Below are 258,355 nucleotides of genomic sequence, written 5' to 3'. Positions count from 1 at the left end.
GGGGGGGGGGGGGGGGGTGGGGGGGGGGGGGGGGGGGGGAAAGGGGAGGCGGCAGTGGGGAAGAGACAGAAATGTTTAATAAATAAATTAATTAATTAAAAAAAAAAAGAAAAGGAAAAAAAAAAAAAACAAAGAGCCTTGGAATGGCCGTATGGGACACCGCTGACCCAAATGTGCCCATTCCTCCACTTCACCCACATGTGCTATGTTGGAGGTCTCCAAGAGGCTACGTCTGTGTCTACCATCTGGGAAAAGAAATGGCAGGGAAGATGACACCTCAGACAAGAACGGCTACATCATGGACCTAACAGCAGCTGCTGGATCCAAGTGGAGACATATGCAAAGAAAGGAGGTGGCCTCTGGAGGCCAGCTGGGGTCCTGTAAGAGGCTCTAATGTGACCAGATCAGTCACATTAGAGAATGATATTCTAAAGGGTGTGGCTATTTGGAGGAATATAAAAACTTACATAGAGCCAGCTACCGTCCCTTAATTACTATTGGGAAAGTCCCCTAGAGGGGTGAACACCAAACAGATTCTTCCAGGGGACAGGAGAGGCTTTTGGGAAATGAATGAAATGAAGCTCTGTGGGACTTGGTGAGTTCTAATCCCGTGTGAGGACTTTAGTGGGACCGATCCCTATTTGCAATCAGCCTTTCTATACGCAAAGCTGATTAGCTACTGTTACCTAGAAGCAAAGAAATATTACTTGCAGTTATACTTTATGGAAAAAATGGTGAAGTTAGGAAGTATTGCCTTACTCCTACGCTGCCCATCAACAGCTATAAGAAGTAAATAAAACCTCAACGGTTTAGAGGGATGCAGTACATCAGCACTTGGCCCAAGTCTCAGTAGGGGGTGGGCGAGAAGAAGCTACCTTTAGAAGACGTCAATTAAAGTAACTACCACTGTCACAGAAAATATTAAGACTGAAGTCCTTATTGGAATTCACTTAGGAAAGGTGGGGAGGCCACAGGACCACACGACCATTAGGGAGACCAAAAGGTAAGCACTGCAGAATCCCACCTGCTTACATACTTCAGGGTTTGGGCCGCCACCATTCCTGAAGGGATGGTGCACTTCCTGTCAGCTATGAACCCCGGTTGGGAGGGACATATGAGTACAGCCACACACAGTGGAGACACATGGCTGCCACTGTCCTACTTCATATACAAGTTCCTAATGCTCGGATGCTCAGCATGGATCAAAGAGAGAAAGAGGAATGTGGATCCCTTCACAAAGGACATGGGTCTAAGAATCTGCACGCACAGGGTCTAGGGTATAGTTATGTGGTAAAGCGCTTACCCAACATGCCCAGAATCTTGGGTTTAATCTCCAGCAACACACACACTGGGTGGAGGGCATATGAACCACGTGCGAGACTGGTGCCAGCAGAAGCCAGAAAGAGCATCAGATGGAACTGGAATTCCAGAAGGCTGGGAGCCACTGTGTAGGTAATGGGGACGTAACCTGAGTCTTCTACAAGAGCAGCAAGTACTGTAACTTCTGAGCCATCTCTAGCCCCAGTGAAGACTGTAAGCTTGTGAATGAAAGGACCAACTTTTAAAATTTTTCAGAATCCTATACACAGAATAAAAAAACAAACAAAAACTCTCAAAGTCAATTTCTAGGACAATGAAATCAGTGAAACAAGCAGAAACCTTATTACTTATTACTAGGTTCAAAAGATACAGAAATACTGTTCAGTTGCCACAAAAGTGGGCTCTCAGCAACTTCCCAGATCTGGGAGGGTTTGATGTGGCTGGGACAGTCAGGCATGCTAGGATGGTTAGATGCAGCTGGGATGGCTGGGCACACTCCCTTCATTGCCTGTGGACTTGAAGGGGGCAGAGAGCCTACCACCAGTGCCATGTGCTAAGAGGGGCCATGCCTTTTGAGATTTGGCTCACAGCGTCAGAAAAAGCTATACACAGAAAGTCAGGTCAAGACCAAAAAACCCATGAACAAGTACAATATGTTTGAAAATGTACATAGATGCTAAAAAGGAAAAACTGAATAGAAACAGTCATAAAATAGTTTAAAAGCAATAAAGTCTTTAAAAAGAGTAAAGTAATATAAAAAGAATAGGCGACATGGGTTGGGAAATACACAGGGCATCTGGATCACATATGGGGCTTTTTTAACTTTGAATTTTTTAAATGCTGATGAGTGAAGAGTAAATGCTGCTGAGAGACATTGTGTTGTAGGAAAAACAGCTAAATTAAACCAGCCTATATATCTTACGGATGTCTTAACTTCAGAGTGAAAGTCAGGAAATGTGTCATATTGGGGGAGAGGTTACGCCTTTGTCTCCACAAGAAACAAAAAGCTATGGATTCTTCAAAATAGGTGAAGATCAGATTTGATCAAGGGAGACCTCCTGAAAATCTTGGCTGCAGACATGAAGGAAGAAACCAAAAACAAAGTGAAACAAACCCACAAAAGAAACCAACAGAAAACCTCCATGATAGGTGATGTATAAGCTGATCCTTCGACATGGGAATAGCTCTGAGACTGGATGAGACATAATAAATCCTTATGACTTATTATTACATGACATCATTTCATTTGATATGGATGACGACTTATATTACAGTTTTGTTATACAGTCCAAATGGTCTTTTAAAATTGACAGGTGTCTTTCACCTGCTCAAACATAGAATAGAGAATTATCTCTAGCTGATTTGTTCATACCACAATTCCATACTTGTGTTACGCAGATATGATGCCACCCTTAAAAGGTATGTTTTCAGAACAAACGGACCAGACATCAATGAAGACAAGCACCCCAGCCTCTCAGAAAGCCTGTTAACATTTCCTCAAAATTATACATCCAGAATAATTTCAAAGTGGCTAACTGAGATGGTCCAGCCTCACAGACTACTCCACCCAGGATGTCAGATAAGCCCTACACACAGAAACTGGGCAACAAATAATATATACTCTCCCAGGACTTGATCATTATCCTAATTTTCTCAGGGTCCCCTTGTACCACACTTTTTCTTTTAGGCCGCCAACTAGCTCCCAAATCATGACATAGAGACTTTTATTAATTTTGAATGGTCGGCCTAACTTAGGCTTGTTTCTAGCTAGCTCTTTTTCTTTAACTTAACCTGTTTCTCTTTAGCTACCTTTTGCCTCATTGCTTTTTACCTTTCTTCTTTCCTTCTGTATATCTTACTTTCACTGCTTCTCATGTCTGGCTTCTGGCCCCAGGTGTATCCCTCTCCTTCTTCTCTTCTCCTCTAGATTCCTCCTCCTATTTATTCTATGCCTGCCTCTTCTTCCTAGTTATTGACCATTCATCTTTTTATTAGACCAATCAGGTGCCTTAGGCAGACACGGAGAAACAAATGCAACACATCCTTACATAATTAAACATACATCCTTACATTGTTAAACAAATGTAATAAATCTTTACACAGTTAATTTCCACAGCATCCCTTAAAGATGCCACTGACCCCAGAAAACAGGATTTTTGTTTGTTTGTTTGTTTGTTTATGGTTTTCAAAGACAGGGTTTCTCTGTAGTTTTGGAGCCTGTCCTGAAACTACCTCTTGTAGACCAGGCTGGCCTCGAACTCACAGAGATCTGCCTCCCCGAGTGCTGGGATTAAAGGCGTGCATCACCACCGCCTGGCTAACAGGAAGTAATTTAAAAAACACAGCACCTGTATTCCCAAGTGGTGGGGTGGATGGATTTGGTTGGTTGGTGGGTTATGGATATTTATCATCATTTAGGGGGTTGGCTGCAAGTTATTATTGGCCATTGTCAGGGAGGAACTAAGCAAAGAAGATTAGATTAACAGATCTCATTCTGAAAAGAAAAAGGGGAGCTATAGAAATGATAGGGAAAAAAGGATAGATTATTGAGTCTTTTTTTTTTTTTTTTTTTGGTTTTTCGAGACAGGGTTTCTCTGTGGCTTTGGAGCCTGTCCTGGAACTAGCTCTGTAGACCAGGCTGGTCGTGAACTCACAGAGATCCACCTGCCTCTGCCTCCGAGTGCTGGGATTAAAGGCGTGTGCCACCACCACCCGGCTTGAGTCTAGTTTTAAACTAAAATAAATAAGCAACAAATATTTTACATTGGTATGGATTTTCATATATTGACACAAATTTAAGTTTATTTTTGTTATACTGTTTATATATGATTCTACTCTTGTTTAAGGTTTTTTGTATATTTTTTTGGATTTTTTTTTTTTATTGAGAATAGGAAAAAAAAAGTTTCCGCCTCCTCCCAGCCTCCCATTTCCCTCCCCCTCCCCCCTCTCTTCTCCGGGTTTTTTTGTATATTAATACAAATTTAAGATTATTTTGTTTCAACATACTGTATATATGTTTCTCTTTAAGGTACTGTACCTATGCAGCTCATTTAAAAATATAAAATTCTAGTCCTTTTTTAATCTTATTTATTTATTTAAGATTTCTGCTTCCTCCCCGCCACCGCCACCGCCTCCCATTTCCCTCCTCCTCCCCCAGTCAATTCCCCCTCCCTCGTCAGCCCAAAGAGCAATCAGGGTTCCCTGCCCTGTGGGAAGTCCAAGGACCACCCACCTCCATCCAGGTCTAGTAAGGTGAGCATCCAAACTGCCTAGGCTCCCACAAAGCCAGTACGTGCAGTGGGATCAAAACTAAAATTCTAGTCCTTAAAAACTATTATTATAAACTATTTAAGATAATTAAGAAATGCAGGTAAGTAGTTAGTAATCTATAACAATCAAATTTGTGGCCATGTTAGGTATGTTTTCAAGGTCAAACATATATTTTAGATAGTTTTCAAATACTTTGGAGACCTACAGAATATGGAATTTAAGATGTTTTAATAACATAAGGCTTTTCACAACAGCGAGACACACCTGCTCCTGACAGCACAAATTGACTTTAAAAAAAAAAAAGGATGATCAGCATTCAAGAATCTCCATATAAACATATGACGTTTGCTTTAATTGTGGCAAAGCTAGCCACTGGGGAAAAAACTGCCCTTGCTTTAACTGCTGACAGTATCTGTCCAAACTGAACAAGCAGAACACAAAAGAAAAGCGACTGTTAAATTTTGTTAAGACAAGGTAGGACAGTCCTCCAAAATTCCTGTTTCGCAGAAAAGTCTATCAAACATTCTAGGCCTGTAGGCTGAATATGGATGTCCCAGTGTTGCAGAGAAACCTTGCGTGACTGTCCAGGCAGCCAGATATCTGTTATTTCTTTAGTTTTGGAATTTGTTTGCTCTACACTTCCTGTTTACCCAGGTAATATTATATTCTTCCTGGGTCTTGTTATGCCCATATCACAGGACCCCCAAATAAGACCACCACAGAACCATATCCAGTGCAAATGCACTGGGGTTTATTGATTTCAAGTTAGCTAACTGAGACCATAATCCAACACACAGCTGCAGCAGGTGGGGAAAACAACCCTGAAGCTTCAGGGCAAGGGGATTTTAAAGGGAAAACTGCAAGTAGGGTGGCACAAGCCTTGGCATTTCAGGATTGGGTAAAAGTAGACAACTTTTGAATCTGTTGGTTGGGGTATAGAGGAACTTCAAAACAGTGACTGTCAGCAGACAAGAATTTCAAAACAGTGGTTCATCAGATATCTACAAGAATGTATGAAACAAACAGATGTTTGGACACCCTGGTGAGTCACTTTGGCCAGGGTTAGCACACTTTCTTGGGAATGTTTATGGTTTTTGCTGAGTACATTTGCCCTCCCCACATACACTTAGTTAGGTCCCGTCTAAAATGGAATTCTTTCTCAAAATGGAGTTTATTCTGCTCCTTCAATCTCTAATGGGGTTGAAGACTAGAGAGTTATAGTTACAGTTTTCCTTGTTACCAAATTCAGAAAAGAAACAAAAGAGATGAAAGTGTATAAGGTTGAGAGACATAAAAGTTTAAGTTGTTTATCTAAGAAAATGTTTTAAGGTCTAAAAAGATATTTCTGGGTTGGAAATAAATGCAAGTTGTGATAGAAAGTAAATTAGGTACAAAATTTTGGACTCACCAAGATGATAGGATAGAAGATATAGAGTACTTTCTCCAAATTTGCCAAATACAAATGGCCTGGGAATTGTGTATGTAATCCTTAACTGATAATTGTTCTTTTTGCATATTATTGTATATAGTTTTACTATGTTAGAGTTAAAAACCTTTCTTTTTTGTTTAGAAAAAAAGGGGGAAATGTTGCAGGTTATTTGAGCAAACTGTGTAAAGATGTATTGTTGTTTCACCTTGCCTGCCTAAGGCATTTGACTGGTTTAATAAAAAGCCCAATGGCCAATAGCTAGACAGGAGAGAATATGCTGAAACTTCCGGGAAGAGAGGTGAGATGCCAGTGAGATACAGAGGGAAGCAGACATAAATTATGGGGGAAAGGTAATGAGCCATGCGGCAGAACATAGATTAACAGGAGCAAGCTAATTTAAGTTGTAAGAACTAGCTGGGAACAATCCTGAGCTAAAGGCCAAGCTTTCATAAGTCTCTGTGTCATTGTTTGGGGGCTGCCAGGTCAAGAAAGTCCAACTACAAAGGTATTCCTGCATTAAGGCACTAAGGCAGCGTGGTTGGTGAGATGGTCCTAATCTAAGACCCTGCACTTTGAAGTGGTCTGTCACTCAGAAGCAAGTAACTAATACACAGAGTGCTCATGAGCTCCTCCCACTTCTTTCTCTCAGCCCACTGTGGTCTCTAATACTTTCCATGTCATCAAGGTTAGCATAGGATAGGACAGAGCCAACCTAGTCTCAAGATTTAACCTGGGACAGCCCATCACTGCCTCCTACCTGGCATTATACTGTTTATATCCTAGTTAGCAGTCTACTCTTCCTATTTTAGAAGCTTCTAGTTCCAGAGACCGGGGGACACTTGGATACTAAGTTTATTCACCCACTCTCCAGACCTTCCTCAGCCTCAGGCACTAACTGCTAGGCTCCAACCCTCACAGGTAAACAGCTCTGTCAGTCCAGGTCCTGGGAGTAGCCACAGACTTCCACATCAGTTCACCAACTTCCCAAGTGCTCTTAGAGTGGAAGCAAGTCCACAGTCTCCCACTGCTCTGGAAGAGAAAAGCGACCCTCACGTCTGCTAACAGTATAAGGGCCTGATACCTACCTGGACACGGCATAGCCACGGCAGACAAATAGAGCAGGCAGGATCTACGCTGGCTGCTGCACACGGTCTGCTAAGATTACAAATGAGCAGAGCTGCCAGTGTGCTTATCTCTGAAATGGAGAAGACGCTAGTGCTGCCTCGCAGCTTTGTATGTCCCACAGTGCCAGCATAGGAACATCTTCCTACATGGGTTTTTCTTGTTCTCTGATAAAACATGCCCAGTACTGTCATGCCCTTTGTACTTCCTGTCTGCTCCATTCCAGGTAAAGGTACGTTAGCCTAGAAATTGTCCAGTCAATCCCCCCCCCCACACACACACACACAACCTAGATTTACACTCTACATCCAACCATGGCAATGTGGTTTTGGTTCTGTATTCAGAACTGTATTCACTGAATTGACTTCCTCCCCGAACTACCGGCAGCTTGTACAACAGTTGAGATTTGTTCCTACGTCTATCCTGTCACCTGCTCTAGTGGCATTTCCTTAACTAGCAGCCAGGGGACTTGTGATAGAAAGCACACCACGTTTTGTTAAAAGTTCCTCCATTTTACCCAGGCAGTGGTGCCTTTAATTCCAGCATCGGGGAAGCAGGGGCAGGCAGATTTCTGAGTTCAAGGCCAGCCTTGAACCTACGAAAAGACTGAGGCTCATCATGTATGGATCCTTCATATTTTAACTGAAATGCAGTCACACTGATCTTCCCTGAGTGTGGAAGGAGGGGTGGTGGCTTCATCTATTATGTAGTAGTAAACCTCAGAGTCCCCACCAGCTTGCAGTCCACACTTCCTATGACCCCAGACATTTCCCTCATAGGGAAATTAAATCAGTTCCCCTCTTGAGATTAAAAAATGCCTGCCCACAGTGGAGAGTAGAAAAGAGGTGGGGTTGAAGTTTTCTTTCTGGGATGTCATCTTTTTTTGCTTCTGCCAGTGAACAAGGCTTCTAAACTCATGAGCACCACTCATGGTGGAGTAAACAGGAGAATCCTGTGTCCTGGATGTACCAAGAGTTGGATGCAGCACAGCTGTAGGTCACAGAGTAGGGGCTTCATTCCAGGTTCCAGAGGCATCCATAGCTATGAGCTCTGCAACCGAGGCTAGCTCTGATCGCACAAAAAGAGTGTCCCTTCTCCCTCTTGGAGGGAGCATGGCATATGTTAGCAGGTTTCCTGTAAGTTTAAATGAGTCCTATAAAACTAAAGCATCCAGTTACACCCATGCTTAATACATACTAGCTTTTTTTGGTTTTCATTCATGTATTCATTCATTTAACAAATGCTACTGAACACTCACGTAGGTTTCAAAAGTCAATGTGCAATGCCTTCCCCCATCTTTGCTTCATTTCTTTCTCCTTAAGCTCTTGGCCTAATGCTGCCCTACCAAACTGAAACTCGGAACACATAGGGCAAAAAAGGTGCCTGGCTGCTGAACAGCCAACACAAATGCTCCCTTTGGGGAAGCTGGGAGTCCTAAGTCTGCTGGTTGTTTTGAAAATTCTGTAACCTCACATGCATTATGAATGAACTGGGCGACCTATCTGAACTATCTCTTAAAAGAAAGCCACGAGGAAGGAAGACTGAAGACTGACTGGAGCCCCAGGTTCTGTGGGGACAAGCTTGTCAGTGCTGGCACTTCTACATGGCACGAGGCCCAGGCATAGCAGGTGGCACAGACACAGGCTTAATTGATAGCTTAATTAAGGAATTAGATAGGTTATAACTTCCACCCCACAGCTTGGTTAAGCTAAATTTCATTATCTCCTTTTCCTGTGGAAATACACAGAGAAGTAAACAGAGTGGGTGCTGTCCCTGCAAGAACTGCCGCATAAGTAACTTGTCCTATCTGCATGCAAGCTAGGAAGGAAATGGTGTGCTGAGAAACCAAGGAAACACCAACATACACTACCTGCACTTCCTGGAAGCCTCGCCAATAATCCCCCAAAGGCAGCCGCTTACCCCGTTCCCTCAAGAACTTCCCTAACTGCCTTCTAGAGAGAAGCTTTGTGCTCAAGAGGCCCTGAACATGGGGAATGGCTTGATCACAAGTCAATCTACAGCCATGCCATTGAGCCCTAAGTTTAGTTGAGTATATTCCAGTCTTAAGAACTAGATCAAAATACCACTTCTAGAATATTCCTGATTTGTTGGTTAATTTTATAATATCTGGCTTTTGGTCTCTCCGTGTTAGGTTTGGGGGCAGGGGCATGTTGTATAGTCAGTTTTAAATCCGCATAGAGACCAAGCAGGAGTTGGTGCTGTGGTTTGAATGTGAAATGTCCCCCACAGGCTCATGTGTTTGAACATCTGGTTCTCAGCTGGCAGTGCCGTCACAGGAGGTTATGGAACCTTAAGGAGACGTGGTCTAACTAGAGGAAATGGTCACCGGGAAGGCAGAGATCTGTTTCCTTCCCAACGAGGTGTCAGGAGTCCCAGCCACATGCTTCCCACTGCCATTCCTTCCCCACATGAGGGTCATAGCCTCTTAAACTATAAGCCCCAATAAACTCTTCCTTCCTAAGATGCTTCTGTCTGGTCGCTGACAAGAAAGGTAACAGACATTTGAGAATGGTGAGACAATATTGGACAATCCTGGAGCTGGGCTGCAGAAACAGCCTAGGGGGTGAAATGCACTTGCTGTACCAGCCTGATAACCTGCGTTCCTATCCCCAGAACCCACATAAAAGCTAAATGCAATAGTTGAAGTATTTGAAACCCCAGTAGGCCACTATAGAGATGGTGGCTGAGGCAGGACAATCTCCAGAGTATATGGGTCAATTAACCAGGCTTACCCAGTGAAGGGAAAGTTGTCCTGACTTCCACAGCATGCCTGAACCCAACCCCATAAAAGTGAGGGTGCACAATGTGCACACAAGCATCAGTTATGATCACATTTTAAGGACTATTTAGTCTGAGACCAGAAATGAGTCTCATGGCATTATTCGGTCTGACCTGAGGTGTCTTGAGGAATCTCTGGCAGTTTTTGAGCTGTGGGACATTTTCTGAGTTGGGCCAGGTTCTTTAAATGGCCTCTTTGTTCTCACATGAAATATCTAGGTGACTAAATTTTAGGCAAGTATCTTACCCTGCTGCCCATCACCAAACTTATCCTAAAAGAACTTCCAGATTTCTTCGCAGTGGCCACAATCTCTCCCATCAGCTTCAATCATGTTCTCACTGTCTGAACTTCTTAGCTCATTTCAGACAGAACGATCACAGTAGATCGTTACACTTCCCTTTTCAGGGCTCTGATTAAAACTCACACTTCATCTGGCATTTCCAAAGCAGCTTCAAGCCTGGATTCCTTCTCTGAAGTTACTTCCAAAAACTTATCCATAAATTAGTAGCTATGGTATGTTTATTAGTCTCCAGGGCTTCAGACAGCATATTGATTCTGGGCAGAAGCTCAGCATCTGGTTTGTCTACAGAATTTAATTTCCTGTAACCACATGTTCCCATCATATTGTCCAGCACAAGAGACATAATCATTCAGGAGCTCCCATGCACTGGTAGACTGACACCCACACAGCTCTTTACTGATTTGTAAAGTGGGTTAATGAATCAATATAGAGGATTTTTTTTTTTTTAAAGAGACAGGGTCTCATGTAGCCCCAGCTGGCCTTGAACTCACTCAGGTAGCCTAGGATGACTTTCAATTTCTGATCTTTTTGCCTCCTCCACCTCCAAAGTTTGGGGACTGATTAGTTATGTTACCACACTGAGTTTATGGGGTGCTGAAGATCAACCCCAGAGCCTCATGCATGCTTGGCAAACACTCTACTTGTTTAGTTTAAGGACTGTTTGTTTCTGGGCTGGAGTAGCAGAAGGACCTCCCGCAACATGAGTTTGTGCTTTTCTTGGTACATACTTGGTAAAATGCCAAATTGGTGATGTTCAGAGATCTCTTCCATTTTCTCTCTGGGTCCAAAACCTTTCTGTTGTTTCTGAACGGAACTGGCAAGGACTAGGACTGGCTTCCCAGACATGCTTCCAAAAAGAAACGGTCAAGGCCAATGTTGGTGTATTTGGTATGAAGAGAAGCATATGATCTGAGACTTTCCATGTTTTAACGTCTTCATATTTCTGAGATATCTGTCTTTAAATCACTATTGTTTTTCAAAGTCTTAGTCATGGGTCTTAAAGTTTAAAGATTTACACCCTCCCATATGTATATACTGTGTGTGTGCATGCACATATGCTCACACCCTCAGAGGCTGAACTTGAGTTATGACCCAATCAATGTGGGTGCTAGGAACTGAACTCAGGTCTTCTGGAAGAGCAGCAAGTGCTCCTAACCACTGAGTCATCTCACCAGACACCACTCGGGACTTCAGCGTCAGCTTTTGCTCATTGCCTCTGTGCTGTGTTTCAGTGTGGCTCAAGTCCTGTCCAACTGCTCTAACAGTTTTTCACTGTTTGCTCGCGAAGGTGCAAACAGAGTTTTTCATAATCTTCCTGGTGGCTCAGTCTCCAAGCAACTTTCACTCCAACCCATTTTCACCTCTGATACCATGTTTCTGAGGCAAAACTGTCCTAGCAGACCAACAAGGGGCCAAGGAATACTTTTGTGGCATTAGTAATCAACAACTAAGGTATCTTTTTCTATCAGTACATATAAAACTATCTACATTTTAAAAACAGGAGTGTTCCTATATAGGAGAGTAATATAACTTAACCTATCACCTATCTGCATTCAGATTGTTTTATTATTTTGTTTTATTGCAAAGAACAGTACAAAACATCCTTTAAGACATACATATTGTTTGACCTAATAATGCACTACATAAATTCTGGTGCTAGAAATATGATGTGAGGTTCCCCTCTGCATGCTATGAATATGTTTTATTGCTATTGGTTAATAAAGAAGCTGCTTTCAGCCAATGGCTTAACAAGTGTAAAGCCAGGCAGGAAATCCAAACAGAAATGTACAGAGTAGGCAGAGGAGACAGAGGCCCCAGAGCCTTACCGGTAAATCATGAGCCTATATAAAATAAAGAAATGGGTTAATTTAAATGTAAAAGCTAGCTATAAATATGCATGAGCTAACTGGCCAAGCAGGTTGTAACTAATACAGTTTCTGTGTGATTATTTTGGGTCTGGTGGTTGGGAAACGAATAAGCAGCCACTGACTATATTAAAGTTCATATTTTTGGAATGCCACTGTTGCCAATCATTGAGGTTTGGAGCAGGTTCTGTAACATGATTCTTTGTATGTCCATCTTCCTTTACTACTACTGGCCCATTTTCCAGGGACTACTCTGCTAGTCTAAACGGGAAAAACATCCCTTAACTGTTAGCGACATGCACCTTCCCTAGTGGAGCATCCATCCTTTCTCATTCTTCTACTTGTGACAGGACACAGGTCTCACTTCCCTTTTCTACTCCTCAGCCCAAGTCCAGCAAGGCTGCCGGAAAGTACAATCTCTCATTCTCAGCATCACCACTCCAAACCGCCACATAAAAATCCTCTAATAGGATTATAAGATCACTCCCTGATACCAACAGATGCAAAATATTGGAGCTAGAAGAATTTGGAAAGAAAACTAAGGGAGGGACATCTTTCTTTCTCTAAGGGCCAAACTGCTTTCTTGTTAACTGTGGCAGGCCATTTGTGGCTTCTCATCAAGGGTTTAAATAAAGCCCAAGGGTCTCTCCAATTTCCTGAAGAATATTCTCATACAATTGTATTACAAGAACAATTTAGGTTTTATGGATTAATTATTAAATCATTAAATGTTGTGTTGTACCAATGATTAACTTAAGAAACAAACAAAAATCAATTCCTGGGCCCTCCTCCGAGAGGCTGTGACGTCAGTGGGCTGGACTTGAACAGTGGAAGTCCTCAAAGACTGTTTCCAGGTAAGGCTGAGATCCATGGTCTTCCCTGATTTGCCCTATCATACTCTGGCAGCAGAGGAAAGTGAGGCCATGAAGGGAAATGTGATTTGTCCAAATTCAAGCTATTGCACACATTTAATGGCCATGAGGCCACTGTACCAAGCTGACAAATGCAGAGCTCCACTGAGACTCCTCCTCAAAGAGACTGTGCCAGTGATGCTATTCACGGGCACCACTGTTCATGTTGCTAAGGCAAATCTGTCTTTATATTCTCAGCATCAGCTGTTTGCACCCACATCAGCACTCGACAGCTGCCTGGCCTCTCATGGCTACAAGCATCTCCTCTGTCTGTTCTCATGGCTACTTCCAACACACAGCCACTTCAAGTCCCATCTTTTCTCGTGAGAGTCACCTTTGGGCCAAGATGATTATGGCACTCATGGATCTGGGTACCACTCCTTCTTGGTCCTTGCCACAGAAGTAGATAAATGCATTCCTTCCCCACTACTGTCTGCTTCCTAATCAGGGTCTTCCCACTCACCACCTGACACGCAAGGCCCTGCAGAGGTGAGCAGCCTAGAGTGGGGGCTCCCTCCCCCTCAGACTACGGAGCAGAGAGAACTATGTTCAGACTCCAATTTTGTTCGCCACTGTGGACACATCTGAAAACTGAGTCCCAGATGGGCTTAGTCACCTGCCAATAATGCAGCCAGATTAGTGGCAGGGCTCATTAACTCCCTCAAGAAGGACCCAGCTTTCTGCAAGCCATTGCTTGCTGTTGCCTTCTATTTAGCATGTGGAAGTTCCCCACTCCCAATCATCATGTGCCCGTCCCTTGTCCTCAGGACCACTCGTGGTGGCAGCATTTAAACAGCTGTTCTACCATGTTGATGCGCACATGTAATCTGCTCCGTGCTGCCTGCTTTGTATTGATTGTGCTTCCCTTCAAATAAAGCCAAGTCTGCGTTAGAGAGAGTTAATAATCAGTGTTTAATACTTCTGAGAACAAGAAGAAACGACCAGAAGCAAGGGGCTGCAACAGGCAATCTCCCCATCGTCTTCCACCACAGTACATTCCTCCTCCGCTCCTGGCTGACCTCATCCTTCATTTCAGCAACTGAATCCTTCATCTCATCTCATCCAAACCTTCCGAGAACCTTGTTGCCTCCTGGTTGTGCTTGCAAACACTGATCTGCCGGTGGTTCTAAGAAGACAGCAGGCCAGCAAGAGCTCCTCCTCCTGGTCAAATCCAAACAGACTTTCCAGCCCCACATTCAAAGGTGGGTCTGCTGTATTTTATACCACCACCACTGGTGAGAAGCTGACACCATCTCAAGTCTCAATCATGTTTTTCCTCTTAGATCACATGCAAGTTGACTGCCTTTACCCCTGGACTTCTCACTAGATTCTCAACTCCATGGAAGCAAGGTCAAATCCCTCCTGACCACTAAAGTCTAGTGCTACGGTGGCATGTAATCACAGATAACACAGTATTAGTCCATGACACTGTGACAAGCACTTTAGACCAATCAACTCAATCCTAGGAAATAGAAAAACAAAAATACTTTTCAGTTTATGAGTGAGGAAGTGAGTCAAAATGAAGGGATTGCAACATCAATTTCTACAAGGACTTAGCATAGCAGCTGGCACAGACACAAAACTCAAATCACCATCACTATTAACTCCATTCACTCAAATAATCAAATCATGGCTGTCTTCTCTTCCACCCATACCTCTCAGATGCCCATATGTTATAGCTGATAATGGTGAAGACAGGAAAGGGAATGGGAATTGCCCAATGTCACACAACTGCTGAACAGCAAACCCAGCCTACCATGCAGATCTAACAGTCTCCAGCCCACATGGTCCAACTGACAGGGGAACAGAACACTACTGCCATTTCTCACAGATAACTCTACTTTGTGGGTGACAGCTTTGCTTGATCACCTTCTCTGGGGCAGGTACTCTGATAACTTTTGTTCCCCTATACTGGCAAAGTCCCACTTTTCTCTGGAATAACCACATGTCTATCAAATGATGACAACTATCAACCCCCAAATCCCACATGTCACAACAGAAGTTGCTCTGTCACTGAACTGAAACTGACTCAATTCTTTTGAAGGGCTGCTGGCCCCAACTTCCCAACTCCCCCAACACTGGACTATAAGGCAGCCCTGACCCTCCTCTCCTTCCGTGGTAGAGCAGGTTTCAGGGAACAGGGTCTGAAGAGAACAGCTTCGATGGCACAGAATAAAACAGCAACAGCTTTAGAAATGAAATTCTAGTAAAAAAAAAAAAACCCACACCAATCCCACAGAACACTGCGATTACTACTCAGAACAGACAGACATTCCATGCTCACACATTATAAGATTTAGTAAGACCATTAAGATGGTAACTGTTCATAATTATCTGTGCACTCAAAACAATCCTTTCATGTTCTCAAGCGTGGAAACAGCCCCTGTGAGTATTAGCTGCTCAAAATGTTGACTGGTCAAATGAAGCTAGACCAGGGTTTTCTCCTCGCTTAGATCTTTAAATAGCTGGGGCTAAGAAAAGTAGACCACTGAAGGAAAATGGCAACCTCAAGGCTCTGTTTTGAAGGAGTGGGGTAAGGAGTCAGTCAGGAAGTGAACCTCCTTCCTTGAAGCTAATCAGCTGTGACTAGAAGTTCATAAAATTCACAGACAGCTGATAATGCTGTGGCCAGTGGACTTTTCCTAATTTTCCTGACACCACTCCTTAAACTGTGAAACTTCTGACCTCAGAGAATTTTAAAAGCTAATTCACCTGTAGTGTTTGCATTTGAGACCAAGGGTTCAACCCTCACCATTCAAAACAAAACCCACACTACAAAAGTCCTGTGCTGAGTAAGATGGAGGGCCATGTCTGTGACCTCAGCACTTGGGAGGCTAATGCAGGAAGACCATCTCAACTTCAAGGTGAGCCAGGTATACAGTTTCAGAACAAGCAGGGATGCATAGCAAGACTGTCTCAAAATACAAAAACAACAACAAACCACAATATCCCATAACAGAAACACAAGACAACTTCGTAGGCATTTTTCTTTAAAGAGAGTTTCAAGCTAAAAGCATTAAGACAAGAAAGAAATACAGTTAGCTGATACCTACCCAAGATATGATTTAAGTGGTCTGGGGTGAGATTTGATCAGGGAAAAAAAAAAACCCCGGCAAAAACGAAAACTTAAGTTCACTAGCTAGGTCTAAAGATCAGCAGGGCTCATTCTCAGGAAACCTACAACCGTGCCCAAAGGCTCACTCATTTTGCTGCACAAAGATCATGAAGAAGACTCACCCTTGACAAATACACTACGGGCATGCAGTTACAAAACAAAACTGGCTACTAGGCCTGGAATGTCCTCAACAAATGTATTCTATACATACATTTTGAATCACTTTGTCAATATTTTCCTCTTATCATTTCTTTTATTTAAAAATAAATTTAAAATAATAAAATTGTATAGTGGCAAAATAATTTTAAATTAAAATTTTCTACTTAAAAACCAACAGAGATACATTTTATAGTAGGGAAGACCTTATTGCCTTTAATAATACTTCAACCAAGGGAAGATGATGTGGTTCTAAACATGGTGTCACTGGAGATGAAAGCTGAACTGCAGCGTATGTAAAACACCGTGGGGAAGCACAGAAGACATCTGGCTGGCCCTGCAAGCACCAGAACAAAGCACTTGCCACGTGAAAACGGCACATAGAAGACACAGAACAAAATATGCATATTACTTTTAGCATGTTAAAAACAATCACATCAAAAAGTATACAGATAAAAATGCCATAAATGACATAAGAAAATAGTGTGTGTGTATATATATATTGCATTTATATATATATAGTCTACATTATTTACCACTATGATATATACTTTCTGGAGAGGCATAGATGCTGCCATCATAAACTAAATTGTACAGCTTGGTTCCTTGTAAGCCACAAAGTCACACTTTAAGAACTGTAATTAATATCCTCAGCTACATTTCTATACATTTATTTCTCACCTTCCACATGATCTAAATCAAGAGCCTGGTTATTTTGTCAGGGGTTGGAGTTTCAGTGTGATGCTCACCTTTAATATACTGCATTTGTTTCCAAACTTAATAACATCATTACCACATTGATTAGATTACATTGAGATCATTATATACATTAAAAATATTGTCACGTTCACTAGCTAAACAAATGTTGCTTTCATCTTAAGACATATTCTTGTACCTCAAATGCTTATATCCCCAACATGGAGGAAGGGGACAATCTCTGTTGGACTCTCTCCTTTCTGATATTCAGATACAAGAAGGGAACAACGAGACAAGCCTCCACACAGAGCACCCTCTCTTAAGGAACCCACCATGTTGTCTATGTCGTGGTGACAGTAGTGTACAATAGCATATTTTAATTGTTTTAAACCATGAACCTCAATTATTTTTCACTGAAAAGTTTTTCAAAAACTATGAAACATACTATTTTTTTTACAAAGATCAAAATTCTAGATGCTTATTAGGGTATTTTTCACAATTTTGACCAGGATAATGTAATGGCCCAGTAAGTGTAGCAATACCCATCCATTACACTCAGTAAAGAATGAGTGTCTGAAGAAGCCCATGTGAGCGGTTCTCTTGGGACCCTGTGAAACTGAAGCAGAGCGAGGAATAAACAGTCTGGCTAAAGCTGCTTTCAAATGAACCTGAAAACCAACCTTCCACTGCCCAGAGTGCTGCAAGGACTATGACTTCCAACTCCTTCTGCAGTCAGTGCCCTGCACCCGTCAAGACCAGAGCCAAGGGCACAGGGCACCGAGACAGCTGGAGGTGAGAGGACACAGTGAGCCTGTGCCACAGCCACACCCGCAAGCTACCTGACCCACATTTTAAGCACCATAAGTGGTTGGCCTTTCTCCCCAGTGTCTTTAATTTTCAGGTAGAGATAAAATGGCAGGAACAGAAGGAGAATGACATTCTGTGAGATGTAGGATTCATAAAGTCAGGACAATTTCTTTAGTCAGTTTCAGTTTAGAACCTATGCTAAAATCTGACCAGGGCAGGATGGGTAGAAAGATAGGGGGAAACACGGTTATGCCGTGGATCTAGGTTAAAGGTAGCTTTAAAAAACATTTCTAAGTTCTGTGATCAAAATCTGTATGCACAGGTGTATGTTACACCTATTAAAAAATGAGTGATAGCCTTCAGAACATCTCCTCTGGTGTCTCAGTGCTTTCTGACAGTGGTCAAAACAGAATGTATCAACAGAGTGAAACATTCAGGTCTGAAGGAAAGATATGAAGGAAACAAAATAAAGAGCCTCACTGTGTGGACATCCCTAAAAACTATTGCTATGTTTCCAGGTTAATCTCCTACTAAGTTTCCGTGACGATGCAATGAAACACTCATCTCAGCAGAATCTACATGGAGATAAAGCACTTCCACACACTCTCTTCCTGACATACACCGGAACTGCACGAGTTGTTTACAATAGTATAAAATACTGCTTTGGCAACTATTAACATAGAAATGTGGCTATCACATGGTTTCTGTTCTTTTGTCTTCAGTGAATACAGCCAACTCTCACAGCAACACTGACTCTTGAATAGAAAGTCCCTCTCTATTTCTGTAGTGATGTGCTGGAGGTGAGGGACCTGCATATTGATACCCAGGAGGACTGGCATCTTCTACAGCTGGGTTAATTATATACCTCACTGGACTATCTACAGATACTTCTGGAAGGCCATGGTCCTGAAAAGGTATGTGTTGAAAGGCTGTGTATTTTGGTAAATTGCTTAAGTGGCTACGGCTAGCATCTCGAGTCCATGATTGTCCATGCATCTCAGGTCTGTATGTATAACTAACTTCTGACCATTTTCTGTTCTCTGGCGAATAATCCACTGGAGGAAGGATGAACTTTCCATTCTTTGGTAACCCTGAACTACCTGTATATCCCCCAGCACCAATGTCAATGGGAAGAACTTCAATTCGACTGGATGGTAGAACAACAGGAGTTGGGCGGCTGTAGGACTTCTCCGGAGAAACATCAACTGAAAGAGAAGAACCATACAGTCTCCTGGAAGGATTAATTTGGGTCCCAGGGTTGATCTGTGGGGACACAAAGCTGCTCTGGGCAACAGGTATGTGTTTTGGAGAGTTTCCATGGTAACCAGGGGGGTTGCTGTAGGAGGGTGGATATGCAGCCCTGTGCTCCTCCCCTTCTAACTGGGATGGGTATCGCACATGGCTGGGAGGCTGCACTTTCAAAGTAAATTTGTTGGATACTTTTGACGGGCTGGAATTTGGCTCAGTGTGCTTTCTTGGATTGTGAGGGTGGGTCCTTTCTGGGGCCTCTTCCACAGAGGCTCCGTTTTCATTCTCACTCCCAGGCACATTGTCATACTGGGAAGCATTAGAACCCCGTTTTCCATCACTGCCATCAAAATACTTCATCTTCTGCCTCGAGTTTGACATTCGGGTCTCAGCAGAACTTGGAATGGCAACTGTAGGAGTGGGATACACTGAATGACTTTTGCCTTCGATGGCATATTTAGCAGTTCTTTCAATCACTGAGGCATCTGATGGTTTTTTCCATTTGGGCATAAATTCCTTTCTGATGTTTGAAATTGCATTGCTATTTTGGTTAGCAGCTGCATGGTTGTAGTGCCTGGAACTGTCCTGGGGACCTGACGAAGGCTTCAGGTGTTTACTATCATCATCCACTGACTTCCGTCTTGGTGGCCGGACTCTTTCTGGGGTACTGGTTCTGCTGTGGTGGGCAGGGGAATGCTCATGCTTCTTGTGAGGTGATCCACTTTCTCCTCGGCTGCTTAGCTGGGGGCTGGGCCTGCCAACACTTCTTTGTCCATTGCTCAACTGACTAATACAAGCAGAATTAGAGTCGGGTGGAAGCTGTCCCAAGGGTTTCTTTGGATATTCTTCCTCCTTACCTAAAGGAAAGATAAATTCATAAGTAAAACAAACACAGGAACGATGGGCATCTAGTCTAAGAGACACAGTATTAACAACTGCAGACTGTCTTGTGTACAGAAAATGCCAGTAACTGACAGGTGGCAAGTTTACATAAATGGCACTAAACACAGCTAACTTCGCCTAACACCTGATTCTTCTATTTTCTTAAGACACACTGTCACACACTTTATTCCTAACACAATGTTGAGTCTTAACATTATGTTATTTTCATTCTAACCCATGCCTTTGAAATCAATAAAGTTTTCGCTTTCAGTTTCAAACAGATCTGTCAGAGTTGCAAGTCACTTGATAACTTACTGTGGTCCCAAAGTTCTCCCCATATTCTTATTATTTTGGGTATTTCCCACAGTGTAACTTATTCTTTAAAGAAACATACTCTTCAACTGGAGACAAGCATCCTAAAAACATTCTACTTAAAAATGTGAAGACAGGAAAAGAAATTAGGAAAGAATGAAAACTACATTAGGTAATTTCTTTAATTAAAAAAAATTTCTGAGTGTTGTCTGAATATATGTATGGACACCATTTGGGTGCCAAGTACCTGGAACCCTGAGAAGTGGAGTTTCAAATGGTTGTAAGCACTGGGAATTAAAGTTCTTAAGCAACCAGTGTACTTAACCACAGAACCATCTCTCCAGTCCATTTTAGTTTTATATTATAAATAATTAACATAGAATTGTAAGGAATTGAAGGAAGGTGCAATAAAATGGCTAGTTAGCAAGAAATATTTTTAAATTCTCTATTATAACATTACCAGATTACCATGAAACTAATGTAGATTACCATGAAAGGACTTCGTTTGCAAAAACTGCAAAATGTTTTACCCATTATTATGAAAGTTTTTTTGTCATTTAAAATAAGGCTTTGCTCTCTTCAAATATTCACTTAATGGTCCAACTTAACTGATACTTACTATGATCTGCGTGCGTTGCTGTGAATATAGAGATGTGATATTTTTGTGTGACTCTAGTCACCACAATCTTATTTCTGTTGTATTTAGGGGGGGGGGTGGGGAAAGGGATACCATGTTTATTACTCTTAGAATTCTCACACTGCAAGTTTCTTAAAGGAAGTTTTAATTGGTACATTAACAGGTATAGACCCAACTTGTTTAGGATACTTTAAGAGAAATACAATGCTCTGTTTAGAGGGGGAGAATGAGCAACATCATCCTTTAAATACATCGCCAGCATCAGTACTGTGCAGGGCCAGAGAATGGCTCAGAGGGTAAAGGCTGCCAAGCCAGAGAACTCAAGTTCGATCCTTGGAACCTACGTGACATAGACAATAAGTAGATGTGGCAGAGCATTTGCTTAGCATGTATAAGGCCCCGGATCCTGTCACCAGCATTCCAACTCAATCCAATCCTATCTGATCCAAAGAAAGCAAAACAAAACAACAGGAAAATTAAGGTGGTAAAAGCAATTTAAAACTTGGAAGTGGGATGGTGCAGAGCAAGGAAGAGTGCCAGAAAGAGCACAACCCTCTCTCTGAACAAAGGCCCAAGAAGGTGAGAAGTCCCAGAAGGAGGTCAGAAAACTAAGTCATAACACACAGGGCACTATGAAGAGGACTTGGAGTTTTGTCCTGAGTTAACTGGAAAATTCTAGAGACTTTTCAGCAGATCAGTTCTATAATCTGAGGTACATCACAGAAGTTATTTTAAATGGTGGTTTAGACTTAGATTGGGTGATAATAAATGACGACAATGATAGTCATAATGGCTTACGATCATTAAGTAATCACCAGATGTCAGCCATCATTCAAAACACTATGCATAGAACATTTGCGATTTCATTATCTCATTCTGTGACAAAACTGAGGCACAGGTGAACTTGCTCAAGTGTTCACAGCTAGCAGGTAGCAGATCCAGAGTTCAAACCCAAAGCTGACTCCAGCATCTTCCCTCTCACTCTCCCCTCATACTCTGCTGCAGTGAAGCAGTGAGGCAGGTGGCTTTGGACATGTTAACGTGAAGCCCACGTGGTAAGATGTGAGCCAGGAGGCATCAGCAGAGTGAAGGATATACGCTGCTTCAAAGACAGCAGAGCACGCCACTCAGCAACTGTGACATAGACAGCATTCCCATGTGTCTCTTTGATGACCAAAATTATTTCAAGTGGTAACACAAACTTGAAAAAGCTAGCATTTGAGAGTTTTTGCTTATGAATATGGAAAGTGGGTTAAATGCTGGCTGAGAGCAGAGTATTCAGCTCCTCAGGGTAAAGACCAACAAGTTATGAAACAAGACCTATCTAGCACCCCAACAAAATGTCCTTATTTTTAAATCAGTTCTACAACAGTTAATCAGTTAGTCCCAGAAAAATATGTGACTGTCATCTTCTCTGCCAGGGACAATGAGTAGAACACGCACTGATTATCAAGATGATACAAAGACCTGCAACACAAAACCCCAGCTTACAACTTTCCTCTAGTCCCAACTCTGGCAATTCAAGAAGAGCAGGACAGTTAAAGGCTAGTTACTATCCTATCAGATGATGCACCAGCCAAGCATCAAAACCCAGCTCACAGGTGCAGACTGAATGGGACCCTGATATGCACATAGCCGCTTAAAAGCAAGGAAACTGTGGGACCAATTGTTATATGAATGCTCACAACTGCAATGTGTTAGAAAAAAAAATACCTACATGCTTAACTGGAGGATTTCTAAAATTATGAAATAAATAACAATGAAACAAGGTACATAATGTAAGTTTTTATGTCTACTGTTATGTTAATATTTTTAGCATGAACCAGAAGTGAAGTGAGTTACCAACAGCATACAGAAGATAACCCATTTATTACAAATTCTATACAGTTCTAAGCCTGCATCTGAGGAGCTAGTTAGTGCTGGTTAACAAAATAGAAGTGCTCTCCAACAGAGGCTTGTTATGTTGTCTTAGTTGCCATAAACCTCTGCTATGAACATGTGGTGCTTCCACAGTGGTTTTCAATAGTCCAGATGATAATGACACACAGTTTGGGGTAAGACTTGCAGGCCGCATTTTCAGCGTAATCCTAAATGTCTTAAAGACCCTGCCAAATGCTTTACTCTATACATTACGTTAACAGTGATTTTCTGACTCACTAAATGAACAAACTTCAGTAAAAACAAGACTAGCCTAATAGACAAGGCGTTCTCAATGGAGCTAGCAATCATGTACTATGCTTTCTTCATGCTCAAACATCTATTCCAGATGGTCCATTCAGCGCTTCTTCCCTCACATATATACTATGTTTGCGGGTCTGGGATTTAAGACATCTGGCTTTATTACTTTCAAAAAATTGAAAAATTGATGTTTCCTCATCTCCATACTTTATAATTTTACAGTCATGGTTGACCTTGTCAAACGCAAAGTTCAAGAACCTTCACTCCATCCATTTCATCTAGTTTTTTTCCTCCAAAACCATGGAAGCAAAACCAAAATGGGACAATGCCCACACACCAGACAAATGTAACTGTCCTGTGCTTCTCGGCTCTTCTCACTCAACACAGAATCACTGGCTGAGGTTCTACTGTAGGAAACATAAGAAAGGTAGACAGGTAGAGTGTGTAAGGAAGACCCAAAGAAGAACTTGAAAAAAACCCGAAGTGAAGGAAGCTGGTGGGGAAGAAACTCGATGAAGATGAGAACATGCATGAGAAAACACACATCCTCCACATTTAGGCACGGACATCCACCTTTATTCAGCAACAGCCATTGGTGTTTATTCTGAAAGCCTTTGAATAAATAAAGATAGGATGTACAAGCAAAGTATGGAGTCGTAGGCAAAAGGTCTGTATTCCTCAGGAGAAGGAATTTTAAACTAGCAAGTAAGAGACAGGCAGAGGTAGGAACTCGTGCAGGTACAGGAAAGTTTATTTTCAGTGTAAAGAACAAGACACATTTTTCACCTCTCATTTTCAGTACAGAAATATGTCTAAGGAAAACCAACTAACACTGTATGCATCTGACATTTGGTGTGAGTATAGCCTTCAACAGCTGAGCCATCTCTCAGCCTAACACACACATCTACAGACTGTGTAAGAATTGACAGCAAGCTGGAGAGATGGCTCGACAGGGTTCTTCTTCTGGAAGACCCAGGCTCAATTCCCAGAAACCACATGACAGCTTATAAACTTTGCTACTGCAGTTCTAAGGAATCCAGTGCCCTCTTCTGGTCTCTGTGGGCACTGCATGTATGTGGTGCACAGAGACATACATGCAAGCAAAACCATACACATAAAACCTAAAGATAATAATTTTAAGAATTAAAGGAAATTCACTGAATGGCTAAGTGATCAAAATGAACACTGGGGCACAATGTTTGTGTTCTAAAATATTCAAGAAAAGCTTCTCACACCCACTCATAGCACATTTTCACCACCCAGCAGCTTCTCCTGTCACCTTCAGAGTACCTAGCTCATTAGAAGACTGTGAATCAGAGCAATGGCACACGCCCATGTGACAAGCCAGAAACTCTGATTACAACAAACACAGCTCAGAGTTAAGAAAGTAGAGTTTGGGGAGGAAAGCCACACACAAGATTATACAGTATCTAGTTAACCCTCAGGTGACAAGCCCTCATTAGGTACCTGTGTGTAAAAGCCAATGGTCAATATAGTAAATGCACAAACACATTTATAGAAAATGGCCTCTTTGTTCCCATAAAACTTTTCAATGAACAGGCAGTAGACAGGAATATAAAAGTGCCTCCTAAGATGTAAGTGCTTAAAAATCAATTCCTCTAAATGTTAAAAGCAGTGAAGCAAGCTAGGCCCAGAGTGCTTCTTAAGAGAGGGAGGGGCCTCACAGGTGTCAGGGCCAGAAAGGCACTGCTTCGGGTGCTTAGTTCTAAACAGTGTCCGCTCACTTGTACTTTCTGCTGTGCATGGGGAACAGGCTAATGGATACTTACAGCACAGCTGTGTCTTAGTACTGTTCTATTGCTGTAAAGAGACACATGGCCAAGGCAACTCTTAAGGAGAGCATTAGCTGGGGGCTTGATTACAGTTTTAGAGGGTTAGTCCATGACCATCATGAGTAAAGCAGACAGGCATGGCACTGGAGCAGTAGCTGAGAGCTTTACCTTCTGATCCACAGGCAGCAGGCAGACAGAGAGACGGTGACTGGGTCTGGCATGGCCTTTTGAAACCTCAAAGTCAACTCCAAATCATAGATTTCCTCCAACAAAGCCACAGCTCCTAATCCTTACCAAACAGTTCCATTAACTGGGGACCAGACATTCAAATATAAGAGCCTATGGGGGCCATTCTGGTTCAGACAACTACAGTCTGTGACAGTGGTGTCATAATACATTTCCCACAAACACTTGCTGACTGACTGGTTACATTACAATCACACTACTCCATGAGTCTCAGCAGTGCCACTATAACCAATGTGTGCATGTTCTTTACTACTCAGGGATGGTCTGGGCAAACGTACCTGTGAGGATGGGAAATAAAGTGTGGAAAGAAGATCAGAGAGAGGGACCAGAACAGGGTCCAGGAAAGAACAGAACAAGGCAAGGGAAAGGAATGAATGTGATACAGTGGAATGGACCGGAGAGGGGGAAACCAGAGCTGCATGGAGAGATGGAGGTGGCCCCAGGGAACCTATGAGAGGGGCTCCCCTCACAGAAGCAGGTTCTAAACCATGTCTCAAAGACCTCTCAGTTCCAACAGTCGAACCAAACCAGTCTCTTTGTAAAGCAATCTGACCTCTGTAACTAATGAAATTAAGAGAAACAACATACATGATTTCTACACAAAAATGATTTTTTTTGGTGCAGATTAAGTATTCAACTTTTACTGGGTCAAGGAAATACTGCGTGGGACCTATAAAAGCAACAAGGGTCACTATCAGTTATGTTTTTATGTGCTAAAAGTATTCTCTATCACAAAAAGTAGACTGAAGCAAATCTGCAAGTAGCTACCTTAACACACACACACACACACACACAGTCTTTGGTTATCTGGTGTTTTACATCCTCATTACTCCCAAGCAACAGTGATGAGAAGACTCAAGCACAACTATGTAGAAACAGATGCATTGAGTAGGGCATTTTTACAGTCAGTATTTGTTGCCCATGCTTTTAATCTGGGACTCTTCTCAGCAGGGCAATGGTTTTGCTCCCTCTACTGGTGTTCCTGCTCGGCTTCATGGCAGGAATTTACTTTCTCCTCTTTCCTGACAACACAAAGGTGAGCTCTGGCCATGTGCTGTCAGAACTCTGGGGGAGGCCATATTAATGGCACTTCACCACGTTCAGTAGCATAAGTGCTAACAATCTTCTCTCCCCACTCACAAGAAAATGTAACTTAATACGATTTAGGACAAAACCAAATGTATATTTCCTTTTTGGTTTTTCTTTGTTTGTTTAGCATTTTTTTTTGTCTTTACAAGCTCCAAAATGACAACAGTGGTCTACTCTAACTTCCCTAAAAAGATAAAAGGGTCCCTTTTCTGTCTCCTCGGGCCTGTCCATTTTTGGTCTTACTCAGGTCTCTGTCACCACCCAGTGGACACCACATTTTACTACAGAGTGGAGGTGAACTGCCTCAGAGGACCCCGTAAAAGATTAATTAGAGTGCTCCTGAGTGCTTCCTGGTGCTCCCTTCTACTTCTAAACTGCAACAACACAGTTCCAGCATACAGTGAAACTGACATGTACATGGCATGTACAAACACCATACAGAACCCCCATCCCCAACCTGTTTTGTGCTAATCTTTGGTGTACAGATTACTATGTTAAAAAGGACTGGAACGTCAAAAGGCTGTCTGCTTCATGCCAGGCATGCTATCAGCACTAACGATGCTGAGATTGGCCACTGTATCCAAGGGACACACACTAACATGAGTGTTCAAGCACCAAAAGAAAGAAGACAGGTGCAGGTATAAGCATTTGGTAAACACAGGTGATCAAATTTCAGGGTTTTGGGATCCTGCAGGCAGGCTGAGAAGGCTTTAGGTGGGAAATAATAATGCCTACGTCATGTGTGAAAACTGACAGCTTAGGTCAGATGTATTCAGAGACAATGCGCAGGTGAATTCCAAGAACTAAATGTTGAAGATGAATATATACAAAGGCAAACCGATGTTAAAGTGCACTTCCGGCTATACTCTGCAAGCTCTGCCCACAGCAGGAGAAGCTACTTTTGAATAGTAAACAGCACTGCTCTGGACTCACTCTGAACAATCAATGCCTATCATTTAGCAGTTGGATGATATCGGATAGTTATTTAACCTTGAACCCACGTTTCCCCATCTATAAGCTACAGATTAGTAATAACGATGCATAATGACAATGAAAATTGTTCACAGTTCTGCCAAATAGGAAATAAATAAAATAACAAAAATTCCTAACAGGTTGAAAGACCTCAAGAAGGAGAGGCGAGAAGTAGACAACAAAGAAAGGCAAACCTGGTGAGAAGTAGTGGGCTTCCCTGAGAAGAGGGTGGTATGCAGCCAGACTGCCTGCAAAACTATCAAAAGAGCACTAACCCAGACATAGCAAACAAGCAGGAGCAGGCTCAGTTAGGGTCACTGCTAAGAGGTCAAGAATACTGTGTGGCAATTATGTCCCCCAATCCCCCCGATTTATCAACATCTTTCATCTCCTCAACATTCAGACTTAAGCACAGAGAAGTTGAAAAGAATCAAGCACCTGAGCAATTCTGCATTTTTATTAAAGAATCTATCATTATTTTTATTTTAAAAATATATAAGAGGATTTAACTGTAGTTGACCTTTTTGTATTAATTTAACATATGTAAATGAGCTACTGATTTGAACTTTTGACTTTAAATGCAGACATTGAACACTGGTACATTCAGGAAATTTAAGATCCAGCACAGTCTTGAAGAGGAATAGGGTTCCAAGTTATTTTATTAGTTTGTTCTGTTTTGTAGTGTTAGGGGGTAAACAAAGAGCCTTGGGGTGCTGGGCAGGTTTTCTACCACTGAGCTCCTGCCCAGCAATTATAAATTATTTTACAATTATGCAAGATTTGTTCCTAAAGAGATATGCTGATATGCTGAGTGGAAACTGGATACAACGCACACACACACACATACAAATACACACACACATACATACACACAAAATCTAAAATATTTGTAGTCAATTGTAAATAGAACCAAACATTAACTAAAATTCCTTTTAAAAAAATGTTAAAATTACTACAGATTTAACTGGCTGGTGGTGGCACATGCCTTATCCCAGCACTCAGGAGGCAGAGGCAAGCAGACCTCTATGAGTTCAAGGCCAGCTTTCTGTACTGTGTGAGCTCCAGGAGAGCCAGGGCCACACAGAGAAACCTAATCTTGAAAAAGAAACAAACAAACAAATTACAAGATAACATAAAAATGTTATTCTAACTTCTTTAAATGAAACAACAGCCAAAAAAAAAAAAACCCCATAAATTTTATAATCCGGATTTTAATAAATAAAATGCTAATTTTAAAAAGCCTAAATAAACCATATCCAGAAAAATTGTCTTTGAAGACCAAAAAGCCCACAAAAGCAAATAAATACCACACTCCAAAGGCTGTTAGGAAAAGCTGAGTTGGTCATGCAAATGTGAACACTGGGCAAAGACATTCATAGGAGACTCCCACTTCACTGTGATGATACCCAAAGTACTGGAAGGGAAGGAAAGATGAACTGGAAAACAAGCAGCTAGAAAGACTTCTATGCCAACTAAAGGCTCTGGGTTTTCTCCGGAAGTACTGGCCTTCCCTACAAGAGGCTAGACACTCCTCATCATTTCCCCAGGAGGGAAGGAAGCCATACAGACTCAGCGGCCCGGCCCGCTTTAACAGACACTAACAGACACTGCTCTGAGGGAAATCTTTACAAGACATTACAAAGCCTTAGAAACACATTAACTGATAAACTGTACTGTAGCTGATTGGGTTCCAGGAAGCTGGGGGTTGCATGGAATAGGAGATTTCTTTTTGTTGTTGTTTTTTGTTTTTCGAGACAGGGTTTCTCTGTGGTTTTGGAGCCTGTCCTGGAACTAGCTCTTGTAGACCAGGCTGGTCTCTAACTCACAGAGATCCTCCTGCCTCTGCCTCCCAAGTGCTGGATTAAAGGCATGCACCACCACTGCCCGGCAGAATAAGAGATTTTAGGAACTTCTTTTTTTTTTTTAATATTTATTTATTATGTATACAATATTCTGTCTGTGTGTATGCCTGAAGGCCAGAAGAGGGCACCAGATCTCTTTACAGATGGTTGTGAGCCACCATGCGGTTGCTGGGAATTGACCTCAGGACCTTTGGAAGAGCAGGCAATGCTCTTAACCACTGAGCCATCTCTCCAGCCCCCGGAATAGGAGATTTTAAATGACTAAAGATTAATGAGTGTTGCCCATTTTACCGTATCATGAAATACAGAAAAATAGGAAGTTCAGAGGTTGAGTGGAGATAACTGACCCAGTTTGCAGTGTGAGGGACAGGCAGGAAAGATGCCCACTCAAGGTACTGACAAAACAAATTGGAGCCATGGGTTCCCAGGACTAAGGTCTGGGATAGAAGTAGAGATTAGAAAGTCCTTCAAAGAACCTGCCATGGTTATGGACTGCTCAAGTAAATCGATCAGAATAAACAACATTAGACAGTGCATCCAAGATAAGCTCAGGAGAAGCCGGGTGCACACTCAAGCAATGGAATGGTGACAAGAGTTTGGAACAAGACTGCAAGAACACCTGGAACCCAGCATGAAATGACTGCAAACTGCTCTAGACACATACAAGTGCATGCTTTCTTCCCCGATCCAGTCACCAGCTGTCACCACCAGTACAAAGACCACGTAAAGGAGAAAGTGCAAACTAGATGTTCATTTTTTACAAGCTAAACAAAAGTCCAGCATTTTTCTGGGGGGCTTGGAGGAACACATGTATCACAGTCAATGGCAACAAAATGCTTGCTTTTTAGAAGCACTTCCTATTTTCTGAAAATTAAGTTATTTAAGAAAAATTTCGGGGCTGGAAAGATGACTCAATGATTAAGGGCACTGGCTGCTCTTCCAGAGGACCCAGGTTTAATTCCCAGCACCTACATGGCAGCTCACAACTGTCTGTAACTCCAGTTTCCTGGGATCTGACACCTTCACACCAATGCACATAAAATAAAGTTAAAATAAATTATTTTAAAAAAAGAAAATTTCTTGATTTTTGTATATAGGTAATAAGCTATAACTTCTGCCCAAAATGTCATTCACAACAGATCAACACACAGTTCCAAAGAGCATGCTTATGAATGGCTTCCTCAGAATAGAAGCCATTTTCAAGGAGAAAACTGGTGAAGGAGAAAAAAATTCAACATTTATTCCATCTTTTCAGTAAGAATTAGATTTAAAGACACTCTAAGCATCCCTGCTGATAAGACAGCAAAAGCTCTTTGTTACAAGAAAGTCTATCAAAAAATATAAAAGCAATGAATTTGAAAACCACTCTTTTGTGGTCTCTATCTGACTTGTTCAAGAATACAGTAAATTCTTGCCCTACTTGAGCCAAAGGATAAGCCCTTATACTAAAAAATAATAAATAAATAACCCCCAAATCTGTAAACCTTAATCAACCAACCAATCAAACAACATAGAAGGCAATCCAAATACAACTGGAAATATTCAGCATGAATAGCCATGAGGATAGACTGGGGAATCACACTGTTACTCTTGTGGATGTGGCTATGGTGCCATGGTTAAGCCAGAAGAATACCCTGGTTTCACAGACACAGTGACTGCAGCTTTTAGGTGATGTATCTTGGTATCTTTACTTTCATTTTTAAATTCTTCAATACATTCAATAAACTGTGTAATGGGCATGTTGTGGTAGGATGGTCACTACAAATTTCCCTACCTGAGTAAATGTTGGAAAAGATGTGTTGCGGGGACGACTGCCAGCGGGACCAGGACTTATCCTAGGTCCATGAACTCACTTTCTGGAGCCCATTCCCTATGATGCAATGCCTTGTTCAGCCTTGATATGGGGGAGGGACTTGGTACTGTCTCCACTTGATATGCCAGACTTTGTTGACCCTTCCCCCAGGGAGGCCTTACTCCCACTCCCTCTGAGGACTGGATAGGGGTGTCTGTAAAGAGGGGAGGGAGGGGAAACTGTGGTTGGTACGTAAAATGAATAAAAAAAATTAAATCAAAGTTTCAAAATATGAAAAAAAGAAAAAAGTCACAAAGTTTCCAAAACTGCTCAAAAGTAAATGAAACATATAGATAATGTACAAAAACATTAACAATAGTCAGTTTAGAAACAGCTGAATATTTTCTTAACTTGGAAAAGTTAGTTTGAATAACAAAAAAGAGAGGAACAAGGAAGGATTATTTGTTGAACATATGTCGAAAGTCTTAGAAAACTTCTAAGAGCCAAACACAGTGACTACAGAAACAGAACTAAAAATAAAACAAGCTGGGCATGGTAGTTCTTTTCCACTATTAGAGGGGCTGAAGCAGGAGGATTGCTGCTAACTACAGAATAGACCCAACCTATAGTAGCAATGGAAATGAGCTGGCTCAGTGGGTAAAACTGCATGGCTGAGGTTGAGCCCAGGTCCTAAATGGTAGAAATTGAGAACAACTTTCAAAAATTATTTTATGAATTGTACCCCATTCCACCATATCACATAAAATACATAAATATACATTTTTTAAAAAACAGCAATTGAAAAGCTAGCATTGCTCCCAAGGGAATGGGGAACATAGCCTGACCTCTGTCTGTTTTCCTCTCATGTCTTAATGACAACCACAGCTTTAGTGAGCTGTCAAGTCTGCAACATATCTTGGCACTGGTGGCCAGATGTCTTTTGGAGAAAGAGTCTCAAGATGGGGTGGGGGCTAGAGTATGTACACTATAAGTGTGCAACAGTCTTAGAAAGGAAACAAACTCTACCAGGGTTCCTTAAAAGGTACAACTAACGAAGTTCAGTAGAGTAGTACAACTAAAGGTAAAAAGTTTTTCCTTAGCAGAATCTAATTTTTAAAACAGGATTTTTCTCTTCCAAAACCCATCAATCTTTAAGTGCAAATCTAATAACATTAGGTGATTCTCTTTTGATAATTCAATAAGATAACAATGATATAAAATTGATCCTACGTGATATTACAAATACTTGCAACTGTAAAAGTAGAGACCAATAGACAGAAACAAAACACCAAGATATTAAGTGATGTTGATCCCTGTGGCTGTTTGAAAAATAAGAGAATTGGGGTATTTTCCAATAAACCAAAGTAATTCTTAGACTTAATCAGACAAATTGATACTCACTAAAAAGATTTAAGCAATTTTTAAAAAAATTGCAAAAAATTTGAGAAATATTGGAACAAGGGAAGACCTTCATATAAATTATCTTTATTAATACAAATAAACCATAAGAAAAAAATACATGTAAAGAATTTGTAACACACAGTCTGCCAGTGACTTCCTAAGTGCCAGGGGCTGTGTACAATGCACAGAGGGCAAACAGGGATGCTGTATGAGTGTACCTATAGACAACGCACACAGGGTAGAGAAGCTCACAGATGATGAAATAAATCTGTAAGGAGGATACTAGACTTACAACTCAAGGAATGTAAACCAAAACAAGAATGGGATCCTCTACCCCAACACTAAAATATATTAAAAATTTCACAACAGCATGCTCTTGTGAGGATCTTGCTTTATATACTCTTGGCAAGCATACAATTTTGTGTACTACGTAAGGAGCCAAAGGGAGTGTCAGTCATTATGCTTTTAAAAGGGTGGCTATGGGAATGGAAAGATGGCTCAACAGCTGAAAATACTGGCTGCTCTGGCAGGACCAATGTCTGATTACTAGCACTCACTTGACAGTTTGTAACAGTCCAGTTCCAGAGGAGCCAATGCCCTCCTGGCCCCTCTGAACACAAGGCACACAAATGACCCACAGATATATATTCAGGAAACATCCCACACACATAAAAAGTTTGAAGGATGGGTATGACTTGGAAGGATCTTGATACAATTTCATGTCTTGTCCCATCAGTTCCAAACGTAATCCACAACTTAGAGAGGAAAACAATGTCAAGTCATGGGGGCAGAAACACTCTGAAAATAAACATTGTTACAGTGTCTCTGGTTCTAGTTACCCACCCCTTTCCTTTTATCTCCCAGCCAGACTCCCCTCATTTTCCTACTGAAAATATTCTACAAATTGCTACTCCTATAAAATTAGGAGCACAATTCTACAGTTATTTTTATAGGGGTAAATGAGAAATGCCACATATGTGACATAGTAACATTCTGAATAAACATTAGTTATTAAATAGGTACTAAACAGTTAGTTGGCATCATGATCTGTTTCAAACTTTACCTCACCATGTATTTCTAAGGATATTAAATAAATAATTCTCCAGTGTATATGCTTTTTTTTCTTTACATGTATCTTTAATTTAAAGTGCCTTAAACTCTTTTTTAATATAGGCAAGACAATTTAAAACAAGTGTTAGATAGGGACAGTATAGTAATTGCTGTTCTAAGTGCATTTTCTGCTACAGGGAAAAATTAGTGGAAAATAGGCATCATTATACTGAACAGGGAGGGTTGACCTCACTTAGCAAAGGCCACAGTTTCCCATGGCCTATGCTCAACTCAATTACCACTGTGAGGAGGTGTTGTCTTGTCAATTCTAATGACTCCAGGACTCGAGTGCTGGTTAAAGCCCTCCAACAGTCAATGCATAGCAGCTGGTCTTCTGAGGGAAACAACTCTTCCTGGATGTGAGTCTGTTTCTTTTCTTACAGGAGCATCACACAGGGCACATGATGAGGAAATGCCAAACCCAGTTAACATGAATAACTGAATCTACTTTTCTTCTGTCATCCATAATTTCTACTTTCCTAGCCCCTTACCACACTACCTACTATAACAGTGGAAAATGAAAATGGCAAACAATAACTTCAAACAGCATACCTAAAATAAGAAAAGCCATAAGACATGGTTATCAGTGACAAGTACGAAATCCCTCTCTATGAGTTACTGGGTGGTCACTAGAACCACCCACAGCAACACAGGCTATTAACATTCCTCTTGGTTGATCACCATAACTAGAAGGTAAAACCATATTGTTGCGTCACAGAACACAGAGAAATCAACCTTGATTAATAGGAAAATGATCTCACTTTTAGATAGCTTATAAGTACCAGAAGGTAATAGACCCTGCACGCTACAATACTAGCCCGCCTGGCAAAATGTGCTCACTGCTGAAATAATATCCTGACAGTTACAGGAGTAACCAATCACTTTCTGATTGGATATGAGGCATGCTCCACAGGAGGGATTTCATGTCTGGGTCTATAAATTTGGTCAAAGGCCCATGACTACCAAGGTTATAGGTCTTAAGGGCAAACCTTATTATTATTATTATTGTTGTTGTTGTTGTTGTTACTATTGGGTAAATGACCATGTTGTCTAATCGCCTTTTAAATATTTATGTTTATACTACAGACCTGTGCAGTTCTTAACTTTGGTCAGAGAAGATAACTTTTGTAATCAAAATTCCAATGTAGATGCACTTGTCAGAGGAGATACTGGGGGCTGATGGCTACTGAGAAGAATAGTCACTCTCCTTTGGGGATATGGCTGCTGATAGGTTGCACCCCACCCCCAAAGGATGACCCTACACACCTGCAAGGAGATAATTAATGACATTTTAAAAAGACATGAAGTTGGAAAGGAAGTAAGAATGGGGGCACTTGAGGGAACTAGAAGGAGGCAAAGGAGGATGAATATGACCAAAATACGTTGTATAAATGTATGAAATGTTCAATTTTTTTGTAAAGAAAGAAAAGCCACTAGCAGCTGGTAAGACACTAATTGATATTATGTTATCACCAAGTGTAATGCTTACATCTTAACAATAAAAGTTTGTGTTAACTGTGTCATGGCCTCTTATGCTAGAATTTAATGTAGGATGCCAGGGCATTTCTTACCAGGTTCTGGGAGATCTAATTTTGCCCGCTTTAGTTCAGACATAGAAACCTGAAGTTGCTCGATTACAAAATCATCCTCGAAGAAAAAGTCCTTGGCGAGCGTCTCCTGAAGAAATTCTACAAGTTCTTCCATAGACAATCTCATTAGATGTTCTAGGAAAGGATGAAAGAAATGCAAATGCCAATCAACAGTTCTATTAGGTTGAGAAGAAGATATACTCTATTTGAGTGTAGTGAGTTTTAAAATAGGGTATTAAAAAGATATATACACAACTTATAGTTGGCACTGTGAACATCACTAAAACTCAGCAGGATAGTGTTTGACATTAGAGAAAGCAGGCTGATCTTATTAGGAGAAAAGACAGAAAGATGTACAAGACCAAATATTTTCTCACTGGTTTATGAGTGACCATGTCTGGGAATTAACACTAAACTACAACAAGAGCTCCTATGAGTAAATAGGCATTTATTTATCTCATTTATTGGCTGGAACATAACTCAGACTGGCAAATTCCCTCAAAAAAAAAAGATTACTAACCTTATTTGTATTATTTCGACTGAGGAAATTAGCTTTATTAGCAAAAATAAAAAATAAAAAAAAATCACACTACAGCTGGAAATCAGAAACAGACACCCAGTAAGACATCACTACCCATACCTTACAGACAGGTGTGCTATGTTCATTTACATGTATGGGCTCAACTCACAACACAAGTTAGACTGTCTAAGTTCACCTGCCTCGCCTTACTCAAAAGCATGCAAATGCTCTCTCTCAACTATTAGTAGCAGTGATGTTAACTGAGCAGCATGTAGTATTGCTCATTTAGTCCAATCATGTGCATTTACATTGTTTTTGTTTTTTGTTTTTCCATTTAAAATCGCTGTGTAATCAATCTCCAGTAATACTAGTTTTAAAGCAATCATGAAGAAATCAAGAAAGGAATAGGTCTCTGACTAGGGTCAGCTGTTAAGATACCCAGAGAGATTTCTTTTTGTTTTGCTTTTATTTATTTTTTTTTAACTAGCAAGTGACATATTGTAAGTGACATTCTGGCACACACAGTGTTTTAATACAGGCTCACCACCGTGGAATGACTACACCTCTATGACTCTTAGATCCACCACCAAGTACACTTACTCTTGTGAGGCAATCGTTTAAAGTCTACTCTCTTGGTAACTTTCAGTCTGTTACACATAACTACTAAGGGTGCATACTAATCCAAATAGTACATTCCCAAACTGTATCCTTCCATCTAGTAAAACTTTGTAGCCCAAAAGCAACATCTCCCGGTGTGCCCTATTCCTCAACATTTATTTCTTCATATGGTGGCACAGGAAACTCACTGAAGATGGAAGAGCTTTGCTTCCTAAACAAGAAAAGAAAGAGCAGCAGGCAGGATTTTTCACAGCTGTGCAGTCTAATGATATACTGGCATGGGAAGTAATTGCTATGCTCAGTTTATTTACAAAGGCTAAAGTCATACTAAGTGAAATAACTTAGAGGGAGATGAGAGCTATAAAGACAGATAGCATTACACTTCTAATTTTCACTGTTTAGAGACAATTAGACTACTGTTAAAGATATACTTTTTGAGTATATTTTGATCTATTTATAACCTATAACAAGAGCAGTGACATAAAGGAAGAAGGAGAAGGAGTGGAGGTGAAGGGAAAGGGCTTTCGCCCAGCAATGATACAACCCGACTCTGGGAAGGAAGTGTGTCGTCAAAGCTTTGTTTTGGTGTTAGCCTGTGTGCTGGACCATCACCACAGCATTCCTGACAGCTTTGCCCTGGAAAAGCACAGATACCGAGGTCCCACCGCAGGTGAAGTGTGGTTAATGCGGCACTGATGTGTTCTGTGTGTTCAAGTCAGCGGCCAAGAAAACTCAATGAAAGCACTGAAGATGGCCGGGAACAGCAGGGACCCAACCCATACACTTGTCCCCATGCTCTCAGCTGGTTTATAACTTAGTCAGAATGCCAAACAAATCATTCAAGAATGATGTACCAGAGTGGGGCACACACAAATGTGCATGTAGATAACATGATTCTAGGCTGCCCATGACCCACATTTCTACAGAGCTACAAGAGGAGTCATATGGCTCAAAGTTGAAATGTAAAACATCTCATTTCCTGACCTTTAAGGTCCAACACATCATATCTACAGAGCCCCTTTCATTTTTCCGAAAACATCGCTGGTCCCCTGAATACAGATGACAATGGTGTGGCTTGGGCAGTATAAGGGGCCACTGCCAGTGGGATCAGGATCTAACTCTAATGCATGAACTGATTTTGTGGAGCCCATTCTCTATGTAGAGATAGATACCTTGCTCAGCCTAGGCACGGGGGGTACGGGATGTTGGGGGCACAAGCCATGGGCCAGTCTTAGGAGACTTCCCAGGGGAGGCCTTAACCTCTCTGAAGATCAGATGGAAGATGGAGTTGGGAAAGTGGGGGAGCGGAAGGAGAGAAGGGAGGGGAAACTGGGAAAATTAACTAATAAGAAAGAAAGGAAGGAAGGGAGGGAGGGAGGGAGGGAGGGAGGGAGGGAGGAAGGAAGGAAGGAAGGAAGGAAGGAAGGAAGGAAGGAAGGCAGGCAGGCAGGCAGGCTGCCCTAGAGGCCATGACAGTCAAGTCTCATCCAGGGCTCGAAACTGGATGTACTTTCTCTTAGAGAAAGTAACAGTCTCTTAGAGAAAGTAACAGATATATTTTTTCTGGGCCCACTCACCTAGGAGGCCTTGTTTCTTTGCTCTCTCTGCCTTATTACAAACCTGAGACTTAGACCAACTAGAAGAGCAAGGGTCCCAGTGGAAACCAATACAAGAAGAATATTATTAGTGACACCGAAAACGGCATCCTACTATTCAAGTGTGAAAATGAAACTGAGACAGAGAAAGAATCCAAGACCTTCTGATGTAATGTGTATCTAGTCCCGAGAATCAGGAATTCCCTGATGATCGTCAAGAAAAATTAAAAAAAAAAAAAAAATGAGGTAGAGGGAGCCCAAGCTAGCAGGAGTTAAAATAAGCCTTGACTTTTGTAAAGTCTTTGCAGCCAAACGTTTCCTTACTTCTGTGTAACTTCAAGATTGTGTAAGACATAGCAGTAAGAATTCGCTCTCCTTCAAAGATGTAGATGTCCCATATCCTGAGGTTCAGCGTAAAAGGAGTCTGCAGCAAAGAACAAAGCAGAGCAAGGTACTGTTAGTGCTTCCCTTACCTTGGTTGTGCACTTTCATAAAGAGGTTTATAAAAAGTACTTACTCGATCAAGAAAACACTGAAAAAACCATTTCATTGTATAAAAACTTGTGTAGATTTCTTGAGAATCCTAAAAAACAAAGATCTCATAATTTCTGAGTTGTAACAAACAAAATAGCAATAGTAAGAGGCTGTCAAAGGTGAGCACATAACCATCTCATAGTTTCATACTTTGTTTTTCTATTCCTGTTTTTAATCCCCAAATTTAACTAATAAGAATTATCACAGGAATATGTCACCATGATGGGACTATAACACAATCATTAATACATTTAGCAGTGAACTGCTTCATTGCACCATTATATTTTATAGTAAAGCATGCATGTGTTCACAAGGAAGCAGTTTTTATGCTTCTTATAATGCTTTTTGTACAATTTAAAACCTAAAACATAATGGAGAAATCACACATTTTAAAGCTTTTGTTAGTAGTATTTATCAGCTTCATAGAAGTAATCTGAACCTATGAATTAGGACTGTGGTAGTCTATTAATACTAAATTTTACAAATCCGATGTTCTTTAAACAACCGAGGATTATGATTCCACAGTGAGGTAACCAGAAACAGGGAACCCCTGCTGAATTTAATTAATTACTGCAGCTTCACTCTCAGTGTAGGAGGCTATAAGTCAGTGACACATCTACCTACCAAATGTTGCTTAAGTTTGGACAGAAATTTATTCAGAATTTTTTCATGATGTTCTTGAAATCTCAATAGTTTAGGAAAACCTTGGACAAAAAAGCCTAGAACACAAACATAAAATCAGAACTTCAGAGACAATACCAACAAAACCCCAACTTAAAAATATAACATATTGTATTTGAACTTGTAAAACAAAACCAACATCCTTCGTTACCAGGGTGTTTTCTTCCTCATCATGGAAATAATTTCATGTGAGCTTTGGAGAGTAAAACTTTTAGCTAGTACTTGCTTGCTAACTACCGCCTTTACTTTGTAGAACTGATAAAAAGGAAAACATATTTCTAAATTAGGAGGAAAAGTTTAACACCAAAAGATAATGGAAACGGAATTTATTTATCAAACAGCCTCCTTTCTGCTGGCTGTGACTTTAAGCTCTTCAGTCCTGACAACCACTCTGCTCTACTGCTACCCTTTCACATCTTACTATTTGCCAAAAATACACTAACAATTTCACTACTGTATTTCTACATTTCTTACATTAAAATCACTTTTAAATTCTTTTCATAAGCTATATTTAACATCAGCTAAAACATGCAGACACTTAAGGTTATACCAAAACCTATACATAATTACCTACATTGTAATCTGTAGGATTTCTAATAAGTAATTGACTGTAAATGGTAAATTAATACTAACTTGCATATTTAGTTCACTGAATTTATAACTATTTTTATTCAGAAGTTCCTTTTCAGGTATTTATTCAATCATTTTAAGAACATATACTCAATAGACTTTATTTCTGCAATTAGTATTTTCAAACCTAGTTTCTAAGCACATCTGGGAGATTTAAACGACATCTTTTGGTTTCCTAAGAACCCAGGAAAAGGTATGATGGACAGATTCTCCTTAGATATTCATTATTGACAATAGTTTCTAAATATTAAGCTTTCTTTCAGATTTAATGAAACCTATTTTAGTTTAGCATATAGTCTCACATATTTGTTTATCTGAGAGTGCATTAGACTCTCCACATAACAAGTAATTTAAAAAGCAATGGTTTTCTAAACTTAATAGCAAGTATAATGAGAGATCCTAATACACTGAATTAGTACATTTTCTAACACAACCCCTTAAGAAAATGCACATACAGTTTTGTAAATGTCACCGGATACTGGTTAATAAAACTACACAAAATTCACATTTGTGATTTCCATTGGAAGTAAAGCCAGAGTAATAGGGACCCAGTGTGCTTCAAGAACCAAAAAAAGAGCAACGAAACACTGCACTTACAACTTAGGTTCAGTTTTGAAGATGTGTCTAAAAATTTACAAAGATTTTGTCCCTCAGAAATAGTTTTTTTTAAACAGTAAAATGATTTTATTTAAAAATCTTTATCTTTCCATTGGAACCACTTTCATGGTCAATTAGAGAGGAATGGGAGATAGGAAAATTTCAAGAAAATCTGACTTGTTTTTTTTTAAAAAAGCCAATGCACTTCAGTAAGAACCAGCTTACACATGCTATGATTGTCTAACATTTAGTCACTTTTCAGTGACATCCTGGCCTCAGTATTTTAAATTGGTCTCTGCCCAGTTCTGGGTTGATCCCATATACTTACAATTTTCACATAAAAAATATAAAGATCAAAGGTAACCATCATTCACAAAACTGCCCAGATCTAGAGACAAATAATCCCTCAAGTATAAAGTTACCCATAAAAATGGCCTAAACTAAACTGTAAGAACAAATAATAGGGCTGTAAAATTAAGACTGTTTAAAGATTAGATGGTGACAGCTGAAGCTAAGTCAGCAGAAGAGGTTTAAAAGAAAATACCATTTTCTAAAAGTAGAGGAAAACACCATCACACAATTAACCCATCACCAAAGTAGGAAAAGCTCCATGATATTCCAGGATGGCTTGGCAACACCATCACACAAGGAGCCCAGAGAAAGATCAATGATGACGAGTTCTTTCTGTCAAGGTGTCTTTTTAAATCAAACAGGTTATTAGATGGTAGCTTGATACAACAGTATGTCTCGCTTCTGGAGTCCATTTAAGGTGCTCAAAGTACCCAGAATCAGTTATCACGCAGATATCTGTTAAATAACCAGTGAGGAACATAGGGAGCAAGACAAAAGCACATGCACAAGCCCACCCTTCTCTAAAAAGAGCCTGTCAGATTTACTATGTAATAAGACTATGGAGAATCCTAATCTTGAAATATTCAAATGAGCATTCTCTGTGCTAGGGTCACCCATTTTATAAGCATAAATACTCACAAGTGAACCTAAGTGGTTCACCTAACACTGTCTTGTATAACTAGTACATTGGCTTCAGGGCCTTGCACATGCAAGACAGGTGCTCTAAGACTGAGTGATGACCTCAGCTATTCGACTGTCTTAAAGCTGCTATCAGATGGCATAGATGGCACCAGGGACAAAACAACACATAATCCTGCTTTCTGGGAACAAATACTACTTTCACTCCTAAGACAAGTTGCAAAATGCGAACAATGAAATAAAGTTTAGTGTATTTTCTTGGCAAATGTAAGAAAAAAGCCATTAAACTCAATCTGTTAATTTGAAAACAAACCAAAGTGTTATGCATTTTGTGAAAATTTGTCAAATTTTGTTATTAGCCTTTTCCTTAAGATGGAATGAACATAAGGCTGGAAGAAGGCCTGGGATTGACACTTGCTGTCCTAAATTCACTAGGTACCATTTGTTTTCCTTCCGTTTTCTTTCCCCCTGCTTGTTTACCCTTATACATGAGGTTTCCTTACCATGCATAGCATGTCTGGGGCCCGAGAAGAGTTTGACCAGGGCCCAGAAGGCGTCTTCCTCGTTCATGTACATGAGGAGTAGGGCTGTTATCTGGCTCATCCCTTGACAGTACCCGACTTCCTAAGGAGCAATGAAAACACAGACTGGGGGCTTTAAAATCAAATTCCATGAACACATACATGAGAAAGGTTAATCTGTAAAATACCAGGAAATGCCTGGGCAATTCTAGAGATAACTGTTGTAATATCTACAGCATCGGGACACATGCTATACAAGATTTCAACTGTGCTCAAGAGTAAACAGGTGTGGGGAACAAGATACATTTAAAAAAAACTTTTACATGTAATATGGCAATACAGTCTCTAACAATGTGAATATTAATTTTATTTAATATATGGTTCTCAGAAGCTGGCAAACTGTTCCCAAAAATCTCAGTTTTCTGTCTTGTCCCCTCTGTGTTTCTGCAGACACAAGATTTAGTTTTAGTCTACTCCTCACAGACCTCCCACAGGTGAGAAGTTAGGGTATCACAACAGTACCTGCCAGGAGTGAGGAAGAGGCAGCAGGCCACTGCTCCCTCTCCTACCCTGCCATGCCTAATCTTAAATGCTTAAAAAAGAAAACCAAAGACCACAAAAATATAACAAAACAAAAACAATCTAGAGGGAGGGAAAGTGAAGCTCACAGGCATCCTGTAGTCATATCTAGGTTTTCCTACTTCCAAATCAGATCTTGGGTTAACATGGGAGCTATAAAAACACCAGAGCTCATGGGACTATGGAGACCATCTGACATGAAGAAATGGCCTACAAGAGCCATGTTATGTAGAGTACCAACAAGAATCTTTGGTTCTTCAGAATACAATTCAAAGAACTAGGCAAGCAGGCCCCAACTTACCGTATTATAGATAGAATATGCAGCAAGAACATGGAATAAGGATTGTTGCCTAGAGAATTGAAAATTTATATTAAACATAATTTAGTTTTTAAAGAATTTAATTTTTAAAATTACAAACTTAAAAAAAAACAGGCTGACTAAAACCAAAAAGAATTCAAATAAAATTACTATTGTAGCTTTAAAAAAAAAAGCATACCAAGCTCAAATTGAACCAGAATTCTCAATATAATATAATAGTTTAAATTTGAGACATTATCATACATTCAGATAGAAAAAGTTCATATGGGAAGTACCAAGGCTTCGCTGATCTTACTCTGAAGCCTCTAGTGAAATAACATATGGACGGCCTTTTGAAGACTCTTAGAGCAGTAGCTAAGTACAGGAAATGGCAGTCCGGGAAGACATCCCCCAGGAAGTAGAACAGTCCCATCCTAAAACGAGATTACCCATCACAGTGAAGGTAGTTTGTGCCACCTCAATCTTTGCTGACTTAATCTTACTTCTAACAGAACTGGCCTGGTGGTGAACATCTGTAATACCAGCACCCAGGGGCTAAGGCAGGAGGATCACAAGTTCTAAGCCATCATCCTGGGCTATCTAGTGAGACCCTACCTCAAACTCCCAAAGCAGAACAAGACAGAAAAGAGGAATGAGACTAGAGGGAGACACAACAGTGACTCCATCAACTTGGAAGTGAAACGACCACACAACTCTTTGGGTTTCTTATGTCATTTTTGGGTTCAACAGGCAAAAGAGGTGACTACATTAGTCAGGATGGCTTGATCCCTATGTGAGAGGTTGATGGTACTACCTAAAGGACACAAAGAAATCACACCTGGAATAAAGGAGACTATTTGGGGAATTTCTTAGCATGTATGTACTAAGTACATACAAAGAGTATATGTGTAAAGAAAACTATGGAAAACTATAGCAACATTATTTAGAGACTGATAATGGTTCAGTTTTTCAGGATTGAAGCCCTAAGTCCTATAACACACCTGAGGTACTTGATGAGGGATGGACAATGGAAAAATGTATTTATAAACACCATGACACATGGCCAGTCACAGGAATAACTGTACTTTTCCCGTATATTTGGTGTGAATGCCTATATATTAGTATTTTCTTTCTCTCACTATCTTATATTAGAAGTACTAATAGGTAACTCTATACTACAGTTACACTATTATACTATATACTATTTAAGCATGACTACCAGCACCGGACTTGAAATGCACTTGTGGACAGCTGTGAACAAAATAGCTGCATCAGACTAGACAGATGTATGATTTTGTTATAGCCTCACATGGAATCAGAATGGTTTAAAGGGATATGTGTGAGCACCAAGTTCACAAGGACAAGCTGCAATGGTCAACTATACCAGTTAGGCTGCAATTCCCTTATTATTTAAGTACTGACCTAGGTGCTGCGCTCAAGAGTTTTACAGATGTGATTAAATCTGTTGTTTATTAAATTTGAGTCAGGAAAATTATCCAAGGCACACACAGACTGAACTTTCCAGCCTGCCCTTCCTGGTCAAGCAGATCTTAACACTGTAGTCTACAGTTTTTGCGTTGCTGATTGGATTCTAAATGACTCATAGGTCGGCAAAATCGTGTCTTTTCATTACTACACGGACACAGTGATGGCCACTGCGGTAAGGACAAATGCTCTGTTGTACTCCATACATTAACTCCTCATTTAATTCATTTTCTTCTTTCAGGTTCCATTTATTCATGAGGTCACAGTTTGAGAGATAAACTTATTACCAACAGTTTTCAAATAAATACATGCTCTCACATCTATAAATGACCTCAAACTTGCAGTCCTCCTGCCTCAGCCTCCCTAGTACCTACAAAATATTTTTAAGAATTTTACAATCATAAAATAATTCCGTACCAATTTTACAACATGTACTATGCCAATGTTTTAAAATGGTAAATTAAGTCAGACCCCAGTTTCACTCAACATGGAATTAAATGATCTACAAAAACCTTTAGGATCAAAATAAAAATTATAGTATAAACAAGACATCCTAAAAGTACAGTTCATCTTAAAGACTCCAATAAAGACCATTTGTACATGCATTATTCACATTTTATAATATTAAACTTTACTTACTTAACGCCGTATCTGTCTCTAAACATAATATGGTTCCTAAATGTGCGGTTCACGTCAAGGTCTATTTGTCTGATGTCAGGTGAACAACCTCGTGCTCTGTGTTTTAATTTCTGAAGAAGAAAAAGAGGAGAAGAAAATATATTTTCATGAAAAATACTTGCTGAAACACTATGATAAATAGCAAAATGATCCTAATTAAAAACTGTATGTATGTATGTATGCATGCATGCATGAATGTATTGGCAGAGGGGAGGGCTAGGGAAAGATCTAGGCAATATAAAAAGACACACAAAGAAAACGTTTCCTTCCTTCCATGCCCCCATCTACTCTGCTCACAGCCTTTCCCTTCCATGGTATCAGATTTAGATCAGGGAATGTCTGAGGTTTGTAGGACTAATATGGCTGAGTGGTGCACTCTTCAAAAAATTCTTTTTCTGGGGCTGGAGAGATGGCTCAGCGGTTAAGAGCACTGGCTGTTCTTCCAAAGGTCCGGAGTTCAATTCCCAGCAACCATATGGTGGCTCACAACCATCTGTAATGAGATTTGGCGCCCTCTTCTGGCACACGGGCATACATGGAGGCAGAATGTTGTATACATAAGAAATAAATCTTTAAAAAAAATTTTTTTCCTCTGGCTCAGGATTTTCTTTGCTTAGAATGAATTACTGCTTCTTCATTTGCTTCACTTTCTATATTCTTGCAGGAAATTCAACACCAATCTGAAGCACTCTGTAGAATTCACAGAATATCCAGTTTCTTTTCTTTGTATCGTTTGTTTGTTTGTTTGCTTGTTTGTTTGAGACAGGGTCTCACTGAGCAGCCTTAGCTAGCCTGGAACTCACTACATAGACAAGGTTGGCCTTGAACTCACGGAGATCTAGTTACCTGTAGCCACTGCCTCCCAAGTGCTGGGATTAAAGATGTGCATTACCGAGGTCGGCTTAGTGGCCAACTTCTTAAACTTTCTCCCAAAGCAGCCAGTCTTCGCTTAGGTGGCCTGCTTAGAGGCTACTGCCTCTGGTCTTAGGACTTCCTTAGCTTTGCTCTGACCTTGGGTCCCCGATTCCTGGGTCTTGGTTTATGGACTGCATTCTCCAATAGCTACTGTGAATGGGCACCACAGAAGTACAAAGGTTTGGAAATCTTAAATATCTGGTGACTTCTCTTTCAAATGACTGTGGAACCTGCTTGAGAATTCTAAATTAGAAGCATTCTTGCTCAAAAGGCAGTGCTTTACCATTTCCTGGCCTCCTGTGCTACCACTGGAATTCTTCATTTCTAGGTGAGATCTTTCCTTCTCTGGAGCTGGTGGGAGCACTCTGTTTGGAAGCTGTCCATTTCTTTACTTGTTTTGGACCTATTTTCATCCACAGATTTGGGCACTTCAATCTTACAAATTCATACATCTCTCATCTCTGCAAAGCTGTCTTTAATAATTCTGGATTCCTATGTCAATTTCCTCTTCCTCCCCTGCCATGATTCCATTTTCTTCAGGAGCTTGGTTATTATAGTGTGGGATCTTCTAATCAAGCTCATTTTCTTTTTTCTCTATTAGTATCTGTGCCTTTAAATTTTATTTTCTGAAAATTTTCAATTATTTTCGATTAAGTTTTTCATTACTTTTTTTTTATATTCTTAAGGTCTTTGCTATTACAGAATTCTCCTTTTTATAGCTTACTATACTGTTTTGTGGGTGCAATGTCGATTTCACTTCTCTGAAGATACTAACAACAATCTTTTAGGTTTTCTTTTTATTCCACGATCTGTTTCTTGCAAGTGCATTTTTCCACTTGTTTTCATTTGTCTCCAATTTAAGTCCTTTTCCTCAAATGACTACTAATTGTGTTATGTGTTTCCACTTGAAAGTAAGGCATTAAACAAAGCCATGTGCCTAGATGGAGCTTCACGACAGTGGGCAGTGATGTCCCTGTAGAGTGGGGATGTAACAGGGCCGTTGCAGTGCAGCCCCTAGAACCCTAGGTCTTTGTGTCTATTTTCTTGCACTGGTCACATATCCCAGGGAATCTCTCTCCAGCTCCTGACTAGCATCTAACTGTTGGTATTCCTGAGAAAAAGCTAACTGTACCAAAATTGGGGTATTATACTCCCCTGCACAGCTAGGACAGCAGCTGCTTCACCTTCTCCCAGTAAGAGACCTACAGTTCTGGGCCTGTGCTGGAGGAGACTTGGGGACTTGCTCCCAACTGCTTCACCCACAGACTTTCAGTCACTTCAGTGTTCAGCTTCACCTTTATGTCCTGAGGTACCTGCAGGTGGTAATTACCAAGTCCTCTAGAGATTAAAGACATACACCATGTGGCTTCTCCAGATTCCTACTGCCAGAACAGAACTTAGATTCCTCAGATTGTTTTGTTTACTCTGCCTGCCTGTCTGCACTGTCTGCACTCTGCGGTCCAAACTGTGGCAGACATGATTTCTTCATTTTCTTATTCCTTATAGGTTTGCCTTTTTTAAAAGTCTGATGTCAATTTGGTGGCATTTCTGGGGAAAGGGAGCTAAATTATGACTGTTTTCATTACCAGTGTTTAACCAGAAAGATGATTGAAATTTGTAACTATTTGTATTTACCTATGTTTAAGTATAAATCATTATCCATAGACACACATTCATATGGGGTCATTTATCATATACTGGTAATACAACTGAGTCTAAATCAATTCCAATATATATATAAAACATATATTATATATATTAAATATATATTATATAAATTTATATGTATATATAAATTATATATATATATATAAAACATAACTTTAACCCCTAAGTTAAAAGGAAAAGTGATTATGTCTAGAATATACATGGGCTTGACATTTATGTGTGTATATATGTTAAGTATTTTAACTGTGTTTTGAGATGTGACCTTCTGCAGTTTTTTTAAAATAGGAGAGTGGCCTGGGGAGTATGACCCAGTGAGATAACATTTTTCTAGTCTATGAGAGGCCTGTTTCATCCTCAGCAATACAATATACCCAAAAGAAAACATGAAGAATAACCACAGTATGTTCCAGAGTTTTGAAGCAATACAAATAGTAACCTGTATATATTTGGTTTTTAAATATCTTTTATTGTTAAGGAAACAGTCAAATATAGAGGCTTCACTTGTTCTAAAGACCTCCTGGTAAGCACTGAGATGTCAAAACATAGGAAGAAAGACATGACCAAAAAATGTCTTAAAATAAAATTTAGTTGAAGGAAAAAAAGACCCAAACATATCCATAATACTGGCTTTTCTCAAAGACATGAAAATCACAGCAAAGACATTAAGACAGAAGCAAAGGCAAAGAAGCAGGTAAAAGTGCACTGGGCAGAAATGTTATTTATGTTCCAAGGAATTTACAGGCAGCAGATGCAGTGAAACAAACACAGCACCCCTTACCCACACCCCACTAACAAGTAGGTGAGCAGACTCTACAGCTCCCCAACAGGGAGATCCATATTCACAAGTACCACAGTGATAACATGGAGGAATGCTTTCACTAAAAGGAAGAGACCTACTGAGCCTATACTGTAGAGAGAGGCTGACAGGGTGGCGGTGAGATGAAAGGCCAGCAGTGTCTGTGGGGTTCCTTCCAGAAGCCTCAACTAGGCTCATGCTGTGGAGTTTTAGAACCATGGTGCATGGGCCTTCTGCCACTTTAACATATGTTTCTAAATTCAAGACAGACACAAATGTGATATAATTAAATGAAAAGGGGAAACACTGGTTTGGAGCCAGAACAGACTGGGTTCTTTGCTCACCCTGGGTGAGAAGTTACAAAACCTTGCTAAGCTCAGGTTCCTGGTCTGTTAAATGAAACGATAATGATACAGAAAATAGTAGTAAAACCTGCCTCATGCTGTAATGGCAAGACTTAAGTAAGACAATCCCTGTACAGCACGCAAATAATGTCCATAAAGTATCCTAACAAGCTCAATGCTCCACAAGGTGAAGTAGGAAAGATGTTTCCCAAATACAACAATACAAAGCTTCAAACTAAAACCAACCAGATCCCAGCTGGAGAAAGGGAATCAGAAAGGGCATTCTAAAGCACCTTGAAAACTCAACCCATTTTTTCTCCCCACTCAAGTCTCTTAGTCCACTGAGACTCCATGGATTTCAGCTCAGTTAATGCTTTTATTTGGCTGTCTAAATGTCACGCACTATCTAGAATGCAAATATCTGCACAGTCTCGTGTCCTCACAGGAAGTGCCAGCTCCGCACACTGCACTCCTTTACCTTTGTGTGCTGTGTAACACCATGCAGAGCTCTGCTCCAACAAGAGGCACAGACGTCTGCAGATGAAGCCAAAGGCCTGAATGTACAAACATGCCATGCTCCATCTCAAAACATAATACCTTGGTAGATTAAAAAAGGAAAAATCACTTCACGGCATAGTGCAGACAGAAACGTAAGTCATTTTTGTAGAGGGACAAGGAAAGAAGGTCAGAAAAAGAGGCATGATTAAATGATGTCATGAGGAGAATTAAGTAATAATTGTAATGTCTGAAGGTATCAAACTAAACAATTAGCTTGGGAGCCTTAACACTCATTTGTTTTGTTGTTACTGGGTTACTAAACCACTCTCTTATGTGAACTAGGAATATATATATATATGTTGAAGAGTGTCCCCTCGTGTCCACCCAGAACCAGTGCACGTGGCCTTAGAGGGAAGCAGAGACTTTGAAATCACCATTAAGCTCAGAAGAGAGCATGTGCACAACAACAAAACTCAAATCCAAGGGCTGGCAACCTTATCAGGGAGGAGACACGTGACATGTGACACAGGAGACAGAAGGAGCTACAGAGCTACAGCCAAGGAACACTAACAATTGCGGGCAGCCAGCAGAGGTGGGCAGAAGGCCAGGAAAGAGTCTTCCCTGCTGCAACACTAACTTCTGAACTCTGTCCTCCAGAACTGTGACAGGACAGACTGCTGACTTTGGTCACCCGCAGCCCTGGAAATGAATGCAGTATGCAGACAAAAGTACTGTGTGGTCTGGCTAATTTCTGTGTTCATTTATTAACCAGATAGTTACTGAGCACGTGCTGTATGCTGGGCACACTGTTCTAAGTGCTAGAGTTAAACTGTATGTGTGCTCTCTCAGGTAAACATCACTTTGAAGATGGGCTCTAAAAACTTGATGCTAATAATAATCTTATCACTAGTCTAAAGTAATGTCAAACTCCAATACCCTGAAACACAAAATTCACTGCCTGTGTGAAGCCCTGTACTCTCATGAAACTATTAATTCTTTAACTACTGCTTATTCTCTTTCATTTGGCAAGCTTTCATCTGAGTTCGCACATAGGGAAGAAAAATACCAAAAGACACTAAGGTGTCTTTTATAACTGCCTGGGTTTAAATTGATTTTTCTTTTTTCCCAATTTGTTCTGTTGTAATTCATTCTATGTAAATACATTTTCTATGGAACATACTTTAAAACCTATGGTTCTAAGAATCTTAGATGTAAAGTTCTTATTCTTTTCAAAGGTTAATATAAACTTAGGTTTAGAAAGAGTACACACAGGCAGTGTTAGAAAAATGGGATTCTGCTTTTACCTTCCCCATAAACTCTAAACATGATATAAATCTCCTTATTAGTAGAACAACCAAACGTAAGTCAACTTTCCTTATAAATATGCCCTAGCACTAATGGATCACTATCAGTGTCTAACAATAGTGGTCGATACAGACAACACTTGATCTAAAATTTGAGTAGACTGGCACTAACAAAAAAAAAAAAAAAAAAAAAAAAAAAACAGTAAGCAATGAAATCTCAATACAATTTCAGGTGATCGGAGAATACCCTATCACCTTAAAAACAAAGAGAAACGATTTTGCATTTAAACTTCAAACTCATAGTTAATTTAGCTACTCACACTATAAAGGTCTTTTGTTTCTTCTTTCATTTTAGGGATCTCAAGAAGAAGAGCCCAGACTTCGCCTCGGAGCTGGAGTGGAATTCCTTTGTAAATTCGTCGATGAAACTGATTAAAAGAGAAGGAAACTGGAGAAGGTTACAAACTGACAAAAGTTCAGACAGTCCCTTCCATTGGTCTATTGAATATCTCTCAGGTTTTCTTTTCCAGATATTCATGACTATTAATTTATAAATTTTAATAAGTCAATACAATTAGGTTTTGTCACTTATTTATTTTTTTATATCTTAAAAGGGAAACATAATCACAGAAGGAAAAAAATAAAAAACTACCAAAAGAAAATAGGAAAAAAAGAAACGTCAAGAACACTTGGTAGGGGCTGGAGAGATGGCTCAGAGGTTAAGAGCATTGCTTGCTCTTCCAAAGGTCCTGAGTTCAATTCCCAGCAACTACATGGTGGCTCACAGCCATCTGTAATGGGGTCTGGTGCCCTCTTCGGCCTGCAGGCACACACACACAGACAGAATGTTGTATACATAATAAATAAATAATTAAAAAAAAAAAAAGAACACTTGGTAAATCGGAATGCCTGACTATCACAGAAGTGTCCTTATGGTAAAACGAGCAGAGCCAATGCTCTTTGGTGACTCATCTTGTTTACACATTTCCTTACTATACACCATCCTTTCCCACACTGCTAGAAGGTGATCCAAATAGTAGGAAGTGGTCCTGTGCCGCAAGCATCCTCACGAGTGCAGACAGCATCGTATAAACTCTTTCCTAACACCATCTCCCTGTAGAATACATGGTGTGCCATCTCAGACCCCAGTTAGCCAACTGTCCACCTCACCATTTGTCCCTTTTCTTATAAGCCTATCTAATCATACAAAATAGTTGGCAAATTTCCATCAAAGAAAGACAAAGACCCCTCTTTACTCCTTTGTCAGCTATGTAGGGAATCAAGCCCAGGGACTTGCACATGATAGGCAAGTGCTCTCAACTACTAAGCTACTTCCCCAGCTCACAATTTGCTTTTCAAAAACATTAGGCATCTAAGTAATCATTATCATCTTAGGTTCTTGAAATATACATTGCAATTACTCTAAGGATCTTAAGACCCAACAGGTTTCCTTATCTTATAATTATGTGATTCAAGTCCATTCAAAACAATATACAAATCTATTAAGGTCATTACAATGTGATATATAATAACACTTCGAAATTTAAAAATTAATATCCAAAAGAAGAAATTATTAATAAATTATGGCAGGAACCCTTAAGGAGGGTTTGAGATTTTACTTATTTCTTTAGACTTTACAACACTTGCATATACATAATGATGTATCTAAGAGATGAAACCCAAGTCTAAGCATTACATTCTTTTGTTTTATTCACAACTTAGACACATAAGCTCGAAGGGTGTGTGTGCATGCACGCGCCTGTGCTTTCGTTTGAGAAGCTGCGTGGGTACATGTGTGCAGACACACATATTATGCATGTGTATGTGCAGGCCAAATAATAACATAGGAGTTCCTCTTAATTCTTCAGGTACTGTTTACCTCCATCTCTTGACACAGGGTCTCTACTGGTCTGGTACTTGCCAAGTAGACCAGACTGATGGTCCAGCAAGCTCCAGGGATCCACTTATCTGTACCTCCCCCAAACTGTGATTGTAATCATGGGCCCTTTTCCATAAGCATACAACACACACATGTAAGCAGATATACAATTATGGAGTTTATATTTCTTAAGAACAAAGGTCATCCTTTCGTGACCACAGTACATGGGTTTTGTCAAGCTAGAGTTATTAAACTATATGGATAAGTGACAAAAAATGCTTTAAAACTTAAGAGTAGACAACACTGAAACAATGATAATTGAACTTAAAAGAAATATAAAAGTGATATCTCTGGCATCCAACCAAATATGCACATTAAACATATATCAGAAAAGTAATGAAGATGTTTCTAAAATAAGAACTTTTAATTACACTTATTGATTTTCACATATACTTGGCCCTCTAGACTCATGGTTCTATATCTCTAGATTTAATCACAAGTCAAAATTATTTTTTTAAAAAACTGTTTTACAAATGTCTCAAACTTCTTTCATGTTAGTGCTGTCTAGTAAGTATTCACACCACATGTACACTTGGCCTGGAGATGACAGACGCTAGCCACTGGCTACTTACAAACACTGTGCCATTCGTTATGAAAGACCAGTGCATCTGTGGACTCTGGAGCCACAAGGGTCCTAGAACAACCCCCTCAGATGCTGAGCAGTGACCATGCTTGACCATTTACATAACTGACTTGCTATGTTTACACATTTTTCCTTCCATCTTGTCAATTATGATAGAAGTTTTAGCAATTTTGTAAAACATCAGGCATTACATCAAAGCATAGTTTATAAGTCTGTAGTGTAGTTTCTATCTGCTGGTCTTCCAGTTAGCACAGCATTCCTATCTATTTTCTATGACAACCCTGTGTGCCCGTGATGTAAGCACACACCTCCCAGCTAAAAGGAAACAAAGCCCCTGTTGCAGCAGGCAGGCCATCACTGCGGGAACACTGCCATCATGACCTTCAAGAAAGCTCAGCTCTAAAACTCCAAATATTCTACACTAGTGCCATGTGTGCATTTCAAGACATTTTTAGAACCTTTCTGCATGATTGCTATGTAAGCAGGGACTCTGAGGAGAAAACATTCCTCCCTCCCTTTGGAAGAAACAAAAATAAATGTTACGTTTTTACATCAGTGTAATTTAAAACAAGGTATGAATTGAAGGTGGTAATTCTTTTAGAAGGTACATTCTGTTTCACACCAAATTGGACTATATATATCATCAAATGATTCTACCACTATAGTTATGGGAGAGTGCTTTAAAATTATACATCAAAGAAATAGTTCTGCTAAAATCCCTCTTAATGGGAAGTGCATTAGCTGGAGTTGCCGTCAGAGTAATAGCCTAGCAGAAGTGCTCATCTTCACAGACTTCCTTCCCTCAACAGACACATGCAGACTGGAGAAGAATGAAGCTGCAGAATCCTACAATGTGAAACCAAAGTGTAGGTGCAATGCTTCAAAACTTATCCTGTCATCATGGCTTGAGCAATCTTTCCACAGAGGAAAAGGAGCTGTCAGGTGCAAGCTGATCTGAGGGGGTGTGCTATTAAATAAGAGCACAGAAACTGTATCTAATTTCCCACTTCGAAGTGATTCCTTTTAAAATTATCTTGAGTTCTAAACTCAATGTTAAAACAAAGACCTCAACAACACAAAATTAACTCACTTTGGTGTAAAATAGAATAGTAAGAATTTAACTTTAAAATAAGGATATTTGTGGTGCTCACAAAGAAAAAACGATGATGACCTTAGCTCTGTGAGATATCCTATAACCAAAAGATCTCCACAGTGAATAATTTTCCTACAATGGCAGGTCAGAGTCCACAGTAACGGCTGAAGAGTCCTATAATAAAAGAAACCTTACTTGACTTTGCTTTCCCCCAACACTGCAAAACAGCCTTTCCTGGGCTAACAAGTAGCACTTCCTATGCTGTACTAAGGTAGGTTATTTAATCCTCACCACAGCTCGAAAAGTAGGCATTACTGTTGCCCTGCGTCAAGGTAACCTTGCTGTGGAAAAGTTAAATATCTTCCCCAAAGTCATACAGTTAGTATGAGACAAGCTGGAATTTAAACCGAAACTATTCCACTGAGCTTTATCTTAGCCTCAGGGCTGCTCCTATGTCAGTTAAAACCCGAGTAACTGATGCTCTTCACAATTCTTGTTATGCTGACACACAATAATTTGTACTTATACAAGTGTGTATAAAGAAATGCAGGCCAGTGCAATGGTTCAGCAGGTAAAGGTGCTGTAGTCCAGCCTGAAAACCTAATTTCAAAGCCCAGAGACCACATACATTAGAAGAAACCTGACTCTTGACCATTGTCCTCTAACCTCCATTTGCACATTGTAACACACATACACCCACATACACAGACACTAAATAAGTGGAATTTAAAAATTTAAAGAGTAAAGAAATAGAAGGGGAAAAAACCCACATGTTCTAAAAGTTAGCTTAGTTGTGTTCTGGCATAGGATGTTTCCCACCCTTTAAAAGCTTTACACAGGTAACCAGCATTTACTGGGTGTTGTCTATAGGCCAGGTCGTGCTAATTTTCCTGTGTTGGTCTAACAGACCAGCATCCCTTTAAAATGAGCACTATTACACTGTGAATGAACTGAAGGTGAGATATTAGGAGTTTGCAAGCATTTTCAAAATATGAACATAGCACGCTGTCTCTTTCCATTTTCACTATGACTTTTGCACTGACGGCAGAAAGGGATGGTAATAAAGCTACTACCACAGGGTACAAACCAAGGCAACAACAGTACAATTTGGAATTACTGTACTTTTTACTCATTTTTTTTAACAAGGTCAGTTTTACATAGGAATGTTCCTAACATAGAAAGCACTAATTGAATTAACTCTTAAACTCTTGGGCACAGGTTGCAGTGATATGCTGACTGATTAAATCAGAAGTCCTTCTGGAGCTGGTACCTACCTTGGAAAAAGTGCTTCTCAAGATGTCTGAATGACAATTTGCACCAAATGCTTCATCTCACAGAATGCCATTATACTTGAAAGAACAACTAACAACCCACAGTTCTAGGGCTCTACAGATTTGTGGCTATATTTGGCAAGCATTTTCTCACCATAAATACACGAAAGCTCTGACTTGAAGGAAAACTGTTGGCACCGTGTTGCAACTGGTAACATTAAACTTTGGAAAGCATGCTCCAGCACTCATACGGCCATCTGAGGACAAGTTGATTTATATGGGCTGGGTGCTCAAACTCTGGTCCACCAGGCTTGCACAGCACCTTAACCTGCTGAACCTTCTCAGCAAGACTGGGAGTAATCTTAAGGAACTTGAGTTTTAGTTTTTGTTGGTTCCCCTCTCGTACCCCTCTACTTGGTTTAAAACTTAGCAGGGACTCAGGGCAGAGCAGTACAAGGGTTTCTGGAAGCTTCTGGAGAGAAGATGGCTCCTGCTTCCAGGACAAGTGTTCAGAGGGCATTCTTTTTCAGCAATGTGATATGGATGTGAGGTCTGGAACGACAGCAAGGATTCTGACCCCAAAGGGAAGCCAGAGTGGAAGCAGAAGAAACTGAGGCACAGAAGATACAACAGAGCAGTTAAACCCAGTTACACTAGACTCTGGACAGCCAGCACTGCTCTGACTGCTGGAACCACTCTGACCTGGGGACTCCATTTCCAACATGAAGATTTTTAAGATAAAGCATTCTTCTTCATTAAACTAAAATTTCAAAAATAAACGTGAGTGTAAACATTGGAATAATTGAAGGAAAACTCTTACTGTGAAAATCCACAATGAATTTCAATAGCTTCATATGGAAATAACATTATTTTAAATTACCTTCTCGGTATTCTTATATTTTTCCCATCCTTTCAGCATTTTCAGCCATTTGGTAGTTCTTTCAATTTCCAGTTGCTTTTGCTAAAATAAAATTCAAATACAGTGTTATTGTTTGTTTGACACTTCTTTACTAATAAATCACAAGATAACAAAACCAAAGAAAATGCTTTTTGAAGTGACATTATTCCAGAGAGCAAATGCCCTGCCTAACTTGCTTCTAAGAGGGATAATGTGAGACCAGTATCAACAGCAACCAAGAGCTGACAGCAGGAACCTCACATAGTACTTGCTGTCAGTGAGAAGACAGTGAAAGGGCTTTAAAGACAATCAGAAAGGTCCAACATAGACTACAAAAGTTTTTTAAAAGGAAAATTTGAAGTTATTTTGCAAAGCAACAGAAAAACAACTACAAGTTTCAATTCTCTTTTATCTAATTTTACTCAATTCTAGCACATTAATATTTTTGATGACTAAGTCTGCTTTTTAAAAGAATTTAATTTAGTTACTGTGTGATTAATACATAACAAGCTTCATGCTAGAAATAATATACAAAAATGAGCCAGCGTTGTAACCTGAGATTCCTCGTGTGCTGACAAAGGAGATACAACGCTGTGGCAAGGACTTTGACATGAAATAGGCTAGTACCAAGATCACATGGAAAAGCAGTCAAAGACCCTACACGAGGAGCTGAAAGATTATTATGGAATTTATCTGGTGTGGTGTGGGATACATGTGATTCTGATATCATTCAGCACCCCATGGAGCTGACAGAAGTTTCAAAGAGTTGAAAAAGGAAACAAGGTGAGGAGTCTTGAATGTCATATATCAAGACTGAGATCTGCATCAGAGCTGAGCACTGAGGCAGGTTAACAGGGTTTAACTTTTGGAGTCTCCAGGGGAAAAATACTTTTTCCCTAAGTATTGAGACCTAAATGCATGATAAAAAGCAATGACAAGAAACAACTACCCAAGAAAGGCAACAATTCTGCAGCTTCATCTTACACTCCAAGGATGCACGCTCCCTTTAGCCTCATGAGGCAGGTCTGTCACTGAGGAAGCAGATACAAGAGCTTAAGGGACAAATCTAGCAAGGGCAGAGAGCGAGAGAGCGAGCAGGCAGGTGGGCTCTCCTTATGCTCTACTGCCGCCTCTCTTCTGTCGTCAGTTGCCATCCTGTATTCTTTCTAACACAGGCAATCATGCTTCCTGAATGAAAATTATGGCTCCTTACTGACTGGCTTCAATCCAGCCCCAAACAGGCAGGCAGTACACTGGCAGATGGCACACACCCACCACCAATAATTTTAGATCTAAAAACATAAATGCCCAAGGAAAATCCTGAATTTAAGAACAGATCCTCACCAATGAGAATGATTTTAGAGAATTTACCTTTAGGTATATTCATAAAACTCTATAATTACTTTCTAACTCTTTAAAGTTTTTATAATAAAAGATGATCACTTGTAAGCAAAAGAACATTAATTCCCATTTTTCAAAAGGATAAACACGATTTTTATTATATTAGTGATAAAATGATGCAGATGGTTCCAGAAATATGTTTAATTTTAAAACTCAGTGGGGCACTGAAATCTAATTAATGTTTTGCTAAATGTGCTAATTCTGACTTTAGAAAAGGCCAAACTGTGAAGAACCAGGGACTGGTTAAAGGGCCATTTGCTGTGTTTTTGTTATTCCCCATTCCATCCTTTGACTTCTTATAGCATAACCTCCTCTACCAACAGGAAAACACCCAAATAATCCACATCAACACAAGAGCATGACACACACTTAGCCCAAGCAGCCCTACGGGACCCAGACATCTCTTGCTAACTTTCACTTTGATTTCTATGAATTACCAATATACCACTTTAGGAAGTAGTATTCTTTTTTTTTTTAGATACACTTTTGCATATTAATGTTTGCCATCCATTTTTGCATCCTGAAAAACCATTAAACATGCTTTTCTTTCTTCTATACAAAAAATTTAAACCTAGGCTAATCTCCTAGTGTAGGAATTTAAATATCAGTTAAGCTTAAGTGCTAACTCTGCAATAATATCATTTCACTACCCCAGACTTGAATGCAAAGTCTCCCTCTCCACTCCAATCGGTAATTCATGGCTAAAACCTACTTTCTCACCAAATATACTGAAGCTGACTGTTCTAATAACTGTTTTGAAGAGTAACTGAAACCACATATGATAATTGTGAACTTAAGTGACCTAGAAAAACAGGCTAGAGAGCATCAGTAAGCCACAGATTCATTTACACCAAAATGAAAGTAGAATACAACAGTTGTGTCAGGATTTCTACCTGAGATTTTAACAGACACTCTCAAACTCAAATCTGTTGTCCTGAACTGCTGGTTATTCCCAACACACAACCAAGCCTCTCTGACCAAGTTCTGCTATTTGTCTGCTAGTGGTGCTTTTCCTCACCACCTGTGATGGCTCACGCTTACTGTCAACTTGACAGATGTACAACCACACAGGAGACAAAGCTCTGATTATAACTGGGAGGGAGTTTCTAAACTGAGTTAAATGAGCCTGGTTGGGGTCTGAACCTGACTAAAAAAGTAGAAAGTGATCTGAGCCCCAGAACTCATCTATTTTCCTGTGACTGCCATGTGACCAGACAGATGTTCTAACTTCTACCGCCATGACTTCCCTGCCATGATGAACTGCACATCTAAATAAGCCCTGCACCCCGAACTGCCAAAGCAAGCCTTTCCTTAATAAAAGCCTTTCCAAAACAAGCTTTTGACAGATATTTTGTCAAAGCAATGAGAAAGTAACTAATACATCATTCACTGGCAGTATCTTCTGTAACTTCTCAAGATTCAGTTCAAATGTTTACAATCTAGGACCTCTCCCAAATGCCTTCATGTTCAAACTAATTCAACTATTCCCTCAGCATTTAGTGGCATGGACCAAGGCCCAGCTGAGTCAGAGTTCTGCCTCTTCCTATTGGTTTCCCTTGGGACAAATCACTTGATCCTTCTTTACCTTGGTTCTCTGTTCTACAGAATGAGAACCATTACAATTATTGTTGCACTCAATACATGTACACTAGCAGACTAAGTGCTCAAATCACATTATTGTTGTTGTTGTTGTTTATTATAGCATTAACTCCTTGACCACAGAGACCAAAGCATAGGTTTATCTTTTAATTTCATTACCTAAAACAACAGTTGTACAAGAGAGTTTAAAACAACATATTAAATAGTTTCATAAAGTAGGACATAGGCAGCAATGTGAAATAATTACTACAGTCCTGTGGTTCCCAAGTAGAGTAGGAAAGAGGATGACTTCACCACGTAATACAGAAACAACCAACCAGAAGAATTTATAATACCCGCATGTAGCACAATGGTATAAAGTGTCATTCCATATGTTTTCAGATGGTTTCCACAGTGTGACAAAAATCAGAACTGCTGGTGTGTGTGAGAAGCTCAGACAGCATAGATTCTGTCGGCTTTTGACTTTAAGCACATTACTTTTCTTATTTTCATTTTGAAATACTTCAAACCTACATGAAAATTTAAAAAAAAACATGTCATATGTTCTATGTAGTTCATGAAAATCTAACAAGTATTAATCTTTTGCCAAATTTTATTTATTTATTTTGGGGGTGTGGCAAATACACTAAAAAATCACAGATATGAGTACATCATATCTAAATATTTCCAAGAATATAGCCATTTAAAAACAAAAATTTTATCCTAATCATTGTACCATTCTTATATCCAAGAAATTTCAAATTCAATCATTATCATCTCATGGCCTATACACTAAAATTTCTAATTGTCTCCCAAATGGTGGTGTACGTGTGTGTGTGTGTGTGTGTGTGAGAGAGAGAGAGAGGAGAGAGAGAGAGAGAGAGAGAGAGAGAGAGAGAGAGAGAGAGAGAGAGAGAGAGAGAGAAAGCTGAAGACTGAATTCAGGTCTCATACATTGACTATGGCTATGTCATAAAGACTCCATTAATATCCTTCAGGTATGGGGTTTAGACAGCTTCCAGGCTGGTGATCACCTTGCTTGCTTTCCTTCTTTCCTTCCTTCCTTCATTTATTTTTTTTTTTTGTAAATGGGTCTAAGTAAGCACAGCATTTAAGTTCTATGAGCTGCTCTAGCAAACGCAAGCATTTGGTCATGTATACCTCTGATCTGTACACCATAGGTTAAAGTCATCTGGGCTCTCAGTCTGCATCAACAAGGGAGCAGTCTGCTGAGAAGTGAGCTGTAGGTCTGGAACAACTGTCCACTAAAGGAACTGCTTACATGTGGGGAGAAGCTCAGATATATGAGGTGCTAAATATAATGTAACAATGAGACTAGTACAAAATTGGGGTTTTTACTGCATGTCATACAATAAGGACATGTAAGTAAAGTTGCTGAGAGTCACCCATGCTTAGATCTCACCAGCAGAGGTCAGAAGAGGATAGGAAGTACAGGAAGCCTTGCCACTGGAAAGTATGGTCACTTACCATTAAGACTTGATGCTATGTAAAATGAAGTCGTACTTTTTAGAAGAAATAAGGGATTGGGGCTGACAAAATGGTTCAGGGGTAAAACACTTGCCCACCACAAAGCCTGAGAACTTGAGCTTAATCTGCAGGATTCACATGATGGATGCAGAGAATCAACCACCAAAAGTTGTCTTCTCGAAACATGCCTACAGTGGCACATATGCATATAAGCATGTGTGCACACACACAAAAAAAATAAAATAAAAAATTTAAAAGTAAAAGGCTCTCATATTTTATATATTATAAATAACACTGCACTGCATTTCATGGCTTTATCTATAAAAATTCACATTTTTATATAACCTTTCCTCCTTATTAAAAACATTAATAAGCTCAAGGAAATAATAAAATCCATTATTAATATTGTTCTCTACAGGGTAAATATAATGAGTTTATTTGTTTAAGTGCCTTTTTGAGGAAACCCAAGTAAGTTTGCAAACACTACATTAATCCTCTTATAAAGGATTACTGTCCCTCTTTTAAATGGAGAATGGTCTCCTATAAAATAACGCATGGGCAGAGCTAGAATTGAAGTCATGATTACTCAGACAGAGAGCAAGTCTTCCTAAGTACCAAGAAACACAGTTTCAGCTGCACGCTTTATGGAGTGTAAACTTCAGCAAGCCAATCATTTTCTTGATCTAACTCAATGAAAAAAATACAAATAAATTTTTATTACCTGTCTAACAATGGTAGAGCTTGGTCACTACATATAGGCAGACAGAATGCTAGCTTCTTTGCATGTTGTCTAAGAAGTCCATATAATATATATTAAATCCTTACATAAATATATGTAATTATTAATGTGTTATATATTATACATTATATATCTTAAAAGTGAGGGACCTGGTGAAATAACATGAAGAGTCAGAGCCACCTGCTGCCAAGCGTGACAACCTGAGTTGAAACCTCAGTATCCACCTGGTGGAAGGAAAGAACCAACCTCCACATGTGTGCTGTGAATAACACACACAAATGTGCACACACACACATGCAAGCTTGCATACATTCATGGGTGCATTCATAACAAATAAATGCAGAAAAAATTAAAGAAGGACATAAAATAAGCACACGTAATGTGTGAAAAGGCTCTAAGGAAGAAACTACCTCAAAACCTTCTCTTACCCCACTGACAAGTAAATATACAAATATGTTCTCATCTTAATGTTTTTTACATAAATGGTAGGGAGGCTTTCACAGTGTACCTCTGGTGGCCAGGAACTCTCTACGAAAGCTAGGTTGGTCTCAAACTATAGAGTTCTACCTGCCTCTGCCTCCTGAGTGCTGAGATTAAAGGCGTGTGCCACCCATCATGCTTGGAATTTTAAATAAATCATTAAGGTATACACAGATTACTTTTTAGTAATTTCCTATTATATTAGAACTTCAAACAAGAAGTTAATTAAGCAATCATATACATACTTGTATTGGGCAGGAATCTTACTATACAGCTCAGTCTTAAAAAAAATTAAACATGCTTACTTTTTAAGCACGTACCCTCCACTAATTTGCCTTACATTTCTTCTTTACTAGAACTTTTCTTGGCTTATCCAATTACTGGACTCCAATGTTTCTCAACCAAAAAATTACAAATAGTGAAGGAAGAGTTGGAGAGAGGTTTTTTACTAGATTAATACAACCTAGCCTTTGTTTAAAAAAAAAAACAATAATTTTAATTCTTTTTTTCTCTGACCTTTCTAGTTCAGGACACTACAATATCTGCAAACTCCAGCAGCTTTTAAGTCAATATATTCAGTGCTATAAAGAAGGTGTTATGTGACTCATACAGATTACAACCTAGTGGGAGAATCAGATGAGTGAAAAAGATCTTCAAAATATCTAACACGTAAACTGTGTTATGTACAATACAGAAAAAAAATAAAGAAGATAATTAACATCGGAGAGAAGTTCCCAACTTTAGGTTAGATGACTATGAACAATCATATCCTATAAGTGATATTAGAGTAAATTCTTGAAGGAACTAAAGGGCTGAGCCTTGCAATTACTATGAGGACAGCAAAATACCCCACAAGAAGAAGCCAGTGGGAAAGCCTTGAGAGGAACTCTGTCCCACCCACACATCCAGGAGATACTAGGGAGCCAGGAATTGAATGAAAGAGGTAGCACAAGGCAAAGAGTGAGGTCCTACAACACCTTGAGGATCACTTTTAGCACTTGAGCTTTACTGTGGATGAACAGGGGAGATATTAGGAGATTCTCATCAGAAAGTGGCATGATTTTAACTCATTTTAACAGGATCCTTCTAATTGTTTGTGGTGAACAGCTAAAACAGTGAGAGAAAAGGGCAAGGGCTGAGCTAGGAAGACAGGAAGCTCCAGAAGAAAAATTACAATGGACCAAGGTAGCTGAAGTAAAGATGAAGTCTAAAAATTCTGAGTAGACCTGGATGGCCAAGCTCACAGCATTGGTTGAGAGATGAGATGGGGGTCTGAGGAGAGTCAAAGACAACTCAGAAGACTGTGGGCTGGAGTCTGGGAGAAGGAGCACACATTCACTGTGATGGGGACATTTGTCTACTGGGCAGATCTGTCAACCAATAGGCCAAGGAAAAGATCAAAATTCAAAATCTAAAGTATGGATTTTGTAGCACTAGGGAGGGAGGGAGGGACGGACGGAGGGACAGACGGAGGGAGGGAGCAAACTTTAGGCAAAACTAACATAAGACAGAGACTATCTGTAATGGTTACCACAGCATTGGAGCTAAGCGAAGATGGAGGCCCTGTGTGTGTAATAGTGGACCAGATGATTAGTAAAGCAGGGCAAGGCAGAAGCAAATCTTTATGCTGCCACTTAGGACAGTCTGACACAAAGTTCCCATAAGGCAGAACTCACAAGATGGTCACCATCACTGCCTCTTCCTTTTCATGTACTCTTGATCTACACAGATTGCTTTCCTGACCTCCATGTCACTTCAGCAGTACTAAAGACCTGAGTCCCATATCAATTATCTCCCATCTTGCCTCAAATGGCTCTCCTCTAGTCACTGGACAGAGGGCTTCTCACAGGCAGGAAAAAAAGAAAAAGAAAACAAACAAAAAATGTCCTTTCCTCGGTCCTGGGATTGTAAGCAGTAGCTAGTCCAGGGCAAGACACACGCCACCCAGCGATGCAGCCATTGAAAGTTCCCTGTCAAAGTATCTAGGCTATGATGTTGCCAGAGAATCTGGCAACCTTTCACCCGCAGGTGTTCACAGCTGTTCTTCATATATGCAAATAACAATTCTTTACATCTTAAGGGTTTTCTACAGTTTTGATTTTCAAAAAAATTTGATCTCAGAAAATTTTCCTAAAATATTTTTCAAATTATAATTAATTTCACCTGCATTGTCTGAAGCTCAGCCCCTTCCCCAGTAGAATACACACACACACACCTTCACTTTCATTCTACAGTTTATTCTGGAAGAGAACAGAGGAATAAAGTGATTCTGAGCAATTCAAACTTCCAATCTCTACTTCTCAGGTATGCCCAGGTGTAGACCCAGCTCCTGGCTAAGGACAGTGAACAATGTTTACAGAAAAGCTGACAGGTGACTGTGTCACTTGTCTAGTCCTTAAAATGTGAAAAGGTAACTGATGATGGGAAACGTTCTATGCATTACTTGAGGGGAGCTGATAAAATCTCATGGACAGCTATAGGTCTAGAATGGTGCTTTATTATCCAGAACGTACATAATGATCAGTTGGGATGCCTTACTCCTAATGACTTATTGTTATACCCATAGATTAGTATAACTGCCAAACCTCATCAGAGAAGCTTCTTTTACAGTGGATGGTGATTAACCAAGAAACTCACAACTGTTCAGATGTAGAGAATAAGGAATTGTGAAATGCTCAGTCTGAAATGGGACATCTGATGGAGGAAGGTCATTGGCTAATAAAGAAACTGCCTTGGCACATTTGATAGGCCAGCCTTTAGGTGGGTGGAGTAAACAGAACAGAATGCTGGGAGGAAGAGGAAGTGAGGTAAAATACTTGCTCCTCTCCAGAGCAGACATGATGAGGCTCCGACCCAGGATGGAGGTAGGCTAGAATCTTCCTGGTAAGCGCACCTTGGGGTGCTACACACATTAATAGGAACGGGTAATCAAGATGTAAGAATTAGCCAGTAAGAAGCTAGAGCAAATGGGCCAGGCAGTGTTTAAATGAACAATTTGTGTGTTGTTATTTCAGGGCATAAGCTAGCCAGGCGGCCGGGTGCCGGGCAGCAGGAACGCAGCCCGCAGCTCCTTCAACAGACATCTATATTACACCCTCTCCTCTGAGGCTCAGATATTATGATAGAAGATCCTAAGAGTCACAGACAGTGGATATTATACAGAAACTGTTTTCTGGACACGGCAGGGCAGCTGTATATATGAGCTCACAGTAGTTGTGAGAGCAAGCATAAGAGCTGCACAAACTCAAGCCAGACAAAATTTCAGTTGGAGAAGGAAGGTTAGGAAGAAGTCACACCCTAGTGCAGAAGCTATTGGAAGTTGACAGCTGTTGGGAGAGGAAGGAGGGAGAGTCAATTTTCTTTACGGTTGACCACTCTCCAGTGAAGGCTACACATTCAGGAGTATCTGGGCAGCACAAACTGTACTTGATGGAATAAAAACAAAAAAAAGGACACAGAGTTGAATGGGTAGGAAAGGAGGATGGGAGAAAGGTGTGATCAAAATACACTGGTTATACTTTTCAAAAAAATTAACAAAAATGAGAGAAAAAAACGAATTACCCCCCCACACACACACACAATATGGATGGATGGAAATTCCTGCCACAGAGAAGTATTTCATACAGGTAGAGCCTTAAGCTGGGGCTGAGCATTTTAGACTGCTGACCTTTTCCTTACTTTTGTTTGTTTGTTTTTTGTTTTGTTTTTTCAATACAGTGTTTCTCTGCAGCTTTGGAGCCTGTCCTGGAACTAATTCTTGTAGACCAAGCTGACCTTGAACTCAGAGATCCTCCTGCCTCTGCCTCCTCCTGTTGGGATTAAAGGTATGCGCCACCCCCACCCAGCTCCTTTTTCCTTAATTTTAAAGAAAGATGAGAATCTTATAAATCCTCTTATTTCACCCTTATTTGAATTCCTTTCATAACAGCAATACAATTATGATCAAATTCTAATGATGCCAGTTGCGTATGATTCAGCACTCAAATATCACAAAAGCAGATTCTGTTCCTCTAGAGGAAATTCATCAATAACTACAAATAAACAAAGAGCCACACTTACCCGGTCTGCAGCTGCATTATGATATGGGAGCTCCTCCTCACTGCAGAGAATAACAACATACATGAAATGGTTGAAATCAGAGCAGTTTTTACTGATTGTATCCTACAGGCATATGTAATATGTCACTATGACAGATGCGTGTTTCATGTTTCCTGCCATTCCACCAAATTCAACAACAAATAATGCTGGTCTATAATGATAACACTGTTCATCTTCAAACACAGTAGTCTCTATCCTACAGGGAGCAGTTAGAAGTAAGCTACCACCTGACTACAAAAAAGTCATGTTGCTAGAGGCACATTGAACATTTCTGTCATGGCAGAAAATTCTGTTGGAGAACACTACCCTAGACCAGGCTCAGCAACTCCTTTCACAGTCAGTAGGAAATGTTCTACACACTCTTTCTCACAACTCCCTGGACTCTAGTGTGGCAGTGCTCACAAATGACAGGTACACTAAGCTCCACAGAACTTCTACAAACCAAGTGGTAAACTGGATTTGGCCCTGACCCACAGGTCAGTCTGCCATCTTGTGCCCTAGACTATCACTTTCACTCCTGGATCAAACTACTGCCTAAAATAAATTACTACCTAAAATTTTGCATGAAGAAAAAAATATAAAGCCAGGTCTGGAGGAAGAGGACTGAAATCCCAGCTAATCAAGGGGGTGAGTAGAAGAAAAAATACCAAATTCAACAACTTCCTGGGTTTCCGTGAGTGCAAAGCCTGCCTTGGCAACTGAGTGAGACCCCATCTCAAAGTAAAATCATAAAATAGGGTTGCGGGAGCAGGAGAGATAGCTTAGTTTGTAGTAGTGTTTGCTATGCAAGCATGAGGACCTGAGTTTAATCCTTAGCAACTGCATGTGCGTACACACACACACACACACACACACACACACACACACACACACATACATGGAGGCTAAAGATGTAATTCAGTGGTAAGATATGGTACATTTCTGGCAAGAGTGGGGCCTTACGTTTAATTACTAGTATCAAAAAAAAGAGAAAAGTTGGCTTCCAATGGACTTGTGAATTAAAAGGAAACTTCCACTTTTAATCTGTAAAATAAAGCTTTACTGCTATAACTTCAACAGTATTTTTTAATATAAAAAGAAGACAACCATTTCTCTGGCTCATGTATGCCATCACCTCTAATATTAAAATATCCTGAGACTCTTATATTAACTGTTAGTAATAAATAAAGTATTTCATATAAACAAAGTTGATTTCAGAAGCTTTCTCAATAGTATGGATGTTTTGGCAATAATATGTGCATATTCTTGCTTCTGTTTTCTCTTGTGATCAAGTGGCATGATTTTGAAAACATGACAGGTTATTATTCAAGAGCTAGCATTTCTATGTCATGCTTTGCTTCTCTGAAGAGTCCTTAGATGAACCATTGAGCCACAGCAATGAAACAGACAAAAGTAGTATAAAAGCCAAGAAAATTTAGAGAGAAAACCCAAATCCCATTTTTCATAATCAAGATTTTCACTTAGTCACTTAGCCTAACACAGAAATATTCAATACAACATAATCCAGAACACTTAAATGTTCTTCAGCTATTGCCAGAGTCTACAAATAAGAAGGGTATGGACTGAGGAAATCAAATGCAGGCTTCAGCATTCATGCAGATGACAGCAAGATTGGGTTCTCATATCTTATATCTAAAACTTTCCATGCAGAATCTGTTGTGTTCACAGATTTTGCTCTCAAATCTCTGTGGTGATATACACTGAGGCTCACAGTCACCTGAGAATAGAGAATGCCACCTCACTAAGAGTCCTGTGTGTTGTCCAGAACATAAGCTGGAACAGTCAAGGTATTCAGTAAATATGCCAAACAGATGTGTACTAAAAAATCACGTTTTGCTTACGTCAATAATCTGTATCTTTCGTTTTTCTTTCCTTCCTTCCTTTCTTTCTTCCTTTTAAAACAAGATTTCTCTGTGTAGCCGTGACTGACCTGAAACTCACTTTGTAGACCAGGTTGGTCTGCCTCTGCATTCTAAGTGTTGGTATTAAAGGCATGTACTACCACACTGGCTCCAATAATCTCTATCTTGCTACCAAAACCTCCATCAAGTAGAAAGGAGGAACGAACACAGTTTGGAATACATAGATGAGTATTCCTTCAAGTCAGCAAACCATGACCCACAGGTCAAATCTTGTTTGTTGTCTATTTCAGTAAATAAAGTTTGAATGGCACACTGTCATTCTTACTCATTTAGACACTGGGGTTGTTTTCACACTACAGCAGCAGAGTACAAGACAGAGCAGAACAAAGACACATGGTCTGTCTACAAATCCAAAAACACTTAGCACCTGGTTCTTGGTAACACATGACTACTATCTATCCTCTGCTCTAAGCAGTGGTTCTCAACCTTCCTAATGCTGCAACCCTTTAAATAGTTTCTCATGTTGTGGTGACCCCAAACACAAAAATTATTTCATAGGAACTGCATAACTGTAATTTTGCTACTGTTATGAAATGTAATGTAAATAACAGGTTATCTGCTAGTCGACCCCTGTGGTGGTAGCAACCCACTAGAGAAGTGCTGCTTTAGAGACTATGGCCTGCAGACACCTGAGGGCTACTCAGAACACTGTGCTGACGGCAGCCCTTCCAAATAAAGAGTGAGTGAACACAGCAGAAACCTGAGCTGGCATGCTTTTCATCTGGATTAGGTTTTAATTTGGTATTACTAAGTATGTCTCTGTCATTTCTCAACAATTCATGGGAAAATTTCTGTAAATGTGAAATAAACATTCACTTGGAAACCTAATTTGTTAAGAGTTAAAATCAGTTAAGTAGAATACATTGACTAGGGTTCAATTCTGGTTTTAAAGCAAATTTTATATTCAATCTAGCTAAAATTTACATATAAAACTGATAAGAGTTCCAAGCCTTTCTAATCAAAACAGTTAATCTTGATAAGCAAGGGAACCTATGGGCAGTCTACTACATTTTATAAATAAACAAATTTGAATAAGTAGTTGAGCATCTGATGCTTAGAGTTAATTTGATCTCCCTTTATTTTTGGTAGTTTCCTTTTACTTCTTTCTCCTATTAAAAGCCTGTGACCTAAAAGCATTATTTACCATTGCTCAAATGCCAAGCATTCTGTCCAGCAGAGCTGTGGTAGCTAGTTTTGATTAAAACATTTAAACTTCTACAACCACTTAAGCAAGCTCAACTTTTCCACTCTGTAGCTGCAACCCCCATCCCAGGCTGTTTGCCAATAGCTTCCAGACATATTGTGAATGCTGTTATCAAACCAAGTCAACCTATACTGTGTTAACTACTTTCACTCCTTTACTCATCATAACAAAGAATTTAAGTTTCTAAAACTATATCTAGATATGAACTGAGCAATATCCAGAGAAGGCTGGGAGGTTGTTCTTTTTATTGTATTGACAATTAATTTAAAACCTAATTTCAATTGCAGCAGCTATCAAGACTTATACACAGCTAAGATAAAAGAGGTGCTCTTTAATTAAGGTGTGAAAGAAAGTAACATCTGGATGCTTGCAGCAAAAACCTTATCCAACAGTATGATAAAGCCCCACCTACTGTGGCAAGCAATAAAAAATGCCTGCAGCAAACTCTGGGAAAAGTGCTTTACTGAGAGTAGGCACTGTTACAAAAACCAGCTGATAAAGCCTAACGTCACACTGGAATCCGCTCCTCTGCCTCATCATTCCTATTTAGGCTTCTGGTTTGGGACTCCAACATGAAACACACACACAAAAAGAGGGGGGGGGATTCTTTTGAACAAATGTGACGTCATGAGAACTAATACCAATCAGTCTCATTTTCAAAAATGTGGTGACCTTTGCTATCTTAGTACAGATGTCAATAGAAGAAGCCATTTCAGCCTCCTCTGTAGTCATCTCAAAGCACTTATCCTGTATTTCTCTCACTAAATCAAAAGAAGGCAGTAACAGGCAGCACACCACAGCAACTCAGAACATGACTCTGGAGTGAGACCTGTCCTAGACCCACCCTATCCTAGGAGCTGACACTGTCCATAAACTCAACAATTTACTTGAGTTCTTTGAACTATAGGTTCACCATCTAAAAACCAGAAAAAGAGAACCCACCCCAAAGAAGTTTTGAATGAGTAAATGCTTAGAACACCCCTGACAGCAACAAGGGCTCAATGAGCGCTCACTACTACTATCAAGGTAAGTTATCGACTAATATTCCCCACTATAACTAATCAAACATTAGCTCAAAGTTAAAAATACAAAATAAAATAAAAACAAACAAGGAATAAACAAAAACCCTGACTACAACTTTCCAACTGACAGATACAAGTTAGGATCTAGGGCAAGAACGTGTTTGTAACACTTAAATCTGTTTCAACAGACAAGAAAGAAAATTTAGGTAATTAACAGACCCTTTTGGAATGTATGGGTTTTTAATATGTACTTCATACTACTTGGATTATACTATAATTCTAAAAAGCACATTATCATAAGGATAGAATGGTCAGAATAAACTGAATTGCATCCTATCTGCTGAATCAAAACCTAGTGCAGAATCCAGAAATCTTTTTCTTCAACTGATTCTAATGTGTAATTAATTGTACTTCAAAATCTGATTCACATCCCAGTTCTGCACTTGACTCACACAAATGTACAATGGCTTCCCATCACAGTTGTGGCTATGTTTGATGATGCTGTACAGGAGGGAGAGGGGGAGAAGGAGGACAAAAGGAAGAAGAAAGGGGAAGTGAAAGAAATGAAGAGGGAGAAATAAAAATAATGAAGCAGGAGTTGAGAACAGTACTTTCACTGTAGGCACTGCTCTGTTGTCTACCAAAGTTCAAAGTCTCTGGATTAATAACTATCCAGGAGAAAATTTCAGATAGGCACCATCTCAAAGCATAATAAGAACTTTATAAATATTCCTATATTTGATTTCTTCAAAGCCTCCAAACACTTATGATATATAAGATAATTTTTATTCTTTTCAATAGATGAAGTATGAAATCATTCACTGACAAGAAGCCAATTGACAGCAAAAAGAATGCACACTGCTAAAAGGCACACCAACTTAGAGAACACTAGGACCTAAACAAGCAGACTGACATCAGACAAATATCCTTTAACTGAATTACTTTACAGTAGTTTAGCCCCCTCTCTAGAGTTTTTATACATCAGCCAAGATAAATAGAGTTAATTTTGAAAAGCATTATCATGATTACATTTATAACTATAAGGAAGATCAATGGCATATTTTTCATTGCTCATTTATAGGCAACACTCATATTCTAATTGCTAGTTACTTTAAAATTCATCTATGTCAAATCAAATGCTTTATAATTATTTTAGAAATATAAACTGCTATCCATGTGCATTTAACTCTGTTAAATAATTAATATAACTCATTTACACACTTACTGTGCTCTTTACAAAACACGAATGGTATAAAGGTTATATTCTTAACTATGGCTCAATTTTAATCACAGTAGTTTAAAATCCTAGGAACCAGAAAGTATGCGAGAGCACTCCTGGAGTCTTAGAAAAATTCTAAATTTAATAACGGATGACCATAGTAAGATTTTAACTGAAAAACAGCAGCTTCCAACCTGTGTGACTTACTGTAAAAAGCCAAATCTATCAGTGACTTTGTAAACAAGATAATCAGCATCTTCCCAAGGTTCAATTTCCGCACCCTCTCGCCCCTAAAACAAGAGATGACAAAAGGAGTTACTGAGAATTTATAACACCACGTATTTTACTCAGACAGATCAAATACATGACTATTTTTTAACTCAACTATTTTGGCAATGTAATCACTGCTCCTTAATTATTAGCTATGGAAAGTACTGTGTCAGCAAGAGCTAACATAGCTACTTCTCCATCAAAAGATGTTCTGAGAGAAATCAATGAGCAAGAAAGCTACCGCAGAAGAGATTGGCACACCTTAACCTAAGTGCTCAAGTGAACTGTCCAGAACAGGCTTTTCCTGCAAACCTCTGAGAAGGAAATGTGTGCTTGTTTGTCCACTGTTTGGTTTCCCAACTACACCGGCCCGGAACCCACTCTGATGGCCAAAGCAAAAAAAAGACTTCCAAAAGGGTACGGTGGCACATGTATTTAATCCCAGCACTCAGGAGGCACAGGCAGGTGGAAAGTGGATCTCTATGAGTTCAAGGCTTGGCAAACTGAGAGCACTCTTCAGTTTATAGTTTGTAGTGCTGAACATGCAAGGACTACTTGGCAATGGCTCTCATGCTCTCTGTCCTCCCCACTTGCACAGCACTGTCCCCTGCTGATCCCTTGCAGTTTTCTTCAGGCACTCCAACTCTCTGATGATTGCTTCTTCATAGGTAACTCTTAACTGTTGGTGCACTGGAAATGCTTTCCCCAGATCACCATTCTAAGTACTCTAGGTACCACTTATTCATAGGCTAACAATGAAAAGTTTAAAACCCCCACATACAATGTACCAACCCGTCTAATTTTAGACTTGTAGAAACTTCTTCCATTTAAGTGTATTTTATAATGGCTGCTCATATGTTTTCCTTCAAGCAGATTATGAACATACTATGGGCAAGGACTGTCAAAAAAGGTTTCCCAGTGCCTACCTTAGGCTAGCTACATATGGGTGAGCCCTGCATGGTGTGGAAAAAGTGACTGCAAGTATGAATAACCAGTGCTAAGTGCCAACAGTGCCAAGTGATGCAGATGTAGAACATGGTACCTACAAATAAATGTTATGACCCATTAAAAGAGACAAATATGGAGAAATTATTGATAATAAATTGATTACAACCTTTTACATCAAAACTAAGAAATATTCCATGCTAAGGTGATATAAAGGGAGAAAGGGAAAGAAGATGGGAGGGGAAACAGAGGAGGGGACAACAAACACTAACAATGTCTATACAGGCCATAAAGAAATCTGTTCTTTTATAAATACCTCCCTGCTGGCTAGTTTTTTTAGAATTAGGAGGTGCTATGTAGACTATTGGGGGAGAAGAGATCAGCAGTCTGACCCAGTTGTGAACTCTGAAAACTACAATAATGACCAGCCTGGCAGCTCATGCCTATAGGAAGTTAAGGCCCAAGAGGACCCAATCTGGAGTTGGTCTGTGCTGTTAGAGTGATAGTGCCTAGCCAATGAGGGGTAATCATGCGGCGCTGCCTGAGGGCCTAGCAACAGGTGCTGTCGGAGGTCCTGATCATGTCTAGTGAAATGAGGGGTGGCCATGCAATGTCAACAGATGGGAACGGCAGGGTGCTGATGGTATGTAAGACACCCCCCCCCCCCACCGTTAACTTGTTAACTAAGAGTCTGCTATAAACCTTTCACCAGACTCCTGGCATCTTCGTAGGTTGACATGGCACCTGACAGGGGATGGATGTCAGGAGAAGTAGAGGCAGTTTCCTTTAGGGGTGTGGTCCCTGGAAGGTTGAGCATGCTCCACTGGATAGCTGCACACCCATGTACATATGGGCAGCACAAATTGAATGGGGGGGGGCAAAAAGGAGAGAGGGAGAATTCTCAGAAATAAGAGAAAAAAAAAGGATTGAACTCAATGTTCTCACAAAGGGAAATAACGCCTTGTTATTTCAGCTCTCCAAAAATTAAGCTCTTTTCTATTTATATGGATTTTTTTTTTAGGCTCAATGTCCTTTATTTATGGCTAGAATCCACTTATGAGTGAGTACATACCATATTCATCTTTTGGGGTCTGGGTTACCTCACTCAGTATAGTGTTTTCTATTTCCATCCATTTGCATGCAAAATTCAAAATGTCATTGTTTTTTACCACTGAGTAAGGATATTTATATGGAATTTTAAATAAAGCCTACTCAAAGAATAAATAAAGATACTTACTCTGTCATATTTAGCAACTATTTCAGCTCGTTCCTGAGCAAGTTTGAGTGCTACATCCTGGTCCGTATCTGTGGAGAGATCAAATTTATATGGACTGTTATCCTGAGAATAATAGTCATAAAACTAATAAAACATAAAAGCAATACTGCTTACAAAAAATTAATAAAATTAAAATGAGCTAGATGCAGCTTCAGAATACCAACTAATTTATCTGTTTCCACTGTGTATAAACTCAGAGCATAAATTCACTACCACAGCAAACACTTCTAGGACAACAAATCTAAGCCTCTGCTGTTGTCTTAATTTCAATCAGATGTGCCCCTCACACACCTCCATGTTTGAGCATCTGTTCTTGAGCTGGTGGTGCTATTTTGGGACACAGAACCTTGCCTTGACTGGAAGATGGGGTTGGAGGTGACAGGGCAGGCCTTGAACATAGAGCACAGCCTAGCGCCTGTCTCTGCTTGCTGGTTTAACACCGTTCGAGAGGGCTCTGCAACATGTTCCTGCCACCCTGCCTTCCTAGCCATTGCCCAGAAACCATAAACCAAAATAAACATGTCTTTCCTCACACTGCTTGTATAAGGTATTTCGATTTTATTAATTTTTTTTTTGCTCACTGTGACAAGGAAAGTAACTAATACTGCACTCAAAATCAACTTTGAATTTAAATTTTCATAGAACTAGAAATAGAAACTGAAACGGTAAACTCTTAATGTTTTCAGGGGTGGGGGAAAAGTTTTAACTGGGAAATGAGAGTCAAGGCAATGCAGGGAGAGGGACAGGAGAAAGGAAAAACAACACTAAGGATGCTAAGAGCCAGAGGGAACATTATTTTATGTTTGCTTAAAAATAACATATGTGTAACTTGTCCTAGTTTGCTTTCTATTGCTGTGATAAAACATTCTGACCAAAAATAACTTGGGGAGTATGCTCACTAGGTGTTTTGTTAACTTGGCATACACTAGAGATACCCTAAAGAGGGACTCTCACGAGATATAGTCATCCTCTGTCTATGGGGCATTTTCTTAACTAATGATTGATATGGGAGAGGTCAACCCACTGTGGGCAGTGCTACTCCAGGGCAGGTGGTCCTGGGTTGTATAAGAGAGTAACCTAAACTAGTCACGAAGAGCAAGCCAGTAAGTAGCACTCCACCCGTGGGCTCTGCTTCAGTTCCTGCCCTTTCTTCCCTCAGTGACAGACTGTGACAACGAAATAAACACTTTCATCCACAAGTTGGTTTTCATCTATGTTTCATCAAAGGAACAGACAGGTGAGTGAGTGGGTGGATGGACAGATGGATGGATGGATGGATGGATGGATGGATGGATGGATGGATGGACGGACGGACGGACACACAGACAGACAGAGACTGACTCCAGGTACTATGATAAAAAATAAAGGGCAAGAGATGCCGCCTGCACCTACTGGACAAAAGAGGTGACTGACTACTGTCCCAGCTGGACAGCTCCATCTTTAGGCTCTAGGCCCTGGGGCACATCCCATGACCCTCCCTCACCCATTGCAGCTTAACTAGCCAATCAGCCTCCACTCCCATTGGACCCTGTAATATACAAGTCCTACTCCGCCCCACAAACCCAACCATCTCCACAGCACCAGCATCCCCCTCCCACAAAGCACAGACACCAACTGCACCAATTGGACTAAGAGCTGCTGTGGGATAAGGGTCTTTTATCCTGTCACTTGTATTATTTTTAATAAAATGCTGATTAGCCACTAGCCGGGCAGAAAGTATAGGCGGGGTGACCAGGCAGGAAGTAGAGGCAGCACAATGAGAACAGGAGAATTCTGGGAAGAGAAAGTTTCAGTCTGCAGCCATAACCTGGACGAAGAGGAAGCAAGATGTGACTGCCTCGCCGAAAAAGGTACCAAGCCACGTCGCTAACACAGGCAAGAATTATGAGTCATAAGAGTTAATAAGAAGCCTGAGATACTAAGTCAATCAGTTTATGATTAATGTAGACCTCTGTGTGATTTCTTTGGGACTTAATGACTGCAGGAACAGGGCAGGACAGACCCTCAGTCAACAAAGAGCGGCCCTCCAGAGGCACAGACACTACCTGCACCTATTGGAGGAAGTGATGGGTAGAAGGCAGTGCAAGAACACATCTAACAACATAAAGAGCAATATGGTACCACCAGATCCTAGTGATTCTACAACAGCAAGATCTGAACATCCCAATGCAGAAGAAGCAGAAAAAAATGACTTTAAGAATAACTTTATGAAGATGATAGAGGTCCTTAAAGAGGAAATGAAAAATTCCCTTAAAAAATCAAAAAAAGCAAAAAAGAAAGAAAGAAATCATTAAATCCCTTAAACAAAGCCAAGAAAGTCAAGAAAGAAACAAACAGGTGAAAGAAACAATTCAAGACTTGAAAATCGAAATAGAGGCAATAAAGAAAACACAAACTGGGGGAATTCTGGAAATGGAAAATCTGGCTAAACCAACAGAAAATACAAATGCAAGCATAACCAACAGAATACAAGAAAGGAAGAGAAAAATCTCTGATGCTGAAGATATGCTAGAGGAAATAGATTCACTGGTCAAAGAAAATGTTAAAGACATCAAAGGCATAACACAAAACATTCAGAAAATCTGGGACGCCATGAAAAGACCAAACCTAAAAATTAATAGGGATAGAAGGAGAAGAATACCAGCTCAAAGACAAAGAAAATATATTCAATAAAATCATAGAAAAAAACTTTCCCAACCTAAAGAAGGATATGCCTATGAAGATACAAGAAGCTTACAGAACAGCAAACAGACTGGACCAAAAAGCAAAGTCCCCATACCATGTAGTAATCAAAACACTAACCATACAGAATAAAGAATGAATATTAAGAGCTGCAAAGGAAAGGGGCCAAGTAACATATAAAGGCAGACCTATCAGAATTATACCTGACTTATCAATGGAAATAATGAAAGCCAGGAGGTTCTTGACAGGAATTATGCAGACACTAAGAGACCATGGATGCCAGCCCAGACTACTATACCCAGCAAAACTTTCAATCACCATAGATGGAGGAAAACAAGATGTTCCAGATTTAAACAATACCTATCCACAAATCCGGCCCTACAGAAAGTACTAGAAGGAAAAGTCCAACCCAAAGAAGTCAGCTACATCCATGAAAAGACAAGCAATAGATAATCCCACACCAGCAAATCAAAAAAAATGGGGGACACACACACACAATGCCACTACCAACAACAAAATCAAAAATAACAGGAACTAGCAATCACTGGGCATTAATATCCCTAATATCAATAGATTCAATTCACCTATAAGAAGACACTTATAGAAGGCTAACAGAATGGATACGGAAACAGGAGCCAAACATATGCTGCATGTAAGAAACACACCTCAACTTCAAAGACAGACTTTACCTCAGAGCAAAGGATTGGGAAAAGATTTTCCAATCAAATGGACGTAAGAAGCAAGCCGGCATAGCTACACTAATAGATAACAAGCTAGACTTCAAACTAAAATTAATCAAAAGAGATGGAGGATATTTCATATTCATCACAGAAAAAAAATCCATCAAGATAAAGTCTCAATTCTGAACATTTAAGTTCAAAGGCACCTACACATGTAAAAAAATTATTAAAGCTTAAATCACATATCAAACTCCGTATAATAAAAGTAGGAGACTTCAGCACCCCATTCTCACCAAGGGATGGGTCTGCTAGACAGAAACTTAACAGAGAAAAAAGAAAACTAACAGACAATATGACTCAAATGGTCTTAACAGACATATATAGAACAGTCTACCCAAACACAAAAGAATATATAGCACCTCATGGAACTTTCTCAAAAACTGACCACACTTGGTCACAAAGCAAATCTCAACAGATAACAGAGATTAATAAACCCCTGTATCTTATTGGATCACCATGGATTAAAGTTAGAATTCAACAACACAAAATACAGAAAGCCTACAAACACATGGAAACTAAATAAAGTTCAACTGAATTATCACTGGGTCAAGGAGGAATTAAAGAAATAAACTTCCTAGAATTCACTGAAAATGAAGTTACATTTCTTTTCCTTGGGGCGGGGGATTTCTTTCACTTTTCTCAGAGTACAAAATGCTAACAAGCTCTCCCTTCAGTGTAAGTGTGAATAGTAAGTACATAGAAGGAATGATTCTATATAGTAACCAAAACACACACTAGTAGTTCACACGTTTACAACACACTAATACAAAGAGACGACCGAGATAAGCATTCGCATAGCACCACTCTGTTCTGATGCTCAGCTTTGAAACAACAGACTCCTACCTCTACTGAACGGAAGAAAGTGCGTGCACAGAAATTAAATCCAAGCGCACTGAGCTCCAGCAGTGCCATCAGAGCTGCTAAACATTTCCTTCCAAACCAGCAGTCGAATGTTTTCCTAAGATATCTTTTACAGCAGGCCTTACCCACAACCAGTCCCAAGTCTGCCAGCAGATTTCCGATACAAGAAGGAAAAGTTTTAAAGTGTAAAAGAAAAAAAAAGAACAGGAAATAATGAAATAATGAGGGTAGGAGCTGAAGTGTCAATAATCAGAAAATGTGGATAAGCCACTGTTTATGAATCTTTACTCCGATCACTATCAGGCTAAGAACTCTACAAGGAAAACCCAGTTGTCTAAAGAGATCATCCTGGAACTGGATGAAACTACATCCTGATTCTAGAATGACAGGGTGCTTTATACAATACGATCAGAACAGTTTCCTCAGCCAGGTGGCGGGGGCTTCTGTTAAGGGACTAAAAGGAAATACTAGTTTTTCTACTGCTGAACGTGCAGACATTATTAATTCACACTGCATGGTGTAGTGCACCTACAGCACAGGGAGCAATCTGCTAAAATCGTGTTTCCTGCTCTCTTGTCTCAGGGCATAAGCTTATGGCATACACTCGATTGCTTATTTAAAACTTCCATTGTGAGAATCGAGAGTTTACCCCAAAGCTTTTATCACAAAAACACTAATAGCCACCTTGTGTCTGTGCAAGTATGCAGAAGTTTGGGCAACTACTGAACAATAACAGCTGTGCCACTCAGCTTATACCCCATGCCATCATCAAATAAAAACTCAAAATAAGGTGTTACCACATTATTTACACAATAATTTATGCTCCACTTTTATGATAAATCCATAAAATAAGTTTATTTGGAAAAACCATTGCCACAATATTTTATGATTTAAATATAATTCATATTAGTAAATGTATGTAAAGAAAAATTCCTTATCCTTAAAAATAAAGCCATGAGGAGAAATATGAGAAATTACTTTAAGAAGCTCCTTACTTTACAAAGTTAGCTTAATACTCAAGTACATGGGAAATTATCTCTTGGCACAAATTTATGGAAGAAAATGACAACTGTTGCATTTTTCAGAAGCATTTTAAAAATAGACATTTGATGTCTCAAATCTGCCCCGCCAAACTTTTAAGTATCCAATTGAACTGCATTCTTTAAAAACACACATTACAACATCACTAAACTTCAAATTCAATCCCATAAAAACAACACTGACAGAAGGCTGCTTCTTCCTTGTGAATACTTGAAGGTGAGAAGTGTACAAAACAATATCAACTTTAGAAGTCCTTCACCCTTCCTTAGATAAAAAGTCAGGCTGGCTTTGGAAGGTGACAGCGGCTTCAGTCCTCACAGAAAACTGATCTACTGCAAGGTTTCATTATGTGAGGGTGGTAGGTGGGGCCTCATACATTCTGCAACTGACAGAAATGGGGGGAGGCGGCTCTACTTAAACTGTAAAACAGCACAAGAAAGGACGCTTAAAATGCATTCTTTCTTTTTCCAAATGGGAAAAGGCCTCGCTGTGGTTACATGGACTATGGATACTCAAACAAAGATGAGGTTTGTTGAAAGGAAAAACCCGTCTTTCAGGCTGAATCCCAACTAGAAGCCACAGCAGCCTACACCCAGCATTCCATCCTCCAGTAAACAGGGGCTTTACACAAGCAACCTCACATGTCACTTACACTTCAAATTAGCCACATTCTTAGTGCATTCAACAAAAGTTTCATGGAACGCACATACACATGCACACAAATTATTTAAAATATAAATAAATATAAGAAGAAATATTCTTCAAGTCTACTTTATATCTTAGCACATTTTAATGTGAAAATACTGGGTCTGATTCATATTATAAATACATGCTAAAGTACTGCTCCTGGGAACAGAACTTTTAAAAGAAATTAAAGTGTATTATACTTTTGGGGTGGGGGAAGAGAAACATATCCACCACAGCAGCACCAGTGCAGAGGCCAGAGAACAACTTGTAGGAGTTAGGTCTCTTTCTCTATCATGTGGATTCCGGGGATTGACAGTAGGTCATTTGGCTGAACCTGGATGAGGCCATACCTCTATGCACAGAGTCACCTTGCAACCCCACATTCCAAATATTTTTTAATAAACCACCTATTTGTAATGAAACTTTTATTCTCTTTTATCTAATTTTCCTTACTATTATCATTTCTTTAAATGGGCAGAGACCTATAATTTTAAAACCATTTTGCATAAATTAACAGCCCTATAACTATTTTTGTGTGTCTAGGAACTTTAAGTACACTGAATTAAATAAATAGTCATGAATTAAGTTTATACTCCACTTAGGGTAGCAATAATACCCAAGAATAGAAGATCTAAAAAAGAAAGGAAAAAGTCAAGTCATACACTAAGGAAGGAGAATCAAACTGCCATCAAGCTTCTGAGAAAAAACTATCATGAACTTGGAATTTTACAACATAAATGAGGAAAAATACACACACACACACAGACACACACACGCGTGCGTTCATACATCAAACAACTGATGTCCACAGCCTACTCCTGAGAGCCTATGAAGGCACCATAGAGAAAGGGTCTGCACACGGGATGAACTAGGGTCTAGAAGAAACTAACTATGCAGAGAGGTTCAACTTCATCACAAGAATCCAGAATAAAAGTAGGAAAAGATAGCCAACAGTGGAAGTTGGCAGACTCCAGAAGGAATCAATCTTACTAATCAGTAAATGGCTTTCAGGTTTCTGGCTCTAGAACTATAGACTAAATCTGCACCATTTGAGCCATGGTGCAATTTCAGCAACATAAATATACAAGGATTCAAAGTTTGCTACCTCTACAATACTTCTTTCTAAAGCAATTTGAGGATACAGAAAAACAATACAAAACAAAGTAACAAAAGACACTGGCAGGCTGTCAAACTGCATTCAAGACTTTGAACTTCTCTCCCATGAAGCCTTGACCCTGAGCCCTAATCTTCATCCTAGTCTAAGCCTCTCCAGTCCAATTGTAAGAAGAATCTTGCAAAGCCCCACATCTACACAACCCACCATTCCAGCCTGCCTTCAGCAAGAATCCTGTCACATTTGTCCTTTAGTCATTTTCTAGCCACTGACACTGTCCCGCCCTCATCACTCATTGGTCAACATAAATCATTATATTTGGAAATGAGTTTGAGCTAGATTCTCTTCCCCATAGTGATAATCTTGACACTGGTTTTTAATAGTCTTAAACAAAACATTCCTTACCTTTTAAAACAAGTATAAAATAATTTTCTTTCTACAGAATAAAAAACAGAAGACACAGAATCCAAGAAATCACAAAAAGTAACAGACATTTCCCTATGCCAAATATGTAGCTGCCCAGAGAGCATTCCATTTGCATTAGAAAAGGGAATACAAGATTCTTTCATGAAGTGCATCAGATCCAAGTAACCTCAAGGATATGGTACTGTAAAGTTTGTATCAGAGCACCAAAAAGAGTGAGAGACTACTAGAACCCTCCAAACAGGCAAGTAGTACAAAAAGCTACAGTCCATATATAAAATAAAATCCAAAGGGGTATAGCATTGACCTTAATGGCACACGAGAAAGTTAATTCATAAGACCTTGACAAGGGCAATATTAGGGTATTTCCTATACACACTTCACCATATTATCTGAGAAGTTAAAGATCCTGCCATTACTGTGATTACAGAAAACTGAATTGCCTATTAATATTTGGAATACATTTTAGGATCCAAAATAAACCTAGATGTGCACAGATACACAAGCTATTCCTACAAGCAACTACTGCTACACACAACTCCTGATACCCAAAATTTTCTCTAGAGTATACAAAATGTGCATGTTTTGTAAACATACAGATTTTATTATTTTTTAAATTTATATGTGTGTTTGTGTGAGTAAACGCATATCCACAGAGGCCAAAGATAGTGTCAGATTCCCTGGAGCTGGAGTTATGGTTGTATTTATGCCCAACGTGAGTGCTAGGAGCTGGATGCTGAACACGGGTCTTCTAGAAGAGCAGCAAGAAGTTTTCACTGCTGAGTCACCACCTTCAGCCCCCATATATTGTATGTTCCCTTTTCTGTAAAAATAAACCACAAGCATCCTCTTAAAAATGTTAGAGTTGACTCTTTCCCAGCTACCAGTATGCCCTGCTGGTAGTGCTTATCTATAACCTATAAACCTACTTAAGTAGGGTACCAACAGTGTCTACCAACCAACAAGGCAAACAGGTAGAAGCAGTGAGCTCTGGCTCATGCTGCCCGATAATTTCCATGTTTATCAACATGGTAACACTGAGCAAAGAGTTCAGGCTGGCTCCAGTACACCAGTGACTCTACCTTTTCACGGCTATGAAGAATCTTAATGTGTTCATGTAATCTAGTTAACCTGTCCTCCCTTGGGAACCTGAACTAGGAGAAGTTGAAAAAAATAACTCAATGGGCAACAATGACAAAAGGCAAGTTGAAAACTGGGGAGGCATAAACTACCAGTAAGCCAAGTACAGCAGCTGCCACAGGGAGGGAAACAGTGTATCCTATCTTATTAAATCCAGAGTCAAGCATCACCAGCAGCCCTTCAACCTAAGAGAGACAGAAGCCTAAAGCTGCTTGGTGCTTCAGTTCCTGAGAACTCTGATTTTCAATTAAATATAATATTCTCTTTTTCCTCCTAAAATAATGTAAATAAGTTTTTTTTAAAGATTTTATTTATTTATTATGTACATAGTGTTTCCTTGCATGTTTGCCCACAGGCCAGAAGAGGGCATCAGATCTCAGTACAGATGGTTGTGAGCCACCATGTGGTTGCTGGGAATTGAACTTAGGACCTCTGGATGAACAGTCAGTGCTCTTAACCTCTGAGCCATCTCTCCAGCCCTGTAAATAAGTTTTTTGTTTGTTTGTTTTTACTTATTCTGAGAGCTCCTCCATCTTTCTACCAAGTAATGGTCTTAATTACTGGTAATCATTTTCTGATTGGATCATGAACCATGCTGGACCAACAATAGATTGGAGGCTCTTGTAGTGAATTTGGGTTCAGTTCCCAGTCACCCACGTGGTAGACCACAACCAAACATAACTCTAGTTTCAGGTGATTACATGTCCTCTACCCACTTCTGCAGGCACCAGGCAGACACATGGGGAACATAAAGACAAACATATATAAATTCATATACATAAAAGTGAATAAATTTTAAAAACTATATTCTTTAAAATATTTAAATGCTAAAACCTTAATATAGCCACCCAGTGTTCAAAACTTCAGCATTTACTTTGCCATGCTCTAAAGCCAAAGCTAGAATGCTCAAGCAGAACTAAATAGATTACATTTGAAGTACAACTGAAAACAAATCAAAAGACCCTGAGGGGTCACCAACTTTGACTGATGGTTCAGTGCAAAATGAAGTAAGTGTAAGCACCCACAGCTGGTCTTCCGAGATGGCTTACTCTGAAACAGCATTCAAGTCTCTCTCCACCAAGGGCATCAGCAGGAAATCCTCTATGAAGCACTGGCCCAGTGTGTCCGCCTGCCCTTTACTCCCCTTCACTGCCAGGTCACCCACAGCAATGCAGTTCCACCTCCCTATATCTGAATTGTTTACTCCACATTACATAAATGTCTTACAAAAATGTGCAACTTCAAGAAAACTCTTATCTCCTCCTTTCTTGCTCAACTCATACGTTAATCTTAGAAAAAAATCACTTGGCTTTCAGCCATCTCTCTTATATTCACTTTGGAACAACAACAAAAGATTCTAATCAAAGTTGCAATTATAAAAATAGTGCAAGTAACCATGAGAAGGTTAAGACAGGGAATGATGATATATGAAAGGACCAGTGTCCTCAGAAACAACTGAACATTCTTCCCAAATAGCTACATGTTTCTACATTCATTTCACATCCCTCTGCATTAATATTTAATCTCATATAATAAAAGAGTACTAAAAATATGTCTAAATGTTTTAATATTATCTTTTAATTACCAGTGAATGCCTTACCATTGCATTCAAAATATTCCTTACATTACTGTCAGAATGATTAGCAACATTCCTATTATGACGTGTTTTAAATTGTTTTAAATATTTTTTCATTAAAGTTACAAAATACATATCTAAAAACCAATTTCTACTAGAAGTTCAAATGCTAAAGTCAAGCAGATGGTGGCGACGGGAAATCATTGTAAGTCAAGCAGATGGTGGAGCTGGGGGACCACTGTAAGTCAGAAAATAGTGGAGCCACTTGCAGGACCACTGTAAGTCAAGCAGATGGTGGAGCTGGGGGACCACTGTAAGTCAAGCAGATGGTGGAAACTGGGGACCATTGTAAGTCAAGCAAACGGTGGAATCAAGGGACCACTGTAAGTCAAGGAGAAGATGGTGGAGTCGGGGGACCACTGTAAGTCAAGTAGATTGTGGAGCTGGCGACCACTGTAAGTCAAGCAGATTGTGGAGCTAGGGACCACTGTAAGTCAAGCAGATTGTGGAGCTGGGGACCACTGTAAGACAAGGAGAAGATGGTGGAGTCAGGGAACCACTGTAAGTCAAGTAAATGGTGGAGTCAGGAGACCACTGTAAGTCAAGCAGATAGTGGAGTCGGGAGACCATTGTAAGTTAAGCAGATGGTAGAGCTGGGGACCACTGTTTTCCCTCTTCCAACAGCAACCCAGCAGCACAGCTGGGGCTCTAAGGCAAACAATCAGCAGGGCTGCAGCTTCAGTTTCTTTTAATTTGTCACATTAGTACTGGATTTCCTTGCAACTGGTCCTCAGCTGCCACCTTAGACAGCCTGACTCAGTCCCCACACTCTCTGTGTGATAGGAATAAAAAGATTAAGTTTATAACAGATGAGTTGCTTATAAGACATGCTTAAGATGAGTAAGAACAGGATAAATGCCCAATACTTTAAATGCAAAGCGTCTAGCATCAGTAGATATTCAACATTTCTATATAAATAAGTCACAGTTTTAACAATTCCTGAAAATACTTCTATAACTTGCTTCTCAATATCTAGAAAGGAACAAAATAATTTCTTAAAGTCTTAAAAAACAATTGCTGACTAGGACTCATTATAAGAGAAAATCTTTTTTCCCTCCACTCAAACTAAATCAAAACCTCAGCTGTAGGCAACTCTGCTTTTGCACTGCCCGTTTTCCTAAAGATAACTGGCTAGTGCTTCTGGTCTCCCAATTTCCACATAGTAATGTAAACTAATGTCTCTGCTACTAACTATAATCCCCATGAACAAAAGACAGTATATCCTCCATGTTGGTCTCTTTGGAATCTATCAGTCTTGTACCATGTTTTTCACTACAAATGTGTATGTCTGCTTTCTCTTACATATTTACTTTATTTTAAAATTTTAAAATTTGTTTACAGCTTACATTTATATTTTTATAGTTTATGGACTCTAACGTTTAGACCCAAACACACACATCTGTTTTCTTTAAATTCTGATTATTTATAAGCCCTTCACAAAGTGGGGCACCTGGGAAAGGTGGGCACCTGTACCTTGTCTGTTGCACTTATGTTCCACCTACTTCCTCCCTTTTGTCTTGCTCAGTCTCTGTCTCTACCAAAAGGTTCCATGCTCCCCAGGGTTCCCATAAACCTATAGATCCAGTGGGAGGCTTTCCAGCAGCTCAACACCGAGAACCTTCTCCCACACCACTCTCTCCACCTTCCAAGAAACAAAAGGATGTTTAAAGTCAAGGATCCAAAAGAAGCATCAGAGCAAGGTTGGCCTGCTCCTACTTTGTCTCCTGACCTCTGTCTCCATGCACCTGCTCTCTCTACTCTGCTCTCCTCCCCTGCACCCCCACCACAGGAAGGCTTGGGAATCCTGGCTGTCATCCAGTGAATATGTTCATCTAAGTAAAACAGAGTCCTGAAAGAGCCTTTTCAAACCCAATGCCATGTCTTCCAGTCAGTCAATGAAGGATATTCTGGGGCTTGAGACAAAACTGAATCACAACTGACTCCCAGAAGCCTCAAACCCAGACTAGGAACTCCTACACTTTGTACAATGATTCACAGGGAAAGGGAAACAAAATGATGTAATAATACTTAAACACCATTACTACTGATGAGAAATATAATTACTAACTGTTGACTGTGAATCTATTTCCCACCTTTGGCGGCAGGATGGACTGACACATCACCAACAGAAGATGTTTATGATACTTAGAACCAAGACAAGTGAGTCACTTCACTCACTTTGCCTCGCCTACCAACTTAAGATTATACCTTAACTGTTTTTCCAGAAGGATGATTGTCTTAATAGATGACACAAGAGTAGTTTGCAACAACTCCTTATTTGTGGATGTTCCAAAAGCTGTTTACTGGGCTATTTCTACCTGACAGATACTGTGATAGGCCTTAACATGCATAACCTCATGTCCTATAGCAACAACCTGCTATGTTAGGTTAGAACTTAAGTCTAGTTTTCCCATGAGGAGACTGGAATGGAGAAGTTAAACAATTCAGGTCATACAGCAATTAAGCTACAGAGCAGGACTGAAATCCAGGCTGTCAGCTTCAACACCATGTTTGTAACCACCTCTCACATTTGCCCAAGTAATCCGTGGTATTCTTGTTACACCTCCTGCTACTGTCACTGGCCCTTACAACACTTTCCTTAGAAACAAATCTGAGACTCTCAATCCTCTTGCCTCAGTTTCCTGAATGCTAGGATTAGAGGAATGTCCTACCAGGTCCAGCTTTTTCGCCGATCAATCCTTACAGCTGTATGCTGGATTCCAAGAGCCTTCTAATCTCACCAAATAGTCGGCCATTTATGCAAAACGGAGGCTAACAGTGTCTAAAGAATGCAAGGACAACTTACATATATTATTCTTTGGGATAGCGACTATGCCTTTCTATTATGTTTTAAGTTATAGGTTTTAAAATAAACACAGAAAGTAACAAAAAGTTGCAAAACTTTGACAAATAAATAATCAGCTAATGTATAAAGTAAGCACTAATAAAACACTGCTTTTGGTTGATACTGAATCAACCACCTTCACAATTACGAGAAGATGATATTGAATCTATTTCATTTACTCTTTCTACAGTTCTTCCCAGAACATTCAGAAAGAAAGGATGTACAGTTATAATCACTGCAATAAAAGCTTGTCCTGAATTTGACCCTGTAAGTATTAATAAAAATAATGTGACTGGAGCAGATTTTGTTTGCAGGGTGTTGTTGATGTTGTTTGAGCCAAGTCTCACAACACAGCCTTACTGACCTAAGTCATTACTACAGCTCAGGCTGTCCTTGATGTCAGGATATTTCTGCCTCAGCCTCTCAGTGCTGGGATTAAAGATGTGTACCACCACTGCAGACAACAGATACAAGACAAAAGGAATGAAAGGTGATTCACAGAGAGTTTACTCTAATAGTACATAATTCCAGGCAGTTTGGAAAACTTATTTTCAACTGAATATCCTATTTTCTATTTTTTTTAAAAAAATGGTATGTAAAAGCCACACTGTGCCAAAATGGACACAAATTGCCTACTTCAACTAAATATGAAGCGAGAACTGCATTCAATGCTTTGATGTGTCTAAGTATTGGTCCCTGGTTCAAACTGGACCTTAATGCCATCAAAGCCAGCAGTCTGACATGAATTATCCGATGAATGACACAGAATGAATCAAAGTATTTTTGTCACAAGAAAATGTCACCCAATTACTTCTTTAAAAAAAAAAAGTTCCCTAGGGGCTGGAGAGATAGCTCAGCAGTCAAGAGCTGTTTGCTCGGGCAAAGGACTAGGGTCCTATTTCCAGCATCCTGACACAGCAGATCAAAAGTGTCTCTAATTCCAGTTCCAGAAAGTCCAATGCCCTCTTCTGGTCTTCCGGAGCATAGCACACGCGTTTGCATTTACATATATGCAATCAAAACATCCATACAAATAAAATAAAAAATAAATTTTAAAGGACCCTAAACTCAAGCATGGTATCTCAAAATTCTCACAACACATAGTTGTTTTAAACACAATTCAATAATTCTAGGCAACATATACATAAGCATTTCAATATGTATATGTGTTTAATATGTATTAAGATTCCTTACATTCAATTACTACTAATATGCTAGTACTATCACTGAGTTTGGTGGATCATATACTAAGTAAGATGTACTTTACATAACAAGTACAAAAGTTATATGCAAAAGTGCTAGTTACTTATTAGGTACCAGATGAATTAAGTTAACAATGAAAGGCCTGGCTCACAGATAACAGATAGCACTCCGCATAGTCTAAATTCTGTTATCTCATTTAACCTCCTCACTTCAAAACCATGAAGTAGGTATCATTACTGGTCATTAAACAGACAGGAACATTACTAGGTTAATTAACCTGCAAAGATCACACAGCTTTTTAGTTCTGGAGTGACATTTGGACCAAAGCAATAAAGCTTCAAGGTTTTCTAAACCTGTCAGGTAGTCTATCACCAAAACGACAAGAAAAGGTCAGCATAAGCTCAACTTAGCATTAAATAAGGGCAAGAGGCAAGGAAACACCCTTGAGTCAATGAGACAATGAGGGGAAACAAAATAAAGCTGCACAGAAAAACAAGGTCCCATTGGAAGCCCAGCTGCTAGGATCCGCTCACACACTGGCTAAGCTTCGTCACCTTGCTCAATATCCAAACAGCCATTACATATTACAGAAATAGTCAATTTGTACATTTCAAGTGAGAAAAATGAAACTTGAAGGTAAAGCTACTCTTCTTAAGCTATATTCGCGTGGGAGCTTCAAGTTCAACACACATCTAGAAAGCACCAAGGCACAACACCACAAAATTTAAAAAGCAAGGACATGTTTGTCTACTTCCCAACTAATAAATTATATGTTGCTAAGAAAATAGCACACAGTAACCAGGAAGTGGGCTGGCTGACTTCCACGACCTCAAATAAACATGCTCTGGTTAAGTTTCTATAAGCGACTATCCTCCTCCAATAAGAGTAATGGTTCCTCAACACTGCTGATTCCACTACACGCTGAGGTCTAAGTTTCTGAAGTTTTGCTTCACTGGTATTATAAAGAGCCAACGAGTTTTGTAGAATCTGCTTATTATAAACAAGTACGCAAGTTTTTCCAAAGTTAAACTGAAGCAATCTGGTATTATTTCATATACCACTAAGTACAATAAAGCTTTATTTTTAAAAATATTTTACTAGTTATCAATTACAAGTTGCTGGGCAGGAAAAAGAAGTTCCCCACAAAGGGCCTTTGCACCCTATATTCTGTCTCTCATTTATACTCCAGTTAATAGAATTCAGTCCTACACTTATTTTATTCAAACTCCTTTCAATGTCTCTTTTATAAGTTTGTATAGCACATGCATTCTTTGAAGCAAGGATTTATTAATTCTGAAGATGAAACTTTAAAGGCAGTTTTTTAACATACCCATCACTGGCAACTTATGAAGTATATAAATATTGTAAAGACTTTAGTATTTCCCAACAAAGACAGTTTCATAAAGCAAACTTAGTACCATCAACAAAGCTTAAGGGACAGAGCATGAATTTATTGTCTTCCTGCTTCAAGAAAGGCACAGCTGCTTCAGACAGCATCCACTTACTAAAACTCACACAAACTCACTTAGATATCACTTTCAATATCGATGTGAATAATTTAAAAGTAGAGCAAGGGCCTGGGGGGGGAAGGCTCAGTTGGTAAAGAACTTGCCCTACTCAGGTATGAAAACCTGAGTTTGATCCTTAGCACCCACATAAGAATGCTAGGTGTGCTGGTGTGTGCTTGTAACCCACCCAGCACTGCAGCAATGGCGATACCAGATCCTGGGGCTTGCTGGCAAGCCAGGTTAGCAGAATCACTGAGTCCCAAGGTCACAGGGAGAGACTATCTAAAGACCATGATAGATGATGGCTCCTGAAAAACATACTCAAGAACACTATAGCCATAGCGCCCTTTTTCCCTGGCTAGCAAACGTTAACCAGCAGGAGTTCTTCAGAGCTCTGGCAGTTTTCCTCATAAAGTCCAGGAAGCTGAAAGTCTCTGAATGGGTAGACACAGTCAAGCTGGCCAAACATAAAGAGTTTGCCCCCTATGATGAGAACTGGTTCTACACATGAGCTGCTTCTACAGCACGGCACCTGTACCGCGTGGTGGTGCCAGGGTTGGCTCTGTGACCAAGATCTATGGAGGATGGCAGAGAAACGGTGTCAGGCCCAGCCACTTCAGCAGAGGCTCCAAGAGTGTGGCCCGCCGCGTTCTCCAAGCCCTGAAGGGACTGAAAATGGTGGAAAAGGACCAAGATGGGGGCCGCAAGCTAACACCTCAGGAACAGAGAGATCTGGATAGGATTGCCAGGCAGGTGGCAGCTGACAACAAGAAGCATTAGAACAAAGGATACTGGGTTAATAAACTGCCTCATTCATTAAAAAAAAAAAAAGAACACCTATAGCTTCCACACACACAGGTACGTACATGTACACTCACTCTACTTGTGCACCCCACATGCAAACACATACATAAAACCAGAGATGACATGGACAAACTTTAACTTACATGACCTCTAAAAGATAAGTATTTTCCAACTGTCTGGTGAGAAACCTGTACAACTGTACTATGTTATACAGTATACATAATACTACTGTATCTTCAATAAATAACAAATCCAGTGTGTGTACCTGCTTCTCAGAGTGCCAGTATGGATATCAAAGGATAATTTCTGGAAGCCAGTTCTCACCTGCTACCATGAAGGTTCCTGGGATTGAACATGGACTATCGGGCCTGGTAGTAAACCCAACTGAGCCATCTCACAGGCCCTATTCTTAGCATTTTTGTTGGATTGGTTCCAGCAGGGTGGGAAGTAAAGTAGCCAGTGCTTTATCCTAAGACAAATTTTGAAAAATAATTACTAAAATAGCTACAATTTAAGTAGTTGTGTTTATGCCACCTGTGCATCTGGACCATACAGTGGGAGGAAGTCAGCCCAGACAGCCAGAGGAGATCCACACCAGCAGGGAAGGACACCTTAGGAAGATGCTTGGAGAGAACGGGCTATGCTGCTCCAGGAACCCGAGAAGATCTGGCTTGGGCTGAAGGTGAGAAGGCATGAGAGGGGTCTGTTACTTGACATCTTAGCTCTGTGTGACATGTTTTCTTGCCTTAAAGCTCAGTTGTACAGCTTGTCCTTTGTTCCTTCCTCCCCTTGCTTGTTTTTTCTCAATTCTGTCCATTCCTGTTCTTCGACTAACTCTTCAGACAAGTCTTTGGCATTCTCTTGGTATTTGAAGATTTTACATTTTATCAATGCCAACTGTGCAGCAACTCCTAAAGGCAGTATGTGACAATGTTTCCTGAAACACTGAATAGAAAAATCACTGACCTAGTGTGTCAGCCTCACTACCCAGCTAGTTCCTGTAGTTTTGTTTTTCTTTACTCTATCACAGCACAGAAAGTCATGGGGGTACGGGGTGAACATGGAGGTGGGGATTAGCAACAAAATCTAAACAAAAATATGCAAGTCTCAGGGAAAATAAGTAGTATCCTGGAAGTAATTTAAAATTTTTCTAGATACATTTATTTTATGTGTATGAACATTGCCTACACGTATGTCCACACTCCACATGCATGCTTTGTACCCACAGAGGTCAGAAGAGATCATCAAATCCCTGGGAACTCAAATTGGAGACAGCTGTAAGCCACTGTGTGGGTGCTGGGACTCAAACCGAGCCCACAGAAAAAGCAAGTGCTCTGGCCACTGAGCAGTCCCACTGAGGAAAGTTTGACTTGAGGGATTTATATGGCAACACAGCATAACCTCTCCAGATGTGTCTACGAGGTCACAAATCATGTATTTCCCCAGAATTCTGTTTGAAATCTTTTATATGAACCCCAATTCTCCAGCACCTGACAATAAACCATCAACACACTGTAAAAGATGAAACAAAATGATAACATAAATAGTACAGACTAACAAAATAAACAAAATGCTAATGTGAACTAACAATACTTCTGAGAAGAGCAAATGTGTGCGTTCTAATTTCTATGGAACTTTACTTTCCTGAATTTCTAACAGACATTACAAAGCATGTTTCTAGAATTACAAAGAATTTAGAAATACAGGGCTAGAGAGATGGCTCAGGAGGAAAGTGCTTGGCTTGCTATATGTGTAAATATTGGGCATGACAGATTACATCTGAACCCAGTGCTTGGGGCCAGGAGCTTGTTGGTCAGCCATTCTAGCCAAACCAGCATTAGTGACAAAGATTTGTCTCGTCTTAAAACAAAACAAAAACCGTGGAAAGTGATAGAGGAAGTTACTTAATATTAACATCTACATCTAGCTTCCCCCCTTACACCGGCATACATACATGTACACAAACATACACCACACATGTATATCACACACCTAAAAATGAAATATTAACAAAAAAATCACACTGACATTGCAATTTATGGTTTTTAAAAATTGTACAAACGTATTTTAAGCTTTTTAACAATTGTGCTAAATAGAAAGCTAAACTTTCTCAATTTTCTTGTAAGACTTTAGCCAGATAGCTAGAAAACAACTTTTAAAAAAAAAAGTCAGCTACACTAATCAGAATAATTCTGCCTTATCCCTATAAATACCTAGAACCTCAACTGACAACAATTAGTAGCCAGTCACGAAGTCAGTGAAAAGCAAACGAAAAGTACAGAACATGAGCCTATCTTGGGAAATGAGAGGGATTAAAGTTTCCAATATATTATTTATTGGTTCAAAATTTATGAGCACCATTTATTGCTCTTCATCTAACTACCACAATACAAATATGAAGTAAAAACAGTTCCTCCAAAAGATCACCATCTCCTGAGGGAACTGAGACTGCAAATTCTGTCCCTTAAGGACGGTAACAGCAAAGTTAACCTACAAAGCAACTGTGACAGAAGTGTTACAACAATGGCAGGAACTCGTCATTTGAACAAGAGAGTCACATTGCAGAGTCCTTTGCCACTAAACCAGTTGTTTCACTTATGGTCACCTTAAAGCTTGCCCGGAAAGACAAGCTAGTTATCATAATCTGAGCATTTTCCTTCACCTTCTTTCATCACAACTGGATAATCATCCCTTGGAACAGAAAATAAATATATACAAGAAAATAAGAGGGGTGGGACATAAAGGTGGAGTCCTTGCCTAGCATATGCCAGGCCCTGGGTCAACCAGAACCAAAATGAAAGACAGAAAAAGAAACAAAGAAAAAATAAGAAAAAGAAAGAAATCACTGAGAAGACTTAGGAGAATGTGTGTCACCACAGAGCAAGGAAGGGGAATATAGGAGGGTCCTGGGACTCGCTAGCTACTGCTCTATCCCAACGGGCTCTAGGCTCACAAAAGACTCGATCTCCAAAAAATAAGGTGAACAGCAATAAAGTAAGGTATCTGAAATTGACTTTTGGCTTCTACACACATGCACCTGTACATAAACCTGCACATCCACACGCACAAACAAGTACACACACAGACAAGGTATAATATCAATCTGTGCTGGCTAGTTTTACGTCTAGTTGACACAGCTGAATCAACTGGTAATAGGGAATATAAATGGAGAAATTCCTCTACCAGACTGGTCTGTGGACAAGACTGTGGGACATTTTCTGGATTGATGAATGATGAGAAGGCCCAGGTTACTATGGGTTATGCCAACTTTGGGCTGATGGTCCTTAGTGTTATAAGAGTGCAGGCTGAGCACGAATGAGAAGGCAATAAACAACATTCCTTCAAGGCCTCTGCATCAGTTACTGCTTATAGCTCCTGCCCTGCCCTTCCAGATGATGGACTACAGGCTGTGAGCTGATATGAACCCTCGAGTTGCTTTTGGTCATGGATTTTATCACATTACAGACAGCCCTGACTGGCACCAAGACCTATAATCCAAACACTTGGAAAGTTAAGTTAGGAAAGGTGCTGAGAGTTGGAAGCCAGTCTGAGCAACAGACTTATACCCTGTCTCAAAAGATAAATAAATAAACAAAAAAGGTACTCAAGCTGGGAAGGTAACTCAGTGGAAAATCATCTGCTATACAAGCCTAAAGATCTGAGTTTGGATCCCCAGAACTTATGAAAAAGTCAGATCTCATAGTATGTCTACATAATCTGTCACTCATCCTTGCATACATAGAAACACAAATAATTTTAAAGATATTTGGGGGCTAAGGCAGGAATATCACAAGTTCAAGACCTGTCTGAACAACTTAGTGAGGTCCTATTGCAAAATCAAAAGTCAAAAGACTGAGGATGTATGTACGTCCATGGTACAGCACTTCTCTATCCTGCAAGAAGCCCTTGGTTTAGTCAACAGTGCCATAAATAAAGAGAAGGTGGGGATTCAGGGATTGTGCCTCTAACTCATTGAGGAAACTACCCAAAGTAACTGCCATTTATAAATCATCTAAATTATTTTTAATAAATATAACCAACTTGATAATACATCAAGAAAGCATAGAAATAACGCAAATAACTATCAATCCAGCCATTAAAAACCATGAAGCAGAGGCTGGTAAAATAGCTCACTGACTAACATTGCCTACTATCAAGTCTGTTGATCTAAGTTTGATCCCTGGGACTACATGATAGGATTACATAAGTTGTCCAAGATACATGCATGGATACATGTATGTATGTATTATGTATGTATGTATGTATGTGTATACACACATAATACATGGATGGACAATGGGCAGATGAATAGACAGATGGATAGAATAAAAATATTTTTTAAAGAATTTATTTATTATGTATGCAGTGTTCTGTCTGCATGTATGCCTACAGACCAGAAGAGGGCACCAGATCTCATTATAGATGGCTGTGAGCCACCATGTGGTTGCTGGGAATTGAACTCAGGACCTCTGGAAGAGCAGTCAATGCTCTTAACTGCTGAGCCATCTCTCTAACCCCGAATAAAAATATTTTTAAATCTTGAAGCAAAATTACATGTACCAGCTAGGTACATGCCTTTAATGCCAGCACTCAGAAAGTAGAGGCAGACAGATTACTATGAGTTCAAAGCCAGCTTGGACTACAGATGAGCCTTTGTCTTTAAAAAAATAAATAAATAAAACAAAATTACATGTACTTATTTGGATCATCTCCAAGACATATTTTAAGCATGTAGTTGGAGGGAACAACCCAGGTTCTGAAAAATGGCCAGAAATGCCAGGGGTTAGAAATCTGCACAAAGACACACAGTAATCCAGTGGGTGTCCACAGAACTGATACTGGGTATGAACGGAGCAGGGAGCACCGATATTTCACTCTGTCACCTTCAGTGTACTTCTCATTGCTTATCATGTGTATTTACCACCTAGTCGAGACACAAAACATGTTTTATTGGAAAGATAATATACACTGGAAGAAAACTTCTTGGGAAAAAAGCTGGAGATTTAACACAGCCTATCCACACAAGGAACCAGACTGTGTCGGGGAGACTGGGGCACAGGGTGGCTCAGTTTTCTGACACACAAGTCTCCTTCCATGTGCTCACTTTCTTTGCTGCTCTAAAAGAAGCAATGATACAAATGAAGAGCTGGAGACACAATGACCAAGGCCACAGCTACTGCTTTTCTCCTGTGATCAGAAGAATCCCACCAGATGGTTGAGAAGGAGTGTGCACGTAGTGAACAGAGGGGAAAGAGATCGTCTTTGTCATGTCTTCTCAATATGTGAACACATGAGAAGACCCAGAGAAATAAACTCGATCACCTCAGTGATGAACGAAACAAAAAGATCTAAAGGTCATACAAATGCTGATAGGACCAAACACTATGCTATCAAAGCCAGGAAACAGATCACACTGTAATACTCTAGTCAATTTACCTTCCTGCATTGCACCTGAGTTGTTTTGAAATAGATGTCTTTTAGGAAGATTTTTCCTTTAAACTGCCTTGCACAGGGTACTGATCTCTAACCATAGTTTTGCCAAAAAAAAAAAAAAAAACTACTGCTTTTCAAGAACAAAACTTTCAAGGTTAGCAAGGGATTAATACATACAAAAACTTTAATAAACCTGCTAACATACAAATATTACCACCCTTGTTAATGGTACATTACTTTAACTTTTTGTATATGTCTGTGCATTAAGTGTGTGCGTGCATAAGCATGTGTGCACATAAGCATGTGTGTGCATGTTTGTAGAAGCCAGCAATCAACACCTGTTGTCTTCTTTTGTCACTTATCACTTTATTTTTTTAAGACAAGGTCTCTAGTTGAACCTAGAGCTCACCAATTTGACTAGACTGGCTGTCAAATTAGTGTCTTTCCCCGGGGATCTGAACTCAAGTCATCATGGTTGCACACCAAGTTTTATCACTTGAGCCATCTCTGTAGCCTCTACATGACTATTTTAATAGTCAGCCTAGTAGGATACTTCAGTTTATAAAATAATGATCCATAGTTGATAATGTCACAAGCCCCCATGTGGAAAGCAAGATGTCTGTCCTCAAGATGCTTACAACCAATGAAAGTGCCCTTCAAGTAAGAAATGTACTTACCACAAAACTTTATCAGCAATGAAAGGCAACGGGGACTATCTCAAAACACACAATACAATCTATGGGAGACAACCAAGCTACTACACACCACCAACTGATTCTTACTTGAGAGAACTATTTAGCAGTTGGTAACTTAATCTGAAGAGGAGTTTATCTAAAGTTGGAAAAATTTTATCTAAAATTTCAATGTGAACACTGTTACTTCAACAGCATAAAGAAAGTCATGTGACTTTTCTTATAGGCCACACCTGAAGTCTGGGCCATTTGCTCCAGAAACCAGAAGCTCAGGGTGTTCTCATACTGCAAGTACATAGGAATGCCAACAGAAACTGAAGTTACTTCCTTTTGACACTATCAAGCACTATAATCTTCTGGAAACTGTGGTTATCTTCTATTACAACCATGCTGTGCAAAGGGCTTTCCTGTGGAATTATGTGTGGAATGCATAGATATCAGTAAACACTTGCAAACTTCAGCTCTCCTAAAGTCTAAAGTCAAGAGTTTTACAGCAGTCTGTTTGATTTACAAAACCAATTCTGTCCCAAACAACTAATCCATCTACCAAAAATACTACTTCATTTTTAATTTGCTTTTGTCCATTTCAACAACATCCTAAATGATTTCTCGGCAGCTCACTGATGTTAGCCGGGGCAAGTCACAGCTTGCCCGAGCTTGAGTCTCTTCAACTGTGAGAGAAAAGATGTCAGGCAAAGAAACACTTACTATCCACTGTGCCAGGTGCTACTTAAAACAGTTCTAACACTCTAAACAGATGTTCAAGCATTCTCTCATGTGTTAGCTCAAAGGATGCTCGCTCTACTGTAGTCACAGTTATTAAGTTGCACAAAAGGAAAAGGACACACTCTCAAGTCTCTGTGTGTTTCCCACAGCAGGTGACGGAGCAGGATCTAAACACAGACAGTTGAAATCCAGAATCCACACTCAATAAGCTACAGCTGCCTATTAATTATAAAATAATAATCTTGCCCAGCTCATAAAATTCTTGTGAAGCTCATATTGAATCAGACTCATCTGAAAGTTTTTTTAAGTGCTATGTAAATATAAGGTACTTATTACCAAAGTCATGATTGAATGATAAAACTGACTATGGAATTACATAAGGAAAAAAACTTTTTAATTTTTATTTATTTATTTAAGTTTAAAGGACTGGATTTTAAGATCAACCTCACATGACTAATGTTCTGAAATATCTCTCCCTAGGTCACTCAGCTTCTCCTCCAATGCTTCCAGAGATGAAAATCTCACAAGCTCACAGGTCAGCCCATCCCAGCTTGAAATGTTCTTACTATTATTAGAAATGTCTTCCTTTTTTTCCCCAAACAAAATGAGGTTTTTTTCACATGACAGCCCTATAAATGCAAACCACTGAGATATTCTCACACTGCCCAACACATGATATTTAGTAAGGTCCTCTTTAAAACTTGATCTCCAAATTCAGTGTGATACCCAAGAGGGTCAAGTGCGCTCCGCACCGAGACTTTCCTGAGTCTACAAGCATTGCCTTGCCCTCCAGTGCTGGGGTGGCAAGGTGATTATATATATTAGCATTGACTTAATTAAAATCTCCCATTCCTCTTAGCAATTTTCTCCATCTCAGTACAGAACTTGATATGGTATTTTTAATATTTTTTCATCATGGCCCATAATTCTAGCCTGTAAATCTAAATTTCATATCCATACTTTATCATTATCAACTATATTTTCTCCACTCCCTTTATAAATCCAGTTATAACTAAATTTTCATCCTAGTCACCAAAAAATGGTTCAATAATCTAAAACCCTAAGACACTCTAGCTAATACCTTGACTCTGACTGAATACAATAAATTAATATGGTCTAGTAATTAACTATAAGATTCTTACATGACATTTTCTCCACCATCATTTGTTCTCCTAGAATATAGCAGGTACATATTTTTATTTATTTTTGCATACTTATTTACATATTTACTTGTTTATTAAATACCCTAACACCCCAAATATCATTAATAGTTCCTTAGGCTGCCTATTCTTTCAAACAATAAATACATACATATATGAGAAAAATATATATCTATATGAAAAAACAGAAAAATGGTTGTTTTAGTTAGCTCATGCTTATTATGCCTAAAAAAATCCTAACAAATATTTTTTTCAATAAAGGAATAATAAAACTTTCTAAAATATTTTTAAAATTTTCAGAGATATTTATCACTTATTTGTGGGTATATGAGTCTATGGGAAGGTTGCAAATGTACCACAGCCTGTGTACAGAGATCAGAGGACAATTGGTTCTCACCTACCATGAAAGTTTTGGGGAATCAAACCTGGGTTGTCCTGCTTGGCAACATCTTACCCATAATGAGTTACTTTGCAGCCTAGCAGCCTTGATTTTTTTGTTTGTTTGGTTGCTTGTTTGCTAGGTTTTTTGGTTTTTTTTTTTTTTTTTTTTTTTTTTTTTTTTTTTTTTTTTTTTTTTTTTACAACAAGGTTTCTTGTTAGGTCCTAAACTCACAAAGCTAGCAAGCCACAGGGATCAGCTTCTCTCCACCTCCCTAGTGCTGGGATCATGAGTGTCCATATAGCTTTATAAGTGGGTTCTGGGAATTAAACTCCAGTCCTGAGCTATGTCCCTAGCCCTTCTTATTTTCACACTTCTTACCAGTTATAAGCTTTCTCTTCCATTTTTCACTAACACCCTTTAAAAGGCAAACTCAAAGAGCTCCCAAAGCCATTCTATTTTGTGTATATTCCTTTATCTTTTCCTTCTCAGGAAATAAGTAGTGGCTATAGATTGTCTTCTGATTCTTCCAGGCTATAGGTATAATCTAACCCTGATTAACTCTAATGCTCTTTCCGAAAGACAATCACATACCACTACTGGCACATAAACTTTTCTTGTAAATATAAGAAGTTGCCATTGCCATCATTTTTACCTCTTACTTACAAATAACTTGATAGCTGGAACTGTCCTTGAAAAGCAGTTCCTTTCACTGCCCCCATAACCGCCTAACATACACACTTAAAGCGAGAAAACGAAATGGATTTATACATGTATAATTAAGCTCTATTGCCAGGTTCAAATTCTTACTGGAAGAAAAGAAAAGATGGCTATAAGTGGTAAGATTTCATAGACTCAAAGGGTGTCAACAGAAACTCACAGGGAAATGACATTCATTTAAACACATTGTTCTGAAATAAACTGTTTATCTCTATTAGGGAAAAATAACTTGGCCGTTACTTCTTACAGTACACAAGAATTAAGTTGTAATAAATCACACACACACACACACATGAGCAAAAATTACCAAATTGGTACTTTCAAAGCATTGAGTATGCAATTTTTTCTTTTAACTAAAATAAGCACAAACTATAATAGAAAATTGGCAAAAATAGATAACATCAAAATTAAAAACTTTGACAAGAAAGATGGCTCTGTGGTTATGAGCACTTGCTGCTCTTGCTGAGGACCCAGATTTGCTGGGTTTCCCAGCACCCACATGGCCTGACACCATCTGCAACTCCAGTTCCAGAGGATGCAATGCCCTTTTCTGGCCTGCAAGGGCACCAGGCACACCAAGCAAAGCCCTCATAGACACAAGATATAAATAAATCTCTCTAAAATATTAAAACTCCTATTCTGTTAGAAGTACAATAAAAAAAAGACAAACCAAACACTAGAAGAAGACATTTGTAAGACACATGCCATCTGATAAAAGGCTTATTTCCACTCAAAACACAACTCCAAATATAAGGTGTTTTTTAATAGGCAAAAATGTATTTGAACAGACACATCACAAAAGAAGAAAGCTGAACAGCCAAAGGATATACAAAGACAGCATCACCCATCATCAAGGGAGGCAATTCAAACTACAATGAGATACTACTATAAATAAAGTCAAAGGAATGAAAGGAGGTGACAACAATAAGGAGCATCCAGAACTCTCAGACAGTAGTGGTGAGAAGACAAAATGATTCAGCCACATTAAAGAGAGGAATCACATATGTTAAAGGTAAACTTTGCCACACTACCCAGCTTCTCATTGCTAAGTACTTATCCCAAGAAATGAAAACACATACTTAATAAAGATTGTGTAAACATTCATACAGTTCAAAACTAGGAACAATCTAAATGTCAGCTGGTAAACAGGTTAGAAAATTGTGGTCAATTCATACTTTGGAATACTGTTCAACAAAAAAAGATGAGAACTACTGATAGCATAGACTGACACCAATTTCAAACCCAAAGACCACCTACTGTGTAAATGTATTTATATGAAATTCTAGAGAAGAAAGAACTACAGTGTCAGAAAGTGCAGCAGTGAGTGCCTGAGGCTGTCAGAGCACAAAGCACAAGAAAAGAAAAAATATTTAGGCTTCTTGGTGGAACTATTCTGTATAAGGAAGTGACAGTGATTATGTGACTATATAAAATTACCAAAATTCATCAAGATGTACTTCAAATGGATGGATCGTATTTTATATAAGTTACACAGCAGTAAACCTGGAAAAGTAAAAGCTCTGATAATCACTGAGTATTTTAAATTTTGCTTTATTATACTCAAACTTCGTATTTTCAAGAATTTATCTTCTAATCTTCCACTTCTAGACTGTTATAAACCCAAAGATATGAGCAGTACAGAAAGTGCTTACCGGCCAGCTGGGCATGCGGCCACGGCCTTCCAAACAGGACCTGCTTTTCACTGCACGCCTGTGGCACAAACTTTTGGAGGCCAGTTACTTCCTCAAAATTTTACTTAAGTGATAGTCCATAAGGTGATTTTACCTTCATGCCTAGGAGCCAGTCACTTTCTGTTCCTTCTCAAATTCACTACGGTTGACTCCTACCACTTTTCCATTTCCAACCTAACAGGTACTTCCCCAGGAAAATGTCTGTTGTATGACACCCTGTGTCTTTCTTCACAGAAAATTCTGAATTCATCATCTCTTTGTGTGGGGCTTGTTTTCAACTTCTCTTCTAGCTCATGGCTCAATGTGCAGCATTTTATTTGCTAGTCTAACCGGTGCCTGGAACAGGACCCTGACACTTAATTGCTGCTCAATAAAATGACAGAACGGCTAATCACACCATGGTGACATGGGTACTACAGCAAGCATGCAAAAACTGGCTCGGGAGGTTAATGGTACAGCAGCACATAGCTCCTAAGGGCTCAGATTCTGGCCCTTCTGATGCCAAGTCCTAGCCAATTAACTACAGGTTAAGTGTCAATCAGTAGCCTAACAGTCACTGATCTCTACAGCAGACTATGTTAGGCTTATGTACCCAGGATCTTAACTGAGATCCCAACATAGTCTGAAAAGTGTTCACATTTCTTTCCTGAAATTTTATTTGATCAAATGTTTTTTGAAATGGCTGTGTCAGAGTGATTATTTTACTGAACTGAGATATTCAGCCTGACTGTACTTCCTAGAATAGACACTAATTAGCTACATATAAATTTAGCACATTCCTTATGTAAGGGATGTACATTTCCACTAAGTAATGCAGTTCTTGCATGTTCATTCAATTAACAGGGGTCTCTTGTCTCACTTGAGATTAACAGGAGTCTGTTGTCTCACTTTTCTGACCTACTACTAGCTCTCACTAGACTACACTTCCTGCCACGACCAAAGAACAAAACAAGACACTATGTGTAAAGGCTTTTAATGTACTTATATAATTGCATATGTGCACCAATTTTTTTTTTTAAAAAAAAGGACTATGTTCAGCAATGTGAGACTTTCTACAATGATTCTATTCACTGGGGAGAAAAAAGAAAAACCAGAATGAAAGAGTTTTTGAATGACAGTGAATTTAAACAGTGAGTCAGAATGAGTCAGCCTTAAGTATAGAACTCAAAATTGTAAAGGGACACTACCATAAATCCTGTGATGTCAATCTTAATCCTCTTCAAAATAAGGAAATAATGCTGCTGAGTGCTGAACTCCTGTTCTTAGCATAGCCGTGGTTTTGCAATGTGAGTAACTACATGGTTTAAAGACTAAACTTACAGTGCTGCCTGTGGAAATGGGTACTAGGAAATTTTACATCCTATACAACTGGCTGCAACCACAGGCTTGGTGAAGTTAACTAATACTTTTTTGGATGAAAATAAGATTGAGCAAACTCTTTTATATTGCGGTAATACAATTTACATCAGGCAGAAAATTCATAAATGCCAAACACTCCTCCTCATTTACTTATTCCACCTATAGCATTAGCATCTCAGGCTTTAAACTCAAAAGCTTGGTGTCATTTTAACAATTTTTCCTTCACACTATATACAAAATTGCTTTGTATTCTTCTCAATCTCCTTGAATTTTTAATTTGTCTCACTATTATATAAGCCCACAACCATATATTGGCCATGGAATTCAAACATTTGTTCAATTCAAAATAAAGGTATAATAATTGCCAAGTCATACATGGCTTGCCAATAATAACCAATACTTAAATCCAAGCCTTTAGAACAATTCTACAGCAACTTGAATTTCTATGTTTCCTTGTAAAGAATAAAGAAAATGTGATTTAGACAAGAATACCAGAAAATAACAGATTACTCACTCATAAAATCAATGTCAAGGGACTACAACTCCATCCACTCATTAATCAACTCTAGTAATTAGTACTAGATAGTTCACAGAATAGCACAAATCCATGATGTCTGTCTATCAAGGAAGGAGAAAGGGAATGAGAGAAGGAAGAGACAAAGTGGGGGGATGGGACCAACACCATGCAAGTTTTTTTTTTTCAAGAATCAGATTCAATGCAATCACTAAAATTAAAAACTCAATTTGACATCAAATTAGATACAATTGAAAAGATCAACTTTTTAGACAAATCTGAAAACATATAGATTGTAAGAAAAAAAAAGAAAGGGATATGAGATCATGGGCAACATTTAAAACTCAAGGAAATAGTATAGCATATTTATTATCAGAGTCCCAGAAATGGAAGACAGTGGAGATGCAGTTTTTGAAGAAGTAATAAAAAACTTAAAAGGACAAAACAGTATCAATTACCATTAATATTCACAACTCCAGGCACTTAGGAGAAACACTTACAAAAATTAAAGGGCAAAGAAGAAATCTTAAAAAGCAGAGAAAGGTCCAGAGAAGTTTTCAATAAGTGGGAATAAAATTCCTAAACAAAAACTGAAAAAAAGACAGTGAAATAACAACCTTAAAATACCGAAATAAAATTACTACTAACATAACATTTCAACTATTTTTAAGAACATCCCTCCAAATTTAAGGAAAAGACACTTGCAGATAAGCAGAACCGGAAGGGCACACCCTGAAACTGAGCTCATTCCTAGTCTCCTGGTATCTGGACCTGGACACCTGTACTATTAATCTCAATGTCTCTGACCCTATGGTCACTGCACCTTTCCACCTGTACAATTCAAATGTGCCCCTCCCTCCAACTCCTGCTGCTATGGACCATCACACTCATTTATTTCAGCTAAGTTGCTATAAACAAACCCTGCCATTTAATCCTAGTCAAATTGCAAGTATAATACTTAAGTTATATTTTAAAATCTCAAACAGATTAACTCTCTTCTGGTACAAAAGAAGGGCAAACATGAGGACTACTTTCTTAGAGTTTTTGGTCAATGTTCAAATCCAAAGTACAAAGACTACATTTAAGCATAACTTATTTTGCCAAATATTAGGAGATGTTTTATAATTATCTAGATGACATACTTAGTTCAAATGCTAACACAATTTAATTTTTTAAAAAACACTTTAGGGGGAAAATCATAGAAAAGCAACAATAGCCATTAAGACTTAAAATTCCTAAATTAAGAGTTCAAGTAGTAAATGTATTCTGTCTAAAACCACAGACTGTGTGTGTGTGCATACATATACCAATATAAAAATACTCTGTTTACAATACACACACTATAACACACAAACTGAGTTAGAGGAGTTTCTGGAAATTATAGATTAAAAATATAAATGTTTCAGCATATTTAAGTTAAAGGCAATACTTACTGATCCAAATAACAATGTCTACTTCACACTCTAAGGCAAAAGAATTAGAATCTCAGACTGAACATGGGTGCCTGCTTTTAAGCTCAGTACCTGGGAGGCAGAAATAGGCAGATCTTTTTTGAATTCAGAACCAACCTGGTCTATACAGCAAGACAAACAAAACAAAATTCAAATTTCAAAAACACCTTTAAAAAGTATATAGTCTAAGGACATTTTTAAACTCACTAATAGCAACTTCCATTTCTTAAGTTAAGCAACACTTCACTTACCAAGCTGTCTCAAATAACAAAGATGCAGAGACCCAGAGGCTAACGAAGAAAGGGGGAAAGATTTCTAAAAAGTAAAAGTGGGGTTTCAAAAAAAAGGTCATTATCCAAAAACAAGTCTCTCAAAACCTTCACTCAAAGCCAATTTATCCATTTTCATTCAGAATGACTTTTACAAACAATTAAGAGCAAGTTGATGGTTGCTTTTATTCCAAGTTAAAGACTAGACACAGAAAATTAGAGATGGGGAACGTACATTAAAATAAGTCACAAGACAGGGGCTAGAAAGATAGCTTAGCCTTTGCTAAGCTTTTCCACGAGACCCAAGTTCAGTTCCCAGCAACAACATTACCTTGGCCAGCTCACAATCACCTGTAACTCCATCTCTGCAGGGATCTGACACCTCAAACCTCCTTGGGTACCTACACTTAAGTATACATGCTCACAGAGACACATATAGACACACACACACAATTAAAAACAATAAAAAACAAATCCATTTTTTAAAAGTCATGGAAAAATTAACTATAAAAAGAAATAAAAACTACCAGATGGTGGTGACTCACGCCTTTAATTCCAGCACTTTGGAGGTAGAGGCAGGTGGATTTCCATAAGTTTGAGGCCAGCCTGATCCACAAAATGAGTTCCAGGACAACCAGGACTGTTACAAAGAGAAACCCTGTCTCAAAGAAAATAAAAAAAGAAAAGAAAAGAAAAAGAGAGAGAGAGGAAGGAAGGAAGGAAGGAAGGAAGGAAGGAAGGAAGGAAGGAAGGAAGGAAGGAAGGAAGGAAGACCACTTAAACTAAAATCTATTTTGATTGTAGACTAGGAAAAATACTATAGTCTATATGTGGTAAGATGCTAAAATAAAATTTCAAGTAATTTCATCAAGAATTCTTAAAATAGGGGCTGGAGAGATGACTCATGGGTAAGAACACTGACTGTTCTTCTAGAGGACCCAAGTTCAAGTCTCAGCACCTATTTGGAAGCACAAAATCATCCTTCACTCCAGTTCCAGGGATCCAAAGTCCTCTTCAGACAAAAAGCATGCACCTGGTGTACAGATATACCTAAACCTCCATGTGTATAAGATAAAAGTATTTTTTAAAGACTTGTGCTTCTTGCATTAAAAAAGAAAGATGGCTCAACAGTTAAGAGTACGTTCTGTTCTTCCAAAAGATCAAGCTGAGAGCCCAGCACCACATCAGGCAGCTCACAATAGCTGCAACTACAGCTTTGGGTTTCCGACACTTCTGGTCTTTGCAGGCATCAACACTCAAGTCACATGAAAATACCTACATGAAGACACACACACCTACATAATTAAAGATGTTAAAAAATATTTTAAAAGTAACATCAGTGATCACTTTGGCAGCATATTACTAAAATTGGAATGACACAGAGAAAATTAGCATGGACCCTATCCAGGCATGACATGTAAATTCATTAAGTGTTCCATATTAAAAAAGAAATCACAGTGGAGACAGTGAAATGGCTTATCAAGTAAAGATACTTGCCACCAAGCCTGAAGACCTGAACTCAGTCTCCAGAATCCACATGGCAAGGAGAGTCAACTTGGACAACTTGCTCTCTGACCTCCATATGTGAACCATGTACACGCAAATAAATAAATGTTGCTAAAACTCGCACATAACACTTAGTTTTCTAATCCACCAGCTAATACATTCTTGCAAGATAGTCAAGTCGTGCATAGATCTATCAAGAAAGGTGCAATCTCTGGTAGCCCTGAGGATGCAGCAGTGAGATTGAAAATACAATCTCATTCCTCTCCTCCCTTTCTCAATCCTACTCCCCTATGTTAATGGTATTTTCAAAACTTTCTCCTTTGCACATTCCAAAGAGATATAGAATGATATCATACTCATACACGGATGATACATAAGCATACATATACAAAAGCATGCAAAGGGTTGTACTATCCATGTTCTTTAAAACTTTTCAACTTCTTTCCCAGGTTGTTCAGTTCCATTACACTGTCCTCGCTGTGGGGTATATTATAGTGCATAAACATCTCTTCTACTGGCAGTCTCTAGTAGAGCGGGGAGACTGAAACAACGCAATTGTACAGGCCTTACTGCATTCTGTGTGTGGAGGAAAAAATATTAACTTCTTTACAACACTGAGCCACAGACTGGAATAGGCAATCAAGATGAAATAAAGACGAAAAAACATGTACCAGGAGCCAGGGAGATGGCTCAGTAGGTAAAGGTGCTTGCCACATAAGCCTTATGGCCTGAGTTTGACCCCTAGAGTCCATGTTAAAAACCAGATGCAGTGGCATGCACCTGTTATCCCATTAGTCCTATTGAGAGACAGGAAGCAGAAACTGGAGAACTGACCACAAACTCCTGGGCCAGCTAGCCTGGAGTGACTGCAGAAACAAGACAGGCCCTGCCTGAGCAAGGCAGAATGCAAGAGCCAACTCCTGAAAAGTATCTCGAACCTCCACACTCACTGGGGCACAAGCACATCTGCAATAGCACACAGACCTGGAGGCATGATGGGGAACCTTCTTCGGCCAATGACCTTTAAGAGGCTGAGCCAGGTTGGGGCGTGACTTTTTGGGTTCACAGAGTTCTCTCGCGCTCGCTCCCCACCCCCCCACCAAGAGTTCGTTATTTCTCTCTCTCTCTCTCTCTCTCTCTCTCTCTCTCTCTCTCTCTCTCTCTCTCTCTCTCTCGTTCCCACACACCCTGAGGTTGGACCTCTCATTCCTGTTCCATGAATTTATTTTTCCCTTACAATGAAGAATAATCTTGGAATACTCTTTTGGAGTTAGTTTGGGATTATTTGACTTGTCCCCCCTTTTACACATTCATCTTCAGAAGCACACACAATAAATAAGTTTAAAATAAACAATTCAAGTTTACCAACTTGGCTCTTACCTATAACACACAATCACACTAAACATCACTCACATTGCTAATTGTGGCCAGTCTCAGGCAGATGACATTTCATTAGTGTGTCCCTGAATTGTCAAACACTGGAGGTTCCTATATAATATTCACATAACTTCTCTGCTAATAAGAACCCAAATCATTTTAACAGAAATGCTGCAAGATTTAAAATGAAAAAAAAAAAAAAAAGCAGATTCCCTAACAGCTTGCAGTGGTGGTCACATGGTGGTTGTGTGTGGTTTAGAAGAAAGCACTGGGTTTCCTTACACATGTACCACCCACTCAAGATTTTTTTTCTTTTTCCTTCTGATGATTTTTGGACCTAAGGATACAAAACAGCAGCTAGCCCACACTCACAAAGGCAAACACTGAACATAAAAAGCTACTGTAACCGCTCTACCGAGTCCATCTACCTGTACAGCTTGAACTATTCACCGAGCTATAAGTTTCTTCCAGCTGTATGCAATTCTAACACTATACATCATTCTCATATTTCTGACACCAAGCATCTTCTCAGGAGTTAGCAGCCATGATCACTTCTACCCCCTCTGCTGCATCTGTCCAATCTGCACTCTGTTATCTCAGTCCACAAACAGAACTGCGGTGCATGGGAACCCACTATAGTAAGGTCTCTTCCTTTCCTTTCTTCAGTCATACTCCAAATTTCCCATTTCCAAATGCAGGTTTCTCATGGTAATCAGCATACAGGAGCGCATAGCTGCCTACCAGGTGTGTACACAGATAAACCCAGCCAAGGAGAGAGAAACCATAAGCAGGAAGCAGGAGCTTCAGAACCACTACTCCAAAACACTGCTTCATTGACATTTTGGATTGTGCACTTTACAGAAAGATAAGGGCCTTCACAAAATTATTTAAAACTTCAAGGAATATTCAAACATTCTTAAGAAATACTTTCATTAGTCTAAGCCATATTTTTAAGATCCAGCATCTATAATTTGTTAATGTTTCTGGTAAATGCAGTAATGAACCCAGCAGATGTTCAGGTAATCATTAAAAGCTCTCCATGACTAAGTAGTATAATAACCTTTATTAATCACTGCATCTGGTATCTGCCAAACAGGAGAGAAACAATACTCAAGCAGCCGGTTTTCAAAGAGTAACAAGTTACTTGAATGAAGATGTTTCAGCACGTTTAAATGACATTTAAATTATATTATGATAGTGGTACAAACAAACATTTAATTCCAAGCACCAATCTAAATACTACTCAAACCCAAATTACTCTCTGGAGAATGTTCATAATATCTACTGGGCAGTCTGTTTCAGTAGTAGAGTCATACTGAATGCTCTCAGTACTGAAGCAACCAACTACATTTACCAATTACCCGTTAGTTGTATGTACATTCATCACTGATGATAAGCTATAACCAGACAAGTACAGATACGGATCACTGCATTCTTCAAATTAGCTTTCTCCAAAACTCAAAGTCATGGCTTAATAAAAAATACTCAAAAATTAAATACATACATGCTGTAAGGTAGTGTGTGGGAATATGCTCAAAACGTTACTCTAAGTCATTCCAAATGGAGCTGGGTATCTCTACTCTTGCATGCCCAGATAGTTCCTACTCCAGTCACCCTGACAAAATCCAAAAGAACACAAATACTTTCAGTGTCTCGGTGTCTCCAAGGCCCAAGTGTCTTCATATGTAAAACCATACATTTGATATGTATCTGCAATTTTGTAATAATCCACTCTTCACCAACATAACGTAAGGTAGCACACACAATATGTATCTGATCATACAAGCCATCTCAATGTAACTATCAACACTGTTATACTAATAAGCGGATGTATTGTATCATACACCACAAGCAACCATCAGCCTACAAGTTAGTTTTATGGGGTTTTTCCATGTGGATTCAACAACCTTAAATCAAACCTTGCTTGATACATTATTTCGCATTCTTTCGTTTGATACTATGTTTTCCTGTGTGATGAGTGTCTGAGTACAATCAGGAGAAACACAGGAGATAACTTAAAGCATTGAGAAGCCAGGACCAGAACCCTGTAATTAAAGTACCATCCAGAAGGTGCTGACATCAGTGATCTGCATGTCGTGGTATTGCAGGGAAGCAAATGATAATAATAGAAATACCTCGCTCCTCTTCACAGAGACATGGACAGAAGCAGAAATACTCTCAGCATGTTTCAGAGATGCCATCACAGATGGTGGAATGGGTGTGGGGTTCCTGTCACTTCAGAGAGTACTTGAAAAAAATATAGTTTTGATATTAATGAAAATACTAGTTACCCTTCAAAACCAAATGGCTCTTCTATTGAACAAGCACACCCTGAACATTTATTGTGTGCATAAATAAGACGCACATTCTAAGGGAGTTTACATACCATCTAAAGAGGGGTATCAACAGCATTAAATATTTTTCAACCAAGGCTGTGATGAGCTGAAACAGAAGGAACAGACTAGATGAGGATGGTAGAAAGTCAGCAACTGCAAGGTGCAGGCTGGCAAAGGTACTGCTCTGCCCAGAAGCCTCGAACTGTGTGATAAATGCTTACAGCGTGGGCAGAAACAGTGTTCTCAATTATGACAAAATATGAAAATAAAAAGTACACTTCACTTTTCCTTAAAAGCCAACAGAAAACAGAGGAAGAACAAAAAGATTACCAAACAATAAATCATAAAATATAATAAATCTAAATGTATAATGTATAATAAATTGATTTAACATGTATAATGTATAAAAATGTAAAATCATAAACTATAATAAATATAAATGTATAATGTACACTAAATGTATTATAAATATATTCAACAGGAATAACTATATAATAATGTATAAAAATGTGTAATAAATATTTAACAAACATTTGTTTATTTAACAAACATTTTTCCTGTTTGCCAAGTGCTGCTTTACAAATATTGACTCACTTTCTCCACAATTAACAACCTTATAAGAATCTCTGTCCTGATGGGCAGTGGCAGCAGGAGCAGCGCACAACTTTAATTCCAACAATCAGAGGCAAAGGCAGGCAGATCTCTCTGTTTCAAGGCCAGCCTCATCTACAAAGTAAGTTCCAGGGCAGCCTGGGCTACAAAGAGAAACCCCTGTCTCACAAATATAAACAAACAAACAGCCATCTGTCCCCTTTTATACTCTGAAGAAATTAAGGCATACCAAGAACCAAGTAACCTGCTCAAGGGCATGTGATCTAGTGAATACTAAACTCAAAGGCAAACCCAGACAGGCAGATCTATGCACTACTGCCATCTGACTGCACTGTGGCTACTGAACACTCACCCTGTGCATATATAACTGAGGGATTGACATAGTTCTGTCTTATTTAATTTTAATTATTCCAATAAGCACATATGGCTAGTAGCCACCACATGCAAAATTCTCATCACTACCCAGCATAGCTGCTACTGACCGTCTAGAGAGAGGAAGTCTGTCAGGTAGTCCATCCCACTCAACTTGAAGCAAGTAATCAATTCAAAGGTAACCTTTGAATAAGTTAAGAGGCTCAAGCTGTGACTGACCAAAAACTTACTGCCTTAATGCGGTCCTCCTTTAAAGCTCTCTCTACCATGTCTACTCAATGACACATGAACCAATGAGCCTCATTTACCCAGAGAGAATTCTTTTGAGAAAAAGAAAATGTCATACGATCTAAACTAAATATAATTCCTAAATACAGCCTTGATAAAACTTTCTATCAATTAACTTTGCCTTAAAAATAATTCTTACTTTGGCCATTTGAACTTCTTCTGTTGAGAGATCTCTGTTCAGCTCAGTGCCCCATTTTATAATTGGGTTGATTAGCCTTTTACGGTCTAGTTTCTTGAGTTCTTCATATATTTTGGAGATCAGACCTTTGTCAGTTGCGGGGTTGGTGAAGATTTTCTCCCAGTCAGTGGGTTGCCTTTCTGTCTTAGCAACAGTGTCCTTTGCTTTACAGAAGCTTCTCAGTCTCAGGAGGTCCCATTTATTCAATGAGGCCCTTACTGTCTGTGCTGCTGGGGTTATACGTAGGAAGTGGTCTCCTGTGCCCACATGTTGTAGAGTATTTCCCACTTTCTCTTCTATCAGATTCAGTGTGTTCGGACTGATATTGAGGTCTTTAATCCACTTGGACTTGAGTTTTGTGCATGGTGATAGATATGGATCTATTTTCATTCTTCTACAGATTGACATCCAGTTTTGCCAGCACAATTTGTTGAAGATGCTCTCTTTTTTCCATTGTATACTTTTAGCTCCTTTATCGAAAATCAGGTGCTCATAGGTTTGTGGGTTAAAGTCAGGGTCTTCTATTCGATTCCATTGGTCGACTTCACTGTTTTTATGCCAATACCAAGCTGTTTTCAATACTGCATGCTCAACTTCCTTAGCGATCAGGGAAATGCAAATCAAGACAACTTTAAGATACCATCTTACACCTGTCAGAATGGCTAAAATCAAAAACACCAATGATAGCCTTTGCTGGAGAGGTTGTGGAGAAAGGGGTACACTCATCCATTGCTGGTGGGAATGCAAACTTGTGCAACCACTCTGGAAAGCAGTGTGGAGGTTTCTCAGGAAATTCGGGATCAACCTACCCATGGACCCAGCAATACCACTCTTGGGAATATACCCAAGAGAGGCCTTATCATACAACAAAAGTATATGCTCTACTATGGCCATAGCAGCATTGTTTGTAATAGCCAGAACCTGGAAACAACCTAGATGCCCTTCAAATGAAGAATGGATGAAGAAAGTATGGAATATATACATATTAGAGTACTACTCAGCAGTAAAAAACAAGGACTTCTTGAAGTTTGCAGGCAAATGGATGGAAATAGAAAACACTGTCCTGAGTGAGGTAAGCCAGACCCAAAAAGAGGAACATGGGATGTTCTCACTCATATTTGGTTTCTAGCCATAAATAAAGGACATCGAGCCTATAATTCGGGTTCTTAGAGAAGCTAAATAAGAAGGAGAACCCAAAGGAAAACATATAGGCATCCTCCTGAATATTAACCTTCATCAGGCGATGAAAGGAGACAGAGACAGAGACCCACATTGGAGCACCGGACTGAAATCTCAAGGTCCAAATCAGGAGCACAAGGAGAGAGAGCACGAGCAAGGAACTCAGGACCGCGAGGGGTGCACCCACACACTGAGACAATGGGGATGTTCTATTGGGAACTCACCAAGGCCAGCTGGCCTGGGTCTGAAAAAGCCTGGGTTAAAACCGGTCTCGCTGAACATAGCGGACAATGAGGACTACTGAGACCCCAAGAACAATGGCAATGGGTTTTTGATCCTACTGCACCTATTGGTTTTGTGGGAGCCTACGCAGTTTGGATGCTCACCTTACTAGACCTGGATGGAGGTGGGTGGTCCTTGGACTTCCCACAGGGCAGGGAACCCTGATTGCTCTTTGGGCTGACGAGGAAGGGGGACTTGATTGGGAGAGGGGGAGGGAAAGGGGATGCGGCGGTGGGAAGAGACAGAAATCTTTAATTAATTAATAAATTAATAAATTAATTAAAAAAAATAATTCTTGCTTCTTGGCATGCCTGGCACAGACGGGGCACTCAATAAATTATTCTGAGCTGGAAGATTTAGCAGTGAAGATATTAGGCAAACATTTTCACTTTCCTAGAGTTTATTCTCTCCTGGGGAGAGACAAGCTATAAGCAAAATAAAATATAAACCATCAACTAGTATAAAGGCTGAGATGGAAAATAAAGCCTAACGCTAGAGAGAAAATATGAGGCCACTGAAGTTTTAGACAAGGTGACCAAAGGAAACCTAAGAAAGAAAATACCATTGGAATTGAGATCTGATGTTTGAGAGTGAAACATGGGGTCATCTTGGGCAAAGCTCTCTTAGTAGAGGGCATGGGTAAAACATGGACCAGGGGATGAACACATGGCTGGCCAACCCAAACAACATGCTGGAGTAGACTGAACAAATTGGATGAAATCCTCTGAGAGGAGGGAAAAGCAGCAGTAGGAAGATCTGATAGCGCCACTGTCCACGGAAAAACCCAGGAGTTTACAGAACCATGACACAGTCGGGTGATATGACTCTCCTGTTAATGACACCACCTTTCTCATGCTTTGAAAGGGACACTATATGCAGCCATCACTCATGGTTGGTTGGATTTATAGAAAGCCACCATTTAAGAAGCATTTCTTATTTCAAAGAAATTACAATGTGGAAATGTCTTAAAGTCAATAAAAATATTTCTTACTGATAATTAAATAAATTTTCATTTAAAATTAAAAAAAATAATGCTTACTTTAAATGTTACATTTCTAAATCTAAAGACAAATCACTCTGCCTCGAGCTCTCAAAACACAAGTAAATTGGCACCGTCTTAGTCACTGTTCTATTGCTGTGAAGAGACAGCATGATCACGGTCACTCTTACAAAGGAAAGCGTTTAATTGGGACTGACTTACAGGTTTAGTCCATTACTGTCAGGGCAGGCAGCATGGCAGCACATGAGTAGACATGGTGCTGGAGAGGTAGCTGAGAGTTCTACATCGGGATCCAGAAGCAACAGGAAGGATGGGGCCACTGAACCTGGCATTTCAAACTCCAAAACACACCTCCTCCAACAAGACCACACCTACTCCAATAAGGCCACACTTAACACTACTCCCTAAGCATTCAAATATGAGTGACCATTCCTATTCAAGTCACTACAGGTGCTGTCACAGAAATTCATAAAGAGGGCTGTACTGCATCTAACCGCTGACCAAAAGGCTATAAATATTGTCCAGGCCATAAACACTAATCAGTCACCTAAGAGATTGAAGATTATATGTGTCTTAATGTCACTGGTGTCACAGAAGTTCAGATTTCTGCATTTCCTTGTCTACAACATACACAACAGTGAAACAATAGTAACAAGCTCGACAGAACGCTAACAGCAATTCACATGTCATCTTTACTAGGTCTCAAGCCCAGGCATCACATGCCATTCAGTGCTCACAACATTCTTGTGAAGTAGTCACCAGTGTTACAACCCCTACCGTTCAGAACCTGATGCATACAGCAAACAGGTGAACAAATCCAGGACTGAGTGAGCCCCTGTCTGTTTGGAGTTTGTGCCCTTAAACTGCCTTTCCTGTTTATCGGTCTCTCACATAACTGTGTATCAACTCAGCAGTAAAGTATGAAAATCCCCCAAAATGATTCCTATTTATAGATACCTACCTTTCTAAGACTACTAAGAAATATTTATTTTACTATATATGCATCTGTGTGTGTGCAAACAAATTAAACAGAGTCAAAAGAGTTAGGAATTGCTAGTGTTGCCCAAAAGGTTAACAAAATCAACAAAAAAACAAAGTAGAGTACAATGTTTAAAAGCTGTATGAAGTTTGGAAAACATTCATGGTCTTGCATGAAGTCATGTGACAGCAAAACAATCACAGGTCACCAATATACCCACCACTGCACTGCAGTGGTCCTATTTGTATTTCCCCTTCGTAAAAATGTCAGCATCAACACAAAAAAAGCTGTACATTCAAATATTTTATATATTTAAATGACATCTTTTTTTACTTCTTTGTCTTATATCTTTATCACATCGGATAGTAGGTCACTTAGGACTATTTGACAATAAATGTCAGGGTTGATACATGTGTCTTAATGTCACTGGTGCCATAGAAGTCCAGACTTCTGTATTTCCCTTGTACTGTACTGCTTTTGTCCTTGTGTTTACATTATGGCTGCTGCTACTGGAGGAATTGCATTCACATTCCAGGTAAAAGAAGGAAAGAACAAAGCAATACAACACATCTCATAAGGCAAACATTCCCAGAAATCCCTAGCAGAAACTGGCTTACACAAGCTAAGAACATCATCAGAGAGCATGAGACTTACAGAAAAGCTTCCCCCATCTCTTTGATATACCCACCAAGTATTTTTAACTTGCCTTGATCTATGGCTTTCTTTGTTCTGTAAAACTATAAACTCCATGCAACTGCTTCCACATTAGAGCATGGAATGTGTGGTAAATCTGTGCTCCCCCATGGTTCACAGAATAAACCACCTCTTATTCCCTTTAAGGTAAAAGCTGTGGGGGTTTTGTATCAACAAAAGTTTTTATCACAAAGAATTGATGTTTGCAGAGATGAATATACTTAGCCTGTGTCCTAATTTGCTTTCTGTTGCTGTGATAAAACACTAACCAAATGCCACTTGAGGGAAAGGGTTTATTTGGCTTAGAGGTCCATAATCAAAAGAAACCAAAGTAGAACTCAGCATAGGAACTCAAGGCAGGAAATGAAGCAGAGACCATGGAAGAACTGCTACCTTGCTTACTTATAAAACTTACATAAATTAATCACATTTAGCATGCCTCTGTTTGACAAGCTAGAGAAAGACACACTATTCTCAAAGATGATTAACCAAACAAACATGAGCTTTTTAAAGAGAAGGCAGCTACCTGGATAGCCACAGTCCCGGTGGTCAGTCACCTTTAAGTTTAACGCACACTGAAGAGATTGTGGGGTTTGACTACTTGGTCTGTTTAAGAGCAAGTCCTCTACTAGCTTTGCTGAGCATGGCCCTAGACACAGACTCAGGCTAAGGTAACCTCAGAGGGAACTGTGATGTTTATTTGCTGATGAACAAAGCATTGTTTATCCTTCCATTTCCACTTCACAAAGCTAACTGTTGTACCTCTGCCCCTGAAGGCCGTGAACATTGCCCATTAGGTTACTCTTGACTAGAAAGACCTCTCAGACAAGACCATCTGAACAACTGTCAGCACCAGTCACTGAGCTGCAAAACTCTCCATGGTATTATGACTTCCCTCAGATCCTGTAAGTCTGTTTACATTATATAATTATTTTATCCTCACTTTGATATTCTAGTACAATATCTTCAAAAACCCCTTTTTCTATCTTATTTACTGTTTATGTAAACACAGTACTTAAAATGCTACATTTTCTTTATCACCTATATTTATTAAAAGAAGCATCATTTTAAACTTTTAAAATACTTATTCTAGCTGCAAGAACATATGCAAAAGACTCCAAGATCCCTATGATCACTCCCTGAAGTAATAGAAAAGTAAAATGTTGCCTTGGGAAAAGATACTTTTAGAGATGCAGCTTCAAGGAGACCTCCATGCTGGGCTTTATAAAGGTACAGCAGCCTGACTCACCTATTCATAACACATTGACTATGTCTCTAGAAGTAACCTCAATAAATTCCTATATTCCACCAAAAAAAAACTATTCCATTATTTTTAGTTGTGTGTGTACACTGTGCATGTATGTGTGTGCATCTCTCCACTGTACTTTAAACTCCTATTGCCAGTGTTTTATAGTTAGCTACACCATTGGTTCAACCTGTGAGTGGCAACCCCTTTGGGGTTCCCACAACCCTTTCACAAGGGTTGCATATCAGATATTTATATCATGATTCATAACAGTAGCAAAATTACAGTTGTGGAGTAGAAATGAAGTAATTTTATAGTTGTGGGGTCACCACAACATGAGGAGCACTAGGAAGGTTGAGAATCATTGCTCTACATAAAGCTGATTATATTAAGGGGAGTACCATTATTTAAAAGGTGGTTGGCTAGAGAGCTGGCTAAATGGTTAAGAGTACACACTGCTCTTATAGAAGACCCTAATTCAGATCCCAGTACCCATGTCCAGCAGCTCACAACGGCCTTGTAACTCCAGTTCTAGGAGAACTGATGCCCTTTTCTTGCCTCCACAGGCATATACATTCATTCATGTGTACAAACCCAACTACAGCCAAATATACACACATACATACACACACGTGTGCTCACATACTTTAAAAAATAATCAAAATAAGTCTTTAAATATAACCATTTCCTTTAAAATGAGAAAAATACAACAGTACTTTGCAAAGTAACAAAAGTAATCAATGTTAATGATACAACTAACAGAAAGGGTTTCTCAGAAGAAAAGTCTCCTTATAAACTGCTTTTATTTTCCCAGTTAGAAAAAAAAATCTACTTGAACCAAATTTAAAATCTGAGAGCAAATGGCCCACTATCACCTTAATATGCCACATCTTTTGGCAGTGTTCTTTCTATTGATGTGGGAGGTCATTCTGTCTTGGTTAATGAATACAGAAACTGCCTTGGCCTGTTGATAGGGCAGAACTTATGTAGGCGTGGAATTCAGAACTGAAAGCTAGGAGAAGGAAGGGTAGAGTCAGGAAGATGCCATGGAGCGGCTTGAGATAGACTTGCTAAAACTTTGCTGGTAGGCTATGACCTTGTGGTGATATACAAATTAATGGAGATGGGTTAAACTAATATGTAAGAGTTAGCTGATAAGAAGTTAGAGCTAATGGACCAAGCAAGTGATTTAATTAATACAGTTTCTGTGTGATTATTTCGGTTCTGGGCAGCCAGGACAAGCAAGCAGCGTCCAACTACTATATTCATATAATATTTCCTGGCACTTAAGAGATACACAGACATACTTTCAAAGACAAGGAAAACAATATTAGGGGTGGAGAGTTGGCTCACTGGTTAAAAGCACTTGTTCTTGCAAAGGACCTGGGTTTGATTTCCAGAACACACATGGAACCTCACCACCTTCTCAGGCACCGGGTACACATGTGGTACACAGAGATAAATGCTGTGGGATAATGCTCTTGTACGCCATAAAGATACTTGTACTGGTTTTAAAAAACACTGATTGGTCAGTAGCCAGGCAGGAAGTATAAGCGGAGCAATCAGACTAGAAGAATTCTGGGAAGATGCAGAGGAAGCAAGATGAGACTACCTTACTGAGAAAAGGTACCAAGCCACATGGCTAGACATAGATAAGAATAAGAGGTTAATTTAAGTTCTAAGAGTTAGTAATAAGCTTTAGCAATAGGCCGAACAGTTTTATATCATCAATTCTCTGTGTACTTATTTGAAACTGAATGGCTGCAGGACTGGGCTGGACAGAAATTTCCATCTACAGATACATGCAGGCAAAATAATTATATACACACAAATAATAAAATAAATATTTTTAAAAATTATAAAAAGAAAAAAAGAAAACCAGTATTATCCTCTGCCACAGGTACATCCCAAATAACTGTAATTATAAACATAAAATCAAGGAGAAATATTCCAATAAAAAGTTCTGACTATAAAGGTCAAATTATAAATTTGACATTTTCAAACAGATTGAAAGTACATTAATTATATTCTCCTGAAATAGTAAATGTAGTAAGAATTTTTTAGGGCTTAATTATTAAAATCCTACCATTTGGAGGGGAATGTAGTATACTTCAGTATGGGAGAGGGAAAAAAAGCAGAAAATAGGAAGCAAGTAATTACAAAGTTCCCTAAATAAATAATACCTTTACATTCCAAAGGCAAACCATAATTGTTCTGCTTTCTGAGATGCAATTTCGTTTGATCATTTAGATATCCTGTTCTACCATAAAATAAGCAAAAAGACAATTTCCATGTTTTTTCCCCAGTTCTACCATTCTGTATATGATTGAGCTGCCTATCACAGTTTCACTTTACATCATTGATTCAAATCCATTTACTGAGGATATTTGGAATCTCATTTAAGTTTCATTCCCAAATGCTGATCATATCACACTAAAACAAATATTTTTTAAATCTGCATGTGGCATCATCTGAGGTATAGCGACATTACCCAAGTCTATAAAAATAGAATGCTCTGATACAGAACACAAACACATGAAGCACCGCAGGCTCACATGTGAGTAGTCTGGCACACGCATTTATTAGTTGCCATATTTTACCCAGAGACTAAATGAGTGAAAGCGCCGGTCACCACACTAGCTGACAGCCTGTAGATGCTGAAAATCCATCCCTAGTTAGAGGTTTACTATTTCAAACATTCAAAAACAAAAAATATACATACATGTACATCTTCTAAGCATGTCACTCATTTAAGACGGGTAAGTCAGATACGCAATTTAAAGTATTCTTACTGTATTTCAAAATGCCTCTGGCACATGCTCCAGTGCATGACTGGCTTTAATATAAACAATGCCAGTGAAGCATACAATTTTAAGCAGAAGAAAGTGACTGTTCACTAAAGGACAAACTCACCAAGCACTGGTCAATTCTTATTTATGACTATTATTTCATCAGTTATTCACAGAAGTAAGAACCACCTGTTCTGCCCTATTATAAGCAGACTTCTAGCTTGCTCCCTTCTAATTCTGCAGTGGTTATATTTTAAGAATAAGAGGATTATAGCAATTCTTTGCCTACCACCAAAATCCCTACTGCAGTATGGAAACACTGTCACAGCAGAGTGTAATCTTTTTGGTCTCTGCATCTTTAATAAAATAATATACTTCTAATATGGGGTTTATAACAGGAATAATGAACATGTTAACGATCATGCCATACTACCCAGTCCTTGTCAAACACTGTAATAATGCACAAAGGTAAAAGCACACATAAGAACAGAATATTTATAGCAGTTCTTTAGATCAATACTTAAAGAGCTCCGGTTGTTCACTCTGCGATGCTCCTACCTTCCTTTGCTGTGGCTGCCTTTTGCCTTGATGGTGTCACCAGCTCCTTTACAATCTGCAAGACTTGAATCATCGCGAATTAACAAGCCAAAGGCTCCAGCTGCTTCCACTAGCGATCCAACAGGTTTCATCATCAAGAGCTTAACGCATTTCTGCTTTCTGAACGCTCAAGCATGAACACAATTCAACTTCAGAGAAATAAACGCTTTGCCTAGATACAATGAAGCTCGGCAGCAGTTAATAGAAAACAAGAGCACCAGCTCTATCTTCCTGAGGATTTCAGTCCATGTGAAAAGGCCATCCTCAAAGCTCCATTACTGTGCAAAGCACACACTACTTATGCACCAAAATGAGTAGTCTGTAAATCACTAAGCACAGCAAAACACTCTTGCACAAAAGCCACGACAAGAAATACCAAGTCTGTGTTATATATTCTCAAATAGTATCACAGATGCTATGTACAAATTTTTAAGTAAAACCGAAATACCCTGTGCTGTCGAAAGCTTTAATACTTTCTTCCAATCTCAAAAACCTTATACTTGAATCAGAAAATGTAGATAAAAATAAAAATCTATCTTGCTAACTCCAACCTCCCCAGATTTGCATAAAAAATATAGTGCCTCAAAAATATCCTGTAAATTCCTTTCCCTTCTGTCTTCTCTTTTCTCCTCCCTTCCTCCTCACACCTGACTTCTCAGTACATGAATTCATGTAATATCAATCTCAACGTGTCAAAACAACCGTCAACAGTCTGACCCTGTGGTCATTGCACCCGTGCAATTCAAAATCATACTAAAGTCCAAGTTCACACACACAGAGAAATTCCCCCAGAGAGTCCACAAATTCAATGCTCTCAACACAGAGACATGGGCCAGAGAATTGAAAGCAAGCAAAATCATTGCTTCTGTCATGTGATGGCTTCAACAGCACAACTGCAGCAATGCTCAATGAACACTAGCGCCTGTACTTCGCACTCGGCTCATCACACAACAGCCCGTCCCGGTGAACTGCAGATGCTAAAGGAAAGGGCTCAGGGTTGATCCCCACCAGCAACCTGTTCCCTTTTGCTAAATTACCAACTTTCCTATTCCTATTTTCTTTCCTTCCTATTCATTATGTTGACTTTTTTAACATCATAAAATAGTGGATCCCAGAGAAAATCAGAGATAGTTCCTTTGACTTCAGATAAACAGTTAATGACTTATTTCTTTTCTCATTTTTCAACTGAGGTATACAATGAATCCACATGAATAAAAGAATCCACCATGACTCCTCTGTAAAAAAAAAAAATGTATGAATTTTGGATTCAGGGCCCAATTTTCAGCTCGTCTAGGAAAAAGAGCCTCAGCATGTGTATGTGTGTGTATGTGTGTGTGTGTGTGTGTATATATACCACTCCTACGACAGTCACCATCTGGTGTTAACCTTGAGAGAACAGTGCTCTACAACCCTATGACAGCAGGAAATACTGGTTAAAAAAAAAAAAGGACAAAACAGAGCAACTATCTCAACTACCTGTTGGCTTTAGTGTACATGTTTGTATTAGTAAATTAAAGTTTAGGGGTTGCAGATATACCTCAGTGGTAGACTGTTGCCTCCCACAAGGCCCTAGGCTGGGTCCCCACTTGGGAGGTAAGCAGGTAGTGGGAGTGAGTGGGAGGTTGACCCATTCAGTTAGGTCAAAGCATCTGAAACCAAAACTGTGGCCTTTTTAGTAAATCTCTTTGGAGACTGGACAAATCAAATAAATCCATTCTACAAATCCATTCTACAAATTCTACAAATCAAATTCCATTCCTCTACCCCTCAGCCCATTCCTAGGGCAGTTCTGAACAGGTTATTGGCAGTTGAACAGTAACCAACTTTCCCTTTCTCCCTGTTAGATCAAACCCAGGGCCAAAAAGCAGTACTTCACCACTGAGCAACATGCCTCGCCTTGAAAAGTTTGCTCTCTTCCAATATTCTTCCTTCCACAGTAATGAAGGGATATATGGTACATTATCCTCTCAATAAACATTACGTTTGACGAAAAGAATATAGAATTCATTTTTCCATAAATCTCAGTTGCATTATCCCACCCTACTGGATTAGTATTGATTTAAAAACGAAAATCACCACCAAAACATACTACCAGAGGATCTGAAAAACTCTCCTTCAAATGATCCCAACATTTGGTAAAAACTAAGGGTCTCTGCTCTAGAAGAATATCATGGGAAATGCTAACTGTACAGGGATAAGAACAGAAGGTACAAAACACAAAGTTTCCACTACAGTGTGTGTGTGTGTGTGTGTGTGTGTAAAAAGAAAAGTATCAAAAAGGTATCCATTAAGTTTTCTTCTGAATTAGTGGTTCTCAACCTGTGGGTCTTAACCCTCTGGTAGTAGACAATCCTTTCACAGGGGTCACCAAAGACCATCAGAAAACACAGATATTTACACATTATGATTCATAACAGTAGCTTAATTACTGTTAATTTTGTTGTTGGGGTCCCACATGAGGAGCTGTATTACAGGGTCTCAGCTTTAGAAAGATTGAAAACCACAGCATTAACAGTCCACTTTTTCGCCAGGCGGTGGTGCACACCTTTAACCCGAGCACTCGGGAGGCAGGGGCAGGCAGAGTTCGAGGCCAGCCTGGTCTACAAGAGCTAGTCCAGGACAGGCTACAAAACTACAAAGAAACCCTGTCTCGAAAAACAAAACAACAAAAAAGGTTCACTTTCTCTCTGCTCTCCCTCGGCCACAGGGGCAACGCTGATGTGACCCAAAGCCTTCAGCTGATCTGCAGCAGACACTGCACTTGTGGGAAATGAGTCTGTTGTTTGAATACTGATTGTGTTTTTATTGTTTTTGTTTTGTTTTTGTTTGAAGCAGAATCTCACCACATATCCCAGTTGTGACTCTCATTATTGTTTTTATTACCTCAACATAGTTTGGCATGCCTAAAGGATGTGGGTTGTATTAACTTTGCATGGCTATAACAAAACCTCAGATAACCACCTGGGATGGTTTGAATAAAAATGGCCCCCAGAGCCCCATAGGAAGTGGCATCGTTTAGGAGGCCTTGTTGGAGGAAGTATGTCACTGAAGTTTCGGATGCTCACACCAGGCCCAGTGTCACTCTCATGTCCTGCTGCTTGCCAATCCAGAATAGAACTTCCAACTACCTCTCCAGCACCATGTTTGATTGCATGCCACCATGCTTTCTACCATGATAGTAAGTAAGGAACTGAAAGCAAACCCCAGTTACATGTTTTTCTTTATAAGAGTTGTCATGGTGATGGTGTCTCTTCAGAGCGAAATAAGCCCTAACGAAGACACCACCTTAAAATGATGAGGGTTCCTAAATAGTAGCATTCTATAGAAATGTTTATATTTTTCTTTTTGCTATATTTTTACATTAAATATAATTTACTATTTCACTATTATTTCTTTTAAAAGAGAAAAACCCCTTTTTTAAAAAAAATCATCATGTTATTAAGAAATACATATACAGAATCTTATCCAGCACTAGACCCTTCCCTTCATGCTGCTGCAGGGAAAATGTGCCCACTGGTGCGATGGTGGCACCACTGTCACTGAGTAACTAACAGCTTTGTTTTTCTTTCCATTGGAATTAGTTTTTGAGGGGGAGGGGAGACATGAGGTCTGAAGCTTTTTTTTTTCTTTCCATCTGAATTATTTTTTTTGGGTGGGGGGAAGGGGAAACATGTGGTCTGCTTCGCAGGAATAAATTTCATGCCTGGTACTTTAATCCTGGTCAAAAGCTCATGGCTAGGAGGTCATAGGCCCTACTATGACTTGCTATTGTTATTTTGCTAAATAGCCTGTCAAATTGCCTTGTAACTACTTGTTTATATCCATATATCCATAGATGTAGGCTTCATTGAACCTTGGTCAGAGAAGCTTCATTCTGTAGTGGGTAGCTATCAGTGGAGAGCTACATAACTAGTCAAAGCGCTGAGAATAAGAAAACGAATACCCATCCCTAAATGGAGCATTTGTGCTCTGCCCCACCCACTTACCCAAAGCCCAGATAACATCATAGAAGAGTAAACAGAAAGAAGTTAAAAGGTGGAGGACAAGGAAGAACACTATAAAATGCTATCTTCTGAACATGTCATGACTATCATAGTCATGAACTAACAGAAACTATGGTTTATATGCACAAGACTTGTATAAGATCAAGCCAGCCAAAATCCCAGCACAGACCGGTAGCTGATTGCTAGGCATTGTGCCCTACTGAACAGGTACTGGAGTTGGTAGCTGCTGGGGAAGGAAGATCATTCTTTTCTGGGGATGTAGCCATTGATAAATATATTATGCTGCAGTGGATGGTCTCACCCATGCACGTACGGGAAGCACTGACTGGACTTAATGATTAAAAGAAAAAGACATGAAGATAGCGCAAATTCTAATTGGTTTTAATAATAAAAACCCAGAGTCAGATATTAGGGGAGAAAGATGAAAGATCACAGAAGCAGAGCAGCCAGCCATTAGTTCTTACCTCTATGAAATCCTCAGAACCAAAGGGGCATGATCCTGTCTCTACAAATCCTACGACTGAATGCCTTGAGCTCCTGGCTCCTCCGGCCTTATATTCCTCTCTTTGTCCAGCTATATCCCTTCCTGTATCACCTCACTAGTGCTGGGATTAAAGGTATGTGACTCCCAAATACTGAGATTAAAGGTGTGAGCCACAACCTCTGACTCTGCTTCTCTTTTTGACAGGATCAATCTAGTGTAGACCAGGCTGGCCTTGAACTAACAGAGGTCGTCTGCCTCTGCCTTCCCAGTGCTGGGATTAAAAGTATGTGCTACTACTCCCTGGTCTCTATAGCTAACTAATGGCTTACTCCACACTCTGATCCTCAGGCAAACTTTATTTATTATAGCACAAACAAAATATCACCACACATGAAGTTGAGAGGGGATGTGTTAGGGAAGACATGGTAGGAGCTGAGGGAAAGAAATGGGTAGTAATAACAACAATAATAATTATATGTTAAAGATCTATGGGGGCTTGGAAGACAGAAAACATATTATAGTTACTCCTGCTACCTGCAGAAACTGTAAGCTGCTGCTTTCTCCAACAGAGATACTCTTACCTGTTGCCCAGAGATTCTAATCCTGCTTCCTACATTTGTACATTTGCTACATATTACCATCCCCCAAACCAGTAACTTTTTAGTAACCCCAAAATGTTGACGTCCTTTTTAACATCATATCCAAATCCCAAGGACGAGACAAGGAGAGATGAGATACAATGACTAGAAACAAAATCACTATCTACTCTATCCCCATCAGACAACCTGACTTCATTCACCTACTTTTTCCAGATGAAAATATTGGGCAAAAACATTTCGGGTGAAAGGATCAATATCAGGAAGTGATTAATAGTAAAAGGTAGAAAGAAAACTAGTTAGACAAAGGAAAGATGTCTTTTCCTAGCTTCTCACTCAACAGAAGAAAAAAAAAAACAGAAAAAGAGCAAGACTAGATCTGGTCTCAGGAATTGTTTCTCTCATTCTCTGAGTAAAACTATGAACTAATTTTCACTGGGGCATCTTGTTTGATCGTAAGTATGAAGAAGTTCAAGAATATTGGTGTACTACAAAGAACAATAATTCTGTACACACAGCAAACAATGCTGTAAATAATTCAAATCAACAGCACAGAATCTTATGGAATTATATACTAACTTCAAAGTCTTATTAATCTTCTCTTTGTCAATATGTACCTTTAAGAGATTTTTTTTCTTACTAGTAAAAATAATGCCACGTTCGAGTGCAGAAAAAAAAGAATAAAAAATGGAACCAAAATCAAGAAACAATTTATGTCTGTCATATAGAAATATGCATCATTTAACAAGTTTCTGACTGATCCAGGTACTCCTTGCTATTGATTTTACAAAAATATGATGGGGTTACATATGTTTTTTTAAATATTTCACCAATATCATCTTTATGCAATAAACACGGACAAGGACATCAACACTGTGTTCCACATACAAACTGCTTTGATCTCAGGAATAATAAACAAGCATCTTTTATTCTTGGCAAGAGTTCAGATAGTTGAGTTGTTAACCCATTTTCGAGTAATAATTTTCACTTTCCTGGAAATGCACTTTAGAATTAAGCTACTCTCATTTTTTTCTCCCAAGGAAAAGAATGTGAGAGGCCACATTTCTTGTGACAAAAATAATCTATAAATACTCAACATGACAAATGATCCACAAATAGAAAAAAGACTACTGAAAATCAACTTAGAAACCCATTCCTAAAGTAACACCGTCTTTTGAACTAACACATTAGTTTACATACTTTGGGTTTTTTTTTTCTCATTCCGTTGAATTTTTAGAAGAAAGGCATGTCATTCTGTCCCAAAATTTCAAAAAAAAAAAAATCTCTATAAACTTGACCTATGAAACACAACATGGTAATTATTTAAAAAAACAAAACTTGTGGACTATTTTCTCTACATCGTTTTCGGCACCTAAAACACTGTAACACTTTATGTTCAAATAGTGTTTTAATTCGCTTAAAAAATTAACACTAGAGGTTGAAGTGATGGCTCAGTGGTTAAGGGTGCACACTAGTCTAGCAGAGGGCAGGAGTTCAGTTCCCAGCAGCCATATCATGTGATCATAAGCACCCGCAACTCTATCTTCAGGCGATCCCAGGCCTTCATACATACATACATCACTCTCTCTCTCTCTCTCTCTCACACACACACACACACACAAATAAAAATAAAATGAATAGTTTAAAAATAAAAACCAATGTTGTGACACAGAGGACACTGCTGCTCAGTAGTAGAGTACTTGACTAGCATTCAAAAGATCCTAGCTTATCTCAAAAATTAAAAAGAATATATTATCAAAAATTTACCAACAATTTTCAGTGAAAATTCCAAGGAGAAAATCCAAGTAAAAGAAAACAAAAATAGATGAAGGTAAATATCTGGAAATTGTTGCATATGGAAAATACATCAAAATATGTGTCTGGAGATAACACAGCCTCTCACACAGGCTCAAAACAGAAAACAGCAACTATTAGTAAACAGAAGTACCTGTTCAATTATCAGCTAAAATTCATCTTTAAAAATATTTCATCAGGGTCAGGCAATGGTGGCGCACGCCTTTAATCCCAGCACTCAGGAGGCAGAGGCAGGCAGATCGCTGTGAGTTCAAGACCAGCCTGGTCTACAGAGCTAATTCCAGGACAGGCTCCAAAGCCACAGAGAAACCCTGTCTCGAAAAAATAAATAAATAAATAAATAAATAAATAAATAAATAAATAAATAAATAAATAAATAAGAAATGAAAATATTTCATCAAAAGGCAAAACCTGGCCAGGCATGGTGGTACACATCTGCAATTTAGAACCTGAAATGCTAAGGACAGAAGGTTCAGGGCCAGTCTGAATTAATTAGTTTGTCTTTGTCTCAAAAAACAGGGGAATGGGGTGAAAAAGAAAGAAATTAATTTTGCTTATAAGAAGCACTTATCAAATCCATAACTCAGTGGAAATTGTCATAAACATGTACAAACACTATACAAACAAACAAAAATATTTTCCCAACTTATCTTCACAACATTAAAACTTTATTAAACGACTGAATATACATAACCAGGTAATTTTAAAGGAAATATCGCATTTGTTTAAACAAGGTGTCTAGCATCTAACACACAGTGATGTTTTCCATATGCAACAATTCCCAGATATTTACCTTCATATATGTTTTTCTTCATGCTTATTTACTCTATTTTCAGCTACAGAAAATTCAAAGGGCCAAAGAGACACTAGGTTATGAGAAAGTTAATGATGCAATCTCAATTTATAAATTAATCTTGTAACTGTTTTATTGTTGTAAGGCAATTAATTATATTGAACATAACTATACCATGGAACATAACAGGATTTATTCAATAGTATCCTTGAGATTATTGTTAACATAATTCAAAATAGCAATTCTGCTAAAAGGAAGCTAAATAAAAGTCAAATAGTGTCTCTTTTAAGGTCACCTCATGTTCTAGAAATATTTTGTTACATTTTTTCCTATCTTTGTAATAAAAGCAAACTAGACAATTAGTAAAACAGAACAATAAACTATTTCCTTATGCAAGAATTCTGAATCCTGTTCAGCCAGTTAAAAAAGAAGGTAAGTGCTAACTGTTGGAGAGCAAACAAGATGGAAATCTAGAGACCGTGAAGCATCTCCCTTCTCTGCTTTCTGACAGAGCACCACACACAGGAAAATCCCTTTAAAGAAGCATCCAGCTCTGACCCAGAAGATTTCACACATCATGGAAAAACAACCTAAAGCCAGCACTGAGGATAACACACAGTGTCATCCAACACACACATACTTGATTTTTAACAGTCATACACAAGCAAGTATTTCCTGCTTTTGTATTTACTAGACCATAACAAAAGCAACCAGTGACTACCGCAAACAAGACATAAGAGTACAGTGTCGACTTTTACTAACACGTCACATCGATTCCATTTCCATTCCATCCCATTCTTTTATAATCTGAAGCATGACTATTTTTTAAAAAGACATTATAGTTCCAAATGATCCATAATTTGATATACCTCTTAGTTAGTATTAAGTATCTGACCATAATCTTTTACATTCTCATAACATTTAATGCCTAAACACTTTCTTCCTATAAAAAGGAAATAACCTGGAAATAACCACAGAGTTCATGAATGAATGGCAACCCATTAGAGCGGTAGTTCCCAACCTTCCTAATGCTGCGACCCCTTAGTGCAGTTTATCATGTTATGGTGACACCCAACCATAAAATTATTTTTATTGCAATTTATAACTGTAATTTTCCTACTGTTATAAATCTTAGTGTAAATATTTGATATGCAGGATATCTGATATGTGACCCCTGTGAAAGAGTGGTACAACCCCAAAGGGGCTATGGATCACAGGTTGATACCTGCTATTTTAGAGGTTTTGTTTCCAGTTGACTTCCTAATTCCTGGACCATGGTCATAATACAAGGACATCACATTTCCGTTTAAAAATAAATATACAAACAAACCTGGATCAGTATATGACTCAGTAGGTAAAGCTACTGCAAAGCCTGAAGATTTGAGTTCCATCCCCAGGACTGATATGGTAGAAGAAGAGAACAAGTACAGCTATTTATCCTATGACCTTCACACACTTGATAATGTCATGCACGCATACACACACACACACACACACACACACCAGACAGACAGATGATATATACTCAAAAAACAAAACCCACTAATTTGTAGCTCAATGCCTGAAGTGGGAATGAAATCCTGGAGTAAGAACTAAAATATCTGACCATTCTATTTCTGACATGTTCTAATCTCCAGCTTACATACAGACTACAAAGAAGTTTCCTCACAGAAAATTTATTATCTCCCTGGCTCTCCAAAAATAATTGGTATACAATTTATATACAATACAAATTGGTATACACACACACATATGTATGTATGTATGTATGTATATATATATATATATATATATCCAGTTTGGAGAGATGGAAAGAGGCTAGGAAACCAACTTCATAATCCTGAAAATGAGACATTCTTCTTCATTCATACAGGTGATGCAAGCTCCCTTAACAAGAAGTGTTTACTTATATGAAACGAAGCAAGTGATAACACAGCTATCCAGCTGCTAGATTAAAAATGGCTGGATGCCATTCATAAATTTATTACAGGCCATATAACAGACAGCTATGCTGTCCGCTGTCTTTTGGTAAGTGAGAAATAATATTTTAAGATAGAAATCCAGTTTTAGAGAGATTAATACAAAAAAGTTATGAACTTTACTAAATGTTACATCATTTCTAATCACAAACTTGAGAAAAGAACCACAAAAATCAAAGGTCATAAAAGATAAAATAAAGAGTATTAATTTGAAATATACATGCCTCTGAAATCTGACTGCCAAGAGAACCATTAAAATGAACCAGAGAACATGTGGCTGCATCTGGAACAATGGACTACTGAAAGTGGCCAGGACACAAATGTGGAGCAACACATGAGGGCCCCCAAGCCCTGACACTGTTTCCTTACCCAGGATATAGGGGCATAGCCAGGCATGCTCCTCTAAAACATAACTGAATAAAAATTCTCCCATCAGCCTAATCATAAACATCAGAGGTACAAGGCTTCCAAATGATCCACTCCAGTCCACACACTTACAGATAAATAAAGCTGGAGGCCAGTGGCTAAGTAGGTAGCAGTGAACAGGCAATTAAAGACAGCAAGCCATTTGCCTTACCCAACAAGGCTAGTAAGCACCTGAAGTGTTCCATCCCAGGCTCCTGGGGCTCTGGGAGCTTGAAAAGGACTGCCACTGTGAAACTGTTCTTTCAACAGAATGTTAGGAGACCCCTTAAGAACGGGTTGTCTTGGGCTGGAGAGATGGTTCAGTGGTTAAGAGCACTGGCTGCTCTTCCAGAGGTTCTGAGTTCAATTCCCAGCAACCACAAGGTGGCTCACAACCATCTGTAATGAGATCTGGTGCCCTCTTCTGGTGTGAGGGCATACATGGAGGCAGAATGTTGTATACATAAGAAATAAATAAGTCTTTAAAAAAAAAAAAAAAAAAGAATGGGTTGTCTTTGAAAGGGCCATTGTACACATGAACTCCCAGAGGCTGTGACCGTATGCACAAGACCTGCACAAGATCAGACCAGCCAAAAATCCCAGCATGGCAGGACAAGGGTTCATCTGTATGTGAGGAGTCACTGGCAAGTTGGCTGGGGGTGAAGAAGAACAGTTTTCTTTAAGGATGCAGTCCCTAAAAGGCTAGCCATGCTCCACACACAAACAGGCAGCACTAAGGGGTCTCTGTGGGTTTAAAAAGAGAGAAGATGAAACTGGGAGAAAGAAAAGTGGTGGGATATAAGGAGGAGCTGCAGGGTAAGGAATAGAGAGTCATCTGATGGAAACACGTAATATACACATATGAACATATCAATAAACAAATAAAAAAGAATAAAGTGTCTTAAAACTATTATAAAGAAGTCATTAATCTCCATTATTCCAAAATATTTTACTGAAGTTAATTCATATACCAAATTTGTATACATTTTGTAATATATTGTATGTCTAAAAATCTGTCTTAATAATGGTAGGTCTACAAAAACTGGTAAATAATGTAGCTTTGGAGAAATAATACATAAATGGCTTACAATTTTAACTAGTAAAGTAATTTTGAAAGCTGGAAAAGCTATTACTACTTTAGTAATTTATGTTAATGATGAAGCTCTAAATGACTTTTCATCACAGGAAACCAGAATTCCATCAAAAACACTTTCATTATAAATAAATGTCTTTCATATAGAAGTGTATGAAGGAGAGAAGAGGAAGAGGAGAAGAGAAGGACATGAAACTCAGTGGGGGAGGACTATAAACAACTAGCAAATCTCAGCCAAAAGTCTATGGATATTTTGGGGCACTATTTTTACAATTTTCCTTTTAAGTTTGGTAAAAGTATCAAAAGTAGAAACAAAAATTAAGCTATCTCCTAAAAACTTTAAAATATCATAGCTGAATATACTGCATAAAATTGCACTTGGCTCTATTTAGTCCATGACAGTATCAAATTAAAAGCTATTCACTTTCCTTCAGCAAAAAAAAAAAATAAATCATCTAAAAACTAAGACCATTTCATATTCAGTGGGCAGAATCACACAATGAAGTATGTTTGATTCAGAAGCCAGCAGGCAGCACACACTTCCTGAGTGACAGTATTTGCTGGCACTCCTCACTGCTACCACCCTAGCTTACTCCTGTCAGTTTGGGAAGGAAACAACATTCTTAACAAGGGCAGTAGCACATCCTACTTTCTCCCACCCCACCCCACCCCACCCCAAAATGCCAGGAGTTCCCCTGTTAACTGCCATCTACGAAGTCCCTAAAATCTACAAACATGGAGGAACCAGCATAGGACCAAGCTAGACCCTCTGAATGTGGGTGACAGTTGTATGGCTGGGGTAGATGGCAGGGCCACTGGCAGTGGCACCAGGATTTATCTCTAATGCTTGTACTGGCTTTTTGGACCCCATTCTCTTTGAATGGATACCTTGCTCAGCCTGGATATAGTGGGGAGGGCCTTGGTCCTTCCTAGGAGCAATGTGCCTTACCTTCTCTGAGGAGTGAATGTTGTTGGGGGGGAGGGTGGAGAAGGAGGGAATGAGAGGAGGGAAGTGGGAACTGGGATTGCTATGTAAAATGAAAAAAGATAGTTTGTTTTCTTTTGTAAAAGAATAAAATAAAAAATAGAAAGAATCACTGCAGCAACACTGAAGATGTTGGCTCAATGATAGGACAGATACAACAGTATTTAAAATACAATTCAACTTAAATTTTCTTTTAACTTCTAGCCTACATCTAAGGTATGCAGTTACTCTATTTCTAGGTAGACTATTAGACAGAATCATTAACCAATATTTATGGAAAGTATCTACTACTGCCTATTTTTCCATGCCCAGACTAGCAGAATCCATGAGCTATCACTGAGGGACTAAGTGATCTCACTTTAGAACACACATTAAGGCAAACTGTTCCCACTCTACTAGTGTAATACACTACACCAAATATCAGGCCCATTTCTTTTCCTCAGCTGAATTAGAGATGGTTCCTATGCAAAAGTGACCTTAAAAAAAGAACGCATTCCATTATATAGGCCAAAGGACAGGATCAAAAACATCAACATGCAACACGCACTCCTGATTGACCCAGTCAGCAGAAGAGAACTGACATCCAAACAACTTACAAAACATATGTCATTAATTTCAAAGTAAACCTTTCCTGACAAAAGCGAAATAAAATACAGTAGAGATTAAAATTTAAAAATAAAGAAAACAGGATTTTAACATGAAGCTTTGAAAACAATTAAGTATAACTTAACTGCTTTTATTTTTGTGCTTTTTTATTTGTTTTAAACATACCCATCAAAATAATCACTAAATTCTGCCATGCATGGGAGTTTCTTTGCTACAATATCTATTAATAATCTAAGATACCCACTTCCCTTACTTCATCGTTGGCTTTACACGATAAAATAAACAAACTGAATAAATGCGAACTATGCATATACAAGAAGCAATAACAGCCAGATGGTGGTGGTGCACACCTTTAATTCCAGCACTCTGGAAGCAGAGGCAGGCAGATCTCTGAGTTCAAGGCCAGCCTGGTCTTCAAAACAAGTTCCAGGGCAGCAAGAGCAACACAGAGAAACCCTTTCTCAAAAAGAAAACAAACAAACAAACAAACAAAAAGGCAATAATAACAATTCACAATGTCATAATAGCATCACAAGTATTCAGCTCAGAATGTGCTAGAATATATACTGGCAAGAAGGAGAGCTGAAAAACAAAGCATTCAACAAATTCTCAAGTCCTAAGGGCTGGGGCATCCCAACCAAAAATTCATGACTAAGATAGATAAAACCAATCTTGCTAAGAACACAGGATGCCAGGCCTGCAGTATCAAGGTGGGCTGTCTCCAACCTTCATCTACTTATCCCATATGTTGTTCAAAAAATGCTATGTTCTATGTGTTTTCTGACAAGAGCTGTGGAACCTGCCTGGTAGAGCTACTCACACATCTAAATATCCAATCTTTCCTCTGTTAACTACATAAATACTAAAAAAAATCATTAATAATCAATAATCAATGACTCTCACCCACACCTAGGCTTAGAAATTCCATCTAGATTTAAATAATATATGATACTACCTTTTCAACTTTAACTACACTTCCATGTGGATTTTCTTTTTTCAAAACAAGAATCTCTGTTACATTCGAGTCCCACTTTCTGAGATTTAGAACTCCCTAGAAACACAGCACAGGACCACTGTAACACTCCTCAGACCACCTTTGCTATGCTGGTCTACTCGAGGATACCTTCTTTTTCTACCTATCATCAAATCGTCAAGAAAGGAATTGCAACCCACTCTGATTCAAAGAAAGTTTGAAAAAAAAAAAAAAAGTTTAAGAACAAGTTAGTAAAAGCAAACACTGCTTAGGTAACCAACTTTTTAAACTTACAATAGAAGCATGTATTTTTCTGAGAGTTTCTCCAGAAGGAAATCTTTAAGTCACTCCCATAACTGAAATCCTGAACACCATAAGCCCACTACAAAGGACCAGGACTTCCTCTCCTCCAGACTTCTCCTTCCCAGTGTCCCTTCCCATCTATCTCTATGTGAGAATGTTCGACCACTCAGTGGACCTCTGGAGTCAACCTTACTTGTTCACACCATTTCATCTATCGAAAGCATTCTCCGCTGCTACCTTCTCTCTATACAGAGAAGGTATGCCTTAGAAGAACACCTCAAGCTTCATCTAAAAAATATTAATACACAGAAGCGCTGCCAGAAACTAAAGGCACAAATGTCTGCAGTATTTATTTAGTATTTAAATGCTAAAAACAGTGTGTTTGCCCTCAAAGAGCAAATGGATCAGAGAAAGCAAGCAACAAGCAGATGAACCTTAAAGCTCACTGAACATGCTACAAGTCAACAGGCCCACCTGGCAAGTGAAGGCGAGGGACACTCGGAACTAAGGTGGAAGCACAGGCTGACTTTTAGACTAACCTCAACTGTGAAATATGGAGTCTAGTTTTATGCTAACACTAACAGTGAAACCCCAGTAACATTCTCATTCTTTGGGGCTCTGCTCCTCACAAAAGACACATAGAAACAAATATTTTAATAAATGAAATAGGACAAAACACTAAAATGACACAGCTGTGCAACATCTATATGGCCCAAAAATCCCATGAGAGAAGTGAAGCGCGGCCCCAGGGCAGGAAAGGCGGCAGGAAGCTGAATCTTGGGGCAGCTGTAAATACAAGCAGGGTCAGCACCCAGGCTCTTCACTTCACCCTGAACCAGTGTGCCCTCTTCCTCACTGTAAAATGCACAGAAAGGAGTCTGCCCACTGTGTTGAAGGTACAGCCTAGCAGAAGATGCTGACCTAATGCCAGCTGACTCAGGGAATGAGTCTGTGATGTCTCTAATGTCACCATGGGGCTGGGGCTCTGGTCCACTAACACAGACCCAATTCTTATCTGTGAATTCTAAAGCCAGGCAGAGACAATGACGTATCTGCTAGACAGCAGGGACATCGAAAGAAAACATAAAGTCCATTAGAGTGTCTTTGCTAAGTTACAGAGAATGATGAACAAAGCAACAAGATGAACAATCCTAAACTCACTGCAGAAAAACTTCAAAAAGTATTAAATGATTAGAAAAGGACTTCAAATTAAGCTCTAAGAGTTCTTTACAGCTATAAAGGCATGTGCCCCCCCCCAAAAGAAAACACAAAACTATAGAATAAGCAAAAATGAGAAAATCTAGTAGACATTTAAAAAGAAAACCAATTTTAAATAAAACACTAACCATTGAAATGTTAAAACAAAACATGTTACAATACCACCAATTCCACCTCCACCTTCAACCTCACAAAGATCTGACTTCTGCATGAACAAGACACTGAGATCAGAAAATTAAAATACAAGTTACCTGTCCTCAGAAACTCAGGTAACATCAATGCTAATAGAACTCTAAAACTATAAATAGAAGTTTAGTTAATTTTCAAAAGGTTTTTAAGTTAAAAAAAAATCTTGCAGCTTCCATCTTAGTTTTCATGAACTCATGACTATCTTCACTGGAACTGGATTTCTGTGAGATAACCTCATACAAAAGTTCATGAATGGAACTGAATTAGCACATACAGACTCTTCCTAAGCCAGACCTGAATGCCTCTAGCAACTGATCCTGGTTATTCAAAGGATCCCAACAGTACAAGTTTTAAAAATCAAAGGTGACTTTCTGCAATTACCTTTAGTAGAAAGAGTTAAATATTTCTATAACTATAAAAATTAACTAAAAAACATAAGAAAAGCTGTCTTAATTCATATAAGGTAAACACAACCAATATAAATAATACACAAAAAAAGTGTAAGCTAATATTCTAATAAGGAAATGCTCACACTATCCCAGAGTTTCCATAATCGGAAAGTCTGTACTTCCAACAGCTGTTTAAGACCCTAGTTAGAATAAAACCCCAGTTCTTTCATCCTACTCTAAAAATAAGCAGCTAACAGCAATGAAATCCAGTTCTGCAGAAAAAAGACATATACTTTCCCCTTAAAACTGAGAAGATAAATTTTTTTTCAAATCTTCTAAGTTCAAGATAACCTTGTTTTCTTGCTCCATTAAAAGTATGATAGGTTTCTGTAGTTTTACATAAACATATTAACCCATGTTGCCCAAGGATGAAATTTTACACAACAAAACCTCTCTTAATTATCGTCAGCTTCAATATTCCCTCTTTTACTTTTAGAATTATTTCCCAGTAGAAAACAGAAAGTCAAGAGCTCTTAAATGAGAGAATCAGTCAGCTAATAAGCTAGTGCTAGACTCCCTCGTCACATCTGAGCTCTTAGTGTAAACCAAACATATAAAGGTGTCTCTCACTGCCTTAAGATAGAGAAGTCACGATGGAGGTGGGCGGTCCTTGGACTTCCCACAGGGCAGGGAACCCTGATTGCTCTTTGGGCTGATGAGGGAGGGGGACTTGAGGGGGGAGGGGGAGGGAAGTGGGAGGCGGTGGCAGGGAGGAGGCAGAAATCTTTAATAAATAAATAAATAAAATACAAAAAATAAAAGATAGAGAAGTCACAGCACTGGAGAGAACCAAATTATTCTCCCAGGAAGTGACATAATAGTAACATGTTTCTTCTTTTGTTAAATAAACACTACAAATGCTCCCAAGGCAGCAGAAATTAAACCAAGCAGGACACTTACTCATGACTGGAAAAGTCTCTGTGTGTTGTCCCAATCCAGTATTAAACCAAAGTCTATGGTCCAGGGTTTCTCAGAGGAATACATATCCTGTTCTGGAAACAGAAAAGAAAGAAATCAGATTTTTCTAAAGGTCAATGTTTAAAGTTTACTAAAAGGAAATAAAAATAACTTTAGTTCAGTTTTTTCTACTATCTATAAAACCCCTAGTCATTCTCTTTTAAATATAAAAGATTACTAGTAATTATCATCTAATTCGCAGGTCCCTACCTAAAACAAGTTAACTTCAAGAATTAAAAAATATATAGACGGCAACTGCCATACAGGAGCTTAGTATGTAGAAGACAATTGCCAGATGTTGTTTACTATGTAGAAGGCAACTGTCACAAAAAAAAAAAAAAAAACACCACCTTGGTATCTTCAGCTTCAGTCTTCAGTACTGAAGTTATTCCTTCCTATTCCCAACTAATAAAGTCAAGAAAAAGAGTGCTCTGCCTAGGGCAAACAAGCATATCATGCCTGCTAAGTTTCTCTGGTTGCATACAAAGTTTTATATAAGCCTCAAATAATGACTACAGAAGTTATTGCTATGAACTTTCTGTAATGACAGCGATTTCCTCATTATAAACATAATATGAGTTCACATTTATTTAGCTATGTGCCGCAAATATCCTTTGGCATTTTTTCCTAAGTATTTTAAAACTATATTTGGTAAATAAATTGAAATTTTTAGACTTAGTTCTTTTCACTCAATTGTAATATAAAGCATTGCTTTGAATTAGTATAGGTATCAATACTAAAACACACTTGACCCTTGACTAAGATTTGCATTATAAAATCTTCCTAAATTGATTAACACATTTTTAGATGAGGCATAAGTACTAGTGGTATATTTAAATGAAATCACAGTTGCATAATGCCTTCTAGATCTAATGCATAATTGTACAGCTCTGCAATTCAATACAAAATGCACACTTGCATAACTTCCTTCATAAACCAGTAAACTACTTCCTGCCATTATGAAAAATGACACTTTATTTTCTAAATCACTCAAGAAAACCACAAAACAATAACCCCCTCAGCTATGAACCAAGTTAGGGTAACACTTTTGTTTTGTTTTGTTTTGTTTTGTTTTTCGAGACAGGGTTTCTCTGTAGCTTTGGAGCCTGTCCTGGCACTAGCTCTTGTAGACCAGGCTGGCCTCGAACTCACAGAGATCCGCCTGCCTCTGCCTCCCGAGTGCTGGGATTAAAGGCGTGCCCCACCACTGCCCGGCCTAGGGTAACACTTTTAAAGATTCAGTTTGCTGCATCCATCTACTATACTCAGATTATGTAAGATGCATGAACAGCACACATTTACACAATGCAGAAACTGCATCAGCATGTACATGCACCACATGCTGCCTACACTGTAGTTAGCAGTGGTATATAATCATAGTTCTGTCATCCTGTCACCTGATCCCAACCCACAGGCTTTCTTCTTCACCTGTGCATTTGCCAGTGATCACCATTTCCAGACAACCCAATTATCCCAAGGAAATGAGTAGCATGGCAAATCTACAATCAGTATTTCCCATGTTAGCTCAGGTACATGTTCAAAGTTTCTCATAATAAATACATCTCTTAGTGGTACTGCATTAAGTTTATTGGCTTTGATGTCCCTCCTTGGAAACTAAGAGGTAAGATGCTGAATGAGAACAGGGAAAGATGATGTCACAAAAACACCAAGTAGATATTAACATTTACAGAGGTCAAAGGGGTCCACATGCATTCATACTTGAAGCAGCTACTCTTTACCTGGGGTCTTATGTCTATACACATTTTTAATGTTAAGTTTTCTAAATGGTAGTATCAAAGTACCCTATAGGATTTAATGCTCTCTTCCTGTCATACCATAAGAAGCCAAATAAAGCCTTAATTCTAGTGTTTAAGACATAAAGAATTTTCTTAGCACTAAAAATACTATCTTCAAAAACATTAGGATAGGAGCTTAGCAGTTAAGAAAAATTACTACTCTTCCAGAGGAACCAAGTTCTGTTATCATGACCCACATCAGGTGGCTCACATCTGTCCGTAACTCCAGCTCCAAGGGATATGCAACACTGCAATGTCTGTGTCTGGACTTCTCGGCCACCTTCACTCACACTGCACATACCCACACGCAAACATAAACACCCACACATAATTAAAACAAATATCATTTTTTAAGTCAAGATAATAAAACTTACAAACACTGGCTGTACGACCACACAAGGTAACAAATGCACACAAGCCTTACAGTGTACAAACATGCAAAGCATGTATCAGAATTTAATGTACAGACCCATGGAGCAACACTTAGAACTGTGCATATGAAGGACACAGTGAGGTCACCTCGTCAAGGTTCTTTATACCAATCACATTTTCAAAACAGAGATCTGCTCCCCAGACCGCAGCTCCCAGCCCCACCTACTTTCAAAATAGGTAGTCAATTAATTTTTAGAGGCACTTGGTTGCTCCTTTTACCTCGCCTAGTTACCCTTCCCTAAAGAAAAGTAATGTCTCAAAATACACAAATTCACATACTAAGTATTTTGTAGTATTTCTGCAAAATCAGCATTTATCTTACTTTTCATGTATTGGCTTTGGGAGGTGTGGCAATATGCCTTCCTGGAAAGGAGCAGAACTGACTAAACCTAACTGGAAGCTACGTTTCCTTGGAAGGCATAGCAACATGAGAAACATACCCAAGAAGGCTGCTGGCCCCAAAATGACACATAACTGAAGACAATTCACAGCTTACAACCAAACCCAGCCAAACTCAGTCAAGGCTGCGGATCTATGGCTGCCTGCTGTCAGCCACAGAAATTTTGTGGTAATTACATTATTACAGCCAAAGATGACTAAGCCAGAGAAAAAAGACACTAACTTCTGAGGCAAGAGAGACAGCTCAGCACCATAAAATAAGTACGGCTTCTGCAGAAGACTAAAGTTTGATTCCCAGAACCCACTTCAGGTGGTTCACAACCTCCTCTAACTCCAGATCCAAGGGGATCCAACACCTCTGTCCTCTGTGGGTCCTGCATTAACATGTATACATATATGCACACACAGAGATTCACATACATACACATAAGTAAAAATAAAATAAATCTTAAGACATTAACTTTAAAAACAATTTAACTAAACTGGGCAGTGGTGATGCATGCCTTTAATTCTGGCACCTAGGGACAGCGGCAGGCAGGTCTCTGAATTCAAGGCCAGCCTGCTCTACAGAGCAGGTTCTGGGACAGCCAGAGCTGCACAAAGAAACCCTAACTTGGGAGGCCTGGGGTGGGGCAGGAGGCAGGTGATGACAACAACAACAAAGAAGCACTGAATTTTCAAGTTAAAAATATTGTATTCAAAAATCTAGGCACATATCATAGGAAACAAATCTAAATAAGTAAACCACATAGAGGTTGGAAATTAAGGCATCAAAAATGTAGAACTGGCAAATACTGACTAAAGTAGAGAGATGTGGTTACAATAACTATGCCATGTTTGTGCTAGGATGTAACCAGAAATGATCATGGGGCTGGGGCAAAGCTCAGCAGCAGAAAACTTGCCTGCAATATACAATCCCCATCATCGTATCAGAAAAAGGAAAAAAGAGAAATTTCATAACAATTTTGTCTATAAGAGAGAGAGAAAGGGAAGGGGAATTTATCACAATACTACTTCTAATATCAAAAGAAACAAAATATAAAATTTCTACAGAAAAGTTAGATATATCATCTGTTTATCACTTAGCATTATAAAGCAGTGAAATGAACTATTTGTTGAAGTCATTTCTCTCCCCCCACACAAAATGTTTAAGAAAATTTCCTTCATCATAGTGCTAATTATAATATCACAAAATTATAAACTTAAATGTCCAATAATAAATAACTGACTGGATTATTATTAATAATCCATTATTAAGCCTGTCTAATAGTAATTAAAACTGTCCAGCAACTTAAGGACAAGAAATGAACTAACACTGTAATGGCCTTTACACACCTTCATCCCAGAATCATCAAGAAAGGAATCAGAAATTGAGTCATCCAACGCAACTGTATCTCCTCAAAGGCTCATAAGCCAAGACTTATGACTACTATTCAGTGTTTAAATCTAAAACAGATGATAAAAGCTGGCAGGTGGCATATACCTTTAACCTAGCACTCAAGAGGCAGAGACAGGAAGCTCTCTATGAATTTGAGGTCAGCCTATTCTACAGAGCAAGTTTCAGGTCAGTCAAGGATACAAAAGACACTGTCTCAAAATATTATTATTATTATTATTATTATTGTTATTAATACAATTTTTTAATTTAAAAATCAGACAACATATAAACTAGTTAGGCACTCGAAAAACCATCCCAAAGCAACTCCCAGAAGCCAGACAGTATTCTAGGCTCAGTCTACAAAACTATGAACAAAACACTACCCCTTGCAAAGCTTACATTATGAAATTCTAGTACCTTCCTTTCTTAATTCAGTCACAATGCATTAGTTCTACTATGTATTGGCCAGGGCAGATTCCTAGGTAACGTCTTCTTATTCTAGATGAAGAAATAACTCCAGTTAATACTACAGTCATTATTCATTGAGACATATCTCACCCTTGTGGTTACATAATTCTTGAACTTTATGAACAATACTCTAGAGTAACGTATACCTATAAAACACACAATACTAAATTTCCACAGCCTGTAATCTTTTCCCAGCACAAGAAAAGTCCAGTAAATCTGTCACTGCTACAGTGAAAAGAGAATTGTTTATTCTGCTCACTAAGTCAACAAAATGTTTCCCCCTAATGAGATCAAAGAATGAGTTGGGCTTAAGAATAAAACGGTTGGTTCTCAGTTTGTTTACACGTGTATGTTAATGATGCATAAGATAAGGATAAGGTCAAATTTCCTTTCCTCGGGTAGAATTTAAGTTAGGTTTCCAGGAGGGCTTATCAAATTCTAGTGACTTTGTTTACACTGGTCAACAGGCATTTCAGAAAGCAAGTGTCATTTCTAAATCTTCCTTATTTCTAACAGGTACAGAGAGGTAGGGGCTTTCAAGGGCAGCTAATAATGTTATATTTGCCATAAGCACTTGATATGCCTATCATATCAGAACTGTACATAGTGGCTACGCTAAGCTAAAATGAAGAACACAGTATCTTTTCTTTTCAGAAGCCTGATAGGATTCAAAATGTCCATTAAAACTGCAGGTTGCCGTATAGTGAGCACTAAAGCAGACACCATGATGGAAGTGATTTAAATGTAGACATAATTCTAGACCTACATCAAGAAATTTGTGATCAGATAAATTCTAAACTCTATAATACATTTATCTGCTCTTTCAATAAATACTAATTCAACTCTACAATATACAAAAACTGTCCAACTAGCTTAGGACACAAAAAGACAAATTTGATTCCAGCCATCCTAAAACAGAATAAGTTCAGAAGAAAAGTGCCAGCAGAAACTGAGTGGCAAAAGAGAAAAGTCTAGGTACTGCATTCAGTAAAAATAGGGAAACTTACAAGCGAAAGGATGAAACCACAGGGATATGTAGGTAGTGTGTATAAAATTCGAAGTCGGCAAGATGACAGTCGACATAAGGCCTCTCAAGAAAACCACTGCAACAATGAGTCCACTTGGCCTCCCTGACCTGTATGTGCAAAGCCAGAACTAAGTTTTCTAGGCTGACAAACACCCAGGAATACCATGGGATCCTGTGCGAAAGATGCCCTGGTGAACTAAATATAAAGTTGATGTGTACACTAATAGTCCTGATACATTTTTGGTCTCATAAAATAAGAAAGATGAAACACAATATTGAAGTTCTATTTGTAACTTGTGTTATTTATAACTTAAAACTAACCCTAACTAAATGAGAAGCTGAGAAAGATTCTAATTTCCTTAGCATAGCAGGATCAACAAATCAACTATCATAGTAAATGAGATATGAACTAAAACAAATCTAAAATGTTCTATTAAAGGGGCATGGTACAGATTCAACTGACCCCTAGGGACAAAAAAAAAGTCAATGTGACTGTGAATGGTGATGTAGTCAAATGCAACCATGAGTCTGAGAGTCTAGATAATGTTCTTTTGGTAATCCTCACTAACGACAATTAACCTTGGAGAGAAGGTTTTTGTTATTAGTCAGAAAAATAAATCCCAGGTAAGCCTGGGGAACAAGCTTGGGACTCAAACTGATACTAAAGCGCTAGCCATCAACAAAATATGATGTACATTGTTAAGGAGTCATATTCAATGTCTTTAAAAAGGAATTTCTTTTAAAAATATTCTTTGAATATGTTCCATAAAATGCTGTTTTGAAAACTGCCCTACTACTCCACAATCACACCCATCTACATAATCCCTATTTTCCAAAAACTAAACACCTAGCTGAGTACAACTTCGTGGGCTGGGAAGATCACTCAGGGAGTTAAAAAAAAAAAAAAACAGTGCTTGTAAGGCAAGCGAGAAGATGAAGTCAGGGTCCTCAGAACCCATGTAAACTCCAGGTGAGCATGGCAAAGCATCCCTGAACACAGGGGTTAGCTAGACACTCTGCTTCAGTTGAGACACTGCCTCAGTGTGTAAAGTAGAAAGGAATGAAAGACTCATCCTGATACTGGCCTTGGGTCTTCACATATGTGTGCCTAAACACATGAGACTATGGGGACATACAGGCATGCACACCAAACACACAAAACACATGCAAGAAAAGGAAAGATAAAGAAGGACCTGCATTTCCATGAAGGTTGACCAAAAGCATCTGTCTCACTAGAAGACAAAGAACTGGCCAAACAGTATACGCTATGTATAGTTTTAAGATATTAAAAATACCAAGGACATAAACAAATGTTTGTTAAATAACCACTAAAGCTAACTGTACTTCTACCTATTGAACAGTTCCATTCCTAGGGAAAGCCAAAAGGAAGGAGTTCACATATCCAACAAAATACACAAGTAAGAATGTTCACAGCAGCTGTATTATAGGAGCCAGTAACTGAGAACAATCCAAGTGCCCATTCAAAGAATGAATAAACTAAGAGTCATGGATTATTCAGGCCACCACTGTGGCAATCTGTATTTTCTGATAATACTTACCGCAGTATGATCCTGCATGGTTTTTCTAGACTCTTAACTCTCCCAGTCAAGGAATGAGACCATTCCCCCCCCCACACACACACATCTTTTTTTTTTTTTTTTTTTACAGGATGGGCATTTTACAACTGCCTCAATTAGTAATTAATACACAATGGGCATTAATACCACAGACGTGACAAGGACAATACAGATTCTGTGGCTCAGCCCCCAACACCTCTAATCCTCTCTTTTTCTTAGAACCCAGCCGTACAGCTCATGTGAGCAGCCTTAAGTCATAGTGCACGGCCGCATCTAAGTGTCCTGTCACCAAGTCTCAGCCAGAGAAGCAGCCCTTCACACAGAACTAGGCCTGGGCTTCAATCAGCCCGACCTGAAACTGTGTGAAGCAGACATAGTGTTGCTCAAATTGCAGATCTGTGAAGAAAGCAAATAATCCCACTGTTTTAAACTACACTACTGAACAATGTTTTAGGTAGCCAGAGTAACTAAAGCAAATACTGAACAATAAAAAGAAACTGCTACATACAACAACATAAATGGAATTCACTTCACAATACAATGCTGAATGGAAGAAACCAAACAAAACAGTATCTATTGCATGGCATTATTTCTATAAAAAGCCACAAGATGTAAAATTAACCTATGGTGATAGAAAATTAAGTCCTAGCTACATACAAAACAGAAAAAGGATACTGATTGGAAACAATTGTAGTAAACAGCTAGGGCACCAGAGTACTCTACAGATAAAAGTGAGTTAATTATAAGGTTATACATTATAAAAACTCTTCAGGATATACATTTAAGACTAGTACACGTTGTACCATGTACACTATATAACTTTTTTAAAGGATGTATCTGAGAAATGACAAGATACTAAGAAATGAGCAATCACAGTTCAAGAGAGATTAAGAATCCAAAATGGAGAGCACAGCACCCTCAGGCTTCTTTATCCCAGGAAACTGCTGCCTGATCAGAACAGATCCCTGAGAGGCTACACTGTACTGAGGCAGCCCTGAACACAAATCAGGCAAAGTGTAACAGTGTGAGACCTCAAAACACCAAATTCCAAAAGAAAACACCTGGAAGTAAACTAAACCCAAGCATAACCTAGGGAGCAGGAGACAGGAGGATGCCTGGGCATACTGGCCAGCCAACCCAGACTAATCAGCAAGGCCAGGTCAGAGTCACTCTCAAAAACCAAGGTAGGTGGTTCCTAAGGAACAATGCAGAAGGCTGAGGTCTGGCATGCACATGCGCCCATATTTGAGCATGTGCCCACACCTCCTGCACATGTGCTAACACCCACACATCAAGTAACAATAATAAAACAATATATCAAAATTAGGTAAACACTGAGACTAGCAAAATTTATAAGCCCAAATTGAAACCAAACAAAGAAGAAAAATGGAAATGTCATTTAAAAAAAATCAAAGCAAATCTAAAAAAGAATTATAAAAATAAACTGACCTGGTAAGACAAATTTCTAAAACTAATCTCCACACCTATTCAATTTTTTCTTTTGTGACTTAGTTTTTAAAATTTTTATTTCACCTTGTCTTATCTTGCTACATCTACACTAATAAATTAAACTGTTTGGAAACCAAAGTAAAACCAGGGCAAAGAATATCTAGAGCAAATGGATGTGTAAATACGACATCCATGCCATAACTGAACATGACTCTGCCACCCCTGGTAACACAGCTAACTGTAAACTTGAAATAGCTTTAATTTGATAGTCCACCACAACACTCTAGCGTTGTACTATTATTCACTTGTGGATATAGTGGAAGGAAAATTCGGGGGGGGGGGGTGCAATTTCTGCTACACTCCTACCAAGGTCAGAAAGACACAGGTGCAATGTGGACCTCTGTAACAAGATAACTAAGTCATTGCTTTAGAGCCAAAACCACTTAGGCAGACACAAGCTCCAGAGTCCATCTGGATCTTACTACAAGCAAATGAAACAACCCAAATACTTCCTAGACATTTTATCTTGGGGTTGATCGCTCATGAAGGTTTGTGAGAAGTAGGGCATTTTTAAATAAGGTAGTCTAAGCTGATGAAAATTGAATTATGGTGAAATTAACAATCATTATGTCTGTGAGGAAATCGAAGGATATTTTGTTTAGCATCTAATCCAAGTTTTACAGCTATAGAAACTAACATGTAGTCCAAGTATTCCAAAAGCAGACACCGAGGTGGACAGTCCTTTCCAGGTCTTGTGTGGCCATGAGGATCAAGCAGACTGACTCACTTTCTCTGATGACTATGAAACAAAAGCAAGCCACTTCAGCCGATGAGAGAAGGGTTCAGGGGCTTCTCTCCACACCATGACAGCAGCACACAGCCACACGCTGACAGGCAAGCATCCTCGTGGAGCCGCCACACCAGTCTCCCTGACTCGATTACCGTGTACACTTTTTCCTCGTCCTCAAAGTATCCTAATTTCACAAAGCAATATTTTTTAAAACTAAGCCATGAGGTAGGAGCCTGTAAATCAGACTAGTCAGTTGAGAGTCGTCTCTGACTAATCCCCACGCCCTCCAGTCCCTGGATGCTGGATGTGCTACAGGGCAGATGCTCTCCAATTGAGATTCTTATGTTGACTCTGAAAACAGCAGAAACCTTTTAGAGGGGAACACACATCTCTAATATATAATTAGATCACATCTGTAAATAAAAAAGCGCCTTTCACAAATGACAATGAAGGAACAAACTCTGTGGCAATTAGTCTGAATTGCACTAGTTACAAAATGGGAGTGGGTAAAATAGAATTCAACTCAAAATCCAGAAAATGTCTCATTCTCTCTACCTAACGTAGCAATTCTCAGTCTTAGTATTCTAAATTCTTTTGCTGACTTCTGAACTTTCTTAGCATTCCTCAATTTTTCACCAAAATAATCATCGGCTTTCTTCCCCCATATTTACCGGCTACAAACTGTCACAATAATTTGACGAGGTAGCAAAGATAGGCAGTGCAAACTGCCTGCCTGACACTAGAGCCCCAGACTGGATCTGCTGGTTCCCACACAATGCTTAAAGATCATCAGTCAATTTACACCCAACACTAGCCTGACATTTCTCCTTACTGACTTGTTTAACCAGACCAGCTGTCCTCACTCAGGGTTACCTGCGTAAGGAAACACTGTTAAGGGAGGCATAGAGGGCTGGAGAGATGGCTCCATGATTAGAACACTTGCTGCTGCTCTTCCAGAGGACCCAGGTTTGATTCTCAGCCCCCACATGATGGCTCACAACCAACCATAACTCCAGTTCCAGGGGATCTGACACCCTCTTCTGAGCCCAGAGGGCAACAGGCACACACGTGAAACACATATATAAATGCAGGCAAAACACTCATACACATAAAATAATAAATCTTAAAAATATGTTAATTGGAAGAAGTGTAATGGATTCTTCTCACCAGAAACAAGCACAGCCCACAGCTGTACAGTAATTTAAAGTAAGAAGCAGCCAGCACCAAGGCTCAGGACCCAAACTCTACAAGTTTGACAAAGGATGGTTCTTGAATACCTCTGTGCGAACTCACTGCTTCTTTAACTAAGGGCACCTGTTCTTGCAATTAGGGCCATGTAGTTCCCTTAGAAGTTAATTTACACTGTCATCAGTATAATTTCCTTTTCCATTTTGACTTACAGCTTAACGGCCTGTGGAGAGTACAAACTAGGATCAACCATCCACCTTAAGGAGTGAACGAGACCATGCTTACAATTTCTCTTATAAAATTACGACAAACTGGAAAGTCTTTTGTTAAAGTGGGGTCTTCGGGAGAAAAGCAATGAGACACTGTTCAGCCTGTGACAGTTTACTGATTACTAAGATAACTTAAAGAAAGGAAAAAACGTTTAAACTCCACCCTAGTCCCCCCCCCGCCCCAACCCCCGCCCCAAAACTTTCCAGATATTCAAGATGGGAAGAAACTGGTCAGAGGTGAGGCGATCTCAAACGTCCTTTTCAAACTTTTCTAAGCTATGAAACATTAACTGTATCACAGATCTAATGTGAAGGGGGGGAGGAGGAGGAGGAGGAGGAGGAGGAGGAGGAGAAGAAGAAGAAGAAGAAGAAGAAGAAGAAGAAGAAGAAGAAGAAGAAGAAGAAGAAGAAGAAGAAGAAGAAGAAGAAGAAAAGGAGGAGGAGGAGGAGAAAAAGGAGGAGGAGAAAGAAGAAAAAGAAAAAAAGGAAGCTGATCTACGACTGAATTCTTCCAGCAAGGATACTTAGAACAGTGTCCCTGCTATTTCCATTATTATTGCCATTGTTCCTAAAGACCGGGTATTGGCCCAATTCACCGAGCCTTTCCAATCCATAAAGCACAAAGCATATTAAAGTTCTCTAAAAACTCCTATGAGGTAGGGGAGATGAATGAGGAGAATCTAGCAACGCACGCTTTTATTCGAAAATGTCGTGGTGTCAGCTAACACCTTGTAAACTCACTTTAAAAATAAAAAGTATCTGCTGATTAAACAGAGAGTGGCTAGGTAGAACCCAGAGATACCCAATGTTCAACTTATATGAACGCCCCACCAGGCAATCAGACTTCTCTCGTCTGCTGGCATTAAAACACCTGCGAACTGCCGCGCTCCCGGGGCTCCGAACTAGCGTGCAAAACTTTGCTAGGGTGCACAGATTTCCAGGCTTTCCAGATCCCTCCCTCGCGCCCATCCTCCCGGAGGCTGCTCCCAACAAAGTTCTTGCGGCATCCAGACAGTCGTTTCAGAGAACGAAGTTTGCCTGGGTCCTGCCCACTCGCGCTCCCGCTGGACGCAACTGAAACTTGTGAGGGAGACACGTCTCCCCGGAGACCGAAACTTGCACGGAGGGGGGGTGAGGATGGCGGCCAGAGGGTTCCGCCTCCCCGGGGGGCTGCACATCGCGCTGGGCCCTTCCCGGCCCCCGGCCCGCGCCCGCCCCGCCAATTGCACCGCAGACCCCCGAGGCGCGCGGCACGGCGCGCGGGCTCCCGGTGAGCCCGTTCGGTCCAGGCCGCACCGCCGCCGCGTGCCCGCTGCCCGGGGCCGGGAATGGCGGCGTCCGGCTGCCCGGGGCCAATTCCGTCCCTGCCCCCTCGCCCTCGACCCCGCCAGCCCTTCTAGCAGCGACGCGGGAGAAAAGGAAGTTACCTCAGGGCGGTCCCGGCGGCGGTCAGTCGTGGGAGGCCGAGCGGGTCCAGCGCGGTGGCGGCGGCTACCGCAGTGCCCTCCGCCCCATTGTTTCCCTTCCAGGAGGCTCCCGGCGAAGCCGAGCCCGGGAACCAGGAAGTTCCCTGGCGCGACACCTCCTGCCGCCGCCGCTATGGAAACGGCCCCCGCCTTCCCCAGGGCGGCTCGCCCGGGACCCCGCCTCCACGCCGCCGGCCCCGCCCGCCTCACCGGCCGCCAACAGTCGCCGCCGCGGCCGCGGCAGGCGCCGCCATCTTGGCGCGGCCAAGCTGCCCCTTCCTTCCCGGCGGCACGTGCGCTGCTCCCACGCTCCCGCCGAGCGCGCTCCCGCCGCCGGGCTTCACGCCGAGGCCGAGCCCCCAGCCCCTCTGCAGGATGCGGGTTCTGCGGACCGGGCAGCGCGCCGGGATTGCTGCAGAGCTACCGATGGCAGTGGACCAGTGCGGTGTCGGACACCTGGGAGCGGCCCACCGAGCAGGGGCACCTTTTGCATCTGGAGCCCAACTGCTTCCCCGCCTTGAGACCTTGCCCACTGCACATGGTTTCCTCTTGGACTCAGTGTCTTCATCCGTGAAGTGGGATGGTCATCGTACCTGCTTCGTGGAGTTGGTCCCTGCATAAGCGAATGCTTGGTAGTTTGTGCGTAATAATAATCTGTCAATAAAGCTGTTACTGACACAAGGTCACGCCGTCAGTTTTCACGCGTTTCTGCCAAGTGTTCAGAGCAGCACAACTAATAGGCTACCGCGTGCAAACCTTTGCTACTTAAAACGTGTTCGGTGTTAATTTCTGTCCCATCTTTCTCTAGGTCAGCTCTCTTTTTTGTGTCGTGGAAATTTTCGAGAGCTTTCCTCTCCACGGTCTTCCATTAAAAGCTGCTGTGAAAAGGGAATGATGTAAACTTCCCAACACTATAATTTGCTGACAGTCAAATGATTTATTCAATGGGAGCTACAAAAGTTTGGGTGCGCGAATAACTAAAAAGGCTTCTGTGCTCGTTTCCAGGAACTGGAGTTACTAAAGCTGGCAACTCTGCAGTCGCTACTCCCTCTTTCCCTAGCTGGTGAAACCTGACACTCACGACTGCATGCTGAGTGTATGCCATTAGGGACAGACAGGATGGAAGGGGAGGCTCAGTGGCTGTCCCTTCCTCAGCACGCCTTCTTAACACCTGTGAATAGATTGGGTCTTGGATGGCCTCTAAAGCCCTTCTGTCTCTCAGATGCTGTCATATTAACCCCTTTACAGTGTTGGGGAGACGGGGGCTGCGAGTGAAACCCAGGGCCTTTTGCACGTGCACACACACACACATTTCCGTTGAGCTACATTCCCAGTTTAAAGACAATAAGATTAATAAAAATGTATTCTCTCATTCTGGTCTTCATGTAAATCAGGTTTGCAAGTACTACTTTGGTTGTTTTTGTTGTTTATTCTGGTATGTACAAAATGGCACAACTGGTTTGATGAAAATCCAGTCAAAACTTGGAAGGATGTAGGAAAATTTCCAACAACCCAATATTTCTCCAAAAGGCATAGAATTTCCAAATTAGTAAGTCACTAAAGCACTCTCCGTTTGTGTCCAGACCCACCACTTCCGTGTCTTTGGCCCGACACTTCAACACATTGTACCCTGCAGATTGCAGAAGTCCTCCAAAAGATGTTGACGGAATTAAATTGCAATGTCTGAACTGTCATCTCTTTCAGATATCCTGGGAACCCCACAGAGGCACAAGAGAACTCATTCAGAAATATCACTGCAAATACAAAAAACACTAATGCGTTGGAGAAAGATCCCTGGTCATAAGTTTACTTCCCAAACTGAAGTAGAAATTTCACTACTAGTATATTAGTCTAATAATATTCTATTCTGGACTTAATTGTCAGCACTATTGGCCCAACTTCAGACTTAGGACTCTAAGAATATATATTCACTAATGAGGATGGCTGCATGTTTTTCTGAAAAGTTATATAAATAGGGGCCCTTGAGCCTTGGGATAGTAGTTTTCCAACCTCTGCCCTAAAAACGTATATTTATATTCTATTCACTCCATGGTCATATTCTCTAACATGCTAGATACCAAGATGCCTTCAACTGGGGGGGGGGGGCAGGCAGGAAGAATAAAAGTTTACTGTCAAAAAAAAAATACCCAAAAAAAAAGTAAAACTGAGAAACAGTTTGTATCTCCAATGATAATATTTCACAACTGCCGAACATTCAGAACTCTCTCTCCTATCACATAATGGGAGAAAAGATTGACATTTGTGTTTCATTTTAGCAAGTTACATTATACTAATGACAATACATTATACTAATGACAATACTCACAATACTGCCAAGGGTAAAAAGTACATGTTTGAATTTCCCACAGGCTACTATAACAACTAGGGTCAAGAGTACAATTTGTGGTGAGAACTTGAAAATATAGAACATGGGGAAATTTTCAGAAAAATTATCCGGTCTTTACTTTCATCTTTTAAACTCCGGGTGAAGGGCCGTCCCTAATGTCTCCTGCAAACTGAGACTGTGCAATGTGACTCCATGGCTCTGTGGTCCACTTAGCTTTGGGGATGAGAGTAAACAGCTAGCTAAGCGGGAGGCGGGTGAAAACTCTGCAAAACCTAGCATGATTCAGCTCACCATCTGCAGTAGTTTCTGAAATTCCCTAGGAATGTCTGACTAGAAAAGTCAGTTCTAATACCACTGTATGTACTCACCATGGTGAAAATAGAGAATAGAGCAGACCGTCAACACCCATGGACCAAATGTCAATGGAAAAGCCACATCCATGGGGCTTTTTTCCCTTTAAAAACGTAAGTCCTTAAGTTTAAAAGAGAACATATTGATGGCCAAGCCGAAAGGAAGATTCCATGGATGGATTATGAGTAACAGAATTGCACGTAAGATGTTGCATACAGTTTGTTACAACGATCTGGGGATGGTCTTACTTATTTGGTGTTCTAAGAGACATGGGAAGTCTCCCTATCTTAAGAACACACGTGTCATGAGATTGGGGAACTTGTCTGTCTTCCGACTATTCTGTTCTTTGGTCTGTCTTGTTCTCTGGCCAGAGTCAGTTCCCTCTGAATAAATCTAGAAAGAATGAAGAGAGAAGGGGGAGTAAGGGAGGGATGTAAGAAGAAAAGGACACAAAGATTTCTCAATACCCAATTTTTTTATGTCTAAAGAAAGTTCTAATTTTTTCAAAAATGCTGAAACAGATCTGTGACTCAAAAAAAAAAAAAAGCTTACGAGTGACTCGTTTTCAGTTACCGAAGTTGCCTCTCGCTATCTCCTTTGCTCCGTGCTTACGGCCATTCTGTTCCTGATTACACAGTAAAACAGTTATCATGGTCTGCCAGAAATCTGTAATGAGTCTGGATCATGCTTCAGATGTATCATTATGTCTTCTTAGCTCTGAAGACTCTGTCTGCTGAGTTTCCATCTGCCATACTTCAGCTTCCCTTCCGTCACCATTGTTATTGTTTTTATTATTATTATTATTTGGTTTTGGTTTTTGAAACAGGGTTTCCCTGTGAAGTTCTGACTGGCCTGGACTTCACTCTGTAGGCCGAGCTGGTCTTGAACTCACAGAGATCTGCCTGTCTCTGCTGTCCAAAGTACTGGGACTTAAGGTGTGCACCACCACACCTGACTTGTGATGCCATTAATTTTATTATTCATTATGGCGAAAGTGTGGCATTCAGAGGACAACTTTCAGGAATCAGTTGTCTTCCTCTATCATGTAGATCCCAGGAATTGAACCCAATCAGAATTGACAGCAAGTGCTTCAACCTATGGAACCATCTAACCAGCCCCCATTATTTTTTTAAGTTTCATTAAATGGATGAAATTTAAATATTAAAATGCACACATATATAAGATACTGAAAATTAAAATATAATTTCATGGCATTTTGTCTCCATTTTAGGGTAAAAAACATTGGCCTTTGTGTGCATAATTTTTAAATTAACTTTTAAACTCTATGTATGTTGTATGGAAGTTTTCCCAGGAAACCTCCCAATGAACCGTGCCTACCAATATTCGCATACTGTTAGTGACACTCCTTTTAAATCTGCCACGGCCCTGTGACTGACTTCTGTCCCCCAAAAAGAGTTTGTTGGAAATGAGGCAGAGCAATTTCTAAGGTGAGAACACAAAAGCCTCAAGGTTTCTACCTGGGTCTGTGAGATTCTTTGTGCACTTCCTCTCAGAATTTAAATACTGCCAGGTAAGAAACCCAGGCAGCTTGCACAGGGCATACTAGATAGCCAGCCTCACCCGAGGCCACAGCCAACAGCCACTGTTAACCTCAACTGCCACATAGGAGAGGCACCTGGCCATTGAATGCCTGGAGTTCCAACTGAACAACACCCTGAGAAACCCTGAGTGGTGACCTTTCTGGTGAGCCCAGGCAGCCCGGGGAACCATAGACAGTAAGAAATTGCTCTCTTTGGCAATGGAGTTTAGTGTCATTTGTCTCAAACCTGCAGGAAAAGCACAATAAAATTATTAAGAATGAACGGCTCAGTCAGCAAAGTGTTTGCCACACAAGTGTGAAAACCCAACTTCAATCCCCAGACCCTATGTGAAAGAGTCAGGCATGCTGGCGTACTCTTACTCTTACTCTTATGGTCCCCGTACTGGAGAGGTGGAGACTGGCAGATTCCTGGGCTTTCTGCTCAGCCAGCTTAGCCCAATCAGGGAGCTCCAGGACAATGTGAGACCCTGTCGCCAATAAAGCAAGATGAGCGGCTCCTGAGGAGTAACATCCAAGATTAACTTCTGGCCTCCACACACTCACACTGTGCAGGAGTCCACACACACACATGCACCCATAAGCACACTCACACACTGTGCCTGAGTCCCCCTACACACATGCACCCATAAACACACACACTGTGCATGAGTCCCTCATACATATACATGCACCCATAAGTACACACTATGCAGGAGTTGCACACACACACACATACACCCATAAACACACACACTGTGCATGAGTCCCTCATACATATGCATGCACCCATAAGCACACACACACACACTGTGCATGAGTCTCTCATACATATGCATGCACCCATAAGCACACACACACTGTGCCTGAGTCCCCCCATATATGCACCCCACACACACTGTGAAAGAGTTCACACACATACACATACATCCACCCACAAGCACACACACTATGCATGAGTCCCCATACACACATACCCATAAGCACACTCACACTGTGCAGGAGTCCACACACACACACACACACACACACCCATAAGCACACTCACACTGTGCAGGAGTCCACACACACACACACACACACACACACACACACACACCCATAAGCACACTCACACTGTGCGAGAGTCCCCACAGGCACATGAACCCATAAGCACACTCACACTTTGCAGGAGTCCACACACACACACACACACACACACACACACACGTACCCATAAGCATTCACACAAAAGAATATAGCACTAATGCTATATTTAGCCATATTTCACCTAAAGTGTTCATAACAAAATGGTTTTATCACCATTAGCAGAGGTGCCATGGACATAGACTGAGCTATGAAAACTGGTAAACAACTGTGGATTCCGGGGAATTCAAGTGCACCTACTTTTACTGAGAAGTTTCTAATTTTGTCTGGTTCTCTGCTTTGAGGTGGGGTGATACATTATTGGGCTCTGTGAAGCAACGTAATGACCTTGATCAAAGTAAATACGCAGTCCTTTCAATTACATTAGACTCAGACATGAAGTAAGTCCTTGACAACCCCCTCTGACAAAAAAGGAAAAGACAGCCTTACTCAAGACTCTTGAAAATGAGGCTAGAGATGAAAAAAAAAATGACTTTTTAATCTGCTTCCCTTGTTCTGTTTGCTAATACACTATGAAAATTACAGGTTTCTAATTCTTAATCTGTAATTTTGAAACCCACAAAACTCCTTTAACTAGGACTTTTAATATATGCTTAGCAACTAAATGGTGACAACTGAAGTTTCCTTAGACATTCATGGTTTCCTTTGGAATGGTGTTGGTTGTAACTTTTATTTTGGTTTCAAGACAGAAGCTAACTTCGGAGCCCAGGCTGACCTTGAACTCCTTCTGTAGCCCAAGTTGTCTTCCGACTCCAAAGCTATTCTTCTCCCTCAGGTTCCACAATGCTGGGATTACAAGCATGCGCCACCGTGGCTGGCTATTTATATATATATTTTATCTTAATGTGGGTTTTCATTTTGCTGCAAATCACTGGAGTCAGAACCCCAGAATCAAATCCTGAAGTTCAGCTGCTCACCAGCTCCAAGATTTGGCATGGCTGTGTGACCCTGGGCCTCATCTCACTCCCCTGCAAAAATGAGGCTAGTGATAGAAGCTCTTCAGAGGCCTGTACAGAACTAAAGAAGATCATGTATGCAAAATCCTCAGCCCAGCGGATAGTAGTGAACACTCACCAAACAGCCACAAATATTGTAAGGCTATTCAAATACAAGGGCTTTTTTTTAATTCAAGGAAAATAATAGTTCAATAAGGACTTACTCAGAAAAAATGAAATTATTCAAAATGATAAACAGCAGAATAACATTCAATAAAGAGGATCAGAGGCATCTGAAGTCTTTGGAATGTGTAGAAGTGTGAAGGGTGAGAGAGGCCAAGCTGTGGCTCCTCTTAGAAAGCTTTTGCAGCCAGACCAGAAACCCCAGCAAAGGGCAGATCATCAGTGCCCTCGTTATCACTGCCCATGCCATGTCTGCCCTGCATCAGAGAAGCTGGTGGTTGTCAGAGATGCATACTGGTGTTCTGGGGTCTAGTACATCTCAAAAATGTACATCTACCAAACCCCTCATGCCAGCTGCTGCAGAAACAATGGTGTATCCTTGTGCCTTCCAGATGTTATGGGGGCTCTATCCCTTATCAGAACTATAGTGCTGAGGAACATGAGGAATCACAGCTCCTGAGTGCCCAGCCTTTCTGACTGACCCAACACCCAGGATATACAGTCACTGAGTGAAACAGTTTATACTGGTAAAGTAGTCTGTTTGCTTCTTTGGGGTGCAAACCTGGGCCCTCATACGCTAAGCAAGCACAGTCCCAACCTTCAGCCCCCCCACTGTAGGATTTACATAAAAGCTCTGGAAGTAAGGTGCTTCCTGATGCGCCTGCAGCTGCACAGGTAGAAACCCAAGGCTCTGTATTCTACACCTAGAGTGGCTGGCTAAAGGAAGCTCGATTGCCAGGCAAGAAGTTTGTGTGTCAAATGAAAACAATGTCTTGCTATTGCATATTCCATGATCAAATAACTCTCCCTCTCAAAAAAACTCTCATTCTTTCTGTATTATTACTTTCTAATTGCCTTCCTTCAGGTTGACTCCTTCCTATGTAAATAAGTTTATAGAGAAATTTTTGAAAGTATATCTAAAGTAAAATGCAAATCGAACAGTAGAGACACAAATATGTCATATAAATGGAGAATTAAAAATAAAAACGAACACACTGAAAATAAAATAACACTAAAACTAGCTTCATGCCTACTCCCTTCGTTGAAAAGGGCAATTACTATGTGTTAGAAATAATGGTTGTACTAACAGCAAATATCCTATCACCAATCAATAGCTGTTACATGGACCAAGACTAATATGAAATCATGATCCATGTCTTAGTTAGGGTTTCTATTGCTGTGAAGAGCAATAGACCAAGACCACAGCCACTCTTATAAAAGAAAACATTTCATTGGCACTGGTTTACAGTTTCAGAGGTTCAGTCCATTATCATCATGTGGGACATGGTACCGCACAGGCAGACAGTGCTGGAGAAGAGCTGAGAGTTCTGCATCTTGGTCAGTAAGCAACTTAAGGAGACTGAGTGGCACATTGGGCATAGTTTGAGCATATGAGACCTCAAAGCCTGCTTCCACAGTAACACATTTCCTCCAACAAGGTCATATCTACTTCAACAAGGCCACACCTCCTAAGAGTGCCACTCTCTAGGGACCAAGCATTCAAGCACATGAGTCTATGGGTCCCATTCCTATTGAAAACACCACAATCCATGAAACACCAAACCTGTCACTAGGAGAGGTAATGGTGTTTGAAGCCTTACCTACCTTCCCTACCACAGCAGGCCGTACCCTATATTTCAAGCAGCATACTTTCTGCCTCTTCCAATTTACTACCTTAGCAAAGGGTCAGGATATTTAGTAATGCAATTTCGGAAACTACTCAGAAGCTGAGCGTTGAGTTACGTCACGATGCTTTCCTCATGCTATCTCAGCCACAAGAAATATTGTTACTGTCACTGAACTGAAATTCATGTGACATAATGATACGGGATGTCCTTCTGTATATGTGTTGCTTTTATTGGTTGATGAATAAAGTTGTTTCGGCCAGTGACTTAGCAGAGTAAAGCCAATTGGGAAATCCCAACAGAGACATAGAGAGAGTAGGTAAAGTCAAGGAGGATCCATGTAGCTTCCAGAACATTACCTGATAAGCCACAGCCTCATGGGGATACACAAAATAATAGAAATGGGTTAATTTAAGATGCAAGAGTCACTTAATAAGAAGCCTGAGTGAATAGGCCGAACAGTGTTGTAATTAATATAGTTTCTCTACGATTATTTGGGTCTGGACGGCCGGGAAACAAACAAGCAGCCTCCATTTACAACATAAAATCAACGATTTCAAGTGAACTCAGTAGTGTTTCTGTGTAGCCACGATATTGTATGGCTACTTCCTCCAATTCCCAAATTTTTTCTTTACCCCCAAAGAAGCCCTGTACCCCATACTCATTAAACCTGTACTCCCATTTCCCACCCAAACATAGATCCTGGCAACCACTAATCTTCTTTGTTTCTATAGACAGACCCCTAAATATTCTACATAAATGCAGTCCTATGATATGAGATCTTATGTCTATTGTTTCTTTTGCTAACATGTCTTTGAAGTGCATACAAATTATAGCATGTATTGCTATTGCCTTTGGTAGATAATTATACATATCACAGTTGGTTAGTATGGCTGACCATTTAGGTTTCCCCACCTTTGGGCTATCATGAAAATTGTTATTATAAAATGCATGTGTTTGCTTGAGTAATTACTTTTCATTATTTCAGGAATATGCTTAGGAGTGGAATTGCTGGTCCTATTGTAATCTTGTGTTTAAGCTTTTCAAGGAGGCATCAAACTGTTTTCAGAATGGCTTGCCGTCCCACCAACTGTGCACAAGGGTTCCAAATTCTCCACGTTCTCCATAAACACTTGTTATCTTCTGTTCTCATGGTTATAGCCATCCCAGTGAGCAGGAAGTGGTATCTTGTGGTTTGATTTGCATTCCCCTAATAACAAATAATGCTGATTATCTTTCATGTGCATATCAGTGCTCTGCATAACGTCTTTGGAAAACTGTCTATTCAGGTCATTCGATCATTTTTTAATTGGGTTGTTTAAATTTTTTATTCGAGTCATAAATGTTCTTTGTAGATCCTCTTATCACATGTATGATTTACAAATATTTTATCCTAGTCAACAGTTTTCTATTTCATTTTTATAGCTAATGTCCTTTGGTGAACATATTTTTAAATTTTTCTGATGTTCAATTTACCTACTTTTTTCTTTTATTGTATTTTTACCATCACTTTTATTTGTCTATTGCCAATCCAAAGTAATAAATATCCATGTGTTTTCTTTTTAAGGTTTTATTATTTGGGCCCTTATATTAATATAAAAATTTAAGCTATATAACTTTCATAAAAATAAGGTGAATCCATTGACCCAGATTAACTTTCTATCCACAAGAATTTACCCACTCTTGACACTGTTTCTTTAATAAATGAGTTTGGTTAGTCAAGAATATAACAAATAACTATAGTGGGTTGTATTGCAATCAGTATTTATATTTATTCACATCATATATTACTCCTACATGCAAGCAGGAAGTAAACAAGAAGTTTCATGAGAAAGGGCTGAGGCCTGACACTGAACCAGCAGTTTATGAAATGAAAGGCAGTAGAACTGTAAACAATAATGAAACCACCTCAGATGTGTCGAAGGAAGTTTCTGTCCTGCCTAATCCCACAGCCATTCAGTCCCAACAAAATACACAGAGGCTATATTAATTACAAACTGTTTGGCCTATTCGTTCAGGCTTATTGTTAACTAGCTCTTACAATTTAAAATTAACCCACAATTCTTGTCTGTGTTAGCCACATGGCTTGGTACCTTTAATCAGTGAGGCATTCTCATCATGCTTCCTCTGTGTCTGGGTAGCAACTACAAACTGAGCCTTTCTTCTTCCCAGAATTCTCCTTGTCTGGTAGCCTTGGCTATACTTCCTGCCTGGCTACTGGCCAATCAGTGTTTTATTAAAGTGGTACAAGTGACAAGTCTTTACAGGGTCAAAGAGCATTATCCCACAGCACAGATGCATCCAACTAGCAAAGCTGTTTGGAGCACAACACCGGTGTGCTTCATGCATCAGTCTCTTTCTCTGCATTTGTTCCCTCCACCCACCCAGTATGACTGTCAACTATTTCCAGAGTCCTAGGCCTCTTTTATGTCACTCAGAAAAAGCAGTCAGCTCCCAGCCAATGTTTGCCCTTTTTGGCAAACATTGTATGAAATGAACCCCGCCCATGCATGGATATCAATGGGCACAATGTAAGTTTATTCTACTCACTGTCTTCTTCAGGTACTACTGTTGGAGTTGAGTTTCTTCCATGGGAGACATATGGCTATCAAACGGTAAACTTGGCAAATGACAAAAAAAAAAAAAGAAAAGAAAGGAAGAAAGGGAGGAGGGAAGAAAGAGAAGAGAAGAGAAGAGAAGAGAAGAGAAGAGAAGAGAAGAGAAGAGAAGAGAAGAATTAAGGATCCAGAATAATGCTCCCCAAGGTCACTGACAAGGTCTTCACAGAAGAGATGGGATTACCCAGTCTCGTGGCAGAAGAGTGTTAAGGTCCATTTTTTATAAAAATAGAGATTAATATCCATTTTAACTGGACCGCTGGTGTCAGATGAAAATCAGTAAACCTCCAAGGGTAACTTGAGAGCACATCATGAAGCAAATGCCTGAGTAAGGAGTTTAGATTTAGCTCGCTAGGCAACAGAGAAAAAAAAAGAACATGACTTACTCTCTGGGAAAGACAAAATTGCTCTAAAACTGGTCAAGTATTATCTTCAATTCACTAAATTCTGGCTCTTGATACTCAATAAGCTATATTCATTGCTCATTCGATCACCAAATGTTTATTGAGTACTTAGCGAGTGCTCATCTGTATCATTCTGTATGGGCAGTGGCTACTTCTTTGATGGTGAATAAAACGGTAAAACTGTCACTCTTATGGAACTTGTAGGGGGATGGAAAACTATGCCATACAATCAGAGAATGGTATTTTATCTGCTTAGAAAGTGTTAAAATTCTGGGCTGTGTAGTCAGACTTTCCTCTGGGCCACTAGCTCATAAATAATGACATGGAGAATTTTTTTTTTCGAGACAGGGTTTCTCTGTGGCTTTGGAGCCTATCCTGGAATTAGCTCTTGTAGACCAGGCTGGTCTCGAACTCACAGAGATCCGCCTGCCTCTGCCTCCTGAGTGCTGGGATTAAAGGCGAGCGCCACCATCTCCCGGCTGACACGGAGAATTATTATTAATTATGAAAGCTTGACCTTAGCTTAGGCTTGTCCCACTAGCTCTTATAACTTAAATTGGCCCGTATTTTTATTAATCTATGTTCTACCATGTGGTATTACCTCTCTTCCATCTTTCACCTCCTGTTTCCTCTCTGGGTCTTCTGGAGCTTCCCTCGTGTGCCTAGATCCCTCTTTCTACCTCCTCTCTCTTCCTGGAAGTCCTGTCTATGCTTCCTGCCTACCTATTGACTGTTCGGCTCTTTATTAAACCAATCATAACACTATATCTTCACACAATATACAAATATCCCACAACAGGGCTGACCTTTTAGTGGAAAACATAGCAAAAACCACGGCCAGCAAACCTTTAGTAACCATAGGTTACTATGGCAGCTGAGACCAAGCTCTCCAAGAGAAATCGCTCTAGCCCTAACTGAATGATACAGTGAGACAATTTGAAGGTCTTCTTTACCTTAGACTCCACAAAACCATTTAAACAATGGACAACTCTTATACAAATGCTGGACACAAATATTTTTATGTTAAAAAAAATTTAAAACAAAGGCTGGCAAGATGGCTCCACAGGTAAAGCCACTTGCACCAATTCTGATGACCTGAGTTCAAGCCTAATTTCCTGGGACTACCATCATGGTTACACGTTTTACACACACACACACACACACGAGAGAGAGATGGGAGGGGGCTAACCAAGTGCTTCACTGGGTAAATGCTCATGCTGCCAATCCTGAAGACTCGATTGTGATCCTTGAGAAATATAATAGAAGGAAGGAAAGAACTGACTCCTGCAAGCTGTCCTTTTGCACACAGAGTAGATAAACGTAATGTAAAATCTTTCCCTCCTCTGCCTTCCCTTTTGGCTTTCAACCAGGCCTATTGAATACACAAGAGCCAGGACTTAGCACATCTGTAAGCCAGGGCTCAGGAGTCTAGTTCTTGGGAGGCTGAAGCAGAAAGTGCTCAAGTTCAAGGCTAGCCTAGCCCTAACTGAATAGTGTGAAACCCTGTCTCAAACAAAAAAGACAACAACCATAAACAAAATCTATTTAGGATAAATTTCACGCTAAAGATTCTTACATATCAGTATTACCAATACAAAAGGTTTAAAGTTTCTTCCTGTCACAGCAGGTGTTTTCTGATGTTTACATCTGACCGTGTGTTTTACCTGTCCACTGATACGTTCAAAATAAAGCCCATGTAAAGTTGTCCATCAGTGACAGTGGTGACACAAACCTATAATCCCAACACTCGGGAGGCAGAGACAGGTGGATCTCTGTGAGTTCAAGGCCAGCCTGGTCTACAGAGCAAGTTCCAGGACAGGCTCCAAAGCTACAGAGAAACCCTGACACAGAAAACAAAAAAGACTAATGGACTGAGTAAATAATTCAGAGAAAGTCTAGGAGGACTTTTGCTGGTAATCTTTTATTAAAAGCTAGTCTACTGGTCTCCAACAAAGACTTAGAACATGTGCCCCATGTGTCCTTCCCAGGTTTCATGGCACGTTAGAAGTTCACATATTTGCCATCTGGCCAGAAGACGCTCCAGAGAACCATTGGTGTGTGTTGTGCATCATTTGTATTATTCTGTGGAATTTATGGGAGACCCATAATGCTCAAGATAAGGAAGAAACATTTCCAAGGTAGAAAAATAAAACACAGCCGCAGCAATTAGTTATCATCTGTTTAGCTTTGCTACCTGGAAAATACCAAGATAATCTTTGAAATAATTCATTTCTAAATATCCAGAGGAGAAAAGGAGAAGTACTGAGGGGCAATAATGCAGATCTGAGCATGCTGTGCAAGCGCAATTTAATTTCCGTATATGATGTGGGGGCAGGCTATGCTGTCAATAACCCTCTTCAACAGGTGCCAGTATGACATTACTGCCAGTGAGCTGAGAAGATGCCATCCAGCTGAAGGGTGGCTAACTGCAGTTATACGGGTGACACCCACATCAAGCCATTTCCTGAGGAACTGCGCAAATGTCCTTTCCAAAGAAGAGTTCGAGATCAATCTTTTCAAATGCTGCAGAATCTAGAGGAAAGGAACAAACTGGCATAAAACTTCTACTTTCGCTTCTATTGTATCAAGATTGTGAAATACAACAAAATCTGCCCTGGTAGACAAACTTAAAATAGTGACTGATGTATCTAAGACTAGTGGCAACCCCTCGTGTCTTGTTTCTGATAATGTATGACCTCTGAGTGTCTTCAGAGTACGGTACAGAGGATGGACTAAAAGAAACACAACTACACTGAAGGTTGAAAATAACGCTTATTCTAGCCGTATTGAAGCCTGTTTTTATCTTGGCATTATTAACGTCTTTCCTTTGAAAAGAACATTAATCTGAGAAGTCATCTTCAGCAAAATATTTGTTTTATAGTTTTATTTTTATTTTGGATAATGCTTTATTTTTATTTTGTATATCCCACCCGGGGTTCAAACTCACCACACAGCCAAGGATCACCTTTAACTTCTGATTCCCTTGGATCCACTTCCGAAGTGCTGAAACCAGGCATGTGTCCCCTGCCTGGTTTTTATGGTGATCAATCAACTGAACTACATTTGGTTTGTCGCTGTTGTTTGTTGTTGCTTTGATTTTGTTTTTAAAAGATTTATTTATTTATCTATCTATTTATTTATTTATGTATACAGTACTCTGTCCACATGTTTTGCATCAGAAGAGGGCATCAGATCTCATTATAGATGGATGTAAGGCACTATGTGGGTGCTGGGAATTGAACTCAGGACCTCTGGAAGAGCAATCAGTGCTCTTAACCTCTGAGCCGTCTCTCCAGCCCCACTTGTTTTTAAATAAGCAGAAGATTCAAATTAAAAGTGTGTGCATCTGTGTTTATATACACCCGAACCTAAGAGGTCCTGTCCTCCCCATGTCTAAGAGAAGAATCTGGTAGAGATAAGGTGCTGGGCATAGAGAACTCACATCTGACATCTGAGTTTCACTTCCCCTTGGCGTTTTCTGTGGTTGGCAGTACTGCTCTGCAAACACTTCTGACTGTCTGCCTTGTTCACAGATGGTGAGACCACTTGCTAGCCACCTTGGGTTGGAGTGGTACCCGGTCTGCTCTGCTGTGAACAGAACATGGCATATGTGACTTCTTAGGCAGAACACTGAATGGTAGCATGAAACTGTCCAAAGTATTCTCTGTCACAACAGCCAGCTATGCTCCAGATGGTTGTGGGTCTCTCAGCATCAATGAGAAAACAGTGTGGAGCAGAAAACCTCAATTATCTCACAATGACTATTATAAATTATAGCATAAAGAAAGCCCAATCCTCTTTGCTGCTAAAATTTTGGGGCTCATTGTTAGCACTGCAGAACTTAGGCCATCCTGACTACAACAGGGCTCTTATAATTACTAATATCATGATCCTATTATTAGCTTTCCCTAACACTGGTATCTCTACATTCACACACATACACACACAAAAACAAACAAACAAGAACAACCCCCAAAAACCTTCTTAAGTTCCTGTTGACATACTTGATTGACACTGAAACTTTTAAAGTGACATAAAGGAGGCTGGAGAGGTGGCTTGGCAATTAAGAGAACCTGCTGCCTTTCTCTTCTCACCTTTCCATATATTTCACTTCCTCGGTTTTTGTTGTTGTTGTTCCCATTTCTAGAAGAAAACCCCACAAAGGTCAGAAATTTTGTTAACATTGAAAGCTTTTGTTGCCTGACTTAGAGCAATATCTGGCATGCAGTGAGCCTCTGCTAAAGATACTTCCTTAAACTTCTCAAATTTAGCGTACGATACAATGGGGTTCATCATGATGTTTCTATACATGTAGATCATTGTACTTTGCTCATAATTATGCCCCATTACCATTATCTTTTCTTTTCTCCCCTCAAACATTTTATCTTGACATAAGTTCAGACAAAATTTTACAGGGGAAAGACTCCAAAGAATTCCTGTAGATTCCTTATTTAAATTCAACAGAGTCAACGTTTTAATGCATCAGCCTCCCTGGTCCCCTCTTTGTTTTCTGCAGTTGGGGTGGAAGGCATTGAAGTTGTTTTTAAGCAGCATCTCAAGTTATCCCAGGCTAGCCTTTAAACTTGCACTGTAGCTGAGGATGGCCTTAAATTTCTTATCTTCCTGTCTCTACTTTCTAAATGTTAGAACTGTTTTTGGTTTTGGTTTTGGTTTTTGGTTTGTCAAGACAGGGTTTCTTTTTTTTTTTTTTTTTGGTTTTTCGATACAGGGTTTCTCTGTGGCTTTGGAGCCTGTCCTGGCACTAGCTCTGTAGACCAGGCTGGTCTCGAACTCACAGAGTTCCGCCTGCCTCTGCCTCCTGAGTGCTGGGATTAAAGGCGTGTGCCTGCACCACCCAGCTTTAAATGCCAGGATTATAGGAGTGAAATGTCATGCCCAGTTTACATGGTACTGGGGATCAAACCAAGGGTTTCGTGTGTGCTAGGCAAGCACTCCAAACAAAATACATCCTAACTCGTGAACTCTCTTTCTTCTTGTGATGCTGAAGACAGAAGATATGCCTTGGACTTTATGTATACCAGACATTTGATCTACCATTGATCTATGTGGCTAGAGTGTTCTGAGCCATTTGTGAGGAATTTAACACCACACCCCTTTACTAACACACAAATATTTGCACATGCTTGAACATAGCCAAAGGACAATTGTCAAATTTAGGAAACTTAATACGCAGTTGAATGTTGCACGATTTCTAATAGGTCTTAATAATAAAAACCCAGAGTCAGATATTAAGGGATGAAAGCTGAAGATCAAAGAAGCAGAGTAGCTGGCCACTCTACAAACTCCTCAGACCGAATAAGGTATCCTGTCTCTACAAGTCTCCAGACTAAATGCCTTGAGTTCCTGTCTCCTTCTGCCTAATATTCCTCACTACATCCCTTCCTGTCCCTACCTCCCATGTGTAGGTATGTGACTCCCAAGTACTGGGATTAAAGATGTGATCCACCACCTCCTGGTTCTGTTTCTTTTTTTTAGACTGAATAAATCTTAACCCAGGGTGGCCTCGAACTCACAGAGATCCATCTGCCTCTGCCTCCCGAGTGCTGGGATTAAAGACATGCGCCACCACTGCCTAGCCTCTATAGCTAATTAGTGGCTCGCTCCACACTCTGATCCTCAGGCAAGCTTTATTTGTTATAGCACAAACAAACTATCACCACAGTTGAATAAGCAGCTCATATTCAAATCTCTTGTTCCAGTAAGGTGTATCGTTTTGTTTTGAGACAGATCTTGCTATGAAGCTCAGGTTGGCCTCCAACTCACAATCCTCTTGCCTCAACTTCCCAGCTGCTGAGATTACAGGCATGGATCACTGCACTTGGCTTTTCATAAGGCCTGTTAAACAAAATTTCCCTCCAGGAGTCAATCCATAACAACGCAATGAATTTAGTGGTTATGCTTCTCCAGTGTTCTTAAACCTGGGACGGTTCCTTAGCCTTTCTCTTATGGCATTCATTTCTGGAGAAGGCAAGGTTATGATATTTTAGAGAGACCCATCCACGTAGACTTGTTTGATGATATGTCATTATCAGATTGTATGATAAAGAATTCATGAGCAGATTACTATCGATCGTGGTTTTCTAAGCACATCATTGAGATCACTTTGATAAGTACCTGCTCTTGGCACTCACAGGTCCTCTCCAGTCCCTCACTTATAATGCCAGGACTCTCATGCCAAGCAATTCCTGGCAGCACCCAAGCTGCTTCCTTCCAACTTTCACCCCTAGCTCCACACAAAAGGCCACGTCTATTTTCCTCTATTGCCCAGAAGCTCATCCCCAGACGTCATGCTTGTTTTATTTTATATCTTTTATTTACTTATTTATTTTTGGTTTTACATGAAGGCTTTCTCTGTGTAACAGTTCCAGCTGTTCTGGAATTCACTTTGTAGACCAGGCTGGCCTTGGACTAACAGAGATCCGCCTGCCTTTGCCTCCAAGTGCTGGGATTAAAGGCGTGCGCCACCACCACCGATCACAACTTCATACCTATATGGCAAAACTGAGAAAGAAATTCAGCCCTTATGGCTTCCTGAAGGCTAGTTCCTAATGCTTGCAAGACTAGAAGACAGTTTCCTATTTCAGGGGAGACCTAGAAGTTATCACACACAGTAAGACTTTACCTTGGACTGTCCATCACTGTCACCATGTGACTGCACAATCCACGTGGCACAGCCCATACAGTGAGTGACAGAGACCAGAGACAACTTCTTACTATGAGAGAGAGAGAGAGAGAGAGAGAGAGAGAGAGAGAGAGAGAGAGAGAGAGAGCGCGCTTAAGGAAAGACTAATCAGGGTTTCCTGTTATTCCAAAGAAGGCCTGACTGCTCTCAGCAGCTTCTCTCTTCCATAGACAGCAGTCAAGGGAGAGATGCACAGCCGGGCTAAATGCTGAGACTAAGCTAACTAATATCTAGCCCTAAACAGAACTCCTGAATTAACCCCATCATCACTGAGGCTCAGGGAGCACTGCAGAAGGGAAGGCAGGAAGAAAATGGAGGAGCTGAAAGATGGGGGTCTGTGAAACGCGGTCTTATAGACAGGACATGGCTATTTCCATCATGAGTTCCTAGCAGCGTAGTTACCTTTAGGAAACTTACACAAAATCAAGCCAGCCAACATCCTGGCATGGATGGGGTAGAAGACCTCCAGGTGCCATTCCTGTTGGCAGCAGATGGATTCTGAAGGAGGGAGAATCATTCTACAGAGAGTGTGGCCACTGGTAGGTTCCCATGTTCCAATGGATGGCCCCACACCCATGCACATATAGGCAGGACTAATTGCACTTAATGGGTAGACATGAAGCTGGGAGGGACATGCTAGTGAGTTGGAGAGAAAAACAGAAGGTAAATACCATCATATTTCATTGTATTTATGTATGAAATTCCAAAAAAAAAAAAACAAGAAAAAATATAACCACTTTCTTTAGGGCTAGGATACTCAAAACTAGAAAGTTCAAAACATAGAGATATATATGTCCATGGTCAGCGATTAATAACGTTCACTCTTTTCACACCTATTAGAGAAATATCCATAGGTAAAATATGCCCACAGGTAAAACCAAATTAAGTTTTCATTGGCTATTGGTCAAGAACTCATGGGTCTGAGTCAAAGGCTGTGAGTTGCCTGCATTGATCTTCCTCTTCTTCCTTCCTGGGATGTTATAGTGACATCAGCATCATGTCCAGGCAAAATAATACAGTTCCCACCCTTCCTTGAGAGGAATGGCCAATGGAGTACAAATGAAGCATAGATTCGAGCTTCTTGTTTACTCTGGCCTTTCTCCCTCTTTGAACCAGAAATGCAGACACCCTAATGAGCCCTGTCGCAAGCATGCCACCTTGCAGGAGTTCTCGGCATATGAAAACAGAAACACAAGAAAGGTGTTACATTTACAACAGTGTGGTACCACACTGTACCAGATGGCTTACCCTTCATTACTGTAACACCTGAGAAACCATTTTATACTGTAACACCATTTGATCTTGTTCTTAATGGCTGTTAGTTCTTAAACCAAATCTTAACTTACAGAATTGTTGATTATATGACTTTGATGTGCCTTTCTCATAAATATGAATGTTTATGCTATATTTGTGACCATAGGGGACATTGCCTTTTGAAACCTAACAAACATGTAGGGGAAACTAAGGCAATCAAAGGTATTATAGCAATTATGCTCATTGTTTGATTTTATGTTTTATTATCGAGTCACCAAGATGCCGCTGTGAAAAACTTTTCTTAATGATTCTAACTTTTTCATAGATGTCTATTCATTTCTTTATTTACTTTAGCACTACTTTGCTAGGCAGGAATTCCACCATCAAGCAATATTCCCAGCTTCACATAAAAAAAGATTTAATTCCTAAAAGCATTTGTTGCTTGTACTGATTGTGAAACAATGTGTTATGTGTGCTACATCACGGATGACCTTCAAGTATATGTATATGTGCTCATTAAGAAAAGCCAGTCACAGGACAAAAACTCCGTAATTCTGTTAGATAAGGTACCTAGAGTTGCCAGATTGATAGAAACAGATGGTAGAGTGCTAAGGACTAACTACACATGGGACTATTGTTCAGAGGTGAGGTTATTGTATAGAGGTGGGGCTATTGTTCAGAGGTAGGGTTATTTTTCAGAGGTGAGGTTATAGCTCAGAGGTGGAGTTATAGCTCAGAGGTTGGGTTGTAGTTCAGAGGTGGGGCTATTGTTCATAAAATTTAAACGTCAGTCTCACTACTAATGTAATATTTATTGTGTTCATTTTCAATAAGTGGCAAAACTGTATGTATACCAGAGAATTATTTTTAAATAAATATCTTTCATTATCAGTAAATACTTCATTTGTATGCTGTCTCAGGGTTTCCATTGCTGTGATAACATTGTGACCAAAAGCAAGTTGGGAGGAAAGCGCTTATTTCAACTTACAGTTCCACGCCAGTCTATCAGTGAGGGTAGTCAGGTCAAAAAATAGGGCAGAAGCCTAGAGACAAGAAGTGATACAGAGGCCACAGAGGAATGCTACTTAGTGACTTGCTCCTCATAGCTTTCTCACCTGGTTTCTTAGAGCACCCAGGACCACCAGTGCAGGTGTGGTATTGCCCACAGTCCCATATCAATCATCAATCAAGAAAATGCACCATGGGCTTGCCTACAATCATCCAGAGGTAAACTAATTTCCAGGGCATGTCTTTCTGAACTGAAAGGGTCAGCCACATGCCCCCCCCATTCAGAAAGTCCATGAATAATAGCAATATAATCACCTCCAAATGGTTCCTTCTGTCTGTCAGGATCTACAGGTCTTGACCAAAAGGAGCCTCCCCACCCGCTCAGAGGCAGGAACTGGCTGTGGTGGTGTCCTTCCCACACTGGTATGGCCATTTACTGGGTGTTACTCCACCAAAAAATTCATGAAATTTGGAAACCTCAGTAAGACACACAACATAGAAAACAGAAAGCATTTGAAGAAATAGTGCCCCAAACTGCCCAACTATGATGGAAACGAGGGCTCTCATCTACTCGCTGAAGAAGTTATTCACCCAGAATCCTAACTAGGATGAACTCAAGAGTTCCTTATCTAAAGACAGATCATCTCCTGACTTCTCATCCAGAACCAGGAGGCCAGAAAGCAATAAGGTACCAACAGATGAGCATCAGCAAAGAACACTCTACCCAGAAAACTGTACTTCAGAATCCAACAGAAATCAAGTCATGTCTAGATAAACAAGAAGTGAACTTGTCTGTAGCTGACCTGAGCTAAAAGCAACACTAAGGAGAAACTGAAGTGGGTCTGATGAGATGGCTCAGTGGCTAGAATGTTTGCTGCACAAACACAAGGCCTGAAGTTTAGGTCACCAGCACCCACATATAAACCTTACAGATACGGGGGTCTGAGGAGCAAACAGGCAATCCCTGGGGCTAGTCAGTTAGTTAGGCTAATTAAGTCTTCAAGCTCCAGGGTCAGTGAAAAACCTTCCCTCAATAAACTAGGTGGGTAACAATTGAGGAAGATACCTGCATCAAACCCCAGCCTCCACTTCCATGTGCTTACATGTACACACATGAACATGCAATATACATGTCATTCACACGCAAAAAAAGCTGAAATAGACACAAGTAATTTTTTTAAATTTTATTGATTGTTTTTAGCTCTACATTTTTCTCTGCTCCTGTCCCTGCCTCTCCCCTCCCCTTCAACCCTCTCCCAAAGTCCCCATACTCCCAATTTACTCAGGAGATCTTGTCTTTTTTCTACTTCCCATGTAGATTAGATCTATGTATGTCTCTCTTAGGAGCCTCATTGTTGTCTAGGTTCTCTGGGATTGTGACTTGTAGGCTGGTTTTCTTTGCTTTATGATTAAAAACCACTTATGAGTGAGTACCAGTGATATTTGTCTTTCTGTGTCTGAGTTACCTCACTCAAAATGATGTTTTCTAGCTCCATCCTGCAAAATTCAAGATGTCATTATTTTTTTTTCTGCTGTGTAGTAGATACTAGTAATTTAAATCCACATGAAAAAGTGTAGCTTACCAAAAAAAATTATATGGATAGATATGCAGGTGATACAAATATACTTTTGTTTCTAGTTCTTTTTTTTCTTCTGTCTGGTTTTGAATTCAACTGCATAAACAACAATTTGGGTCTGTGTTAATACATGAATGCAATGAATAAAAATGTACTTTATCTGATAATAATAATACAAAGGAAGGGGAAAGGTTACACATACAAAAAGGAAAAGATTTTGCATACTATTAAAATTAATTTGTTATTAATCTGAACTACATTGCTATAAATTAAAATGCAATTTTAATCTACAAGGCAAGCAGTTAGAAAAAATGAGTTAAGCAGTAACAAGGAAAATCATGCACTAGAAAATATCGACTTAACACGATAGAAGGCAATGATAGAGACAATTAAGAATACACCACTCCATGAGATGGAACCATAATTGACCCTGCTCAGGTGGCCCCGAATCTAAGACTAGATAGGCCAGGGAACTCGGGGAAAACCAAGGGCTATTGTTCTGCTAAAGGAACATAGCAATAAAAATGACTCCTAATGACATTCTGCTATGCTCATAGCTCATCTATCATTGAAAAAGCTTCCTCCTGCAATAGATGGGAACAAACAGAGTCCCGTGACAGGACAATGTACAGAGAGTGAAGGACCTTGGAACACTCAGTCCTAAACCCTTCCCCTCAGGGCTCAGAGAGCTAAAGGACAAGAGAAGTGAAAAGATCGGAGGACTCTGGACTCAAAGCTAGGGAACCTGCATGGGACCGACCTAGGCCCTCTGCATGTGGATGACAGCTGTGCACTTGGTCTGTTTGTGGGGCCCTAGCAGTGGGATCAGGACCTGTCTCTGGCACATGAGCCTGGCTTTTTGGAACCCATTCCCCATGCAGGGATGCCTTGCGCAGATATAGATGCAGGGGCGGAGCTTGTTCCTGAGATGAATGCTTTGTTGACTCCCATCAGAGGCCCATGGGAAATGGATGGGGGAAGGGTTGACAGGAGGTGGGTGGAAAGAAAGGGAAGGAAGGGAAACTATGGTTGGTATGTAAAATAAATGAAAAAATAACAAAAACAAACAAACAAACAAAAAACAGACAGGAAGAGTTGTAAGGATGGAAGACGCCAAGGAAACAGTGTCCTCTAGACAAACAGGGCTGGTGGACATATGAACTCACAGAGGCTGTGGCAGCATGAATAAGGTCTGCGTAGGTCCAAGCCAGATGGGGGCCCAGCACTGAAAGGGCAAGTGGACATGATCTCTCATACCTAATCAGAAAGCTGTCTCCAATTGACAACTTCTTTCAAAGGAAAAATTAGTTTTCGCCAATAGAGTCTCATTGGTTATATAAATCACATTGCAGGGCAGGCCCACGCCCAGCTGTGGATGGCCAACACAAGTGAACTCAATGGTATCTGGGGAGATTTGGGGGGGGGGTCTCATATTGCTTTGTGTGGGCATTTAAAAAAACTTACGGGTCTTTTGTTTGTATACAAGATTTTATAATAGCAGCAATGTCCTCCATGCCCAAAGGCTGAAAACAACCCAAATAAATACAGACCAATAGATCAATAAACTAAATTTGGTATGTTCATACAGAGGAATGTTGTTCAATCATAAGAGGGAGTAAAGTTCTGATTCTTGTTACCATGTAGATGAACCTAAGATGTTACACTACCTAAAACAGCCATACCCAAAGCCTTAAGTTATATGGCTTTAGTCTTGTGAAATATCCATAGTACACAAACCCACAGGGACAGAAAATAAAAATGACTGAAAGGAGTGAGGGAAAGGGGAAAAGAGAATACGTCCTAATTCTTTTCAAAGTCATGAGATATTCAGGCAGTAACAGTGACGGCAGTTGTGTATTTGTGAGTAGACCCAAGCCACTGGCTGCTTGTGTAAAAGTGTGGATTCTCTATTTTGTGAGTTACAGTAGAAATACATTAAAAGGAAAGGTGCAAAATGAAATAGTGACCTGAACACAGTAACTTACCGAGATCATTGCTGTGGGAATTGGGGTATAGCCTAAATCTCAACTTGAGTTGTTTTTCAAGTTAAACCAAGTTATGATGCAATAGAAGATAAATCCTTAAAATATAATGTTCTAAGGAATGACCTGATAGGGGCCTCAGGAATGTGGGATTCTCCGGCGAGGACACCATGGTTTCTATCTGATTTGTCTCAGAAAAAAAAATTGACAAAATAATTCTTATAATTCAATATTATAAAAATTAAATGTCATTAAAAGTGAACCAAGGACTAAAATGGACATTTCTCTAAAAATATGGACAAATGGCCAATAAGCACAATGAAAATACAATTTAAAAAATATCATCAAAACCCAAGTATTTTAAATGAATGATTTTTATTGTGCGTGTGTGTGTGTGTGTGTGTGTGTGTGTGTGTGTGTGTGCATGCACCCTCTGTCAGACGGGTACCACAGCACACATGTTCTTATTCATAATCTCTAATCACAGCTTCTGGTGTCTGTTACTGGCACCATTGTCATCTCCAAACTGGATGTCACCACCACTCAGAAACCCACAACATCTCTGGTTCTTTGCCTTAGCTGTTTCCAATTTAAAGCACCACAACAAAGTTTGCACTGCCCAGGTTAAATACCTACTCAACATCAGTAAGAGAGCTGGAAGAAAAAGAGGAGGAGGAAGGTGGTATTGATGCATAAGGATTTTTCAACTGTTATGATCAATATATAGATAAACTATAGCAAATGTAATGCCTACAAACTTGAACGGAATTTAAACGTTAACATTAATAATGGAAACATAAAAATGCGGTGGAGAGAGACAGGAAGAAAGGAAAATAGGTAGTAAAGAAAAAAGACCAAGAGGCAGTATGTTCATCCGGCAGCAGCAAACTGCAAGATTCTCTCTGTTCTCCATAAAAAGCTTTGGTGGCTTTCTTTTTTCAGTTGGAAATGGCAATAAAGGGCAGAACTGAGAATTTTTCTGTAGCTGTATTAGAAGGAGACTGAGGATACTTAGCTATTATGTAAAGCAGACAATGCATGGTGTTCAGTGCTCATAGCTTAATCAGAGTTACAGGGAATGGGAAAGACAAACTGAAAAAGAGAAAGAAATCTGCAAAGATGGCTGACCCCACTGCCAGGCCGAGAGGAAATGCAAGGAGGCGAGAGATGGACCAGTTTGTCTTCCATTATCAACTCTTAGGGACACACTACCACCTCTAGAGTCATATGCCACTTCCTTGCTCTTTCCATATTGCTTGGGGGACTCTTTAGTGGCGATGGACTTTACTGATTGTATTCACAGATTGAGGCCTATATGTGTTCAGATTAGTTATTACCTTTTTCATATAATTGAAAGATGTGCTTGTTTTCAGAAAAACCTCATCTTGATCATTTTCTAATTCAAGTTACTCTTGGTATTGCTGTCTTGCTTAAACTAAGATCAAATTTCTCAATGAGATTCCAGAATTCTGTTTTGGCTTCAGTAATGCTGATAAAAAGGCATCTAGAGTAAGATTTTTTATTGCTTTATTTTTTTAAAAGACAAGTACGTAAAAATGTGTGTGTACACATGCATATACGAGTCCATGTGCGGCCTGTATTTCAGCGTACCGTGTCACTCAAAATTACACAAGTACCAGCCCCTCTCTCAAACTTTCCACCGCTCCTCCATGCTCTTTCACCTTTGAACTATAGCCTAGTACCTAGCATCTTCTCTCAGGGTCCTATTTATTGGACCAACTGTGAGGGACCATGTCTGTCCCCGCAATGTCACCTGGCTTCCCAGTCCTTGTGTAGCACTCATAAAGCACTGGGTTCAATTCCTCGTGCCACATAACCAGATGTGGTAATGGAAGCCTGGAGGTAGAGGCAGGATGATTCAAAGTTCAAGGTCATCCATCATTGGCTATGTAGCAAGTTCAAGATTAGCCTGGACTACAGGAAACCCTGTCTCAAAGGTTAAACCAACCAAGCAAAACAGGGGACCAGAAATGGCCTAGGGAGGACTAAAGCACATACCGAGTTCAGTGCTGGAGCTGGTTCAGTGACCAAAACAAGAAAGAGGGCCCATCTGAAGCCAGTATATAAGACATACACACAGGGGCACCTCAAATCCTGGAGCAATGTGCACACTCCCAAACTCAGGGCACCCCAGCCTATGTGATGATTTAACAGCAAGCACAGCCGATCTAACACTGAGACCAAGAGTCAGATCTCAGACTTGGCAAAGTGTCTTAAGCCAGGCCAAGCTCAACATCCTGTGGCCTCTGGCTTAGACATAATACCACTGTTAACTTCCATTTGTTCTCCCTTTGAATTTAATAAAGACTACCTTTTATCCTGCTGTGTGAAAGGTGTTCTGTTTATATTGGGTGTGGGCTACTAATGCGGAAAGTCCCACAGACCAGGGTGATGTCATCAGAGTGGGGAACCCAAAGGTAGAGTCAAAAAGGAAATTGTTTCATGGGAGACAGACCCTGCTGGCTGCAAGGCCACCAATCCCTCAGACCTCCTTTCTGACAGTTCCCAAACTCTGGAGATAGGGTGGGGGAGGCAGGCAGCAGGATGGCTGTGTGACTTATTTTACAAGCAGGAACAATTCCCTGCTGTTTCTACAGGAAACTGAGACGTGAACCTTTCAGGAAGGAAGTAGATTAGAACAGGAAGCTGAACAGAAACACTGTCCAGTCCAAATTGACGTTGTGACCCTAGGATCTAGGGTAACAGGGTCACAGTAAAGGATCCATAGAATAATGTGGCAGAGCCTGGAGACGTCACACCCATCTTCTGCCCACCTCGGGCACACGACTGAGCCACGTTTCCAGGCCCCTGTACTTACGTGGGTTAGAAATGACTTCTGTGAGCAGAAGAGATGCATGCATACCATGCCCAGTCCCAGCCCAGACAAGTATCCCACAGGAGGTCCTATATGCTCTTTGCCTGTCTAGAGCAATGCTGGAGGTTTAGTATTGAAGATATCAGGGGTGGGATGAATTTGAGGACATGGCTGTAGAGCAGGAATACCCACTTAGACTGTACAGCATTAAAAAAAAAAGCTTTCTCATGTGGTGCTAAGTGAGACTTTTAGGGGTTTGTGGCAGTGGCTTGTCTTACCTCATGATTACTTTTTATAAATATAAAGAAAAGGGGCTGGGAAGATAGTTCAGTCACTAAAGTACATGCCACACAGACATGAGGAGCTAGGTTGGTACCCAGAATTCAGTACTAGTGACCTCAGCACTTGGTAGGAAGATACTGGCAGATCCCTGGAGCTTACTAACCAGCTAGCCTAGCCTAATCAGTGAGCCCTGGGCCTATGAGAGATGCTGCCTCAAAACACAAGGTGGATGGCACCTGAGGAATGACACCCAAGGATGGCCTCTGGCCTCCACCCACCTGCTAAGTGCACACAAACAATAAATGTATACATAGATGCACACATACAACATATACAAAAACAATGTCAAAATGCTACTCAGAGGGGCCAGGCCAACAGTCACCAGTGAGGCATGATGCTCCAGCTAAAGGCTCTCCTCTTTACACACTGTTTGCCTGCATGCTGTTCACAGCCTGGCTCCTTGGGGCAGCGATCTGCACGTATTTCTTCCACTTCCTCATCTTCCACTCGTTCCTCATTCCATAAGATCTGCATCATGACCCACACCCCCCTGAAACCACCGATGACTTCCCACCTGACATGTTCAGCCCAACGCTTCCTTCTCACAGAGGGCTGCCTCTTATCCTGCAGTGGCATGCAGATGTGAAGAAATGCTGCATTTTTATGTTTCTTGAAAAATTTGTCAGCTGCTGAGTTTCTTGGTGGGGACCTGGGCTCTGTTGAGTAGAGAATAATCCCATCTCAGCAATATGGGGGATTGCCTTTCCAGATTCCGGATTGTGCAAAGATTAAGATGGTTTCAGACTGCACAGAATGCTGGAGACAGGGTGTCAGACTCATAAGATCTGCAGTGGCATGCCTCTCATCAAGTCAGTCTTCCCTTAGAGGCAGGTAGATCCGCTGCCTTGCAGGTAGGTCTGCTGCCTTGCAGGTAGGTCTGCTGCCTTGCATGTAGGTCTGCTGCCTTGCAGTAACCCTGGCACTACCTGGACTAGAAAACCTCTTTCAAAAAGTAATTCGTTATAGCCCACTCCCTCTGTGTCTAAAAATACTTGAACAGCTCTTGCTTGACAACTGGAGTTGCATATGGCTTCTTTGCTTCTCTTATATCTCATTGCCTTTCGGTTAGAATTTAGCCTTGTTATCCATATTATACTTCACAGACTTCTATTGATCATTACTTTCTGGGGGGGAGTACCAATTTGTGGTATTATTTTGTTTGTGCTTTAACAAAACTTGCCTGAAAATGTGTGGACCTAAACCACTAGTTAACCATAGAGGCCAGGCGGTGATGGCACACACCTTTAATCCCAGTGCTAGAGAGGCAAAGACAGGCGGATCTCTGTGAGCCCAAGGCCACCCTGGGATACACAAGATTCATCCAGTCTAAAAGAGAATCAGAGCCAGGAGGTGGTGGTTCATGCCTTTAATTCCAGCACTAGGACAGTGGAGACAGGAAGCAATATGACTGGGTGGAGAGACGACTATAAGGCAGGAGGAGACAGGCGCTCAGGCCATTCAGTTTGAGGATTCCTAGAGACAGCATCTTGTCTATTCCGGCTGAGCATCCAGAGAGACAAGAACTCTAGTGGCTGGCTGCTCTGCTTCTTTGATCCTCCAGCTTTCACCCTCTAATATCTGACTCCTGGTTTTTATTTAATAAGATTAGCTAGGATTGTATTACATTAATTAAAATTTTCTCTTTCCAGAGCTGGGGAAATAACTCAGCAAAGTGCTTGCCTTGAAAGCAGGAGGAGAGTCCTTATCATACAACAAAAGTATATGCTCTACTATGTTCATAGCAGCATTGTTTGTAATAGCCAGAACCTGGAAACAACCTAGATGCCCTTCAAATGAAGAATGGATGAAGAAAGTATGGAATATATACATATTAGAGTACTACTCAGCAGTAAAAAACAAGGATTTCTTGAAGTTTGCAGGCAAATGGATGGAAATAGAAAACACTATCCTGAGTGAGGTAAGCCAGACCCAAAAAGAGGAACATGGGATGTACTCACTCATATTTGGTTTCTAGCCATAAATAAAGGACATTGAGCCTATAATTCGGGTTCTTAGAGAAGCTAAATAAGGAGAACCCAAAGAAAAACATATAGGCATCCTCCTGAATATTAACCTTTATCAGGTGATGAAAGGAGACAGAGACAGAGACCCACATTGGAGCACCAAACTGAAATCTCAAGGTCCAAATCAGGAGCACCAGGAGAGAGAGCACAAGCAAGGAACTCAGGACCGCAAGGGGTGCACCCACACACTGAGACAATGGAGATGCTCTATCGGGAACTCACCAAGGCCAGCTGGCCTGGGTCTGAAAAAGCCTGGGTTAAAACCAGTCTCGCTGAACATAGCAGACAATGAGGACTACTGAGACCCCAAGAACAATGGCAATGGGTTTTTGATCCTACTGCACCTATTGGTTTTGTGGGAGCCTAGGCAGTTTGGATGCTCACCTTACTAGACCTGGATGGAGGTGGGTGGTCCTTGGACTTCCCATAGGGCAGGGAACCCTGATTGCTTTTTGGGTTGTTGTGGGTGGGGGACTTGATTGGGGAAGGGGGAGGAAAAGGGGAGGCGGCGGTGGGGAAGAGACAGAAATCTTTAATTAATTAATAAAGAAATAAATAAATTAAAAAAAGAAAGCAGGAGGAGCTGAGTTCAGTCCCTAGAATGCACATGAAAAATCCAGGCATGGTAGTGTGTGATTATAATACCAGCTCTTGGGGAGGCTAAAACACGTGGATTCCCTCGGGGTTGCTGGCCTGCCAGCCTAGCCTACTTAGACAGCCCCAGACCAGCGAGAGGCCCTGCCTCAAAATTAAAAAAAAAAAAAACATGCATGGTGCCTGAAGGACAACACCTGAAGTCATCCTCTGGCCTCACACTCATGCACGTGCATACATGTGTATCTGTACACACATGGGCACACACATACAGGAGAACATGAACACACATAGAAAGTTTTGTTCTCATTTAAAGCTATTAGCCTTTAAGTATTAAAGACTTCTTTCTTCTGTATTGTGTTATATTAAAATAATCATGAATAATGCACTGACTATTATATTTGCAAGTATTATAAATATGATACATAATTATGAGACACAGTTTTCCCTCAGCTTTACTGAGTATAATTTATATTCGAGAAAATGTTCCCATTTGAATTGTACATGCTAGTGAGTTTGAGAAATTACACTCAAGTATGGAACCAACACCACAAACAAGATCAAAACATTTTTTAAAAGTCCACATCTCCGCAGGACATTCCTAAGCCTGGTCCCCAGTCCAAGGCAGTCACAGATGTGTTTTCTGTCACTATAGTTTTGCCATTAAAAATAAAATTTGGAGACTGGAGAGATGGCTTAGAGGTTAAGAGCAAGTACTGTTCTTTCAGAGGACCCAAGTTAAATTCCTACAGCAGGCAGCTCAACTCCAGCTCCAACAAATATCATAGCCTCTTCTGGCCTCCACAGGTACACACATACATAAGTACATACCCACACACAGACACACACATACACATAATAAAATAAAATTTAAAAGAGTTTAAAATCGATTTTTTATGGGTAATGTACCTCTAATTGATAGCTACATAAACGTATGTAGTAGACGGATGGATGGATAGATTCACATTCTCCCTCCTGTGCTTAAGTTGTCTGCTGACAAACATGTTCTTGTTGCTGAATGGAACAGGATTCCCATCAGTTTGGTTCCTCTTTTTCATGTTTATACATGTGAACTCTGAGAAACTTTATTCATATAAATAAATGGATGGGAAAATAAGGGTTTCTTGCTTGTTTGTTTTATGGAAATGGCTCTAACTTTATAACCTCTTAATTACTCATGCCAAAAGTTATGTAGTGATTTTGAATTATATATTATTTGAAAATTTTAATAGCTGACAGCCTAGAAAGGCCCTACTTTGGTTTTGTTGGGCATGCAGAGCTGAAAACCATTTGGGCTAGCAGAGGGTCGGTTATTTGGTCATTTGGGGGAGGTTATTTCTCAGAATTGATCTGAATATTATCAACTGCTCCTTTGAAGTCTCAAGGGGTTTTCATGCTTCAGAATAATGCAACTCCATGCTGTGAGTTATACTTTTCTTTCAGAAAGAAAGTCAATTGGCACAGGATAAGAAACAGAAGCTGAGGATCTGGGGATATAGCTCAGTTGGTAGTGTGGTTGCCTAGAAGCATGAAGTCCTGGGTTTCAGCCCTAGCATCATGTAAAAAGTGCAAGGTAGCACACACCAATAATCCTAGTGTTGTGGAATAATCGCCTTGTACGACGTGAATATGTGTCACTCTGATTGGTTTAATAAAATTGAATGGCCAATAGCTAGGCAGGATTTTTGTGGCAGAAAGGAAGCTGGGAAGAAGAAGGCAGAGATGCAGAGCAAGCAGGATGGTCAATACAGAAATGAGGTAATAAAGTCTTGAGGCAGAAAGTAAGTGAATAGAAATGGGTTAATTTAAACTATAAGAGCTAGTTAGAAACAAGCCTAGACGATGGGCCAAGCTTTCATAATTAATATTAAGTCTTCATGTCATTACTGGGGAGCCTACTGTCCTGACGAAAAAGTCCAACTACATCTTAGCACGTGGAAGGTAGAGGCAAGTGGATCAGACATTCAAAGTTATCCTTGACTGAGTTCCCAAGGTCCCAATGAGGAGCAGAAGGAGGGAGAACACGAGCAAGAATGTCAGGACCACGAGGGGTGCACGCACCCACTGAGACAGTGGGGCTGATCTATTGGGAGTTCACCAAGGCCAGCTGGACTGTGACTTAAAAAGCATGGGATAAAACCAGACTCTCTGATCATGGCGAATAGTGAGGACTGATGAGAAGCCAAGGACAATGGCACGGGGTTTTGATCCTACTTCATGTTCCGGCTTGGTGGGAGCCTAGCCAGTTTGGTTGTTCACCTTCCTAGACGTGGACGGAGGGGGGAGGACCTTGGACTTTCCACAGGGCAGGGAACCCTTACTGCTCTTTGGATTGGAGAGGAAGGGGGAGAGGAGTGGGGGGAGGGGAAGAAGGGTGGGAGCAGGGGGAGGGAAATGGGAGGCTGGGAGGAGGCGGAAACTTTTTTTTTTCCTTTTCTCAATAAAAAAAGAAAGAATATATGGAAATACAATTTAAAAATATAATGTTGAAAATATGAATATTTTGTAGAGTTGAAGCATGCTTTTGATCAACAGATATATCTAAAACTCAATAAAAGGAAAAGGTGTTTTTTTTTTTTTTAAAGTTATCCTTGGCTACTATATACTGAATTCAAGTTTAGCCTTAGTTACTTAAGACCCTGACCAGAAAAACTAATATTTTTAAAGAAGGGACAAAAAGGGCAGGTGGTAGTAGCACACACCCTGGGCTAAAGACCGAGTTCCAGAACAGCCAGAGACACACAAAGAAACCCTGTCTTGAAACAAACAAACAAACAAACAAACAACAAATGGAAGAAGGAATGGAAGTTGAGGACCTAGAAAACGGGTTTCCTAAAATACCTGGTTCATGTATCCCCTGGAGATCCTGAAACACCACTAGGTACCCTAGTTTAAAGGCCTCTGCTAAATAAAATAAAAGTTATCAGAAGCATTTATATAACAGAAGCCAAAGTAACTGTCAGCTAAATGACACAAAGGACATTGCTTCACTAATTTTAATAAAAATTATAATACATTTATAATCAATGTAAAGGCACCATAGCCACTTCTAATGGGAATGTGAAAGCATTAAAATTAGTTGCCTGGGAAATAAATAAATAAATCCATGGTATCTAAGATCCAAAGCAATTTGATTAATCACTATCAATGATGTAAGGATTATTCAGCCAGAAACAGGAGGTTAGACACGTAATTTCCTCAGCTTCTTTCCAGCAATTTAATTCCACACAAAAGAGAAAAGCAGGAAGGTTTCCCCGTCCTTGGCTGGACTGCGACTTTATAGCTGTTCCCTGAATGTCCACTTCCTGCCCTGAGCGAGACGTCTGTGGCATGGGGTGAAATACGAACCTCTTAAATGAGTATAGTTTGTGACCAATTCAAAGCAAAAGCCATGTTGGTCTAATTTGAGGTCTTGTGCAACCCACATACACAATTTTATTTATTGTTTTCCGTAGAGGACAAGCCAATGATGAAGAAAGTCTTTTAACATCACCCCCCTAACTAGCCTTTGGATCTGATTTATCCAGTGCTGAGGTGCCTGCACCATTTCTTGTTTGATCTTCACACAAAAAACAAAGCCTTCCCTTGCCTTTATTTGGTATTTATTATTACAGTTATTATTATTACTATTTTATATTTATTATTATAGTTATTATTGTATTTATTACTCTCTATTCCCGTTCTGTTGCTGGCATAGTCTTAGAGTGGGGATCCTAGCTCCCAGCTTTTGTTGGTCAGTAGTAAATGAAGGCTATCCTCGCTGAGCTGAGCCATCCTCACTCTGCAGGAATGACATGCTTGACTCTGCCTATGAAAACCCAGGTACACGCTGAACTATGGGGGCGGGGGAGAATCACTCCAGACAACATTATAAGACAAGAATTAATTTTTACTTTGGTGTCTATTGGTCAGAAATCTGGACACGGCTTAGCTGGTGGCCAGGCTCAGTGGCTCTCATGAACCTGCAGGCATCTGAAGTTTGACTGGGCTGGGAAGAAGTGCTCCCAAGCTCACGTGATGGCATGGCTGGCGGGCAAGAGGCTACAGTTCTTCACTTCATATTTGCTCCTGATAAGGCTTTCTACAGAGAAGAAGGTGGGCAGAGAGGGAGAGAAGCTGGGAAGACATTCAAAACCTTTTCTCAGGATGGCATGCCTTGACTTCTGCTGTTTCCTATTGGTCACGTGGGCCAGCCAACCCTGGCATACTGTGGGAGAGGTTTTTTGAGGTTAAACACTACCAAGGAAGACTCATTGATAGCCATCTACCAGACTGGAAGCCAGCTCCCAAACCTCACAACCACTGTGATGAGAGCAAAACCCCACACATACTTTCAGCGACTCCTTTCCTCCTTGAGCAAGAAGAGTCATACCATATTAAAGTGAGGGAAGGGGCTTGGGTCTGACGCCCCCTTGTCAGTCATATTGTCCCGGTAAATGCATTCACAGACAATCTCCAGAGAATAACTTCAGAGAGCTTTATCTGAGCTCCCCAGGAGAAAGGAAAAGGTATGGTAACAAGAACCATCTATTTAATGGTTAATTATTTTTATTTTTATTTATTTAATTTGTTTAACCTATACCTAAGATTTTTGGCATTTGCTCATGCTGAATAAAACAAGCTTGCAGTTAAAAAAAAAAAACACCTTGCCAGGGCTGGAGAGATGGCTCAGGGGTTAAGAGCACTGGCTATTCTTCCAAAGGACCCGGGTTCAATTCCCAGCACCCACATGGCAGCTCACAACTGTCTGAAACTTCAGTTCCAGAGGACCTGAGGACACCTTCGTGCAGACACATAAGCAGGCAATACACCAATATATATATAAATAAATAAATCATTAAAACACACACACAAAAATGCTTTTCCAATTATTTTCCAATGTGGTTAGGGCTCAGTCTGGTGGTACTGTTTTTCCTATTCTCCTAAGATTAAAGAGATTTAATTAATTTTCTATACTTTCTTGTGTGTGCTTAGATGATCAAGTCCTATATGGGTTAGGACTGAATTCTGCTAACAGCAACAAACAAATGAAAAGCACAGGTAACGGTTCTTTTACTAAAGAAGCGAAAAATACTGAAATAAGACCAAGATATCCAGAGTCTTCAAGAGGGGGAGGAAGAGCTACTTTAACCTCTGTTGACTGTGGACCAAAGACTCCAAACTGATCATGGACTTACAACGAAAGACATGATTATGAACAACAGTGGGGGGTTTTGTTTTGACCACCTGCAGACAGGCAAGTGAACTTAACACAAATTCTGTTTAGGGTCAAACTGTATACCAGCTGTTTAATCAACAGTAAGTACCATGCGGCGTGAAATCTGAGCTGCTCTCACCCTGTCCAGTTTAGCCCAGCCTTCCTCTCCTACCCCCTTCAAGTCGCTAAAAGTTCCAGTCCTGGTAAACTTCTACCATTGGTCACAGCTGCCCTTACTGCCACCAACTGTGTGCCAGGCACAGCAATAGGCATTTTTGCCACATGACCTCATTTCATCACTGCCACGCCTGTCTATGTGAGGCAGATTAGAAAACTAACTGATGAGCAAATTTCCCATGTTACGGCTGACAAAAGCATCACCAGACTCAGAGCTGTATGACTCCAAACCAGTGCTCTTTCTTTCCTATTGCCCACCCTTCTTCTGATAAGAAGTTTGATGTGAACAATTAGAAAAGTGCAGTGTGTATGTGTGTGTGTATGTGAGTGTGCATGTGTGTGTGTATGTGAGTGTGCATGTATGTGTGTGTACAGTGTATGGTGTGCTATGTATGCACATGAGAGTATGTGTGTGCTCATGTCTGAGGTGGAGGTCAGATGAGGACATCGAGTGACCGTCTCTAGCACTCTCCACCTTATTCCCTTGAGACAGGGTCTCTCACCGAATCTGGAGCTAGGCTGGCACCCAGCAAGCCTCAGTGATCCTCCGGTTTTTATCCCCTACAGTGCTGAGGTTAGTAGAATGCATGGCCACATCTACCTTCTTACTTGGCTGCTGGGGATTTGAACTCAGGTCTTCATGCTTGCACAGCAAACACTCTCCCCCATGGAGCCATCTTCCCAGCATAAGGGAAACATTCTTCCCACAGTTCTGACACCTTATTTTGAACAAAGATGAGCTGGTCCAATTTCTACTTTATCTCCTCTGCCCTCTGGCACACAATTCTATTCATTATAAACTTTTTGGCATTTTCTTTATATTCTTGCACATTTAAAACTTTACGTGAACATGAAGATCTTGCAAAGCCTTGGAAACAATGGTGAGAAAAGTGAGCCATGGAAACAAACCTGGTGGTACAGCACAGAAATCTCAAAAGAGATTTCTCAGCCTTTGGTTCAGTATTTACGCCGGCAAGTGGATGCAGCGTGAGACTCCTGCGGCGGGAGCACACACCAGCTTACACGGCTTGCTAACGGTAGCAGACCATCAGCGAGTGAGCCTCTTTTAAAGGATATTTTTAAATGTCTTGCCATCATATTTGGGATGCACATTAGACTCCCTCTTGTTAAACGGCAGAAGGGGAACCATAAAATCAACTCTGCCAAAGGAGAAAAATATCAACAGAGATTAAGATGGACATTATGCGTGAAATCAACATAGGCAAGCCAAGATGTGAGAACTGCTCCGTGTAAATGGGTTTCTCTACTGCTAACTCCCACAGTAATGATTTCATTTCAGCAAAACAATACCATCTGTTGCACTGAATGCTAATTTTAATGTGACGAGTGCTGAGTTTTCTGCTAGTACTGAAGATGTTTTCATTTTATTATAGTATAAAGTGGCAATAACTTTGTGTCTCGTTTTAAATATTTAAATACATGCATTACCAGAATCTCCCTGCTATGGGCTTAGATGGTTTTGTGGGGAAAGGGCTTTCTGCATGGGCATGAGGAACCAACTCTGGTTCCCCAGAATGCACGTAAAACTGGACATAGTCAAGCGTGTCTGTGGTCCCAGTATTCTATGGCAAAATGGGAGGCAGGGACAGAGGAATGCAATGACTTCACAGGTGTGTGAAGCACCTGACAAGTTTAAATAAGGTAGAAGGTGAGGAAGGAGTGACACTCAAGGCTGCCCTCTGACCCCTTGAGGGCACCATGGCATGTACTCACAGGTGCGCTCTCTCTCACACAACATGAACAGAAATCTCTGTTTTAAATGGCAAAGCCCCCTGGCCATCTAGACTCGTTCCCACACAGCCCGCTCTTTCTCACTCTGCTCGATTCCTCGCCTTGAAGCTCGGGAGGCAACTCTCTCTACTACTCATCACTAAATACTCACACGGCACACGCTGCCCCGGGTTCTGGCCTCTGTCCTTTTACTTCTTCCTTGGGACACTTTCGTTGAAGGGGATTCATCTATCCACTCAGCTGTGATGATTGCGGAATTATAACTGAGTTTTCCGGGAAGCTGAAGCTCTGGCAGCCCCTAAAACCTAGGCTTTGCCACACACCCCTGACACACCAATTAAGAGACAATAATGGTGGACAGGAGAGGGCTGAGAGTTACTCATTGTGGCCACGTTTAGAAAAGGAGTGATTAAGGGAATCTAGAGACCCTAAGTCCATTTCGGGATCCTAACATGAGCTTTAGTTATAAGTAGAGAAGGGGACGAGATGTATGCATAATTAAGTAGTCCTGGTCAGAATGTGGTCTTTGTCCTCTGTCTGGGGTCTGCAAGGTGATCTGAGAAGTCCTTGTCAAGTTTGAGGGGATAGATGTGGTTCCTACAGCAAAACACTGCTGTCCCTCCCTGTGGTCTCACCTTCGTGGATAACTGTCCTATCTAAATGATGAGCGCCTGCCTTCCAAGGTGGACTTACCATTCCTGGAATCCAAGGTTTACGGCAGGTTTGGGGCAATCATGCATCTCTGTGCAAGGGGACAGACACAAAGGCAGCGATGCTAGGCTTCCAACCTGTTTTCAGTTACCTCCGAGTCCAAGACAGGAGTCAATGTGTTTTAGCAGAGACAACTTCAAAGACCCTGTGTTTAATGGCTCCACCAGCTGCACATCATCTCTTGACAACTGCCCAACGTTTCCAACTGCCCAGTGGCCATCTGCTAAGATACCCCAGGGTCAGAGGTCCCTGGAGCATAAAGCATCCAAGCCTTGCTCCTTCCTTACCTAAGCTGGCTGGAAACATAGTTCTGAGGGTCATCTCAACTTCGTATTCATGGATCACAGCTTTTTCCTCCTTTATTTCTTCTTCTTGCCTTTTTCCTCCTCTCTCATCCTTCCCCCCTTTTTTTCTCTAGCTTTTTGAGGCAGGGCTCTTTTCACTGGGTAGCCCTGGCTGGCATGTATCTTGCTTTGTAAAGCAGGATAGCCTCAACTTTGCGGAAGCCCTTCCATATCTGCTTGCCACGTACAGAGATCACAGCCTGCGCTTCCACTACTGCCTCTTGAACTTTTAAAAATTAGGTATTTCATTGGAGTTGACTCAGACCTCTCTTTCTGCTCCAGTTTCCTCTCCATCCTACTTGACCACGCTCGTGAAACACTGGAACGGCTGGCACACTGGGTTTTAACTAAGAGTCAATTGAGTTAGGGCTGCAGATTCATGGACTGAGCAGGATAATCCTGCGGCATATAAGCCGTCCTGTGCACAGCTGTGGCTAGCTGTCCTGGAGCAGGAACGACTTCGAGGAATCTTCCTGCTGTCCATTAGGATGATGTTCTTGACTTTCTGCCATTAATACGCAGTAACTCAAGGCTCATTATGACATCAATGTGTCCTCCTGCGCCCAAACCTAGATGATACAATTGGAACAGGTTTAAGATGTGCAATCAGATCTCACTAAAACTATCTGAAAGAAACCCCCTCCTACCAGAACTCAGCACAGCAGAGACCATCTCTGTTCCCTCCCCTTCCGACCCTTTCCTCCCTCCTCCCTACCTCTGTCCCCCCCCCCATCCTATAGCCAAGAGATGAATTACTGTTATGAAAACAAGCAAATCCACAAAGTATTGTACAAAACAGAGGCCTCTGTGTCCACAACACACACTGTAACAGAGCTACAAACCCCAGATTCATTTGTAACTGCCCACATCTGGGAAAAGAACCTATCTTCAAACTGCCCTGTAGTGAGGAACAGCGGGCTGAGTTCCCGCCCAGCTCCCACACGGCTAGCTTTATATCCGAAATAACAACACACAAACTGTATTCATTTAAACACTGCCTGGCCCATTAGTGTCAGCCTCTCACTGGCTAACTCTCACATCTTGACTAACCCATTTTTAATAATCTGTGTACCACCACGAGGCGGTAGCTTACCAGGAAGGATCCTAACCTGCTTCCATCTCAGAGAGGAGAGGCATGGCATCTGGCTCGCTTCCCTTCTTCCCAGCATTCTGTTCTGTCTACTCCGCCTACCTAATTTTCTGTCCTATCAGGCCAAGCAGTTTTCTTTATTAACCAATGAAAGTAACACATAGACCCTTCTCCATCACTGCCCTACAAAACAGAAGATAGTGAGATAGTTGATAAAATAGTGAGATGCAGCTCTAATGCAGAGCCTTGACTCCTGTCCACTGTGTCATAGAAAGGGTGGCCTTTTCTCCATTTATTCAATGAAGACCTAACGACGTCATCCAGGCTTGACCTGCCTTCTCAGGGCTAGGTGAGTCATAAATCCTAGTCACAAATCTTGTTAAGCCCCGCCAGGAACAGGCTTTGATCTTTTATGGTACTGTGTGCTCTGCTTTTCATGATAGCCAGGACACACGGCTAACAATGCTAAAGGGCCAGGTGGCACTCTTCCTGCTTGAGGGAGGCTGCCAATCAACCAGAGGGGCTGTCAGCCTGTTCCTCCTTGAAGTACGAAGACATTATCTAGGAACACTTCCTTCCTCCCCTAAGGAGACCACAGAGAGAGTGGGACGCTCTGCTCTCCTCTGTGGCTAACATCCTGTTGCATGAGCTACTCCACCTCAACCTGGGTCTCCCTCCCTGCCTACCATTCCCACCTCCATTCAAAACTGAGTTTGAGACAGGATATTTCACTCTAAAGTCTGCTTGTGAGAATGTCTAAGAACAGAGATCTTTTCCATTCACAACCCAAGCCGTAACCGACACCAGCACTGTACCCGAGAAACCTAACATTGACATCACAGCCCAAGTCATAACCAACACCAGCACAGAACCCAAGAAACCCAACATTGACATCACAGCCCAAGTCATAACCAACACCAGCACAGAACCCAAGTAACCCAACATTGACATCACAGCCCAAGTCATAACCAACACCAGCACAGTACCCGAGAAACCTAACATTGACATCACAGCCCAAGCCATAACCAATACCAGCACAGAACCTGAGAAACCCAATGTTGACAGAATGGCATCATCTAGCGTGAAGTCTGGATTCCAGCCTACATCCTACTTGTGGGTCACCACACTTTTTCAACCTGAGCCTTGGGTGTAACAATCCACTGAGTTCTTCTCTCTAGCTTTTCTTCCTTCTTTGCCGATTTCTTTCCAAGAAGTCTCTTCATTAAGTTATGCCCAATGTCCATGTTGAGTGTACCATGCATTTTCCTGCAGGGGACCATGGTAACAGAGTACACAGCCATAAAAACTGCACTCCAGGAGCCCAACCCTCAGGGCCTTGAGTAACTTATCTGTGCTGCTCTCTGTCTTGGTCAGAGAAGCAGCTTTTTGCAATGGGCAGTGATTAACAGAGAAACACATAGCTGTTCACAGTGCTGAAAACCATGAGTGCTCATCAATAGCTGGGACCTCCATATTAATCTTCACACCTCAAAAGGCTCAGGGAATGCCATGGAAGAAGCAGAAAGAATGTGGGAGCTAGGGAATGGGAAGAGCTATGAAGTGCTGTCTTAGGGGCCTGACAGAGCTGTTGCACACACAAACTCAGAGCACAAGTAGCCACCTACACACAACCTAAAGAAGAAAAATTAAAATTAAATCAGTTAAAATTCCACACACACACACCCAAAAAAAGATGAAAGGAGAAGAGTTACATGCTTCAATTAAAAAAGATGTGAAGTTGGAAGGGAGATGTGTTAGGATATTCAGAGTATGTTGGAGAGGGGAGTGGGACCAAGATACACTCTATACATATGAAATTTTCAAAGAATAAATAAATGGGTGCAGCCAAGATACACTCTATACATATGAAATTTTCAAAGAATAAATAAAAGATACCACTAGAAAACACAAACACAACTTAACATGACCCAACCTGGTTTAACCTTGAAGGTCCAAATGCTAGTGTGAGCCAGGAATGGAGATAGAGGCAGGAGAGCTGCTGCCAGTTTGAGGTCAACTAGGCTGTGTAGTGAGAGTTTGTCTCGAGAAGAGCAAAAAGATATCATGTTAAGTCTAAAAAGCTAACCACAGAAGGCAAATAGAATGTAATCCGACTACATAAGATAGGTCGAAGAAATCTATCAGTGCAGACATAAGAAGGTAGCTGTCAGGGATGGGGCGGCATAGGGGGTTGGCTGCAAACAAAACAAAACAAAAAACAAAATTAAAAAAAAAAACATGGAGTTTAGTTTGATGGGCATATGGTTTCAGTTTGAGGAGAGGAAAGTATTGTGGAAATAGATGGTAGCTACGGTTGCCCAACAATACCTATGTTATTTTTAACACCAAACTGTAAACTTAAAGGTGGTTATGATAGTAATTTTACATTATGTCTATTTTGCCAGAATAAAAACAAGAAAAAGAAATACCCTTTGTGATAGCTGTCACATCATCTCAGTTTGATGAGACGTTCCAGCCTGGTCCAGAAAATATCTAAGTGACTGGAAACACTTTGTTAAAAAAAGGGGGTTGAAAATTCATTTTTAAAAAAATCATTAAAAAAAACTAACCAAGGACAATCTCACTCATCAATTGCCAATTCATGCCAGGTTTTAGCATTTGAATCTGAAATAGCCCAGACTTGACTTGTGTTTTCAACACTTGGTCCTCAGCTTGCCGCACTCTTTTAAAGGCCCTGGAGTCTTTAGAAGGTGGAACTTGTAAGTTGTTAGAAGCAGGCCTTTAAGGTTACACCTGTCCCCTGGATCCAGGGTGTTTCTTCTGCTTCTGGTCTGCAGCCACCTAGACAAGCTCCTGCCTCATGCTCCCAGTCCTGGACAGAGTTCTTCTGCTGTCCCTTGAGTCCCCATCCTCCCCCTCAAGCCACGAACCAAGATAAATCCTTCCTTAAGGTGCTTGTGGCAACTGTGTCTCCCCCCCCTCCCCCCCCCCCCCCCCCCCCCCTCCCCCCCCCCCCCCCCCCCCCCCCCTTCTCCCCCCACAACCTCCACCCTGGCCTTGGCTCGTCTCCTAGCCTGGCCCCCCCCCCCCCCCCCCCCCCCCGTCACCACAGCACTCAGAAAACAGTGAAGACTCCCAAACACCTTTGAAGGTGTTACAGATACTTTCTCAATTATAAATAAATACATACCACGTCTGTTCCCAAGAGCGGGACCGTGACAATTATAGTCATCGCTGTGACCCAGCTCAATCCCCCTGGCACGTTCAACATTTGAATAAATAGATGAATGCTAAGTAGACCATTCTGGTTAACTACTTCTTCTGTTTCTAGAGAACCACATCGAAATGAGGCTCGGATCTTAGGTGTTACAAAGATGGTAAAGAAAAGCGGTTGGTGTGGAGACTCCCCAAGGGCACAGTCAACACCCCTGTTCAGCAGAAGCTGTGACAGATGAGAACTGCCTGCTGGGAGTTTTTATATCTGGGGAGCTCAGAATTCACAGCAGCAACCAGCCTGTCGGTACAGCCTTTGCTTCTGTCTATCCAGCTGACCTCAGCACAGCCAAGCCTACTGTCAGCCACCCTGGGGCTTTAAGGTGGCCTTTCTCTTTGGTTATGTGTAATGACTTACATTAATCACACGATTCATATTTAACTTTAATGGATTTGTGACTATTAATATACTTCCAGAGCTAATTTTGCAATGGGCCAACTTTCCTACTCTGCTCATTTATTCGTTTCTTGCTCATGCTTTGTATTGTCGCCAGGGGCATAAAACCCTTGACTTTCAACCTGGCCAGCTGTTTCGGTGGCTACATCATAATCTGGGTTGCAGAAGCGCATTATACCACAGGCATCCCAGAGGTTTCTGATTGCTGTCAAGATAATGAAGGCAATCCAAAATTCCTTTGATTCGTTCGCCATGCAAACCCTACCAAAATTGACTCCCAGCCCCTGCGCGTGCAGGCTCTTCTTTAATCTTGTTAGGGCATCCGGTTTCGATGTCAATTAGCTTCAAACTCTCTCCTATCAATGTCTTGGGCCTTTTTCATCTTCTGGCTTGATAACGTCTTTTCTACTTGAAAAGGCCAATTCAGTCTGGCTCTTGCTTCTTGATTTTTCATTTGAACTCATTTAAATTGCAATAACTAAATCATTTCCCTCTGTCTTCCCTTCATCACCAAGAAGAGAACTGAAATATTCAGACATAGAAACAGGTTCGTTCCACAGAAAGACTATGTGGGGGGTGGGGTGAGGATGATAAGAAGAGAGGGGGGTGTTGGGAGCACTGAGATTTTCATGGGAAAAAATTTCTGGCTGGACTCCTCAATGCTGGTGTCTATCTTGTCTCTCCAAAGGTGTGCCTAGAGATCTTCCATATGATTTTAGCGTTCTTTTCACCGCAGGTTGCTACCACACCAAGGAACGGGGAAAGCATTAGGCTGAGTTAAAGAAGCCAGAGGCAAAGACTATGTGTTCTCTCGGACCCCATTTATTCAAAACACATCCATAGATGTGGTACACACAGAGAAGATGCAGTGGCAGTTGCCGGGAGTGGGGGATGGATGGAGATGGCGGCTAATGGGCACAGGATGTTTTGGGAGGATGTGAAGTGTTCTAACATTGACTGTGTTACACAACCTGGGGAAGATGGTAAAGCCCACTGAATTGTACACTTTAAATGGGTGAGGTGCACAGCGAATTATATCTCAATAAAACTGTCTCTTCTACACAGACCAACTCTGTAAATAGGGACAGGCAGCAGAAAGAAGTGAGTAATGGGTGAAAAATGGACAATAAAATCAGACAAAAGAACTCCTTTTGAGAGAAAGCGGAAGAAATGTTCTTGTAAAAACAAAGCTTTTTATTCAAGTCCTAAGAAGCATACCGGGGCTAAAGTACATTCTAGAAACTGCAGGAAGCAAGCAGGGGTTAGTGGGTGGGGGGAAGGCTGCTAAGATGGAAAACAGACAAAAGGCAAAGTCATCCAGGAACTCACACACACCAAAGGGAAGAGCTGGAACACCAGGAAGCAGGGTGGAAGCCATAGGGGGCAGAGACAGACAAAGCCACAGAAAGATCATTCTAAAATAGAGGTTAAATGGGACAAGGAGCCCGCTCTTCTCCTGGCCTCTACTTCCTAAACACACACACACACCACATGCTTCTTCTCAGGTCTAATTATTCCTCACCCCCTGTACTGTTCTCCCCCAGCCCCTCCTCGGAGTTCCTGTTCCGGCATTGTTCCAAGAAGCTCAAACAGGATCCTTCCGTCCACCAACGTGTTCCAACGTGTTCTTCCGTTGTGCTTTGATGACCACAGCCACAGGAACACACACAGGAGGCTACTAGGCAAGGCTGCGACCAACACCAGCCTCAGAGCAGCTAGGCCTATCTGAGGCCCTGACAGAAAGAAGCTCACACTAAGGCTGCTATTCATGGGCAGAACCAGGAAGAAACTGGACTCTCCCAGCACAAGGGGGAAAGCTCCTTCTGGGAGCCTTCCCAGCAGCTTGCAAGAACATTTGGTTGGAGCTGGCCCCTTGCACTTCCTCTAGGGTAGGGCCCCAGACCGAGAGGCAGTTAGTCTTTTGAAGGCTGAGCTATGTGACCTGGGACAAAGATCTTTAAACTCACTTCCCCGTTCTGCACTGTTCCTCTTCCGGGTCACCCAGGATCATTACCATCATTGTGATTCCTGTCTTAGAACTCTTACTCATGAACAGGAAAACCACAGTCTGACGTTTTCTTGTGTCTGAGAGTCATAAAATGAGGCACTGAATCTGACCATGATTCCAGTCTAAAAATCAATTTTTTTTTTCAAATACACCCCAGGACTATGGGGACGAGCACAAGACTAGAAGTAATTTATTTTTCTGTTTGGATATTTTTAAAAATAATGTCTTTTTTTATTGAGCTATATATTTTTCTCCACTCCTCTTCCTTCATCTCCCCTCCCCTTATACCTTCTCCCATGGTCCCCATGCTCCCAATTTACTCAAGAGATCTTGTCTTTTTCTACTTCCCATGTAGATTAGATCCATGTACGTCTCTCTTAGGGTCCTCATTGTTGTCTAGATTCTCTGGGATTGTGATTTGTAGGCTGATTTTCTTTGATTTATGTTTAAAAACCACTTATGAGTGAGTATATATGATAACTGTCTTTCTGGGTCTGGGTTACCTCACTCAAAATGATGTTTTCTAGCTCTACCCATTTGTTTGCAAATTTCAAGATGTCGTTATTTTTTCCTGCTGTGTAGTACTCCATTGTGTAAATATACCACATCCTCCTTATCCATTCTTTGGTTGAGGGGTATTTAGGTTGTTTCCAGGTTCTAGCTATGACAAACAATGCAGCTATGAACATAGCTGAGCACATGACCTTGTGGTACGATTGAGCATCCTTTGGATATATATCCAAAAGTGGTATTGCTGGGTCTTGCGGAAAGTTGTTTCCTAATTTTCTGAGAAATCACCACACTGATATCCAAAGGGGTTGTACCAGCTTGCACTCACACCAGCAATACAGGAGTGTTCCCTTTACCCCACAACCTCTCCAGCATAAGTTGTCATCAATGTTTGTGATCTTGGCCATTCTTAGAGGTGTAAGAGGAAATCTCAGAGTTTTTTTGATTTCATTTCTCTGATGACTAAGGATGTTGAGTATTTCCTTAAGTGTCTTTCAGCCATTTTAGCTTCCTCTGTTAAGAGTTCTCTGCAATAAGATAGCCAGGCGGCTGGGAGCCCGGTGGCAGAACACAGCCCACCACTCCTTTGACAAATGGCACCCACGTGGATAACTGAATCCACAGAAAGCCTGAGAAAGCCTGGAAAAGAATAGAGTAAAGCATGTGTTCTTAGTAGCAGCAATTTCTCGGGTCTGCTCTGCTTGCTAGAGGCAAGCAAGTGCTCTCATCTAAGAGAGGCTTCCTGACTCAGCTTCAGCTGCAAAAGCCTGAAGCTCTTAAGAGGTCCTGCCACAAAACACTTAAATGGTGTTGATGAAAGGCTGATCGCATGCTTTTTGGTTTTCAGCCATAGCAGGAAAAAAGTTGTGCTGTTTTAAAATGCTGGCATTCTGGTCTGTCCTGCCAGGGCAAACACTGACACTTTCAGGCAGACAATCTGACTACAGAGTGTTTGAGTGTGGTTTCTAAGTGCAGTGCTGCAGCTTGCTTGCTGGCAGGGACCTTGAAACACCACAGAGTTGTGGCAATAAAAATGGCTCCAGCAGTACCTCTGCCATGAGGCTGGAAAGCTAAGGAATGGGCTGGATCTAGCTATCAAAGCCACGGCTTTGTCCTTAAAGACAATTTGTGTGTTGTTATTTAGGGGCATAAGCTAGCCAGGCGGCTGAGAGCCAGGCGGCAGAATGCAGCCCAGCACTCCTTCGACAGGAAACAAATATTTGTTTTTTCATAAGATGAATAAAAAAACAGTATCTACTAAAAAAAAAAAAGAGTTCTCTGCTTAGGTCTGTACCCATTTTTTTTTGGATTATTTGTTCTTTTTATGACTGATTTCTTGAGTTCTTTGTATATTTTGGAGATCAGACCGCTGTCCCATGTGGGGTTGGTGAAGATCTTTTCCCATTCTGTAGGCTGTCGTTTTGTCTTATTGACTGTGTCTTTTGCTTTACAGAAGATTTTCAGTTTCAGGAGGTTCCATTTATTAATTGTTTCTCTCAGTGTCTGTGCTACTGGGGTTATATTTAGGAAGTGGTTCCCTGTGCTAATGCAGTCAAGTGTCCTTCCCACTTTCTCTTCTGTGAGGTTCAGTGTGGTTGGTTTTATGTTGAGGTCTTTGATCCATTTGGACTTGAGTTTTGTGCATGGTAATAAATATGGATCTATCTTCATTCTTCTACATATTGATATCTAGTTATACCAGCACCATTTGTTGAATATGGTTTCTTTTTTCCATTTTATATTTTTTTTGCTTCTTTGTCAAAAATCAGGTGTTTGTAGCTGTGTGGATTGATATCTGGGTCTTCAATTTGGTTCCATTGGTCATCTTGTCTGTTTTTATGCCAATACCAGGCTGTTTTCAGTACTGTAACTCTGTAGTAGAGTTTGAAGTTAGCGATTGTATTTATTTTTATTTTATGTACATTGGTGCTTTGCCTGTGGTGTATGTCTGTGTGAGGGTGTTGAAAAGTTTCTGTACCCCATAAGTCTCTCTGCCGATATAGCAATCTAAATCAGGCCAAATCAAACCAAATTAGAAAAAGCTCAGGCTTAATGGGTAAAATGCTCCTGAATGATTTTCTGGACCCCTAGAGAGGAGAGGGGAAGAATTCATTGTCTGTTTTCTGGGGGCAGTTTAAATACCCTGCGTAAGTGATATTTAAACTTGAGCATCTCTAGGGTAGGAGCTGTGTTTGGTGGGCTTTCTGAAATGAGGCAGGGTTTGGGGGGGGAGAGAGATGGGGGAGAGGGGTTGAGATGTAGCTTCCACCAGAACAGGTGTCAGATTTTGGAGTTGCAGACAGTTGTGAGCTGCCATGTGGGTGCTGGGAGACCTCTGGGCCTCTGGAAGAATAGCCAGTGCTTTTAACCAATGAGCCATCTCTCCAGCCCCATTCTTCCTCCTCCTCCTCCTCCTCCTCCTCCTCCTCCTCCTCCTCCTCCTCTTCTTCTTCTTCTTCTTCTTCTTCTCCTCTTCCTCTTCCTTTTCCTCTTCCTCTTTTAAAGAAATTCAACAACAACAACAAAGGAACTCTAAATCATATAACTATCTAAAAGAAAAGCTTGGGGCTAGGGTGTTAGTTATAATCTTACGAGGAGCCTTTCCACCAACACAAATAATTCCAATCAGACCAGATTAGACCGAATTAAAGATGCCCACATTTAATAAATGCAGTGCTCCCAGGTGGCACGGGAGCATGTGGGGGAATACAGAGATGGGGAGACACGCAAAACCCGAGACCACATATTCCTTTTTGGGGCAGCGGCCTAAATAGCCTGTGGGAGTGGTCCTGACTCTCCCTAGGGAGGGGTCAGCGCTTGGTGGGCTTTCCTGGAGAAGTCTGGACCAAGGCAACTCCCAGGGGGAGGGGGCTTCCAAAGATGGATGCTGGGTATTACATAGGGAAATGGCTTAGTGGATAAAGGTGTTTGCTATGAAACCAAAAGGACCCAAGTTCAAATCCCCAGGACCCATGTAAAAAAGCCAGACATGGCTGTGTATTCCTGTAACCCAACACTGTGGGGTAGAGGTTGGCTGAGAAAAAGAAATAAAAAGGAAAGACAGGACTGCTCCTAGGTGTGGTGGAGGAGACAGTTTATTATAGACGTGTCGGAGAACACAGCCAGAGGCAGGGACATCTGCGAGAGTCCAGAGTGGACGTGGCCAGGCTGAGCTGGCCCATGTGGCGGGAGGGGAGGGAAGAGGAGGGGGAAGAGAGGAGAAGGAGGTGCAGTAGCTGTTGTAATTTAGAAAAAGCACACATGATAGTGAGAGAGAAAGATGCTATTCAACTTAGTTCTTGTGGGAGGGGAGAGACCGGATTTAGTGGAGAGAGAGAGAGAGAGAGAGAGAGAGAGAGAGAGAGAGAGAGAGAGAGAGAGAGAGAGAGAGAGAGCAGAGATACAGAGAGAACAACTTATAGAGATAGAGAGAAAGAGAGAGACAGGAGGTAGGCAGGGCCCTTTTAAAAGGGAACATAGTGAATGTCCATAGGAGTTGTTCTTTGGCTGCAGCTGCGGATGTATCCTGTCAACCCCAAGGGCAGGCCAGTACAGATGTTTGAATACTAACAGCAGCCAGGAGGGCAAATGTACCAAAGGGGCAGGTAACCAAAATGGCTGGATCATTAGGAAGGAGCCTCTGGGGGAAGGGCAGCCGAGGCCCTGGGTTCTGGGTAGAGGGTGGTGTTGTAGGAGGAGCGGTGGGCTGCTTGTCATCCCGTCTACTTGACTCTGGCCAGCTGTCTAGTTTATACCAGAAATAACCACATGGAAATTGTATTAATCCAAACACTGCCTGGCCCATTATATCTAACCTCTTATTGGCTAACTCTTACATATTTGTTTAACCCATCTTCATTAGTGTGTATTGCCACTTGACTGTGGCTTACTGGCATGAGTCTAACCAGCGTTCATCTTGGAGAGGAGAGGCATGGCGTCTGCCACACTGTCTTCTTCCTCCCAGAATTCTGTTCTCTCTACCATACCCATCTATGGGCTGCCCTATCAAAAGCCAAGGCAGTTTTCTTTATTCAGCCAATGAAAGCAACACATAGAAAAAAGACCCTCCTACACCAGGGTGGGCTATGCCAGACATGCCCTGTAACAGGTAGGGACTAAGGGATGCCGGGAGAACCTGGCAACCAGGTCCACTTTGATATGGTAAGTTGGCACCTCAGGGTTTGCCAATTAAGGGAGACACACCAGCCTGACCCAGTTAGCCAACCTACAGGATCCCTGAGAGAGCCTCCCTCAAAAACCAGGTGAGAGTAAGGTGTTAGTACCAGGCACCTGTACTGCCCTGCCCTAGAAGACATCTTAAGGCATCTTACATCCTACTCTGTTTTCTGCTCGTGTGCACAGGTGAATATAGCTGCACATATGTGCACATATAAACATATCACATATACACACAAAATCATACACGTGAAAGGAAGAAGAGAGGAGAGAGGGAAGGAAAGAAGATAGGAAAAGGAAAAGGGAGATGGGGCGAGGGAAGGGAAGGGAAAGACCATAGGAGGCAGGGGAGGCCTGACAGCCAGCCAAGTGCCTTCATTACATAAAGAGCCTGGCAATGCCTAGACTGGGAAATGAGTCCCTGACCCGAATGTTCTTCCTGGTGAAGGGTGACAAGGCTCCCAAACAGTCCTGTAATGTCTCAGTGTCAAGCATGAGGTGACTTCACTCACATTCACTCAGCTGTGGGCGTGAGAATTCACTTGGCTATAGAACTATGATTCTCATTTCCAGAACTGCACTTCAAATCAGGCCCTAAGGAATTGGGTAGGTGAAAATTAGAAACTGGATTGCTGAGCAAAATTTAAAGTAAGTACCAATTCCACCCTAATTCTACTCCCTTTCTGCCAAATTCAAGGAACGAATCCAAGAGATGCCTAATTAGAATAATTTCTTGTAGCATTTCACTGCCAGGTGCGTCTTCTAGGCATCTAATTGCTTCTGGTTCTAGGCTAATCACTATACAGTGAGAGCCCCAAAGAACTCTGTGTGTGTGTGTGTGTGTGTGTGTGTGTGTGTGTGTGTCCCCCACAGTTTAAAGACCTTACTATGTAAGGTAGATGACAATTGCCTGGTCAAACAGGTTCAGAACCAAAACCAGCTATGGGAACCTAAACATCCCACTGACTAGACAGTGGAGCATTCAGCCAGACTGAGTCAGGACATCCCAGAGGTGAGCGCCAGAAGAGGACATGCCTGGCATGAGTGGCCATTGGTTTCCTAGGGGGGCTCAGGCTGGATTGCAGAAACACCCCTCCCAGCACCACGAGGCTCAGTCTCCCAGTTGGTAGAGCTGGCGTGTGCAAGTAAGAAGACAGGCAGAGGTGAGGATGTGTGGGGACAAAGAGGGAGGCTGGAGTCGGAGGAGTGTCGCAATGGATAGGGTGTGCCCCACAGAGAGCCATGAAACAGAGGTGGCTTTTCTGGAAGGACACAGAGAGCGCTATGGTTGCCACATATACCTTCACCCCCATCTCTGCCTCCAGCAGTGCTCAGAGTCCTAGCTGGCCTAGGAGATCTGAGGTTGGTGAGAGCAGAGAGGCAAAGAATTTGAGAAAGGTTAAAGGAATGTATTCAGAAGTTGATGCTCAGTGGATCAGAACATGTGCTGTGCAGACATAAGGACCTGAGTTCAAATCTGTAGGACCCACATAAAAAGGCTGAATGTGGTTATACACACCTGTAACCCTGGCCTGGGAGTAGAGACACCACATCATAAGAGCTCACTAGCTGGCTAGTCTAGTCAAAACACCAAGTTTCTGGTTTAGTGACAGACTTTGTCTCAAGGGAATAAGGCCAAGAATAGAGGTCTTCTAGCTTCTATATGTGCACATGTAACACACACGAATACACACACACAAGAAAAGAAGAAATGTGTGCTCAGTGGAGGAAAGCATCATGGGATCATAGGGCCACTAACACATGCTTAAATCCACATTGTGGTGGAGGCCTTGATAAGGCCAATGATATTGTTGTTGATAAATAAAAACACCCAGGAAGGGGTTAAAGAGAGGGGTCAGTGGTTAAGAACACTAGCTGCTCTTCCAGAGATTCTGAGTTCAATTCCCAGCAATCACATGGTGACTTACAACCATCTATAATGGGATCTGATACTCTTTTTTGGCATGTAGGCATACATACAGAGAGAGCACTCATATATAATATGATACGATATAACACACACACACACACACACACACACACACACACCTCTGCTAGCTTGCATTTAGAATCACACCTTATTAGGTATTTACAAGTTGTTAATCCTAACCCAGAGTCATCTAGATATCCATTGAAACAAAGAACATTCTGTCATTACACAGAATCACAAAAGTGACAACCCTCTTCCTTATGGAAAAGTCAAGGCACAGACAAAATCACTACCACAAATGAGAGCTATAAAGTCTGTCTTCAAGATGCTGGCAGATACCCAGGAGCCAAAGCAGAAACCTTTAGCTGATTGGTGCTTGCCTAGAGGTGGACCAGCTTGAGAGGTTAAAACCTCCATAAGACCCAGTCACATCCCATCCTGCACTTTGGGGAGATCCTTTCTGGAGCCTGGCCATCAGAACCTCACAATGAATATTGGAGAATAGCTATGCTGTGTCTGGCCAGCAGAGAGGAAAGGAACCATTTAGAAACACACCAGAACATTCTGTTTCTTAAAGAGGTCTGCCCTGAAGAGAAACTTTCATTTTTTCAAGACAGGGTATCCACATGTTGCTCAAGCTAGTCTTCAACTCAGAGTGATGCTCCTTCCTTAGCTTCCTGATGAGAACATACTTAACCACTGTCTAACCTGCCTGGGTTTCCTCAAAACCTGTTCTGTTCCACCTGATAGACTACGAATAGCCACTTCAATCCTCTCTTGCTATTCCTGCGCTTTTTGTTTTGTTTTTGCTTTGTTTTTTTGTTTTTTTTTTGTTTTTTTTTTTTTGTTGTTTTTTTTTTTTTTTTTTTTTTTTTTTTTTTTTTTTTTTTTTTTTTTTTTTTTTTGAGACAGGGTTTCTCTGTAACTTTGGAGCCTGTTTCTGGAACTAGCTCTTATAGACCAGGCTGGCCTCAAACTCAGAGATCTGGTGTAGGAGGTCTTTCTGTTTGTGTGTTGCTTTCATTAGTTAATGAATAAAGAACCTGCCTTGGCCTAGTTGATAGGGCAGGACGTAGGTATGCGGGGAAGACAGAACTGAATGCTGGGAGGAAGAAAGGCAGAGGAGGAGAGAGCTGCCATGGAGCCACCAGAGTCAGACATGCTGAATCTTTCCTGGTAAGCCACTGCCACATGGCGATATACAGATTAATAGAAACGGGCTAAATCAAGACATGAGAGTTAGCCATTAAGAGGCTAGAGATAATGGGCCAAGCAGTGATTTAATTAATACAATTTCTGTGTGGTTATTTCAGGGCTAAGCTAGCTGGTGGGCTGGAAAGAACAAGAGGGCCCTCTCCCTACAACAGAGATCCTCCTGACTCTGCCTCCCGAGTGCTGGGTTAAATTCCTGCATTTCTGAAGATGAGCTGAAAAACACGTGTAAAGGTCACAATCTGGGAACAAAGTCTCCCTAAAAGACAACAATGACCCAGACACCGAGCTATAAAATGTTCCCCCTGTCCACACACCATTTTCCACATGCTAAAGGCCTAGCGTGTCCATCTTTCAACCAAACATTAGAAGGCATGCTAGGAAATCACATGCCCACACTTACACATGTACACATGCGTACATTGCATGAGCATGAGAAGACAAAATGGGCTCCAGAACCAGTCAGCCATGGTGGCAATGTGGGGATTATCTGCTCCGAAGTCTTAAATTATGACTTTGCTGTGGGCTGACTAGGAAGTGTTTTCCCCAAGTTGATGCGTAAGGGGCTTGGGGGGGGGCTTGGTTGCAGCTATCAGGCTTCCTGACATGATCAAATGCTGAAGGCTGTGATGTCATCATCAGATCCAGCCATCGATGGAGTCATAATTTAACAGCCTTAGTAGGAGACGGTCAGAGGTGGGGCCTGGTTGGAGGCCGTAGGTCACTGCAGCCACCACTTACAGTGGATCTCACTCATAGTGGATGGGGGCTAGTACCAAATCTAAGCAATCCCCTTTCAGACACCTCAAAGAATTCTTCAAATATTCTACTCTTATTTGTTTAAGAGAAAAAACTAAAGAGAGGAGGGGGGACTGGAGAGATGGCTCAGCAGTCACGAGCACTTGTTACTTTAAAAAAAAAAAAAACAACCCGGGTTTGATTCCCAGCATTCATATGGTGACTAACAATTCTCGGTAACTCCACTTCCAGGGGACCCAGAACCCTCTCTGGCCTCTGTGGGCACCAGACATGCATGTAGTACACAGACATACATGCAGGCAAAACATTAAGATATATAAAATAAAAATAATACACTTTTAATTATTTTACAAAAAAAGAATACTGATGAAATCCTGACATATCTGAAAAACAGTATAGCAAGGGAGGAAACATGAAGATTTGTGTGGGAGAGAACGCATGAAAGGCTTTATGGGAAGAGGCTCCACGGACACGGTTGAATGGAAGCTGAAGGCTGCAGAAGGCTCGGGCAAGCATTGCTGCTGAGGTCAAAGCCTGACTAGATGACTGTATAAATGTGATCATGCACACGCAGCTGAGAAAACCCGGACAGACTTAGAGCCTGCTGCTGTGAAGTCACAGGATTAGCTGAAGGGGATGGCAACAGGTCAGCGATGGCAGGAGGGGAAGCTGAAGGGGAATCTCCCTGACTCCCATCTCTTCACAAACCCTCAGGCTAAGAATTCATAAAGGACGGGCTGCATTTCTCACAACATGTTCCTCCTAGGCTGGGAAGTTCAAGATGAAGATGCCAGTAGGTACGATGTCTAGTACAAAGCCCAGTCTTTGCTTCCAAGATGGCACTTTCAACTCTGTCTTCCAGAGGGGACAAAACCTAGGTCCTCACACAGTGGAAGAAAAGGAAAAAGAAATGAGGCCACTTTGCCCTTTTGTAAGGTCCCTCAACTAACCTGCCCTTGTGACTTAACCTCCCGGAGGCCAGTCTCTTAATACTACAGCTGGAATTAATATGGTGTTTTTATCTTCATCCATAGAATTAATTTCTATGATGTGAACACATTCATGTTTGTGCAATTAAAAATGAATCTGAAGAGAACGGAGGAAAAAAAAACATGAAATCTGTCTTCATGAGCTAGACAAATACTACAGAGGGAACTGACTGAAGAATTGCATGTTGAGAGGGGTAAAACTTTCCCCCCAGGAAGTTGATGAGAGCGCTCTCCCTCCTGGTCTCCAGGGTGAACTTCTGTCACTTGGGCGCCATTTCTGTAAACTGGGAGGTCCAAATCTGTTGCAAATCTGCACGGCATCCTGCTGTGGGATAATCTTTTGTGCGCTGTGAAGCTGTGTCACTCTGATTGGTTTAATAAGAAGCTGAACAGCCAATAGCTAGGCAGGATTTCCAGGCACAGAGGATGCTGGGAAAGAAGGGCGGGGACACCAGGAGGAAGCAGCGTGGGCAATATGGAGTAAAGGTAGCCGAGCCACATAAAAGTACACAGATGAAAAGATATGGGTTATAAGAGCTAGTTATAAACAAGCCTAAGCTATCAGCTGAGCTTTCACAATTAATAATAAGTCGCCATGCCATTATTGGGGCGCTGACAGTCCCAACAAAAGTCCCACTAGAGAATCCCATCACCTCATAGTCACAGCCTCTAAATGGAGAACGCACAAGCTCTAATAATAAATGTATTATTTATGTAAGTGCATTTGGAAAATGACACATTCCTCAGAGTGAATGGAATCTTGCTGGCATATGATCATCTATATGCAGCAGTGACTCAAAGTCAGGTCCGTCTTGGCCCCTGTCCAGTGCGGGGTGGGGTTTGTTATGCGGCAAAGACAACACACTTGATTTCTACTCGGTTTAACTTCGATGAGTTGCTGGCATCTGTGCCTTTAAAACAGAGGCTCTGGGACGGTTTGAATTTACTGAACTGGCATTTTAACAAGTCCCCTGCGAGAGAGACACTGTGAGTGACAAGAATGGTGAGAAACTGCCGTCACCCTGGACCTGAGAAGTGATAGACACAGAAAACAACACCAGGTCAGACTGAAAACCAAGTAAACAAAAGCAAAGCTGATGTGCGGGAAGAGGAAGCAATGTGGAAATCCGACAGGACTGGGTGTCAGGCGAGTGTCATTTCCTCGAGGGAGTGTCCTTTACACTACATCTTTGCCTTCGTGTTTTTCCAGCTGAGGGGTTAACAGGGGAAGGCTCGACAAGCCCTTCGTCTGCAAAGAATGTTCGGCATCAAATACTAACCACACTGTAAGCTTTTATTTTCTTTGGAGAGAGATAAAACAACATTTTCTTCATTTCAGCTCAACCAACACAAATGTTTAAAATAATTTGCTGGCAGTGATGATGATCACAGAGGCATTGAACCAGGCAGCACCTTCCTTTTGTCATTGACTCATTGAATGGTGACTGCTACAGAGGGTCACATAGGATTACAGTTTTGGTTCTATGAAATTACAATAAAAAAATCTGATCAAATACATAATCCCAGATTTAATTGCAACAGTTGAAACTCTGTGTGTGCATGTGTGTAGAGGCTTGTGTGTGAGTGTGCACATGTACAAGTGCATGTGTGTGTGTTTTATCTATTATAATCAATCACTGAGGTTCCTGGAAATAAAACAACCCCAAGTAAAATTCTATTGTTTCTGATTCCTGGTCACACAGAGAAATAATAATATTCTGTCACATAGTTCTCTGTGTTCAGAGTTTTTCCTAAAGAAACATTGGGGAAACTGTGTTGATTCTTTCAAGATTTCTTTGAGGTTTTCCTTTACTAATGCCTATTCAGACCTCACTAGCCGAGGCTCCCAATTCCCAGCAGGCTCCACGGTGCAGTGAGGTTTGTCTAGAGCAATCTGGGGACTCTTCCACAACACAGCTTCCATCAGGCCACTCCCCTGCTGTGCCTCACCGCAAAAAAAGCCAAGACTCCTCTGTCTGGCTTTCCTGGTTTGCAGGATCCAGCCCCTCCTGCCTGCTCCACCTTTGTTCTCCCTGTCCCATGGGTTGGCCTTGTCCCCAACATTTTGCTTTCTCCTTACAGCCTCACCTATAGGGCATCCTAGGAGGAACACTCGCCAATGTCCTTCTCATCAATGTCGCTTTCATTTGCCTAACTTGACCAACTCAAGCCTCATCCTGTCTTCAGCACCTGAAATCAGAAGCAGACCCATCCAAACCCCTGCTCTCACAGGCAGCCCGCAGGGGAGGTGGGACCAAAGACCCTTCAGGGATTCCAGGTCAGCTACTTAAACACCAACAATCACAGGAACAAACCAAAGCTGCCTGCTTTCGGCTGGTAAAGACGTCTTTGGGTGGGAGGATGCTTCAGAATCCATGAACACTGGTCACTTTTCTCACTGCTGCCACCTGACGAAAGCAACCTTAGAGAGAAAGGATGCTAGCCCATGGAGTCCATCATGGTGGAGTTCACAGTGGCAGAGCATGGCGGGAGGATTTCATGTCTCGGCAGACCAGGAAGCAGAGAACAGGACTGGAAGCAGAGCTGTGTTAGACTCTCAAAGGTTTATCCCTAAGGGTCTACATCTGACAGCTAGCACCATGTTCCCAAGGTTTCAAAACCTTTCCAAACAGCACCACAAGCTGGGGAACTAAGTGCTCAAACACTTGTACCTGTGAGGGACATTTCACATTCAAACCATAACAGAGAACAAAGGTAAATTCACCAAAAATATGAGAGGAAATCGCCCATTCAGGGAACATGCATCTAGTGAGCATCTGCCGTCCTTCAGGCACTTGATGCATCAGTGAACGAAGACAAGGCCGTTAACAGAATTTACACTCTAGTGCCTTGGCAGGGGTATAGCAAACAATGCATAATCAAAGTATGTCAATATATTTATACTCTATTTATTGGAAGATGGCAAATCTATTTGCAAAAGAAAAAGGAGGGATGGAAAGAGGTCACGGGAGCAAAGCAGGGAGTGTTCCAGGGGGGTGGGACCTGACATTGTAAGGAGCTAAGTCAGACAGGCTTCTGGGCAGAGGTGGTGATTGGAGGTAAGAGAGTTGTCCATGGTATCTAGGGGAACCGCATTCCAGGCAGCTGAGAGCCAGAACACAGGCCGTGGGTACTGCTCTCTTTAGCAGTCTCAGCGTGGACCCTTCATTCCTCCTGCCTCAGCAAAGAACATCAAACATCCAGGTTCCCAGGTGGCTTCTTCCTTCCTTTTCTTCCTGATACTCCTCATGTTGGTGGACCTGAGTTTCCAGCTACAACACTGTATCCTGAAGTGCAAATGACAGGGAGCCAGGAAAGTGACAGGAAGTAAACAGGAAAAAGACAGGAAACAGACAGGAAACATAGAAACAGGAAACAGATAGGAAGAAGACAGAAACAAACAGGAAGATGACAGGAAATAGACAGGAAGAAGACAGAAAACAGATAGGAAACAGGCAGGAAACATACAGGAAGAAAACAGTCAGGAAGAAGACAGGAAACAGACAGGAAATAGACAAGAAATAGACAGGAAGCAGACAAGAAATAGATAGGAAGCAGACAGGAAATAGATAGAAAGCAGACAGGAAAAATATAGGAAGAAGGTAGGAAACATACAGGAAGCAGACAGAAAGCAGACAGGAAACATAGGAAGAAGACAAAAAACAGACAGGAAGCAGACAGGAAACAGACAGGAAGAAGACAGGAAACAGATAGGAAGAAGACAGGAAACAGACAGGAAGAAGACAGGAAGCAGACAGAAAGCAGACAGGAAGCAGACAGAAAGCAGACAGGAAACATAGGAAGAAGACAAAAAACAGACAGGAAGCAGACAGGAAACAGACAGGAAGAAGACAGGAAACAGATAGGAAGAAGACAGGAAACAGACAGGAAGAAGACAGGAAGCAGACAGAAAGCAGACAGGAAGCAGACAGAAAGCAGACGGGAAGCAGAGAGGAAGCAGTATGCTTCTGCAGCTCTCCAGCACCTGCTATAGGGCAGGTCTCCAAGGAGACTCTAAAGAGTCTCCTCTTTTGGGGTTGGACATACAGTTGGTAGTAAAGCAAAATTTACCATGTATAGGACCCTGGATTCCATCCTCTGTGCTGGAGAAGAAATGAAGTATTTGTTAACTAACTGATGGCTGTGTGACCCAAAGCTTTGGTTCCACTTTGGGACCTTTTTCTCCAGATGATTTCATCTATCAGTATCCGCTCCTGTGATGGGATATGTGACAAGCTTCAACCTCAAGAGGGAAACGTTCCTCTTGGCCCATAGTTGGGAGGATGCAGTCCAGTGTGGAAGAAGGGCATTGGTGGCAGGAGCACGAGGTGGCTGGTCACATTTTGTCGAAGGTCAGGAAGCAGAGAGAGATGGATGCTGGTGCTCAGTTGCTCTCTCATTTTTTTGTCTTTTACTCAGTCTGAGACCTCTGCCCCTGGGATGGTGTTGCCCACATCCAGTGTGAGTCTTCAGTTAAGTTCTCTGGACACACCTTCACAGACACACCCAGAGACATGTTTCCTAGGTGACTCCAGATACATCAGACAGGGAATGACGGCTAACATCACAAGATCCCTATAAATGGAGATGAGTATGCTACAGAGAAAGGCAAGATCCATCCATTCAGACCTCTAATGGAAGCTGGCTACATCTGGGAGTGGGAAGGAAGACGGAGGGAAATGGACAGGAAGAAAAAGGAAGAAGGCTGCTGAAAAGCTTCCAGACAGAGTCAGTATGTGCCCCTTCGACCTTGGTGAGTCCTGCTTCATTTTGCTCATGGCTCAGGGAGGCCTCGATGTTCAAGAACAATCTTAAATATGAAGTCTGCCAAGAGAAAGATAACCAGACAGAGCAAAGCGCTGACATTCGTACCCTTTAACTTATGAACAAGGCTGTGTGTCTTGTGTCTCACTGTATGGAAGATGGATAAAAGTAAGAAGATACAAATTACAATTACGTCTGCCCCTGTTCTTAGTCAGTTGCATCATGCAGCTGGTGCACAGACTTTTAAAGACCATGACGGATACATTTACCCACCAGAATCACCTTGCCAACCTAATTAGGTCAAATGTTACCTTAGCCATGTGAGATGAAATTGTGATTTTTATAACTGAAGTAGGAACCCTTACTTCAGCTTTTTCTTCAGGGTTTGGCTTTCTTGACAGGCATGCAGTTCATTTCTCTGTTATTATCCTGAAAATGTTGCTGTCTTCTGCAGGCCATACTTTAGTATAGTAGCTCCAAGTACAGAGACCCATCCTCTCGTGGTCTTCTCCTGTGTACTGTATCAGTGATGCTGGCTGGTTGACAAGGATTTTGACCCTAGTCACTAGGGGTAAAAGGCACACAAAACCCAGAAATGAGAAAAGGGTTGACAAACAACAGCTCATAAGCCATACCTGACCCGACTATTGTCTAGTCTTGTATAACACATTGGATAAAAATACTATTTATGGTTTTTTGATGATTTTTCTAAAAATAAAAAATTGGCGAAAACGTAAATTTTATTTGCAGTTCAAATTTTCATGTCCATAAACACTCTGGCTGGGTTACAGTCATCCTATGTGCTAGCATGTGTTGGGTGGTAGCTTTTATGCTACACGGCAGAATCTAGCTGTTATTAAAAGACAACAAACTCTAGGGCTGGCTGGCAACAAACTCTAGCTCCTAGCAGCCCGAGGCTGTGGCTTTAATCCCAGAACCCAAAGGAAGAAAAGAAATTCTAAATTAAAAAATATATATATACTTTGCTGGGCAGTGGTGGCACACACCTTTAATCCCAGCACTCAGGAGGCAGAGGCAGGAGGATCTCTGTAAATTCAAGGCCAGTCTGGTCTACAGAGTGAGTGCTAGGACAACCAGGACTGTTACACAAAGAAACCTTGTCTCAGAAAAAAAAAAAAAAGACAAATGTATTTTATATTTATTAGGATTCAGGAGGCGTTATGCTGGCCCCTGCCACCTGGCAGGATACACTCAGGCAGTACCCTGGCCAGCCCCAGGTCCTATGACTGTTATGTTCTTACATGGTCTATACACAGGTGCAAAATATCCCTTTAAGAGATGCCCATTCCTGCTGTGGTCCCACTGTTCTGAAGAGGCAAACAGTTCTCTCTCTCTCTCTCTCTCTCTCTCTCTTTCTCTCTCTCTCTCTCTCTCTCTCTCTCTCTCTCTCCTCCCCTTTACCCTTCTCTCAATAAACTCCTCACTTAAGCTCTGTCTGCATTTGTCTGTTCTTCCCCTGCTGCCAAGGTCACTCTCCTTCCGAAATCATTCCAATATCTACTTATTTCTTGAGGCGCTGGGGTTCAAATTGGAGCTTTACACACACACATAAGGCTCTACCACTGAGCTCCACCCAAGTTCTAAAACCTAAAATATTTTTATTCTTTGGCCGTTTCTAAAAACTTTTGCTGACCCTTGAACTGCACTGTGGAGAGAAATTCTGGGCACAACAGAAACCAGGAAAGACCACCCATGGTGATCTGTGATAGCCCACCATCCACACCATCTGGGCCTGAGAAGACACCAGGGAAGCAGTCTCACAAGCAGACTGGAGCAGACACCTGGCCTGGAGGGGACATGGCAGGTTTGTCAGCACATTGCATAGGGAGCCATCCCTATTTTTACTAATGTTTTAAATTTCTTAATATTTATATGTTTTCCTATAAAATTGTGTGTGTGTGTGTGTGTGCAGGGTTTCTGTGTGTGTGTGTGTGTGTGTGTGTGTGTGTGTGTGTGTGTGTGTGTGCAGGGTGCTTGTATGTGCAGGGTGTATACACGTGTAGGAGGCATGTTTGTGCAGGGTGTGTGTGTGGGTGTGTGTGGTGCAAAGTGCATGTGTGTGTTCAGGGTGCATGCATATGCAGGAGGCATGTGTGTGCAGGGTGCATGTGCATGCCTGTGTGTGTGTATATGCAGGGTGCATGCAGTTTTCCACCTGATTTGTTTGTTTGGGTTTTTTTTTTTTTTGGTTTTGTTTGCTTGTTTTGGGGGGATGCTTGTTTGTCCTTTTTTATTGTTTTTTTCTTCAGACTAGGTCTCATTGTGTAGCCTTGGCTGGCCTTGAACTCCAGAAATCTGCCTGCTTTTGCCTCCTGAGTGCCAAGATTAAAGGTGTATCCATCACAAACAGGATCTTCCTGTCCCCTCCTGCCCAGCATTGGGAATATCCGCACACACCAGCACACCTAGCTCTTTTTGTGAGCTCTGGGGTTGGAACCCAGGTCCTCCTGTTTGCAAGGCAAACAAACACTCCACTGACTGAGGCACCTTGCCAGCCCTGTTTTCCTATTACCTTGAAAATGTTCCTTTAAATCCATTTTGCCATTTAGCAATCACTTCCCTCTCCCGTCCTAGGTCCTGATTGCTGCAGCAGAGTGACATTTTCCTACAGTGCTGGCTCATTATTTTGTTACTGGAATTGCAAATCCAAGGATCAAATGGCAGAGTGTGTGTACACCACGGAGGGGGAAGAATCCCCCCAGAGGTGCCTTGGAACAAAGGAACTCAAATAACTTCAAAACCACATCACACAATCTGGACGGGTTACGGGACAGATGGGATGCCCAATTGTTTGATTCTATCAGCAGACCAGAGGAAGGAAATCTTTTAAAATGAGATTATGTTCTTTCCCCCCAGTTCTTATTATGAAACATTCCTGAAATGAGCTTTAAATATCTCAGCCCCTTTCAGGCCGATGAATGAGATTCTGTAGGCAGGAGCGTTGCAGGGAAGCGGCTCCATTGTGCAGAGTCTGAGAGGCAGAGGTTGGCTGAATAGTGGGTCCCTGGGGGGCCCTTTGGCTGGGTGAAGAAGCGAGCTCTGAAGCACAGCTGTGTGTGTTAGGAAGGGACTGGAGTCCTTAAAAAGCTATTGTGCCCCATAAACACATTAATTAAAGAGCCTTTTTTTTCCTCAAAAAGACATTCATTGAAGTGAATAAAAAGTCTTCTGCATTCTTTGCCCCAAGAAAATGACTGACAACCAGCTACTGTATGGAGAGGAAAAATTATCCTGGAAATGATGAGAAGCTCCTCAAAATAAGGTCATGAAATAATTCTTTACAATTTTTTTCTAGGCAGAATTTTTAATTTATTTTATTTTTAATTATGGGTATGTTTGTGTGTCTGTGTGTGGCTATGTGGATATGAGTTGAGGTGCCCATGGAGACCTGAAGGAGGCGTTAGAGATCCTTGAGTTGAAGTTACAGGGCACTGTGAGCTACCTGACTGGGTGCTAGGAACTGTACTTGGGTCTTCTATGAAAAGCAGTAAGTGCTCTGTTAACCGCTGGGCCACTCTTCTAGCCCACCTTTGCGGAATTTTCCAAAGGGGGTCTGTATCATTGAATCCCAGACCCTAAGAAACAACAGCAACATAAGGAACAATAGCAATAATAATAAAGTCTCACTAGTGGCCCCTAGTTTTTAGAACTTTAAGTTGAACTTGTGGTTAGACCTGCCGCTGGCTCCACCTGCCTGCAATGCTTCCTGGTTTGCTATTACACTGTGAGTCTCCGCCATACCCCAATGCTTCTCCTTCCACCATGAGCTAAAACCTCTCTGAAATGAACCAAAATAAACTTTCTCTTCCTCGCTTAGATCTGGTATTCTGGCCATGCCAACCCAAAAGTAACTAATACACTAGTTAAATGATTCGTGCAGGTGGATGAGAAAAACAAGTGGGTTTAGTCGTAAGTGTTGTTCAACACCATCTGAGTACCAGGCCCCGTATCCTGACACTGCTGTAGAGAAGTCTCATGACATCTGAATTCCCTTACTTCCTGCTCCCACTCCACCATCTCTTACCCATCTCCTCATCCAACACTTCTCCCCTTTCTCTCAGTCCTTGCGTCTGATCTACCAGTAAACTCTGAAGATTGGATCTCCCAATGGTATCTCCTATCAAACTATTTCTCTGTGTGATCGTTGTTTGATCTTCCATCTGGACTAAGGGAAGAATCTCCTAAATGAGCTTCCTTTGTCTGTCCTTATGGTCCATTTCTAGAGGCAGCGCTCTCTCTTGTATTAGCAATAATGCTAATATTGGAAGAGTAAGGTCGTTATAGTTCTGCTTTCAAGATCCTCTTGACTTCCCACAGCCTTGAGCATCAGTGTCAAGCTCTTTGCCACAACATACAAACCCTGCGTGAACTAACCTGGCCACTTCTCTAGCTTCTTCTCAGTACAGGTTTCCTTATTCAGTGTTCTAGAAGCATCTATGGTCAACAGTCTTTGTGCAGGATAGTTTTATGTCAGCTTGACACAGGCTAGAGTTACCCGAAAGGAGGGGACTTAAATTGAGAAAATACCTCCATAAGATCCAGCTGAAGAACATTTTTTAATTAGTGATTGATGAGGGAGGGTCCAGCCATTGTGGGTGGTGCTGTAGCTGGGCTAGTAATCTGGGTTCTACAAGAAAGCAGGCTGAGCAAGCCATGGAGGAACATGCCAGTAAGCAGCGCCCCACCACGGCCTCTGCATCAGCTCCTGTATTGAGGTGCCTGTCCTGTTTGAGTTCCTTCTCGGCTTCCTTTGATAATGAGCAGTGATGTGGAAGTGTAAACTGAATAAACCCTTTCCTCCCCAACTTGTTTTTTGCCCGTGGTGTTTCATTGCACCAGCAGAAAGCCTAACGGGGTCTTCAAGCGCTCTCACTCCTTCCCACTTCTGTTCTCTCTTAAGTTTCCAGTTCTCTGTGCCAGGGAGGCTCATGCCGCCCTCCAGCTTCACAGCCCGTCATTTTTGATACATAGCACATTCCCAACATCCGTTTTCTTTTCATTGTCAGGGTTGAGGGCTAAATTAACTGTCTGCATCAGAATCCAGCATGGCCCCCAAAAAACAGCCTTCTTCTCTACCAAAGTTCTAAGTCCAGAGGAGACTAACTAGGTATCACCTTTATTACTGACAAAATTAATATCAGGTTATTAATTACTGAATATATATACATATATATTTCATATATATTTCTGGAAGACAAGCATTCTCTTAATACTAAGCCCAGATTCAATTATGCTTACGCCCAGTCACAGACAGTGCTATGTTGAGGTAACGGCCCATGGGAGGGGTCTAAGGTTTCCTGTGGGCCCTTGGTCTCCCTGTGTTCTCCGGCTCCATCGCTTGGAGATGTTTTGTTACCACATCCCACTGGTTAAGGATGGCACACGTTGAACATGACGTATGAGCTAGTGGGAATTTCAACACCAGGAAAGCCAAAGCAGAGGGCCTGGATGGAGATGTCACACATGGAAGACCCAGTTCTAGAGAGTTCTGCCTTTCTCCATCCTGAGCTCCAGCCTAGGAGACCAAGGGAAAAATTTGCCCTCACAGGAAAGTCACGCAGCTGGGGGTGACTTTTCTTTTCTTTTTAACATTTTAAAGACAAAAGTCATCTGTCAGACACAGGTTCTCCATGACTTCAAGGGTTAAGTAGTTTAATTCGTGGCGCTATACCTTTGACTCCTGGGTGACAGAATTGGACATTAACTCTGATCTTGTTTTAAAGCCAGTTCAGCTTCACTGAAAGGGCTACTCTTCCAAAGAAGAGATGGAAGCAAATTCCATATGATATATATGCAGTACGAATCCTTACGCAGGCTTTTCTGAAAAAGTAATATAACTGCTGTTTACCGTCCTCTGTCTAGCTCCGTACAATCTCAGACTATCATTTACATTCTTCACGAAGGGTGATATTTAAGCTTGAAGTGCTGCAGAGAATGAGGAAGAACGAGCTTACATGTAGGACAGGCAGCCCGCAGGGGATATCTAACCTATCCTGATTGAGGACAGCAGGAAGCAGCGTTATTAATATGTAAGTCACAGCCCAGCTGAATCCAGGGTTGTCGCCAGGACAGAGCCAACCACAGACAGGCTCTGAGCCCCTCCCCACAGTAAGGAAACGGGACTAATCTGGGAAGTGTTCCCACTCTCTGCTGGAGAAATTCCAAGGAGGCCTAGATGTCAAGGTGCTGATATGGATCTATGACGGTATATTTGAAAAAAAATCCTCAAAGAACCACTGACCTCTCTGAGTGCCACTCTAATTACCCAGTGTCCACTAGCTGCTGCCGCCTTTCAATAAGGACTTGATATTAATGGTGATCTGCCATTTTACCCAACTGTCCAATAGAGGGAGGGAGGCTGTGTGTGTGTGTGTGTGTGTGTGTGTGTGTGTGTGTTGGGATGATTATCTGAGATCATGCCATAGAACCCTGACTCTAAAACAATATTATAATGGTATATTTATATTCTCTCTGTCTCTCTCTCTCTCTCTCTCACACACACACACACACAAAGTCGAGGATGTGGCTGTCACCTCTCCCAGGCAGTCTGTGTTGTATGCAGTCCTCATTTCAGTAGGTGTCTGTTTGGTAAATGAATAAGCAGATGGCAATGTACAGAAAGCAGAAACGGCATCCACCTCCAGAACGAGAACGGGAGCCTCAGTCCTCCAACTGTGAATTTTCTGCTGCCTGACGCGTCCCCGGCTTTCTCACTGGACCCCTGAAACGTGGAGGCAAGAACTTGGAAGGTTCTAAGTGCCTAAAATGGGGGTGAGGGTGTAACTGAAGATAGGCAATATGGGGTTTCAGGACCCCGAGTGTCCTCTGCTCTCGAACAGGCAGGTGTTTCCTCCTTCACAATACCCTTCGAGTGAAAAATCTAGAAACTCCCTCATCTTCTAGAACCCTTTTCTGAAAGACCCCCCCTCCCTTCGCACAAGGGTAAGAAAAGAGAATACCTTGCTCATCCCACAGTGTGCTTAGAACCGTTTAGATTGCAGGCCTGCACCATTGAGTCAAACACTCTCCTGCTGATTGTCTGGTCCCCAAGAGGACTGGGCTGGGAGACCTCAAGGAAGTGCTGCCCAGCCCCTTACACAAGGAGCCTCCAGGTGAGCACCCCTTTGTTCTCCTGGGCATCAGAGAGTCCCCTGTCAAACTCAAGTCCCGACCATTCCCTCTGGGAGACACAAGAGGGTCACATTTCATCTGAGCCCGAGCCTCTCTGAGGCTGGTTCTGGACTCCAAGGCTTGTGCTACCCATGAATCCTCAGAGAATCGCTCTGGCAAGCTCCAGGGCTTGGCCCAGGCCTGGGGGGATGTCCTTCCGTTCTGTACTTCTTCTTCTCAACAGGACCCATTCAAAATCCCCCAGGGCAGCGGGTATGTGTTTACCATTGCTATTTTTAAAGGCCCCCAGGGAAGTGGTTTGTAAGCACCCTTAGGGCGAGCTGTGAACCAACTTCATTTCATCATTTTGTGTGTGCTGGGCTGAAACAAAAGGCGCTGGACCTGTTCTTTCTGCTCCCACCAGCGGCTCTGAGCAAGTGCCTCCTCCTCTGACTGTAATTACCTTTGCCAGTTGAGCTGGTTGAGGAAACATGTGGCTTCCCCCACTGCTGGGATGACTGCCAGGCCCAGGTTTCTTGGGACGGTCGCTGAACATCTTGGTCTGCTTCTAAGGCACTCCATGAGTTATGTGAGTCACGGTCCAGTTAAAAGTGGCCAAGGAAACGCATGAAAGGAAGAGACAAGAAAGCGCAAGGATGTCAGGCAGGCAAGCATTTAAGCAGCCTGTCTCTAAAAACATGCCAACACAAAATCTCAATTTATAAAATTTGAATGGCCTAGAAGGGAGGCAATTCTATTCATTGTAGTACATGAATGGTTTCATTTCACCAAAAAAAAACAAGATGAAAAAAAAATCATCAAAAGTTTCTTTCCTTCTGGTGGCTCCTCCAGTGATTTTGAAACACGACTAAGTTGTCAGAAACCTGATTTACATGCAACTTTTCCGGCTCTTGTCTAGTGTAAGACAGGCTATTATTGGATTCCGAAACTAGCTGCCTAAACACAGAAAACACCACATGCCTTCGTAGCGGTGGATAATAATGAGTGCTCATTTGGCATGAAATATAAACACCGACTCATTAGAGGACTTCAAACGTCTTCTTAAAAAGAAAGCCAACAATACAGTCCCAGAGACAACGTGAGAGCAAACATAACTCTAAGTGTCTGGTCACCACACAGCCTCTACAGGGCACAAAAGCCAGGGTGGGGCAGCGGGGGGGGGGTGTTTTGGTGTTTCTGGCTCCTTCCTCTTTGGTCACTGAATGATGAAGAGTCGGGGTTGGGGGTCACACAGCTCCCCATCTGGTTGATCTTAGATTTTAAGCTATGTTAGTGAGGAATGGTTGGCACTTTTGAAACTTCACATCTGGGGCTGGAGAGAAGGCTCAACAGTTGAGGGCATTTGCTGCTCTTGCAGAGGACCTGGGCTCAGTTCCCAGCAACCATATTGGATAACTCAGAGTGACCTGTAACTCCAGTTCAGGGAACCAGACACCCTCTTCTGACCTCTGCAGGCACCAGGCTTGAACTGTGGTGTGCACATACACGCAAGCACTCACACATACACAGAAAATAAAAATAAATATATCCTTTTCGGAAACCTACATAGTTCATGTTCAGATCATTAGGATCACAACACATGTAGAGGTAAATATGCACCCATGACATCACCAAGTTTATAAACATATCTGCCACCCTCCAAAGTTTCTTCCCAACCCTTTGTTATAACTTATTGATGTGTGCTTACAGGCATGTGTGTGTGCATGTGTGTAAGGGTACTTAACATCTCCCCTCTTAGAAAAATGTAAATATTTAACGCAGCACACACTCCTTTACCTGCCTGCAGTTTTGATTTCTTTCCTAGGTTTTAGTTGCATGTGGTGAACTATTGTCTAAGAATATTAAATGGAAAATTCTAGAAATAAATAATTCACAAGTTTTAGATAATCATTTTATAGTGTTCTGTCATAACTGTTACATTGTATTATTATTAAATTTTACTATGACTAGTTTATACGTGAAATTTTAGCAGAGGTTTGTGTGTATATGAGAGCTGAGACTGTGTTCTCATGTATTCACTGGCGGGCTCTGGAAGGTATCTCCTGCAGATGTGGGGAGACCACTATACGGTTAGCTCCAAGCAACACTACCTTGTTACACAGCAGAAACTTTCTGCCATTTACCCATGACTTCCCTGCAACCTCTAGTGACCACCATTCTGAATATCTGTGATCCTACATTTAACTAAGACCTTTTTTGCAATCTTATATTTAAGGCAAAGTCTGAGTTTGGCATAGATTCGGGAGGCAGTGCATAGTCTTCATGGGTCCTTGTTTCTGGTCACCTTTGTTCCATGCATGGTCAGTGGTGGGCCTGTCCGGCACCACACCACAGCCTAAGTCACTTCGGCCTCTCTGGTGTCCTATCCCTGGGTTCCAGCTCATCCTGTCCTTCCTCACTGGCCCCAGGCCAGTCTGCAAACTCCAGAAGCTTTGACCTGAGGCAGCGTACGGTCACCGCTTGCTGAGATGAAGGTCCAGACTGTGGCTGAGCGTGCTGACTCCTGTCTGAGTGTTTCTGTGGCCCTGTAGAGTAGGCTCCAGGTAGAATTTTAGATATTGGGAGGAAAAGGAGATAGTAAAAAGGAGAGGGGGTGTCACCAACCTGAGCCACACACAAGGCCAGACAATGTGTTTTGGGATAGACCAGATGTTCAAGATAAACCATTGCTCACCACTGCACTTCCAAGCCTTCCTTTCTTTCAGCCTCTTCGGCTTGGCTTTAGCCCAGGAATGGCTTGTTCCTCTAAAGTAGCCTCCATGGTGCTCTAGACGGGAGGCGGGCAGGGATGGAAGACACAGACGGGGTCTCTGGTGCCCAATAGACGGTTTTGCTCAATAGAAGATCTATGAACAGGTCTGAGAGAAACATCTGTGCAGAAAATTCCTCTGCAGAGGTCAGACTAGATCATGTAGGTCCCTCTTCCTCATTATTTTGCAAGAATTCTTAAGACACATGAGGGGTGGCTCACTGGTGACCTCACCGCCATCCTTGCCTGAAGAACCAGTTTCACCTGTCCACGGCTTGCACTTGGAGCCTACTAGATTCCGGCTTTACAGGTTAGTTTTCTGTCAACTTGAAACAAACTAGGGTAATTTAGGAAGAGAGGGCCCCAATTAAGAAGATGCCTCCCTCAGATTGGCCTGTAGGCAAGCCTGTGGAGGAGTGTTTTCTTGTTTAATAATGGCTGTGGGAGGACCCAGCCCTCTGCGGACAGTACCGCCCCTCCACTGTTGATCTTGGGTTGTGGTGTAAAGCAAGCCGATCGTGAAAAGCAAGTCAGTAAGCCGCATTCCTCTGCGCTCCTGCTTCCGCACCTGCCTCCCGGTTCCTGCCTTGCGTTCCTTTCAGACTTCCCTTCGAGGTGGAGAGTGACCACTCCCTTTTGTGCCTGTTTCCTGAAGAGGACATTTTCTCAGCGAGGTAGCTACCAGTTTGGACATTTAGGGCTAAGACTTGGGAAATCTTCTCCAGCGTCTAGGGACACATATGTCTAGCATGCTGTCACATGACTTTTCCTGGGGAGAGGTGAACAAATGCCCATTGACTCCAATGACAGACCAAAAAAAAAAATTATTGTACCCAAGTCTAGCTTGGTAAACTAGTGAGGTTAATTGGATTACTTGCATGAACATGGGTCAGCGGCTGTGTATCAGAGTGCGAAGAACAGCTTCAACACTGAAAAGTCGCTCCTCCCCCTCCCCCCAGAGATCACTAACCTCGTGTATCCTAAGGGAAGGAGGGCACCTCCTGCAAGGTCTTCGGGGGTTCCCAGTTTATAATCTTACAATCTCTTTAAAACACCAGTACCTTAAATTCTCCACGCTCTCAGACACTGAGTCCTGCAACAGAGCTCGTCCGTCCCCCTCCTGCCCGGGTGCGTGCCTCACACTTTCCAGGGAAGGCCCCTGCTACACCAGATGCCTCTGGGTGATTTAAAGCTATGTCGCAGGCCCCCTGGCTTGGAAGCGTTATCACACACTCCTCCCCCGGGTGAACATGAAAAGCCAAGGAAGAACCTGGAACACAGCCGAGAGCTTCTTCGTCTGGAACAGCAGCCGGGAGCAGCCGCATGGAAGGTGGCATTTTGGCATACTTCCTCCCTCTCTCCCCATCTCACACACACACACACACCACGGGAAGAATCCCTCACCTGATTTACAGTTGCTGATGCTGCTCTAACTAGCTGCGACTCCTCCACCAGTCAGCACCAGGGGGCTATGCGCTCTCGTCCTGTGATCCTCGGTAGGGGAAGGGGATGGTGCAGGGTCCTGTCTAGAGGGGGTACAGCCTGAATCTCCCACATCCCGACGGCGATGGCGAGAGGGGCAGAGACATCCGCAGGTACCACTCTACCCAATTGCCCCAGCTCTTCTCTAAATAATAATGACTCTTTACTTTGAGCACTGTGGGCTTTAAGAGCTGGTCAGAGCAAGGAGGCTCACAGTCTCTCAAAGGCAGCTCCCAGGTGCACATCCCACAGCCTGCGACCAGGAGGAAGGTGCGGAGCACTATAACCCCATCCCCTTCTTCATTAACCACCCCCCTTTAAAGGCCCTGTCTCCAAACAGTCAGATTCTGAAGAACTGGGGGTCAGTACTTCCATAAACAGATTTGAAGGGACTCAGCTCACAGCGTAACAAAGAGTGCAGTGCCAGACACCTGTGGTTGCAGAAGCTGGGAGGCTGAAGCAGGAAGGTGGAGGCTTCAGGCCACCCTGGGCTCCACAGTGAGCTCATATTTCAAACAAACAACACCAACAAAGTAAAAAGAAGCCTGTGGGGGAGGGAGGCTGGAGAGATTATTAGATGACGCCGCAGAATAGACCACTTCATGTTCTTCCAGAAGACCCACGTTCAGTTCTCAGCGTCCGCGTCAGATGGCGGGATCTGACACCCTCTTCTAGCCCCTAAAGGCATCTGCACACACTTAGCATATACTCACACTGACACACGTACACATAAACTAAAAAAAAAAAAAAAATACTGAGTCCAAATTCTAGTATAAGAAGAGGAACATTTTATTGTAAAAGTCCATGGTTGAAGAGGGTTTTAAAGTAGCGTCTGTGTTGGAGAAGAAACAGGTTTATCCTCGGCTGACTCATCTGCTCCAGGGCCGAATCCTACCTTGGAAGAACAGTCCAGCGTGGGTGTAAGCACACTCCTGTACTCTCCTTTGAGACTGGCCCGCAATGGCTCTTAGAACTACACCCCATCCATTGGCTCCGCCCCCAGCTCCTCGCTGCCAGCTCTCCTGTTGCCAAAGCAGTGGGCGTTTCTCAACCTTCATCCTACCTGGTCTACCAGAAGCGCTTCCCAAGCTTGGCTGCCATCAACCATCCTCTCTGAGTCTCCCTTCCTCTCCCAGCTGCCCTTCCTCTCCTTGCTGATGCTCTCCTCCGAGGTTCCTAGGGTCTCATCTTGAGAGTTCGTGTCATCCGGAAAACAATGTGTGTGTGTTGGGTTTTTACCAATATCGCCACTCAGTCTTCATGCAAGCTTCTGTCACCCGACTTGAGCTTGATCTGTCCATTCTGGTGACGTCTGATCGATGTCACAAGCTCACTGTGTTCAAACCTGCTCTGCTCCCAACCTTATTTTTCTCATGGAAGGCTCCTTCATTCTTCTACTTGTTCAGTACCAAGTGCCAGGGCCAGACCTGGCAGCTCGCTTCTACACCCTACTCCCAACTCCCGCACATTCTCTGTTCTAGATATCACCTGACCACATCTGTTACTTCCATCACCAGCAGCTTCTGCTCCAAGCCTCCAGTCCCGTCCCTCACCTGGAGTTTTGCAATAGGCTCTTGTGTATGTTTTTGTTTAACTGTGGAAAATGTAAATAATAAAATTTACCATTCTACTGTTAAAACATCTTTGTGTGGGGATGCAGGTATGCACAAGCCACATAAGGCACCTGTGGAAATCAGATAACAGATAACCTCAAATACTGGTCTCTGCCTTCCACCTTGTTTGAGGTAGGGGCTCTTGTTGGCCACTTCCTACATCTGACTGGCTGGCCAATGAGCTTTTCCTCACATCTCTGCCTTATGTCTCATACTAAAGAAGCCTGAGGATTGCTACCTCATCCGGCTCTGTATGGCTTCTGATGATCTGAGCTCAGATCCTGAATCCATCTCCCTGGCCCCTCTTTTTAAAACGAAGAGTTCAGTAGCATTAGGAGCCATCACAGTGTTGCGCAATCAAGGCGAGTCCCAGAGTTTCTCCCATCTTCCTAAGCTGTGTCTGTTGAACTTTACCTCCCGTCCTCCTCTCCCCTAGTCCCCGGAAACCGCCCTTTTAAACTCTGTCCCTATGAGTTTACCTGCCCTGGGGACCTTGTGTGGGCGGAACTGTCCAGTATCTATCTGTCCTCTGTGTCTGGCTTTTGTCCCTTGATGTAATGTTCAAGGTAACTTGACCAGCCTCTTGGCCTCTGCCCTCATATTCCTACATTCAACAACAGCAACAACAAAAAACCTACTGAAGATGTAGGTTGGATCTTCTCATGTCTCCTACCTTCCCATGGATTCTCAATTCATAATTAACATTAAATAGTCCTGAGGCCTTATGCAAGTGGCTCCCCTTTCCCCTTCTATTTAGATTTTCTGTTACTTCCCCAGTTTTATCCACAGTATGATCCTTGCCTTGCTCTACTACGTGAGCCTCATGCTCACCTCAGGGCCTCTGCTCCCTGAAACACTATTTCTCTAGATAACCACATCATTCATCCCTCACCTCCTGAAGTCTGCTCCCATGTCCTAGTGATGTAGCCTCCCCTGCTTACCCTAAGTAAGATCCTAGCACCACATCCCCACCCTACTCTGTGATTTCTCCCATTTAACTGTTCCCGAGCACTCATTTGGAAAGCATATAATAAGGTATATAATTTACTTGTTATTTTCATTTGTTGTCTCTATGTACTTTAGTGGAGGCTTTATAAAGACAGGGACTTTACTTGCTCTAACCTAAAAGCAAGAACTAACTGTGTCTAACGTGAAGCAGGCGCTCAATAAGTGTCTATTGGAAGACTTATGAACTGCATGAGAAATGGTTGGTATAACCCATAAATAATTGAGTAGTTGCCACCCTAGGTTCACAATCTAGGGTTAAACTCTGATTTCCAGATCTCCTTCTGAAACAAATAAAGAAAGCTAGCCCAAGGCAAGGACAGTCTTTTTTTTTTCAGTCTCTTAGGTTTTCCCAACACACAGTGAAGGTTAAAACCAGTGTTTGACACAAACGCATGCCCCAAAGATAACCACTAACCCTCAGGATCAAGGATTACCTTTTTCTAACCACCCCAGGATTTCCAATATGGCCTCTCCCGATGGAGTGGGAGTTCATGCTACATCTTGCTGGGGGAGAGGGGAATGGGCTTTTTTCTCCCAACTCCTATCTCAGCCAAGCTCCTTATGTCCCATAAAAATAACTACTAAATATAGCCAGAGTGGGCATTCTTCTAAAACCTTAAAAATATTTCTCTGTGGAGGAGTGGATAGGGGGAGAGGCAGAAAGGAGGTGGGAGGAGGAAATGGCAGGGGAGGTAGGAGGGGAAACTGTGGTAGGGATATAGAATAAATAAATTTAATTTAAAAAAAGAAAAAGAAAAGTAAGAGAATTTCTCTGTGTGACCACATATATGATGGCCATCTTCTATTCAGGCCTCTGTCCAGAAAGGGAGTTGAGCAGAGAAATGATTCAGTATGTCTGTGTTTCTGTGCATGTGGTATGTGTGACTGAGTCAGTGTGACTGCATCAGCGTGTCATCTGTGTATCTCTCTCTATGTATGTGTCTGTATGTATACACATATGTGTGTCTGCATGTATGTTTTGAAAAGTTTAAATCCCCCAGTAGTAACACCACTGCTGATGTAATAAGTCAGATCATGCCGAATTAGCAAGTCTAGGTAAAATCTGAGTAGAGCAAAGAAACTCCTGAGTAACCCTTGGGAAGGTAGGGAAGGAATCACATTGCAAACATGGCTACCAGGTCTTATATAGCCTGTAGGCATGGTCTTGAGCAGTCCCAGGAAGAATCTGACTTTTGTCAGGCTTTCTCAAGGGCAGGGTTTGGGATGGAAGGAGCCAGACCAGAGCATGGAATGGGGCCCCTAACCGGAGATCCCCAACATCCAATATCTTTTGGGATATATATGGATAACAGTAGGACTTCCACCTAAACATGTGTGTGTATGTGTGTGTATCTATGTAAGTGTCTGTGTGTGTCTGCCTTTTGTGTGTCTTTATGTGTGTGTGTATCTGTGTGTCTGTATGTCTCTGTGTGTCTGTCTCTGTGTGTGCCTCTGTGTGTGTGTGTGTGTCTATGTGTCATGCATATATTTTTGTGGTAGAGCCTTATGCTATGCAAGTATTCTACTGCTTAGCTGCCTCTCCAGTCGTTGTTTTCAGATAGAGATAGCCCAGACTGGCCTAGAATTTATAGACAAGGATGACCTTGAAATTCTGAACCTCCTGCAGACTTGAGCCACGATGTTTGGCTTTCCTCAGCCTTTCAGAATTTTTCTTTTGAAGATAGGCATAGTGACACACACCTTTAACCCCAGCACTCAGGAGGCAGAGGCAGGCAGATCTCTGTTAGTTGGAGGCCAGCCTAGTCTGAAGACTGAGTTCCAGGACAGCCAGAGCTGCACAGTGAGACACTGTCTTGAAATTTTTTTTCTTTTGAGAAGAATCTGCCTCAGACTAGTAATCTTCTCGCCTCAGATTCCTGAGTAGTTGGCGTCTACAGGGGCCCGTGAGCATCACCACACGTAGTTGGCGTCTACAGGGGCCCGTGAGCATCACCACACGTAGTTGGCGTCTACAGGGCCTATGAGCATCACCACACGTAGTTGGCATCTACAGGGGCCCGTGAGCATCACCACACGTAGTTGGCATCTACAGGGGCCCGTGAGCATCACCACACGTAGTTGGCGTCTACAGGGGCCCGTGAGCATCACCACACACAGCAATCTCACTCATACATCGATTCATTTATCCCTTAAAATAACTCCCCGAAACAGATAAATCATTCTGATTTGCTAGTGGGGGAGTAGCTCAGAGAGGTGAACTCACCAAGGTCACATGTGAGTTAGGGACCAGATGTAATAACTCAGACCATTAACCTACAGTCACTGTAATGACCGTTACACTTTAGTCACACGGCCCTGTCCCGAGATTGGGTGAACTGAAGCCAAGCCTGGTGTCAGAAACACTCCCAGGGGAGGGGTTGGATGCAGGATGGCCCATGTGGCTTCATCCCTCACCTCCTGGAAGTCCTTGCTTGCTGAGAAGTGTCAGCTGTGTCCCAGAAGACAGAGCCAAAGCAACAGATGGGACTTCATCTTCAAGTCTAAGTGCAAGAATGAGCTGCCGTCCAAAATGGCCAGAAGCCACACGAACACAAAGCAGGAGTGAAGGGAGAGGGCTAAAGAGAGGAAAACTACTACGGCCAGAATCGAGCCTCACTGAAGCTAGCAAAGTCTCCAGAGTACTTCAAGTATTAATACAAAGTGTGTATTTAAAGAAGTGATCGGATGAGACCCTAATACAATATGAATGGTGTTTTCATAAGAGTGAGGGGATGCCCACAAAGCAAAGACATGTGAGGACACAATGGAAAGGAGGTCACCTGTAAGCCAAGGACAGAGCCTCCGAGACCAAGCCTGCTGGGGCCTGGCTCTTGCACTTGCTGCCTCCAGAGCCTTAGGAAGCATTTCTGTTGGTTAAGGTACCGGTTGCTGGTATTCTGTCATGGCAGCTGTGATGGCTGAGGTTGACTGGCAACTTGACAGGATCTGTAATCAGCCAAGAGACAAACCTTTGGGTATGTCTGTGGAGGACTTGCTAGACGATTGATTGAGACAGGAAAACCTACCAGGGCCCTGGACTGAACCAGAAGGGAGGGCAAGCTGAGCACTGTGTCCGCCTGTTTCCTGACTGCTGCTGAGATGTGAGCTACTGCCTTCTGCTCCCGCCACTGGCCTTTCCTACCATAATGGATGGTGTCCTTCCTTAACTCTTCCTCTGCTCACTTGCTTCTTGTCAGGTATTGGCCACAAAGAGAAAAGTAACTGATACAACGGAGATGACGGGTGGCTAAGAATAAACTGGTGGTGCCTGCACTTCTTTCTAGCCCATAGGCAGGAAGCCCATGCATTTGAGAGGCTCAGGCTGGGTGGGTGAGCTAGGAAGAAGCAGAAAGCACTGGACTGGTCCCTAGTACTTCCTCTGGAGGCTGTTTGCTGGCATCTTCGCAATAGCGGACGAAAGGTTGGTTCCTGCTACTGAAGACTGGTCCTGGATCTTGGATTTCTGTCCGTTTTTTTATCAACTGCGGACACAGCCCAATGCACCGAAGTTCATATGCCCCGGAGCTAATGCAGCAAGCTGGAGACTTGCAGGCTCATAGTCCCCAGTTCTTTGCTAACTGGAGCAGGGCTTCACGCATTAGACAGGTCCCTGGATGGTATTATGTACTCTGAATAGATGCACTGCCCCAACCCTAGTCCTGGAGAGCCGTGCAATGATGCAGCCAAACAAGCCTTTGCACAGCCCCCACCATCACTATCACCCACTTCAGCCTGTTGGTCCCTATCCTAGACTTGACCCATGCGTAAACTGTCTGTCTTCTTTGTAGTTCAGCCTGTTCTCCAATGTGAGACCGTTCTGTTACTCTGTATTCATTTTCTAGTTACTGGAAGACTGAAGCTGCATTTGATCTGAGCAGTGGCTCTCACATCTCCCAGTTCCGTATTTGAACCAGTTCTTCTTAGACACCAGACTGTCTGACTCCCACACTTCCTAAGCTATCAGTAAACAAGCACACTGCTTGGCATTTGGGGTCAGGTTCCCAGCCTTGATTTTTGTATCAGCTTCCTCCTTCAAGACCCTTTTCTCTGGACCACAGGAGGGCTTCTGACATGCTCCATATTTGAATTTTTACCATCAGAAGCCACCACAGTGACCTAAACTCACTGCTCCCTCATGAGGCTTCCCTGCCAGGAGGCCCAGAGCATGCACATCTGAATCTTATTGTCACTACACAATACTCATCTGTGTTGAATGATGACATACTTTCACAGCTGCTTGCTACAGTGCAGTCGATGCCCCTGGGGTGGCATCCAGAAGTCTCCTCTGGACACATGCGTGCCTGATCCCTGCACCCGTAAGGGAATCAGTGGGTCAAGGGTGAGACCACGCACTCTACAGAGCTACTCCCATTCCATTCGCTGCACATGAGAAGGAGATGTTTCACTGAAGCATCAAGTTGTGACTTCAGATCCTACCTCACACCTAGCTGCTGGCATAGCACTGGCTAAGTCACAAATATTTTAGAAGGGCAGTGGGAGAGGCAGTAGCTGAATGCCCAGAAAGACTGCATATGTGTGTCAGGGGACTGTAAAGGACACTCCCTGAAGAGCAGCGCCGGGTAACTAAGAGTTAGGAGTCACCTGAGTACCCACTAGCAGGGGAACAGGTCATTAAGGTGTGGTAATGACATACAGGGGAATGACCAGGCTGATTACAGAGGCTTAATGACAAAAACAATGATAACTAACGCAGATATGAGGCATATAACACAATATATCTTTATAAACTTTCAGCAAACACAAAACAACGGAAGTGATATACAGATGCTCCTTTGCCTATGAGGCCGTTAACCCCCACACACACACATATATACCTTGATACACACACACCCTGACACACACACACACCCTGACACACACACACACTGACACACATACACACCCTGACACACACACACCCTGACACACACACACGCCCTGACACACACACACCCTGACACACATACACACCCTGACACACACACACCCTGACACACACACACACGCCCTGACACACACACCCTGACACACACACACATATACCCTGACACACACACACACACCCTGACACACATACACACCCTGACACACACACACACACACAAATTGCAGACTGAAAATATCTTAAGTAAAAACTGTGCTAAGTACAGCAGTCTTAGTTAGGGTTTCTATTGCTGTGAAAAGACACCATGACCTCAGCAACTCTTATAAAGGAAAACATTTAATTGAGGTAGCTTACATTTTCAAAAGTTCGGTCCATTATCATCATGGCGAGGAATATGGCTATTTTATCTTGATATACAGGCAACAGGAAGTGGACTGTGTCACCGGGCGTGGCTTGAACATAGATGAGACCTCAAAGCCTTCCTCCACAGTGACACATTGCCTTCAAGACCACACATACTCCAACAAAGCCACACCTCCTAATAGTGCCACTCCCTTTGGAGGCCATTTTCTTTCAAACCACCACAACAGCTATCTACAGCACATCATAACCTAGGCCTCACACACATTAACTGCGCTCAGAACTCTCAGGTTAGCTTCCGGTGGGGCAAAGTCATCTCATGTTAGCCTATTTCATACCAAAATGTTGACAGCTCCTGCAACTTTCTCTCTTCTTCTTCTCTTATTCTTATTCTTCATCATTATCTTCTTTTTTCTTTTAGATGGAGTCTCATGATATAGACCAGGTTGCCCTTGAACTCACAGAAACCCACCTTCCTCTGCTTCCCAAGTGCTGGGATTGAAGATGTATATCACCATGCCTGTCTATCTTAAGCAATACATTGACTACTATATTGAAAATGATACCCAAATGTTTGCATGAGGGAATTTTCTCATCTCATAAGGTTGAAAAATCAGAAGCTGAACCAGTATAAATTGGGCATCATCTGCGCTCACATATGTCTGAAATGGACGAACACGGACTAAAAGTACAAGAATAGACAGTGTAGAGATGAAGAAAAATGGAGCTGGAGGGAACAAGTGAAGGAGAAAGCCTATAAAACTGAAGTAGGGTGGCCCAGCAGCTGACGGCAAAGGGTGGCGTGCGGAGGCGGGAGGCTCCAGGTTGAGCACAGTTCCGAGAGGTCTCTGTAGAGTCATTTAGTCCTATGAGGTATGAACTATAGTATATCCTTCTGTTCTAAGAAAAAGAGGAGGAGGAAACCGAGGCACAGTACAGCTACACAACTCCTCAAAGACAAAGTAGTGAGAGGTTATGGTGGGTGTCCCTGAGGCTGGGCAATCCTGCTCCAGACAGTGCCTGTGCCATTACAGCCCGGGAGAGGGAGGCAGGGTCAACTGGTTGGCAATGTGACCATTTTCCTAGTTTGTGGGGAGAGTAAGTTGGTTTCTTTGAAACAGGAAGTCATCAAAGGGACTGACCCAGGCTTTCACAATAGGCCCAGCAGACCTCCCTGGTCAGCACTGAGAGAGAGACTGAGTTCAAAGGTGAGGCTAACTCTCTTCAGTTTTAGGACAGGCAGCTCCTGGAGCTTTAAACACGGAATCTCCCCTTTTCTCTTTTTTAAAAATTTCAAATGTTTGTGTGAGGTATATACACGCGTGCATGTGTGTATGTGTGTGTGTATTCAGATGTGTATGAATGCATGTGTATGTGTGTGTGTATTCAGATGTTTATGGGTGTGTATGTAAGTGTGTGTGTGTGTATATATATATATTCAGATGTGTATGAATGCATGTGTGTGTGTGAGAAAGTGTGGAGGCCAGAGGCTGACGTCAGAGGTCGTCCTCAGTTGCACTCCACCTTATATATTGGGCTGGCACTCACTTGAACCCAGAGCTGATCAGTTCGACTAGTATAGTTAGCAGCTTGTACTCAGGAAACACTGTCTCTGCCCTCCGGGAACACTGGCACCATGATCTCCACCAGCACTGACATGGGCGCTGGGGGTCTGAGCTCTGTTGCTCACACTTGATAGGTAGGTGCTACTGAGCTGTATCCCCTTCCCTTTGTTACCTTTAGAAAAAAAATCTGTTTAGGTTACAGACATGAATGAAATTTGGTTTTGATTTGGGGTGGTAGGGGAGGGGCAGTCACCATAATAAATACTAGCTCTTCTGCCCTATCTATGTTCCAGAACCAACCCGGCTTCATTCTGGCTTAGACATCCCTCTGACTCAATAAGGAAGGCTCTCCTTTCCAAAGATGACAAAACCCAGGCTCAGAGAAACCAAGCGGATTGCTCCTGGCTAACCAGCCACGAAGTGGCAAAGCCAGCTCATCAAGTCTATCATCTGACCTACAGCAACATCACAAGTGAGCAGGGAGACAAAGACAAGGAAGCAAGGTTGACTAGGAAGTACCTGCAGGTGTGTAGACACCCGTGCGCACAGCCTGTGTGTGAAACAGTCTGAAGAGAAGACACTAAAGGTCTTGACTTCTCTGCAGCACAGACTTAGCCTTAGCTGGGCCTGGTGGCACAGGCAGGCCTATGATCCCATGAAACTCAAGAGGATAAGTCAAGAAGAGTGCAAATTCAAAGTCTGTGTTGTTTAGGCCTCAAAGGCAGCTTTGGACTTGAGACCCTGGCTCCCTCCCCCCCAAAAAAGCAAGCAAACAAAAAAGGGGGGGCTAAAAAGATGGCTTGGTCTGATCTCAATCCCAAGAACTCACATATAAAAAAAAAAAAAAAAAAAAAAAAAAAAACAAGAACTCCTGGAATGGTGGCACAAACCTTTAATCCCAGCACTTGGGAAGCAGAGGCAGGTGAATCTCTGTGAGTTCGAGGCCAGCCTGATCTACAAAGTGAGATCCAGGACAATCATGACTGTTACACAGAGGAAAATATCTTGAAAAACAACAACAAAGGAAACAAACGAAAAACTAAACAAAGCCAGATGTGTATTTTGTAACCCCAGCATCAATAAGACAGACAGGAGGAATGCCTGCTGCTCTGACCAGTTAGTCTAGCCAAAGTGACAAAACCCAGGTAAAAGTGAGAGACCCTGTCTCAAAAAACCAAGGTATCAAGAGACTGAATAAGGCATCCCAGTTTGACCTCTGCTCTCCACATACACGCATGCATGCACAGCACACACGTGTACACTCTCCCTAACACACGTTATGGTGACCCCACCAGCGATGACCACTCAGGCATGGTTTCTACCCAATTAAAAGTATTTACTCAGCCAGCTGGGACTATTCTGAGGTAGTTGGGGCCCCAAAACAGCGCCAACTGGGGAAACTACTTCCCACTTCTATTTTAGATTTGTTTTTGCAACCAACAGAAGTAACAGAAACTCCCAGAGAGACACACAGATGAACAGAAAGACATATAGTAAAGACAAATAGGGGTGGCCACCACACAGCCATACACCTGAGCAGACCCGGGGAGTCTGACGACGTCTCAAAAGGATCCTGGACAGGGGAATCCATGGTCACTTTCAACCTCTCCTCTCGTCCTCTTACAGATGGCCCCTCCTACAGACCAAAACTACCTCGGGAGGTGTTCAGACCAGATAATTTTGGTTTGCTTTTTGACTTTTGGGTTATGGAATTAGTTGGGCACCTCCAGAGTATGCTCAGCAGCAAGAAAATTCCTCGGTCAAAGAGGATTTTCCAAGAGTTCTGAAATGCCTCTCTGAAACTCTGAGAAGTCCTCTGCAGCCACACACTCTTCCCTGCTGCTCGATGTCCAGACATGCCTAAAAGTTGGGGTCCGGTATCTCAGGATCTCAGTGGAGCCTCCAAAATGGTACAGGACACCGTCTACAACCAACTGAAAGCCTATCTAGTCCTCTGGGACTGCACCCTGATACTTGAGACCTAGGTGTAGCCCTGAGCATTCTGGGTAAGGGGCTGTTAAAAGCAAAAACCGCATCCTGGTCTCTTTCTCAGCAGCTGTAGGGGGAGGTTTGGACAAGCAAGAAGCTTAACAGAAGCTTAGTTAGCTAGGAAATCTTGACCTTAGATTCCTAGAATAGAGTTGGATAGTTTCTACCAGATTCTCTATCAAGAAAGTCAAGCCTAAAATGGCTTCAGCAAGAATATAAGATGGAGGAATCCCTGCACTGCCTTGCCCTGTCACATATACTATGAACATGTGCATATATACACAGAAAGTATAAATACCAAGTATGAATACTTGGTTGAATATCAAGTCATAAATAAATAAATAAATGCAGAGTTCTGGCTCTACCCCACAACACTCAGGTATCTAACTAACAGGGTATCACAAATACCTTCAGTTTTTTTTAAAAAAAAAAAAAAACTTACTATGGTAGTTTGAATGTAATTGGACCCCATAATCCTAAAGGGAGTGGCACTATTAGGAGGTGTGGCTTGTTGAAGTATGTGAGGCCTTGTTGGAGAAAGTATGTCACTGTGGGGGTTTTGAGGTCCCTTTTGCTCAAGCTTCCCTCAATGTGATACTTAGTCAATTTCCTGTTGCCTTCTGATCAACAGATGTAGGCAGTACCATGTCTGCCTGAATGTCACCATACTCCCTGATAATGCATCCTGATAATGGACTGAACCTCTGAAATTGTAAGCCATCCCCAGTTAAATGTTTTCCCTTAGAAGAGTTGCCATGGTCATGGTATCTTTTGGCAGCAATAGAAACCCTAACTAAGACATTTACTTATACTGTTACAGATTGGACTGTGTCTCTCTACAAATCCACAAGCCATAGTCCTATCCCAATGGCTCAGAGTGTGCCCATGTTTACAGAAAGTTAATTAAATTGATACCAAGTTTTATGAGAAGGCCTTATAAGAAGGGAAAATTGAGACACAACAGTAGGTATGGAGGAAAGATAGGGGCATAAGGACAGGTGAGTGTGTACAAGCCAGGGAGAAGGGCTTGGAACAGAATCTTCCCCTCAGCCCTGATAATCTTGGCCTTGGCCTTTGGCCCTCCAGCCCTGCAGTGCTGAATTGCATTTGTGGTGTTTTGCAGCAGCATTGCACTGAGTGGCATGGTGGTCTAAGAGGAGGATGCGTACTTTGTATGCGTTTACCATAGAGCCAGGGCAACAGGCACTCAATGACTCCTGCTAAGTTCTTTTTTATTATTTTGTTTTCTTTCTTTGTTTGCCTATGACAAAGTCTTACTCTATAACCCTGGCTGTTACAACTCACCATACAAATCAAGTTGACTTTGAACTTGTGACAATCCTCTTGTTTCTACTGCTCAAATACCTGGGATTACAGGCATGCATCACCATGCTAAATTCTTCAGGTGACACAATCTCAGAAAAACAATTCAGCAAAGGTGACACAGTGTCTGTTTTCTATAGCAGAGAAAGAGAAATGGGGCCAAAGGATCTGGCCCAAGGGCCTGAAAAAAGTGGGAGAAGGTAGTAGGATTTTTCTTTGGGTCACCACTCACAAATGACAACACAGACTATGAAAGCTCAGCCTTAACTTAGGCTTGTTCCACTAGCTTTTATGACTTAAATTGACTTGTTTTTATTAATCTATGGTTTACCATGTGGCTTTTTACCTTCCTTCTTTCTTCCTTCCTTTCTTTCTTCTGGCATCTCCTGTGTGCCTAGATTCTCTCCTCTTCCTTTCTCTCCCCAGATTCCCTCCTATACATCCTGCCTAGCTATTGGCCATTCAGATTTTTATTACACCAATCACAGCAAATACATCTTCACACAGTGTACAAATATCCCACAATAGGAGAGAGGTTAACTATCAAAAACGGAGAGAGAGAGAGAGAGAGAGAGAGAGAGAGAGAGAGAGAGAGAGAGAGAGAGAAGGCGAAACCAGGATCCTAGAACACGCTGGTTTTGCTTGGTATAAACACGCTGGTTTTGCTTGGTATTTGTCCTAACTTAACAACTGATGACCAGGGCATGTTTTCTCTAAGATAGAAGCAGGCCTCTTTGTTGGCACACTGAGCAAGTGTGTTACTTTACACAATGAATTCGCCTCTGCAAGGTGCCTGTCTGTTGGATTCCCAAGATGCAAGGCTGTTCCAAGCTATTACTGTTGGGTTCCAGTCTTCCCAGGACAGATACAGGATGAGAGGAAGCAATGGCAATTGATTGCGATAGCTCTCTGGACTCCCCAGTGACTGTGAGGACTTTCATCCGTGTCACTGCCTGAAAGAAGAGTAGTGGCGCACACCTTTAACTCCAGCACTCGGGAGGCAGAGGCAAGCAGATCTCCATGAGTTTGAGGCCAGCCTAGGTCTACATATTGAGTTCCAGGACAGCCAGTGCTACACAATCAGACCCTCTCAAAAAGGAAGAGAGGAAGAAGGAAGAAAGGGAGGAGAGGTGGAAGTGTGGGGTGCTGTATTCAGAGATCTGTTCCCCCATAATTCTTAACAATTAACGACTGTTGCTAGGTCTAAGGAAGAGCATATATTCAGAAATGGCAGGCTTGGCTAGGCTCAAGCGGGACTATAGAAGGATTTTTGGCAGTTAGATAAAAGCTAGCATTTCTCAGGAACTTGTGAAACAGATTCCTTCAAAAGAAGTCATTTCCCTTGCCTCTGGCTTATACCGGTGGTTGCTTATCAAAGGCTGTACTGGCCTCCAGGCTCCTACAGTCCCTATCCACAAATATGAGTTACACACTTCCAAGCCCCTACACTAGCATCCTGGCCCTTCTCGCCTCCTCCTCTACCCTAAGTTCCCAGGCCTGCCCCAGGCTTCCCTTCCCCCAGCTACTCATCTCTCTTATAATATTCATGATTTTTCCATGTCCCTACCTCCCTAGTGCTGGCCGTGTCCAGTCAACTTCTTTCTCTCTCTACTCGGGACTCTTCCAGACGCCTCTGGATCATCCCTCTCTTTCTCATGTACAATAACCACCACCACCCCCCACCTAATTATGGAGCATTTCAGTGTTTTCTTTACTGAGCCCCTCAAATACAGCTGTCAGTAAATGTGGGTTGACATGAAGCCCCAGTGAGCACAGGGCTATATACCTAGGTCAATGTGTTCGTTCAGTTCAGTTTGCTACTTGCTGAGGTCAATGTATTCCTTCAGTTAAGTTTAGCTTGTTGTTTTGTTTGTTTGTCTGCACAGAGTCTAGCCTTGGCTGGCCTAGAAATCTCTACTGGACCAGGTTGGCCTTGAAGTCACAGAGACCCTCCTGCCTCTGCCTCTTGCTGGGATTAAAGATTTGTGCCACCATGCTGGGTATGGCCTTGGTGGTGTTTTGAATGAGAACAGCCCCCATAGGCTCATATACTTGAAGTAATGCTGGTCATCAGGGAGTGGCACTATTTGAAAACGATTAGGAGGTGTGGCCTTGTTGGAGGAAGTGTGTCACTGGGTATAGGATTTGAGGTTTCAAAAATCCATGCCAGGCCCAGGTCTCTCTCTCTCTCTCTTTCTCTCTCTCTCTCTCTCTCTCTCTCTCTCTCTCTCTCTCTCTCTCTCTCTGCCTGGGGTTCAAAATGTAGCTCTCAGCTACTTCTCCAGCCCACGCATGCCTCCGTGCTCTGGCCATGATGATAATGGACTAAACCTCTGAAACTGTAAGCAAGCCTCCAGTTAGATGTTTTCGTTTATAAGAACTGCCGCCTTGGTCATGGTGTCCCTTCATAGCAATAGAATAGTGACTAAGACAACCTTGCTGACAGTGTCCCTAGATGGAAGAGGGCATCAGATATATAGACCGAGTGCAGGTAAGTGTGTGCCCCTTCTTAACTGTCTCCTTCTGAAGCCACCATCGTCGATCATGAAGCCCCCACCTTGGTGGCCTTATTAACTCTGATCACCACCCGTGGACCCCAACTCTGAATACTACACTGATACTCTACAACACGGATTAACTTCAGCACACGAGGCTTTGTGGGGCACACTCATTTCCCAAGGCTTTAGAGTGGCAGCTGTACTGCGCCTGCCCATACTCTCCACAGAGCTGAGCCACTGCTACATCGCTTACTTATAATTAATATTCGTTGCATTCTTTTCTATTTTATTACTTTCCCTTCCTGCTTAAAAATATTCTCACCGATGATTAATGTTCTTTCCTCCTCTCTGTACCCTAAGAACTAGGAAAACAATGCACGAAATACATTTATGTGTATATATATACACACACATATATAATTTATGGATGGCGGAGACTTGCAAATATAGATCTCTGGGGTTGAAGGCAAGAGGAGCATAAGTTCAAGGTCATCCTCAGCTACACTGAGTTTGAGGCCAACCTGGGACACGTGAGCCTTAGTCAATAAAACGGAGTAAAATAAGGACAGCTGAAAAGACTTCCTGTGAGCATGCTCTTTATTCTGGGTTTCATTGACAACAAAGCAAGGCTGGACAGAGTGAGCCTGCTCTTCAGAAATTAACGATAATATTACCACCATAGCTCTCCCTGGTCTCCAAAATCCTTGCTGGGATTTTCTCTGTCACCACAGCCAGCACTAGTCCGTAAACCAGTCAGCGCCCAGGCAGGGTCGTGGGGGTGTAGGGGCAGTGAAGGCGGTTCCCTGCTCACTTTGGTCTTCTACGTCCCACAGAGACTTGGAGCGCTTTCCCACCGAGAGCTTCTGTGTGTGCTCAGCCCTGCCTGAGAGGCTTCCCACCCACACACCTGTCCCCTAAGAAACAGATCTCTTCCTTCACATCCTAAGGTGGACGTCATTTCCCCAGAAAGTCATTGCTGTTGCACCGGATCAGATAGAACCTAGCGGCAAACGCACACTCCCTGGAGCCCACCCTTCCCCTTTGCAGCACTGGAAAGGTAAAATTAGTGGGTAGCCCCTTGCGTGAAGTCTGTCTGCTACAGACCAGTAAGCTACTTGCAGACAAGGCTCTTTCCCAGACTTCTGGTCCCAGCACCTCACATGACACATGGCCCTCAGTTACTATTTCATGACTCAGTTATCCAAAGAGTTCTGCAATAAAGAACTCTAATTAGGGCTGGAGAGATGGCTCAGAGGTTAAGAGCATTGCTTGCTCTTCCAAAGGTCCTGAGTTCAATTCCCAGCAACCACATGGTTGCTCAGAACCATCTGGAATGGGGTCTGGTGCCCTCCGCTGGCCTGCAGGCATACACACAGACAGAATATTGTATACATAATAAATAAATAAAATAATAAAAAAAGATTTAAAAAAAAAGAACTCTAATTAATGTTATTTTGATTTGTTGTTGTTGTTTGGGCTTGATTTGATTGTTTGGATGGTTGGCTTTGGCTTGGGGTTTGGGGCTTGATGTTTTTGTTTTGTGGCAGGGTCCTAAGTGGCCCAGGTTGTATTAAATTCCCAAGGTTGCTGAGGATGATTTTGAACCTTGGTTCTCTACCTCCATTTCCTAAATGTTGGGAACACAATCACACCTGGCTGGAACTGCTTTATTTCATTTTTTTTTATTTTAAAAACTAAATTTAGTTATTCATTGTGTATGTGTGTGTACGTGCGTATGTGTGTGTGTACATGTTCCTATACAGAAGTCAGAGAACAACCTGCAAGAGAAGTCTCTCTCCTTCCACCATGTGGGGCCCAGGGATCAAACTCAGCTCCTCAAACTTGACAGCGAGTACCTCCACCCACTGAGCCATCTCACCAGCCCTGAACCACTTCTCAGACTTCTTGACTCAAGGAACACTTTTATTGAGAAACTAGGCTGGCCCACACCCCAAGGTCACACTTTGAGAAATGCTGTTAGCAGCCTAGTCACACATGCCTGCTAAAACCCAAAGGAAGCAGACTGGAAAACAGAGCTGCGCTCCCTGCCCCCTGTCTAATACAGAGTTAGAACTGGCCCTGCAAGCCACCCAAGAAGATAAAGCTCCCAGCCACTGTCATCCATCTTCTCCCCTCTCAGATCTGTAGACTCTTGGACTGAAAGGCAGAAGTGTCATCAGTGGTTCCCAAGGCCAAGAAGAGGGGGCTTCAAGTACACCTCTTCCTGCCACTCTTCTAAAGAGGGTAGGGTTTTTGTTTGGCTTGGCTTTGCCTTTTTCTACATCAAGTGAAATTAGCTTCAACCCCGAACTGTTCAGGCCAGTGCAGAGCCTGACCCTCAGTCAGCACAGGGGAGAAGGGCAGACATTTCAAACGACAACAGCCACTTAAGGGAATAAAAGTGCTCACGAAGAAATACTGTAAGGGCACTGGTCACTGCCAGGGAGAGGCCTCTATGCACAGAAGTTGAGCAGAGTGGAGCAGAAGGCCAGTGCTGGGTTAGCCTGCTCTACCAGGAGCAAGGCAGGGACTAGAAGGAACCAAAAAGAACGGGTATCACCCAGGGAGATCAGAGTCCGCTGAAGGACTGTAGGCTTGTCAAGGGCACTGCAGCTGCATTTAGCCATCACATGGCTTGTTATTGTCGAGGCAGAATAGAAAAAAAGAAAAATCTGCACCTGAGGATAGTAGCTGATAAGGCCTCTTCCCAGGTGAGAATCAAGAGTTGCAACACAATGAACATTTGCTTAAGGCCTGCAATTTTCTAGGAATCACACAGAAACGCCTGTGCAACCCTAGCAACTCCTGACTTGCCCTTATCACTGGAATCCCATCCAAAACATCTCCAGGGCCACTTTGTGATCTCAATTATTAGAGCAGGGACTAGAGACGGAGGAGGAGAGGGTCTCTCTTAGAAACCTGTCGCCACAAATGAAGTTCCAGAAGCTTCTGAAATCCTATAGACAGGCACTGAAAGGACACCTAAAAGCAACTCTCCTTTGAGAAGCCCACACCCATGGCTTCAGGTGCGCCCCGTTCTTTCCCCAGGCACCTTTCTTTCTATTCTTAATAAACCACCTCTGTGTATTACTGGCTCATCCTGAAATAGTTTCTGTGTCAAGGCCAAGGATCTAGTTCTATTTGAGTTTAGGGCCCTAAATGATTAAGGAAACTCCTCAGGCTGCTGCGGGCAGCAACGACTGCCTGCAGCAGAAGTCACGGCTGGAGAAAAGCGGACATGACTCTGTAGTCAGATAGCCAGTGACATAGTTCCAAAGAAGCTCATAAAGGCTGGAGTAGAGGAAGGTTTTGAGAACTTCCAGCTTTGAGAGAAGGGAAGAGAACAGCCTTTCATTCCAGCACATAAAGAACGACTTGACCTTCAGGGGTCAATGACTGTGATGCCACTGAGTGTGGAGACAGACTAGAGTAAGGTTTGGGGGCGCAGTGAGGAAGAGGCAAACACGACTGATGCTGACCACCCCATCTGAGTCAGTCAGAGAAAGAAAGTAAAATATAGAAGCCAGAGGGGCACAGCCAAGTTCATGCCACACTGAGAGGAGTCCCAAAGCTCTCTGGGAAAGTAAGTAGATACGTGGTTCCTGTGAGTTCTGCTATCCTGCCCAGATGCCTGAGGAAGAGACATCAGTCACCTGACTGATGACCTCATGTCCAGGTCCATAACTTAATTATGCTCACAAAGACCACATGTTCAAATAAGGTCACATTTATAGACAATGGCGGTGGGAAGAGCTCAGCCATAAATCTGAGGGTGCGTAATTCAACCCATCATATAATCTTGGACGGTTGTTTTATCCTTCTGAGCCTCAGTTTTCTTACCTGGAAACTGTGGCTCAAAGCCCACTTGGGAGCTCACTGTGGAGGTCTAGGAGAGACTAGGCTCACGGGGCATGACATGGATGGACCTTATGGTCACAAACAAGACGACGTGAAGGATCGCCCTTCTCTGTGGTGTCAAAAACCATCTTAGTCATTGAAACAGAAGAGAGAACTGGAAGAAGAGGAGGATGGAATGGAGTTTGCTGTACAGAGAGTGCAGAGTTCTAGTTTGGCAAGATGACAAACTAATTCACTGAGACTGGAGCTTTCCTTAGTGTGTCTATTGCTGCATCGAAATACTGTAGCCATAAGTAACTTGGAGAGGTAACGGTTTATTCCAGCTTCCCGCTTATTATAGTCCATCATCCAGGGAAGTCAGTGCCAGAGTGGAAGCAATAACAGATGCAGAGGCGGATGGAGGAGCGCTGCTCACTGGCTCGCTCATCACGGCCGCTCAGCCTGCTTTCCTATAGAAGCCAGGGGCGGCACTGCCACACTGAGCTGGGCTTTGCCACATCAACCACTCAAGGAAATGGCTGGCCACAGGCCAGTCTAGTGTGGGCATTTTCTCAATTGAAGTTCCCTCCTCCCAAATGACTCTAGCTTGTGTCAAGGTGTCATAACACTGGCCAGTACAGTCGGTTACAAAACAATATGAATATATTTGATATCACTGAATTGTACTCTCAAATACTGGCTAGGCAGGCAAGTTTGGGGGGGGGGGATCTTTACTTTTGTTTCTTATGTTCTCCCTCCTTCCCTCCCCCCCTCTCTGTCTCACTCTCCCCCTCTCTCTTTCTCTTATGTATGTGCCCACACACAGGCACATGCCGTAGCACCAGTACGAAGGTCAGAGGACAACGTGCAAGGGTGTTCTCTGCTTCTACTATGTAGGTCCCAAGGCTTGAACTTACGTCTTCAGTCTTAGCAGCAAGCACCTTCACCCTCTAAGCCATCTCACCAGCCCACAAGCTTTATTTTGTTTAATTTTATTGCTTTTCAATTTATGTATATAGCCTCTGAGCCATCTTCCCAGCTCCCATACTTACTTTTCACAATGAAAAGTAGAGAAAGAGATAGGTGTGGTGGCGCACACCTTTAATCCCAGCACTGGATGTCGGGGGAGAGGCAGGCAGAGTTCGAAACCAGCCTAATCTACACAGAGAGTTACAGGTGAGTCAGGCTGTTACACAGAGAAACCTCCCCCCACCCCCACCAAAAATGGATAAAGAAACCAAATTCCATTAAGCAGCAAAGCGCTCTGCACACAGCAGGTTTTGGGCCTGCTGTGGCCCCAGCCACAGAACAATGGCTGGTCTGTCACAGGCGCTCACTATATGCTCACTAATCCAGTGAACCACCTTTATCCTCATCCTGGTTATGCAGAGGTGAAAGGTGGCAGATCAGGAGGTAGAGGTCTTGCCCTGGGGAGCAGAGGACAACAGGAAGGCTAGGGTGACCTGCGGGTAGGACTCGGTCCTGCAAACCTGTGCAGAACAAAGGACAATTGTTCACGGTATGACGCTATGTGGCAAGTGTGGCAGAGCCCTGTGACACTTGAGCAAGTCCTTTGGGTCCTGGTGAAGGGAGCAGGAGGAGCAGTTCCACGGTCTCAAGAAGGGAAGGCGGAGGCTGCTGTGCGTCCCCAGGGTGTATAGTGGCTATGACCAGAGAGACCTTCAGGCATAGCACAGGCAGTCTCTAGATAGACAACCACCAGCACCGCCCAGGTCTCCCTCGGTGACCTGCTTTCTCATCCACACCAACACACACTCCTAGGATGCATGCGACACATTTGCCATTCTTTTTGTTCGGTTTGTTGGTTGACTGGCTGGTTTGGTTTGGTTTTTGTTTTCATTTTGCATTGAGGTATCTCTGACATTGAACTTAGGTTTTGTTTCTCACATAAAAAGTCCTTACATCCTCCGAATGCTGTTCACTGACTTGGAGAAACATCTGTTCCTCCGGGCATGCTCAAGCCTCCAGCCACTGGAGCTCTTGATTCCCTCCCCAAGAACTCTTTGACGGTGAGGTGCCTGAGTTTCTGGAATCCACGGGGCTGTGAAATCATCCTAAACAGAAGTGGACCCTGGGCGGGAACTGTGACCAGTTCCTGCAATCTTAGCACTCAGGAGACTGAGACGGGCATATTGAGCTCAAGGCTAGCTTGAGCTATGAGCAAGCCCATGTCTTGAAAAAAGATAAAGAGCCAATGAGATGGCTCAGAAGATAAAACAAATTCGCCTTGCAAGCCTGATGACTTGAGTTTGACCCTTGGAACACACACTTTTTTTTTTAAGCCAGATATAGTGGCTTGAATCTGTAATTCTGCACTCCCACAAGGAGATGGGAAGGAAACCTGCATGAAGCACACGATAGGAACAAACCCTAGCCCTGCTGCATGTTGGGAATGAACTTTGGCCCCACCGCATGGTGGGAACGAACTCTGGCCCTGCAGCACGGTGAAAAAGAACTCCAGCCCCACAGCATGTTGGGAATGAACTCCGGCCTGCCGCATGTTAGGAACGAACTTTGGCCCTACTGAACATACAATTACTGCTGAAAGGAGGCTGTGTGTGTGTAGTCACAGCAACCCAGATGCAGGGAGAGTCACACGCCAGCACCCATCCATGTGCTGCCAAGAAACCACTTAACTCCAGCCACACCCAGGCGGAAGGTTCCGGCTGTGCCTTTGGAGTAAGGCTTGGGCACTTCAAGGCTCTCCCTAGCTCTGAACTTCTTTGAGACTCATTACGAACGTTGGTGAAAGTCATGGAATGTGTCACCCGGCTGCTGCCAGATGTGAAGGGGAAAGGATGTGTGGATCTTTGAGAGGGATTAAGATGTGAGTTGCAAAAGAAATTCCTACTGGGTCTTTTTTTTCTTCTTCTTTTCAAGATCTCCTGCCGCTCTGGCCTTAGACTCACTATGCAGCCAAGGATGACTTTGAACTTCTCACCTTCTTGCCCCCATCTTGCCCTTGCTGAAATTACAGGTATGTGCCGACGGGCCAGTCTATCTGGTCCCGAAGGCTGAATTTAGGACTTCATGCACACAGGGTCTGGGCTACATCCCCACCCCTCAAAACTGAGTTACGACTTGGGGTTGGGGGGAGTCCAGTTGGTTCTAGAAAGTGAAGAAGCTGATATGGCAGGGCCTCTGTGTCCCAGTAACTGAATGGGGTGATGCCAAAGCTTTCCTCTCACAAAGGCGGTCTGAGAAAACCAAGATACCTTCTCAGGGATCCCAAGCAGAGGACCTAGCCCAACACAAAGCCAGGGCCTCAAGGAACAGATCTCAGGCAGAGAGCAGAAGCCAAGGAGAAAGCCAGACTTCATTGCTGGTCTACAGGTCAGTTTACTTCAAAATTCTCCCCAGGCCGCAGAGGTAATCCCTTGGCACAATAGATACTCCCCGCTAGAAGGGCCTCTGAGAGTGGGTGGGGAGAGGCGCCACTTGACCCTCAGTGAAGAACGGTCCTTTCATACTCGGAGCTGGCGTGGCAGGACAAGTGGGGATAAAGGTCCAGCTGGCACTGCGGAAGGTGGAGGAATGACTGTGGCCAAGAGCCACCCACCAAGCGTCCGAGAGCGCTGGGGGAACAGAGAGGCTGTCTGTGTTAGTGCGCTGCTGTGCCCACTCCCTCCTGCTTCAAAACAAGTGGACCAACAGTCAGAGACCCGCAGGAGCCAGAAGGGCGAGACTGTTATGGTTCTCCATGAGGCCAAAACCACAGTGGAAATGTATTCTGATCACTGAGGGCCCCAAAACTAGTCAGAACTGCCGAAACAGCAGTGTGTCTGGGGCGGGGGGGGGGGGGGGGGGGGGGGGGGGGGGGGGGGGGGGGGGGGGGGGGGGGGGATGGAAGGAGGGAGGTTTTACAACTGGTTTAGAAGAGGATTGTTGGAACCAAAAGTGGGGAAGGAGTAACAGCTCACATCTTAGCCAAGAAAGGAACCCCATGAAAACAAGAGTGTGGAAGACACAGTCTGAAAAGCCCATCAGAGACAAGTGCTTTATCAACGGAACCCAGCCCCGGATTCGTGAGTGTGTGTGTGTAAAAATACACATGACAAAACTTAGCATCCCACCCACATTTAAGTGGGCCTGAGCACACCTGCCCTGCCACACAGCCATCACCATCAACAACTCCACAATATTTTCATCTCACAAAACAGAAACACTCCCCCTTCAACACTGACTTCCCATTTTCTCCTCCCACAGCTCCTCCTGGCAGCTGCATTCTGCTCTCTCTCCCTCCCTCCCTCCCTCCCTCCCTCTTTCTCTCTCTATCTCTATCTCTCTCTCTCTTCCCCTCTCTCTCCTCCCCTCTCCCTCCCCTCCCCCTCTCTCTGCATCTGACAGCTCTGGGCTCAGCAACAAGAAGGATCAATAAGCAGTCATACTCTGCCCACTTGTGTCTGGCTTATGTCGCTCACGGTGACGTTCTCAGTTGTCTCAGTTCTATGGCTGAAAAGAGACACCATCACTAAGGCAACTCTTATAAAAGAAAGTGTTTAATAAAACTGTAAGCTTGCTCACAGCTTCTGAGGGTTGGTCCATGATCGTTATGGCAAGAACCAGACAGGGATGGTGCTGGGGCAGTAGCTAAGAGCTTTACATTCTGATCTGCAGGCAGCAGCGGGGGAGAGGGAGATACTGGCCTGGCATGGGCTCTCGAAACCTCAAAGCCCACTGCCAGTGACACACTTCCTCCAACATGGCCACACCTCCTAATCCTTTCTAAGTAGGTTCATCAGCTGGGCACTAAGTATGCAAATGAATGAGCCTCCAGGGCTGTTTTCATTCAAACCATGGCATCAGACTTCCTCTGTGTCTCAGTACCAGAAAGAATGTCTTAAGTCTGGCTAATGTCCCTCTGTGCATTCATATCACGTTTTCTCCTTATCTGTTGATAGACACTTGCATTGCTTCTGCTTTGGGCTACTGGGCAGGATGCTCCTATGAACACTGGAGTACAAACATCTCTTCAAAGCCTTGGTTTCCATTCTTTGGGGCATATACACAGATGCAGAATTCCTGGGTCCTCTGGTAGCTGTGTGTTGCATTTTCAGAGGGCAAGTCATTTCACACTTCCACTAGGAAAGCACAAGTGTTCCAGTTTCTCCACATCTCCACCAACACTTCTTAGTTTCTGGGTTTGGGGGTTTTGTCTGCTTGCTTGTTTTTAATGGTTGTCATTCTAACTCTCATTGTGGTTCAATCTTGAATTTTAACAAGTTGACTTTGGGGCACTGAAGCTATAGCTCAGTCTATAGAGTGCTTGCCTAACATCCATGAGTCCCTGGAACTGATCCCCAGCACTGAGTGTGAACCTGGCTTACTGGTATATACTTGTAATCCTGGTGACTTGGGAGGTAGAGGAGGGAATCTTTATATTTTCAGCAGCATCCTTAGTCATGCAGAAAGTTCCACACCAGCCTGGACTACTTTTAGACCAGAAAAACAAAGGGGAGGTGCTCGAGGGGAGGTTTAGCACTTAAGAACACGACCGCTTTTTCAGAAAACCCAACGCCCACATCACAGTGGCTCACAACCATCTAAAACTCCAGCTCCAAGGAGACCCAGTGTCTTTAGCTTTGGGCACCTGCATTCATGTGCACATGCATACGATTAAAAAATAAAATAAAGCTTGGGCTGGGGAAAATAGCTCAGTGGCTAAGAAGCCGCACTGCTCTTGCAGAGGTCCCAAGTTCAATTCCCAGCACCCACTTCAGTTCACAGTCATTTGCAAATCCAGCTTCTGGGGGTCCAGCACCCTCCTCTGGCCTCCACTGCCACCTGCACCCATATGCACGCGTCCACACAGACATGTCCATTTTAGAAAAAAAAAACTTCTTAAATTGTAATTGGCTTCTTGTCTGTCCTGAGAGCCTTCCGGAGAAATATCCTTTTCAGGATATTGATATCCAAGCCCCACTCTGTGGTCCTTTCACGTCACCTTCATGGGACGCCTGCTTGCTGTGTCAGTCACTGGTCCTTCTGCTTCTGTTGCTGATCTGACAGTTTCCATGCTGGGCATCAACAAGAACGAATGGATTAAGATGCCCAGCCCCACAGCTCTTCGGTGGTCAGTTAGGGCTAAGAGCCAACAGTTCCCTACATTTGTAGCCAATCAGCATGCTCTGTGGATAGGGTGTCATCATTTCCTGTGGGTACCACAAAGAGGAAGAGGTGAGGAAGCCAAGCGGGCTGGTTTCTTTGGTCTTTCCTCTCAGCCTTCAGAGTGAAGCTTCTGGAACACTAAAACCCTTTCCCTTTCAAAACAGCTCAGTTCTCCTGAATGAAATAGGTCTAGGCTCTGAGACCATGAACTCTGCTGTAAATTCCAGTGTTCCTCTGAAACACAACCAACTGCTTTGTTCCATCTGGGTTATTCTGGGATGTCTCTTTGCATGACACATGTATGTCCCCAAGGCAGCATAGGGCAATGGAGCTAATGAGACAGGGTTGGACCACAAGGGCAATCCTCAATGCCTGTCACTCTTTCTCCAGCCACACAGGAAGGATGGCCTTGCCCTTTGGGCTGAGCATCTGTGTCCTTTCACTCTGTGGCCTCTCCTCTGCAAGGCACAGCAGCCAAACAATGACAGGCCAGCTTCCTATAAGAAGAAAATATTCAGTGAGAAAAGCAGGCTGTGTGCTATCAAGACATCAGAAAAGAGAATGAGGTTTCTCCCAGGCAAGGTAGCACCTGGGGGAAAAACCTGCCTGAGGAAGCTGTCCTCCTGACAGATGGCGTGTGCTGCTCGAGGTCAGTGTGGCTCATCCTCTCTGTCCCATTTTCTTCTTCTACAAAGCAGGCGTGTGAGGTGGAAGTGGACCAGGGCTTCCCACAGAAAACAAACGCCCTAGAACGCCAAGTCAGGAGAAGGGCTGATTGCATGTCCCTGGGAAGTAGGGCAGATGCTTTAATGCTGTCTGGGGATCTTGCTGAGTGCACATCCTAGAAGGATCCACTTCTGGGAAAGAGAAGAGATGGAGGATCATAGTAAGTTTATATCATTCATAAAAAGCCTTTTATCGGGTGTGGTAGCGAATGCCAGAGCACACAAGAGACCAAGTAGGATGAGAGAGTGTGTCTGAGTTACAAAGCAAATTCAAGGCTACCCCCAGGCTATATAGTGTGACCCTGTAATCAAACTGAAACCAGACAACCCATCTATTCCCTGGAGGGTCTGTGAGGAAGGAAACCCTCAGCACTTTTCAGATGGACTCAAAATGATGAAATACACAATGTTGAAGAACCCTCATGCATCTTTGAGCTTAATAGTCTTTGAAGCTGGCTTGTATCAAATCCACAGGATTCATGCATTGAATTTTGGGTTAGAATTCAGTTTGTCACTCCTGCATTGCTGGTGGAAGTGCAAGCTGGTACAACCCCTGTGGATGTCAGTATGGCGATTTCTCAGAAAATTAGGAAACAACCTTCCTCAAGACCCAGCAATACCACTTTTGGGTATATACCCAAAGGATGCTCAATCATACTACAAGGACATGTGCTCAGCTCTGTTCATAGCAGCATTGTTTGTCATAGCCAGACCCTGGAAACAACCTAAATGCCCCTCGACCGAAGAATGGAAAAAGAAAATGCAATACATTAACACAATGGAGTATTACACAACAGAAAAAAATAACGACATCTTGAAATTTTTAGTCAAATGGATGGAGCTAGAAAGTATCATATTGAGTGAGGTAACCCAGACTCAGAAAGACAGTGATCACATGTACTCACTCATAAGTGCTTTTTTAAAAATAAAGCAAAGAAAACCAGCCTATGAATCACAATCCCAAAGAACCTAGACAACAATGAGGACCCTAAGAAAGACGTACATGGATCTAATCTACATGGGAAGTAGAAAAAGACAAGATCTCCTGAGTAAATTGGGAACATGGGGACCATGGGAGAAGTTAAAGGGGAGGGGAGAGGTAGGGAGGGGAGCAGAGAAAAATGTAGAACTCAATAAAAATCAATTTTAAAAAAAGTAAAAATCACAGAAAATGATGTTAAAAAAAAACCCAGTTTGTAAGACAGACAGTAGTAGAGCTGTCCAGAGGAAGGTGTGTTTGGGGCTGGGCTACCTGGGCCTCAGGAGCATCCAGTCGTACCTCACGGGCCTGAACCTTTGACTCAGAAGTCCAGGATTTCCCGGTGAAAGGTTTTTGCTTGACTCTCACATGTAGAGAGGCTAGATAACCAGCCCAGAAATCTTGATTCCAGGCTTGGTCCTTCTTCTTTTTAACCACACTGGGAATGGTAATTGTGGTGGTTTGAATGAGAATGACCCTCATAGGCTCACCAGTCCCCATGCTTGGTCCCCCAGTGGTGAACCTGCCTGGGAAGGATTAGGAGGTGTGGCTTTATTGGAGGAGGTGTGTCACCAGGGGTGAGCTCAGAGGTTTCAAAAGCCTACACCAGGCTTGATCTCCTTCTATCTCTGTCCCTGAAACTGGCAGATTCGATATGCTCCACGCCTGCCTGTCTTCTGCCATGTTCTCCACCATGATGGTAACGGGTTCACCCTCTGAAACTGTACTCAAGTCCCACTTAAATGCCTTATTTTACCAGTTTCCTTGGTCACGATGTTTCCTCTCAGCAATAGAACACTAACCAAAATAGGATAGGGATGCAAAGAGTCAAGACAGTAGGCAGGGCGCAAGCAGATATAAAAGATGGGTAAAAGCAACGTGTTTCAGGAAGAAAATAATCAAGCAGTTATTGGTTACTTTTAGAATCACTTTTGACAAAGTACTGACAGAAAAAAATGTTAGCGAAGAAAGCTTTCTCTGGCCTTGTGGTTTCAGAGGGCTTCTGTCCATCACAGCATGGTGGAGGTCACGGCAGTGGGACCAGATGGTGGAGGCTCCTCACGTCATGGAAGACGGGGAAGCAGTAAATGGTTGAAGTTGCAGCCTGCACTGTCACAGAACCTTTGCTAGCTAAGCCCCAACATTATAAAAGTTTAGTCCGCTAACTATGGGCACAGCTGAGGAACCGGCGTTCAAAACAAGCTTGCGGGGCACAGTGCAGGTTCAAACTATAGCAAAGCATTTCTAACAGGAGGTAGGTAAATTTGTTTCTTCATGTGTAAAAGAAAATGCAAGCTGGGGCTGAGGAGATGGCTCAGTGGTTAACAGCACTGACTGCTCTTCAGAGGACCTGGGTTCAATTCCCAGCAATCACATGGTGGCTCACAACCATCTGTAACTCTAGTTTCAGGAATCCAATGCTGTCTTCTAGCCTCTTTGGGCACCAATCATACACATGGTACACAGACAGAGGTGCAGGCAAAATATCCATATACATGAAATAATATAATAAAATACAACCAACACCAAAAGCAAAAGGACGGAGAACTGCTCCGTCAGTGAGGAAGGAGGAGGAAGAATCTGTTCCATACGCATCCTTTGGACAAGAAGACCACATCTCCTATTTCACAAATGAGTCACTGAGATGGCCTAACACCAACATGGGCATTCTGTAAAATGCCATTTCTTCAATCGCTGGCTGTCTAACGCAACATTCCAATGTTGGCATCTACCTTTAGAGTTTGTGCTGATCATTCTTTGTGATTCTTGGAATGGATAATCAATATAGTAAAGTTGTGGGGCTCAGAGCTTTCACCCATCCATCCCCATCTCTGCCACTGTGATTGTTAATGCATGTCTACTTGACTAGACAAGGGGTGTTCTGTTGTCTGAGGTATTCTGTCCTACCTGGTTCCCTCCATCGTTAACTCCCAAAGAAATCACACAGAGGTCTACATTAGTTATAAACTGATTGGCCCATTAGCTCAGGCTTCTTATTAACTCTTATAATTTATATTAGCCCATTATCCTTGTCTATGTCAGCCACATGGTTCAGTACCTTAATCAGGAGGCAGTCACATCTTGCTTGCTCTGTGGCTGGGTCAGGACGGCATCCTTTTCCCAGAACTCTCCTGTTCTCATTGACCTGGCTCTACTTCCTATCTGGTTGTCCCACCTATACTTCCTACCTGGCTACTGGCCAATCAGAGTTTATTTAAAATATAATTGACAGAATACAGACCATTGTCCCACACCAGTGTTCAGATTAAATACCATCTCTGAGTGTGTCTATGAGCGTGTTTCTGGAAGGTATTAGCTTTTGAATGTGTGATCTCAGTAAAGATTTCCCTTCTCAAGATGGGCAAACATTATCCAACCCACTGATGCCTGATTAGAATAAAAGAGGTCTTTGTTCTTTCTTCTTCCTGTCTCCTTGCTTGAGCTGGAACATCTCAGTTCATCTTCTCCTGCCCTTAGACTCTGGCTCCATGCGTTTTGTTCAGACTGGGGCCAAATTACATCATCCTAGGTTCCCAGCTTGTAGACTGTGGGACTTCTCAGCCTGCTAATCACATGAGCCAAGGCTCATAATAAATCTCCTTGTCTATTTTAATACATTGTAATGCATGCACCTCCTATTAGTCTGTTCCTCTAAAGAACTCTGATTAATATTCATTTCCTCTGCTACTGAATATAGAGGAAGTCTTCAAAATATCTGACAAACTGTTCACTCTACAAGGCTGAGTGCTCACGTACAAGGTAATATATCCAGTAGGTACTTTAATACTTGTAGAGCAATATCAGCTCTACCAAGAGGTCATTTCTAAGCCCAGTTCAAGGTCATGAGTTATGCCCTTAAAATTCCTTAAGTGCTGGAGATGCAATGTTTCTGGAACCAACTGAGCAACAGTTACCAGAAGCCTTGAACCCAGGAGTTCAACCTCGGAGGATTGTCAGAGATGTGCAAAGAGATTCATGCAGAAGGTTGTTTGATGTGGTATTATTTATGGTATATAATTGTTTCTGATAAGAGAGACTGGTCAAACAAATTTTGGTAAAGCTATATGATAAAATAGCATTGTTCATTTATTAAATACAAAGTCCATTTGTAAGTCTTGCACCATGAAAGTATTTATGATTTATTAGGGGAAAGGAGACTATAAAATGCCATGCTATGTTATTCTAAGTTTATGCTACATAGTATAGAATATATTCTTGTGACATCTATTTATTTGTTTTGGGGGATACTTGTGCTGTGGCGTGTTTATAGAGGTTGGAGGACTTTTCCCTTTCTACCTAGCGAACCCCAGGGATCAAACTCGGGTTATCAAGGTTGGCAACAGAAACTCTTACCTTATGAATCATCTCATCATCTAAAAAGTAGATTTTTAGGAAACATAGGTAACTTGAATGTAAAGTAGACCTTTCTATGTCTCAAAATAGAGTTATAATTAATTTGAACATTATTTTTATTTGGTTTCTAATTCTATGAATTATGAAAGCTTATAGGCTTTTCCAGGATGCTTCTGACTTTCAGGAATGGGGATGGGGGAATTATCAGGTTTCTCTCAATGTGAAAATCAGCCTTGTTTTTCTTTTTTCTTTTTAGTTACATTTACCTATCTATCTATCTGTCTGTCTAGTTAGTGTGTGTGTAACATTCAAAGATCAATTATCTTCATCCAACATATAGGTCCTAAAAATTGAAGTCTGTTCTTCAGGCTTTAGGGACCCCTTTGCCTGCTGAGTCATCTCATCAGGACCTCGTTTATAGTTTATTTATATTTATTGGTGTTTTAACAGTTTATTGTGAAGGTCATTTGTAAAAACAAAGTAAAAGACAATCTGAGAAAAAAAAGTACATAGATGATAGTCACTAAATAAATGAGGGTGACATCGGACTGAGGGGATGTGTTCTCTTCCGCTACTCCAGAAGTAAGTTCTGTGGTCCCGAGGGCTGGTAGTCTTCCAGATGGGGAGGAGAATCGTGGCAATTAAAACTGTCCCATAATCATGTAAATCTACAGTAGCAACCAAAAGTTTCTTTTCTTCCCAGGAAATCAGTTCTGATGGCCAAACTGTGCCTTATCTTTTAAAAGAGAAGATGCCAGAAACCCAGTGGGAATTGGTGATTCTTTCCTTTGCCATCACAGCAGATAATCCCCATAGGCACAGCTGTCTGGTCCAGGTAGGCATGAGTGGACAAAGACCTGTTTTGATGACTTTTCTGCATTGATCCAATGTTGGCTAACTTCTCTACATTGTCTGTGAGGCTATCCTCAGAGTGAGGGTTTTCTGCAACCTGTGTCTGACCCTCCAGCCTCTTCTCCTACTCCATGGCTGACCCTGAAAACCACAGTCACTGAGATATCGGTCCACACCAAGGTTGTCAGTCCCTAAGAGCCCAGCGCTCAAAATTTATACAACTATATAATTTGGCACAGAGAAAGAGGGTTGGGGAGGGAGTCTACAAGACATATACACCAGCACAAAGCATTTGGATGGTGGCAGGGCAGGGTAAGGCAGGCAGGAGCTTATATGTTAGCTTTGAAAGCTTTATTTATTCATTCAGTTATCTTGAGACAGTGTCCCACCATGGTGCCAAGGATGGCTTGAATTTGAAGCCGCTTTTAACCACACTTAACTTCCATTTCCTGACACAGCTTTGAATTCTGCTGGTTTCTTCAGCTCCTTACACTTCAATTTATTCAATAAGACATCTAGTTTATTCTAATAAAAAGGTAAACTATAAGAGTCTTATAGTGGTGCCAGGGATGTGGATCAGTTGGGAGAGTACTTACTTAGCATTCATGAGGCCCTGGCTTCCAATACTCCCAACTCTATAAACCAGGAGTGGTGCTACAAGGCTGGAGTCCAGCATTTGGGAGGTATGAGAAGCAAAAGGATGAGAAGTTCAAGGTCATCTCTGCTACACCTCAAGTTCAAAGCAAGTCTGAGATACATGAGGCCCCTTTTAAAATTTAACAACAACAACAAAGCAATGTTACAGTAGCTTCATGAGGAAGAAAGGCAAAGCCAGGGAGCAAGGGTGGGGCAGATACAGGATGCAGGTGGTTACTCCAGGACACACACACTTGTGTGTGTTTGTACATCATGCTTTGTACACTTAGGAAAATAGTAAGAATGAATGTAGTGATATTTTGCTTGTGTTTTAACAAATAAAACTTGCCTGAAGATCAGAGTGCAGAGCTAAGCGGTGGCTCACACCTTTAATCCCAGGACCTGGGAGACAGAGACAGGGGCATCTCTCTTAGTTCAGGGCCACCCTGGGCTACAGGAGGTTGAATCTGTCTAAAAGAGAAACAGAGCTCACACAATGGTGATCCCTGCATTTGTAATCCCACACCTTTAATCCCAGCATTAGGGAGGTGGGGACAGGAGCGATATGACTGGGCGGAGAGAGGAATATAAGGTGGGAGGAGACAGGAGCTCAGATGCAGTCTGAGGAGGCGACAGAGGTAAAGGTCTCTCTAGTGCTGGCTGCACTGCTTCTCGGATCCTTCAGCTTTCACCCCCTAATATCTGACTCCGGGTTATATTTATTAAGCCCAACTAGAATTTGTGCTACAAAAGAGTATCCACTTAGCCTAGGCAACAGAGCTGCCACAGTTCATTCTCTGCCCAATGTCCCACCATTAACAAAGGCAGGAACTCACAGTTCGGGTGGAGCTCCAAGGCAGAGCATTTGCCTAGCACTCATCAGGCTCTGGCTTTGTTCCCCAACACCAAATAATTCAGGGCACTTCCTGCTAGAGACCCTGAGCTGGTCAAGGCTATCCTCAGCTACACAGGGGAGGCCTGGGCCAGCCTGGGTGTTGGAGACCTGTCATGTAAACAATTTCCCAGGGGAAGAGGGAAAAACTGAAACACAGCTTCTCCTCCAGCAGACAGGTCACAGTCTTTCTTCATCGGAGGCCCACAATCTCTGCCCTGCCCTTAGCTGGGGTGGCAGGGCCCCTTGTTCAGAGAGCAGGTGTTTGTCTCGCTGCAGACAGTGTCTTAGCGTTTGATTTTCCTGTCTTGTTTTGCTCATTAAGTTGTCTTTTATATTTCTTTTCCCATCATCCATAGCTGCTCGATACAACTAGCGAGACAGCATTCAAAAGAGTCGCCATTATCTTTAAAACTGCTGAGAAACTGAATGTGGCTGGTAGACTCTGTGTCACTCTGCTTGGTTAGGCCGCCACCATGTGTCTCTGGAGGGAACTGTCATTTAAGTGGGAAACCCTGACCCACTTTGCGTCATTCACGCTCCTTCTCTGTCCACACACGCGATGTGGGTAGCTGATACAGAAGCCATTGGGGTCTGGAGCTTGCCCTTGGTGCCGCAGGGAAGGGCAGACATGGAGAGAAAAAAAGAAAACTGGAAAAACTGGCACAGCCAGCTGTGGGGGCCACATCTGTAACTCGAGCATTTATGAGGTGAGGGAGGGAGGAGCCCAGTCCAGTGTCATCTTTGGCTACATTGTGAGTTCAAGGTCAGCCTGGGTTAGAAGAGAAAGGTGGGGAGATGCTTTTAATTTCTATAAATAAAAATGCTGAGGTTAGCTGAGGACATCTGAACAGCTTCAGGGCGTGATGCTTAATACCTGTTTTAAGGAGGGGAGGTGACACAGGGTCAATTCATTCCCTCACCCAGGAGATATTTTAAGCAATAGACAACGGCATTAAGGAAGAAAAACACAGGGCCAAAGAGAGAATAGCTAGCTTTGTGTTGCTGAAACCCACATCTATGTGTGATAGCAAAGACTAGAGAGGTAAGGGTAGGGTGTGAGTGTATGTATGTGTATGTGTACGTATGTGCACACACACGTGCATGCACAGGAACATGTGTGTGGCAGTATACACTCATAATCCCAGCACTTGAGAGGCAGAAGCAATAGAAGAATACAGAGTTCAAAGCCAGACTCAACTACAGAGCAAGAACCTTTCTCAAAACATCCAAAGCTGGGACTTAGCTCAGCGGCAGGATGCTCGCCTCGGATGTACAATATCCTGGATCCCATGCCCAGTATCCAAAACAAAATAAAACAAAAAATTGGAAAAGTAATCAGGTTGGCTTATTAAATTAAAGAACTTACATTTGTCTAAGTGGCATAATGGGAGCCAGAGAAGCAATGTTTGTTTACTAAGCAAATAGCATGCCTATCAATGTGAGGGACAGGGTGTCCAGTACACAGCAGTAAGCAAAACATATGTTGCCTCTGTTCTCATAACTTACTGAAGACTTAAGAGAGAGAGATGATAGAAAAACATGTCTACAGGTCTGGAACTGGAGCCTGAAGGGTCATCAGATGCCCAAGTGAGGTCTTCGCAGACAACCCTTCCATGCCCTTGTCATGACCTCAAGGTAGAAAAGTGTTTGGGGAACTCTGATAAATGGAAATCAACTCTTATAAGCAGAGAGTGGAAGGGTTGTTCCTAGGGGCTGGGGAGGGGAAATGCTGGTCAAAGGGCACAAAATTCCACCTTTGCAGGAAGAATAGGTTCGGGAGACCTAATGGAAAGCAAGATGGCTGTATTAAGTAACACTGGATTGTACACTTAAAATTTGCTGGGGGAACAGATCCTGAGTGTCCTGAAAACATACAGAAAATCGCAATTATGTGAGGTGATGGATATGCTAATGAGCTTTGTTATCATGATCATTTCATAATGTATCCGGTATCAGGCATACCAGGCTGGGGGCCAGTGAGATGGTTTGGTAGGTAGCAGGGCTTAGCACCAAGTCCAGTGACCTGGATTTTAGCCCTGAGACCCCCATGATAGATAAAAAGAATGGATTCTCACAAGTAGTCCTCTGCCCCCACACACACAAACGCGCACACACACACACACACGCACGCACACACGCACACCCGCACAAATGCCTGCACATACGCCCCCATGGACCTGTGCATAGCCAAACTGAGTTGTACAGCAATTTCCTTCCAATTGAAATATCCCATCCAGGAGGAAAGTTCATTAAGACTTTGGAAGTGAAGCTGGGCCATGGTGGTGCATGCCTTTAGTCTCAGTACTCAGGAGGCAGAGGCAGATCTCTGAATTCAAGGCCAGCCTGATCTTTAGAATGAGTTCCAAGATAGCCAGGGTTACACAGAGAAAGCCTGTCTTGAAAAAGAAACAAAGAAGCAAGATTCAGGAAGTGTTAAAGGGGGGTTTCTAAAATACAAAAAATAAATAATTCACAAGTCTCAGGAAGTCCCTAAAACCAGAAGTACAAGATTTCCCCCCCCCCTTAAAGACTATATAATCAGTAGGGGATGCTGAGGAGACTCAAAACAGTTGAGCTGCATGGGGTTAGAGATTCCCTAACCTGTAAGGTGCCCCTAACATGCAGTGAGCTCCAGAGATCTAGTTTTCATAGCCACCACTCATGTTGGGATCTGGGACAGGCTTTGGTGGGTGCATTCTCCTGTAAGCAACCCCAATAAACACATTGCCTTACTAAGATGGACTTTGGTGGCATCATTACTTTGGTCTGTCACTGGTTCCCTTTCTGGGGTAAATAGATATTTGTTCATCTCTCCCCAGGAAGAGTATCACACAGCAGATATATACAAATAAATATGTAACTGTAAAAACATATCTGGCTGTGTATGGCAGTTCATATCTATAATCTCAGTACTGAGGCGGCAGAGGAATTGAGAGAATGGGAGCATCCTGAGCTACAAAAACTAGACCCCAACTCTCAAAACAAAAACAATCCTAGGGTGGTAGGGTAGACCCAAAATCTTTGTTGTGGAATAATCTTTTTGTATACTGTAAGAAAATGTCACTCAGATTGGTTTAATAAAATGCTAAAAGGCCATTTGGGGGCAGGATTTGGGGGGCAGAGAGAACACTGGGAAGAAGAAGAGTGGAGTCGCCAGCCAGATGGAGAGGAAGCAGCATGGGCAGTACAGAGCAAAGGTAATAAAGCCACAAGACAAAAAAATGGATAGATAAAAATGGCTTAATTTAAGTTGTAAGAGCTGGTTACTAACAAGCCTAAGCTATTGGCCAAGCTTTCATAATTATCAAAAAGTCTCTGGGTAGTTATTTGGGAGCTGGTAGGCAGAACAGAAAAGTCCAATTACAAACTCTCGCCCTCAAGAGACAGAGGCAGGAGAATCAATGCAAGTTCAAGCTTAGTCTCTATAGCAGGCTTTAGTCCAACTAGTGTTTTATAGTGAGACCTTGTCTCATAAAACCTGGGAAAAAATGAAAAATATACTTTCCAGTACTTGGGAGGAAAGACTGAGAGGTTCAGGAGTTTAAGACCAGATTTACCTATGTTGCAAATTAAAGACTAACCCTAGGCTAGATGAAACCCTGTTAAATAAATAAATAAGACAACCCACACAGATCACCCCATATACCCTAGACTATTAAAAATATATGATTTTTACTTGTCAATTATGCTAATAAAGCTGGGGAGAAGAAGGGGGGAAGAGGGCTGTGTGAGTGCAGGGTAGGAACAGAGGATGAGGACGGCAGGGTGCTGTGGAGGGAAGCTGTTTCTAGTCCCCACTGTCTTTATAAGCCGCAGCAATGATCATGGGTTTTAGCACTACAGGGAGGGGCTAACAGCTTGCTCTCCCTACAAGTTAGAAACAGCATCTGGGAACAGCTGTACTATGCAATACACAATGCACGAGAAAGGGCCTGGCTCCCCAGATCTGTAATCACGATGCTGTGAACACACATTTGTCATATTTGTAACACATTCCTATGGCCTCACCTGAAGGTGCTGAGTGTGTTATATCTAACGCGAATGAATTTGTTCTATAGACTGGGTGTGGGGTGTACACCTTTAATCTCAGCACTCGGGAAGCAGGGACAAGTGGGTCTCTGGGAGTTTAAAACCTGTCTGGTCCAATACGAGCTGGATCCAGGCCAGCCAAGGCTAGGTAGAGACCCTGACTCAAAAAACCAAACAAGCGGGCTGGAGAGATGGCTCAGAGCTTAAGAGCACTGGCTGCTCTTCCAGACGTCCTAAGTTCAATTCTCAGCAGCTACATGGTAGCTCACAACCATCTGTAATGAGACCTGGTGCCCTCTTCTGGCCTGCAGGCAGATGCTGGCAGAACACTGTATATATATAACAAACAAGTCTTTTAAAAAAACAAACAAACAAAAATCATCTGTACTAAGTGGAGAGAAAAGAGCTGATTTCAACCATACCATGCACACTTCCCCTCTCTAGTTTCTGTGTTGCCTTTCACTCAACATGAGGCTTGGAGCCTTATAAAGAAACTGAAACTTCCAAAAGGCATCTGGGTGACGGCTGCTGGATTACAAATAAATTATAAAATAATAGTGCTGGGGCATTGAAAGCACACTTGACTAGGGAATCATGAACATCAGAAGCCTTTCTGGTTGAAAAGTGTTTGACCTTCCTACCGGCCTTGGAGGTGGGGGAGACAGACACAGGGGAAAAGATGGGGTCAGAAAGACAGAGGCCATCAGCTGCCAGAGGATCCCCACAGGAACTAAGTTCCTATCGACATCTCGTACCATGTACCTCTGACCACGTCACCCCGTTTCTTCCTAAGAGAACTGAGACAATTTTTAGGAAGTTCAAAAATTACTCCCAAAGAAACAAAAAAACCTGTCCTTCACTTTCCTTTTTCTGTACCCTGAAGAGGCCTACATCTTCCTTCATGCCCACATCAAACCCAAGACACTGGGCTCCTAGAATCCTCTTTTTATTCAGCACAGCCTCTGCGGCGGTCTCCAAGCACCTGTGAGTCTTTAAAGGGAACGCTAAAGGAAGGAAAGACGTGGGGCTCAGGAAACAGTGCATACATCAAAGCCAGAGAAGCCTGCCAGCCACCCGGAAATCAAATTGTGTCTGTGAGAAGGACAGTGAAGAAACTAGATTAGAAGGGCACTGAACAAGAGAGGATAAAGACAGACAGCCCTGAAAAAAAAATTAATGGGAGGAAGACAGGGCCCGGAGGAGCAGCCTGAATTCACAAGGAGCCTTGCACTGCCTCGGGACAGACCAGTGTTTCAGCCACTTATGCCAATTCCCGCCTGGATAATGCAATGGTCACCCGGTTATGTCAGTTCCTGACCAGATGCTGCAATGGCTGTCCATCTCCACATCTCTCTTGGTGTGAACGTTATTGCTGAAACTTTCCATTCCATCCACGACGCCCACACTCAGAGAGCCTCCAATTTATTCCTCTTCTCAAAGCCTATACATCCCCCCCTCCATGCCTGTGTTTTTGCTGTGTGGCTTTTGAGACAAGCCCCTTGTCATGTTTCCATCACTATGTCTCATCCCTCTCCTGAAGCTGCTGGGGTTTTCCTGTCGAAGCAAACGGCAACTCAAGAATCTGGGCCCAGGCTGGCCTTGAACCCATTATGTGGCAGAGGACTCTCTGAGCTTCTGGTACTCCTGCCTCTTACTTCCCAAGGGCTGGCATCATAGGTGTGAGCCACCCATCCCTCCCCTAGCCCCTTCTGACATCCACAGGTTCTTCACTACAGACTCAAAATTGGAAAAATGGAAGATGTATTGGGTGTGGCGGCACACCTGGGGAGGAGAGGCAGGTAGATCTCTGAGTTTGACACCAGCCTGGTCAGGTGAGTTCCAGGCCAATGAGAGCTATGCGGTGATACCCTATCTTAAAAAAATAAAAATAATAAATTAAAAAAAGTTTCCACAAAAGAATTTGCCACACAGTGCTCATGGTGAGTACCTGGAATGAAGTGGTATATAGTATAGTTATAAGAACTCCAGAGATTATTTAATGTATTTAAGAGGCTCCAAGAGATTATCTCACCAATCATTCAAGAGAAAATGATATCCATGGATTTGGGTGTCTATCAGAAGTCTTAGAATCAAGCTGCGCAGACTTCAAGGGGCCTTTGCATATGGGTTCCTTTTCTCCAACTCGGTTGAGGTGAAGTCTCTTTATCCTGTCCCCAGGGAAACTGCCTTGTGTAAGGTGGGAGACATCTTTCAGCTGACGGTGGCCTATGACGCGGTTAGCCGTGTGTTCTGCATCTCTCGGGGTGGCAGTCTGCACAGGCACGGCTATGCCTACAAGCCGACCCGAGGTTCTGCTGTGCCGCACCTTCATGAGTCAGAAAGCTGCAAGGTTTACTTTTTCTGTCTCTTTTGAGTGTTGTCCAGTTGTAAGTATGATT

General features: G+C 41.7%; 1 protein-coding gene, 1 non-coding gene and 2 pseudogenes across 3 annotated transcripts; 2 read left to right on the top strand and 2 right to left on the bottom strand.

Moving 5' to 3' along the window:
- Window positions 1–16,691: 16,691 nt before the first annotated feature.
- Window positions 16,692–149,288, bottom strand: Usp6nl (USP6 N-terminal like). Of its 2 annotated transcripts, none has more exons than XM_050150489.1 (15): window positions 149,142–149,288; window positions 136,885–136,976; window positions 73,542–73,609; window positions 71,284–71,379; window positions 65,684–65,723; window positions 55,921–56,001; window positions 50,475–50,582; window positions 44,591–44,700; window positions 42,470–42,518; window positions 41,572–41,692; window positions 38,795–38,889; window positions 38,154–38,219; window positions 37,961–38,060; window positions 34,886–35,038; window positions 16,692–19,897 (listed from the first exon to the last, which is right to left on the bottom strand). In XM_050150489.1, the coding sequence occupies exons 3-15, from the start codon at window positions 73,547–73,549 to the stop codon at window positions 18,531–18,533; spliced, it is 2,394 nt and encodes a 797-aa protein (XP_050006446.1). In that variant the 5' UTR covers window positions 73,550–73,609; window positions 136,885–136,976; window positions 149,142–149,288; the 3' UTR covers window positions 16,692–18,530. The 2 variants fall into 2 exon arrangements, with proteins under 2 accessions (XP_050006446.1, XP_050006445.1); XM_050150488.1 differs by having other exon boundaries at window positions 71,297–71,379.
- On the top strand, window positions 87,997–90,240 carry LOC126506724 (40S ribosomal protein S19-like; annotated as a pseudogene).
- LOC126506804 (U6 spliceosomal RNA) lies at window positions 105,999–106,103 on the top strand. The gene has a single exon (XR_007593343.1). It is a non-coding gene; the product is annotated as a U6 spliceosomal RNA (small nuclear RNA).
- A 100,988-nt stretch (window positions 149,289–250,276) lies between the features above and the next one.
- On the bottom strand, window positions 250,277–250,529 carry LOC126506735 (protein dpy-30 homolog; annotated as a pseudogene).
- Between the last annotated feature and the right edge of the window lie 7,826 nt (window positions 250,530–258,355).

The sequence above is a fragment of the Alexandromys fortis genome, unplaced genomic scaffold (genome assembly GCF_014885135.2).
Source record: "Alexandromys fortis isolate MF-2015 unplaced genomic scaffold, M_Fortis_MF-2015_v1.1 scaffold_69, whole genome shotgun sequence".
In the NCBI taxonomy this organism is placed as follows: Eukaryota; Metazoa; Chordata; class Mammalia; order Rodentia; family Cricetidae; genus Alexandromys; species Alexandromys fortis.
This window is presented reverse-complemented; position numbering and strand designations above follow the sequence as displayed.

Excerpts from the sequence above, each read along its gene's own strand:
- Usp6nl (XM_050150488.1), bottom strand. Across the intron at positions 38,061-38,153 it reads TTCAGTGTTTTCTTGATCGA|ACTCCTTTTACGCTGAACCT; the intron begins GTAAGTACTTTT and ends TCTTTGCTGCAG. Across the intron at positions 19,898-34,885 it reads ATTAGATCTCCCAGAACCTG|GTAAGGAGGAAGAATATCCA; the intron begins GTAAGAAATGCC and ends TCTTTCCTTTAG.